At 42.5% G+C, this 243,793-nt stretch overlaps 3 protein-coding genes, 1 long non-coding RNA gene and 2 pseudogenes across 14 annotated transcripts; 4 read left to right on the forward strand and 2 right to left on the reverse strand.

Moving 5' to 3' along the window:
• Positions 1-46,636: 46,636 nt before the first annotated feature.
• On the reverse strand, positions 46,637-126,334 carry LOC134364118 (uncharacterized). 3 transcript variants are annotated; one of them, XR_010021803.1, is made up of 4 exons: positions 126,274-126,334; positions 124,115-124,196; positions 70,582-70,680; positions 46,637-46,788 (listed from the first exon to the last, which is right to left on the reverse strand). It is a non-coding gene; the product is annotated as an uncharacterized LOC134364118 (long non-coding RNA). The 3 variants fall into 3 exon arrangements; XR_010021802.1 differs by having other exon boundaries at positions 126,209-126,307; XR_010021804.1 differs by lacking the exon at positions 46,637-46,788 and adding an exon at positions 63,148-63,273 and having other exon boundaries at positions 126,209-126,307.
• LOC134363832 (S-adenosylmethionine decarboxylase proenzyme-like) lies at positions 47,477-53,804 on the reverse strand (annotated as a pseudogene).
• Positions 126,335-126,446: 112 nt separating the features above from the next.
• GOLGA7 (golgin A7) lies at positions 126,447-143,599 on the forward strand. Of its 3 annotated transcripts, none has more exons than XM_063079803.1 (6): positions 126,447-126,519; positions 126,785-126,917; positions 131,721-131,873; positions 137,953-138,054; positions 139,084-139,146; positions 142,243-143,599. In XM_063079803.1, the coding sequence occupies exons 2-5, from the start codon at positions 126,807-126,809 to the stop codon at positions 139,129-139,131; spliced, it is 414 nt and encodes a 137-aa protein (XP_062935873.1). In that variant the 5' UTR covers positions 126,447-126,519; positions 126,785-126,806; the 3' UTR covers positions 139,132-139,146; positions 142,243-143,599. The 3 variants fall into 3 exon arrangements, with proteins under 3 accessions (XP_062935873.1, XP_062935871.1, XP_062935872.1); XM_063079801.1 differs by having other exon boundaries at positions 126,513-126,570; XM_063079802.1 differs by lacking the exon at positions 126,447-126,519 and adding an exon at positions 126,572-126,618.
• An 8,124-nt stretch (positions 143,600-151,723) lies between these two features.
• On the forward strand, positions 151,724-172,989 carry GINS4 (GINS complex subunit 4). Of its 3 annotated transcripts, none has more exons than XM_063079463.1 (8): positions 151,724-151,848; positions 152,394-152,508; positions 157,565-157,651; positions 158,463-158,576; positions 164,709-164,806; positions 164,978-165,066; positions 169,724-169,814; positions 169,905-172,989. In XM_063079463.1, exons 2-8 carry the CDS (start codon positions 152,413-152,415, stop codon positions 169,999-170,001), a joined length of 672 nt encoding a protein of 223 aa, XP_062935533.1. In that variant the 5' UTR covers positions 151,724-151,848; positions 152,394-152,412; the 3' UTR covers positions 170,002-172,989. The 3 variants fall into 3 exon arrangements, with proteins under 3 accessions (XP_062935533.1, XP_062935535.1, XP_062935536.1); XM_063079465.1 differs by having other exon boundaries at positions 151,724-151,831; XM_063079466.1 differs by having other exon boundaries at positions 169,880-169,959.
• Positions 158,584-161,075, forward strand: LOC134364123 (nucleophosmin-like; annotated as a pseudogene).
• Positions 172,990-190,343: 17,354 nt separating the features above from the next.
• On the forward strand, positions 190,344-229,078 carry GPAT4 (glycerol-3-phosphate acyltransferase 4). 5 transcript variants are annotated; one of them, XR_010021764.1, is made up of 14 exons: positions 190,344-190,451; positions 204,779-205,774; positions 218,189-218,258; positions 218,423-218,723; positions 219,427-219,501; positions 220,012-220,101; positions 220,262-220,355; positions 220,937-221,052; positions 222,174-222,229; positions 222,781-222,866; positions 225,854-225,982; positions 226,081-226,160; positions 226,463-226,558; positions 228,088-228,175. XR_010021764.1 is itself a non-coding variant. In XM_063079222.1 (13 exons), exons 2-13 carry the CDS (start codon positions 205,610-205,612, stop codon positions 228,194-228,196), a joined length of 1,371 nt encoding a protein of 456 aa, XP_062935292.1. In that variant the 5' UTR covers positions 190,344-190,451; positions 204,779-205,609; the 3' UTR covers positions 228,197-229,078. The 5 variants fall into 5 exon arrangements, 4 of the variants coding, with proteins under 4 accessions (XP_062935292.1, XP_062935293.1, XP_062935295.1 ...); XM_063079222.1 differs by lacking the exon at positions 226,463-226,558 and having other exon boundaries at positions 228,088-229,078; XM_063079223.1 differs by lacking the exon at positions 226,463-226,558 and having other exon boundaries at positions 190,348-190,447; positions 228,088-229,078.
• The last annotated feature ends 14,715 nt before the right edge of the window (positions 229,079-243,793 follow it).

Below are 243,793 nucleotides of genomic sequence, written 5' to 3' on the forward strand. Positions count from 1 at the left end.
AATAAAAAACACAATGGAGAGTTTAACCAGCAGGCTTGTCGAAGTTGAAGAGAGAACCTCTGAACTTGAAGATGGGCTGTTTGAAATAACACAAGCAGACAAAAAGAAAGAAAAAAGAATCAAGGACATGGAAGAAAATCTGAGAGAGATATCAGACAACCTCAAGCGCTCAAATATCCGAGTCATGGGTATTCCAGAAGGGGAGGAGAATGGAGATTCCACTGAAAACATATTCAACAAAATAGTGGTAGAAAACTTCCCAGGTATAGGAAAAATCACAGATCTTCAGATCCAGGAAGCTCAACGATCTCCAAACGTATTCAACCCAAAAAGGCCTTCTCCAAGATATGTCATAGTCAAATTGGCAAAACTCAGAGACAAAGAGAGAATCTTAAAAGCTGCAAGAGAGAAGCGTCAAATCACCTATAAGGGAGCCCCAATCAGGTTAACATCAGACTTTTCATCACAAACCCTAAAAGCTAGAAAGGAATGGGATGATATTTTCAAAATACTAAAAGACAAAGATTGCCAGCCAAGAATACTCTACCCTGCAAGGCTATCCTTCCGAAATGAGGGGCAAATAGTATATTTCTCAGACAAACAAAAACTGCGGGAGTTCACTACCACAAGACCACCCTTACAAGAAATCCTCAAGGGAGTACTGGGTTTGGTTCCTGAAAAATAACTACCACTGCCATAAAAACCTAAGAAAAATCTAAACCCGCTAGTACAATAAAAATGGCATTCATGAAGAGAAAACAAGCTAACAAAAACACTATCTACAACCCAAGGAACCAACAAACAAAGAAACCAAACAGTAAATCAGAAAGCAAGGAACAAAAGACACCTAAGACAACCAAACAACCAATAAAATGCTAGGAATAAATCAACACCTTTCAATAACAACTCTTAATGTTAAAGGCTTAAATTCCCCAATTAAAAGACACAGACTGGCTGACTGGATCAAAAAGCAGGACCCAACTATATGCTGCCTACAAGAGACCCACCTCACCCATAAAGATTCACACAGACTAAGAGTGAAAGGATGGAAAAAGATTTACCATGCAAACAGAAAAGAAAAACGAGCTGGAGTAGCTATTCTTATATCTGACAAAATAGACTTTAAACTAAAAACCATAAAAAGAGACAATGAGGGACACTACTTAATGATAAAAGGACTGATCCATCAAGAAGACATAACAATCATAAATATGTACGCACCCAATGTTGGAGCAGCCAGATTTATAAAACAAACTCTATTAGACCTAAAGAAGGAAATAGACACTAATACCATAATAGCAGGGGACCTGAACACTCCACTGTCAATATTAGACAGATCATCTAGGCAAAGAATCAGTAGAGAAACACAAGATCTAAACAAGACTCTAGACCAATTGGAATTGGCAGATATCTACAGAACATTCCACCCAACAACCTCAGAATATTCATTCTTCTCATCAGCACATAGATCATTCTCCAGGATAGATCACATATTAGGTCACAAATCAAGTCTCAATAAATTCAAAAAAATTGGAATTATCCCATGTATCTTCTCAGACCACAATGGATTAAAACTAGAAATTAATAACAAACAAAACTCTGGAAACTATACAAACACATGGAAATTAAACAGCATTCTACTTAATGACATATGGGTCCAAGAAGAAATCAAGCAGGAAATCAAAAAGTTTATTGAAACTAATGAAAACAATGATACATTATACCAAAACCTGTGGGATACTGCAAAAGCAGTATTGAGGGGAAAATTTATTGCATTAAATGCTCACTTCAGAAGAATAGAAAGATGGCAAGTGAACAACCTAACACTTCACCTTAAAGAACTAGAAAAACAAGAACAATCCAAACCTAAAGTTAGCAGACGGAAAGAAATCATTAAGATCAGAGCAGAACTGAATGAAATTGAAAACCAAAAAACAATTCAAAAGATCAACGAATCAAAAAGTTGGTTTTTTGAAAAGATAAATAAAATAGACAAACCATTAGCATGGCTAACAAAAAAAAGAAGAGAGAAGACTCAAATAACAAAAATTAGAAGTGAAAAAGGCGATATTACAACTGATTCATCTGAAATACAAGGAATCATTCGAGACTACTATAAACAACTATACGCCAACAAATTTGAAAATCTGGAGGAAATGGATAAATTTCTGGACACACACAAGCTCCCAAAACTGAACCGTAAAGACGTAGAAAATTTGAACAGACCAATAACAATAAAGGAGATTGAAGCTGTTATCAGAAGGCTCCCAACAAAGAAAAGCCCAGGACCAGATGGATTCACAGCAGAATTTTACCAAACATTCAAAGAGGAATTGACACCGATTCTTTACAAACTATTCCAAAAGATTGAAATGGACGCAAATCTCCCAAACTCATTCTATGAAGCAAACATCATCCTGATACCAAAACCAGGTAAAGATATAACCAAAAAAGAAAACTACAGGCCGATATCCTTGATGAACATAGATGCAAAAATCCTCACTAAAATACTAGCAAACAGAATACAGCAACACATACGTAAAATTATTCATCACGATCAAGTGGGATTCATCCAAGGGATGCAAGGTTGGTTCAACATACACAAATCAATAAATGTGATACACCATATTAATAAACTCAAACACAAGGACCATATGATCATCTCTATAGATGCTGAAAAAGCATTTGATAAAGTTCAGCACTCATTCATGACAAAGACCCTCTATAAGTTAGGTATAGAGGGAAAGTATCTCAACATAATTAAAGCCATATATGCCAAACCCACTGCCAATATCATCCTGAATGGGGAAAAGCTGAAAGCTTTTCCTTTAAGAACAGGAACTAGACAAGGATGCCCACTCTCACCACTCCTATTCAACATAGTGTTGGAAGTACTAGCCAGAGCAATCAGAGAAGAGAAGGAAATAAAGGGCATCCAGATTGGAAAAGATGAAGTCAAACTGTCCCTGTTTGCAGATGACATGATCCTATATATCGAACAGCCTAAAACCTCTACAAAAAAACTGTTGGAATTGATAAATGATTTCAGCACAGTAGCAGGATACAAAATCAACACACAAAAATCAGTAGCATTTCTTTTCTCCAATAGTGAACATGCAGAAGGAGAAATCAAGAAAGCCTGCCCATTTACAATAGCCACCAAAAAAATAAAATACTTAGGAATTGAGTTAACCAAGGATGTGAAAAATCTCTATAATGAGAACTACAAACCACTGCTGAGAGAAATTAGAGAGGATACAAGAAGATGGAAAGATATTCCATGCTCTTGGATTGGAAGAATCAACATAGTGAAAATGTCCATACTACCCAAAGTGATATACAAATTCAACGCAATCCCCATCAAAATTCCAAAGACATTTTTCTCAGAAATGGAAAAAACTATTCAGACATTTATATGGAACAATAAAAGACCACGAATAGCCAAAGCAATGCTGAGCAAAAAAAATAAAGCTGGAGGCATAACACTACCTGACTTTAAGCTATACTACAAAGCTATAATAACCAAAAAAGTATGGTACTGGCATAAAAACAGACACACTGACCAATGGAATAGAATAGAGAATCCAGAAATCAACCCACACACTTACTGCCATCTGATCTTTGACAAAGGCACCAAGCCTATTCACTAGGGAAGGGACTGCCTCTTCAGCAAGTGGTGCTGGGATAACTGGATATCGATATACAGGAGAATGAAACTAGATCCATACCTCTCACCGTATACTAAAATCAACTCAAAATGGATTAAGGATTTAAATATACACCCTGAGACAATAAAACTTCTTAAAGAAAACATAGGAGAAACACTTCAGGAAATAGGACTGGGCACAGACTTCATGAATACGACCCCAAAAGCACGGGCAACCAAAGGAAAAATAAACAAATGGGATTATATCAAACTAAAAAGCTTCTGCACAGCAAAAGAAACAATTAAAAGAGTTAAAAGACAACCAACAGAGTGGGAGAAAATATTTGCAAAATATACATCTGACAAAGGATTAATATCCAGAATATATAAGGAACTCAAACAACTTTACAAGAAGAAAACAAGCAACCCAATTAAAAAATGGGCAAAAGAGCTAAGTAGGCATTTCTCTAAGAAAGATATACAAATGGCCAACAGACATATGAAAAAATGCTCAACATCACTCAGCATCCGGGAAATGCAAATCAAAACCACATTGAGATACCATCTAACCCCAGTTAGGATGGCTAAAATCCAAAAGACTATGAACGATAAATGCTGGCGAGGTTGCGGAGAAAAAGGAACTCTCATACATTGTTGGTGGGACTGCAAAATGGTGCAGCCTCTATGGAAAATGGTATGGAGGTTCCTCAAACAATTGCAAATAGATCTACCATACGACCCAGCCATCCCACTGTTGGGAATATACCCAGAGGAATGGAAATCATCAAGTCGAAGGTATACCTGTTCCCCAATGTTCATCGCAGCACTCTTTACAATAGCCAAGAGTTGGAACCAGCCCAAATGCCCATCATCAGATGAGTGGATACGGAAAATGTGGTACATCTACACAATGGAATACTACTCAGCTATAAAAACGAATGAAATACTGCCATTTGCAACAACATGGATGGACCTTGAGAGAATTATATTAAGTGAAACAAGTCAGGCACAGAAAGAGAAATACCACATGTTCTCACTTATTGGTGGGAGCTAAAAATTAATCTATAAATTCACACACACACACACACACAAACCGGGGGGGGGGGGAAGAAGATATAACAACCACAATTATTTGAAGTTGATACAACAAGCAAACAGAAAGGACATTGTTGGGGGGGAGGGGGGGGAGGGAGAAGGGAGGGAGGTTTTGGTGATGGGGAGCAATAATCAGCTACAATGTATATCGACAAAATAAAATTTTTAAAAAAAAATGAAAATAAAAAATAAAAAATAAAAAATAAAACAACTAAAAGAAAACACAGGAGAAACACTTCAGGAAGTAGGGCTGGACAAAGACTTTATGAATAAGACCTCAAAAGCACAGCAACAAAAGAAAAGTAAACAAATGGGATTATATCAAACTAAAAAGCTTCTTGCACAGCAAAGGAAACAATCAACAGACTGAAAAGACAACCTACAGAATGGGAGAAAAATTTGCAAACTGTACATCCACAAGGGATTAATATCTGGAATATACAAAGAACTCAAACAACTTCATTATAAAAAAAAAAACCAATAATCCAATTAAAAATTGAGCAAAGGAGCTGAATAGACATTTCTGAAAGGAAGACATACAAATGGCCAACAGGTACATGAAAGAATGCTCAACATCACTAATCACCAGGGAAATGCAAATTAGAACCACACTGAGATATTATCTCACCCCAGTTAGACTGGCCATTATTAAAAAGACTGAGAATAACAAATGCTGGTGAGGATGCAGAGAAAGGGGAACCTCCTACACTGTTGGTAGGACTGTAAAATGGTGCAGCCACTATGGAAAACAGCATGGAGGTTCCTCAAACAGCTACAGATAGAACCACCATACAATCCAGCAATCCTACCTCTGGGTATATACACAAAGGGATGGAAATCATCGTATTGAAGGGATACTTGAACTGTCATGTTTATTGCAGCTCTATTTACAATAGCTGAGATATGGAACCAACCTAAATGTCCATCAACAGATGACTAGAAAAGGAAAATGTGGTATATATATACCATGGAATACTACTCAGCCATAAAAAAAAATGAAATTCTGCCATTCACAGTAGCATGGATGAGCTTGGAGAAAATTATGTTAAGTGAAATAAGCCAGGCACAGAAAGAGAAATACTGCATGTCATCCTCAATCATAAGTGAATTTTCATAAGAAGGAAGGAAGGAAGGAACAGACAGACCACAATAATGCATTGAACTTTCAGAAGGAGAGAACAAATCTGTGGTTACTAGAGGTGGGGAAGGGGGAGAGGGAGAGGGGTTAGGGAGAAATTGGGTAAGGGACACAAAGAATAGTTATGATTTGTAATAATATACTCATAATATCGATTTGATCATCATGTATTATACACAAATAATGAGTCAACACTGTACCCCCAAAACATGTATAATCAATTGTACTTCAGTAAAAAATTAGAAAACAAAATAAATATGTAAAATAATCAAAAGATAAAATAAAATGTATATGTTTATCACTAAGAAAAAAAAGAGATAAAGATATACCAAGCTAGCACAAATCAAAAGAAAGCTGGAGTAGCTATATTAATATTAGACAAAGCAGCCTTCAGAGCAAGAAATGTTATCAGGGATAAAGAGGGGCATTACATACTGAAAAAGGGGTCAATTCCCCACCCAAGAAGATGCGATATAACAATTCTTAATGTTCATGGACTTAATGACAAAGCATCAAAACATGTGAGGTAACAACTGATAGAACTGCAAGAAGAAACATAAATCCACCCATACTTGGAGACTTAAACAGTCCTCTTACAGAAAATGACAGACCATTATGTTCTTTATAAGTACAAAAGTATCATTTCAATAGGGGAAAAAATCCTGTTCACCAACAGTATGAAGTAATAGCATTTTCAAAGTTGAGATTAAATTTGTGTGAACACACACTAGTGTGTGCACTTCTGTCGGTTGAGCCCTCCTGTCGGGCTACGGCTCCCAGACCCTTCAAACCCATTGTACAGACAGGGTCACAGACCCCTCACATATCAGGCTGGGTCACCAGTCCCCTCACATACAGGTCGCCAGCTAGGTAATTGGGAAAGATCCCGGGAGCCATTGACAGAGTTGACAGGTTCCAACGTGAGCTCTGTCCTCGGCTTCCTCAGCAGCAGCAGCAGCTAACAGCAACAGCCTCCAGCAGTAGTAGTGGCCTCCCCGTGGCCCCTCCGGGGGTGTTCCAGGGGCAGGGGGGCACTGTGGATCAGACCATTCATTCTTTATACTCAAGTCCAATAACCCAGGAACACCTGGGTGCCCACACACATCTACATCAAACAATAACCAAAGAATACCTGGGCACATGTGCACAGTTATGTTTACATCAAATGCTCAGCAAGATTCCAAACCCCCAAGGGATCCTGACTATTTACTTTCACTTTCCCTACACTCCACCCCTTCAGGGTCCCTTGCTGCACAATCTATGTGTTAAAGATCTTCCATGATGTTCCCTTAGCAAAGATAGCTGACCCTTGCATTCACAAAACCTCTGTACCTATTGCATGTTCTATATAACATAGCTCTACCTTTTCAGCTACATTTAGTGACATTCCATCCCAACAGTCCCAAAAGTCTTTAGCTTATTCCAGCACCAACTCAAAAGTCCAAAGTCCAAAGTCTCATCTGAGACTAAAGGCAAAACTCCTCTCAGCTGTGTACCTGTAAAAATCAAAAACAAATTTATCTACTTCCAAGATACAGTGGGACAGACATAGAGTACACATTCCCATACCAAAAGGGAGGAATAGACCAGAAGAAAGGAAAAACAAGCCCCAAACAAACCCAAAACCCAAACAGGGCTAACATTAAGCACAGCGAGACACCTGGGCACCCAACGCATTGAGCAGCTTCACTCCTACAGCTCCTGTAGGCACAGCCCACTGAGCTGCCCTGGTGCCTGTGGCTTTTCCAGGCCAGCGCTGCATGTTGCCAGCAGCCCTACAGTTCTGGGTTCCTGGCAGCAGCCCCACTATCCTGGCTCCACTAGACATTTCCCCAGTTGGAGCTCTCTGGGGGGCTCTGACCCCATTTTTCTGCTCCACATTGCTCTGCAGATGACCTCCTCAGTGGCTCCACCCCTGCAGCAGATCTCTGCCTAGGTCCTCCCGGCCTTTTCATACATCTTCCGAAATCTGGTTGGAGGCTGCCACGCTTCCACTGCTCTCATGCTCTGCTGTCCTGCAAACTCAACACAACGTGATCACCACCAAGGTTTCCAGCTTGTGCTCTACAGAGCTGCTGCATGAGCCACACCTGGGGCTGCCCAAGGCAAGGCTGCTCCAGCCTGAGCAGCTGGAATGCAGAGAGCAGGTCTCTGAGGGCAGCAGTACCCCAGGTCTGCCCTCCTGAAAAACTCAGTTCTCCTAGGCCTCCAGGTATGTGATGAGAGGGCACCCTCCCAAACTTCTGAGCCCTCAGGGCCTTTCTCCCATTGTCTTGGCTATAGCATCTAGCTGCCCGATCCCTAGCTCCCAAATCATTTGAACCACCTCGGTATACGTTTGTCATTCACTCACAGTTTTGGGCAGTTCTCCAGCATTTGCCCACACAGTTCGAACAGCTGCACTCATCCATTTCATCAAGGAGTGGCTGCCCTGCACCTATCTGCAGCTATTCTGTAACTGCTGCCACAGAGACAGGCACCTGGTAATGAGACTAACTTTTCCACTTTTTCGCCAGGTGAAAACATACTTGAAATTTTCCAGGGGCACCCGTCCTTGGGTCATCTGTCCATCTGCACGCAGCACTCTTTTCTTGGGTTTATGCAGCACCTGGCAGGCTGTCTGCTTTCTCAGGTTTATGTGGCACCCAGCAGGCCATCTGCATGTCAGGCAAACACGACATGCATTTACTCCATCTTCCCCAGAGCACATCACACCATCCAACCCCAGGTCCCACAGGCTGCTCATGCTTCACTTCCTGATGAACAATGGGTCATTCCAGGAGACCCACAGTCTCCCCTACTCACCGTCGGGTTTGTCATCATCCCCGGTGTTGGAAGCAGGGGTGACCTGTTGCTATACTTCAGCCTCCAGGGCATGTACTCACATTTCCAACACATCCGCTTTCTGTTTCAAATCTCAAAACTGCACCTCTTCATGCAGCACCCAGTCCATGCTGGCTTGCACCACAGCAAGCAGCAGCCAGACCCTGGTCAACAGGAAAGTGGCCACCAGGACTCGAGGGCAGTCACATTTCCTCCCTCTTCCAAGGAGCTAATGGCTCCTTTACCTGCTGAACATCCTGCAGGCTATACCAATTTCAGGCTAGGGCTCACAGACCCTTCAAACCCATTATACAGACTGGGTCACAGACCCCTCACATGCCAGGCTGGGTGACCAGACCCCTCACATACAGGTCACCAGCTAGGTAATAGGGAAGGATCCCAGGAGCTGTTGACAGAGTTGACAGGTTCATTCCAACGCGAGCTCAGTCCTCAGCTTCCTCAGCAGCAGCAGCAGCTAACAGCAACAGCCTCCAGCAGTGGTAGTGGCTAGGGTTCCCAGGGGTGGTGGGGCACTGTGGATCTGAGCCATTCATCCTTTACCCTTAAATCTGATAACCCAGGAACACCTGGGTGCCCAAGCACAGTTATGTTTGCATCAAGTGCTCGCCAAGATTCCAAACCCCTGAGGGATCCTGACCATTTACTTTCATTCTCCTTACACCTCCTTACCCGGGGCTGAAAGGAGCTCCTGGTGAGCCTCCTAGATTCCAGATCTGGAAAGCTACCACAAATTTTAGGCCATGGGCTGGAAAGACTTTAGTACGAGGGAGATCAATGTGTTTGAGCAGGATGGAATTCTTTTTCAGGTGAGCCAACTAGAAACACTTCCAGTCCAACCTCAGAACCTTCAAGACCTAGGCTGAAGGTGATAACAGGCCTACCTGATGTGACCCTGACTTCAGCGGGGGCATCCAAGGGCAGAGCCAGATGAAGGAGAGGAAGATGGCCATAGATGACACTGCTTTGCAACAAGAGCATTCTAGGTCAACTCAGCATAATGAAAAACATTTGTGATTCTTAACACACTGTGCCCAAGTGGTCCTTAAGTAAGGAATGTCCACATGTTAAGTCTCCCCAAGCATTAATGATTAGTTTTCTGTCCAGTGTGGTTCCTACAAACACAGGGTTATCATGTTTTCCTTCTCATGAGCACTCCATTCTTACACTGAATCTTGGAGCTTCAGGTCTCACTTTTAACAAGTACAGCCACATATAAAAAGAAACATTGAGAAGCAGATTCAATGGCCAATTACTTGCATTTATAGTGTTAAAAAAAAATAGTTGCTAGTAGATGTTTTTTGTAAATCATTTAGCATTTACCAATTGTCCAGACCAAAGGTCATTTCCAAGTAGGAAAGCTCTGATTCCAACTTCTCCTCTGGTCCATGTGCAACACAACTTATCCTGTTCCCAGGTACTCATGGAAGGACATGCTTGCTCAGCTGTCACCAGCGCCAAATGGGCTTGAGGACACAAAATGCCATAAGGATGATGGTCATCAGCAGCATGCTGAAATGGTTCCCATTCTCACCAGGCCCTGCCCGCTCACAGCTGGCTCTGCTCCTGCAGCTCTACCTGCCCCGCCAGGAGGCTACACAGGCTGAGGCACAGCCCAAGTAGTTTTTGTCTTATATCCTTCTTCTGTTCCATGATCTCTCCCAGTATACCACCTTTCATTTGGTTGTCATGTCTCCTCAGACACCTTTTGGCTGTGACAATTTCTCAGACCTTCCTTATATTTAATTGTTTTGAATATAGGTCAGATATATAGGTTGTCTTTCTATTGGGATTTGTCTGGGTTTTTTCTTGGCACGGTCCATGCCATGGCAGAGTCCTGAAAGGAATAGCTTGGGCTGCCCTCTCCAAGTTGGCAAGGCCACTGGAGAGAGAGCTGCTGGCAGGACCGCGGCTACGAGCACTTGCTTTCACTGTAAGAATCTCTGCCTTGGCATAGTGGTACTGCTTTTCCTTTCTCTTTTGATGTTTTGGTCAGCGTGGCAGTTTCCTGAGTTTCCAAAAGACACAGAAAATGACACACAAACAGTTGTTGTCATAAAATTAGATAGTCCCACCAAAAATCCAGGAAGATTGAATAATTCCAAACTGTCCCTTTTGAGTCAATTAATTATGCCAATGAATGTTTCAAAAACATCAGTCACAATTAACCATGAGCAATTGCCTTTACCAGAGAAATTAATAAATAAAAGAAGTCCCCATCCTCTTCCCACCATCTGGGTAAATGGTTACATGGGATATAAAATGGGGAAAGGAAAAATTTGGTATCCCCTAGGGGACGTCCAAAGTATGATCTAAGTTGGCAAATGTCAATTACTGGAGATTGTATTAATGGCAAGAGAATGGTTGGTATTAATGAGAAATTATATGATTGGGACAAATTAAGTATATGGGAACGAAACTGTAGAACCCCCTTTACTTGGTGGTGTCCAGTTTTAATAAATCATTAAAAATCAGGTATTGGGATAAAAATATATTCTGTAAAATTATTAAACCTGCAAAATTAGATTTTAGAAGAATAAGAGAGTACACCTAGTTTTGTGAGGGATGGTGCTGTGCACAAGGACACTTTAGCATTTAGATCAAGATTACAGGGCCACAGAAATGTTAACTTTTTCCTTTTAGCAAAGTTGTATTTACATTTAAGAATAGGTATAGGTTATCTACAAAATAGCTGCCACCCTGTTAATAGGGTGGATATTAACCACAGCTTGCTAACAGAAAAAGGTCACAAGATAACTTCAAGACAATGAAGGGATGGTTCGGATCTGATAACCTGATTCCAGGAAAAAGAAGCATGAGTTGATCACCTGAGACATGCTGAAAGGACTTGCTGACCTCTAAAAAAGTTTCCTCCCTGCTTTTTGGACTATTGATTTATGTGTCTATTCATTCATCAGTACCACAATGTCTTGATTACTGTCACTTTATGGTGAATCTTGAAATCAGGTAGCATCAGTACAATTTTATTCTTCTTCAATATTGTGTTGGCTATTCTGGATCTTTTGATTTCCATAAAAATTTTAGAATGTGTGTCAATATCTACAAAAAAGGTTGCTGGGATTTTGATTAGGATTGCACTGAATCACAGATCAAGTTGGGAAGAGTGATATCTTAACAGTATTGAGTCTCCCACTCCATGAATGTGAAATTTATTTAGATCTTCTTTGATTTTGTTCATCTGAGCTTTGTCATTCTACATATAGATTCTATATATATTTTATTAGATCTATATGTAAACATTTCATTTTTTTGATGGTATTGTAAATGATATCGTGTTTTAAATTTCAAATTCCAATTGTCCATTGCCTGTATATAGAAAAACAATAGACTTTTGTATACTAACCTTGTGTCTTGGGACCTTGCTATGATCACTTATTAGTTCCAGGATTTTTAAAACATATTTTAAAGTAGTTTTCTGCATATACAGTCATGTCATCTGTGAACAAAGACAGTTTTATTTCTTCCTTCCCAATTAATATGCCTTTTATTTCCTTTTCTTGTCTCACTGCATTAGCTAGAACTTCCAGGACAATGTTGGAGAGAAGTGGTAAGAAGTAAGATCCACGCCCTGTTACTGACATTCAGGGGACAGTGTCCAGTTTCTCACCATTAACGTGATGCCAGCTGTAGCTTTTTGTTGCTGTTCTTGATGCTCTTCATCAAGTGGAGCAACTCTCCCTCCTTTCCTAGCTTGCTGATGATAGTTTTTATGATGAGCAGGTGTTTGATCTTGTCAAATGGTTTTTCTGCATCAATTATCATTGTTATATGAATTTTCTACATTAGGCTGTTGATGTAGTGAATTACATTATTTGATTTTCTACTGCTTAACCAGCATTGCATAGCTGAAATAAATCCCGCTTGGTCATGGCGTATAATTTTTTTATACGTTATTGAACTCAATTTGCTAATATTTTGATGAGAATTTTTATGTCTGTGTTTATGATAGATATTCCTGTCTGGCTTTGGTGTTAGAGTAACCCTGTCCTCAAAGAGTGAGTCAGAGACAGCTTGGTCTGCTTCAGTTTGTGGAAGAGGTTGTAAAGACTTGGTATCATTCCTTCTTTATGTATTTTGTAGAATTCACCAGTGAGGCCATCTGGGCCTGGTGCTGTCTTTTGGGAGGTTATTAATTATTCATCCAATTTCCTTAATAGATATAGGGCTATTCAAATGATCCATTTCCCTTTATGTGAGTTTTGGTAGCTTGTGTCTTTCAAGGAATTGGTCCAGTTCATCTACATTATCAAATTTGTAGGCATAGGTTAATTCATAGCTTTTAAAAATTTTTCTTCTTAATATCTATGGGATCAGTAGTGATGACTCCTGTTTTATTCCTGATTTTAGTAATTTGTGTCTTATTTCTTTTATTCTTGTTTAGCCTGGCTAGAAGTTAATCAATTTTATTAATTTTCTCAAAGAACCAGCTTTTTCAAAATTTTTCTCTGTTGTTTTTCTAATTTCATTGATTTCTGCTCTAATTTGTATTTTTTATGCTTATTTTAGGCAGAATTTGGTCTTTTTTCTTCAGCTTCCTAAGATGGAAGCTGAGATTATTGATTTTAGATCATCTTTTCTAATATATGCATTTAATTCTGTAAACGTCTAAGCACAGCTTTTGCCACATCTCACAAATTTTGATAAGTTGAATTTTCATTTTTGTTTAGTTCAAAATATTTTTAAGTTTCTCTTGAGAGTTCTTCTTTGATCTATGTGTTATTTAGAAGTGTGCTGTTTGGGTCGACCCCGTGGCTCACTCGGGAGAGTGTGGTGCTGGCAGCACAGCGGCGCTCCCACTGTGGGTTCGGATCCTACATAGGGATGGCTGGTGCACTCACTGGCTGAGCGTGGTGCGGACGATGCCAAGCCAAGGGTTGTGATCCCCTTACTGGTCACAAAAAAAAAAAAAAAAAAAAGTGTGCTGTTTAGTTTCCAAATATTTGGGGACTTTCTAGCTATTTTTCAGTTATTGATTGCCAGTTTAATTCCACTGTTGTCTGAGAACACATCTTGAATTATTTTCATTCTTTTAAATTGGTTTATCTTGGTGAATGTTCTTTGTGAGCTTGAGAAAAATGTGTTGGATGAAGCATTCTATAAATGTCAATTAGATTAAATTGATTGATAGTGCTGCTCAGGTTAACTATATCCTTACTGATTTTACATGTAGTCAGTTCTACAAATGACTGGTGATAATTCAGGCTCATATCAGCATACTTTGGGGTGATGCAAAGGAGTAAATACATAAATACTTTCCATCTGTTTACTACTCCTTCCCACTCACCATTCAACAGCATAAATGGGAAAACTGTGGAAGAGACATCAATAAGGAAGATCCTAAGTAAATAAGTCATGTCTGAAACCAAAGGGCAGAAATTTATCAGCACCATTGTTTTCCCAAAGTCCACTTATAAATTGTTTGGAATTAGGAATACATTTTACCATGCATTAAATTATAAAATATTAGCTCAACAAACAAATATTGGTTGATTGCTACTCTGTGCAAAGCACTGTATTATAGAGATAAAACAATGCACATGGAGAGATAAATGACAGAGAAATCAAGGTTGATTTCTGGGTCCTTGGGTTAGTCGACAGTACAGCCATATAGTGAGTTGGGGAAGACAAAGGCAAAACATGTGAGATGGGCAGGGAGTAAGAAGTCAATAATTTTATTTTATCCAAGCTACATGTGAGATGCTTATCAAACATTCTAATGAAGTAATCAAGCAAGCAGTAGACTACAACCCTTATGCTTTAAAAAATCATCAGAAATATAACAAGCAGCAAATAGATCATAACTAAAATCATGGAAATAGATATTGTCACCCAGAAGAGAAATGGAGAGGAAGAAGAAAATGGGCTCCAAACTGGAATCTTGTCCCCCTCCAAGATTTGAAAGCCAACCAATCAACATCTAGAGGCCAAGAATTCAGCAAAGAAGATTCAAAAAGTAATCTGTAAGAAGTTTCAGGCTTTATCTACAGTTTTTCTCTTCTGAGCCCTCCCAGAATCACCCTTAACACTCCATTTATGGCAATCTAGGCTTCTTCTAGCCTACTCCTCCAAATTCTTCCAGTCTTCACCCATTACCCAGTTCCAAAGTAAATACATTTTCAGGTTTTTGTTATAGCAACAGTCCCACCTCTCGGTACCAATTTTATGTCTTAGTCTGTTTTGTGCTGCTGTAACAAAATACCATAGACTGGGTAATTTATGATAATAGAAATTTATTGGCTCATAATTCTGGAGTCTGGGAAGCCCAAGATTGAGGTGTCAATATCTGGCGAAGGCCTTTTTGCTGCATTATAACATGGTGGGAGGGTAAAGAGAGGGTGAGAGACAAGAGGGGGCCTAATTCTTCCTTTTATAAGAAACCCACTCCCATGATAACAGCATTAATCCATTTGTGAGGGTGGTATCCCCATGACCCAAACACATCCTATTAGGCCCCATCTCTCAACACTGCCACATTGGGATTCAAGTCTCCAACACATGAACTTTGGGGGACACATTCAAACCATAGCAACAACTCTTCCTGATTTCTTCTTTAGTAACTTCACATTGATACCTTGAAATTGACCATGAAATTAGCCATGGTGGTTGTGTTTATACCATGTGGGCGAATTTACACCATGGAAATTGTCCAATACTACAAACACAAGTGGCCAACACGAGTGACATTAGGTCTTTCTAAGGAGGGTGGGGAAGAGTTAGCTGATTGTTGAACTTTTACCAACACTGTTACCCCCAAGTTTTCCACATCTTTTTTTTTTTTTCTCCTTTTTTTGTGACTGGTAAGGGGATCGCAACCCTTGGCTTGGTGTCGTCCGCACTGCGCTCAGCCAGTGAGCACACCGGCCATCCCTATATAGGATCCGAACCTGTGGCGGGATCGCCGCTGCGCTCCCAGTGCTGCACTCTCCCGAGTGAGCCACGGGGTCGGCCCTTTCCACATCTTTTTATTGTCAACACTGGGCTACTCCTTCAGGCCTTAGCTCAAGTCCTGCCTTCACCATTGCTATGGTTTGAATATTTGTCACCTCCAGAGCTCATGTTGGATCTTAACCCTCAATACGGTTTTTGAAAGGTGGGGCCTTTTAGAGCTGACTGGATCATGAGGACCATGCCCGCATGAATGGATTAATCCACTCACAGAGTAATTGGTTAATGTAATGGTTTAATAGATTACCAGGGAGTAGACTAAGGGTTTTATAAGGAGAGAAATAAAGCAAGTCGAAGCTCTCTTGCTCAGCCTCTCATCAAATGATACCCCGTATTACCACAGACTGTATAGAGTTCCCACCAAGAAAAATGCCCTCGCCAGATGTGCCCCCTGGACCTTCCCAGCCTCCAAAACTATAAGATATAAATCCTGTTTATTTATAAATTACTCAGTTTTAAGTATTCTGTCATCAGTGACAGAAAATGGACTAATAACATTATGAACCCATCCCGGATCACCCCAGCCTACTGTGACTCTGCACTAAACTCCTCTTACATTGTCTGCCTGGACGCCTCAACTGGCCCTCGGCTAATAGTACGAGGGAATATGACAAATATTTTTACATGGCCATATACTTTTCTGCTACTGCTATGGGACGAATGTGTCCCCCAAAAGTTCATGTATTGGAAACTTATCTCCACTGTAACAGTGTTAGGAGGGTGGGAAATCCAAACATGGTTCTAAAAGGAGGGGAAGGAGCACCGTGGGGTAGGGCCGGTCTGGTCCAGCCTGGCACCTCCCTCCCGGCCCCCTCCAGCAGGCTTCCAGAAGGTGCTATGGCTCCCTGGCCGGAGCATCGTCCTCAGGAGCCTGGCCGGGCAGGGCACGGGGCTGACTGCACGCGCCCACCCCCTGTGGGGAGCAGCTGGTTGGGGGAGGCACAGGGGGAAGCCGGCTGTGGAGGAAAATCGACGCGGAAGAAAAGGGCTCCAGCCTCAAATGACATTTGGCGTTTGCAAAGGAAGCCCCCACAGACAGGAGATCACAGCTGGTTTGACTCGGATGACGAATCAACCCCGTTTCTTACAGCTTGTCTCGAGCCATCCGCAGACGCGGGTTCGGGGTACCCCAGCGCCCCAGAGCCGGCGCGGGGGGCCTCAGAGCAGCATCGCCGCGCAGGGAGGGCGGGGAGCGGGCGGGAGGGGCCGGGTGTGAGCGGAGTGAGAACGAGCAGCGAGGAGCTGCCCTCCCAGACCCGGCTGGGAAGGGGTGCCGGTGGTCGGGCCCGGACTGCTTGTTTCAAGAGCTCCTTGAGATGCCCCCGCTGCCACGCGCGTCTCCTAAATCCACCGGCCTGTGCTTGCTTCTTGCGTGGCTTCTCCTTGTTTTTTGTTTTGTTTTGTTTTTTCGTTTTGGGGGTTCTTCCTGGTGGGGTGCAGAAACCACGCGTTCTAGGTAGGCACAGGGAATCAGAAGCGCGAGCCCGCACCTCACCTGGACCGGTTTCCTAAAGTGAGTGACAAGCACACGTGGACTGACGTCCTTCCGCCCACAGAGCAGGTCCACACTTCCACCAAGCTCTGCTGAAGGGACAGACGAACGTCCGGCTTGACAGAGAGAGCCTCTCCGCATATCTCTTTTCCCACTGGCCCCATAACTCTCAAGACCAGGTGGGGTAATTCCACTGACTCAAACTGTGTCACTTCATTAGAAATTCACTCTGGGAAATCCTGGATTCCTGCTGAGGAACCTGGGAATGTGTCAGTTTCCTGAAGGGAATAAGCAAATCTGCAGGGGGTCCCGCTGACCCTGTGCTTCCCCCCGGGAACAAGCAGGAGTGGGCCTTCCTCATTGCAAGTGTTTCTTTCCAGATCCTTGTTCACCCCCTACCTGCTGCCAAGGCCACGGGCTGGCCTTGCTGATGCCCCGAAGCCCTGCAGCCCTGAGGGACACTGGCCCAGGGCTCCTCCTGCTTTGTCTGGAGCACCATCTGTTTGGGAAGGTGATCGCCGCGGTTATCTCAGCATTCCTCCATGCAGCTTAGATCTATGAATCCCTCATCCTGTCGTCGCAGGCTGGATGAAAGCATCCTCCAGGACACGTCCTCCCTTGGCTCACCCCACGCAGCTGGCCTCTGTATGCTTCCAACAACTTCTCCAGCTTCCTGTGAAGTACTGTGGACTGAGCACCGCGGAGTCTCCCTGGGAGATGGAAAGGCCTTAAGAAAATGAAAACTAGAGAGCTCCCTCTGTGGGATGCGTTTGATGCCCACTGGGTGAATACCTCACCTCCAAATGAGTCTCCTGCGGCCACCTTGAGGCCTAAGAATCTTCCATTCCAGTCTCAAGATTTTGGGACAAGAGGATTTTTCCAACTTTAGGAGCCCCCTTTGTAAATTGGAACCTTTAGGGGTTGTGAGGGGCAAACCCTAAAGGAGCAGGAAGCCAGAATCTATGGAAGCGGGACATGAGTCAGCAGGTGCCTGAGCATGGAGGGGACTAGGACAAAGGCCAGAAGGCAGGTTCAGTTTGCTGGAAAGGTCTCCATGCCATGACACCAGCCGAGGAGACAGAGTAGTAGGCCTGGACCATCTAATTCTCTCGCGTCCTTCCTCAGAGTAGGCAGGGAGGGGGAAAAGGGGACACGTGGACCTCGCTGTGCTCGGAGGGAAAAGGAATGCTCTGCCGGCTGCGTTCTGCCCTCCAGTGCTACCCCCAGAGACCAAGAGGAGGAGGAGCGTGTCACTTCTCTTCTCCCTTCTAGGTGTGAGGACACATTTTCTCCGAATCGCTCAGCCGAAGTCCCCTCTGGTCTGCTTGCCCAACGTTAGGTCACATGTTCCCTAGGGCTGCCGCTGCCAGTGAAGTAAGACCACTGTTGGTCACACTGCTCAGAAGCCACCCTGGAGTGGGAAGGGGCTCCATCACAGCACTTCCCACCTGCCTCGCCATTCCATCATTCTGTCCTCTTCATGCCACCAAAACCTCCCTTGTCATAGTCACCAGGGACCCCCCACTGTCCTAAGGCCGCATCCTCTTGGACCCATCAGCCCATTGGACACAACTGAGCACTCCCTCCCTTTGGAAACCTTCCTCCCCCGGCTCCCAGCACCCCACTTTTTCTTGTTCTCTTTCTCTCTCACTGGCCACTTCTTCATCTAGTTTCCTCTGCTAGGTCCTCGCCATCTTTCCAGCCTCTGAGACACAGCACCAGGACACAGTCCTCAGACCTCTATTTTTTTAATCTTTGTTCTACTAAGGAGGTCTCATCTGGTAATATGGCATTAAATAAATCTAACTGCCCTGACTCCCAAATATTTATCTCCAATGTTGACCTCTCTCCTAATTCCAGACTTACACATCTGACTGCTTAGCCAACATCTCATTTGGATGTCTAGCAGGCATCTTAAACTTGAATGGCTAAAACTCCACCCACACCTTCTAAATATATTCAGAATCTGGTCACATCCCCCATTTCCATCACTTCCACCTCTGAGCACCTTTCCCCTGATGGACCGCAAAGGCCACACCACTCTCTCTGCTCTCTTTCCCCTTACTTCCTCCAGCCAGTGTTCTGCACAGCGGCCAGCGTAAACCTCATAAGATACAAATCAGGTCCTGTGACTTTTGCCAACAATCCCGCAAAGGCTTCTCATTCACGTAGAGTAAAAGCCAAAATTGCTACAGACAGCCTGTAGCACGCTTGAAGGAAGTGAGGGAACATGCCACACAGACATGTGGGGAAGGACACCCAGAGCTGAGCTGTGAGGAGGGACCCGCCAGCATGTTTCAGAAACAGCTGAGACCCTGCTCTCTCGACTTCTCCTGCCACTCACCTATCCCCCCAAAGTCCATGCCCACCCAGAACCAGAATGTAACTTTATTTGGAAACAAACAGATATAATTAGTTAAGGATCTAAATGGGATCATACTGGATTAGGGTGGTCCCTAAATGCAATGACTGGTGTCCTTATATGAAGAGACATGGACCTATAGAGAGACACAGAAGGAGGCTATGTGAAGACAGAGGTAAGCAGGGACTGGGGTCATGCTGCCACAATCCGAGGAATCTTTCCTGGAGCCTTTCAGAGGGAGTGTGGTCCTGCTGACACCTGCATTTCAGATTCCCAGCCCCCGGAACTATAAGAGAATAAATTCCCATTGTTTTAAGCCAACAAGTTGATGGTAATTTATTGCAGCAGCCCTAAGAAATTCATATGCCCTCTCTCCCTTGTTCAATTCCAGCCACAAGGGTTTCGTCAAACTCCCATATGTATATGGGATTACATCAGAACGTTAGGAGTCCTGACCTGAGAGCCTGTGTGACTTTTCCCAAGTCTCTTGGTCTCTGAGCATCACACATTTTCTTTGTATACACAACAAGATAACCTCTATGTTTCCTCCAATTCTGAGAGCTAAGAATTCCTCTAATCAATGATATATCCCCAAATCAGTACAGTGAAAGCAATTCTCATTAGACCACTTCAGCTTCCTCCACATCTAAGGGACCTGCTCCAGATGTGTGCGATGGAAAGTCCTCACCTCAGAAGGTAACTGAATGCCACAGGGAAGCTGCTGCGGCCGGACCAGTCCCTGCAGAGAAATCCAGCCACATCTACCTAACCAAAGTATTCTTAACGAACCTGCGCACACTGTCACTATGGTATCGAGAGCTATTCCTTATCAACATCTCTTAATGGGAATGGGCTGTTAATGTTATCAATACTTACACATGGAACCAAAAAAATAAACCAAGCAAATCTACTCAGATCCAGGCTGGTTATGCAACTTTATTTTCCAAGAGCCAAGTTCTCTGACTGGGGACTCAGTTCCAGACATTCTTTAATTGAGTGGACACGTCCCAGCAGACATGCTGCTGATGGCTGTCTCGGGTACTCCAACAGCTTGTAATTAGTTCTCACAGTGGGGGCGGGGGAGTAATCATAGGGTCTCAGAGCTGGGAGAGACATCTCAAACCAAGGCCCAAATTGCCAAAGGTATTTGCCCAGGTACAATGAAAATGAAACTGGAGAGAGCCCATCTGCACTCCCGGGAGCGTCTCCTCACACTTCATCCTCCAGCGTGAGCTTCCTGTACGTTCTGCTGACTGAGCCGCACACACCGGAGAGCGGTTTCCTCACCTGTGCTCTCTGCTGTGGAGCTGTTGCTTCTGCTCCAATAATGGGGAAGCTGCCCGATTTTGCACAGAGCCACCTTGTATCTTCCAAACCACAGAAGTTTGCAAGATTCTTTTCCTTTTTTTCTTTTTTTAACGACTCTTCAAAGACAGAAAACAACAACCATTTCCAGTCTGATCCAAGACCACAGGATTGTTTTTAATTCCATTCATCAGTATCTCATTCATCTCAAGAGACTATGGGATGTTTCCATATTTACATAATGGGCTCATCATTTTAAGCTCCATCAGGCCCTCTTTGACATGGTGGCAATTACGCTTCCTTGCAAGCTTCCAAGTTTACTGTAAAGGCCAACGGGGTCTCAAGCACCCAGAAAACATACTTTTTATGTTTTTATAAACTCTATAAAATTGTAATTGGATCAAACTTTGCATTCAAAAGCACATTCTTCAGGAATATTTTATATGCACATAAAACATAGAGAAAATGTTAACATTATGTCTTAAGTGTTTGCACGTTGGAACCAGCTAAAAGTTAGGAAAATGCAATCCATCTGTTCTCTTCTTTGAAACTAGATTATTCTGAGAGCACAAAAGAGAGCCTCCGGGGAGTTTGACACTGCCCTCTCCCGGTCCTGTTATCAGGTGACTCAGGGGTGGGGGAAGGGAGATGACGGTCTCACTGGGGCAGCTGCTTTTCTGTCTCCTCTCCAAACATCCAGGAGCCTTGGCTGTATTGGCAAATTCTACACCAGGCTGGGCAACGGAAGGAATGGTCATCTGGTCCCCATCACCCTGGCTCTGGCCTCAGGTACTGAGTAGCTGCTGAGAGTCATCTACCTGTCCTGGCTCCTAGCGTATGTCTCATTCCCCAGAGGCCTGGGATGGGGGAAATACAGATTTTGCTATAGCCCTTAAGGGCTTATTTGTTCAAGACTATCCATTAGGCATTTATTAGCCTTCATTATAGAGCGCTAGTGGCCTAATTAGCTCAAGCTGAGTGGGGGCAGCAGAGGGAGGGGAACCAGCTGACATTTGCTTTCCCAGGGAGCCCTGTCGCTCAACTCCCTGTTTTATGTTAGCACAGCAAATTAGAGCCCTCATTATCACATTTGCAAAGTGCTTGGCACACAAAGGAGGAAAACCTGGAGGGAAAGAGCCAAGGGCCTGGTGGGAGAGGTGGCTTGCCCCACGGAGGCCTCTCTCCCTGAACAAGCAAACTCCATCTCACACCCACCGGGACCTGGACGATGGGATCTCAGCATCGGGAAGCTGTCTCTGAAAAGCCACCAGATCCCCTTCATACTCCCCTGAAGGAGATTCTTGGACAGGACTTTTGACTGCAGTCTGTAGCAACACAAAAACAGAGATTTTCTCTGTTGTTGATAAAACTAGAGCAGTTCTCAATTTTCAATATGCATAAGAATCACCTAGGAGATCTGTTAAAATGCAGACTCTTGTCCCCCAACCCCCACCGCATCTAGCATACTCTCTGAGAGTGGTGCCCAGGATCTGCATTTTAACAAATCCCCAGGTATCTCATGAATGACACATTGAGAAACAGTGCTGCACAACAAATCATCTGATAAATGTTTCATTCACCAAATAGTTTTTACTGAGTTCCTACCATGGGAGGCAAAGAACAAGAAGCCATTTGGACATAGCTGGGGGTGAGTGACTAAAGTAGGGTAGAGCACCGGCCCAGTGGTGGGAGGGTCATGGAGCTTACAGTTTACTGGAGGGGTCAGCCAAAGAAACACAATTACTACAAACCAGCCCAAGTGCCACATCAGGGCAAGGCAAGGAAGGGGAAGCATGTGGGAAGGACTTGTAATCCCATGCTAGGGGACAGGAAAGTTTCCCAGAAGATATAACATCTAAACTGGGAGCTGGAGAAAGAGAAGTTAGAGAAAGGGAGTCCAGGAGAAAAAGAATCAGAACGTATAACTTGTACGTAGCTCTACAAGTAAGAGATGGACCAAAGAATTTGGGTCTTGAAAATGACTCAGAATTGTGAACCATAACATGTGAAGACGGGGCTGTGAGAAATAGGACTGGAAATGTTTGCAAACAGCTATTCTGGTTTGGATGTTTTCCTAAGGGAAGGTGGGAAGTCACTCAAATAAAGAAAGATCACTCTGGCTATGGTTTGGAGAATGAGTTTGAGAAAAGAGAGAGATTGGACACAGAGAGACCAATTTGGAGGCTGTTGCAGTCATTTCTCTCCTCAAACCCCAGTGGGATCTGTGCCAGAAACTCCACCACAGTGCTGATATTTGTGAAATCGTGGCTGGTGTTCAGGTGGTAACTCCTCTTTGGTTCACAGGCAGGTCAACCCCTGGACCATCTGCCAATTGGCCAGAGGGCCCTTGCTGGTCTACAGCTCCACACATCACACCATTCACATTTAGGGTTGTTATTGAAAGGGATTGTCTTACTCCTACCATTTTATCAATTTTTGTTTGGATGCTTGAAATATCTTTTGTTCCTTTCTTCTCCTTTTATTGTTTGTCTTTGATGTTTGTTGGTTTTTTGAGGTGGTAAGATTTCATTTCTTTCTCTTTCTCATTTGCATTTTTGTTCTACCAGTGGGTTTTGTTCTTTCTTGGGTATTCGTGGTAGTAACTATCATTTTTCAGTTTCCAGATGCAGGACTCCCTTGAAGATTTCTTGCAAGGCTGGTTGCATGTTGGTGACCTTCAGCTGTTTTTGTTTCTCTGGAAAATACATTATTTCTCCCTCATTTTTGAAGGATAGCCTTGCTGGGTATAGTATTCTTGGCTGGCAGGTTTTTTGTCTTTTAGTATTTTGAATATATCATCCCATTTTCTTCTGGCCTATACAGTTTCTATTGAGAAGTCTGTTGTTAATCTGATAGGGGCTCCCTTACAGGTGACTTGATGCTTTTCTCTTGCTTCTTTTAAGATTCTCTTTGTCTTTGAGCTTTGCCAGTTTGACTATAATGTATCTTGGAGAGGATCTTTTAGGGTTGAATCTGTTTGAGGATCTTTGAGCCTCCTGGATCTGAAGGTCCATGTCTCTCTTATACCTGGGAAGTTTTCTGTTATTATATCAGTGAATAGGTTTTACATGCCTTTTCCTTTCTCCTCCTTTTCTGGAACACCCATGATTTGAATGTTTGTGCACGTACGGTCATCTGCTAGCTCTCTTAGATTTTCTTAATTTTTTAAAATTCTTTTTTCCTTTTTTTTTTTTTTTGTCTGCCTGGGTTATTTTGAAAAGACTATCTTAGAGATCAGAAATTCTTTCTTCTGCTTGTTCTAGCCTGCTGCTTAAGCTCTTGGTTGTGTTTTTTATTTCATTGAGTGAATCTTTCAGTTCCAGAAGATCTGCTACATTCTTTTTTGAGGTATTAATTCTTTTAAATTTCCTCCTTCATACCTTGATTTTTTTCTCATTTCATTATGTTGTCTAAGTGAGTCTTCTTGTATCTCATTGAGTTTCCTTAAGATTGTTACTCAGAATTCCTTTTCAGTCATTTCAAGGGTTTCTTGCTCTATAAGGTCTGGTATTTGAGAACTACTGTATTCTTTTGGTGGTGTCATATTTTCTTGGGTTTTCATATTTCTGTTAACTCCACTTTAATGTCTAGTCAGCTGGTACAGCAGTTGCTTCTTCTATTACCCTGGAGTTGGCTTTGAGGACAGAGATGTCCTCTTCTTTTTTCTGGTCTCTGCTGGTGACTCTCCTTGTGTCAGTGCAGTTGAATGTCTGGCAGGCTGCCTGCACAGTGGCTGTGGCTTCTACTGTGGTGGCAAGATACTTTTGCAGCAGTCATGGCTGTGATGGTGGCTGTGGTGGGCCACCCACACAAAAGTGGTGTTTTCAGCCTGCTCCTGCCTCCTACCAGGTGGGGGACACCACCCACGGCTTCTGCCTGGGACCCCGTGCATGTTTCTGCCTTCTGCCGGGTAGTAGGGGCTGTTCACTCCACACACCACACGAAAGAAGTGGGGGGAAGGAAGACACATTCTCTCCTCCTCCCTTCATTCTCAGTGAAGGGTAGGTAATGATAATCCTAGACAAACTGAGAGTAAATACATTATTTCCCAGCTGTGAGTTGCCTCTGAGAAGTTCCCACAAATAGCTGATCCATAGGATCACAGCAGACCCTCAGACCAGCTGCTTCTTTGGGGTTTCTGTGAATAACAGGGTGAAGGGATTTCAGGCCCCTGCCTCCAGTCCAGTTGACAAATGCTCAGGCTCCCAAGTATTATCTCATTGTTGATGGAATGTGCTAAGTTTCTCCCACGGGCCTTTCACTCCAGAGCTATGACACTCCCACCATTATTAGCATCCAAACAAATAAACAAAGAAAATGCATCAAGGAGACTGTATACCAAGGCAAAGTGAGTGTGGAATCCCATTAAGTCATTAACTCTTTGTAAGCCTCGGTTTCCTCACTCGAGAAATGGAGAAATATATCCATCTACTCTTGCTTGTGAGGAGTGAGTAGATAGCATAAGTTGGAGCTCACTGTAAGTAATGTGGATATAATCGATGTTAATTAAACTCTTTGTGAATAATGCTATATCAAATATAAGAAAATAAGAGTGCCCGAATTATAGAAACATTAACCCAAACTAAAACACATTGAGAGAATACACAAAATTTTAAATGGTAATACTAAATAGCACTTTGTAGATTTTAATGGAATTTATCTGTACATTCTATGAACTAAAAGATAGCATGATACAATGGCAGGAAGTAACTCAGATCTGGATCTAAACTATTGTTCTACTCCTTAGTAGTTTTGTAACTTTGGGCAAGTTAACTAATATCCCCAAACTGAAATTTTCTTTTCTGAAACATGATGAGGATAATACCTACCTCACTCAGTTATAAGCACAGCTAAGACGAGAGTGAGGTGAGTTGCCCCAGGCATGAAATTAAAGGGATGCAAAACAACTTAGTAATCAAGAGAAATAATGTTTAATGCAATATTTTTAAAAATCAAAATTAATGCAAAAAGACCCACAATTAATTAATATCAAAATATAAATGAAAGTAAGATCAGCACAACACTATCTAAGTGAAATGTCTGAGTTAAATGAGAGATTACATGCAAGCACCTAGAACAGGGCATGTCATGTAGTAAGGCCTCCATGATTCATTGACGGAAGGAATAATCATTTCATCTCCTGGGCCTCAGAGTGGTTACTGGAATAAGAGATGCTGAGTATAAAGTTCAGGCCACACAGTGAATAACATCAAACTGTAGCAGTTTTTGTTTATCTAGAAAACATTCCCACATGCCTCCTCTCTTTCTGTCTTCATAGTGGGGTTGCAGGACAGGCAGCTGTGTACATTATACAGATGAGGAGTATGTAGATTAAGTGAACACCAATAATAAACAAGAGCCCATATCCTCTCACTCCTAATTGCACCTTCTCTCCCACACACCCCACATTGCCTGTGTAAAATCTCACAGGCTCTGCAAAATTGTGGCTCTGATTGACAAGACTAAGGATTCTGAGTTTGATCTTTGGCAGTGCCGTGTCAGCTACCACCTTCCCATTGCCTACTGCTCAGAGTCTGGAGGGACTTTGGAACTGCTGGACAGACAATTCCACAGCAACAGGGGTAGTGGCTGATACTCTAAGGGAAGCCATTCATTCCATATTCTCACTTGGTCCTGATCAGGACATTCTGCCAGAGCCTGAAAAAAGGTATGGAGAACATGAGATTTGCAGAGAGCGTTCGATTTCTCTTTCTGGGGATGGAGTAAGAGCCAATAGCCTAAAACAAAAAGGGGACTCCTAAGGAGACGGGACTGTCACCTTATGAGAAAATGCTGTGACTCCCTGGACCCCAGTGGGAAGCTGATGCTGTGATAGGAGAGTCAGAAATGTTGGCCAGTTCACCACAGGACTGTCAAGCTTGAGGTTACTGAGAGTCGCCTATTCCAAAACAGAGATGATTTTTTTAAATTAAAATGTGTGCATATGTGTAACAAAGTAAATACTATAGAGAAGCTTATGACAAAAAGTCACACTGTCTCTTTCCACCCCATACCATCCATGGTGCCAATTCCTGAAGGCAACCTCTTAAAGTTTCTGGGTTTTTTCCTGGTTTTTAAACCCTATAAAGCTAGAGAACATGCTTAATATGTCTTAGTGTATCAACTGTAAGCAATATCTGTTGACAACCAGTACGATCCATGCAGATCAAGAGGCTTTAGCACATTTACTGTCATCCTCTCCTGTTGTCTCCTCTCGATGTTTGATACTTATGTTACTATTTTTACTCTTTACTGGTTTCCTTTGTATCGTTACATAACATAAACCTCTAAACCCCGATTTCTTGTTCCATCAACTCTGAATAGTTTCTCCTGTCTTGGTACCATGCAGTGAGGGGTCAGCACCCACTGCTGTCCCTGGCTCATCCCCATCGTATCTTTAGTCAGTCACCTCTGCCTCAGGCTCTGACAAAGGGCTGTCCCAGCCAGCACACCCATGGCTTCCTTGCTTTGAGACCTTGAGTCTCTGAAAACCAACCTACATCATTTACATCAGTGGGACTTTGTACATACTGCTCAAGTCTGGGCCGAGTAATATTCCACCTGGGGAGAAATATAAAGATGAAGAAGTCAAAATCCTTGCTTTCAAGATGATCACAATCTGGTGATGAGGACAGAGGCTTTCTGTTATATCATTAGGTCCTTAGCTAGAAGAAAATACACATTGCAATGTCTATCTAAGATGCCCAGGAAGTTGTCTTAATTTTTAGCTAAATTTGTTGCCCTTCCCTAGATGCATATCAGAATTTAAATCATATTCTTTCAGGTAACAGATATTTATTGAGGATTTATTATAGGCCAGGCATTGTACCAGGTTCTGGGGCTGCAGAGCCAACAGAAGGAAAACAGAAAGAGACATGGTCCTGATCTTATTTCATGCAATACACATACAGAAACAAAAAATCACACACAAAAAAATCTATAAATAACATAATACATAGTATAGCACATAGACATCTCAAATAAAGGTACAAATTGTGATCAAGACTGTGAAGGAGGAGAGCGACATCATCGCGATGGTGGAATAGACGATTCCCCGCGTCTTTCTTCCCCACACGTCACCGATTACCGTATTAAACAGCAAAGATAGCCAACCCAGGACCACTGGAGCTGGGAGAAGAGGAGGAGAGACCTGTGGAGCTTGTGAAGGCCCCAGTAAGAGGGTGTAGGGACTGCATCTATCATTCTGAGCTGTGGCCACTTCTGAGCCACCCTGATACAGAGGCACAGAGTAGCTACTGCACATGGATCAAAGCCAGAAAAAGCCACAATGTCACCCTTTGCATAAACTGGTTTGGAGTCTGCAGGGGAGAGGAGGGAACCATACCAGACCACTAAAGCCATAAAGACCACTAGAAGGATTCCCTTAGACCCACATAGGAGAAAGTACAGGCAATGAGAAAAAAGCCACCTAGAGGCCGGTAAGTTATCACAAGGGACGCATACATGGCCTGATCCACGGGAAGCGGCTGGAGTGCAGGTGAAAGGCTGCCCACGGGGAACACTGGGTGCAGTGTGGGCAGATGGTCTCAGTGGAAGTCAGTCAGGCAATAGAACTGCAGGGGGTGCAACCTGCAGGAAATACACAGTCCTGGGCTGGAATTTCCACACAGCCCAGTGGTTTCTATGATGACATCACAAGCGGTGGAAGTGATTAAAATGCCAACAATTAAAATCCGATCTGCACAAAAAGCCTTCCCCAGAGAATCAGCAAGAGAGCAGCAATTTAACTTAAGCACAGAGCTCAAGTTCTGGTCCCCACAGGAAGTTTTGCCAACTTGGGAATTAGCCACAGGACAGCACATTAGTTCTAGTGCAGTCTAAGGGGTAGTGGAAGCTATTAATCCATCACAGAACAGAAGAAAGAAAGAAAAAACAGACCAGAGATAAAGCTCTGATATTAACTAGTAAAGATCTAACACAACCAAAAAGCACCTACAAAACCCAGAAGAGGCAGCAGTCTCCTCAAATGCCCAGGAGTCAACATAAAGACACAAAGATCAAGAAAGAACAGAGAAATATGTCACCACCAATGGAAGCAAACCAAGCACCAACAATGGAAACAGAGGAACAGAAGATCTATGAAAAGTCTGACAGAGAATTCAGAATAACCCTCTTCAGGATGTTCAGAGAGTCACAAGAAAATACAGATAAAAAATTAAATAACATCTGGAGAACAATTCACAAGCATAATGAGAAAAATGACAAAGAAATAGAATCAATTAAAGACATAGAAATTCTAGAAATAATGAATACATTATCTGAATTGAAAAACTCAATAGAAAGCTCCAACAGCAGATTTTAATCAAACAAAGGAAAGAATCAGTGAGCTCAAAGATAAAACACATGAAATTATCAAATCAGAGGAGCAAAAAGAAAAAAAGAATAAGAAAAAAATGAAACAGAGATACAGCAAACATGGGACTCCTTCACATGAAATAACCTTTACATAATTGGCTTACCCAAAGGAGAGGAAAAAGGAAAAGATGTAGAATGCATATACAAGGAAATAATAGGTGAAAATTTTCCAAGTATGGAGAAAGATGACCACATCCAGCTACAGGAAGCTCAGAGGTCACCAGTCAAATTCGATCCAAGGAGGAACACCCCCAGGATACATCTTATGCAAATTACTGAAAACCAAAAACAAAGAAAGAATACTGAATACATCCGACAGAAAAGAGGCACACAACATTAACTGGTCCCAAATACGTCTCTCAGTGGATTTCTCTGTAAAAACCCTTCAGGCCAGGAGAGAATGGGATGGGAGCTCAAGGAAAAAACCATCAGCCAAGAATTCTGTGTCTAGCAAAACTAACCTCCAAATATGAAAGAGAAATAAAGTCTTTCCCAGACAAATAATAGCTAAGGGAATTCATCAATACTAGACCTTCCTTATAAGAAATGCTAAAGGGAGTTCTTCCCTCTGAAAGATGACAATGCTAAGGAGCAGCAATAAAACATTTGAAAGAATATAACTCATTAGTAAAGTAAGTTCACAGCAACCTCAGAATTCTCCAATGTGTGAGGGGAGTGAATAAACCACTTACATTCTTAGTATGAAGACTAAAGGACAAGCCTAACAAGACACTAACATATACAACTGTACAGGAGATAGGCAACGTTAAAAGATGTAACCTGAAACAACCAACTGTCAAAGGGGATGATGCCAAAGCATAGAGTTGGCTTTGGTTTTACCTTTTTTGTTAGATAGCAAAGTTGTTATTAGTCTAAAATAATTTGTTATAACTATAACATGTTTTCTGTAAGCCTCATGGTAGCCATAACACAAAAACTTAAGAGACATACTAAAAATAAATAGTGAAGAATCAAAATGTAAAGTTAGAGAAAACCACCCAACACAAAAGACAGTAAGAAAAAGGAAAACAGGATCTACAAAACAACCAGACAAAAAATAGAAAATGGCAGCAATGAGTCCCTATATATCAAAAATAACCCTAAATGTAAATGGATTAAATGCCCCCATTAAAAGACACAAAGTTTCTCAATGCATTATAAAACAAGAGCCAACAATATGCTACCTACAAGGAACTCAACTGACAAAGACACACACCAGCTGAAAGTGAAGGGATAGAAGAAGATATTTCATGCAAATGGAAAACAAAAAGTGCAGGAGTAGCTATACTTAGATAAATAGATTTTGAGCCAAGGAAAGTGGAAAAAAAAAAAAAAAACCGGTAAGGAAGGTCATGATATAATGATAAAGGGATCAATACCACAAGAAAATATAACAATTCTAAAAAATATAACAATTCTAAATATATACACACCCAACTCTGGAGCACCCAGTTATATAAGGCAATTACTATTGGACTTAATGGAAAAGATAGACTCCAACACAATAATAGTTGGGAACTTTAACACCCCATTTTCAGCAAAGGATAGATCACCAAGACAGAAAATTAACCAGGAGTCATAAGAATTAATCTCTACTATAGGCCAACTCGACCTAGCAGACATTTATAGAACACTTTATCCGACAGCTGCAAAATACACATTCTTCTCAGCAGTACATGGAACAGTCTCTAGAACAGACTATATGTTAGGACACAAAACAAGTCTCAACAAATTTTTAAAAATCAAAATCACATCAACTACCTTGTCCGACCACAATGGAATAAAACTAGAAATCAATAACAAAGGGAACACTAAAAACCACATGAATATATGGAAATTAAACAACATGCTCCTAAACAATGAATGGGTCAAAGAAAAAATCAAAAGGAAATTTTAATTCCTGGAGACAAATGAAAATGAAAACACAACATACCAGAACCTATGGGATACAGCAAAAGCAGTTCTAAAAGGGAAATCTGTAGCAATAAATGCCTACACCAAAAAAGAAGAAAAACTCCAAATAACCTAATGTCATACCTCAAGGGGATGGAAAACAAGAACAAACTCAAAATCAGTAGAAGGAGAGAAATAATAAAGATCAGAGCAGAAATGAATGAATGAGAGATTAAAAAAACAATATAAAAGGTCAATGAAACAAAGAGTTGGTTTTTTGAAAACATAAACAAAGTCAATAAACCTTTATCTAGACTAACAAAGAAAAAAGAGAGAGAAGACTCAAATAAAATCAGAAATGAAAAAGGAGACATTGCAACTGATAACACAGAAATACAAAGGATCATAAGAGACTACTATGAACAACTATATGTGAACAAACTGAAAAACCTAGAAGAAATGGATGAATTCCCAGACACATACAACTTACCAAGGTTGGATCCTGAAGGATCCTAAAACCTAAACAGACCAATAACAAGTAATGAGATTGAAACAGAAATAAAAAGTTCCCCAACCAAAACAAAAAACAGGACCAGCTGGCTTCACTGCTGAATTCTACCAAACATTTAAAGAACTAATACCAATTCTACTTAAACTCTTCCAAAAAATTGAAGAGGAAGGAATACTTTCAAACTCATTCTATGAGGTCAGCATTACCTTCACACCAAAATCAGAAAAAGACACAAGAAAAAAAACCCCACAATATCCCTAATGAACACAGATGCAAAGGTCCTCAACAAAATACTAGCAAACAAAATCCAACTTCACATTAAAAAGATCATGCACCATGATCAAGTGGGAATCATCCCAGGGATGCAAGTATGGTTTGATATATGCAAATCTATAAAAGTGATACATCACATCAGCAGAATGGAGGGGAAAAAAAATATGATCATTTCAATAGACATAGAAAAAGCATTTGATAAAATCCAACATCCCTTCATGATAAAAACAGGCAACAAATTAGGTATAGAAGAAATGCACCTCAACACAATAAAGGCCATATATGACAAACCCACAGATAATATCATACTAAATGGACAAAAATTTGAGGCTTTCCCTCTAAGATCTATCATAAGATGAGGATGCCCACTTTCCCTACTCTTATTTGACACAGTGCTGGAAGTTCTAGCCAGAGCAATAAGGCAAGAGAAAGCAATAAAGGGCATCCACTTTGGAAAGGAGGAAGTCAAACTATCCTTATTTGCAGATGACATGATCATATACATAGAAGCATAAAGACTCTACCAAAAAAATTACTAAAACTAAAAAATGAATTCAGTATAGTGGCAGGATACAAAATTAACACACAAAATTCAAAAGCCTTCCTGTATGCCAATAATGAAATATCTGAAAAAGAAATAAGGAAAGTAATCTAATTCACAATAGCTACCAAAAAAATGAAATACCTAGGAGTAAATTTAGCCAAGGAGGTGAAAGACATCTACAGTGAAAACTATAAAACATTGGTGAAGAAAATTGAAGAGGACACAAATAAATGGAAAGATATCCCATGTTCATGGGTTGGAAGAATTAACATCATAAAAATGTCCAAACTACCCAAAGCAATCTATTCATTCAACAGAATTCCTATCAATACATCAATGACATTCTTCACAGAAATTTTTAAAAATGATCTTAAAATGTGTATGGAACCACAAAAGACTTTGTAAAGATAAAGCAATCTTGAACAAAAAGAATAAAGTTGGAGGCATTGCACTTCCTGTCTTCAAAATGCACTGTAAAGCTGTAGTAACCAAAGCAGCATGGCACTGGCATGAAAACAGACAAATTGACCAGTGGAATAGAATAGAGAGCCCTGAAATAAACTCACACATTTATAGCCCACTGATGGTCAACAAAGGTGCCAAAAATATACAATGAGGAAAAGGCAGCCTCTTCAACAAATGGTGCTGGGAAAACTGGATATCCACATGTAGAAGACTGAAACTAGATCCTTTTCTCTTGCCGCACACAAAAATAAACTCAGAATCAACCAAAGGCCTAAATTTAAGACCTGAAACTATGAAACTACTAGAAGAAAACATAAGGGAAATGCTATACAAAATGGGAGTGAACAGGACTTTTTTGAGTGTGACTATAAAGGCACAGGCAACTAAAGCAAAAATATATAAATGGGACTATATCGACCTAAAAAGTTCCTGCATAGTAAAGGACACTGTCAACAAATTGAAGAGACAGCCTACAGAAAGGGAGAAAGTGTTTGCAAACTACACATCTGACAAAGGGCTAATATCCAGAATATATAAGGGATTTATCTCAACACCAAAACAAAAAACAAACAAACAAAAAAAAACAGCTTAAAAATGGGCAAAGGACCTGAACAGATATTTCTCAAAAAAAGACATACAAATGGCCAACAGGCACATGAAAAAAAGCTCAACATCACTAATCTCAGGGAAATGCAAATTAAAACACAATAAGATATCATCTCACCCCAGTTAAAATAGCTATTATCCACAAGACAGAAAATAACAAATGGTGAAGAGGATGTGGAGAAAAAGGAACCTCCTACATTGCTGGTGAGAATGTAAATTAATACAGCTATTGTGGAAAACAGTGTGGAGATTCCTCGGAGAACTAAAAATAGATCTGCCCTATGACCCAGCTATCCCACTACTGAGTATATACCCAAAGGAAATGAAATCAATATATCAAAAAGACGCCTGCACGCCCATGTTCATCGCAGCACTGTTCACAATAGCCAAGAAATGGAATCAACCTAAATATCCATCAACAAATGAATGGATTTTTTAAAATGTGGTATATGTACACAACAGAATACTATTCAGCTATAAGGAGCAATTATATTCTATCATTCGCAGCAACATGGATGGAACTGGAAGACTATCATGTTAAGTGAAATAAGCAGACACAAGACAAATACCACATAATATCACTCATATGTGGAATCTAAAAAAAACAAAGTGGTTCTCATAGAAGTAGAGAGTAGAATAATGGTTACCAGAGGCCGGGAGGGGACGGAGACTATGGAGAGAAGTGGTGGACTAACAGATACAAAACTATGCTATCTACCCTAAGTGAGTCATCGTGTAGTGTATGCATGTATTGAACCTATATATATATAGTATATGTATATATAGTACATGCATATATGTATATATTGTATATGTGTGTGTGTGTGTGTGTATATATATACACACACACACACACACACGATTTAAAAAAAAAAAAGACTGTGAAAGGAAAAGAACAGGCCTATGTGAACAAAGAGCTCCCGAGTGGGAGCATCATAAAGTGAATGGACAAATTTCCTATAGTTTTCTATGCTCTGGGGATTTCTATGCATGGGGATTTTCTGCTCCTTAAAAGTTTGAAAGAACTCACCCTTCAGAAGCATTGAACTGATTTACACTTCCAGCAACCCCTTTCCATATGCTCTTGCAATTCTGAATATTGCAGTTATTTAGTTATTACCAAGCGGACAGGAAAGATCGTGTTAATCACAATTTTATTTCTTTTTATTCAACTATAGTCATTCAACAAATACTGAATGTCAACATCATGCTGCATAATGGGGATAAAATGACCAACAACCAACATGGTACCTACCTTTATGGACCATAGGGGCCATTTATTTACTTATTTAGAGTTATAGCATTTCTTCATAAATTTATTGGCTATTCATTGCATTTCGTTTCTTGGGGGAGCATTTCCTTTCTTTCATACATATATGAAACTCATGCATATGAGAACCATGCTCTCACTTTGATCTGTCACATGGAACCAGGACTGCCTGTATATAACATACATAAATAGGAAAATAATCTGCATGCCATTTTGCCCTGCCCCTGACCCCACCTTCTTAGAATTTTATGCCCAATTCCCCATTTCCCAGATAAGACAGATTTTAAAACTCATGGGTATTCTTTCACATTTTTCTCCATAATCAGATAATCTTACACACACACACACACACACACACGGCATACTCACAAGCACACACGTACACACAGGAATTTTTTCTGGTATCATTTGTTTTATACATATTTGTCCACATTTTATGTTAGTCACTCAAACATTTCCTCAGGAACATTGCTCCCAGTAATCTGGTGTGACTCTAGATCATTTTTTTAATGGTGACACAATGTTTCACGCTGTCGCTCTATCATTGTTTATTCAGCCATTTCCCTATTAACAGGGAGTTCTCTTTTCTCCAGTTCTTGGCCACTGCAAAGGTCACTGCAACAAACATACGCGGACACTTTAGAAAGTTCATGGAAAAATAGAATTAAAAGATAATAGGAATATTTTCATGAACTTTTTGAAGTATGTACTTTTTGAATTGAATACATTTGTTTTCATGCAATAAATTCCTGAAGTGCAATGCTCATTTCCGAAGTGTACTATATTTTAGATTTTCATAGATGTATGCAGTTGCTTTCAAAGAAGGATGTAACACTTCACATTCCCATAAGCAATTATTAAAGTGCCTTTCACACACACCCCTGAGAACAGTGAGCATAAGAGTTCTTTTGATCTTGTTAGTCTGTCGGGCGTCAGCTGATACTTTACTGCTGCTTTGCTGTGCGTTTCCCTGATTACTAGTGAATTCGAGTATATTTTCATATAGTCTTTAGCTATTCGTTCTGTAAATTGTCTATTCAAACATTCTGCCTAGTTTTCTATTGCTTTGTATGTCTTTTGTCAATTTGTTAGAGCTCTCTGTATATTATAGAAATTGACTTCTTGCCCAGCTGAGGCATGCGACTCCTGCCTGTCTCTGGGTCCCTGTTGGAGACCCTGACAGTTCGCAGCCACCAGATTCTTTTTTAAGCAAACTTTCCAGTGTCCATTGAAGGTTGCAGAGGTGTACATACAAACATTAGCATGTGTGGTGCCTTTGAGGAACAAGTTCTCATCACAGTGGACAGCGCTGTGTATTGACACAGCTCAGGAGGTGTCGCTTATGCAACTGTATAGAGTGCACATAAAGTTGCCTCATTTATATAAAAAAAAAAAGGAAAGAAATTAACTCCTTGACATATGCATTACAAATACTTTACCAGATTTATTATTTATCTGTAGACTTTGCTTATGGAAATGTTTTCCATACAAAAACTTTAAATTTTTATGTAGCTAAGTCTTACTTTTATTATTTCTGGGTTTCCAGTCTTGGTTGGGAAGCCCTCCCTGACTTCCTGTAGTCTAAATTTTCTGGGAATATTTTAATTCTTTTCTTTTGCATTTGTCTTGCATTAGTCTTTAACCCATCTGGAATTCATTTTTGTGTTCAATATGAGAATGGGTCCATCATTTTTTCTTCCAGATGGACGTCCAGTTGTGCCAATGCCATTAATGTCCCTCTGAATTGAACAACCACACTTGTCTTATGTTAAATTCTTATTTATTTTGACATATAACTATGGGTCGTCAGTTCTAGTCCACTGACCTGTGTGTCTATTCTTACATAAGAACTATGTTTATTTTCTTATAGAGGATTTATCTCATACACTGTATGGGGAAAGTTATCCCTCATCACTCTCCTTTCCCATAATTTTATTAGTTATTCTTGAACATTGTACCACATGAAATTAAGATCTTTTCATCCCATTCTAAGAAAAACCATATCAAAATTTAAAATTAAGATTGCAAAAAGTTACATATCAGTTCAGGAAGACTGTCATTCTCGTTACATTATCCTCCCATCCAGGAATATAATATGCCTCTCTATTCAAATCTTACCTTATGTCTTTAAGTAAGATACCTTAGGTCTTTTTATATAGATTCTGAGTCTTCATTGTTAAATTATTGGGTAAACTATATTAAATGATATATTTTTTCCATTTTCATGACGAGGAGCTTATAACTAGAGTAGTAAAAAATACTGATTTTTATAAAATTAACTTGCATCTAAATTCATTTATTGAATCCAGTACGGTTTTTTTTTTAAGATTCTTTGAATTTTCTTAGTATACAATCTTATTAGTAGCAAAAATAGATAGTTTTATCTGTTCTTTTCCATGCTTATGCCAATTATTTGATTTTCTTGCCTTATTACATTTGCTGAAACCTCCAAGATAATGTTAAATGATAATGGTGATGGTAGACAACCCTTTGTCTAGTCTTTTTTTTTTAATTGAAATTGTCTTCGTGTCTTTAGGATAATATTTACTGTTGGCTTTTGATAGTCTTCATATTCAAGAGTTACTTCTTTCTATCCCTATTCTTATTAAAAATGGCTGACAAATTTAATCATTTAATCTAACGCTTACTCTTTTGATTATTTAGTTTTTTCTCTTTTAATTTATTGGTGGGTTTATTTTCTGTCCTTTTTTTTTTTTTTTTTTTTTTTTTTACTGGTTTTCTATTTCAGTGATTCTCCTTTCCTTTGTTTCTAGGTAGTAACTTTTTCTAAAATTTCCTAATTGATCCTATCTAGGACTTTGTTTCTTGTTTACAAAGAGTTAAGATTCGTTAGTATCATTTTATCATTTATTTCTAATGGTATTGGCTCTTGGCTACAGAATATGCCTAGAAAAGCTCTATTGTTTTTATTTTGGTCAGTTTTTTTATAAAGGTGTTGTAAACATATAATAATGTTTGTTCTCTATTGAAAGGTTCTCTGTTTTATCAAGGTTCTTATTGTTATTCTGTTCCTCTATGTTCTAACTTTGAAAATGTACCACATAGATTCAATTGATGAGAGACAAAACTGAACACCCTTTTAGAAGCTCAGCAGACATTTGACTTAACTGAGCCAACCTGCTGAGACAGGCTGCTGTCATCATTCCTGGCATGGAAGGCTCTTCCCAGGGCCTTCCCTACACAGGCTGCAGGCCACTAGAACTGATCCTGGATCCAGAAGATCCTGAGAAACATTTCTAGTTACTTGGAGAAACCAGTTTTCCTTGACTCTCTTAGGCTAACCCATAAATACCAGGGTACTTCAAACAGTTCATGGAAAGATTTGCATTATCTTTTTTTTTTATTTTTCCATGACCTTTTGAAGCACTTTGGTATGTGATGTGATATGGGGGTTGGGGGGGGGGCTTGTTCTCTCCTGCAGTGCTCTAGGTAGCACATCCAGCCCTCTGCCGTGATGCATCCACAACATTTGGACCCAGCCTGTGCTTTGGAATGACAAGTCTCTGGGCAGCCACCACTGTGCTGCTTTTCTGCTTGTTGAGTTTACCCCCAATAAACCATATGCCTATCTGCAGCACATGGCACTCAGAGTGATGCATGCTTATGGCCCTTGCATGACTCAAAGCTAAAAAGGGGTACTTAAATCTCCCTCCAAAATGTTATTTTTTTTTATTAAGTTCTTTTATTTTGCTTTGAATTTATTATAATAGATGTCATACACTTTGGTGTACGTAAGTTTATGACTGTCTTTTTTCATCAATTATGTATTTTATCATTATAGAGTGCCTCCCTTTATTCTACTTTCTGTTTTAATCCTAAATTCCACTTTATTTGATATTAATATTGCTCCTGCTGTATTTTTTGGGTTTGCATTTGTTCATTTGCTCATTCCTTTTACTATCCCTGTTGCTATCCTTTAATTGCGTTTCCTCTGAATAGCATATACTTGAGTTTTTACTTTTAACCTAATATGACAAATATTTTAATAGGTAATTTCAAATTATTACATTTAATGTGATGAATAATGCATCTTATTTCATTATATGTTATATATGTGTATATAATAAATGTTTTACTCTATATTTATTAATTTTTTTTTTTTTTTGGTCATCTTTTTCATGACTGGCACTCAGCCAGTGAGTGCACCAGCCATTCCTATATAGGATCTGAACCTGCGGCTCGGCCCTTTATTAATTATTTTAAATTGCTGTTTCATTTTTTTCTATGTTCTTTTTTACCAGTTTGATGAAGTTACCATTTTTTTATCTTGATGGTTTAGAGATTATTAGTAACTGTCTCTTTCTCTGCTCTTTTAATCATATACATATAATGCTAGTGTTATTTATAAGCAAGATATCTACCATTTCCCTTATTAAAATGTAGTATTCCTCCAACAATGACACTGTAATTTCTCCTAACCTCCTACCCTCTCTCCTTCTTTTCCTGTCTTTTTATGAATTTTTGAAAGCTTTTAAATCCTCCCCCTACTCAAACACCCCCCTAGATTCTAGGTTTGGCTGAAATCACTTAGAATTTCCTTTTCAGTATTTCTCTTCTGTTTCAAAATGTCTCATTTACCTCTCATAGTACAAATTCTCAGAACCAGGGGCTGTCCAAGGGGATCTAGTGGAAGCAAAGAATGTAATGGGCAGTTCACAAAATGCTCCATGAGGGGGTTTATGTTTATTTCTGAAATTTCTGTATAGTCTAAATGCACTCAACCCTAATTATTTCCAAAAAAAAAAAAAAAAAAATGCTCCATAAGGATAATGCCATTTAACAGAAGATCAGATAAATGGAACTGAGACAAGAGAAAGAGGTCATTTCAAACAAGCAGTATAAGTAAAAGAACATGAAAGTAGGAAGGAATGAAAAGGGTATGTAGGGAAGGCAGAAGTAGCCAATATTTTTCCCCAGAAAAAAACTGGGGGAAGGGGAAACTGGTAGAGAAATTTTACATTTCCTTTAACCCATTTATTCATTAAAATAAATGCTTATTGATGGCCTGTTATATGCTGGTATCCCAAGTGCCCTCTGCCAGATCTAGGACATAGCTCCCCTCAGGCAGGACAGACAATAAAATCATCCACATAACCCAGAAGAGCAGGTGCCAGAAGAGTGCAGAGCGGGAACATCTAGCCTGGTGAGGCAGGAGTCTAGGGGCTTGGAGGCAGGGGTGTTGAAGCTGACAACTATAAGATGGAAACTTATTGGCCCGTGGAAGGAAGGGAGGGGACGAGGGCCTGTGAGTGTTTCAGGAACATACCAGTGTCTAGAATGAGGAGAATTTGAGAAGCATCCAAAGAACTCAAAGTAACTTTTACCTATTGATCACTCAATAGATTTTCTCTCACTGAATTATCCTACTTTTCTTCCTATATTATTTTTAATGTGCTTATTGGGTCTAGCGGAACTTATCCTTGTGGCTCCAGGTACAACCAAGTTTTAGATGCTGTAGACCCACAGAAACAAGACGGGGGCCAGCCAGGGCTCAGGGACCACCACCTCCCCGCAAATGGAGAGGTTTGCCAGGATCCCTTACATCTATGTCCTGTGAATACCCCATGTGTTTCCTGGGAATGGAATTGTGAGCTGGCCTTCTCTGTCTTTGTCTTCCCTTCTTGTCCCATCTTTACTGAGTCTGGCAGAAATTTCTCCAAGTTTGAGGCTGCTATATGTTGCTCTCTATTTTCACATTCCTTTGGTCATTTCAGTCAAGAACAGAGGGTTTTAAAAACCTTTCCTAGAAGTCTCCATAACCAGAAATTCTTTTTATTATAAAGTATCTATAGTTTCTCAGTGTCCACTCACTGCAGTTCTTGAGCACTGCAGTGAGAGATGCATTTCTGCCTACAGAGACCCATATAGCTTCATCTATCTTTACAGAGAAGGCAAAGAACTAGAATAATAAAGAGAACAAAACTATTTGCTGGTGATTTATTTTGCTGGGTCCAAGAAACATTTTATGTTATCAAAACTGCTACATATGACAAGATTAGAAAACCAAGAATTTGATATTGCAGAAGAAATTTCTGTATCTTTAGAACTGGGAAGACCTCCATGTGAGTGGCCCAAGACAAGTCTGAGGTTCTGATGAACTGACTGTGTGTGGCTTTCAGGTGTCACAGACCCTGCATCTCTCCTTACCACCACCTCAGCTTCTTCATGTCTCCTTCATCTATGCTGCGTGAAAGAAGCTGGTCATGTTTGCAATTCTCACAGAAAACTTGGAAATAGAGGCAAATAATCTAGGGTAAAAAGAAATGGAAAAGTTGGACCAATCTGTCTGCAGAAACTTATTGAGAGAAGAAAAAATAAGCTTCAGGTAACAGAAACTACTGATGGTGGCCCCTCAGAAACAAGATGCATCAGACCAAAGAGTTAAACTCAGTATCTCTATAGATAAGAATTACAAGATAGCTGCTCTTTTTTTCTCAGTTTCTATATGAATATGAAAGCTTTCCAAATCTCCTTAATATTGTGAGAAATGCTAAGTCCCCCAAAGTATAACAACTGTTTTTGTAATTTTTAGAAAATTGTTGCCAGAGAAAGATAAGTTATCTACATTACTTAATTAAAAAATATACAAGAAAGCTACATTAGTCTGTTTTTTGTATTGCTATAACAGAATACCTGAAACTGGGTAATTTATAAAGAACAGAGGTTTATTTGGCCCACAATTCTGGGACAGCTGCATCCGGTATGGGCCTCAGGCTGCTTCCACTCATGGCAGAAAACAGCTGGGCAGTCAGCGGGTGCAACGAGATCTCATGGCGAGAGGAAACAAGAGAGGGAAAGGGGTGTCAGGTCCTTTAAACAACCACCTCTTGCAGGAACTAAGAGAGCAAGAACTCACTGATGGCATTAACCTATTCATGAGGGATCCACCCCAATGACCCAAACACCTCCCAACACTCCCACATTGGGGACCAGATTTCAATATGAGCTTTGAGGGGATAAACATATATGAACTATATCAAAAGCCCAGCTTATTTAGATCTCAGAAAACTGTAATTTCGTTGGTAATAAAAATGTTAACCACTTAAAATATGATTAAATCTAAAATTTGTGACTTCTGAGTAAACTGCAGTTTTGAAATTAATATAGCAAATTTGTGATAATTCTGAATAAAACAACTTACATATAATAATTTTTATATTTTAAATGAACAAAGGTCACTTTAGAAATATAGAGGACTTTTTTAAAAGAATTACTTATATTTTAATCTTCCCAAATTTTCCATTTTGCTTCCATAGCTTCTATTTTTTTCTGAAAGTTGTGCTTCCTTAGAAATCAGAGTAAGAGTGTTGTGGGCCTGGAGATGCAGCTCCCAGCAGCCAGACTTTAAAAGCAATCTCTCCTCTCCCTATGGGGTCACCTCAACATAAAAACAGTTTTCAACTTTTATGGAGTAATCTGTGCATGTGCATGTGCATGTGCATGTGCGTGTGCATGGGTGTGTGTTCATCTGTGTGTGTTCGTGTGTGTGCATGCATGAATGACATGATTGCTTAATTTGGTAGCATGACTATTACTCACATTACAACACACTGGCCTTTGACTTCAGACCTGTGGTGTCCTGAGAACTTCCTTCCTGAGGACTTCCAGTATTTCACCAAAACCCAAAGCCAGCTGATACAGAAATATAGATAGCAATTTCCCTAAACCATCTCAGTCTCCTGCCAGATCACAGCCACCCATCTAGATAAAAAGTGAAGGAAATTTTCTCTGGCAACTTGGCAGCCCTCCTGCCAAGGCAAGAGAAGAAGGAAGGGTTCTCCACCTGGGTCAGCCTCCTCCGGGCCCTGCCTTCATGGTGCACCATTCTATGGCTCCAGGCTGGCTCTGAGCACTAGAGTAGAAGGGTCTGTGGGCCCCTGATGCTCCTAGAGCAACCCCTGCCTACCCAGGTACTCCTTTCCCTGGGGACCCCACCCAGGCTTGCTTTCTGATGGGAACCCATGCTCTAGACTAGGGGCTGTCAGAATTAGAAATCTCATGGAAAAGTACATTTTTTAAAGATGAAAACAAAAGACTAACTTGGAGTTGCTAACTTTCTCTTTTGTCAAATCAAACAACCCTAGTACCTACTTACATTGTTTCTTCTTTCAGTACAGACATGTCTATACCTAAATAGTTAAGAATGTAATCTCAGAATCAGGACAAGTGTTTTAAATTGCCCACTTTCATCTTGGTGAGTAACTTGCGCCATTACCCTTATTTTTCTCATTTTCCCAGGATATATGAAAACATCATCACAGTCTGGTCCTGTTCTGGAAGCCACTGCTTGATGTGTCTTGGTCTCCTTCCCCACACCCAACTGCTCCTACTGAGTGCTAAACAGTGTAACCGGCAGCAGCCAGTGTGAGTCTAGTGCGAGGAAGCTCCAGCACTAAATGAGGCTGGTGCAAAATAATCACCATATTATCCTGCACATACAAAGAATTAAAATGCGGAAAGAGGGAGGGAGGGACCAAGAGGACAAAGGGCACCTCTTGTGTCCTCACATCCTCCTGGCCCACCTTTATCCCCAGACTTTGTTGGGATGACCAGCTTCACACGTGGATAATCCAAAAGCATCTTGCCTCCATTGAGTTTCCTGTTCTTGCTCTCTGCCCCCACTTCTCTGAGCCACGCATGGGATGCCTGTGGAAACCCACTAGCCACTTGCCCATGTGTGAAACTGGAAATGCAAAAGAAACAACCTCTCATGAAGCAACTCTTGACCAGCAGGGCCAGGGGCTGGTAGGAAAGAGCTCCCCTCTGTGGCCAGGAGGACGATCCTGAACACATTCTGCAGAGCCCCTCAGAGGGTCCCAGCAATACTGAGTCCCAGTTGTCCACGGAGGTGACAGGATGATAATGCTCGCTGGTATTGGCTTTCCCTCCTCTGGTTTATTCTTCCAAGACCCCCACCCCCACCCCTGACATCACTTCCCAAAACAAACAACCTGCGTGCAAGCCCTGTCTCAGGCTCTGCTTTCTGGCTAGAGAGGACTTAGGCTAAGGCAGCTGATCCCAAGCAGGGGTGGATGACTCCTGGTGTGCAGTAACACCACAAGTACCCACCCTTTCACAACCAGTGGATCATAGTGAGATACAGATGAAAGAGACACAGTGGCTCTGGGGGCGGTGGCACTCAAAGTGGCCATGGAATTGGCTGGCTGTTGTAAATGGTTTTAGAAGCCTTGGAAAAATGTTAGGCTCAGGTGAGCCAACTATGAACCACGGAACTGGGTCCCTCGTATAAACAGAGAGGGTAGGATTCTGGAATGTCAGAGGACAGATGGCAGGCATATGGCCAGCAAGGCTGACCCACAGAAATCTATGGCAATAGCAAATAGACCATGGTACCCCTGGGGCAAGAAATATGAGCAGCCAACTTGAGCGTTACTTGACTTGTATGACCGGGAAAAACTCAGGAGCTAACGCCAATGCCACAGTGTAAAATTTCAATCCCACACCAGTTTTCTTGTCTAAGCCAGTTAATTGACACAGAGATCACTGAGTCAAGGAAGCACCCTGCCATGGCACCATAAGCATGGATGACATATATTTCCCAGTCTTTCCTCCAAGACACCTGTGGCCGCTTATCAGGGTATCTAGAAAAGGAGAATAACCAAGTCTGCAGAGGGCTTCTAAATACAGGATCTGAGCCAACACTGACACCAGGGAACCCAAAATGCCACCAAGGCCTCCCATTTAGAATGGGGGCTGCTGCAGGCCAGGTGATAAATGCAGCCCCAGCCCAGGCCCCATCTCATAGGAAACTCATGGCTAGTTCCTGGCCACCGAGTACATAAATGCAAAGGGTTTATTCAAAACTGACAAACCCTCACATTGATTCCCTGTCTGGTAAACTAATAGCCAGTGGTAAGAAGGGCCAACTAGAAGCTCCTGAAACTGTTCCCACTCTCACAAAGAGTGTAAATCAGAGGCAGAACTTCATGTCAGAGGAAGTGCAGAGATTGGCATCACCATCAGACACTTTAAGGATGCAGAGATGTGGTTGTCATCATATCCCTATTTAGTTTACTTATATGGCCCCTAAAGAAATCAGATGAATTATGGCAGATATACTGCTGTAAACTTAACCAAGTAGTAGACTCAGTTAAAAGTGCTGGTGTGGTACCTTTGCTAGAACAGATTAACACAGGCTCTGGCACTTGATTTAGCAAATGCAATCTTTTAAACCCTAGCAGCAAAGAAGATCAAAGCAATTTGCTTTTACATAGGAATGACAGCCACATACACACCGTCATCCTCCAAAGCATCATTAACTTCTCATTAACATCGTTAACATCATTAATATCATCGTCTGTAACAGCAATGTTGCAAGGCATGACTGAATGAGCCTAAAGATAAAGCAACATTTTGTCCCAAATCATCCATCAAAAAGAGGAAGTTAACCTACATCCAGCTCCTTACAAGTCCCGCATATTGTGGGGTGTTCTTTCAAACTTTACGTTCAATAAAAAAGTACTGCTAAGAAAAGACACATGAGCCAGAAGTGGCCCAATTAATGTTGATTTTGGATGCCTAAAGGCCACCTGATAGGATCAGCTTAAAAAGAAGCACTAAAGTTTAGCACCCTTTCAATAATTATATACATACGTACATTTTATCTGACATTCTTCACTAGAATGTCTGCTCCAAGGAGGCAGGAACTTTGCTCACCTTTGTATTCCTGTGCCTAGAACAGTGCCTGGCATCAGAAAATAATAAATATTTGTTGAATGGATAAATGAATAACTATTCCTGGGGATATGAACTCACAATTGCAAACGTTGGAAGTTGATGAGTTTCTAAAGATCACTTTTTAAAAAAATAGAATGGGCATTTATCCCAGAGAAATATAAAACTTGTTTTCAGACAAAAATCTGTACAGGAATGTTCATAGCAGCTTTATATAATAACTAAAAACTGGAAACAACCCAGATGTCTTTCAGCAGGTGAACAGCTGAACAAACTGTGGTGTACCCACACTGCAGAACACCGCTCAACAGTGAAGAGGGGTGAACTGCTGATACACAGTGGGGGATGCAGGAGGGGGTGGTTAGGAAAAACAAGAGGGATGCTCTTGGTAACACAACTGCTCCGTATCTGGACTGTGATGGTGGACACACACATCTGCACATGTGACAAAATTGCATAGAGCTAAACACACATACACACAGACACACACACAAGAGTTCATGCAAAACTGAGGAAATATGAGTAAGATTAGTAGGTTGTATCAGTGTAAAGTTTCTGGTTGTAATATTGCGCTACTCATATGGTTTTGCAAAATGTTATCAGTGGAGGAGCCTGGGTAAAAGGACACAGGGTCCTTTTGTATCACTTCTTAAAAGTGCATGTTTACAATCGTTTAAAATAAAAAAGTTTTTAAATGAAAACAATATAACAAATGATTAGGTTGTAGAGATCACAAATATATGTATAAAGGACATCTGTCATACTAATGTGAGTGGGAAACCGTAGCCTGGATAAAATTTCCAACAACAGGAACAGATGTCTATAATTAATGACAATTCCGTGTAAAAACTATGTATAAGTTCTTAACCTCCAAAATCTGACCATGACGTTCAACAGATCATCCCTCGATAACAACCAAATCTACTTTCTTCTCTTCACTATTGAGCAGCAATTCAGCCTGATTCCAATTTTCTTAGTGAATTATGTGGGGTGTTTGAGCCGCATTTCCACTGTGCTGTATAGAGCTCTGTCATGTTTCCCATGCATATTTCATACTGGGTTACAGGACCTTAGAATACAGGAAGAAAAATATGTGAACCGTGCATATGCAACCACATGCAAGAATCTTACCAGAGCCGTGGTGTCTGGTGGACTCAAAGCCAAACCCCAACTGAAGATGTTCTTGGAGTTTCTACGGAGGTCCAGTGAAGAGTCTGGTGTTTCAACTCCAGTGAGAGCAGAGGCAGTGTGTGGCACAGGTCAGGAGTCAGTGACTTTTCTGTAAAACGCTGAATAGTAAATATTTTAGGATTTGTGGGCCATACAATTTCTGTCACAACTACTTAACTCTGCCATTGCAGCACAAAAGCAGCCATTGATAACACATAATGAATAAGTGTGGCTTTCTTCCAGTAAGATGTTATATATGGGCAATGAAATTTGAGTTTTATGTAATTTTTACATGTTATAAAATATTATTATTCTTTAGATTTTTTCCAACTATTTTAAAAAAATTTTTTTAATTGTCTCACAGGTCATATAAAGACAGGTGGCAAACCAAATGGGCTTTCTGGCTGTAGTTTGTTGACCCTGATATAGGAAAAATAAACTGGATTTAGTGTCAGAAGCCCTGGGTTAACAGGCTTCACTTGTATGATGTGGGACATTGGGCATGTCAAATATGTTCGAATAAACTCTCAGGACATTGATTTACTAATCTATCAAAAGCATTGGATTAGATTAATCTTAAAAGCCCCTTCAACTCTAAAAACTCTATAGTGGCTTCTGTTTCCAGCCATGTAAGAAGAACTTAAAAAGAAAAAAAAAGCCTCCCAATGCAAAACACATAAAAATGCTGGATAAAATAAGTATCTTTTTGGAAATTATTGCTGATCTGGCGAGAGTGCAGAAATTCCTCAGAGGCCAAAAATAATCAAAAAAGCACAAATCCAAGGAGCCCTCAAAAAGCCCTCAAGCTCATGGCTCTCCTGGGAGCCCCTGCCAATCTCCAGTACGCTAGAAGTTCAGGTGTAATAGGCCTCACACAGAGGCAGAAATCAAGGTCAGTACTAGAGGGCAAGGCAAACATGAGACCTTCGCATAAAGCAAGAACCCCAAAGTTCAGCACTCCATCAGCACTACTGTGAGTAGGGAAAATAGCCCCAAGCATCAGGAAACTAGCAATAGAAGGAAACTTCGTTACACTGATAAAGGGCATACATGAAAAACCTACAGCAAACATTGCACTTGACAACAGCACCTTAAATATTTTCTCCTTAAGATCAGAAATAAGCCAAGAATGCTCGTTCTCACCACCTCTATTTGACATTGTACTAGAAGTCCTAGCCAGTGCAATATGCAAAAAAAAGAGAAAGAGAAAGACCCATACAGGTTGGGAAGGAAGAGGTAAAACTGTCTCTCTTTTCAGATAAAATGCTTACGTAAAAAAATCCTAAGAAATCTACAAAAGAAAAACTACCAGAACCAACAAGTGAATTTAGTGATTTCATAGTGCGCTGGTTATCAGTTTATTGGTGCTCATCTCCAAATTCATCTTTGTAGTCTGCTTTGTGAAAATAGATCTGGGCCTTATAAATATATTTTTTTTATTTGTTTGTTTTCTCATAACAGTTGACACTGAAATTTTGTCAGTAAAGGGCTCTGGGGACCCTGCAGGAGGAAGAGCCGTGCCTCCTGGTTGCAGTGTACTTGCTGGGTGGTTCCTGCAGGAGCACAGCCTCCTCAGCGCCAGGCTTGTGAAGCATGCCAGCTTCTCCAGCACCATCCTCCCCAGTGCATGGCGGCCAGCAGCTTTGTCTGGCACTCCTCCCCACCCTTCTCCTGTCACTTTTGAAGCAAAAGCCTCTAGCTTCTCCAGCACCTCAACAGTTTTATAACGAGTGCCAGTGAGCAGCTTTCCCAGCACCCTAGAGGGCAGATTTCCAGCAAGCTCTGCCAGCACTGCACCTCAGCAGCTTCCCCACCCACCCAGTGGCCACGGCTGTGCCCCGTCCAGCAAGATCCGGATCTCTGGCCCGGGAGGGAGAAGGTCTCTTCTTTGGGCGCTCTATCTGAAGCCTAGGAGTAGTGACATATCTTTTAGAATTTTCTTTATTTTTTACTAGCCAACTCCTCATTATTCTAATTTCTTGTTGTATTAGTCAGGGTTCTCGAGAGAGACAGGACCAACAGGATATGTCTATAAATATATGAGAGGGGACTCATTAGAGGAATTGGCTCACATGATTGTCAAGGCTGAGGAGTCCCATGATAGGCCGTCTGCAAACTAGGCGCCGGGAGCTGGCTCTGTCCACATCTGAAGCTTCAGAACCAGGGCAGCCAGTGGTGCCACTGGTGTAAATCCTGGAACCCAAGAGCTGAAGAATCTCCAGTTCAGATGACCACGGACAGGAGGGAAGAGAGTCCATAACTGCTGGGTCAAGCCCATTCATCAGAATTTCCAGGGTTTGATCTGGCTGACGGATTGTCCAACTCTCTGGGAAATCCAGAGTATATGAGTACCAACAGTCCAAATTCCTTCATTCCATACAACAGGCTGCTCCACTTGGGAAAACTGCATTAACAAATCCTATCTCTTCCTGGAAATTCCAGTGTGGGTACCCTTGGTGAGAAGGCTTCATGAAATTCTTACCAGAATAAAAGAAGCTTTGAATTGAGTCAAACCCACTTTAATTCCTAGCAAGCTTCAACAGGGAAACCCGTGCTTTCGGTGAGAGGGTGGTACCACGTGTCTTCAAAATGAAACGTCTCTTGGAGACACACATGCTGCTCTCAGTGCATAAGCGTCCTGCTTGTCAGCTTTTGTCACACTTATGACTGACACTGCACATCCTTAAAAAGTACATCCCACTCAGATCTTGGGATAGTGCAAAGATCTCCACATCCTTGGTTTGTGTCCGGTTGCTGCCAGCAGGACCAAACCTCCAGCAGCTTCTTGGTCCCTTCGAAAACATGTTCAGCTTTCCTTACTGTGAGACCAGCGAACAACCAACAGCCACAGAAAATCAACTAAATTAAATCTGTCTCCCATCGCTACTGCTGCGGATTGTTCCAGCTGTGCTACTGAATGAAGTTTAGGTTCCTTTTTTTGCTATAATTTCATATTAACATTTTTTTAAAAAGGATTAATAAAAATCTCCCAGATTTTTTGTGAGCAAAATTGAACGTGAGTCTGTTGGACATAGAGGCGGGTGCAGTTCAGTCTCCTGTGTCCATGGCTCCCATTAGAGAGCGGAGCCAGGGCTCACTGACATCGCTGGCCATGCTGTGTAAGCCACTTCTGATCAAAACTCCAGCAAGCTTTTTGTTTTTAGAAATCAACAAGCTACTTCTTAAATATATATGGACATGCAGAGGCCTAGAATAGCCAAAGCAATCTTAAAAAAAAAAAAAATTTGAACAAAGTCTTACACGACCTAAGTTCAAGACCTATGATAAAGTAATCTTATGATGCAGTGATCAAGACAGGGCAGTACTGGCACAAGAATTAGCAAAAAGGTCAATGGAACAGAATAAGGAGCCCAGAAATAGATCCATGCTTGTATAGTCATTTGATTGTCAACAAAGGCACCAAAGCAATTCAATGGCGAAGGAAAGTCAATTCAATGAATTGTCCTGGAATACTGGAATTCATACAGAAAAAATAATAATAAACTTGGTTCCTATAGGACAATACCCAGAAATTAATTCAAGATGGATCAGAGATCTAATAAAAAGCTTAAACCACAAAGCTTTTAGGAAAAAAAAGAGAGAGAATATCATCATGACTATAGGGGAGAGGCTAAAGTTTCTTGGACAGGACTCTGAAAGTAATAATCATAAAAGAAAATATTGGTAAATTGACTATCAGAATTTAAAACTTTTACTCTTTAAAAGTCACAGTTAAGAAAACAAATAGGCAAGCCACAGACTGAGAGAAAACATTCACAAAACAAGTATCTGACAAAGGGCTGGTATCCAGGATATACAAAAAACTCCCGTAACTCAACTAAAAATAAACAACCCAACTTAAAATATGGGTAAGATTTGAACAGCTATTTCTTGATCTGCATGTGAGTACACACACGAACGGCAACAAGCCCATGAAAAGTGCTTGATATCACTAGCATCAGGGAAGAGCAAGTGAAAGCCACAGTGAGATGCTGCTACGTGCTAAAATCAAAGAGCTAAAGCTTAAAAGATTGACAACACTAAATATTGGAGATGGTGTGGGGCAACGGGAACTCTTACATTGTCGGTGGGAATGTAAAATGATAAAACTTTGAAAAATGCCTGGAAACTTCTTATATAACTAAACTTACACCCATGCTGTGACTCAGCAATGAGAAATGAAAACATGTTCCTGCAAACACTCATGTAAGGACGTTCACAGCAGCTTTGTTCTTAACAGTCAAACCCTGATGTCCATCAGTAGGATGGATAAACAAACCGTGGTTTATTCATATGACATAAAGCTACCCAGCATTAAAAATAAATGAACTACTGATCTACGGAATAGCATGGATGCATCTCAAAACCATTGTGCTAACGGAAAGAAACCTTGCACACAATATATGACTCCATCTGCACAAAATTCTATAAATCTAATCTATAATGGAGAAAATCAGAAGAGTTGTTACCTCTGAGAAGGTCAGGTCAAGAACAGACCAAAGAGAGCCCAAAGAAGCTTCCTCAGGTGATGGTGATGTTCTATCTCTTGATAAGGGTTTGCATTGCATAGGAGGACGCACGTGTCAAAATGTAAACTTAAGATTTGTGCATTTCCTTGTATCTAAGGTTTATAAGAAAAACTATAAATAAATATTGAACTCAAGTAAATAATATGCATGTAGATATGTGTCGGGGGGGGGTGTACTGATGTCTTTCTTCACTTTGAAATGCATGGATAGGTGGAAAGATGCAAGTTAAAGCAAGTGTAGTAAACTGCTTATCATGAAACTTTGGCAGTGGGCATATGAATTTTCACTGTAAAATTATTTTAATTTTTCTGCATGCTTACAATTTTTCATAATAAGATATGGAGGGGAAAAAAACACTGAAAAACAAAAATACAAGTGTGATTTTGAGTTGGTAGAAATTTTCTTAAGACAAAAATGTGCAAAATATAGATACATTTTACTACATTAAAACAAGGAAACACTGGTCATCAAAAGACATCGTGAAGAAAGTACAGAGTGAAGATACAAAGAAAAACTCAAGGAACATATCTGTCACATATAAAATCAACAACACTTCGTCCAGAATACAAAAGAAACCTGTACCCATCAATTTGAAAAAGAACAAACCACCAATACATAAATGGAAAGAAGACATAAACAGGCATTTCAAATAGTAGATGTAATGACCAATAAACATTGGTAAGTGGGAGATGCAAATTAGAAGCAAAGTTGGATACAATTCCATAACCACGTCTTGGCAGAAATTAAAAAGTCAGATCGTATCAAGAGTTGGGGAGTACGGTAGGCTGAATAATGGCCCCAAAATGTCCACATCCCAATCGCCAGACTCTGTGAACATGTTACCTCACATGGCAAAAGGGACTTTGCGTACAGGTATGATTAAATGAGTAATCTTGAAATGGGGAGATGATCCTGGATCTTCCCGGTGGGCCCAGTGATATCATCACAAGTGTCCTCTTGAGAGGGAGTCAAAGGGAAATACAACTACAGAAGAGGAGACGGCGATGGGATGTGGAGGCAGATACTGGAGTGGCGCACTTTCAAGGAATCCAGACTGCCATTAAAAGCTGAAGGATGGACTCTTCCCTCAGAGCCTGCAGAAGGATCCAGCCCCATCAGCACCCTGCTAGAGCCAGGGAAACTGACTTCAGACTTCCGACCTTTGGAATGTGAAGAGAATATATCTGTGTTGTTGTTAAGCCACTACATTTGTAGTGATTTGTTACAGCAGCAATAGAAATCTAATTCAGGGAGGATGTGGATCTAAATGTCATACACCACTGGTGCGAGTATAAATTGGTTTAACCATTTCAGTAAACAGTTGTGATTATCCAGATTAGCGGAAGATGTGTACACCCTCTGACTCAGCAATATCATGCTGAGTCAAATACTGCAGAAGGATTATCACACCAAGAAACGTGAGTGACAACGGTCACAATGGCAATAAAAAGAGAAGCTACCCAAATGTCATAAACAGGTAAATTCGTATAGAAATTATAGTGAAATCAAATAATGGAATATTTTATAGCAGTGAAAATTAGTGAAATACTGTATTAATACTGATGAATCTCAAAAACATAATTATGAGGAGAAAGCAGGTTTTGGAAAAATACGTGCATTATTAAACTATACATGTATATTTCAAAAAAAAACCAGGCTGTAGTAGATTGAATTATGTTCCCCCAAAACTCTTTGAAGCTTGAATGGTGTCCTCCAAGTTTTATGTATTAGAAACTTAGCTCCCACTATGACTGTTAAGAGGGTGGGAAATCCTATTACGATAATTGAAAGGTGGGGCCTTGAAGAGGTGATTGGATTGTAGGACCGTGCAGTAGTGAGTGGATTAAAAATGGTGGTCAGGGGTGTGGTTCTGAGGGCTTTAAAAGAAGAGAAGAGTCTGTCTTTTGCTCTCTCTGCTCTCTCTGCTTCCACCATCTTGCAATGTGAGACCCCTGGGTCACTGTCACCACCACCAGATGGACTTTGGACTTCCCAGCCTCAGAAACTGTAAGCAATAAATTTCATTTTCTTTATAAATCACCCAGTTCAGTGTACTTTGTTACAAGCAACAAAAACAGACTAATACACAGGCAAAACAAAAATATAATACTTGGAGATACATGTATAAAACTAGAATAAAAGGAACAATAATTATAAAACTCAAAAGAGTGGTCACCTCTGAGTAGGGTGGAAGAAAGAAGTGACAGCTGTGGTTTATTCTCTACATTAAGGAAAATAAACCTTTTTATCCTCAACTTGCCAACCCCATTTAGTTATTTATTTATTTATTTTCACATTCAAAGATGTTGCAGAGCAGTGGGAGGGGCAGGTGGGAGGGGTAGGGAAACAGAGGTGGAGGTGGGGGGGTGGGGCTGGCCCACAGCCAGCTCCTTTGCTGGCAGGGGGTGTGGCTGACACCCGCCCCGCAGGTGCCCCAGCTCGGGAGCCTGGAGGGTTTCCAGAGGTGGCTTGGTTGTCTGTTGATGCTGGGCTGGATGTGAATGAACATCAGGGGCATGGCTAAGACCTTCACACCCACAACCCGGCTCATGGGCCCCTGGCGCTTCTGGCAGCAGGTCAGCCATGGCCAGGCTGGATGCAGACATGGACAGGGGTGCTGAGGCCCTCAGAACCCCTCCACCCTGGCTCAGGAGCCTGGGGAGCTTCCAGCTCTTTCAGGTTTTATAGGTGTTCTTTGGTGGTATTAGACCTTCACTGGTTAATATAAAAATTTTGTCTCTGATCTGTGAGATTTTGTTTTTTCTTTTACTTCTGTGTTGGATTATTAGCTACCCCCACCACTTAAACTGTGCACTGGAACTAATTTCTTTGCATACTTCTAAAATGGGGGACTTCTTGTAGAGACCAGCACTTGAGCCCTGTGGTTGAGCTAAATTGCTGCTTTGCTGCTGGTTCTCTGGGGAAGGCTTTTTGTGCAACTCAGGTTTTAATTGTTGACCTTGTAAGCACTTCTGAGTCTTGTGAGGTCCCATACACCTGGGTAGTGTGGAAACTCTGGTCTGGGTTTGAATCTTTTCAGCAAACTGTACTCCCTAGAGTTCTATATTCCTGACCAGTCTCCACTGAGTGGTCCTGTACTGATTGGAGGACAGATCAGCTTTCCATGCTGTGCCCAGGGTTCCCCCAGTGGCCCGTCTCCTCCACCCTCCACACTCCACTTCCCATGGGACCAGCCGAACACCGATCCCTTGCTGTGACTCAGATGACTCACCGGCCTCTCAGTCCTTCCCTCTCTCAGTTGTCTGTGGCTCCTTGCTCCTATGTGGGTCAACAGGAACCTTGTTAGTGGTCTAGCTGGCCTCACCAAGGCCCTCTTCTCCCCTGCAGCCTCTGAGCAACCAGAGGGGACACAAAGGGCACAGCTGCAGCTTTTGCCAGCTCCCATTGTGTGCTCACCAGGGCCAGCCTTGAAGCGGCTGGGGCTCAAGACGGTTGGAGCAGTACTTTCTTTCTCTCATTGTGGCTTCTCCTGACTTCGTGCACTCCGTAGGTCTCTCCTCCTCTTCCCCTGAGTTCTAGCAGCCCCAGCTTGGTTGCCATTGCTTTTATAGTAGTTGTAAATTGGTCGATTGTGGGAGAGAGTGACTCTGGGGACTGCCTATTCCACCATCTTGACCAGAAGCTGCCAACTCCATTTTAAAAGAATAAGGAGAAAATTTTCAAATTTGTTCCCTTTCTTTCACAACTCCTCTTAAAATATTTGGAACATTTTCCTTATCCCTTTCCCCCCACACACACCAGCCCCTCTATTATGGTAAGATAATTTAGTGCTTTCTTTTTCAGATTCTTTCTCTTGTACTTATGCTACACAGTTCCAGACTATTTATCCTTATGCACTTGTTTCAAACATATATACACACATATGTATTTTTTCTCACTTTCCTCACCTTGAGATTTCTGTTTCTTTATTGTTTTATCCGGATCTTTTCTCACTATTTTTCTCAGACAGGGTATATGGGTGATATATACTCTATGGATTCTTGTCTATACACAAACATCTTTTCCCCTGAAGATGAATGACATCCTAGCTGGGTGCAGAACTCCTGCTTGGAAGCTCTTTCTTTCAGTGGTCTATGCAAGTTCTTCTGCTGGCTTCACTTACGGCACACACAAAGAGCTAGAAATATATAACCTTAAACACTTTCTTTATTAAAAGAGAAGTATGGAAAGATGAAGAAAGTAGTCTGAGGGAGATGGTCTACACTGCTTAGGAGGCTTCAGAGCTCCTCATTTACACAGACCCCTATATTTAATTTTATATTCATAATTTTGTAACTTTTTTTAAAGAAATTTCCCCAAATTATACAAGCTTCAGGCCTCACAAAACCTGCAGCAAACCTTGGAATTAAGCACTCAAGTAGAGAAACTGGAACAACAACAATAAATAAACCAAAAAAAACTATGGAGAGAGAATTGATGAAGGTAAAAGATGATATTAATGAAACAGGAAAAAAATAGTAGAAAGGGTAAAAAGAAATTCCAAAAAGTTGGTTATTTAAAAAGTCAATAAATAGATAAAGCTCTTACAACTCTGACAGTGAAAAAGAGGGACAGCACCAATGGCCACAATCAGAATGAGAATGACACATAATCAGATACAAACAAAAATAATTATGAAAGAATAGTACATGCAGCTTTAAGACAACATAAGTGAACGCCAAAAGGGAAAGGAAAAAACCCCGGCCGATCGCGATAATAAAACACACCAGGAGACAGGGACTCAACCAAAGTGTATCGGGCAGGCAAAATGAACCAGCGGGCTGCCCTCTCGGAAGTGGGAGCAGCCGCAGGGGGGTCGGGTGGGCCTTTTATACCCAGTTAGGCTGAGCTGGACTGTTCCTATTGGCTGAGAAGGAAGGGGCGGGAAGCCAGCGGGGTTTAAGCTGAGCTGGGACTCTTCTATAGGTGGAGAAACTCGCACCTGCGGGAAGGGGATGTGGTGGTGAAGAAGAAGGGGCAGGGGGCTTTTATGATTGTCAGAAAACGTGCTGTTCTAGGCACCGGAGACTCTCCGCAGCCATTTTGGGCGTTCCTCCCGTCCGCCCGCTGCCGTCTTAGACATCGGCTAAAACATAATTGCCTAAAAAGGAAATGAAAACTCTCAAAAATCGATCCAAGAAGAAATGGAAAACTTGAATAAACCAGTTTCTTAAAAAGACATTAGAAAAGTGTTTAAAGATATAAATCCTAATAACATTAAAAAGGTTCCATGACCTTATAGCTAACCTTTAAAAACTACATAATTCCCATGTGTTTTACATTATTTATATAGAAAAAGATAAAAAGTTCTCCAATTTTCATGGAGCCAAAATACATTTAATACAAAAGCCTGAAAAATAAAAGAATGAAGAAAAAGCCATAAACCAGTTTCACTTATGAATATATGTGCAAAATATACACAGATTAGCAAATAGAATTTTAGCAAATTACCAAAAGAATAGCACACTTTGAAAAAATAGAGCTTATTTTAGTAATATATGGAGTGTTCAGTAAGTACTACGATATCCATCAAATTAATTCATTACAATGGCTCTGGAAAACTTTTTCTTAAAGGACTAGCCAGTAAACATTTTAGACTTTCAGGCATATGGTTTGTGTTACAACTATTCAACTGCCATTGTAACAACACAAAAGCAGCCTTAGACAATAGTGATCAAACGGGTGTGTCTGTGTTCCAGTAAAACTTTATTTTCAAAAACAGGCAGCTGGCCCACCAACTGGTTTGTTGACATACATTAAATCAGTAAACTAATGGAGAAAATCCTATGATTCCACAACTGTCTCGGTTTAGATTTCTCCAAAAGCATACCCTGAGACAAGGATTCAAACAAAAATTGGTTACTAAGGACATGATCCAGGAAACACCAATAGGGGATGAGGAGGTGGGACAGAGAAGAGAGTGAGCTAATAACACCAGGCCCCACTGTGGCAGCTGGAGCTCAGCCACTGGGGAGCTCTGGGCATGCTCCACATGTAGCTCTACCAAGAGGCAAGGACACCAGAAAGCTGTCTGCCAGATCCCACCTGTCATTAGTTAAGAACTACTGCAGAGGTGTTCATCTTCTGGCACTTCAGGCTTGCCCTACAGTGCTCAAGGCCAGAAGGAAAAACTCCTGGGTAAAGAGAGAATCACCATGTCATAGCAAACAACCTCTGGTACACAGAGGTGAGCGGTAAGATGGCATGGGCAGCTACTGATAGATTCTAGAAAAGTACGTGATAAAATTCAGCAGCCAATCCCGATAAAAACTGTACAAAAGAGAAATAGAAAAATTATTATATTTATACCTAAATATAATAAAAACAGTTTACCAAAAGAACACCAGCAAATATTATCGTGAATGACAAAACACTAATACTATCTTGACAGAAATTCCTTCTATCACTATCAATTTTTTTAAAGGTCTTAGAGCTTCTAGACATTATGAGTATACTAAGACACGTATGAAATGATGCACATAACCATTTGGAAAAAAGAAAGAGTTTGGGGATTTTTTCCTTCTTTTTTTTCTTGGAGATATTATTGTAAACCTAGAAAATTCAAGGATCTTTAATAAAGAAAAAACCTACTACAAGATTTAATATAATCTGGTAAGGGGGCTGATATAAACTGAATTGTGTCTCCCAAAGTGTTAATACCTTAACCCTTAACATTTGAGGTTAAATGAGGTCATAAGGGTGACCAATAGGACTACTGTTCTTATAAAAGGATCATCTCTCTCTCTCTCTCTCTCTCTCAAGAGCATTACTGAGGTAAAGCATGTGAGGACCCGGTGAGAACGCAGGTCATCTGCAAGCCAAGAAGTGAGGTCTCTCCAGAAACAGGAGACCTTGATCATGGACTTTTAACCTCCAGAACTGTGAAAAAATAAATGTCTGTGTTTAAGCCACCCAGCCTGTGGAATTATGTTATGGCAGCCTGAGCAGACTAACATAGGGGCAGAATACAAGAGAAACATATTTTTTATAGTTTTTCTGTACTCTAGAAATAAGCATCGAAAAGAATAGCACAAAATATTCCATTTACAGTAGCAAGAAAAACTATGAAATTATTCCTAAGTACACCTAGGAAAAATAAAATACTTAAAAATAACGTTATCAGGAAGGACACAGGATTCATATTTTAAAACTATAAAATCTTACTGTTGAACTTAACAAGATTAGAATGGATAGAAAGGCAAACCATGTTTTTCCTGGAAACCAGTACAAAAATGTTAATTCTCTCCAATTAACATGGGAATTTAATGTTATACCCAATAGAACCCAACAGGAAATTAATGTTGGGTTTTTTTGGTTTATATTTTAGAAATGCATAACTTGACCTCAAAAAAAATGAGAAGAATAAATGGCTGATAGTATCTCAGAAGTCAAACAGAAGGCAGGGTCAGGGCTGGGAGGCAAAGTGTTTGGGGGTCCATCTCACCAGACAGAACAATACATACGCCACTGTGCAGTAAGACCTTGGTATAGGAAAAGTATATCAATAAAAGTGAGTAGAGAATCCAGAAATATATCATGCTAGATTGAAATTTTTTTTAGCTACAATGTTAGAATTCAGTGAAAAAAAAAAAAAAACGAACTATTTTATCGTTTGTGATAGTGCAATTGGCCATTAATGTGGGGAAAAGTGGGATTTCCATCTCAAGACATATTCAAAACACCAAATGGATTAAATTTTTAATTTAAAAATATATAAATAAAAGCTAATTAGATTAGTAAAACTAATCTAATGTTAGACGTCAGCAAAGAGGCTACCTTGGGAATAGGTAGTGACTGGGAAGGAGCTCGAGATGAACTTGGGGGTTATTTCTTTATGTGGGTTATGTGAGCGTGTTCACTTTGTGAAAATTCATCTAGCTGTGCACATGTAGGATTTGTGCTTTATGTGTATGTGCATATATGTATGTTGCAATTCAAAAGGTATTTATTTAAAAGTGAAAAAAGAAAAAATCTTGCAAGAAAATCTAGGAGATTTCATGAATAGTCTGAGTGAGGGAAGACCTGCCTAACCCAGAGGCTGAAAAAAGAAAAAGCCACACTTACCTACATAAAAATTTAAAGCATTTGTGTAGCAAGTAATATTCATAAATAAAGCCAATGGACAAAGTATAGGTCTGCAAAAAACATTTGTAGTATATAGGACAAATAAAGGTTTAATAATTATCCTACAGAAAAACTCTTACAAATTGACAAGAATAAGACAAATAACTGGATCTAAAAATTGGGCAAATGATATGAATAGGGAATACAGTGAAGAATGAGTTCAAACGCCCAGTGAACATAGCAAAGACGCTCAAACCACAAGCAATCAGGGAAATGTAAATTAAAATAACAGTGAGACATTGCGTTATACCCATCAAACTATGGAAAAAATTTAAAGCACTATAGCGCCTATTGCTAGCAGGGATGTAGGGAAAAAGAGTGCTTTTTTAAAAAAGCGATCTGACGATTTAAAAGTTTTCCATTTTAAAATTTAAAATATCTATCCCTTCAACCCAGTAATCCTGCTTCTGTAGAAACACAGTCACCATTGTTAAGGATGTATACAAAGATGTTTACTGCAACATGTTCATAATGGGGAAAAAGAACTAGAAATGAAGTGACTGCCGTTCAGTGAGGGGACGGTACAGTAAGTTACACCACATACTCACCCACCAGAGAAGAATATGAGCCGCAAGAAAGGACGTGAAGGGTGACACCAGGGTTTCTCAACCTTTTTTCACTATCATCACCCCCAGGAGCCTTCTTAGATATTTTTCCCCTAATCACTCCCTCATGAAATTTTAGTGCCACAATATAGAGTATACCTGTTTATGTGCTGTATGTGTATCTGTGCTTTATACTTAGGGGGTACAATTTTTCCACATGCCCTTTGAGAAGCAATTTTCATCCCCTTGGGGGCGCTATTGCTCCCACTGAGAATGCATGAACTTTGATTAACTTGGAGAGAGTTTCACAAGGCTTTTTTTCCTTTCTTTCTTTTTGGCAGCTGGCCGATGTTGGGATCCGAATCTTTGACCTTGGTGTTATCAGCATCACGTTCTACCAAGTGAGGTAACCAGCCAGCCCTTCACAAGCCATTTTAAAGCGAGAAAAGCAAAATGCAGAAAAGAAAAGCATATATAATATGATTGCAATTGCAAAACAGTGATCACTTATATAAGCCTTTAAGCTCACATATGTATTGTGTGTGTGTGTGTGTGTGTGTGTGTGTGTGTGTGTGTGTGTGTGTGTGTGTGTGTTATTTAATGAGTAGGGAGAAAAACATGGAAGGACACATACTGGACTGTTAATATGGTCTACCTTGGGGTTGGGGAGACTGATGTGATTGGGGTCAAGGGAGAGGGAGGAAGGGAGCCAAGCAGAAGAAAATGGGGGAAAACTTCAATAAAAACACAAAGTACAGTATAATCACATGTCAAATTATACATGTAAAAGCCTTTGTTTTGTTCTCAAGACATCTGACGTTCCAGGCCTCTAGCCTCATGAAGATGGAAGGAGAGAGTGAATGTCCTCAGCGGATGCAGCAACAAGGCTGAGACGCTCCATGCCTCCTACAGGACAGCAAGACTGCGCTGTTCACCGAGCTCAAACCACCCATCTTTCAATGAAAAGAAAATAGGAAAATGCTTTTTTGACATTTTTTGACTCTTCCAAGTATTCTTGATACATCAAATTCAACTGTAGAGAAGAAAATTCTCATCCAAGAGGGGCTTTTACTGGTTCAAGGAGGAAGAGGAGCAGATCATACTAGTACATCCCAGACCACTCCTCTTCCCAACACTTAGTGCTCTGCTGGCCTAGAGATCTAAGCTCCAGGGGGAGGAATGCTTCCACCAGGACACACAACAGTGACTCTTGAACTGGAAGTCAAGGCTGCCACCCAGCCACTTTGGGTTCCCCATGCCTCTGAGTCAACAGGCCAAGGGAGTTACTGTGTTGATTGGGGTGATTAATTCAGACTACCAAGGGGAAATTGACTCCTACTCCACAATGGAGGTCAGGAAGAGCATGTCTGGAATGCAGGAGATCCTGTAGGGCATCTCTTAGTTTTACCATGCCCTGTGATCGAGGTCAATGGAAAACTACAACAACCCAATCCAGGCAGGACTGCCAATCCTAGGCCACATCCTTCAGGGATGACAGTTTGGCTCCCCACCAGGTGAAGAACCATGACCAGCTGCATTAAGGCAAAGGGAACACAGAATGGGCAGTAGAAGAAGGTGGTCATAAATACCTGCTACAGCCCAGTGATGAGTTTAGAAACAAAGACTGTAATTGTTGTGAGTTACAAACATTGTTATAAGTATGTTATATTATTATTAATATTTGTATGTATATACATGTGTATTAAGCAAATATCTTTTGCTTTCTTATTCCTTATAATATAACATAAGATGTATTAACTTTATATCAGTAATTAAGTATTATTAATTCTACATCATAATATTTAGGTTATGGGATATCACAAGAAGAGTAAACATCACTCAAGGACTTTACCTCCTTTTCTGAGGAAGTGGTTAGTGCATTTTTGGTTGCACACAGGATAGTTGTATCACATTAGGTGGAACTATAACCTTGTTACTGTCTTTATTCAGAGATTAAGTATAGTTTAAGAAGATGTCTATAAGTGCCAAATTGATAATGGGTGGACTTGAGATGGTTATTTTATGTGTTAACTTGACTGGACTAAGAGATGCCCAGATATCTGGCAAAATATTATTTCTTTAGTGTGTGTGATGGTGTTTCTGGAAGAGATGAGCATTTGAATTGGGGGACTAAGTAAAGTAGATGTGGGTGGGCACCAAGCACCCCAAGGAGGGCCTGAACAGAACAAGAAGGCAGAGGAAGGATGAGCCTCCCTCCCTCTCTCCCTACCTCTCACTCTCTCCTTCCCTATGTCCCTCCCTCTACCTTCCTCTCTCTCCCTCTCTCTGCTTGAGCTGTGACGTCCATCTTCTCCTGCCCCCGGACATTGGTGCTCGTGGTTCTCAGGCCTTCCTACTCAGCCCAGGACTGACACCATCAGCCCCCTGGTCTTCAGGCCTTAGACTCAGACTGGACTACACCACTGGTTTTCCTGATTCTCCAGCTTGCAGATGGCAGATGGTGGGACGTCCAGGCCTCCACAGCCATGTAAGCCAGTGTCTATAATAAATGTATGTGTACCTATGGGCGCTGTCTCTCTGGAGAAGCCTGACTAATACAAGTTCCTAGTGATTTTTGGCTGCAGATTGTCAGAACACTAGAAGCACTGGTTGCTGCTGGTTAGTGTGGCTCAGGCGAGACGTCTCCCCTCTCCCTGAGCATACTGTTGAGGAAGGGGGGAAGATGTCAGGCCTTCCTCTGCAGAAGGTGTGGCTCGTTGTGTTCATCCCACACCAGTCTCCAGACTCAGCATGGGCCTGTTCCCTGGTGGTTGTCCCTTGGTCACACACCTACTGTTGTCTTACTCTGAAAACAGTCACATTGTTTCGGTGACATCAGTTCAACTCCACAAACATTGTGAGGGACCATTAGGAATAATAACGAGAAGGTCGATGCTGCCTGCATGGAGGTGACAGTCGGGTCAATAGCCTCAGAGGTCCAAGGAAGACAGGAGAGAGCCAGAAGGGGGTGGGGTTCAGACGGAGGAGAGAATTAACCAAAATAGCAGGTCTGGCCCTTGCCAAGATGGGGCCAGAACGAGAATCTCCAAGTCCACAGAGCGTTATAAGCTTGAGTTAGACCTGAGTCAAGAAGATGTCTAGCGTGTACATACCGGAGAGCAGGCAGAGCCGTGTGGCAGCATCTCCAAAGCACCAGTGTCCCTCGCCGTTGGGCAAGAAGCAGAAGCGTGGAAATGAAGGCCTGTGGAGGTCCAAGCGAGGGCCAGAATGAGGAGGCAGGTGCAGCAGGAGCTAGCAGGAACAAGCCAGCCTGACCACAGCCGCAGAGCTCACCTGGCTCTCAGGGCCCCCAGGCTCCCTGGATGCCAGCTGGAGGGTCGGAGACCAGGGTCCTTGGATCCAGTGAATAATGCAGCCCGTGTGCAGGAAGCCTTTTGCAACCACTCTGAAAGAAGGAATTGCTGACACCAGGTTATTTGGGAAGATGAGACACCTAGGCATGAAACAACTAGAGAATAACTAGAAACAGAGCAGAATTAAATGCCAAAATATGCAGTGCAGATACAGAGGGACGAGGAGAGGCCAATGGGTGCCAACTTGTCCAAGAAGGCAGCAAGTCACTCCCTTCCTCTCGAGGCTTCTGTTCTTGCCTTAGGAAGGAAACATGACCATAAAAGTTCTGGGGTCACTGGCACATACTGTTAAAACTACATTTCTTAAAGGCTTTGGGGTTTTTTTTTCAAGATCCACATCTCGTTACTAGCTTTGCCCAGCTGGTCCCTTGTAGCCGGGGCTCTTTGGCACAACCTCTGTGGCATCCTCCCAGGAGAAGCTCCTTCTCCCCTTCTTAGAAAGCAGACTTGCTTGACTTGGCAGGATCACAGCCAGCTGTCTTGAGGAGGAGGTGGGTCTGCTCAGTGCCCTAGGTAGGCAGGCCCTGAAGATAGGCACAAAGACGAACCACTGACTCACACAAAACCAGCCAAAGCATTTTCTCTCTCCAGCAGCATGAACTAGAAGCCACATAAACAGCAGCTTCTGGAATTTCAAATGCCCTTGAAATAGGTAACTTCTGTGAGGGAACGGTCCTCGGTCCTCGTTCACTCTTTCAACACCTTCTTTTAAATTACAATGATTTAAGTATGCACTACAAATTTCGAAGTCCTCTGTCTCAGAAAGAAGACTAATTAGAGAATGGGAGGCAGAAGTTGAAAAAATCCAAAGAGTGTCCCCAGTCAGTGAAAAACCCCATGTTTTCCTATTTAGGCCTTGTCACTTCAGCATTTTCTGGAGTATGATGAAATTATTTCTGAGTATAGATATGCAAATATGCATGACCATTTTGAATTTTGAATATATTTATTTTTATACATATAAGATATATTTATATATAAGTGTATATGTGTGTGTACATATAAATAAATGGATACATAGCTAGATAATGGATACCTTGTGTTAATCATTCCTGGGAAACAGAGAATAGCAAAAGTAACAGTGGCAGGCAGGGGGGTGGGGGGGTGCTTTAAAGGATTTCAGAGGAGAATGTAGTTCCCGATCTTCATTTTTCTATCACAAAGTAAAGACCCAAGGGCTGTTCCTGTCCTGAAGTTGTGATTTGTTTGGTTTTGCTGTTCTATACTAAATTTTAAAAAATTAATTACCAGCATTTCAAAAGTAAGAGATTGCATGTTAAAAATGTGAATTGAAATATTGCAAATTCTGGACACTCTGGGCACATGTTCCCACAGCAATGACTGGCAGAAGCAACTCTCCCTTTTGTAAATGGAACTTTCCCTCCTGTGTCTCGCCAGCACTAAGGCTGTCTCTGGCCACCTACCCATCCACTCTACCTGCTCCTACAATTTAGGTCTCCTCCCAGGCCCTGGAGAGCATTTAAGCTCATAGCTCCCGTCCTGGGGTCTCAGACCAGTGTTCCTAATCTTCCCCCATTAGACAGTGATTTGCATCAAACTGGGTGACTTCAGCATCAGGACAGAGAGCATGGGAACAGGACAGACTCCAACCCAATGTGAGGAAGATCTTAACAATCAGAGAGGTCTGCACAGGATGCTGCATTGGGAGAAAGTGAGTTCTTTTCTCTGGAGATTTCCAGGACCTTGAAGTGTCCGTTACTGTAAGACAAATGGAGATCAGAGGAGGGAGATCTTGCTGGAGGTTGGACAGCTCAAGGAAGGCCCCACAGAGTGGGGAGAATCCCTTCTGGGTCTAACTAGCAGATAATAATTTCTCTTTGATTGTGGAATAGAGAAGGGAAGGGTTTAATTTAACTCAGTCTTAACAGTGACATCCTTCCCTCATTCCCTCGGCTGACGCCAAGTCAGAGTTGTGCAGTGAAGGGGGGGCCTAGCCCCCTGGGGAAGCGGGGGAAGCCAGCTGCTCTCCCCTACCCCAAGGCAGCCCATCAAGAGTTAATTCCCTTCTGCCTAAGGAGCAGCTCCCTCCTGCAGCTGGAGAATCCAGGCTGCCCTCTGCAAGCAGCAGAATCAAAGTGGGAAAAATTACAAGGCAACTTTTCTGGTTTCAACTTGTCCCCTACAGAAAGGAAATAGATTTTAATATAAGATCTAAGAGGCAACATGTTTAATAAACTGCAGAAAAATGTACTTTTGGCTGGATGCTAGCATGATGAGCTTTGGGATAAAAGTAAATTTTTTTTTCTTAAATAAAAAGTTAGACATGGATCCAAAAAGGGGCTGGAATCCACCTCCCACCATCCCACCAAAATACTTTCTAAGCAGTTGGAGCAATCACCCTAACCCCATCACAGATACAACACAAAATGCAAGATTAAAGGCTCTTGCTGCTCCCTTTTCACCCAAATGGAAAAGTTTACTGCAAAAACTCTTTGTGCAAGCCAAGCAATGTATAGTCTCCTTGTGATGGGACATCACTCAGACACCAACAAGCCCCATTCCAAGTGTGGGGCATCCAGCTGACTATGCAGGGAGTTAGCCCAGAGGTCAGGAATGGGGATATTTCATGTGTCCACTCCCACCCCCAAGTGAAGAAAATTTCATTCTCATTCCCCTTAGCCCAATTCGCATCTAAAGTCTAGACAGTTTTCAGATAACAACCATCAGAGACAGCAAAGGGGAATGTATGTGCCTCCCAAAGATAAGCAGATGCTGGACTTCTCTCATTAGTGTTCTGGAAAGCTCTCAGGAGGCCCCTCTGATGAACAACTGAGGGAAGGGTATCTGGAAACACATTCCAAGGTGCTGTGACACATCTTACTCAGCCCCAGAGCCCTAACCCAGGTCCTGGAGACACCGCAGAAAGAGGCTATTCTCTTCCCAAAACTCAACCAGAAATAACTACAGAGGCAGTCCAGGGGAGAGTAGGAGGGTGTGCACCAGTATTTCATTTAGCAAGTATTTATCAAGTGTCTACCACTTCTCAGGCATCTCACTGGACACAAGACACAAGACACAACTGTCAAGTCCGATAAAGACCCTGTTCTGTGAAAGTGAAATTCCTGCTGGAAAGTACAGCAAATCTGCATTCGAAGACGTGACAAAGCCTAGGGTGTGCCCCACTCTGAGACGCAGTGAATCTCACTTTCTGCTTATACCCCCAAGCAACCAAATTCCCTACCCTCTTTCCCACATCCACTGTGGTCTGGGTTTCATGGAGCTCGGTATCTTCATTCCAGGTAGCAGAGACATTCCATTCCATTAAAGCATTCGACCTCTTTTGGCAGAAATCACATCTTTTTTAAGACTTCCTTAGGACCGAGCATGTTTCTAGGCACAAAACAGGTGCCCCATAAATACATGTAAAGTTACTGACTGAGCAAAGACACCAACAAACAATAAAAGGAGTGCCATGCACCTGTCGGCCAAGGGTGGTGTGAATGCGAGCTTCATCTTTCTGCCTTTGGGAAAAGGAGTATCCATGTTGGTCTAACTCTGTAAGATTGACTAATTTAAGCTGGGTTGCTCACCATTTTTGTGGAACATCAACTCCTGAAAAAGCAACAGCAATTTGACCAGGTTTGGCCAAACTCCAAGGCAGCTTCCACTCTGCTCACAGGAGCAGCTGGAAATTCTACCAAGCCTCTGATCTGATACCAGAGTCCAGTTCTGAAAATTCGCTGGATCAGCAGCAAGGGCATGTATAAGCCCTGGGAAGAGGAAAGAACTTGCTTGTGATTCTGTGTCTTTCTTCCTGGAGCTGGAAGGAATGATGTCCCTTGATTCCAGGGCTTCTGTGCCTCTGATGAAAAGATTCAGCCCTGAATCCCAGAGTGGTTGCCTGGAGCAAATGCTTGAGCAAGATTTCACCTCTTCTCTTGCCAAGATGTGGCTTTTGGAGCCTGAGTTGCTAATGAAAATGTCAACAATGCTCAAGTCAAGAGGAAAATTCTCATTCCGTTGGCAAAGTGCGTCCAACATTCCAACAGATCAGTGGTGGTCTGAGGAAGAGAACACACTTCCCTTCCCAGGACTAAGAGGTGTGGCATGGTTAGTAAATGTGCCAGCTCAAGAGCTGACTGCAGAGCAGAAGCTGAAACAGGTGGTACCCTACTTCCCCCACAGGAATCTTCAGATCCCTTAGAGGAGGCAACTGGTCTCGATCTCATTCCCAGCCTCTCCTGAAGCAATAGAAACTTGGGATAGGGGGTTTGGACTTTGACTCCCTTTCAAGATCTTACCAAGCATTTGCAAATTAAAGTCAGTCCCAAGGGGCAACAAACTGGACAAATCCTGAATGCTAATGATCCAAACGATGGCAGAATTAACTAGAGGAGGGTTAATGTCCCTATGAGTCTAGCTAACCCTAAGCCCAAGACTCACAAGTTGAAGTATAAATGAATTATTTAGGGCTAAAAGACATGATCGCCACATCTGGACTAAGAATGAACATACAAAAACATTATTTTAATAAAAATAAAAAACCTAGGGGCTGGCTGGTTAGCTCAGCTGGTTAGAGCACAGTGTTATAACACCAAGGTCAAGGGTTCAGATCCTCATATTGGCCAGCCACCAGAAAAATGGGGGGAAAAAAAAAAAAAACCCAAAGAATGAGCATACAAGACTAAGATACTGAACATGTTGGGAAAGCTGAGGGAGAGCTGGGCTTGTTGAACTAAGGTGTCTGGTGCTTTATTAACACCACTAACAAGGGAGAAAAAGGTACTAAAGAGTAGCAATGATACATTAACTGGGCTTTGCAGTGATTCCAGAAAGGAGCAGGCATTTGTTACAAAAATAAACACCCAGAATTCACGTGTTCTTCCACTAGGCTCATCTAGTTGTCTCATTTCCAGGCCGTGCTGTGAAGGGGACAAGGAATTCCTGAGAGATCTCAGGCTCCAGCCCGCTTGCCTGCTTCAGCTGAAGCAGTTCCACTTGTGTCTATTGAATAAGATTAGGGTTTTAAGTAAGATTTGTTTGAAGAAGTAGTTTTGATGCTTGTATCAGATCGGACTCACGGGTGCAAAAGGCAGAGACCCTGATTTACACAAAAATTGATTTAGGCAAAATTAGTGACACACCAGATACAGTGACTTAAATGATGTCAGCCGGACTGAGGCAGCCTCTGCCTCCCACCTGCTTTCTCCTGTGCTGGCCTTATCCAGTCAACCTTCCTTCCCATGCAGTGGCAGGAAAACCATCCAGCAGAGTCAGGGTTCCACCCTGTCATCTCGGAAGCCTCGTGGTTCTCCTCCCCAATAGCTCCCTATCAGTTAGGGTTAGGTTAAGCTGCCAAGCAAAATAATACTCAAAATGACAATTGTTTAAACAAGACAGAGGTTCAAATCCTCTTAAATAAACAAAGTCCAGAAGGAAGCAGTCGAGGGCTGTATAGTTTCTCCACAGACATCAGGAATCCAGGCTTCCTTTTCTGTTGCTTTGCTATCTGCCAAGGGTATCTTCTAAATCATAGTCCAACACAGCTGCTTGAGCTCCAGCCATCTTGTCTGTATTCCAACCAGCATGAAAGAGGAAGGTAAAATCAAAGGCGGGGGGTGGGCACTTGCCCCTCTGCCCCTCTTCCTTTAAGGACACTTTGGAGAAGTAACATATGATACCTCCTTTTATATCCTTGGCCAAATTCAAGGAACTCAAACAACTTAACAGTAAAAAAAAAAACAAATAATCTAATTTAAAAATGGGCAAAGTAGCTGAATATACATTTGTCAAAAGAAGATGTACAAATGGCCAACAAGTATATAAAAAAGTGCTCAGCATCACCAGTCATCAGGGAAAAGCAAATCAAAACCACACCGAGATATCATCTCACTCCAGTAACATTGGCTATTATCAAAAAGACAGAGAATAACAATTGCTGGCAAGGATGCAGAGAAAGGAGAACCCTCCTATACTGTTGTTGGGACTGTAAATTAGCAAAGCCATTATGGAAAACAGTATGGAGGCTTCTCAAAGAACTGCAGATAGAACTACCATACGATCCAGCAATCCTACTATTGGGTATATACCCAAAGGAATGGGAATCATCATGTTGAAGGGATACCTGCACTACCATGTACATCACAGCTCTGTTCACAATAGCCAAAATATGGAACCAACCTAAGTGTCCATCAAGGGACGACTGGATAAGGAAAATGTGGTATACAAAATGGAATACTACTCAGCCATAAAAAAGAACAAAGTTCTGCCATTCTCAACAACAAAAGAAAGAGGGAGGGAAGAAGCAAGGAAGGAAAGAAAGGACAATCACAATAATACACTGAACTTTCAGAAGGAGAGAAGAGAACTGTGGTTACTAGAGATGGGAAAGGGGGAAGGGTGGGGGTCAATGAGATATTGGTTAATGGACACAAAGAATGATTTTGTTTTGTAATGACTGATATGCTAATTATCCTTATTTGATCATCACCTGTTGTACACAAGTATTGATAGTCAACTCTGTACCCCATAAATATGTACTATCAATTGTGTTTCAATAAAATAAAATGAAAGGAAATGACGTTTGTTTGGGAATAGGGCATTGCAATGGGAATATATAAGCTGTAGTAAACTATGTACTTTACTGCATATTCAGGGAGGTAAAAAAAGACAAAGGGTTTTAAAGGAAAAGTGATGGAGGATTAATTTCATGATTGGGGATAATTATCCTCGGCTACAAGAATCAATAACAAGGTGACACCAGTTCAAGGTTGAACAGACAGTTGCTGGGCAGATGGCCTCGCAGAAGTATTTTGTGCAAGGCTGTGGTTTTGCAGAGTCCTTTGTGATAATTTTCATTACAAGGCATTGGTGCATGAGAACATCCCTTCACGGCCTTCCCTGGCTCTGTCAGGGGTTTTTTAGCACAAGAGACTCCATTTTGATTATGACATCTCTGACACTTGCGTGAAGCTGCTTGCCAAGAACTGGTAAACAAAAGTGAGAGAGGGTCCTTTTCCAAAGGCTCACATTCGTACGGGGAAAACAAACAGAACTGTATGTTTGCAACACGGGCATCAGGGGAACACGGAGGGAAGGGCCTCACTGATAAGCTTCACAGGGAAGCAACACTTGAGAAGCCAACACAGGAGGGAAAGGCTGGGACATGGAGATCAGGCTGTGCAGACACCCACGTGCAGAAGAGGAAGCACACAGGGCTCACACAGCTGGAGCTGGACTGCGGGGGCCATGCAGGAAGAGAAGGCAAGAAGGGTCCGAGAGTGCCAGGCCCTACAGGTCCTGCCTGCCTCATGAGGATGTAGCTGGGCGGTGCTCTTGCTTTCCAAGACCCGGGAGAGGGGATGGTTTACGTTACTCACCAGTTTAAAGTTAAAGTTGAGGCTAACTGGTTAGCGCAGTTGTTTAGAGGCTCAGCCTTATAACCTCAAGGTCATGAGTTTGGATTCCCGTATGGCCAGCTGCAAAAAATAAATAAATAAACCCGTATCTGTCACCATATAACAAAATCAACTCATAATGGACTAAAGAATTAAATATACATCCTGAAACAATAAAACTCCTTAAAGAAAACATAGAGGAAACACTCCAGGAAGTAGGAGTGGGTACAGAATTCATAAATAGGACCCAAAAGCACAGGCAACTAAAGGTAAAATAAACAAATGGGATTATATCAAACTAAAAAGTTTCTGCACCACAAAAGAAACAATCAATAGAGTAAAAAACAACCAACAGAGTGGGAGAAAATATTTGCAAAATATACATCTGACAAAGGATTAATATCCAGAATATACAAGGAACTCAAACAACTTTACAACAAAAAAACAAATAACCCAATTAAAAAATGGGCAAAGGAGCTGAACAGACATTTCTCAAAGGAAGATGTACGAATGGCCAACAGACACATGAAAAAGTGCTCAATATAACTCAACATCCAGGAAATGCAAATCAAAACCACAGTGAGATACCATCTCACTCCAGTTAGGATGGCTAATATCCAAAAGACTGAGAACAATAAGTGCTGGAGAGGTTGTGAGAAAAAGAAACTCTCATACTTTGTTGGTGGGACTGCAAAATGGTGCAGCCTTTATGGAAAATGATATGGAGGTTCCTCAAACAATTACAGATAGATCTACCATATGACCCAGTGATCCCACTGCTGGGAATACACGCAGAGGAATGGAAATCATCATGCCGAAGGGATACCTGTCTCTAATGTTTATTGCAGCACTATATACAATAGCCAAGAGCTGGAACCAGCTCAAATTGTCCATTATCTGATGAGTGGATAAGGAAACTGTGTTATATCTACACAATGGAATACTACTCTGCTATAAAAAAGAACAAAATACTACCATTCGCAACAACACGGATGGACTTAGAGAAAATTATATTAAGTGAAACAAGTCAGTCACGGAAAGAGAAATACCACACATTCTCACTTATTTGTGTGAGCTAAAAATTAATAAATAAATAAACACACAAACAAATAAAGGGTGGGGGGAAGAAGACAGAATAACCACAAAAATTCCTTGAAGTATTTAAGCCAAGTGCACAGATACGATGGGAGAGGGGAGAGAGGAACAAGTAAAGGGGCATGAAAATCAAGTACAATGTATTCTGAGAAGTAAAATTAAATTAAACTTAAAACAAACAAACAAACAAAAAATGAAGTTAACATTGAGGTAAACACATGCCAAGTCACCAGCCAAGTTCCAAAGCCAGAGTCTGTTCTGTGATTGTCTTCCTCAAAACTCTGGTTCTGCCAAGAACACTTGGAGGTGCAGGGTAAGGATGAGGTAGAGAGAAGAAAGTACATTGCACCCCACTATCCACAGACTTCACATCTGTGAACTCTTCTGCTCACTAGAATGTATTTGTGACCCGAAAACCAACACTCTTGGTGCTTTGGTGGCCATTCGTGGACACATGTGGCAGTGAGACTTTGCCAACGTTCCTGGCAGAGGCTGAGCAGAGCCAGCTCCATCTCGTTGTCTGTGCCCCTGTACCTTGAGCACAAGCCCTGTTCGTGCCTCATGTCATGTCATATTTTCTCATTTTTGTGCTTTCTGTTGTTGATTTCACTGTGGCCCCCACGTGTAGTGCTGAAGTGCTGTCTAGTGCTCCTGAGTGCGAGAAGGCTGTGATGAGCCTCATGGAGAAAACACGTGTGTTGGCTGAGCTTTGTTCAGGCATGAGTTCAATGTTACTGTTTAATGTTAACGAGTCAACAACACATATTAAATAAGTGTCTTTAAACAAATGCACATAAAACCAGAATACATATTGATAGGTTGATGAAAATGTCCCAACTAGAGGCTTGCAGGAACCCAACCCAGTATTTCTTTTTTTCTTTTTTGGGGGGGGCTTTTTTAATGTTTTTATTTTAAAATTTAATTGTACACATTTGTGGGGTACAATGTGTTGTTTCCATACATGCATATGTTGTACAATGGTTCACTTAGGGTAGATAGCATATCCATCAACTAAACATTTACCTTTTCTTTATCTAACCTGTATTTGTCCTAGGAGCAGTGTTTGGTATTCACTAATTCAGTGTTCACTGTGACTTTATAGAACATAACAACTTTGCATAATGAGAATCAACTATATATCAAATGTCATTTTATTCTCTTTTATGTGTTTGATTTCAGAAGAAAATTTATTCAATGAAAGAAGTATAAGGAAAAATTGCATGGGTTTTAAGACTTGTCTTTAAACATGTAGATTGAATCTGAGATGGGAGCTACATTTGGGGGAAGGTGGAGAAAGGTTTAAAAGGTTGTCTAAAAGCACATCTTTCAGCTTCTATCTCACCTGTCCTGTCTTCTCTCCATATGACCTGAGGAAAGAAAAATAAGTCCCTAGAAGGTGCATCGGCAAATTTCTAAATGAATATAACTTCTCAGGGAGGCCTCGTACGCTCAGTGGCCACATGTCCGAGACTTCCTGGTATGCTCCTGGCATCACATATTCCATGCCGTTTCCTCTCTGAGATTATTTGTATGAGACCATGTTTCTGGAGTTCAGAACTACAGCTGTGGTCTTTAACCACCACTATGCATAACAGCCTCAAAGACATGGTACCTGTCCCCCACCACCTTACATGGGTCAAGTTCAGGCAATGTCCTTGTTCATAGATGCTGGCAGCCCCGATTCATCTCCATAGCCCACCTACATGTCCCCACACCAGAGGATACCACAGCTCTCCCTTTATTGTGCCCGAGAAGGGCACAGAGCAGCAGAGACTGATGCTGCGGCCTGAGCTCACCTGGGCCCCAACCATAGCCTCCGCAACTACCTGCCCGGGATCCACATCAGCCTCGAGCCTGGGACATAAGCAGAGACTCTGTCTCGGCGACCTGGCCAGTGGGCCATCCCCATTTCAGGAAGAGCTACCAGGTGGTGTGGAACTGAAAGAGAGGCTGCAGGAATGAAACAGACAGAGGCAGAGGGTAGGAGGCCAGCACCCTTTCAGTCTTTGCATCATGCCAGGCACTGGGTGGGCACTCAGTGCATCAGACACCGTGTAACCCTGCCTGAGGATAATCCTCGCTGTACATGTAAGGAAACTGAGACTTAGAAGAGCCAATAACTTATCCAGGTCACAGCTATTCAAACCAGAAGGAAGATTCAAACCCACATCCACTCAATGCCAATCCATGAGCTGGGATTGCCTCTGCTTTGCTTCCACAGAAAAGTCAGGGCCAGTGACTTTGTGAGGACTCAGTCATAAGGATTGTGAGAGTGCTTTAAGAATTACTAAGTTCTGCACAAACATAAGAGGTTATTATTATTATAAGAAACCCTAAGGATTGTCCACATTTTCTCAGTGTTCTGGAATTGAGTTTTATCAAATGCTGCTGCCTGCAGGGAGGAGACTGGGCTTGATCTTGCTTTTGGTGTTCCAAGGACCCATCTCCTGGGTATAACATTATTTGGAAAGAGAATGTGTGAAAAGCCCCGACGTCAGCACCTGCATTCTCCATCCTTGCTTAGTACAGGTTCACAGGACTTTTACCCTAAAGGTTTGACCCTACTCGGTCATTAACTTCATCCTGACCAAGACCTCACCGGGTGCCCAGCCAGCAAGGACCGGGCTAGAGTATCTTGGTGTGTGGTGTCTGGTCCTGGTCTGAGCACTGGGAACCTGTGTTCCTCACGAGTCAAGAGCCTTCTCCTAAATTCCCAGACTGTGTAGGGCAGAACTTTGGCCTGGGTTTCCTGCTCTAAGCTTCAGTTCTCCTTGTCAGTATGAAAGTCTTGGCTTGAATCTCTTCAAAAGAGATTGATGCATCTAAGGATCCTCCAAGAGCAACCTGCCCCCTTGTGGCATATCCCAAAGATAAATGGAAAAGCCGTGTTTGCCATTCACAATGACCACCTAAAAACTAAGACCATTCTCCTCAAGTTTCAGAATGCAATGATTTGGGTTAGAATTCCAAGCTCCATCATTTACTAACTGTGTGGTCACGGGCAACTTGTCTAACCATGCTGAATGTCATTTTTATCACCTAAGAAAAGGGAATAATAATCTCTGCCTGGTAATACTGAGTGGATTACATGAGATGGTGAACGAAAAACATCTGGTTCAATGCCCAGCGTATAGTAGGCTCTCAATAAATAGCAGCTATTGCCTGACTTAAACAACTGAAGAATTAAAAGGAGCTGTGTTCTCATGACCACTGCCTTCATGAAGATGTTTCTGAGTCCCATGGATGGAAAAAAAAATGTTTCCTACCTTTAACATTCCTCAGCACTTTGTCAGGACATCGTGTATGTCATGTGTCATGTTCTGGCTTGTATTTGAACAAGCTATGTAATGACATAACAATGAAGCCCTCACCTGTTGAATCCCATATTACATACGTACACGTTACTTCTCATTCTCCAACGTTAGTTGAAGAAACAGGTCAGAGAAGTTAAGCAGCCTGCCCTAACACACCAAGCTCATGAGCTTGACCTAGAACTCACTCATCCAGACTCCACAGCCTATTCACTTTCCATCAGCTGTGCTGTTTCTTTTCTTTCCTTTCAGAATGTGCGTTTCTTAAAGACAGGGCATGTGTCCTCCATCCTGCACCCCAAGCCAGTGTAAGCTTTTGGTTTGGGGTATTTTTTTTTTTAATTTTACTTCTACTTATTCCTTCTTCAACACTAGGTAGATCTGAGTCTTTGACCCATATCATTTTCCTTCTCACTAAAGAACTTCTTTTAATATTTCTTTCAAGGCAGATCTGCTGGTAACAAATTTCCTCAAACTTTGAGGAAGTCTCTACTTCACTCTGAAAGATAACTTTGCAGGGTACAGAATTCTAGTTTGATGGGTTTTTTCTCATTACACTTTAAATATTGCATTCCACTCTCTTCTTCCTTGCATGGTTTCTGAGGAGACATCAGATGTAATTCTTATCTTTGCTGTTCTTTCAGGATTTTTTTCTTTATTTTTGATTTTCTGTAGTTTGAATATAATATGCCTACTTGCAGGGTTTTTTGTTCATTTGGTTGGTTGGTTTGGGGTGGGGGTTTTTTTTGGCATTTATCCTGCTTGGTTTTTTCTGAAATTTCTGGATCTGTGACATTGGTATCTGACATTAATTTGGAGAAATTCTCAGTCATTATTGCTTCAAGTATTTCTTTTTTTCCTTTCTCCTTCTGTATTCCTATTATGTGCATGTTATACCTTTCATAGTTGTCCAGCACATATTGAATGTTCTGTTGTTTTTTCTCTTTGGTTTCAGTTTAAGAGGTTTCTATTGAGATATCCTCAAGCTCAGAGACTTTCCTCAGCCATGTCCAGACTACTAATGAGCCCATCAATGGCATTCTTCATTTCTATTACAGTGTTTTTGATATCTAGCATTTTTTTTTTAACTCTTTCTTAGAATTTCTATTTCTCTGCTTACATTGCCCATCTGTTCTGGCATGTTATCTACTTTATCCATTAGATCCCTTAGCATATCAATCACAGTTGTTAATTCTGACATCTCTGTCATGTTTGCTTCTCATGCTTGCTTTGTCTCTTCAAACTGTGTTTTTTGCCTTTTAGCATGCCTTGTAATTTTTTCTTGATAGCCAGACATGATGTATTTATTGGGTAGAAGAAACTGCTGTAAATGGACCTTTAGTAATGCAATGGTGAGGTGTGGGGGACAGGAAAGTGTTCTACAGTCCTATGATTAGGTCTCAGTCTTTTACTGAGCTTATGCTACTGAACTTTGAACTTCACAAGGGCTTCTCAATGCCCCCTCCCTTAGGTGAAACAGGATGGCTAGAGTGGGCTGGAGTTGGATATTTCCCTTCCCCCAGATCAGTCAGGCTCTGATAAAACCTCAAGAGGTTAGGCTCTGGTTAAATAGTTTCTCCTGAGGGTAGATCTTATAAAGAAGCACAGAACGCTCTGGTGTATTTCAGAATGGTTTCTTTTCCCTTCCCTCTGCTTGAAGTTTGAGGGGGATTTTCTCACATTCACTGTGAGAACCAGGTCAAGCTCCTCGAGATAAAACTCATGTATGCCCGCTCTCTGCTTCCACCATCTTGCATTGTGAGACCCCTGGGTCACTGTTGCCACCACCAGATGGACTTTGGACTTCCCAGCCTCAGAAACTGTTTGGTTTCAAGATGGCGGTGGCTGCGGCGGTTGGTGCAGAGTAGCTGAGGTGGAAAAGGCGGCCACTGGGCCTCAGGCAGCCGGGAAACTTGTGGACCTTCCTCTTGCCATCTCTTAAGGGAGGACTGCTGCTGGTGGCTGGTCGTGGGGGGTGACCGCCACTTTGCCCCCGGCAGGAGAGGCTGCCTCATTTACAGGCAACAGCTTTGAAGTGTGGAGCAGGAAAAGAACTGTTTCTTAGCTGCAAAAGCAAGTCTCGAAACAGGGAACACGGCGCCAGGGCTGCTGTGGATGCAGCCAGGATCCCGGAGGCCAGGGCCGCGCTGAAGGCGGCCAGCTGCCCTATTCAGGATTCGAGGTTTCAGGCCGGCATTAAAGAAGATTCCTGGGAGCACCCGAGCCGCGCCACGACTGAACAGCCCAAGGCGGCAGCGGCCGAGAACAGGGAAGGCGACAAACCAGAGGCAGAGAGTGAACACCCGACCTGGCACAGCACTGTGAGTGACCCCTGGACCAGCCCTGTTTGGGGGGCCACTCACCACCCCGGGGCTGCCTCCATTTTCCCAGGTCCTGGCAGCTCTACCTGGCTCGGCCGTCACTGAGCCCTCCCACTTGCTTGGCCCGGCGCGGGGCTTTCCGGAGCCTGCGGGCTGGCCTCCCCTCCCACTCCCTCCGCGGTTCTCTGGCGGGTCGGTGGTGTGGGGGGTCCCCAGCCAGTGTCGGGAGGGCAAAGAAGTACAGGCAGGCCGACTGTCACTCCACCACACCCTGGACCCCGGCCCCCGGTAAACTTCCTGTTACTGGGAGGCAGTTACCATCTCTGTGGCCACCAGTTCGGAAAAAAGCCTAACCATTTTCTGGTTGGGAATAGTGTGGTAGGAGAGTTCCCAGGTTTGCTTGAACCTGCCAGAGAGCTGGCTGCAGGCGGGCGCTAGACTCGTTTTATACCGGGTGGATACAAAGGTGAACAAGACCCGAGAAAGATCTACACAGTGCTACAAAGGCACCCAGAGCGACCGGCCGTCTGTGCCTAGCAAAAACCGGGTAGACTTCCTGGGCGAGGCAGTGCCGAGCAGGGTCTTGAAGGCCCAGCTGATAGACAAGGGGTGCAGAAGACACGCCCCAGCCCAGCACAGTGCGCACAGAGTGGGGAGACGTGCGGCCAGGGAGGCGGAGACTTGACAGAAACCACACACCCTGTGGGGTCACCACTGCACAATCCAACAGCCTGGGCCAGAGCACACGGAACAGGGAGAAATCCTGCACAGGAAGTGAAAGCTCAACAGCGATCACACACCCTGTGGTACGTGATCCACCAGCCCAGCAGAGTCCAAGCTGACCAGAAAGGTGGCTCCCCGGAGAAGCCCAAGACCCAAGGGAACCACACACACAAGGCACTAGAGGCCAACTGAGCAGTCACGGAGGTAGCCATACGAAATTGGCAACCACAGCAACATCCTAGTTAGTCATTAGTCTCAAACCGGTGGACTGTGAAACCCCCTGCCACAATGAATAAACATCAAAAAAAAGATACCAGAAATACAAAAAATCAAGAAAGTACACCAAAAGTTAATAAATCTCAAACTCAAGATCCTATAGAACAAGAAGCCCTTGAAATGACTGATAAGGAATTTCGAGTGATAATTCTAAGGAAACTGAATGAGATACAAGAAAACACAGCTAGACATCATGATGAAATGAGGAAAAGTATACAGGATCTGAAAGAGGAAATGTACAAAGAAATCAATGTCCTGAAAAAAATGTAGCAGAACTTGCTGAACTGAAGAAGTTATTCAGCGAAATAAAAAACACAACGGAGAGTTTAACCAGCAGGCTTGTCGAAGTTGAAGAGAGAACCTCTGAACTTGAAGATGGGCTGTTTGAAATAACACAAGCAGACAAAAAGAAAGAAAAAAGAATCAAGGACATTGAAGAAAATCTGAGAGAGATATCAGACAACCTTAAGCGCTCAAATATCCGAGTCATGGGTATTCCAGAAGGGGAGGAAAATGGAGATTCCATTGAAAACATATTCAAAAAAATAGTGGCAGAAAACTTCCCAGGTATAGGAAAAGTCACAGATCTTCAGATCCAGGAAGCTCAACGATCTCCAAACGTATTCAACCCAAAAAGGCCTTCTCCAAGACATGTCATAGTCAAATTGGCAAAATTCAGAGACAAAGAGAGAATCTTAAAAGCTGCAAGAGAGAAGCATCAAATCACCTATAAGGGAGCCCCAATCAGGTTAACATCAGACTTTTCATCACAAACCCTAAAAGCTAGAAAGGAATGGGATGATATTTTCAAAATACTAAAAGACAAAGATTGCCAGCCAAGAATACTCTACCCTGCAAGGCTATCCTTCCGAAATGAAGGGCAAATAGTATATTTCTCAGACAAACAAAAACTGCGGGAGTTCACTACCACACGACCACCCTTACAAGAAATCCTCAAGGGAGTACTGGGTTTGGTTCCTGAAAAATAACTACCACTGCCATAAAAAACCCAAGAAAAATCAATACCCACTAGTATAATAAAAATGGCATTCATGAAGAGAAAACAAGCAAACAAAAACGCTATCTACAACCTAAGGAACCAACAAACACAGAAACCAAACAGTAAATCAGAAAGCAAGGAACAAAAGACACCTAAGACAACCAAACAACCAATAAAATGCTAGGAATAAATCAACACCTTTCAATAACAACTCTTAATGTAAAAGGCTTAAATTCCCCAATCAAAAGATACAGACTGGCTGACTGGATCAAAAAGGAGGACCCAACTATATGCTGCCTACAAGAGACCCACCTCACCCATAAAGATTCACACAGACTAAGAGTGAAAGGATGGAAAAAGATTTACCATGCAAACAGAAAAGAAAAACGAGCTGGAGTAGCTATTCTTATATCTGACAAAATAGACTTTAAACTAAAAACCATAAAAAGAGACAATGAGGGACACTACTTAATGATAAAAGGACTGATCCATCAAGAAGACATAACAATCATAAATATGTACGCACCCAATGTTGGAGCAACCAGATTTATAAAACAAACTCTATTAGACCTAAAGAAGGAAATAGACACTAATACCATAATAGCAGGGGGCCTGAACACCCCACTGTCAATATTAGACAGATCATCTAGGCAAAGAATCAGTAGAGAAACACAAGATCTAAACAAGACTCTAGACCAATTGGAATTGGCAGATGTCTACAGAACATTCCATCCAACAACCTCAGAAAATTCATTCTTCTCATCAGCACATGGATCATTCTCCAGGATAGATCACATATTAGGTCACAAATCAAATCTCAATAAATTCAAAAAAATTGGAATTATCCCATGTATCTTCTCAGACCACAATGGATTAAAACTAGAAATTAATAACAAACGAAACTCTGGAAACTACACAAACACATGGAAATTAAACAGTATTCTACTTAATGACATATGGGTCCAAGAAGAAATCAAGCAGGAAATCAAAAAATTTATTGAAACTAATGAAAACAATGATACATCATACTAAAACCTGTGGGATACTGCAAAAGCAGTATTGAGGGGGAAACTTATTGCATTAAACGCTCACTTCAGAAGAATGGAAAGATGGCAAGTGAACAACCTAACACTTCACCTTAAAGAACTAGAAAAACAAGAACAATCCAAACCTAAAGTTAGCAGATGGAAAGAAATCATTAAGATCAGAGCAGAACTGAATGAAATTGAAAACCAAAAAACAATTCAAAAGATCAACGAATCAAAAAATTGGTTTTTTGAAAAGATAAATAAAATTGACAAACCATTAGCATGGCTAACAAAAAAAAGAAGAGAGAAGACTCAAATAACAAAAATTAGGAATGAAAAAGGTGATATTACAACTGATTCATCTGAAATACAAGGAATCATCTGAGATTACTATAAACAACTATACGCCAACAAATTTGAAAATCTGGAGGAAATGGGTAAATTTCTGGACACACACAAGCTCCCAAAACTGAACCATGAAGACGTAGAAAATTTGAACAGACCAATAACAATAAAGGAGATTGAAGCTGTTATCAGAAGGCTCCCAACAAAGAAAAGCCCAGGACCAGATGGATTCACAGCAGAATTTTACCAAACATTCAAAGAGGAATTGACACCGATTCTTTACAAACTATTCCAAAAGATTGAAATGGACGCAAATCTCCCAAACTCATTCTATGAAGCAAACATCATCCTGATACCAAAACCAGGTAAAGATATAACCAAAAATGAAAACTACAGGCCGATATCCCTGATGAATATAGATGCAAAAATCCTCACTAAAATACTAGCAAACAGAATACAGCAACACATACGTAAAATTATTCATCACGATCAAGTGGGATTCATCCAAGGGATGCAAGGTTGGTTCAACATACACAAATCAATAAATGTGATACACCATATTAATAAACTCAAACACAAGGACCATATGATCATCTCTATAGATGCTGAAAAAGCATTTGATAAAGTTCAGCACTCATTCATGACAAAGACCCCCTATAAGTTAAGTATAGAGGGAAAGTATCTCAACATAATTAAAGCCATATATGACAAACCCACTGCCAATATCATCCTGAATGGGGAAAAGCTGAAAGCTTTTCCTTTAAGAACAGGAACTAGACAAGGATGCCCACTCTCACCACTCCTATTCAACATAGTGTTGGAAGTACTAGCCAGAGCAATCAGAGAAGGAAATAAAGGGCATCCAGATTGGAAAAGATGAAGTCAAACTGTCCCTGTTTGCAGATGACATGATCCTATATATCGAACAGCCTAAAACCTCTACAAAAAAACTGTTGGAATTGATAAATGATTTCAGCACAGTAGCAGGATACAAAATCAACACACAAAAATCAGTAGCATTTCTTTTCTCCAATAGTGAACATGCAGAACGAGAAATCAAGAAAGCCTGCCCATTTACAATAGCCACCAAAAAAATAAAATACTTAGGAATTGAGTTAACCAAGGAGGTGAAAAATCTCTATAATGAGAACTACAAACCACTGCTGAGAGAAATTAGAGAGGATACAAGAAGATGGAAAGATATCCCATGCTCTTGGATTGGAAGAATCAACATAGTGAAAATGTCCATGCTACCCAAAGTGATATACAAATTCAATGCAATCCCCATCAAAATTCCAAAGACATTTTTCTCAGAAATGGAAAAAACTATCCAGTCATTTATATGGAACAATAAAAGACCACGCATAGCCAAAGCAATGCTGAGCAAAAAAAATAAAGCTGGAGGCATAACACTACCTGACTTTAAGCTATACTACAAAGCAATAACAACCAAAACAATATGGTACTGGCATAAAAACAGACACACTGACCAATGGAATAGAATAGAGAATCCAGAAATCAACCCACACACTTACTGCCATCTGATCTTTGACAAAGGCACCAAGCCTATTCACTGGGGAAGGGACTGCCTCTTCAGCAAATGGTGCTGGGATAACTGGATATCCATATGCAGGAGAATGAAACTAGATCCATACCTCTCACTAAAATCAACTAAAATCAACTCAAAATGGATTAAGGATTTAAATATACACCCTGAAACAATAAAACTTCTTAAAGAAAACATAGGAGAAACACTTCAGGAAATAGGACTGGGCACAGACTTCATGAATACGACCCCAAAAGCACGGGCAACCAAAGGAAAAATAAACAAATGGGATTATATCAAACTAAAAAGCTTCTGCACAGCAAAAGAAACAATTAACAGAGTTAAAAGACAACCAACAGAGTGGGAGAAAATATTTGCAAAATATACATCTGACAAAGGATTAATATCCAGAATATATAAGGAACTCAAACAACTTTACAAGAAGAAAACAAGCAACCCAATTAAAAAATGGGCAAAAGAGCTAAGCAGGCATTTCTCTAAGGAAGATATACAAATGGCCAACAGACATATGAAAAAATGCTCAACATCACTCAGCATCCGGGAAATGCAAATCAAAACCACACTGAGATACCATCTAACCCCAGTTGGGATGGCTAAAATCCAAAAGACTCTGAACGATAAATGCTGGCGAGGTTGCGGAGAAAAAGGAACTCTCATACATTGTTGGTGGGACTGCAAAATGGTGCAGCCTCTATGGAAAATGGTATGGAGGTTCCTCAAACAATTGCAGATAGATCTACCATATGACCCAGCTATCCCACTGTTGAGAATATACCCAGAGGAATGGAAATCATCAAGTCGAAGGTATACCTGTTCCCCAATGTTCATCGCAGCACTCTTTACAATAGCCAAGAGTTGGAACCAGCCCAAATGTCCATCATATGAGTGGATACGGAAAATGTGGTACATCTACACAATGGAATACTACTCAGCTATAAAAACGACTGAAATTCTGCCATTTGCAACAACATGGATGGACCTTGAGAGAATTATATTAAGTGAAACAAGTCAGGCACAGAAAGAGAAATACCACATGTTCTCACTTATTGGAGGGAGCTAAAAATTAATATATAAATTCACACACACACACACACACACACACACACACACAAAAACCGGGGGGTGGGGAAGAAGATATAACAACCACAATTACTTGAAGTTGATACGACAAGCAAACAGAAAGGACATTATTGGGGGGGAGGGGGGGAGGGGGGGGAGGGAGGAGGGAGGGAGGTTTTGGTGATGGGGAGCAATAATCAGCCACAATGTATATCGATAAAATAAAAATTTAAAAAATAAATAAACAAATAAATAAATAAATAAATAAATAAAAAATAAAAAAAATAAAAACACATGTATGCCCTGCTCCACCACACCCCCACCCCCGACACCATGACCAGGTCCCCCCAGAGTTTTTAATTCTCAGAGTTGTCCACACTGAGCTTCCAGCAATCCATCAATTACAATTCTAGTTTTCCTATTCCAGCACTGGTTCCTGCAGAGGTAGAAACTTATGGTTTCTGCTCCTGTAAGTTGTGATTCTCTGCATTCACCTGTCTGTCTCTCCAATTTTGAGGGCACCAGTTCATCCCATGACCTCAATTTTCTTATACACTTTAAAAGATTTTTTTTCAGTTTGATTTTTTTCAGTTTGTCCAACTTTTTATTTGTTAGGATGGAGTGACAGCTTCCAAGCTTCTTAAATACCCTACCAGAAACCAAAAGTCTCCAGTGTGGAGAAGAGGAAGGAAGGAAGGAAAGAAGGCCTTATGAGGGGTCCCATACTTCCTGGCACACCCTATGGCTCCATTTTGTCACCCTTACTGAGGGTTTCCAAGCAGAACACACATCAGCCAATGCCTTGCAGTTGAAAGACATGGGAAAGAACCACAAATTCCCCTCCTTCCACCAACCTTCACCTACCTCCCTTCATTTTTTCCAACATCCTCCCTCCCAATAGTATGATCTTTCCAGTGTATATATTTAATGAGCTAAACACAAACCTTGGACATTAGGAGTGGAGAGAACAGCTCGAGGCCTAATGTAGGTTTTCAAAAAGTGTTCTAACTTATTTGTCAGGGTGTCTTAACAACATACGGTAGATTTCCATGAACATGAGCCCGCCTCCCAATACCTCTCCACTCCTGCCTGCCCACCCAGGTCTTCCCTTGTGCTGAGCTCCCAGACAGCTCTGACCAGGTGTGACGGTGGGAATAATGATTCATCTAGTCCACATCTTGAGGAGTAAAATAAGATGAATCGTTTTGTTCAGATGTCTAGGTTAGCAAAGGTGCCCCTGAAGGAGACAGATAGCCCCACCATGGAATGTATCCAGAGCCCTGGATGCTGTCCAGGTGCTGGGGGGACTAAGCCATTAGTCCCACTGTCTGCTTTCAGTCTCTCCGCCTGGCCCTGGAGTCAACGGAGATTGATTGAGCCCATGCCCTCGGAATGGTGGTGGCAGGGTGGAGGCAGGGAGGGAGGAAGAGCTGCACTAAGCCAGATGGATGGTGTGTCACAGAATTGGCCAGCTTGCCTTCCCCAAGAGGGAACTTTGTGGGGTGGGGGAGGGAGCCCAAGCAGAAGGGAGTTTCTGCATGGCTGACCCCTCCACAGCAGTTTCCACAGAGGCATGATCCCTCTGATCCCCACACAATTAAGCAGACGCAGCTGTGGACAGCATGCTAGGCCATTTTCTCAGCCAGTGCACTAATGGGCCCTAAGTAGATCCCAGATTCTCAGCTGCCAAAGGGAGGTATCTTCTTGAATCTCGGGCTGTCTTAAGGCAGAGAGGAGAAGGAAGAATGTGGATGGGGATACATTGCGGGGATCCCCATTTTTCTGATGCAATCTATAAAGAAAAAGTCAAAGCTCACAACCAGGAAGTTACCAAAGAAAGTTTTGAAAGTTTTGAAAGAGCACACAGTGCAAAATAAGATGAGTATACAGAGTCAAAATCCTGACAACCAATTAAGCAACAGCTGCCTAACTGAACACTTCCTGTGAAGAAATGGATTAGTGGTTCTCAACACAACAATTTTTTTTATCCTGGAAAGTAGGAGGTAGCTGGAAAACGTTCTCCTCCTTTCTCCCATATCCGACTGGAGTAGAGCTGCTTCTACAACCTGGATATCCAAAGAGCCCATGAAGTGTCTACTAACCTGGATATCCACAGAACATGTGAAGTGTCTACACACCCTGTACACTGAAAGAACCTATGAAGTGTCTGCTACAACCTGGATACCCACAGAACCTGTTAAGTGTCTGCTGCAACCTGGACACCCACAGAACGTGTGAAGTGTCTACACAACGTGGATACCCACAGAACGTGTGAAGTGTCTACACAACGTGGATACCCACAGAACCTGTGAAGTGTCTACACAACCTGGACACCCACAGAACCTATGAAGTGTCTGCTACAACCTGGATACCCACAGAACCTATGAAGTGTCTGCTACAACCTGGATACCCACAGAACCTGTGAAGTATCTACACAGTCTAGGTACCCACAGAATGTGTGAAGTGTCTACTACAACCTGGATACCTACAGAACCTGGAAGTATCTACACAACCTAAACACCCACAGTAAGTATGATGTGTTCCTGGTACACACTGGAATCACCTGAAAAAATTTAAACATACCCTTGCCCAAACCTTCACCCCCAGAATAACTGTTTTTAGTTGGTCTGGTGAGGCATGGGCATGGGTACCACCTGACTATCCCCAGATAATTCTAATATGCAGCCACAAGTGAGAATCACTGCTGCAAATCCAGGACCAGTGTCCAGCAGGTGAACATCTCAGGTCTGGCCCAGTGGACAGGGCAGAAGCCTGGGACCTTGGACAGCCCTCCTTTCTGCCCCACCCAGTCTCTGTGACAAGTGAAAATGTTCAGTGATGGATATGACTCAGCCCAGGCCCAGGGCCGGGCTGAGGAGAGGTTTGTTTTCACAGTACCAACACTGACAGATTAAAACCTGAAGTTGGAGACTGTTTAAGTCCTTCCTGCTATTTTTCTGGCATTCTGGTTTGCTGAAAGGACACTGTCCCTTTTCATAAGTCTTAAGGAGTCCATATTAACACTGTTACACTAAACAGAAGTCCTCCAGGACCCAGGAAAGAGCGTACACAGGGCTGGCTGCTCACTTTCATTTAGTTAAATTGTTTCTAAATAATGTCACCAGATTCAGAGTCCATTTATCTGTAGTATATGGATTCTCCCAGAGTATAAACTATCTCCAAACCACACTGTCTCTCAGCAGAAGCTATTTCCTGCCTCAGATGTTTTCCCATCTCAGATGTTTTCCCACCATGCTTCAGCACATGCTGGGAACTCAACTCAGTGTGACAGTGAATAGATAATGTAGAGCTTACAGGCCGTTGTGAGGTCACCTAGGTCCTTCACACTCAGTGTGGTCCTCGGAGCAGCAGCATTGACACCACCTGGGAGACTGTTAGAAATTCAGTCTCAGGCTCCGCTCCAGACCTGCTGAATTGGAATCTGAATTTTCACACTAATCACATGCACATTTAAAGTTGAAAAGTACGGGTTTCAAACTCAGCGTGCATTAGAACCACCTCACATCCCAAGAGATTCTGGCTTCACTGATATGAGATGTGGCCTAAACAAGATTTTTAAATTCTAACATGAAGCAAAATGGGAGAATCACTGATCTAGGCGAATCACCTCTTTTTCTGATGAACAGACGCCCAGGGAGTTAAGTGACTCTTCCAAGGCCTCACAGTCAAGGTTCAAATTTGATATAAGTGGATGGCAACAAGAGATCTTAGGTTCATGGTAGAGGTGCAAGTGCGAAATTGTGCAATATTTTAGTTAGACCTGTAGTGGGCTGGATAGTTTCCCAAAAAAAGATCTAAGTCCTAACCTACTGATAGACGTTAACGTGACCTTATTTGGAAATAAGGTCTTTACCAACGTAATTGACTTAGGGATCTTAGTGTGAAACTGTCCTGGATTTATGGTAGGCCCTACATCCAATAACTGATGTCTTTATAGGAAGAGGAGAGAACACAGGAGAAGGCAGTGTGAAGTTGGAGGCAGAGACAGAAATAATAAGTCTGTAAGCCGAGGAACGCCAAGAACTGCTGGCTACCACCAGAACCCAGGACAAAGGCATAGTGAAGGGCTCCCTCAGGGCCTCCAGATGGAACCAATCCTGTGACACCTTGATTTCAGACTTCTGGCCTCCTGAACTGTGAGAGAATAAATATGTCTTGTTTTAAGCCACCTATTTTGTGGTAACTTCTTATACCAGCCCAAGGAAACTAATACAGTCCCCACAAAGCTTGCCAACTCATCTGGTATCGATCTGAGCACTCCAAACAAATTACATTTGCATCTATCCCTGAACCAAACAGTTCTTGCCAAGCAAGGCAGCCCAGAGAACACCCATTGCTCAAAAACATTCAAGGTCTCCCCCATTTATAGTGAAGTTTATGAACCTTGAGCTTCACGTCCAGTCATTTTACCCTGCTAGGAGCCCTACCAATTTTGTTTTCATAATTTTTTATTATTTGTTCTAGAGTGGCCCCCCCAAAAAAAAAAAATTTATAAGCTTCAAACACCACAAAACATGAATGCACTTGTCTTTGGGGGAAATGTAAAGCTCTCAGATAGACAATCAAAACACTCTGCCCCCAGCCTCGACCTACCTCTCCAGACTCATCCTCCACTTGTCACCTACCCAAGCCCGCCCCCGCTCAGCCTGGCCTTGGTGCCCCTGCATGTGCCATGTACCTTCCACCTTCCAAACTGCAGCTCAGGGCAGCCCTACACTCCTCTGCTCACACATTTGCTCTTTCCACAAGACCTAGCTCAAGCCCACCTCTGCTCAGATGCCAGCTCTTGACCTCCCTCACCAGTGGAAGTCAGTGTTCTCCTGCAGAACTCTCTACTTCATATTGCTATTATTTGTTCTTATTCACCTCTCCCATAACTGGCCAGTCTCTTTCTCTGAACCTCCAAGCATTTGGGAAAAGAAAGGGCCAGAGAAACTTCATAAGCACACCCCACCTAACACCTCCCTCCCCTTCTCTTTTATATCCCTCCCAAATCCACATGACTCCAAAGTCTCATCTCAAAAGGCAGTCCCAAGGCCCCCACTTAAGTCACGCCAGTCACGTTCTGATTCTGTCCACTCTTGATCTCTTGGTGAAGTGCTACAGGGAAACCTAAGTAACTACCTGAATATCCCAGGGCTATCTAAAACCTTCTCAAAGGGTGGGTCTGGGCATCCCATATGGGAGCTTAAACAGAGTCTAAATTTATCTTGCATATGAGGTGAGAAGTGAGGCTCCTCCATGGCCAGCTCTGTGTCTCCAAACCAGACAGAGACTTGGGATCCTCTAATGGACAGGCACGTCTGAGTGACTTCAAAAGGAAAGATGATTTAGACAGCATCCAAAGGACATTTGCACCTCGGTTCTTGTAGGAGCCTAAGAATTTCTTGTTGGCCACATTGCTTTTGAATAGTAAAGGAAAAGATGGCCCTGGAAACTAGAATATTTGGGAACATTTGGGATGACCCAGACAAGGATTTGTTTGTGGTCACCCATGAGCTAGACTACAAAAGTACAGAAAATAGGGTGGAGATAGCTTGCTAAAAATTTTGCATTCCATGTGGTTCTATTTTCCTTAATTATTTGGGTTTGAATGCTTTTTTTTAGCCCATGCTTATAAAGATGACAGTTTGCTTTCTCCCTCCCATGTCAACTTCCCTACAGATCTCCATATTGGACTCTTGCTGAATGTCCCCTTCTCCATTTGGAGTGATCCTGAAATGTTGGTTTGCCTCAGTGGATAAGAACTGCATAAATGCCCCAGGAGGAGTAAGCTGAACATGTAACCGTTCATTCATCTGTGCCCCATACCGTGCTAGCATAAGACACTGATTTCGCTCTCACAGCACCGTCGATGGGCCCACCGTCTAGTGGGGAAATCTCACCTTGTATTGCCATTATCTTGTGTCTACTGGTCTAAGTGCTGTGAAAGAGACATAAATCATGAGTATAAACCACTGCGGAAAAAAAGGGGGCAATAACCCACTTGCTCCCTGTGGTTAAATCAGGCACATTCTTCCTTACACCAGACATTCATAAAAGGAAAGGAAGCAGCAGATGTAGAAGAATTACAGGAGAGTGACATGATTCAGAAATTGATCAGTAACATGGCATGGAGTTAAATTTTACTTCAGAAGGCACATTGTGTTCAAGGCTTCTAGCCCGGGACTAGGTTAAGATAACGAACATTCTCGATGTAAGTGAGCAAAGGGATTAAAGATATCAACTTATGTCTAAGCAGAGAGATTTTGACTACCAAGACGTCAGGGAGTCAGCAGCAACTGTGGACAATGGGGAGTTGCCCAAGTCAGTGAAAGTCCATGATTCATTCAGCAGAACTACATTGCTGTAAAGTATAACCACCATAAGTAAAATCTTTAAAAAATAAAATACAGTGTCTAAGATGTGGTGGGAATTCAGGAGCACAGGACAAAAAAGACCCAAGTGCTGGGAGAGAACTCAGGCCACAGAAGAGGCTGTGAAAGGGGACAGCACTGGACTAAATTCCTGTCCTCATCCCGGCCCTCTGTCACATGGTGCAATATGGGGCTCAGCACCACCTGTGATGGATGCTTGCAAAAATGTTTAGCCTGAATTTAATCAAGTCTTAGTCCTGATTTTCACTTTACAGGAATGCAAAGGATCAAGGAATGGGTTAAAAACACTGAAAACACAAACAAATCCAGAATGTGGAATATTCTACGAAACCCTTGGACTGGACTCCTCAATGAGTTAATGTTATGAAAAAAGGAGTAAGTGGCCACCCTGTGGCTCACTCAGGAGAGTGCGGTGCTGGTAGCGCGGAGGCCACGGGTTCAAATAATATAAAGGGATGGCCAGTGCACTCACTGGCTGAGCGTGGTGCAGACGACACCGTGCTGAGGGTTGAGATCCCCTTACCGGTCAAAAAAAAAAAAAAAGAGTAAGTGATGGGACTGTTCTAGATTAACTGGGACAAAAGAAACATAAAAACCAAGGGCAAGAGGTAAATTTCTATTAAGTCCTGGTTCAAAAACAATCTAAAAAAGATGTCATTGGGACACATGGGAAAATATATGTATGTATAGAATTTTTAATTATATGTGTATGTATGTGTGTACACACAGAGAGAGAAAAATAAATAAAATAGGTAAACTTACTCCTTTACCCCCTCTCTTTGACTGATCCACCTGAAAGGCCATTAAAGGACTTGATGACATGCCAGAGAGTGATGAGTATTGTGGCCTGAGCTAAAATAATCACTTTTCTAGAATCTGGCCTCCCTGCAGACAGGAGCTTGGAGAAAGTCCCATCATTTCTCAATGCCTTAATTTCCTTTTTCATAAAATTGAAATTATAATTGCCTGCCTCACCGAGGGACTCTCTGATTCACTAGTTAACATCTACAAATATTTTGTTCCAGAAAATTATTATGAAAATCAGATATGCAAATATCAACACGTACCTGAGGAACCAGGATAGTTCCTCAACAAATCAGGGTGTGGGCTTTCAAGAGATTTAATGAGTCTGCCTCAATTGATTGACCTCTTGTGAGGTTCTCTTTGGAACTTGCCCTTCCAAGAGTTGGACTGAGGAGTGAGATGCCAGCCCTGGCACACTTCCACTCAGAGAGAGGTGCTGTGATGTGGGGAAGAAGCTCCACGTCAGGAGACCTGGACGCATACTCTAACTTCCACAGTTCTGGCCTGGAGTCTCTAGACCAGTATTTGGTATAGTAACCAACCTTCCCTGTGATGAATTCAGAATCATCTCATTTTGTCACAAGTCTTGGCTAGGCGTTAACCAAAGCTGCATTGTTTAATTAAATATACATCAGAAAATGTGGCAAAACCAGCCAGTTCCCCTGTCTAGTTTCCTGTCCTGTGTCTCAGCCACACACCTGACTTCAGCCCTATCCTAGCACTAGCATGTTATTATTACTATATTTGAACTATAGAAACATAAACTAGTGAAAATGATTTTTATTTTTCAAGGCACTTTGATAATCATTATATCAGTTGATTGTCCCAGTGGTCCCATGAGATAAAAAGAACAGAAACTAAATTAATTTTGCAAGTGGGTAAACTGAGGCTCAAACTATCCTGGTACATTACAATGCTGGGAACACAATCCAGTCCATCAACCTAGGTGCCCCACAGTCCTGGTCGTCAGGAGCCCTCCCTCTAGCATCACACCTAGCCTCTGATCCCTTTACCAAACCTTAAACCAACCCCGTCATGCCTGCCCACATGGCCAAGTCCTCTCCCAGCCAGCCCCCATAACGACCCAAGCTGTCCTGGGAAGCTTCAAAACTTATGGAAACTAGCAGGGAAATGTGCAGTAAATAAAGGAAATAAAACTGGGCATAGGACTGGCTGGTTAGCTCAGTTAGAGTACAGTGTTATAACTCAAATGTCAAGGGTTCAGGCCCCTTACCAGCCACCTGCAAAAAAAGAACAACTGAATACAATTGTGATGGAGATAAAAAGATTCCATTGCTCATTTTCATTCAGGGTCCAGCCTCTTTGTTGGAGGTCAGGGATTCAAACCTTTTCCTCAGAAGCACAGAATGCTAGAATAAGCAGAAATCTTGGAGATGGTTTCCAAATCTGCTGGAAGGTTTGTTAAATATTAGAGTATGGAGTGACTCTCCAAGGAGGACAGGAGACTGATTACCAGAGCCCAAAGAGACTAGCCCAAGGGGGCACAGCTAGACAGTGATTTATAGTGTTCTAATCAGATTTACACACATGATCACTCTGGAGCCCCTTATTAGTCCTGTAAGGTGAGAAGCCACATGTCCTAGAGAGAAAGAAGGGCCTTTTTGTGCTCTCTGAGCATCCTCTTGGTATTGGCTTGCTGGGGCTGCCATAACAAAGTACAACAAACTGGGTGGCTTAAACAAATTAGTGTATTTTCTCACAGTCCTGGAGTCTAGAAGCCTGAGATCCAGGTGTCAGCAGGATTGTTTTCTCCTGAGGCCTCTCTCTTTTGCTGTAGATGGCATCTTCTTCCTGTGCCTCACATGTCATCCCTCTGGACATGTCTGTGTCCTAACCTCCTTTTCCTATAAATTCACTAGTCATATTGGATTAGGGACAACGCTAATGACCTTATTTAATTACCTCTTTAAAGACCCAATCTCCAAATACAGTCACATTCTGAGGCACTGGAAGTTAATATTTCAACACATGCGTCTGGAGGGACACGATCCAGCCCATCTCACTCTTCCTACTCCAAAGCACTGCAGTTACCACTTGATTTAGATTAAAATCAAGGTGATTAGGAAATAGAAACTAAGCTTCCAATTTTAACATTAATTAAGAATTGAAAAGTCCAAAATGTCCCTCCCCATCCACCTCTCCCCCTCCCCCCAAGTGCTCTGCAACATCTTAGAATGTAAAAAATAATATTAATAAATAAATAAATATTTTTTTAAAGAGTCCAAAATGTCTTCAAATTACTAAGCAGGGATGTTTACAAGAAAGGGCTTAAAATCTTGTGTTCACAGTTATCATCCCAGAATGCTTTAATTCACAAATAATTAATATTGCCTCTTTTTATAAAAATCTAAGGGATTTTGATTTTTACAAGGAAATCTCTAAAAATAGATGTAAAAAAGGGACTAAAACATTACATTTAGAGCAGTTGAGTTGGAGTAACAACCATCCTGATGTTTCACTGAACAAAATAACCTTTGACCTTGCTGCATCTTGTGAAGGCAGGATGCTGGAGGTCAAAGGTTAACTGGTCTGGAAATGATAATATGTTTATCAGAATAATAAACTGAGAAATAATATGTGAGTAAAGGCCAATATGTTCTCACTGTCTCAAGTTCCTAGGAAAACACAATGAAATTGACAATCTATGCAGACTTTGCACAGAAAAAGGACATTTTTCCTTTTTTGTGGACTGAAGACTGTGCCAACACAAACTTCTGCTTTTCATCTTCTGAGTAGCCCAGGGCAACAGTGTTATCTCTGACTCGGGGATGTTTTCAGAAGCACTGGATCCTCTTCACACAAAATTAATTAATAGTGTATTTTCACATCTTTCCTAAGTGCCCCTCCTCCCACCCCGTATTGCTCCCAACCCTACTTCCACCCACAGTTTGCTAAATAAAAAGACCAGGCTGTGCTAGGATAGTGTGGAGGGAGCATTCCATTAGAAGACTGCAAAGTTGGGTTCTAATTTCAGATTTACCACCTTCTGTGTGACTTAGGCACAGCGAATTCAACCCTCTGGACCTCCTTTTTCTCATCTCTAAGACTGCAGGGTGAGACTCTGACCTCATGTCTTTGCAATGACCTTTTTATTCTTACTCTTTGAAAGGCAAGATATAAGATCATGAAAAAATGTATTTAAGCTTTATCTGGCTGGCAGGAGAAGAAGGAAGAGGAGAAGGGGGAGAAAACCAGCAGGAAATGCATGAACCATGCTCGGTGCAAGGAGTGCTGCATGGAAGAGGCAGGGGCACCCCACAAGGGGAGTGACGATGATGGGTCCCTGCAAACACACTTCAGGGGTGGGAAGCAGCCTGGGCTGATAGAAAAAGAACTGGGACTAGAGCCCAGCTCTCCTGACTCAAGACACAGTGTTGCCACTGTCTCGCTGCGTGACCTTGGGAAGTCACACTAACATCTCTGGCCCTCAGTCTCTACATCTGAAAAAGGAAGGAGTTACATTAGATGGTCTCTGTCTTCCCTGGAATTACATTAGTGAGGCAGCTGGGTATCATTACTTGAAAGGAAGCATTTCAAAGAGGATCCGTCTGTTTTTAATTAAATTCCATTTGCGACATCTTTATAAATGCTCTGTGTCTAGGAGATAACATATTAGGAGATACTGAAAACGTACATATTGAAGCCATATGGCGATGTATGAAGGACAGACCCAATTACATAGAACTGAACTGGTGACTGGTGAGACTGGAAGGCCCTTGATTTGAAAGCTCCAAGGAGGGAGTTAAGTTTACTGGGCATCAGAAGAGTAAGAGTATTTCCAATGGAAATTAGATGCTAGCAGAAACATTATAGAAACCCACATCCCATAGACTCTACAGAGTAAAAGGGAGTAAGAAAAATAAGAAAACAGCAGCCAGATGTGAGATAGGAGAGACATCTGGGAACGGCATCCATGGGTTGTGGAGTGGGAGGGAACAGACGACCAGTCTTACCCACAACTCTACACACACCTATGTTTTGGGTTTCATTTTTTTAATCAATAAACTTTATTTTTTAGAACAGTTTTAGATTTGCAGCAAAACTGAGTGGAAAGTATGAAGTTCCCATGTATCCCCTGTCCCCACACATGCACGGCCTCCCCCCACTATCAATATCCCATACCAAACTGATACATTTGTTGCAATCAATGAACCGCAGGGACACATCACCATCACCCAAAGTCAATACTTTACATTAAGGTTCACTCTTGGTGTTGTACATTCCATGGGTTTGGACAATTGTATAATGACATGTGTCCGTTACCATTACAGTATCATATATCGTACAGGTGGCTTCACTGCCCTAAAAATCCTTTGTGCTCCACCTATTCATCCCTCCCTCCCTTAATTCCTAGCAAACACATTGTTTTCCTGTCTCCATAGTTTTACCTTTTCCAGAATGTAATATAGTTGGAAACATACAGTATGTAGCCTCACCAGATTGGCTTCTTGCACTTATTAATATGCATTTAAGGTTCTTCCATGTCTTTCAGGCTTGACAGCTCATTTCTTTTTATTTTATTTTTTTAAAGATGACCGGTAAGGGGATCTTAACCCTTGACTTGGTGTTGTCAGCACCACGCTCAGCCAGTGAGCAAACCGGCCATCCCTACATGGGATCTGAACCCGTGACCTTCGTGTTATCAGCACCACACTCTCCCGAGTGAGCCACAGGCTGGCCCAGCTCATTTCTTTTTAGTGCTAATAATATTCCATTGTCTGGGTGTACCACAGTTTATTAATTCATTTGCCTACTGAAGGACATTGTGGTTGCTTCCAATGTTGGCAATTATGAATAAAGCTCTATGAACATCTGTGTGCAGGTTTTTGTGTGGACACAAATTTTCAATTCATTCAGGTAAATACCAACGAGTATGTTTGCTGGATCATATGGTAAGAGTATGTTTAGTTTTGTAAGAAACTGCAAAACTGTCTTCCAAAGTGGCTGTACCATTTTTATTTCCACCAGCAATAAATGAGAGTTCTTGTAGCTCCACATCCTCGCCAGCATTTGGTGTTGTTCTTGATTTTGGCCATTCTAACAGATATGTGGTGGTGTCTCATTGTTGCTTTAATTTGCAATTCGCTAATGTCATGTGATGTTGTGCATCTTTTCATATGCTTATTTGCCATCTGCATCGTCTTTGTCTTTTCCTTTTTTTTTTTTTCTTTTTGCAGCTGGTTGGTACACAGATTTGAACCCACAACCTTGAAGTTATAAGGCTACACTCTTAACTTTTCCCATTTTTTAACTGAGTTGTTCATTTTGTTCATTTTCTTATTGTTGAGTTTTAAGAGTTCTTTGTATATTTTTAATAAGTTATTTATCAGATGTGCCTTTTGCAAATATTTTCTTTCAGTCTGTGACTTGTCTCCTCATTCGCTTGCCCATGTTTTTAAAATAGTCACCATATGGTTAAAATAAACAAGGTCAGTACTGCAGGGGAAAATACATCATAAAGTATATCCCCTGAAGGGAACACAACAGCAGGGCAGCCAGTGAGGGGAGAAGGGGAGGGTACTGCATAGTCCTGTCTGTCTTGGTATACATGTTCTATATATACTGATGGTGTGGATAAAAGTGTTAATAAAACAGAGTTCTCACAGAGTACTGGAAGACTCATTTTGGAGAGGGCGTAAAAGTCTCTGAAGGATGCTGGGATGATTAGCACTATTTACTGTAGCCTGTTGCTCATGTCCTCTCTTTTCATAGTTCACTTGAAACACTTTACAGGAGAGGGAGAGATCTCATTACTGCCACACTTAGATATCTCTTCTTCCAGGAGCCCTCTCTAGCCTTCCAAGTATTGATTGCCCTGTTCTTATGCACGTTGTACTGCAATAGTCAGTCCTCTCACTGCATCCTGATGACCAGGTACTTGCAGCCCACCATACAGCATACAGCCATAAAGCAGGAGCTGCCTGTCTTATTTCCAGCTGTATCCCAAAGTCTAGCACAGTATCTGGCATATTATGAGCTCTCAGCAAATATTTGCTGCATGAATAAATAAAGCACTGGAAGGTGTGACAGAGACTCACTAGGTTAGTTTGCAAGGGCTACCATAACAAAGTACCACAAATCATGTGGCCAAATCACAGAAGTGTATTCTCTCACAGTTCTGGAGGCTGGACTCCAAGAACAAGGTGTCAGCAGGGCCCTGATTCCTCTGGAGGTGCTAGCAAAGAGTCTGCACCAGGATCCTCTCTGACTTCTGCTAGTTCCTTGGCTCACGGCAGCAAAACTCCAGTCTTCACATAATATTCTCCTTGTATATGTGCCTCTGTATCCACATTTCTCCTTTTTATAAGAACACCAGTCATATTGGCTTAGGGCCCACCCTAATGACCTCATTTTACTTGATTACCTCTGTGAAGACGCAATCTCCAAATAAAGTCATATTCTGAGGTACTGGGAGTTAGTATTCATACATCTCTTTTCGGGAGTACCCAATTCAACCCACAACACTCACCTAGGGATTTTGAAATTTATCCATAGGAAAATAGGCCTCTTAAACGAGGTGTGACACAATCAAATTTGCACTGGGGGACAACTCCAGCAGGGGTATGAATATGGAGCAGAAGCATGCTCCCGAGGCTGTGAGGATGCGAGGGATGCCTGGTGAAAGTGGCGAGTCAAGCATAGGCAGAGCAGTGGGGTGGGGAGCAAAGCTTCAGAGATGCTTTGGAGGTAGACAGGCAAGGATGCAATGACTGATTGGTGGTGGCTAATTAGAGAGGAAGTGCCATTTACTAATTTAGGAAATACAGAAAAGGGATCAGGTAAAGGAAGAAGAGTCAGCTCAATTTTGTGCTTGCAGTGTTTAAGGTCTTTCACCCCAACATATGACTCCCTGAATCTCTACCCTTTAAATAAACCCAGGATAATTTACAATGCCCTCACTCAGCATCATCTACTAATGAGATAAATACATGCCGATTACTACTTAGCAAAGAGACCCTAGTCAATCTTTTTATTTTTCAATTTTTTCATTTTGAAATAATTACATAAAAAATGGTTTTTAGGGCCGGCCCCGTGGCGCACTCGGGAGAGTGCAGCGCTTGGGAGCGCAGCGGCGCTCCTGCCGCGGGTTCGGATCCTATATAGGGATGGCCGGTGCGCTCACTGGCTGAGTGCGGTGCCGGCGACACCAAGCCAAGGGTTGATCCCCTTACCAGTCACAACAAAGACAAAAAAAAAAAAAAAAGAAGCAGAAGCTTCCAAAAAAAAAAAAAAAATGGTTTTTAAAAGTCTCATATAGGCCCAGGGTCCTTGGCAGGGGCTGAGGGCAGTACCCCCCCCTGCCCGGAAGCAGGCAGGAGAGCACACCCAAGGTCCTAGGCAGGAGCCAAGGGCAGCCGCCTTGCTCCATCCAGAAGCAGGCAAGAGAGCATGCTGAAAACACCACTTCTACGCTGGTGGCCTACCACTGCCACAGTCACAGGCACGACTGCCACAAAAATGGCTTGCCCCCACTGTAGAAGCCACAGCTAACTGTGCAGGCAGCCCACCAGACACTCAACTGCCATGACAGAAGGAGAGTCATCAGCAGAGACAGGAAGAGGACATCTCTCTCCTCAAAGGCCAATCCAGAGTGGTAGAAGAAGCAACTGATCTACCAGATGACCAGAATCAACGTAGAGATACTAGAAATACAAAAATCCAAGAAAATATGACACCACTAAAAGAATACAGTAATTCTCAAATACCAGACCTTATAGAGCAGGAGACTTGAAATGAGTGAAAAGGAATCCCAAGCAACAATCATAAGGAAACTCACTGAGAAGTGAGAAGATTTAGTCAGATAACATTATGAAATGAGAAAAAAAATCAAGGATATGAAGGAGGAAATTTACAGAGAGATTGATACCTCAAAAAAGAATGTAGCATAAGTCATGGAACTGAAAGATTCACTCAATGAAATAAAGAACACAACTGGGAGCTGCGCAGCAGGCTAGAATATGCAGAAGAAAGAATTTCTGATCTTCAAGATAGTCTTTTTGAAATAACTCAGGTGGATTAAAAAGGGGGGGGGGACGAATTTTAAGAAATAAAGAAAATCTAAGAGAGCCAGCAGACAATCTTAAGTGCACAAACATTTGAATCATGGGTTTTCCAGAAGGGGAAGAGAAAGGAAAAGGCATGGAAAACCTATTCAGTGAAATAATAACAGAAAACTTCCCAGGTATAGGCAGAGACATGGACCTTCAGATCCAGGAGGCTAAAAGATCCCGAAACAGATTCAACCCAAAAAGATCCTCTCCAAGACACATTATAGTCAAACTGGCAAAGCTCAAAGACAAAGAGAGAATCTTAAAAGAAGCAAGAGAAAAGCGCCAAGTCACCTGTAAGGGAGCCCCTATTAATCTAACAACAAACTTCTCAACAGAAACTCCATAGACCAGAAGAAAATGGGATGATATATTCAAAATACTAAGAGAAAAAAACTTATACCAGCCAAAAATACTATACCCAGCAAGGCTATCCTTCAAAAATGAGGGAGAAATAGTGTATTTTCCACACAAACAAAAGCTGTGGCAGTTCACCACCACATCACCAGCCCTACAAGAGATCCTCAAGGAAGTCCTGCATCTGGAATCTGAAAAATGATAATCACTACCATGAATACACAAGATAGAACAAAACCCACTGGTAAACAAAAATGCAAACAACAAAGAGAGAGAAACTAAACCTTTACCACTGCAAAAAAAACCCACAAAACCCCAAAATGACAATGTAATAATGTACCTGCTTTATTTCTTATTTTGGTAATTTTGGTCTTCTCTCTTTTTTTCTTGGTTGGTCGAGATAAGGTTTGCAAATTTTGTTGATCTTTTTAAAGAATCAATTTTTGGTTTTGTTGTTTTTCTCTGTTTCTTAAATCCTTATTTGATATATTTCTGTTGTAATCTTTTATTTCCTATTTATATTTGCTTTTGGTTTAGTTTGCTCTTCTTTTTCTATTTTCTTAAGGTAGAAGTTTACATTACTGATTTGAGATTTTTCTTATTTCTAATATAGGTATTTACAAGTATAAATTTTCCTTTAAGCACTGCATGAGCCCTGCATCCTATAAATTTTGATATGCCGCACTTTGATTTTTATCTCAAAGTACTCTCCAATTTCCCTGTGATTTTTCTTTTTACCCATTGTTTATTTAGGAGAGTGTTGCTTAATTTCCACACATTTGTGAAGTTTCTAAATTTCCTTCTATTATTGTAGTCAGAGAACATATTATCTAAGATCTTAGTCTTTTTTTTAACATATTAAGACTTGTTTTATGGCCAAAAAAAAAAGTCTCATATATCTTTCACATAGCTTCCCAAATGTTACCATCCTTATCAAACCACAGTATAATTACCAATCATACTATTTATTAATTGTATTATTATCAATCACACTATTGATATGATTAATCATTATATTATGAATTGATTGTATGATGACTATTGACACATAATATTAACTAATCTACAGGAAACCCAGTACTTTAGATTTCTTACAAGGCAATAATTATTTAAAGAAATTCAAAATAGCTCCTGACACATAGCAGACATTCAATAAGTACTTGTGAAAGAATGAATAAATGAGTACATGAAAAGAAATGTTAGAAGGGGAAGCAAACTACCAACCAGTGAGTTACACTGCCAGAAGCTGAGTTAAGAACTTTATCCAGGTCAACTCATTTCATCTTCACTACAACCTGTGAGACCAGCAGTTAATTTTCTCTGATTTCACACAAGGAAATTAAAGGCATAGCATTTTTGCCCATTAAAACGTGCTAGATGGATTGAAAAAAGTAAACAAGAAAGAAAACTCTCAAGGAACAGGTAACAGCTTAGAGACAGGCCACTGGAAAGGGTCCTCCTCATCCTCAGAAACATGGGAGCAAGGACCTGTTTTCCACATGGACACATCTCACCTGGCAGGATCTGTAACATACCTGAGAACACCTGGTTCTTAACACCTGCAAACCCAGCCACCCTCCTCAGTCCCATTAAATCCTGAAGCGGTTGGTTCTGACAATGCACTCGATTTTCAAAGGGACCTTACCAGTTGTAGCAGAACCATGCCAGTAAAACTGCTGAGAAGGAAGTTTGTCTCAGGGCTTCACACCCCTTCATTCCCTTCCCAAGTCCTCCCCACCACACCTGTCGCTTGGAGATCGTCACACAAAATCCCACCCTGCTTCCAGCCTCCCCTTCCTCCTCTGCCTAGACCAGGCTCACCCAGCCTTTGTCTAGTTCTCCATGGCCCAGCCTGGTGACTGACTGCCGAGGCACAGCAGAGAAATGTAACTTCTCTGCTGATTAGATGCAATGTAGGGCTCACTTCTTGCCCTGGATTAAATCTTAGCAAAACTGAATAAGATAACATCCTAGCTAAGCATCCACCACTACCTGTTCAAGCCCTTTCCCAGGCACCCTGCACCCTTAGGCAGCCTCAGCACCTCAGGAAACCCTCTGGCAACTCCTTTGAGCCACTCTGTGATCCAACAATTTCCTTTCACGCATCTCCACAGGAAGAAAATGCATTCACATCCTGCGCACCCTCACAGGCCCTCCATACTCTTAGGAAATAAAGAAGTCAGTCTAGGCTAACACATTCATGAGTATAAACATGCCTCAGATAAGGATAGTGCATTTTATCAATTGTGAATTCCTGGTTAAAATATTTGAGTTTAAAGAAGCAACATTAATAGTGGAGACGTATTTTTTGGTAAGAGAGCCTTGGGCCATTTCTTCAGTTACATACTGTATTAGTCTGTTTCTGTTGCTTATAACAAAATACCTGAAACTGAGTGATTTATAAAAAAATAAAAATGAAATTTATTGCTTACATTTTCTGAGGCTGGGAAATCTAAACTCCATCTGGTGGTGACAACAGTGACCCAGGGGTCTCGCTTTGCAAGATGGTGTAAGCAGAGAGAGCAGAGAGAGAGAGAAAGATAAACTCTCCCTTTCTTCTTTTAAAGCCCTCAGAACAACCATTTTTAATCCATTCACTACTACATGGTCCTACAACCTAATCACCTCTTCAAGGCTCCACCTTTCAATTACCAAAATAGGATTTCCCATCCTCTTAACAGTCACAGTGGGAACCAAGTTTCTAATACATAAACCTTGCATGACACAACTCAAGCTTCATGAGTTTTGAGGGGACATAATTCAATCCACTACACATTGTGATTTTTTAACATCTATGACTCAGTTACCCCACCTATTACATACTTTCATAGCAATGACTTAAAGAATGGACTAGAAACCCTGCTGGTTAAATGCAGGGATTCACTAGATTAGGCAAGGTACAAATTAGACTGATTTTCAAGGGTAATATAGAGTTCAATAAGAACATTCTGCATCTATCTCCAGCCAAGCCGAGTGTGCGCCGATCAGAGAGGCGCCCAGCCAGAGAGGCCCAAGATCCGTGGAGACCACACACGCTACGTTGCTAGCACACAACCTAGCAGGTAGGCTTTGCCGCCGCCACCCGACTCCATCCCAAGCCAAGCCGAGTATGCATCAATCAGAGAGGTGCCCAGCCCAAGAGGCCCAAGATCCATGGAGACCACGCGCCCTGTGATGCAAGTGCACAACCCAGCAGGTAGGCCTCGCAGCCACCACCCAACTCCCTCCCAAGCCCGGCTGAGTGCATGCCGATCAGAGAGGCACCCAGCCGGAGAGACCCAAGATCCACGGAGACTATGAGCCCTGTGGTGCACGCCGATCAGAGAGGCACCTCCCTGGAGAGGCCCAAGACCTGAGGCAACCACGCACCCAAGGCACCAGTGGGCAATCAAGTAGACACTGAGGCAGCAATGCCAAATTGGCAGCCCCAGCAGCATCCTAGCCAGACAATAGTGTCAAACCAGTGGACTGTGAAATCCCCTGCCACAATGACTCAACATCAAAGGAAAGATACCAGAAATATGAAAAATCAAGAAAGTACACCACCAAAGGGTAATAACTCTCAATTTCTAGATACGATAGAACAAGAACCCCTTGAAATGTCTGACAAGGAATTTCGAGTGATAATTCTAAGGAAACTAAATGAGATATAAGAAGACTCAGCTAGACAACACGATGAAATGAGGAAAAGTATACAGGACCTGAAAGAAGAAATATACAAGGAAATCAATATCCTGAAAAAGAACGTAGCAGAGCTTGCCGAGCTGACGAATTCATTCAACGAAATAAAAAGAAAACAGAGAGTTTAACCAGCAGGCTTGCAGAAGCAGAAGAGAGAACTTCTGACCTTGAAGATGGGCTGTTTGAAATAACACAGACAGACAAAAAGAAAAGAAAAAAGTATTAAAAACATTGAAGAAAATCTAAGAGAGATATCAGACAGATATCAGACAACCTTAAGTGCTCAAATATCCACGTCATGAGTATTCCAGAAGGGGAGGAAAAAGGAGATTGCATTGAAAATATATTCAACAAAACAGTGGCAGAAAACTTCCCAGGTATAGGAAAAGACACAGACCTTCAGATTCAGGAAGCTCAAAGAGCCCCAAAAAGGTCTTCTCCAAGACATGTTATAGTCAAATGGGCAAAACTCAAAGACAAAGAGAGAATCTTAAAAGCTGTAAGAGAGAAGCATCAAATCACCTATAAAGGAGCCCCAATCAGACTAACATCAGACTTTTTATCACAAACCCTAAAAGCCAGAAAGGAATGGGATGGTATATTCAAAATACTAAAAGACAGAGATTGCCAGCCAAGAATACTCTACCCCGCAAGGCTATCCTTCCAAAATGAAGGTCAAATCACATATTTCTCAGACAAACAAAAACTGCGGGAGTTCACTACCACACGACCACCCTTACAAGAAATTCTGAAGGGAGTACTGGGTTTCATACCTGAAAAATAACTACCACTGCCATAAAAACTCAAGAAAAATCAAAACTCACTAGTAAAATAAAAGTGCCAACAATGAAGAGGAAAAAAAGTTTATCTACAACCCAAGGAAACAACAAATACAGAAGACAAACAGTAAATCAGAAAGAAAGGAACAAAAGACACTTAAGACATCTGAAGAAAAATCAATAAAATGCTAGGAGTAAATCAACACCTTTCAATAACAACTCTTAATGTAAAAGGCTTAAATTCCCCAATCAAAAGACACAGACTGGCTGACTGGATTAAAAAGGAGGACCCAACTACATGCTGTCTTCAAGAGACCCACCTCACCTATAAAGACTCACATAGACTAAGAGTGAAAGGATGGAAAAAGATTTACCATGCAAACAGAAATGAAAAACTAGCTGGAGTAGCTATTCTTATATCTGATAAAATAGACGTTAAACTAACAACCATAAAAAGAGACAATGAGGGACACTACATAATGATAAAAGGATTGATCCATCAGGAAGACATAACAATCATAAATATATACACACCAAATATCGGAGCAGTCAGATTTATAAAGCAAACTCTATTAGACCAAAAGAAGGAAATAGACACTAATACCATAATAGCAGGGAACCTGAACACCCCACTGTCAATATTGGACAGATCATCTGGGCAAAGAATCAGCAGAGAAACACAAGATCTAAAAAATATTCTAGACCAATTGGACTTCGCAGATATCTACAGAACATTCCATCCAACAACCTCAGAATATTCATTCTTCTCATCAGCACATGGATCATTCTCCAGGATAGATCACATGTTAGGTCACAAATCAAGTCTCAATAAATTCAAAAAAATTGGAATTATCTCATGTACTTCTTCAGACCACAATGGATTAAAATTAGAAATCAATAACAAACAAAACTCTGGAAACTATACAAACACATGGAAATTAAACAGCATTCTACTTAATGACATTTGGGTCCAAGAAGAAATCAAACAGGAAATCAAAAAATATACTGAAACTAATGAAAACAATGATACATAATACCAAAACCTGTGGGATACTGCAAAAGCAGTACTAAGGGGGAAATTTATCACATTACATGCTTACTTCAGAAGAATGGAAAGATGGCAAGTGAACAACCTAACACTTCACTTTAAAGAACTAGAAAAACAAGAACACTCCAAACCCAAAGTTACCAGACAGAAAGAAATCATTAAGATCAGAGTAGAACTTAATGAAATTGAAATCCAAAAAACAATACAAAAGATCAATGAACCAAAAAGTTGGTTTTTTGAAAAGATAAATAAAATTGACAAACCATTAACATGGCTAACTAAAAAAAGAGAGAAGACCCAAATAACAAAAATTAGAAATGAAAAAAGTGATGTTATAACTGATATGTCTGAAATACAAGGAATCATTCGAGACTACTATAAACAACTATATGCCAACAAATTTGAAAATCTGGAGGAAATGGACAAATTTCTGGACACATACAAACTACCAAAACTGAGCCAAGAAAATGTAGAAAATCTGAACAGGCCAATAAAAATAAAAGAAATTGAAGCTGTTATCAGAAGGCTCCCAACAAAGAAAAGCCCAGGACCAGATGGATTCACAAGAGGATTTTACCAAACATTCAAAGAGGAATTGACACCAATTCTCTACAAACTATTCCAAAAGATTGAAACAGAGGCAATTCTCCCAAACTCATTCTATGAAGCAAACATCACCCTGATACCAAAAACAGGTAAAGACACAACTAAAAAAGAAAACTACAGGCCAATATCCTTGATGAATATAGATGCAAAAATCCTCAATAAAATACCAGCTAACAGAATACAGAAGCACATAAGTAAAATTATACACCCTGATCAAGTGGGATTCATCCCAGGGATGCAAGGTTGGTTCAACATACGCAAATCAATCAATGTGATACACCATATCAATAAAATCAAACACAAGGACCATATGATCATCTCTAAAGATGCTGAAAAAGCATTTGATAAAATTCAACACTCATTCATGATAAAGACTCTCTATAAGTTAGGTATAGATGGAAAGTATCTCAACATAATTAAAGCCATATATGATAAGCTCACTGCCAATATCATCTTGAATGAGGAAAAGCTGAAAGCTTTTCCTTTAAGAACAGGAACTAGACAAGAATGCCCACTCTCACAACTTCCGTAGTGTTGGAAGTACTAGCCAGAGCAATCAGAGAAGAGAAGGAAATAAAGGGCATCCAGATTGGAAAAGATGAAATCAAACTGTCCCTGTTTGCAGATGACATGACCCTATATATCAAACAGCTGAAAGCCTCTACAAATAAATTCTTGGAGTTGATAAATGATTTCAGCAAAGTAGCAGGATACAAAATCAACACACAAAAATCAGTAGCATTTCTATTCTTCAATAGTAAACATGCAGAAAGAGAAATCAACAAAGCTTGCACATTTACAATAGCCACCAAAAAAATAAAATAAAATACTTAGGAATAGAGTTAACCAAGGATGTGAAAATTTTCTATAATGAGAACTACAAACCACTGCTGAGAGAAATTAAAGAGGACATGGGAAAATGGAAAGATATCCCATGCTCTCGGATTGGAAGAATCAACATTGTGAAAATGTCCATACTACCCAAAGTGATATACAAATTCAATGCAATCCCCATCAAAATTCCAATGACATTTTTCTCAGAAATGGAAAAAACTATCCAGACATTTATACGGAATAACAAAAGCAATGCTGAGGAAAAAAATAAAGCTGGAGGCATAACACTACCTGACTTTAAACAATACTACAAAGCTATGATAACCAAAAGAGCATGGTACTGGCATAAAAACTGACAGACTGATCAATGGAATAGAACAGAGAATCCAGAAATCAAGCCATACACCTACAGCCATCTGATCTTTGACAAAGGCACCAAGCTTGTACACTGGAGAAGAGACTGCCTCTTCAGTAAGTGGTGCTGGGATAACTGGATATCCATATGCAGGAGAATGAAACTAGTCCCATACCTCTCACCATATACTAAAATCAACTCAAAATGGATTAAAGAATTAAATATACACCCTGAAACAATAAAACTTCCTAAAGAAAACATAGGAGAAACACTTCAGGAAGTAGGACTGGGCACAGACTTCATGAATATGACCCCAAAAGCACGGGCAACCAAAGGAAAAATAAACAAATGGGATTATATCAAACTAAAAAGCTTCTGCACAGCAAAAGAAACAATTAACAGAGTTAAAAGACAACCAACAGAGTGGGAGAAAATATTTGCAAAATATACATCTGACAAAGGATTAATATCCAGAATATATAAGGAACTCAAACAACTTTACAAGAAGAAAACAAGCAACCCAATTAAAAAATGGGCAAAAGAGCTAAGTAGGCATTTCTCTAAGGAAGATATACAAATGGCCAACAGACATATGAAAAAATGCTCAACATCACTCAGCATCCAGGAAATGAATATCAAAACCACACTGAGATACCATCTAACCCCAGTTAGGATGGCTAAAATCCAAAAGACTCTGAACGATAAATGCTGGCGAGGTTGCGGAGAAAAAGGAACTCTCATACATTGTTGGTGGGACTGCAAAATGGTGCAGCCTCTATGGAAAATGGTATGGAGGTTCCTCAAACAATTGCAGATAGATCTACCATACGACCCAGCTATCCCACTGTTGGGAATATACCCAGAGGAATGGAAATCATCAAGTCGAAGGTATACCTTTTCCCCAATGTTCATCGCAGCACTCTTTACAATAGCCAAGAGTTGGAACCAGCCCAAATGTCCATCATCAGATGAGTGGATACGGAAAATGTGGTACATCTACACAATGGAATACTACTCAGCTATAAAAACGAATGAAATACTGCCATTTGCAACAACATGGATGGACCTCGAGAGAATTATATTAAGTGAAACAAGTCAGGCACAGAAAGAGAAATACCACATGTTCTCACTTATTGGTGGGAGCTAAAAATTAATATATAAATTCACACACACACACACACACACACACACACACACACAAAAACCGGGGGGGGGGAAGAAGATATAAAAACCACAACTACTTGAAGTTGATACGACAAGCAAACAGAAAGGACATTGTTGGGGGGGAGGGGGGAGGGAGAAGGGAGGGAGGTTTTGGTGATGGGGAGCAATAATCAACCACAATGTATATCGACAAAATAAAATTTAAATAAATAAATAAATAAATAAAAATAAAAAGCTTCTGCACAGCAAAAGAAACAATTAACAGAGTTGAAAGACAACCAACAGAGTGGGAGAAAATATCTGCAAAACGTACATCTGACAAAGGATTAATATCCAGAATATACAAGGAACTGAAACAACTTTACACCAAAAATCAAATAACCCAATTAAAAAATGGGCAAAAGAGCTAAACAGGCATTTCTCAAAGGAAGATTGTTGGTGGGACTGCAAAATGGTGCAGCCTCTATGGAAAATGGTATGGAGGTTCCTCAAACAATTGCAGATAGATCTACCATAAGACCCAGCTATCCCACTGCTGGGAATATGCCCAGAGGAATGGAAATCATCAAGTCGAAGGTATACCTGTTCTCCAATGTTCATTGCAGCACTCTTTACAATAGCTAAGAGTTGGAACCAGCCGAAATGTCCATCATGAGATGAGTGGATACGGAAAATGTGGTATGTCTACACAATCGAATACTACTCTGCTATAAAAAGGAATGAAATACTGCCATTTGCAACGACATGGATGGACCTAGAGAGAATTATAATAAGTGAAACAAGTCAGGCACAGAAAGAGAAATATCACATGTTCTCACTTATTTGTGGGAGCTAAAAATAAATAAATACACAAATAACCTGCAGGGGGGAGGGAAGAAGACACAACAATTACAATTCCTTGAAGTCGATATGACAAGTGAACAGAAAGGAGGTTGTTGGGAGGGAGGGGGGAGAGGGAGGAGGGTGGGAGGTTTTGGTAATTGGCCACAATAATCAACCACATTGTATATTGACAAAATAAAATAAAATTTTTAAAAAATTTTAAAAAGAACATTTTGCAAGCCTTATACTAAAGAACTAAAAACCTAATACACATAATATGGAGATCTGGTTCAGCATCATTCAGCCGGTAAAGGCATGAGGGTACAGAGAGTGAGTTGAGCATGCAGTGCTTTATACCAAAAAACAAAAAACCATTTGTGAATGGTTGGTTTAGGAAGCAGGGAGGCTTCTAAAACATACTAAACAGGGTTCTGGGTCCTTGGCCACAAATGTGCCCTTCTCAAAAAATATCCTCTACAAACCGTCTCCTCTTCTGTCTCTTTGGGGACTCCTTTGCTTCAATCATTCTTCCTCTTGATTCTTTTCTAGCCCTGGGTATTCCAACTTGTTCCCTCTATAAATGAGTCTCCAGGAACAAATTTAAAAAGGACAGTAATTTCACTCCCCAATATGCAAAGATCTAAGTATGCATCTCTTCTTCAACAAGGCCAGTTCTCATGGGAAAAACAGTTTCTTAAATTTGCAGTCTTCTTTCCATTTTGCCAATGCTCTGGAATATTACTATGGTGCATGCATATTACTGTAAAACTACTGTAGGAATTAATCCTTCATGTTTAGCAGGTATTTTTCCTTTATGAGAAAACTAGGCATAATTTGCAATGGACATTAAAAGACCTTCTGGGGAGTTGTGAAATCTTCATCCCTAGAAATCATAAAGATAGTTTTAATAGAACGTTACTCTAAGATGGATGCCTGGACCAGATGTTCACCAGACCCTTCCAACTCAATGGAGACACAATTCTAAGGGAGCTTATTATTTTTTGTTTTCACTTTTGTCAAAGCTCACATTGATCAGGTTCCACATGAGATATGAAAGCTTAATCTTCTGTCCCAGGTAGCAATGTCTGTTCCCACTAGATACTCTTTTACTTCCAGCCACAACTAGCTACAAAATCTGTGAGCTACAAAATTAAAATGCAGACCTCCATGTCCAAAGATTATTAGAATTGCAAAATGATGGTGGCAGAACATTAAGCCCAGCAGACAAGGGTGCATGCCTGTGGCCCGGCTTTGATCCCAGCTCTGTGAATCTGTGCTGTGCAGCTCAAGTGATAGGCTGCAATCTCCAAACCCTCTTCTTCCAACCACCAGCCAGTTCAGATAGGAGAGGTCTTCAATAGGAGCCTAAACAATAAATTCAAAGGGCCCTTAGTAACAGCATTATTCAATCTGTTCTTCTGCCTCACCATGAAAAAAACACAAAAATGCAGGCAGGAGCAACTCTTTCATAGGAAACATTCAGTTACAACCATTAGGCATCTGTTCAGCCTATTTCTTGAAACAGGGACACATGTTGCTTTGGATGGTGGAATTTAAATGGGAAAGAACAGATGCTGTCAACTCAGGTATGCTAATAACGTTATCTTAAAATGCAATGAAGTCATAAAAGCTTCTGAAATGAAGACTGACTTGGAATTACCAACAAATGCATGAAAACAAAGAGACAGTGATCCTTGGTGTTCTGTCCATTGTACAGTGCACCCTAGAAACCAGACATGAACACTTGGAAAATGGATCCGACCTGCCCATCCAGTCATGCCACCACCCAGGAAGCAAGAACAAAAAGCAACATTAGAAGAAACAAGAGTGGCTTTGCTTAGGACATCTTTCAACTCAGTTCAAATCTTTATGAAGGAGCTCGAGGAAGTGGTTGGACACAAAGAGAACAGCTCAGGGGAATCAGCTGAAGAGAAGTAGTAAATGCAGTGTGGGAAGCTGCTTGTTAGCAGAGTGAAAATGATCTGTGGGTCAAAGCTGAACATGAGTCAGTGATACAAAACAGGACCCCATATTGAAAAGCTACCTTTGAGAAAAAAAGTAAAAATATGTTTAATAAAAATAAAAATAAAAAACCACAAAAAGAAAAGCTACCTTTGTTCTGATACAAAAAAACCAGAATTTAAAATGAAGGGACTAAAGGAATTCTCTGATAATATTCAGCACAGATTAATGCTTTTACTGGAGTATGTAGTTCTAAGCACCAGAAGGCTTCGAGAGTCATACAAAAAGACTGACACTTTGGAAGAGAGATCCTACTGTAAAAGATAAAGGAAACGGGCTCATTTTCCTTGAAGAAGAGACAATAAAGAGGTTTGTAAAGGATATGATGTTTTCATCACCGTCTCTCTTCCCTGTTAACGACCTCTCTCCTCCACCTCCCCGCACCCTCACCCATGCAGATATGAGGCACCACTCACCTCAGGTACATTCACTGTTACCTGGGCCCAGGGGCTACACTGCCCAGCTCTCTGTCCATCCTTTAAAACCCCTCCCCTCTCCAAAATTTATCTACCTGTCCCAATCTCTCTCCTTCCACCCTCTTGGCCCCCCACAACACAGGACCTTCAATAGAACGGTACATATCCGATCCTTCATCCCCAGTTCCTATGAGTAAGTGCTCAATAAATGTTGAATGAATTCATTTCAAAGCATTTCTTAAGATGCTGTTGTGGACAGAGCAATATAATAAATAATATGTAGGGTTCAAAGTAATCAGACACAAAGAACTCAGATTTCAAAAAGAAGGCAAAAATGACTTTTCAAGACTATAGACTAATAGTTTGATTTCAGCCCCATAAAATAATAATTTTTGAAAATATATAAAAAAGATGATAGTTTTGAGCTAGAATAGTTTAATGGATTATAGATCATGTCTGAGTCATATTACTATCATTGATTGGCCAGGGTTACTAGGTTAATAGTTATAGTAAAGATTATATTATATAACGCATATAAACTGTTCAGTCTAGTTTCTGACACTAATAGCTCAATGAATAGTAGCTATTACTATGATTATGTTGTTTTTAGCAAAGCATTTGACTATGTCTCTTAATATAACAGTAATAATAATAAAAACAATGAGCATCATTTACTGTGTTTTTATTATGTGCTAAACACATCCTAGGTGTTTTACATTCAATATCACATTGAAACTGCTGCAAGGTAGGTGTACTGAGTTGAATTGTGTCCCCAAAAATCCATGTTCATCAAGAACCTAAGACACTTATTTGGAAATAGGATTTTTGCAGATGTAATCAAGCTAAAATGGTCATATGGGATTAATGTGGGTCCTAAATCCAATGACTGGGTGGAAGAAGGAAAAATGGCAGGTAAGAGGTGTCCAGGACATGTTCCTCCCACAGAAAAGAACCAAAACAATAAACAGACAGCTAAATATTGATGAGAGCATTGGCAGGAGAGTGTAGGAGTGCAGCAGGAGACTTGTGAGGTCTCTGTGGAGCACAAAAGCCTAGGAGGATGTCATAGAGAGAAGGCAGAGGCACATGGCCTCAGCCACCATGTCTCTGATACCATGATCGGTGCAGGAGGAATTTTCCCTTACAACGAAAAGAATCTGCACAGCCATAAGCACTTCCAAGCAGTAATCCTCCTCTGCTTGTGTCCTGGTCCACTGCTGCCACAATCACTGACTCAAAGGGCTGTGCTAGCTCATCACTTTCTGGCAGCCAAACACTGGCTAGCCCCAGAGCACTGCCATTTTCACCACCCATTTCCCCCCACACAGCAGTCTGTCCCACTCCCCACCGATGCCCAGCATAGGTGCCACCAGCTCTACCTCACTCAGATCCAGGTGTTCCTGTGTTTTACCAGGCAGGAGGAAAGAAGTGAGCAAGTGCAGCTCTACGCCAGCAGCCCAACCCACAGGGGAAATTATACTACCCTTGCAGTCACATGCACAGTGGTGGTAACTAATTATGCAGCCCATGCAACTACACTGACCCAAGGAGGGACACACCTGGAGGCACTGGTGAATCCAGAAACCCAGGACAGCCAAATAGAGCACAGAAGAAAATTCTCACCAACCATCACACCACTGCCAATTGGGAGAAGCAAAGACCCAGAAAGAGCCTCTGCCTGCAGGAAATAGGAAAGAGAAAGCCCACACACGTCATCCATTCAAGCCAAGGAGCTTCAGTACACACCACTGCACCGACCATGGTCACAGGACACTAGCTGGGGTGCCAGCAAGTCCTCCCAGCTTCACCCACCTCAGCCAAGGAAAGACAGGGCACCCAGGTTCTTCTCCCAAGAACTTGGGATCTCACCCATGACCTCAATGTCCCAGTACAGTGTCACTCACTTCAGCAAGGAACCACTGAGTGCCCCATGCCTAGACCACAGACACACTCACAGACAACTCCAACACTAAATATCGTCAAAATGACCACATGGAGACTACACTACTGCATCTCTCCAGAACAAAAACTAAAACATCCTACCCAGTGGTCAATATAAAATGCATCTACAGGAGGGAGTATTTCTCCTCAAAAGGCATTCTAGAAGAAGCAACTGCTCCACCAGCTGCCCAGATGTAAACATAGGGATACTAGAAATCGAGGGGGGAGGAATGACACCCCCAAAGGAATATAGTAATTCTCTAGTACCACACCCCAAACAGTAGGAAACTTTGAAATGGCTGAAAAGCAATTCCAAGCCACGATCTTAAGGAAACTAAATGAGATACAAGAAGACTCAGATAGACAACACAATGAAATGAGAAAAACAATCCAGGATCTGAAGGTGGAATTTTACAAAGAGAGGGATGCCTTCAAAAAGAATGCAGCAGAACTCCTGGTACTGAATGATTTATTCAATGAAATAAAAAAATACAACCAAGAGCTTAAGCAACAGGCTAGAGAAAGCAGAAGAAAGAATATCTGATCCTGAAGACAGTCTTTTTAAAATACCCAGGTGGACAAAAAAAAAAAAAAGAAAGAAAGAAAAAAGAATTTTAAAAAATGAAGAAAATCTACAAGAGCTATGAGACAACCTTAAGCATACAAAATCCAAATTACAGGTGTCTGAAAGGGGAGGAGAAAGGAAAAGGCATTGAAAACATATTCAACAAAATAATAGTGGGAAATTTCCCAAGTATTGGGAGAGATGTGAACTACCAGATCAAAGAGGGTCAAAGATCCTCAAACAGATTCAATCCAAAAATGTCCTCCCTGAAACACATTATAGACAACTGTCAAAAGTCAAAGACAAAGACAGAATCCTAAAAACAAGAAGAGAAAAGCATCAAGTCACCTATAAGGTAGTCCCCCTCAGACTAACAGCAGATTTCTCAGCAGAAACCTTACAGGCCAGAAGAGAATGGGACAATATATTCAAAATATTAAAAGAAAAAAAATTACCAGCCAAGAATACTATAACCAGTCAAACTATCCTTCAGAAATGAAGGGGAAATAGTATATTTCCTAGAAAACAAAAACTGTGGGAGTTCACCACATGACCAGATCTACAAGAAATCCTCAAGGGAGCCCTGCATCTGGAATCCAAAAAACAATAATCACCACCATGAATACATGAGAAAGAATAAAACCCAGTGATAGAACAAAAATCCAAATGAGAAAGAGAGAGAAACTATCTCTTGCCATTACAAAAAAACAACAAACACTGAAGATAAATAGTAAAAGGGAAATAAAGAAACGAAAGATATATAAAACAACAATAAAATGCCAGGAGTAAGACAATACATCTCAGTGATAACCTTAAATGTAAATGGACTGAATTCCCCACTCAAAAGACATAAACTAGTTGAATGGATTCAAAAAATTAGACCCTGCTGTATGCTGCCTACAAGAATCTCGCTTCACCTGTAAAGATGCACACAGATTAGTAATGAAGAGATGGTAAAAGATATAGCACACAAGTAGAAACCAAAAATGAACAGGAGTAGCTATTCCTATATTGGATAAAATTGGCTTCAAGCCAAAAACAAAAAAAGACACAAAGAAGGTCATTATATAATGATAAAGGGATTTATCCAGCAAGAGGATATAACAATCATAAATATATATGCACCCAACATCAGAGCACACAAATACATAAAACAAATATTATTAGACCTAAAGAAAGAGAGAGACCCCAATACAATAATAGTTGGGGAACTCAACACTCCTCTTAACATTGGACATATCATCTAGGCAACGAATCAGCAGAGAAATACAAGATTTACAATACATCATCAGCATATTGAACATTGTCCAGGATAGACTACATGTTAGCTTACAAATCAAGTCTCAACAAATTTAAGAAAACTGAAATAATTTCATGTATTTTTTTCAGACCATAATGAAATAAAACTAGACATCAATAACAAGTGAAACTTTGGAAACTATGCAAATACAGAGAAATTAAACAACATGTTCCTGAATGACGTACCGGTCAAAGAAGAAATTAAGCAGGAAATCAAAAAATGTCTTCAGACAAAATGAAAATAAAAGCACATCATACCAAAACCTACAGGATACTGCAAAAGCAATACTAACAGGGAATTTTACTACAATAAATGCCTGCATTAAAAGAATAGAAAGACTTCATATAAACAACCTAACATTACTCCTCAATGAGCCAAACAACAAGAACAATCTATTCCTCAAATTAGTAGATGTTAAGAGATAATAAAGATTAGAACAGAACAAAATGAAATAGAGACCAAAAATGACATAAAAGATCAATGAAACAAAAAGTTGGTTTTTTGAGAAGATAAACAAAATAGAAAAACCATTAGCTATTAAAGTTGTACCTGTTTGGAGATGACATACAGAAAAACCTAAAGACTACAAAAACACTCTTAGAGTGGATAAGCAATTTCAGTAAAGTTGCAGGATAAAAAATAAACATACAAAAATCAGTAATGTTTTTATATTCCAATAATGAACTAGCAGAAAAAGAAATCAAGAAAGCAAGCCCACTTACAATAGTCACCAAAAAAATAAAATACCTAGGAATCGATTTAACCAAGGAGGTGAATGATCTCTACAAGAACTACAAATCACTGCTGCAAGAAATTAAAGGGGACACAAAAAGATGGAAAGACATTCCACACTCTTGGATTGGAAGAATTAACATTGTGAAAATGTCCATACTACCCAAAGTGATCTACAGATTCAATGCAATCCCCATCAAAATACAAACGACATTTTTCACAGAAATCAAAAACAATCCTAACATTCGTATGGAACAATGAAAGACCCTGAATAGCCAAAGCAATCCTGAGCAAAAAAATAAAGTTGCAGGCATAACACTACCTGTTTTGAAAAATACATGCACTATTTCTCTTTCTGTGCCACCTTATTTCACTTAACATAATTTTCTCTAAGTTCATCCGTTACTCTGAATGGCAGAATTTCATTCTTTTTCATGGCAGAGTTGTATTCCATTGTGCATATATACCACATTTTCCTTATCCAGTTGTCCATCAATGGACATTTAGGTTGGTTCCAACTCTTGGCTATTATAAATAGAGCTGCAATAAACGTGGGAGTGCAAGTATCCCTTCAACATGATGATTTCCATTCCTTTGGGTATAGACCCAGCAATGGAATTGCTGGTTCATATGGCAGTTCTTTCTGTAGTGTGAGGAACCTTCATACTGTTTTCCATAACGACTACACTAATTTACAGTCCCACCAACAGTGCATGTGTTCCCCTTTCACCACATCTTTGCCAGCATTTGTAATTCTTTGTTTTTGATAATAGCCAATCTAACTGGGGTGAGATGATATCTCTATGTGGTTTTGATTTGTATTTCCCTGATGCTTAGTAATGCTGAGCATTTTTTTCATGTGTCTGTTGGCCACTGTATTATCTTCCTTTGAGAAATGCCTATTCAGCTCCTTTGCCCATTTTTTAATCAGATTACTTGTATTTTTACTGTTAAGTTGATTGAGTTCCTTGTATATTCTGGATATTAATCCCTTATCAGATGCATAGTTTGCAAATATTTTCTCCTATTCTGTAGGTTCCCTTTTCTCTGTTAACTGTTTCTTTTGCTGTGCAGAAGCTTTTTAGTAGAGGGTTTTAAAAAAACAAAGTCTGAGTAAGAATCGACCACATGATGCCCTACATTAAGGAGTTTAGTATCCAGGCCCCAGGAAGCTATAGTGATGCTGTAGGTGGCACAGTCACAGGGACATTGATAAACTCAAATATAACAATGTCACACCAAAATTATATTACATTATTAAAAAAAGGATATTTAATCTGACTGGGTGGGGATGGGCAAGAGTCCGTGAGCTGCATTAAAATATCCAAAGATTTGTCAAAATTTTGAAGAGGACATAGGTTGATGCAGTTATACTTTGGGGAGATGGTGGGGATCAGTGACTGAAGTGCAACAGCTTTATCAGGTGCAAGCAGGGAATCCTTTTATTCTTTCTCCCACTGCCCCTGCCTGCCAGCTCTCTGGACTTTGTCCTTTTCCATCCCTTGAGGAATCTCCAGTCCCATAGCTCTTCTGGTCCCTCTCAACCAACCTAACAGTTCCATTTCCATAATTAAAATATCCCTCCATATCTCAAACAGATAGAACTGCCATATGATCCAGAAATCCCACTGCTGGGTATATATCCCAAGGAATGGGAATCATCATGTCAAAGTGATACCTGCACTCCCGAGTTCATCGCAGCTCTATTTACAATAGCCAAGATATGGAACCAACCTAAATGTCCATTGACGGACAACAGGATAAGGAAAATGTGGTATACACAGTAGAATACTACTCTGCTGTAAAAAAGAATGAAATTCTGCCATTCACAGCAACATGGATGCGCTCAGAGAAAATTATCCTAAGTGAAATAAACCAGACACAGAAATAAAGATACAGCATGTCCTCACTCATAAATGGGAGCTAAGAAATAAATAGAAGGAAGGAAGGAAGGAGGGAAAGAACAATTGCAATAATACATTGAACTCTCAAAAGGTGAGAGCAGAACTGTAAGTACTAGGGGTGGGAATGGAAGAGGGGAAGGGGGTTAGTGAGAAAGTGGTTAAGGATCACAAAGAATGATCATGTTTCGGTAACGATGAATATTCTGATTATCCTGATGTGCTCATCCCATATTGTACACAGGTATTGATAGTCACAGGTACCCCACAGATATGTATAATCGATTCTGTTTCAATAAAAAATATATGTGTGTGTATATAGACATCCTTCCAATGTAACACAAACACTCCAGACTTATTTAAGTTAAGGTTCTCTCCTCCTCAGCAGAGGGAAATTTGAGGAAGGAGGTGTGTTTGGCTCAGCCTCTTTTCCTTGCTCCATTTCCTCCCCCATGTTTTCAGCCACCAGTTGTGATGCTTTCAGTGTCAAACCCAAGGGGAGAGGAGATAAGGGGAAAAGGGGTCAAGTGGTAGATATGGTTATAATCTGGCGGCCGTGCCCTCTTCAGTGCAGAAGGACAATTACTGAGGCAGGACAGAATAGGGACACACCCCAGGGAGGCTGCTCATGAATATTCAGACTGGGTCAGCACTGCCCACCTCCTTGTTTTGCAGTCAATGAACCCATAATGAGCCGACAACAGCTTAACCACCCTACCAATCAGCCTGCTACACCTGGAACTTTGCAGATTTTGAACAGAAACTTAAAACCACAATAATCACAGCACCTGCATACTAGGAGGAACAGAAATGCAGACTAGACCAAGAAGGGCAAAGTTAAGGGAAAAGTGACCCTACTGCGCATGACCACAAACTTCAGAAACTCAGGGACGCCTGACAGGAAGCTGATGCAACCTTGTGTCAGCCCCTTAGATCTTAATTACCCCAGATTCTCTCCCAGGGCGAAATATTCCTCCCCTTAGGAAAGAGAAAACACCCCCACCCAGAACAACATATAAACCCTCCTCTTAAGAACCCACAGTGTGCTCCTCCCTTGCGAAGACACCCATGCACTCTCTTGCACATACTTTTGCTTTGCAATAAAGCCCTACTGTTTGAATGTTTCAAATGTCTGTCCCTCTTCCTTTCGTTGTGGGGGTGCCTGCCATGTGGACCCCTCTTAGTCCCATGAAAGATTTTTCTTTATGGTTTGACCAAGAACCCAATACTGCTGTCTGGTAACATTACCGTTTTTTTGTAAGCACATGAGGGTTTCCTCCAGGAGTCAGGCTGGGCTCCTTTGGCTGAGGTAATGCTATTGTGGGCAGCTCACAACTTTCCCCTGGCCACTCACCCATCTAGTGGAGTGCCTTTGTCTCTCCAGGAGTTCCTCTTTCATGGTATATTAGTCCGCTTCTCTTGCTTATAACAAAATACCTGGAACTGGGTGATTTATAACAAAAATGAAATTTATTGCTTACAGTTTCAGAGGCTAGGAAGTCCAAAGTCCAGGGAACATACCTGTTGAGTCTTATTTGGTGGTGGCTTTACAGCAATGCAGGGGTCTCACATATTAGAAAATGGTGGAGCAGAGAGAGACTAACCTCTCATGTGCTCTTCCTTTAAAGCCCTCAGAACCACACCCCTGACCACCATTTTTAATCGATTCACTACTGCAAGGTCCTACAGTCTAATCACCTTTTCAAGGCCCCAACCTTTCAATTACCGTAATAGGATTTCCCACCCTCAACAGTTACAGTGGAAATTAAGCTTCTAATATATGAACTGTGGGGACACAATTCAATCAATCCACAGCACAAGTCCCTTTTGAGAAGACTCAGACCAGCTCCATTCTACATGATCAACATCTGATCCTGGGAGTACTGCTGCCCCATCAGGAAGAACACAGCTTCTTCACCACCAGGAGGGGCAGCAGCAGGCACAGCCTCCAGCCTTCAAACATTTCAGGTGTGAGTTCCTCAAGCTCTAGGCAGACACATTGGAAGCTCTCAGAAAAGTCTTCTTGAATCTCTTCTAACTTGGTTTGAGGGGAAATGCCATAGCTTCCCTATAATCCATTCAAAGAAAGAAGGTCCACAAGGCTGGTAGAGAAAGATGGGTGATGGGATGTGCTAATAAGATAGGTTTTACAATCTCCTTAATATGTCCATTTAGGTGGTCAATCACCCAGCTCCAGGATGGGAATTACCTGGGACCCAACTTCTGTTCTCAGCATCTAGGGCTTTTGCAGAACTCTAAGGGAGTTCCATTCTAAAATACAGTTACAGAAGTTACAGAGAGGTAGATTTCCAGCCAGTAAAAGTTATCTTTCTAGGAAAATGAATCTAGATCATAAAGGTGTAATCTACCAGTGTCTAAAATTGGTGTTCAAGCAGAAGGAATTTCTGTACAGAATGGGAGCTGGACAGGTAACATCTACCATCTTCTTTCTCACTCTAGAATTCTATTATTCTATAACTGTGTCCATCCCTACACTTGAGCAATGAATACAAAGAAAGTAATCCCAAGGGATCGTGGAAGCGGGTGCATGATAATGTATGTAGCACAGATGGCATTCAGACGTGCTGGGGGTGTTAAAAGGAAGGACAGCTCTTGGCTGGACAGAGTTTAGTCGGGGAGGGTTTCTCTGCTGTTGCAGTAGCTGTCCCACACTTGTAAAGAGTGTTGTTTCTGATGTTCTGCTAGGCTGGGAGAGACTCAAAGGTGTGTCTTATCCAGTACTGTATCCCAAGACTTGGCACAGTTTCTGGTATGGCGTAGGTGTCAATAACGATATTTTGAGTGAATGAATGAACCACTTAATGAGGGACTGAAGTTAAGTATGGAAAGAATAGGAAAAGGGATGGATAAATAACTATGTGGTAGTAGGAACTGGAGGCAGGGAGAGTTACAGAGAAGTCAGGAGACACAGTAGCCTGACTGAAAGAGAAGGGGATGTGTGAGAAAAAAAGAGAGCCATGTGTTTGAATTAGGTAAAAAAGTTGGTTTAACACTACAGTTAGATCCAATTCATGTTAGGAAGATGTTCTAATCTCCCAAGCAGGGGATCAATGCTAGGAGACTGAAATTTCAGAAGAATTAATCTTTAGAGGTAAAAAGACAATTGGAGCTCTCAGCTAAAGCTGGACAAAAGGAAATGGTTTAAACCAAAGTTAGGAAATTAGATTAGCTATAAAGAAGGTTATTATGCAAAAAGTTTGTGAAATCTTTCTTAGACTCCTTAGAAATCTATGATTGGAGTTTCTGCTATGAAGCAAGGGAACTGTTTAGATAATTTTTCAAGAGAATTTCCATGCCATGGTTGTAGGTTTCTTTGATAACTAAAACCGTATATATATATATATATATATATATATATTAGTATACAAAAGCCCAAAATGTCCTCAAATGCACAGGGTATGCTGGGATCACTCCAAATCACTCAATACAACTAATGGTAAAATCAACTGAAGAAGGAGTAAGAAAATGAGAAGCAAGAAAGGAAGGAGGAGGAGGGAAAGTAGGGAAGGAAATGGAGACATTCAAATAAAGACTGATAGAAATGAAGATGCTTTATCAGCATCACAGTCTTTGATCTAGTCTCATCCCTGGAAGTTGTGTCATAAATGTGACTGTCATCCATCTGGTATATCAGGGCAGAAAAACAGCTTGGGAGACACTAGGTAAAAGTATATCACTGACCCAGTCTTAACCAATCTTGCTTAGAGGAAAACAATTCCACAAGCACACATCTATCTCCCTCAGTGATTAAGAAGACCCCAATCCCAATCACCAGTCCCAAAATAAACATAAGTGGAGGAGAGAGCCTGCCTCATACAGTTAACTCCTACTCATATGAAGATCAGATTTCACCTCCTTGGGCATTACTTTCCACATGTGGCTTATGTGAGGTGATGTGTATAGGTTGTGACGGGTGGGCTAAGGAAATATAACTTTATTTTTTTCTTTATTCCTACTTCGTAGCAAGGATAAAAAGAAAATCTTAAATTTGCCAATTCAAGAAGACTTCTCTTTCAAGTATTTTTTTAACCAACAAACAAGTATTTGTTTAACATCAAAATGGGCAAAAGAGTCCAGTCAAGATGGTGGAATAGACAGTCCCCAGCATCACTCTCTCCCACAAATCAACCAATTTACAACTATAAAAAAGCAACAACAGCCAAGATGGGGCTGCTAGAACTCAGGGGAAGAGGAGGAGAGCCCTACGGAATTCATGGAGGTGGGAGAAGCGACGATGAGAGAAAGAAAAAACTGCTCCAACCATTTCGTGCAATGGCCGCTTCCAGGCTGGAGCTGCTGAGCACACAGAGAGGAGCCAGAAGAAGCCACAGCAGTGCCCTTCAAATGAAGTTGCTTGGAGGCAGTGGGAGAGAAGAGGGATTTGGTGGCCCCCAAGACAGCAAGGCCACTAATAGAGTTCCTGTGGACCCACACAGGAGCAAGGAGCCACAACAACTGAAAAAAAGGAGCCACTCAGAGGCTGGTGAGTCATCGCAAGGGACCAGCACATAGCCTGTCCCATGGGAAGCGTTTGCAGCATGGGCAATGGGGGAGACCGGCCCACCAGCAGAACACTGGGGCACAGCAAGAACAGTTGATCTGCCCCAAATCAGCACAGGACCACTCAGAGGAGACTGGTCAGTTATACAGAATTGCATGGGGTGCAGTTTGATGAAAAGATTCAGGCGCAGACCAAAGTTTCTACACAACCCGGGTGTACCAGGTCTCTGGAGAGCTGGAAGTATCTATGAGGTCAACCATTAAACCCTGAGCAGCACAAAAAGCCTTCCCTAGGGAAACTTGAGCTAAATTGAGCAAAGCAGCAATTTAGCTCAACCACACAGCTCAAGTACTGGTTCCCACAAGAAGTTTCCCCAATTTAGAAGTAAGCAAAGGACAAAAAATTAGTTCTGGCCCAGGCACACTGCCAGCACCTCAGGCCCACCCGGGGACCTGAGGTATAGAGCTGGGGACCAGAAACCCCCATCCACAACCAGGCACACCACCAGCACCTTGGGGCCTGCCCAGGGACCTGACCCCACCATACCCCACCCACAACCAGGCACGCTGCTAGTGCCTCAGGGCCCCCTAGGGACCTGAGGCATGGAGCCAGGGACTGGACCACCACCACCCACAACGAGGCACACCCACCAGCACCAAGGAGCATGCTAAAAGCATCACCTCCATATGGGTGGCCAGCCATAGCCACCACAGTAACCATGGCTGCTGTGAAAGAAACTAGATATCACAATGACCACGCAGATGGTCTACCAGCCCCTGGAGTACATTGACACAAGGAGAGTCACCAGCAGAGACCAAAGAAAAGAAGAGGATGTCTCTCTCCACAAAGCTCATTCCAGAGTGACAGAAGAAGCATCTGCTCTATCTCAGCATTGGACAGATCATCCAGGCAACAAATCAACAGAGTAACCATTACTCTTTTAGAGGGAGAGAAGAAATCTAGGGTTATCAGAGGTGGGAGGGGAGAGGGAGAAGGGGATAGGGAGAGATTGGAAAAGAAGCATAAAGAATAAGTACAATTTGTAACAATATATATGCTAGTAATATTGATTTGATCAACATATGCCAACATTGAACCCCCAAAATATGTATAATCACTTATGATTCAATAAATTTTTTTTAAATGGGCAAAAAATTTGAATAGACACTTCATCAAAGAAGATACATGGAGAGCAAATAAGTACTTTAAAAGATGCTCAAAATCATTAGCAATGGAAAAATTTTAATTACAACCACAAGGAGATACCACTACACAAGCATTGGCAAAGATGTGGAGCAACTAGTTACGTTTTAAGATGAGTCCATTCTGAGTTCTCCCTTCTGGGGGAATCTAAGGCCTACATGATTCTGCATGTCATTCCAACTTGTGGATAGAAGAGCATCCTCCAGAGCACAGCTGGCCCTCCCACTCTCTGTGCATCCTGTGTTGCTATTTACTGACATCTGGCAGGTCACACCCAGTTCTTTTGAGCACTGGGGCTGACAACGGAGAAGTCTGCATGCCCAACCAAAGGCCCTCATATTCTGCGCCCTCCTCATCCGCATACCAGTCTTCTTCCAAGTCACTGGATCTTTTAGCACTTCCACATAGGGTTTTCTGGTTTCCCCTATCACAGGCACAGACCACAGAACAGGATATTTGGAGGCTCCATCTCAGGCCGATCAGCCATGGCCATCTCACGTCTGCCACCTGAGCTGTTCTGGTTCCCAGTTCTATGCTGAAAGAGAATTTCTGGCCCAAACTGCGGGAAGCAATGAGCAAGCTACCCTGTCCTGCCATTCTGGGCATTTCCACTGGCCCTTCAGCCCCTCCCCTACATGGTTCCTCCCAAAATGTGGAATATACTAAAAAGCATATATACTTCACAGGGCCTGGTTTTCCAAAGTCTTGCAGTTTCAAATATTGACCTGTGGAGGACTGGAAATTTTCCTCAGGCAATAAGTCTCTGGTGTAAGATAAAGATTTGTGGCACAGCAAGGTTGCTAGCTCAAGGACAGACTAGTTACTGATTGTTATGTAAAGATACTGAGAAATTGCTTAAGAAGGAATGTTTGCTAAGATCAAGCTTTTGCTGATAGCCTTACTGGAATGTCATCTGGCTTGTTTCACTGAAAGTTACCAGCCTATATTGTTAAACTATAACCCCACTTATGTCTCTTCCTGTAACTTCCTGGTCTGGAAAATAAATGCAGGCAGAGAACCCCAATTCAGGGTTAATTTCCCAAGGAAGGGATGCCTCTTGCTGGAAGGTCCCAGGGAAGTTAACCACTTCAGGGCTTCTCACTGCTCAGAAGAGATGGGCTTTGAGTAATCCTTTGCATCTCTGTCACTCAGGGGAAGTGGGGTGACAAATCCATGGGGGGCAAAGCAACACAAAGCAACACCAAAAGAATATGGAGGTATCAGTGTGTTTAGGAATGGAAGGGTGGACAATGACACATAGTATGACTTACTGTCCTTCGATTCCTCTGTCACTCAGGATCCTCTTCCCAAACACCGAGAGCTTCTCTTCAGTTGCATTTGTCCTCCCGTTTCCTGGGGCAAAAATAATCTGTTTCATTATGTAGTCTTAGTGGCCAAGGGCTCCGAGGAAAACCCCAAGCATCAATGTATGAAAATTATCTGTTTTCTTTTTCTACTCCATTAGACTGAGAGTTTGAAGGTAGAGACTGTTTCTCCTGCTTGAGGGTGTTCTCAACTGCAGATACTGAATATGTAGAAAAACAGCTCCTAGGAGAACTTACCCTGTCAGTAAGGAAGCATCAACTTCAGAGGCAAACACTAGTAAACATTTAATGCAAAACAGGATCAGATGATGGAACAGAACAGAAAGTCCAAAATAGTCCTTCACCCCCTGCCCACACACACACACATAGATTTTCAATAAAGATACAAGGCTCTCTTCTCTCTACCCCTGGAGAAGAGAGTCTTTTCAACAAATGTTACTGGAACAACTGAATAATCATATAGTGAGGGAGGGGGTGGGGGGGAGGGACTTCAATCCATACCTGTGGTAGGAAGAAAAATGGCATTCCCCAGATGTCCACATCTTAATACCCCCAAACCCACGAATATATTGAGAGTAAAAAGACAAGCCACAAAACATGTTTGCAAAAATGTTTGCATATCATGGATCTGACTTTTGGGGGGAGGGGGTGGGGGAGCTTGCCAGTAAGAGGATCCAAACCGTTGACCTTAGTGTTATATCACCTCGCTCTAAAAAATCATGTTATCTGATAAAGGGCTTTTCTCCAGAATGTATAAACTCTCAAAACTCAGTAACAGGAAGATAAATAACAAGCAAAAAATTGGGCAAAAGATTTGAACAGACACTTCACCAAAGAAGATATGTGGATGACAAACACATACATGAAAAGATGCTCAAATCATTAGTCATGGAAAAATTAAATTATAACCACAAAGAGATACAACTGCACAAGTGTTGTCAAAGTTGTTGAGCAACTGGAACCTTCACACACTAATAGTGGGAATGTAAAATGGTATAACCACTTTAGAAAACAGCTTGGCAGCCTTAGGTATTTACCCAAGAGGAATGAAGACAAACATCCATACAAAGACTTGCAGATGAATGTCCATGGCAGCTTTATTTGTAATAGCCCAACACTGGAAGCAACCGAAACGTCCATCAACAGGTCAATGGATAAACAAACTGTGGGATATGCATACACTGTAATAAACTACCCAGCATCAAAAAATATCCAGCATCAAAAACGAATGAATTCTTGACAACAGATGAACCTCAGAATAATTAGTCTACGTGAAAAAAGCCAAACAAAAAAGGAATACTCACGGTATGATTCAATTTATAGGAAATTCTTTTTTTTTTTTTTCTTTTTGGAAATGTGAACTAATGTACAGTATGGGAAACACACCAGAGCCTGGGTAAGGGGGTGGAGAGGGCAGGAAGGAGGAGTTAGAAAGGAGCAGGAGGAACCTTCTGGGGACAATGAATGTTTACTATCTTGACCATGAGGATGGTTTATGACCGCGAGGACGGTTTATGACCGCATACCTATGTCAAAACTCATCAAATTGTCCACTTTAAATATGTGCGATATCCTGTGTGCCAATTATACCTCAATAAAGCTGTCTTTAAATAACAATAAGAGAAAAAATGGTAAACATATAAAAGGCACGGTCAGACAGTGGCGTTAACAAGTTAAAGACGGTTTTTTGGCAGCTTTGCCGGTGGCCATGGAGAGAAGCAGAAATGCTCGTCCTCTCAAGCCACAGAGGCGCGCAGCGTGGGGCGCTAGTGAAAATCTCTGGGATGACAACACCTCAGGGAAGAGCTGGAGGAGGGATGCTTGACGGCGGAGCAAGGCAGTTCTTGGTGGTCGCTTCCTCCCACCTTGCCTCAAGCGTTTACTTGGAAGCCAAGTAGATCCCCAGGGACCCGCTTACTACTCTAAGTACTTGCGAGCAGTTGGTTTCGTGCTCGGCGGGGGGTGTTTTATTCATTTTTTGTTTTGTTTCCGAGTAGGGTGTTGTAACCCACAAGGATCGAAAATGAAAATAACTCTTACAACCAGAGCTGAGAAGCCACCTCGCCACGACGAACAGGAAGGCGACACACAGGAAAAGGACCGACCTCTGCTCCAGCCCGCCCGGCTGCTCAAGCTCGCCCTCAGTCCGCCCCGTGCTCGCGAACTTCCGCTTCCGGAAAAATGACTCCCGCCGGGGGGCGGAGCGGCCATGAGCCCCGCCCACGGCGCGCCCCACACCGCCGCACACAGCGCCGGCAGGGTCGCTTTACGGCCGGAGGAGGGGGCGTGATACAGACTTGAGGGAGGAGGCCGAGCCGCGGGGCGGGGAAAGAAGCCTTTTGCGGCAGAGCGTAAGTGACGGCGAGGGCGGTGCGACAGCAGCTGGAGGGCCGAGGAGGCGGGTTCGTGTTTCCCGGGCCGGACTGGGCTGTGGGGGGCGCGGGGCCCGGGTAGGGGCGGCGGCCGGAGGCACGCTGTGGCAGCATGGGTGAAGGGGCGCGCGGCGCGGGAGGCCTCGGGCTTCTCTGGGCGGTGGGCGGGTGCGAGCTGCTGGCGGGCCGCAGTCCGGGTCCAGGCCGGGCTTTGACCCGAGGTTGGTGTTCCCCTAACCCGCAGCGCGGCCGGTCCTGTCCTCGCCATGAGGCCGCAGCAGGCGCCGGTGTCCGGAAAGGTGTTCATTCAGCGAGACTACAGCAGTGGCACCCGCTGCCAGTTCCAGACCAAGTTCCCCGCGGAGCTGGAGAACCGGGTACGCGGCCTGGCTCCCCGCGCCTGCTCGGGGCGCGGGCGGGAGGGAGGCTCCGAGTCCGTCGGGTGTCTCGCGGAGCTGGGGAGGGGCAGACACCCAGGTGCGCCGAAGGGGCCACCAGGCAAGACCTGGTGTTTGGAGGAATGAGGCCGAGCCCCCGGTGAGATGACCTTGTGCCGGGAGCTGTACCCAGCAGTCGTCTTTCCCTGACGCCCCTCGGCCCCACCCGGGTTGTTGACACAGTGACGAGGAGCTAATTCCTGGCTTTCCAGGCCACCTCACTCAGCAAGGTTGTAAGCTATGTCCTACCTTACCACGCAAGAGAAATCATCATCATTGTACACCTGGCGTTTGTGGTCACTGTGCTGGTCGCACTGCTCGGCTGAAAGCGTTTGAGTGCTGCGTCAAGCAGTGCAGACAGGCCTTCTGGGAACCTGAAAAATGTAGATCATTAGATGGGCCTGGACAGAAAAATATCTCAGAACAAAGCCTTAAGCTCTCATTGCCATTTTTGATCACTGGGAGCCACATGTTTTGGCTTTGATATCAAAACTCCTCAGAATATAGGTCCTTTGGGCAACCTTGCACGTAGAAGTGGAAGAATGGGATTGGTTTCCCTTTTCTTCAGACTTAATAAAAAAATTAAAAACAGTAAGTATTTATTTAATGTAAAGGTACGATGGAGTGTGTGTGTTTTCATGTACCCACACGTATACACCCAACAGAGAGATGCTTAAGCCAGTTACTTAGATTCTGTTTCCAGTTCAGAGGTTTCTGGTTTGCTGGAAGCAGGTTTTGTGGCTCTTTCCTCTTTGACAGGGAGGGTGAGGGACTGAGAGTTAACTAGGCTTTCTAAGGGTGTGGGGCTGAGAAAGACTGGTGGAGTAAGTGGGCGTTTGATGAATCTGTAGTAGAGAAGATGTGTAGCAGTCCTTTAGAGTCAATTTGTAGCAAGGTGGGTTGCTGTACCTGATTGCCAAGGTTGGAAAATTAACAATAATCAATTATAGTTTCCTTCATCCTGATTTATAATGGTGGGCAGGCTAGTGGAAATTAAACATCAAACGTGCCATAAAAAGATGGTGTGTAGATTAGCTTGTTTGTGAAATGCCATTTATATGGCAGTCTGTCCTCAATGATGTTATGAGTTAAAATAGCATGACAGTAGGTAAACTTGGTCACAGTGGTTTGAAGAGGTAGAAATTGAGCAAGTTGCCAATTGACTAGAGCTACTGAATGTTGTTTTTAGAATAATTTAACATCATGGTTAACATGATTTACATGGTAAGATTTACATGAAATCAATCAAATGTTTTATTTTTAACACTTTTATGGAATCTATGGCTTATGCAATTTATGCACTTTCAAATCAGAATGTAAGCTATTCTTTTTCGCCACATTTATTTGAACGTTACAAGATTCCTTTGTTTACAGACTTTAAAGTCAAGCTTCCACCTCATACTTGAGCCAGATATATGTATACAGAATCAGACATCAGCCTTCTACTCTGTGGTAGAGCCTTTATTTTATAGTCTCAATACAGAAGCACAGTGTAGTCATAGTACTACACTGATTCTTACAGGAAACTGATGTTTCTAAATTCTGGACTCCTTTCATTTCTCTGCGTTCATATAGCCCAGACTCTGCTTGTGGTACTGATACTGAGTACTGTATGAAATGTTATATGGTGCTATTCAGTTGTGCCTTTGAGGGGTTTTTTTGGTTTTGTTTTGTTTTTCTTTTTAAATATTTAAATTAAAACACTAGTTTATACTTTAAACCACTTGGAAAAGCTTTTTTTTTTTTTTCTAGGTTAAGATTAAATTTAAATTACAGGTTTAAATTTTCCTTGCTTTGTTTGAAGGAAAATTGAAAGGTTTCATTGTTTCTCTGCGCCTTACTTTGGAATTTTTACTGATTGCTCTGCCACTGGGGCTGATCTTCCGTTTGTGAGAACATCACACTTGGCAACTTAATAGAGGAAGAAACTAATATACAAATGTTTTATATTACTTTAAAGCATTAAAAAAAAATCTGCAGACAGTTGTGCCCTTTAATTTGGGAGTGAGGACAAGTTCTGTCTGTTAGCAAGCTTACTTTCTCCACTGCCTGTTAGAATGTAATACTTTGATGCATAAGTACTTTGTTGCCAGAACAGTTCTTTAAAGGAAGCTTTATTCTCATTTTAGTCAAAATACAGATATCTTAATCACCCTTGGTCGGGGTAGAAGTAAAATGAGTGAACTATAATTGAGGTTCCCCTACATGCCTTTAAAAATATGCCTCTACATCTAGTCAGTAGAGATTTCCTTTGACTTGCCACTTTCAATCTGTGATCACTTTAGCTTCAGCACCATGCTTCCTAACATGTAATTCAACAAGAAACAAAAATTCTGGGAAAATGAGCCTAATTCCTATTTCCATTCTGACTTTTGATGTTTATTGATCCAAATTTGTATTTGGCTCCACTTCACATATCTCCACATGTTGGTATATCTCTGGTATCAATGTCCACGTACATGAGGGAGAACACCGACAGCTGTTCTTCACACTGCCTAAAGACAGTGAGACAAAAATGCCCAGACCTGTCTGTTGAGCTTTTGCACATTATGTCGTTTGCCTTCGCTGCTGCCTTTCATGCTTTTTACCTTTTATTCCCCCTTTTTCCCTTTTCTTTTCTTTCTTTCTTGCCTTTTTTTTTTTTTTTTTTTTTCTTTCTGTGCTTGGCCAGTACAGGGATCCAAACCCTTTCTTTTTCAATAAACTTTCAAAAACTTGTTGTTGTTTTTGGTTGGTAGTTTGTTTTCTTTTTTAAAACCTTTAACTGACCTGTGATTTGTCTCCATCCTATAAAGCATTACAATCTCAGAATAACTCTTAAGAATTAGTGTTTCTGGTATGAACTGTAATTCTAATCTGAAAGAAATAAGATGTTTCTGGTTAGATCCCATGGTTTTGAATCATATCGTGATGATGAAATGTAAATAATTCAAAGGACTTTCTTTATCAGATCATAACATTGTAAGCAAATCTAATGTGATTGAAATTATTTAGACTTCTGTAGATTTATCGATGGTCAAACCGAAGACATTAACTTAGGCATAGTTAGGTGAACATAACAATTTGCCATTTCTTCTCAATCCATTTTCAGGGAATGAGAACTCTGACTTAGATTCCCAGATGGCCAATCTTGATACCACATCCTCAAGTGGTGATCAGTGAAAGACACTGCCCTGTTCTGAGCACTATCTCTACCCACCCAACCCTTATTTGAAACTCTAATATTCTGGGAAATTTAAACTAGCTCCTTCTGAAAAACAGGAAGAGCCACCACCACTTTAAAATTTACATTAAACTTTTTCGCCATGATTTCAACTGCTTCTAACCTGATGGATTTTAGTAGTTTAAGGATTAGGGCTGACTTGTTAGCTCACTTGGTTAGAGTGCAGTATTATAACACCAAGATTAAGGGTTTGAATCCTGTACCAGCCAGCCATTAAAAAGGGGGGGGGGGATAGTTTTATACTTTAAAAAATTATGCTTTGGGGACTACTTTGTCTCATACTGTATATTGAGGTTCTTTGATTTTTATTTCTGAGTCTATTTCTATATAAAGGAAAACTTCAGAAAAGAGAGGATTCATAGATAAGTAGCTCTTAGTTTTAGGAATAAGGGGGCATTGTGTGAGAGGAGGCTGAGAGTGGGACAGATGCGTTGTGGTTTGTTACTGAGAATGACAGTACTGGATGAAATACTCTGCTAATGGGCCGAGGAAGTCCTAGGATAAAGTATTGAAGTTTGAAATCTGCGAAGTACTATTAGAAGAAGAAAGTAAAGCAGATAATTAAAGTGAAAAAACAGATCACAGCAGTAGTATTAGTGTAGATGTAAGATAATGGCATCACTGAATAGAAATAGGTAATAAGAATGATTTGGTGTGAAGAGTTTTGTATTGGCTTGAGGTTTTGTCTTGTTCATTGTGAGCTTTTAGTAACAAAATAGTTACTTTAAAAAAAGATGGGAGATTGAGAAAACATTATACAGAACTTGTACCTTTGATTCTTCTGCTTACAATGTCCTTTCCTTTTTACCTGGTAAATCCCAGTGTTTAGTTACTCAGTTCAAGATTGCCTGCTCTCCCCAGATAAAGCAATCTTTTTCCTCTTGTGCCACCACTGTGCTTTATATGTACCTCAGTCATAACACCCAGTCAGTGTATTGCATTTTCATGTTTAGTTATCTGTTCTGCTTGTGTAAGCATAAATTCTTGAGGATTGAGACGGTGTCTTATTTGTCTTTTTCTAAGGCCTGTCATAGAACAATAGGTGCTCAGTAAATGTAAATATACATGAATGGAAAGAGGAATAGATTGTAAAATTAAGTTAATTGAAATTCACTATGGGGCCGAGCCCGTGGCGCCCTCGGGAGAGTGCGGCTCTGGGAGCGCAGCGACACTCCCGCCACGGGTTCGGATCCTATATAGGAATGGCCGGTGCACTCACTGGCTGAGTGCCGGTCACAGAAAAGACAAAAAAAAAAAAAAAAGAAAGAAAGAAATTCACTATGAAGAATAAGGAAGTACCATACTGAGCCTTGAAGATATCCAGTGTGTCTGTAAGAGGAATAAAATTAAACCCTAAGCAGTTTCTGTAATGTAGGTTCATATTTAATCACCTAAAAATTGTTTGCTGACTATTAGATGAGTGTTGCCTAAACATTGAGACAAATTAGTGATAGTAAACATTAATAAATTGCTGATCTTTTCTTTCCAAAACTGATTTTTAAATTCTTTCTTCCCTACAGATTGATAGGCAGCAGTTTGAAGAAACGGTTCGAACACTGAATAACCTTTATGCAGAAGCAGAGAAGCTTGGGGGCCAATCATATCTTGAAGGCTGTTTGGCTTGTTTAACAGCATATACCATCTTCTTATGCATGGAAACTCATTATGAGAAGGTAAGGTTACATTTGTTTTCACAAAACCTCTTAAAATCGTGAAGAAAATGAGTTTATTACACATGTATATTTACATGGTGACAATTACCATAAAATATATAGAGGCATTTATAATAATACAAATTTTGTTTCTCTTGTGTCCAGAGCACATAGGAAAGTCCTGAGTCTTTCAGAAACAGATCAAAATTGATGCATCCACTTGGAGCTGGCATATCAATGTTCAAATTGGTGTACACATAAGAAGAATAGAAAATCTGTGTGTTCTCATTCTACCCAGCTTTCTTAGAATCCTTTCACATTATTTCCCCAAATTTCTATCTTCAGTCTTACCCTCCCACCTGAGTTCTCGTCTTCTCTGTCTGACTGCCTGCTAGATCCAGAGTTGCTGGCTTCTCAACTTAAGATGTCCAGAAGTCAAACGCCCACTTCTCCATTTTGTATAATAGAATCCCTGTCTTTTCAGTACCATCTTTAAGTGTGGGGGATAAAAAATTAATCAGTTGTGAAAGACTGAAATATTTTCCATTTTCGCACTCATTAACTTTCTGTGATTTCCTCTGCCATTGTCCTAGTTTGTGCCCATATTCTCTCTCCTAGACTATTGAAATAGTTTGACTAATCTCATTTCTTTCCTTCTTTTGTTTTTCCAAACTATCTGCTACTATCATCTTCATAAAACACAACCTTACCTCCCCTACAACTCCTGCTGAGTCTGGGGCCTTCCCTGGCTTTCGACTTATTGCCACTGCGTCAAGTTCAAGCCCCTCCTCTAGCTGACCCCACCTCACCTTTCAGCTCATCTCCCATCCCTTCCTCCACACTCTCCTTCAGTCTAACTTGCTCACGCGCTGCTCACCCTCCGCTCACCCTCCATGGTTCTTCCTGACCCAGTGTGCCGTCCTTCCCGTGTTCAGTCCCACCACCTCTGTGTCTCACTTCCTCTTACTCTTTCGCTGGGAATTCTTCCTCTCCTTTGTGTCCCTGCAACATGTTATTTGTATCTGTTTTCTGTCACTTGTCACTCTACTTTGGAATGTAGCAGTTTATGTTCTTGTCTTATTTGCCCTTCAAGTATGTATTTTTCTTGAGGTCATTTTTGTATCCCTATTAATGCCTAACACCATGCCTTGGGTATATTAGGCACTCATTGAATGTGTGTTAAGTAAATAAACCCCTAATATATCACTAAATTCTGACAATGCTTAGAAAATGAAATGCTGTAAGAATATCTATATTATACCCTACCTGATAGAAATGTCCCTGTGATTGTCTTATACTCTGGGTAGTAGAAAGTAGATACAGTTGCAGCTAAAGTATATTGAGCTATTGGCTGAAAATGCTGTTGTATTTTTAATTAGCATCCTGCATGTATTCTCTTAGTGCTGTTATAATTCTGTCTTATGTAGAAGGGTATATTTAAATAAATATCCTTCCCAGTATCACATAGAGAACAGCTAACTTTCATTCTTGTTTAACTTTCAAAATCAGAAGTTATTAAGGATCAGTATTAGCTTTCAGTTTGTGTTTAATCTTAGTATCTCCTCTTTAATAACGTTTGGTGAGTGACGAGTCAAGGGAGTCATTCATTTCATAAATATTTATTGAAAGCCTACTATGTGCTAAGCATGTGCCAGGGACATAACTGAACAAGGCAAACACAGCTGCTGACCTGTGGAGTTTATAATTTAGTGGTAACAACTGATAATAACAGGGAAACAAACTGGCCTACAATAAAAAGTAATGGGAGGGACCTAGTTTAGATTGTGTGGTCAGAAAAGGCCTCTGAGGTGGTGACACACTGCTACATGAAGGATGAAAAGCCCAGGGCCATTCAGGCGGAGAGCTGGATGGTTCCTGGGGATGATGTGCAGGAGAGGAATGGCAGAGAATGGCTAGGGGTGAACTTGAAGAGGTAAGCAGAAGCTGTGTCACACAAGGAAGCGTAGTCCATGGAAAGAAGTTTAGATTTTATTTTTAGAGCAGTGGGAAGCTACTCAAAGTTTTTAAGCAGGAGAGTGACGTGATCCGATTTTCATTTTAAGGAGATCTCTTTGCTCTGTGGAAAAAGGCATAAGAGTGGATGCAAGGAAACCAGTTAGGAAGCTCCACAGAAGTCCAGCAAGAGATGATGATAGCTTGGACCAGGAACGAGGCAGTGGAGGTGGAGGAAAATGAGCATCTTCAAGGAGTCTGTTGATGGTAGAACCAATTCTCAGTGAGGAAGCTAAATGTAGGAGGCAAGGGAAGGTTGGATTCATATGAATGGAAACTTGGTCATCTGGGGATGTTGTTTAAAGAATACATAATATTGTCAATTTAAGGTAGAAATACATTCTCCAGAGTATTTTATTCATGCTTAGTGGAGTATCAGAGGTATGAGTTGTCATGTCACTGTACCTTTTAAATTTGTTGGTAAAATTTTAATTAACTTACTCATCCATGTATATTTGGTGAAATAGATGCAGATACCTCCTACTGACATCATTTGTAAAAAGAAATGGGTAACTGGGTGCCAGCCAAGTCATACTTATTATGGGATCTTGGGCAAGTTAATCTCTGAGTTCTCTCAACTATAAAAATAGATCTTAGAATTAATAAATTGCCTCACATATGTTTATGTGATTAATGATTAATAAACAATGTTTTCTTGAGATAGATTTTTTAAAGTTTTAATCAGGTATTTGTGAACACACATATATGGTTTGTTTTTTGTGGGGTTTTTTGTTTTTGGAGTGGGGGGATGCACCTAGCTGGTATGGGGATCCAAACCCTTGACCTTGTTGATATAACACTGTGCTCTAACCAACTGAGTTAACTGGCCAGCACAATTTTTTTATTTCAAGTGTTAAATAATTTTTTAGCAAGCTGCTAGTTTACTTGAATACTAAAACTCATAGCACCTTTCAATTAAAATCCTTTTGACTGTTAATCTTGGAAGGTGGTTCTTGATATCAAAAATACAATGGAAATTGGTTAATCCCAATACATGTTTTAATTTGGGTTTATGGATGATGTGTAAAATACACTTTTAGGGCCGGCCCGTGGCTCACTTGGGAGAGTGCGGTGCTGATAACACCAAGGCCACAGGTTCAGATCCCTATATAGGGATGGCCGGTTGGTTCACTTGGGAGAGCGTGGCACTGACAACACCAAGTCAAGGGTTAAGATCCCCTTATCAGTCATCTTTTTTAAAAAATTAAAAAATAAAATACACTTTATAGATCTAATTAAGGTCTCTTTTTTTTTTTGCAGAGCAAGTATTATAAAGCCAGAAAAGACCAAATAAAATTAATTAAGAAGCCAAGACTTAAGACATGGCCACATTTTTTAAATGGGAGATTTTTTTAAGAAACTGGACATGGATAATTAGGTCATACAAAGTTAATAACTGGAATGGTCATAATTAAGATATACCATATTTGTACTTTTAAAAGAAAACTTTGTAAATGTATTTTTGTATTTTTGATAAAATGATAAAACTGTAAGAGAACTGCCTTCTCCCTTCCTTGTCCCTTGGTAGTTTCTGTGCTATTATTTTCTACTTTATGAAAAGAGTGTTGAGTCTTAAACACTAAAATTCCTAGTCTACAAACAGTAAGCTGAATATAATAGTGCTTATACTTTGTCATGTGGGTTAAATTATTTGAAATTATAAATAGGCCTTTTAAAACTCACTAGAACAATCATGCTTTTTTTTCCTATAATGTGCTATTTATTGATTTAAAATGAAGATAAAGACCTCAGTGTTATTTCTCTATTGTTGCTACCCATGATAATTAGTGAACAAATGGGCTTGTGGAAGGTTCTCCTCTCGATAGCTATTCTCCTGTTCATCAACTAGAAAACAACCCTTCTGCCTATGTGCTGTCATCTGTGAAGTGAACATAGCTAGGAGGGAACTTGAGTATTTTCTGAAAATACTCATATCCTGATGTTCTCATTTAGCCTCGCTCAGGCTATTTTTCTTGGAATCTAGTAGGCTTTCTACAGTTTAATATTCTCAGGGAGGACAGTAATCTTTCCTGAGGTTTGATTGTTTTTCACTTTGTAAGTATTATGCAAATTGAGTTTTTGTTGAGGGTTTTGAGAATGATGGAGATAATTTTGCTAAATATTATGGTTTGTTTTGACATCGATTTACCAAAAATAATAAAATGTGAGTAAAGTGTCAAAACCTAAGGTTGCTTGGAGTGAGGATGGTGCTTTGTCCTGTCTGGGGTTGCAGTATGAGTTTACTAATATTAGTGCTTTATTGTTGCTAAAGAGACTAAGAGTTTGGGACAGTGTTGCCTTCATCAAAATAGCATAAGAGGATTTGGAGCTTATACAAAAAGAAAACTGGTTTTTTTTTTTCTGAACTGATGGTACCCAAGTTCACCTGAATGTTCCTAAAGTCTAAATAAAAGCCTTGCTCAACAAAGTTATGCTTGAATCAAATAAAGGAATGCTGTTTCTTTGCTAGTAACCTATACCCAAAGAGAGAAGGAGGAAAGCTCTTCTGAAGGAATCTTTTCTTTGAAACCAGCCATGCGAATATTGTTCTGAGTGTCTCCCCTAGTATGAATGGACTGGGTGAAAGGAGACTGAGCCTCCCATTTCTAATTCTGGCAGGCAAGCTGAGAAGGAAATTGGAGAGAAGATTGAGAGTGCTGAGTTGGGCACCTTTGTGGGCTGCTTCCTTCTATTCATTATTTTAGAATGATTGACAAACTCTGATATAAAGATAGTGCCTAAGGTTTTACCAAGCACAGCTCAGATTCTCTGAGAGCTGACAATGGGAAAATGATGTATAACATGCATTGATTGATTCAGGTAATTAGGTGAAAAAAACTGTTTTCTTTAGAAATAATATTTTTAATTTACATTACATAAAGAACCATGCAGATTGCTCATTCAGAAATATCATGCTCTTTTTTAAAAAGCATAAAACATGAGATTATCCTCAAAGATGTAACCTGAATAAACTATTTAAATTATTTTCCTTCAATAAGAAAATTCTTTATACAAACCATATAGAGTTTTAAATTCCAAATCAATTTATACCAAAGCATCTGAATTGTAACAACCTAATTTGTTAATTCGGCCTTGTACAATATACACCCACACTTTATTTTTATACAGTTCTTTTTTCCCTTTATGTTGTGATCACATTTTTTACTTTATCATTTGCCAGTAGTGTGAATTTAAGGAAGTATATAGTAATTTAAAGATCTAGATCAAAGCCTCTTTGAACATTAGAGCCAGAAAAGGTTTATGATGATTTTGAGCCTGAAATAAAACATGTAATTCTTTGATTTTGGATATAGCTATTAAGATTTATTTTCCTTATCTGCCTCAAAATTGCCCTTATTAAAGCTGGAGATTTGGCAATTTCCAGAAGTTCCTTTTCATCCTATCTGGTTTTTGTCTACGTTTGCTTTGACTTTTACAAGTTTAATAGTAAACTTAAAAATTGAGATTCCTGTCTAGGGAACAAGAGCAAACTACAGAACAGCACTACATGCAGTCATGGAAATGATGTAAGACACTTGTAGTCACCAGAAACTCCATGGCAACTAATGCCTACATGTTTTGCAAAGGAAATACCTTTTCAGTTTTAAAATGACTGGGCTACCTTTTGTTATAGGCCAACCTTGTGTCATTACTTAAAATCGATGAAAATGTACAAGGGAAGGCCAAGAATTATCCTCGATGTTAGAAGATGTCACATTAACAATGCTTTATGAGTTGGGAAAAAGAAGCATATAGCTGTTGTGTATGTAATGCTCTGTTTATTTCTCTGTATCCGGGACTGGGGTAACTGGAAGGTAAGAAGGAGGGGGTTGTTTCCCATCATGCTTGTGTATTCATTTACATTTCCACAGTATCAAAGATACTTTTGACTTGAGGAGTCCATGCTGTGCTCTATGTTGTATGCAACTGATGTGAGCCAAGTAATCAGAGCTATATTCTGCCGTATGAATATCCATATGACTTGTTTTGAAAACTAATTCCATTGCCTGAATATTTTTACATCTAGCTGATACTTAAAGGAAATCTGATGAGATGTGTAAAAAGCTATGATGTTTCTTTCTGTCAGGTTCTGAAGAAAGTCTCTAAATACATTCAAGAGCAGAATGAGAAGATATATGCTCCGCAAGGCCTCCTCCTGACAGATCCCATTGAGAGAGGACTTCGAGTTGTATCTTTTTAGTCCAGATCTTATGACCTAAAATGTTTATTTATTTATTTTTTTAAATTGATGGTACTATTTGTCATTGGCTAGCATTTAACTTCCATCTTCTTCTGTGTGCCATAGGAAGTTTCTATGTGAATTGCATACCTACCTGAAGCTTCCCGCCTCCAACATTTTTTCTTAAAGCATGTTTCTCCTTCCTTCACACTGTTTAGTATTCTGATTACCATCTTTCTTGGTGGTTCCAAGAGAATCTTAGAATAATAATGGGGGTGGTATGAGTAATGCATTTCAGCTGCAGAAACTCTGAACCAAAAGCCCCTTTGAAATGTACGAACTCATAATGTGTGGCAAGACTTCATCCAAATGAATTTCAGTTCCATGGGTTCATCTGACTGGTAGAAATCAATTGCAGCTGCCACATGTACAATTTCATTGCCTTTGACAGACTGTGTATAAGCTTTGAAAATCACTAAGTGAATTTGGTAAATAAAATTTCAAAAAAACTAATTTAGCTTGATAACTAGAGCAATGGATAAGTAAATTTTTTTAAAAACCTAGGTCACATAATTCCAGGCCTTCTAGCTGATAATAATCTCAGCAGTTTTATTATACTCTTCAGCAATAATTCTTAAACTTTTAGAGGTCATAAACTCTCCCCCAAGAAAAGGTTTTCATGTAATTTCAGAGCATTTTTGAACCCCTGAATTTATTACTTCCATAGATTCTCAGTTAAGAACCCCCTAGTTCTACAGATAAAGCATCCTTTTCAGTGTTTTGGTTTTTGTTTTTTAAATAAATCACCAGTGTTTGGGAAGGAACCACATGTGTAATATGGTTAGTAATATGAAAGTAATTACATTTCTTAAAATTTTCAGCAAGGTGGAGAAAGCATTATGTTTAGGGAAAAAATTTTAGTAATTTAAAAATAAACAAAGCAAATTGAAAGCAAACTATGCAGATCATCATCTTACCATAGTCCCCTTTTGTGTGTTATGTTCTATAGTGTGTTTTCTTAACAGCCATGCTGTCTAGATTGAAATTACCATTTATGAAGACAGAGGCATGAGCAGTGGAAGATAAACCATAGAATTAAAGGTAAGTACAAAAATATGGTTTATATGCAATTTTTGCAAATTTTGAGGATGCGTGAATTTTCTTCCTTGCATGGTAAATAAATCATTTAATCTTAGAATTAAATAGTGGTGTATTTTCTCTATTAGCCTAAGCTAATCACCATATCAACTTTTTTTGGCAGCTGGCAGGTACAGGGATCCAAACCTGTGACCTTGGTATTACCAGTACCATGTTCTCCCAAGTGAGCTAACCAGCTATCCCTTTAGCTTAATATTTAAAATGTGTATTAACCCCAGTTCTGTTACCAAGTAAAACTTCTATATTACCAAATATAGAATTTAATCCTGTTCGGATCTCCATACCTGCCAGCCACCAAAAAAAAATAAAAAAACAGAATTCTGATTTTTCCCCCCATATTGTTTTCAGACTGGTTTTGTTGTTACTTTGGGTTTTTTAGTGGGGGGTGGGGCAGGCAGTGTTTGGCTTGTTTTCTTTTAATATTTCAAAACTATCCTAAGCATTTAAATAGTTGGATTTTGAACATTAAGAATTAGTTGAGATTTCCCTGCCTATATGACAAATGGCTTTAATAAGCAAAGGAACATTTTGGGAAGGACTAGGAAGATTCTGAATATTTCATTTATTATATTTAGGGGGTTTCAGAGCCCTGGAAAAAAAACCACCTGGTGGGTAGAATGATAAATTTCATTCCTTTGTTTAGAATGTTAATATTCTTGTATACCCAGGTAATGCCATTTAATGAGTAAGAAACACTAATTAATACTAATAAGAACCTATAGGCAGAATCATCTTGAAGTCTTAAGTACATTAGCAGAGCCTTTTAGTGACAGAAAAATAGTACTTCACTGTTTATGCCAGTTTCCGGGCTGACTGATTAGCTCATTTGATTAGAGCGCAGTGTTATAACACCAAGGTCAAGGGTTCAGATCCCCATACCAGCCCGCTGCCAAAAAAAATTTTTTTTCAGTTATATGCTCTTTCCAAAGATAATGTTCTGCTGCTATACTTTCCTAGTTGACCTTGATTGCAGGTGTTTATCACTAATTAGTAGGCAGCACAGACACAGAATGTACCAAAACATACATTTCTTTCTAGAGCAACAATAATAATAATAATAGCTACCATTTTGAGGGAACCTATTAATGTGCCATGTATTGTACAAATGATACTTCTAGATTTCACAATAATCCTGAAAAGTACAAGGGTACTTCAGAAAGTTCATGGAAATTTTGAATTAAAAGATAGTGTGAATCTTTCCACAAACTTTTTGAAGAACCCTCATATTTTCCGCATTTTACAGATGAGGACACCAAGGTACAAATAGATTAAAAGACATTCTCAAGGTCACAGTTAACGAGTATTGGGATATGAACCCAGGTCTGGTTGACCATCTTTTACACCTGTTTTTTATACCGTACTTCTCAGTACTTGGAGCAGCACGCACATGGAGAAAGGAAAGAGGTCATCAGATTATTCTAGATGTTTGTCCCCTTTTCTTTTACAGTACTTTTTTAAAAAATAAAATAAAATTTATTGCTTACAGTTTCTGAGGCTGGGAAGTCCAAAGTCCATCTGGTGATGGCGACAGTGACCCAGAGGTCTCACATTGCAAGATGGTGGAAGCAGAGAAAGCAGAGAGCCTTTTATAGTACTTTTTAAAAATATATTTTGTCTGCTTCTGTACCATTTATTGAATCCTACAAATCATCCAACATTCCAAAGCTGCCTTCTTTTAGCACTAGTGAATGTGTCACCTGAGTTCTTGAAAGCCAAAGATCTAAATAATTACATCCTCTGCCATATGTTTTATTTCTTTAAAAAGACTTTGTTTAGGAACACTTAGTGTTACTTGTCCATACACTTTCTGATGTACAATTTCCAAACTGTTTCTCACACAAGCAATCAGGAACCTTATGTGTGGTTTTTGTTATGTGCTCTTGGAATACATTTGTTTTATCAATTGCAGCTGCGTTGACTTGGCGCAACCCATTTGTCATGACTCATTTTCCAGCTATTATTGCATAATAGACTGTTTTTCTGAGGTGGTGTAGGGTTTTGAGCAATTACACACCAGAGACTAATCTATCAATATTCACACAACTGTAAAGTTTTGAAATGGGAAAGATTTACATTAGGAACTTCTGGATAGTTTCATGAATGCAAATATTTTTGTTCAACACCATTTAGTTTTCAGAGTTATGTGTTCCTTAGGTCCAGGATCCAGTGTGGGCTGAGATCTTGGAGAAGGGGGGAAACTGTAAGAATAATTTATTCAATTCTACCATTTTTCTTAAGTCTGCAAGGTGTCTGCCGGTTGAAGCATTATATGGGAATTAAATTAATAATTTAACAAAACAATACACAAACAATGGGGATACCTTTATTTTTTAAAAGAGCTTTAAACAAAAATATTTTGCTCTTTCTGAGTTTAATTTTTTTATTATCTTACCTATATCTTTATTGTCACATGTTTAGTATTAGATACACTGACGGTGTTTGCTCTCTAGATTAAGATTGTCATCATTATCTAAAAAATGGAATATATGACGGCTAACAGTCGTCAGCACTTGCTGTGTGTCAGCATTGTTCTAAATGCTTAATTGTAATCATTACAACAATCCTACAAGGTAGATACAACAACCTGTAGGTAGCAATCAAGACAGCCTGGCTCTGTGGCTGGCACTTGACCATGTGCTGTACTACTTCTCACAACATGGTTGGTCAGAGATGTGAATATACAGGACTTAAATTTCTCAAGTATTGAGCTGCATTCTTTTTTTTTTTTTTTTTTTTGTCTTTTTCGTGACTGGCACTCAGCCAGTGAGTGCACCGGCCAGTCCTATATAGGATCCGAACCCGCGGCGGGAGCGACGCCGCGCTCCCAGCGCCGCACTCTCCCGAGTGCGCCACGGGCTCGGCCCTGCATTCTTATTTAGACAAGTATTACAGATACAAGTATTTTATTAGATAGAACCCTGGGTTATAGGACAGAACCCACATATTATTAGCTCATACCAGTTGATGTAAGAGAGATGGTATTAGAAGTTATTTTTAGCATCCCTTTCTAAAACCTTTACTTTTTCCCTTTAATTTTAGATCCCACCTCCAGCTGGGATTCTCATCTACCCACTGGCCGATCCAGAGTGTCCCTACCTCCTCTCCAGAGCATCATTCCTTTGTATCTGCTGCCAGAGCCACGGTGCCATTTACTTCAAGGACTAAGTTTCTAAAATTCCACACCTGGAGTGACCTGTCGTCGCTCAGCATCCGCTTTGTGTTTCCAAATTGTGTAGGATTCTGTAATCTTTTGATTAGTTTCTGAGAAAATACAATGAAGCATTTCACTTTTTTTATTCAAAGCCATTTAATAAAATATGCAGTTGGTCAGCCCAGTGCAAAGTTTATCTGCCACCAGTACCACTGGTTCTCCTCATCCCTTGGGCCAGCTTCCCCAGGTGGCTATAGACCTCAGCAAGTCACATCTTAGCCAGTGTGCAGTCTTATTTCCTGAGATTAGTAGAATGCTAGTCTCCAGGATTTTGGTAAGGGGTAGACTGTGTCTGTGGTTTTGCTAATGCATCACCCAGATTTCAAAGAATATCGATTTTGCCATGACTCCAACCTTAAGATTTATTTCTGCTGTACAGTTTCTCCAACCGAAGCTCATTGAAAAAATAATGTATAATGTTAATTGTTTTATTATAGCAATTATTCCTAATTAAAGCAGTATTTAATGCAATTTCCAGTTATTTTCTTTGGAGAATTTTGTTATTATTGCAGTACTTTGAACGTTAGGAAGATGTGGTATGTGTTGCTTGTTCATTACAAAAATAAGTAAGCACAATAATGTGGTTGCTAAACCATCAAACACATAAATGTCCCTGCCGTGTCCCTGAATGTGTAATAAGCAAGTGTAATAAATATTTTAATTATAGTTTTGTTATAAATATAACTTATGATTAAAAATTTTGACAGGAATAATACTATGTATTACTAATTTTTAACTATCCCTCTTGGCAAACATGATTCAAAGTCTTTCCTCATACGCAGTATTCAAGGCACAGAAATCTTATGATTGGCTCAAGTACAGTTAGTTAAGTGATTTCCAACCAAAACTTCTAAGTCTGAGTCAGTATTTTTAGCTCTTCTTTTGGCTGTCTGTTCTTCATATCAGGGCTTCTTACACCCTCCATTCATCTTTGGGGTTTGAGAGTGCTGTATTTGTGAGAAAGTTAAAAAATATATTAAGGGAGAATGAAGCAGTTAAGTTTTCCTTTCAGTATATTGTAGGTGCTAATACTGGATTTAAATTTAATTTCTTTTATGAGTCTGTTATTCAATAAATCCCATAGGTCTGTGTAATATTTTAATTGTGTAAAACTCCTGTTACTTTGTAGCCTGTAATAGTGTGTCCGTCTGCCTTTTAAACTTGTTGCAATAACTTTGCTGAAATATTAACACATTAGTAAAACTTTTCTTAAACAAATTGTTTCTGTGTCATATTTCATGTGATTTGGTAAAGTGGCAAATGATATGGCATTAAATCTGGCAGATGGAGACTGGCCGGTTAGCTCAGTTGGTCAGAGCAGTGTCATAACAACAAGTTCAAGGGTTTGGATCCTTGTACTGGCCAGCAGCAAAAAAAATTGGCAGGTAGACAATACTACTGGAAACACTGGTACATTGTAGCTTAGTGTTTTTCATACCTTTCAGTTTCTTACAAGCTTTATCTTAAGCAGATATGGTAGCATAGGTAACAATCAAGAAATAGTCCCTAATAGTAAAACAATGTATTCATTTAAAGAAATAAGATATTGGAATGTTTCATTAAGAAAAAGGTATCCGTTGTTATTATGTTGGATATTTGGGTCATCTGATGACTCAGTTTTTTTGTTTTTTTTTAAAGATGACTGGTAAGGGTATCTTAACCCTTGACTTGGTGGTGTCAGCACCATGCTGTCCAAAGTTAGTCAACTGGCCATCCCTATATAGGGATCCGAACCTGTGGCCTTGGTATTACCAGCACCACACTCTCCCAAGTGAGCCATGGGCTGGCCCTGACTCAGTTTTTTAAAGCAAGGTAGATTGGTAGAGATTAACAGCTAAGATACAATATATTATGACTTTCTCTTTTGTCAACTTATTTTTCTCCTTTTGTTTCTTTTTGTTTCTTTTTTGTTGTTATAAGCTTATTTTTCTATATAAAATTTTCAGCTTCTCTTTCCTATCCAGTGTTTGTTCGTGTTTTTTTCTTCTATTTTTTTCTTTCCTCTCTAATGAAACTAATAATAAATAATATTCATGTAGCCAGTAGTCAAAAAAGAGGTCATAACACCTCAATTAAGTTCCTTCAGTATTCCACTTGGCCCTGGCTCCTAGCATAAGCAAAGTCATAGTTTCTCAAGAGTAACATGCTTTGTTTTTTGTTGTTTTGTTTTAATTTCATATAGAAGAAGCCAGAGTATTAGTGCATCTATCCCAAATTCCAAGCATCATACACAGTGCTACATGTGCTTAGCACTCACATATTTTGAAATGAATAAGCTGTAAATTGAGAGTCAGCTCAGGAGGGTGTTTGACTTTATTGATAAACAGTGACTTGTATTGTTCCTTTATAAAGTCTGGTAAAACTGGAGAAGATACCTGTGGCTCTCCACTAGAGTGAGCTCTTGCCTAGAGATAACTACTCAAAGATGCTAGAGACCTTTCTGTCCTAGATCAGGAATTCCCAGGGAAAGGAAAGGAATTTCTTTCAGACCTCTTAGCATAGGACTGGCTGGTTAGCTCAGTTGGTTAGAGTGCACCTTGTAACACTAAGGTCAAGGGTTTGGATCCCCATGCTGGCCAGCTGCAAAAAACCAACAAAACAAAGCCTCAGAGTAGGTGGGCAGCACAAGCCATGGGTAAGCTGGCTGCATGCACCTTGTCCTTGATTGTGCCATGCACGGTGCTAGTGTGTACAAGAAACATAGCTATGGTTAGAACTGGAGAACAGTTTAAAGCATATTTCTCCTTAATTCTTTTAATCTTTTGATGAAAGTTCATTTTTAGAAAATTTCCACTTCTCAAAGCTCTCTAAGGACCTAATAAAGCATGAACAACACTTTATAATCATTTGAATCCTTGCAACTAAATTTTTCTGTGTAAAATCAAAGTTACAAGAATATGAAAAATGTGCTTGTCACTCATGAAATAAAATGAATCAAACAGGTTTATAATCTGACATCAGAGTCTATTCTATAGTACAAATACTGGCTGGAATAGGACAAAGTGATCCCCATCTTCATTTGTGCTTGGTTGAAGGATAAACAAATTATAACCATTACACAGTGACCAGCTTTAATCTGCAAATGCTTAGGGGTGAAGGATTTTATACTTCTCTGCCCCACAAAAGCTGGAGTAAATGGTTTTATAATAGTACTATCCAGTGCTCAAAACTTGGAATGTGTAGAGGATAGCAAACATCTGACTAACGTTTGCCATGAACCATTGGAAATGCCAAAATGTAGGTTCTGGACCACTTAAGTTCTAGGGTAGTTAAGGGGGACAGTACTACATGTATTTTGCTCCAAAATGAGTAGACAGAATTGTATGACCAAAATAAAGGCTATGGCTCTTCTGTGTTGTATCTTATGTACCTAAATGGTGCAGATATGAAGTTCTGTGAAATTCTGTCTAAAACCAGATAGCCCTAAAGAACTTAATGTCTACTTTAAAAATTTTTAAAACTACATTTTCCAAAAAAATAATTTTATAAATCGGGCACTATCAAAGATTTTTGGTTAAGGGTCATTGTCGAATTAAATTCCAATTTATGCTAGCAGAATGTTCTGGGTTTTTTTATTTTTAACAGTGTCTGAGTAGTATGAGTATTTATTGACCTCATAATAACTTCCTTAACTTTGTGCTGTCACTTTTCACCTTGGTAGTGAAATCTCTAGTCTTCATATTCATTAATCACCTTGTCTTTGAAGAATTCTTTTTGTTTCACTTACAAAGAGTTCTTTAGAAAGAAAAAAAAGGCAGAGAGAAGGGGGCCTAACAATCAGTCCTGGCTATCAGATATGTCGTTCTTGATCTTAATGTTTCTGTTCATCTGTACTCTCCCTCCTGTTTTCACAGACTGGTTTATTGCCAGGAAATGAGCATAATAATTTGTATTTTTTAAGTTTTGGCAATTATTCTTCAGGGAATAATCAAATGCCAAACATCATAGCTATTAGAGGCTCAGATTCTATGACATGGACTGAGAAACACAGATGTAAAGGGAATTTTTTTTCCCAGTTAACAGATTGATGTGCACAACTTTTGCACATTTTTGTGTATCTCATATAACGTACAAATGTGTTTGTTTAATTTGATTCCTACTTTCATAGGTGTTTCTTATAAGGATTATGTGCTTTAAAAAGCAACATTAGTGTAGAACTTAACGTATAATTTTAAAATGAAGAGTGCTTCGGTTAACAATTAGGAAAGGAAAGGCCAAACAGCATGTTTTGGGCATTTTTAATATTGCAGAAAAATCTTCACTTAATTTCCAATGATGTAGAAGGAAAATCATCTCTTAAGCAACCAGAAACCCCAACAGTAGCCATAACTGACAAGAGAAAACTTGGCCAACCCCTGCCAGTGAGAGTTGTAAGTGTAAAATAATCAGATTCCTGATAGAGATTCTGAGGAAACCACTTGTGTACATTTTTTTCTGAGAGTATCCCCAAGTACTTTGTAGATTTTGAAGTAACCACAAGTTTTCTGTTAAGGAAATGTGTGGTGTCAGCAATATGCAGCTGCATGTTAGCTCTGTGTGAGTGTCAAGGCAGAAGAAAAACTGCTTCTGAGACTAAAGGAGGCATTTAGGCTCACAGGGTAGAATTTAGTCTTACTGGTTTATTTAGCAGACAAACTTGTTAGGAACTTAAAAACTTATTTGCCTGAAATCAAAGTCCCAACAAGGCTTTTACAGAACTTGACATGCTGGTTCCAGAAAAGGTGAGGAGACAAGCCCTACAACTAGCAAGACTTATTATAAAGTTGTCATAATTAGGATGTGTGGCACTAGTGCAAGGATAGACTCATAGACCACAGAACAGAATAGAGACTACACGCAGACCCAAGCATGTGTGATGGCTGGCGTAGCCTTCTTTTGCCACTCAGATCCTCTCTCCTCTTCTGTGCTCCTTGTGTTCTGAAAGACTAATCTGCATGGACTGCATCAGCCTGGCTCCCTTGCCCTATGGCTTCCAGTAGGGTTTGGCTAATGGTGGCCATTATCAGGAGACCTGAGCACAGTACACTGACTCATGGGAGTGGCTAACTGCTTGGACAGCTGCTTAGGGACCCGGAAAGGCAATGCTGGAGGCTGGCAAGGAGGAGTAGAGGAGCCCTACATGGACAGATCTCTAGAAACAGGCACAGAGCATGAAGAAATGCACATGTTATGTAAATGCCCACCGGATCGTGTCTTCTTCAGAGAGCTTCTCATTGAGGAAGTGAAAGTTCCTTTGGATGTTGGTCAGCCTCTTTTCCCAGCCTCCCTGGTGCTGCCTCAGTGGAACCATGTGAAGTGGTCATGGCAGCAAGGATGAAGGCCTCATGTGGCTCAGCATCATGGACTTCCTCTCACTGAGACTGATCCAGCCACTGCTGCTGGCGAGTGCCCAGTCTGCCAGTGGGGGCAATGCTAAGCCCCCAACTCAGCACCGTTCCCCAGGAGTGGGTTTTGATTATAACATATCCCTGGACATTTCAATTACTGAATTGGGACAATGTTTTCTTAAAGAGATCACAGGGCTTGTTCTTTTTTAGTCAAAGTGACAACAGTAATCAGTTTTCACCAGGGGCAGGAGAGGAACTATCCCCAACAAATAAATGTAAAGGGACAAAAAAAGAAGTTGCTTTATAATCAGATTTCATGAATTATGCTAATTGATGTAGTGAATACACACATACACACACACGCACAACTGTTACCATGTTATTGTTTCTGGGTACACACATATGTGATAAAACATAAATACATTCCTAGGAACAATAAACACTAAGTCAAGATAGTGGGTACCTCTAAAGAGGAAGGGAGAGGAAGGAATGGGGTCAGAAAGAGGAGCACAAAGAACTTAGATTGCATTTGTGATGTTATATGTCTTCTTATTTTCCATGCTCTTCCAAATACCTAAAAAACAACCTACAGGTTCATCAATATAAATTACCATGTCCTAAATATCATGCACACCTGTTAACATACTCTGTATCATGAGGGGCTTTAATAATCTGGACACGATAGCCACCCCCCCTGGATTTCACTCAGGTCTCTTAGTGTCGATCTCCTCTGAGCCTTCAGGCCTGTTGGTCTCGCTGGTTTCGCTGGTCGCCAATGGGCACTAGCCTCTGAGCTCTGGTAGTTCTAATAATACAAAAAAAGCATAGAGTAGACATCCAAGATACAAGAATTACACTTCCAGCCTAGAAGTAGCATATAACCAAGGGTGAAGTTCAGGTCAAGCTGAATTTCTCACTTAAGTAAACATGTCTATGTGAAGAGAGGGTGACTCAGGTCTCGCTTCTCCACAGAGATGAGTCCGCAGCAGACAGCATGGTCACTTCCACATCTTACTCTTCTGACAAGTTAGTAACTCACAAAGTGACAGCTGTCTACAGCAAGATCAGCCATAGAAGACCAAATGACTCAAGGCTTCGGTTCTTGTTTCCAAAAATACCAACACTTAACACAAGTCCATGGCCAGATTTTAGTACTTTCAGTTGAAAGCATTTTCATAGCTGAACTGAACAAAACAAACTGAAAAATCTAATAATTCCCATCACTTTGGGATACTCTAAAGGTAGAATTATTACGTTATCTGTTGTAAAATACTCAGATAATGGTATGTGCCATCGAACATAATTAATCATCCTATCCTATCTTCTAGCCTTCTGATGTATAGAGGGTGAAAGCTGAACTCAGTTAATTAAGATGTTTACTTTCACCAGTGAGAAACCTGTAAGAAGTGTTTCAATGAAGAAACCTATACATAATGCCAGAAGATTTTACGATTTCATTAATTTAAAATTCACAATTTTCTTCTATTAACTCTGGCCTCCTATTCCTTATGATTTCAAGTATTGGCATCTCAAGAGATGTATAATTTATACATGCTACATGTAGAAATGAAAACAATAATAACATTGTAATACAATTCCATCTCTATAACTCTAATTAGAAAGTTTGGTACTTAAGAAAAAATGTAAGTCAATCTTACTGTATTTTGTCCGCTCAAGAAAATCATTACCTACATAGAGATGAATCTGAATTGTAGTCTAAGAATTGTCCCATGGAAAGAAATTAATTCAATAACCATTAGTCTAAAGTAGGATGATTCATTTCTATACTTAGGTGAAGTTCTCAAAATGCCCATGTCTATGATCCATTTACACAAAGAAAGGAAAGATTAAAATTAAAGACAATAAATAAAATTTTGATACAGGCACATTCTTGAACAAGACTACCATTTAGCCTTTTTCTTTGACTATACTCAAATCTTTTCCTACACAAACATTATATATATATAGTGTGTGTGTGTGTGTGTGTGTGTGTGTGTGTGTGTGTGTGTGTGTGTGTGTGTGTGTGTGTGTGTGTGTTGTCCTAAGCTGTAAGCATTGACAAATACTGGTTTTCATTTAGCCCTAAGGACAATTCCCTCAAGTAAATTATATGGACTCTAATAAATATGAGGACCTGCCCAGCACTGAGAAATATGAGCTTTTCATCAAAGATGCCCATGACATAAAAACACATGAATTTCTTTATGGAAAGGCCACATCTCTCTTTGCTTATTCTTATCCAGAAAATCATTAGGAAACTCATTTTAATCAACCTGCCTAATGCTATGTTGGCCACATTGTATCAGAAAATTGATTTTGTTAAAAAAAAAAAAAAGGAAAATTCATGGATCATTGTCTATTCTGCAACTAATAAATAGCAAGATAATTTTTAAATATCGTCACAGCGTTTCAGAAGAGCTAGAACCTGAGGAGAAAAAAAAGGAATTGGGAATATCATGAATTGCCTAGATTTTCCACTTGTGAGATCCATGCCTGGCCCTCCTGGCCCCAGACCTCCTGAGCTTTTCAGTAGCCTCTTGGCTACAGAAGCAGGTATTGGGTTTTACCATTACCCAGAAAAATACTTAAATTTACCAGCCCGTAGCTTTCCTTATGAGGCTAAAACATTCTAAGAGCACTTTTCTGCCTTCCTTAAAAATACAAGCTGCCTTCTTACTTCCCTTAGTCCAAATCTTCATTTAGAAAAACTAGGGGCTGAATTTTGTTTAACTATGCACTCGCAAAACTTAACGGTTTGGTCCTTAGGGCAGGGGGACCAAGAATGTGATGGAATTCAGAAGCGAACCCTGTGGACCAAACAAGTAAGGGCAGTGATAGTATGAGAACAGTACTGATGGTATTCCCTTCTTTTTGAAAGCATCTTTCTCTAGAAACGTTGACAGAACTGTACAGATATCATTGAAAAGCTATTTGGCAATGAGAATTATGGAAGAATGGGATTGTGCTCAGAGTGTTCCAGTCATCTATGCTGCTGCACAACAAACCATCCCAAACAAAGGGGCTTAAAACAACCCCAACATTTATTTTGCTCACAAACCTGCCCTGGGGGCAGGACTGGGCAGGGCAGCCGGTGTCTGCCCCTCCACGTCAGCTGAGAGCATCACCTGAAGGCGCGTTCAGCTCCGACCCCCGGAGGACGCAGGGGCTGGGCCGCGGGGGCTCCACCCCGGCACCGCGTCCCACGTGCGCTCTCCCGCGGGCGGCCGGCTCGGTCGGCTCGGTCGGCTCGCGGCTCCCGGGGACGCGGCCGGGGAGGAAGGAAAGCACGGCCTCTCTAGGTCACAGAGATCTTCCCAGATTTCAAAGGCACTAGCCGAGACCCCTCGGTGGAGGAGTGCAAGTCGCATGGTAAACAGGGCGTGTGGGCTGAGGTCAAGCACACGTGCACGGCTGAAACCGCTGGACTGCCTGCAGGCTGTGTGTCCTGTGCGACAGCTCACGTCCCCTCCTTCGGGGCGTGCATCTCGAGGTACCTCACGGCCGTCGGCGTGTTCTGTTGCAGCCTTGGCGACGTGGCTGTCGTCGGGCGGAAGCAGCACGCCGTCGAGAGGCAGCCCTTGCCAGTCAGTCAGCGGGGCACGCGAGGTCCGCAGCCCTCGTACGGCGGCGAGGGAGGCGTCCGCGACCCGGGGAAGAAAGACTGGCGCCACACCAAGAGGAGGAAGCTTTCCCGAACAGCTGGAAGAGGCGACCGTCGCGGGAGCCCGGGCACAGGTGGGCCACGCGGGGAGCTCCTGAACCGTCCGCCCCGCCAGCCCCCGCGGCGCCCCCTGCCGGCCGCCCCGGCAGCGCCACCCATCCGCCCGCGGCGCCTCCAGGCGGATGGAGCTGGGAGCGAGGCCGCCGCGCGGACAGTTCTCTCCTCCCGGTGGGCGGGGCTAGTGAGGCCGCCGGCCTTTTCCCCGGGCCATGATTGGTCGGCGCCGCTGAGCGCGGTGACGTATGCGTGGCGGAAGGCCTCGCTGTGGCGCGCGGGAGCCAGGCCGTGGGCTGGTGCGTGCCGGAGCCCCGCCTCCGTTGTTCCCCGCGCTGGCCGCCGCAGCGGTGGTCTGCACCCCGCCCGAGTGAGGTCCGAGCGGACTCAGGGTGCGTGTGTCGGGAGAGGGCTGGCTCTGCGTTTGAGGCACCGGGGAAGGAGAGGAGGGGAAGGAATGTGCCTCAGTTTCCCCGAGGCTCCGGGGCCTTGCCCCGGCTCCGCCAGCCGCCTTCCTAAGCTTTCGAGCCGCTGCGTGGTTTGGGGCCGCTGGGCCTCCTGGCGGTGGAAATCGGATGTCGATGAGTCCTCCCGCAGTTCTGAGTGCGGCACGTGCTGCGCGCGGGAGGGCCAGGCGCGGAGCAGATGCGACCGCAGCCGACACAGCCCGGGGAAAAGACAAGGGATGACCACGGCGGGGTGTGGTGGGTGCTCGGTCGAAGCAGTTATAGGGGCGTCCCGCTTGAGGAACCCGTACCTGCCCTAAGCCTTGGAGGAAGAGGGGAAGCCCTGGAAAGCTAGCCTGTGGGGTCTCTAGCCACGGCCCCTGGGCCTCTGTAACCGCGGTAAACCTTTTCCTTCTCCAGATACATTGTTGCCTGTTCTTGCAAATACAGTAAAACACATTGCAGAGTATTGCTGCTTTTACTCTCCTTAGGTTTCTGGTGTCAGAGAAGATGACAGAGGAACTGGATCTCCTGGGACAGGACTCGGATGGGGGTAGCGAGGAGATGGTCCTAACTCCTGCAGAGCTCATCGCAAGGCTGGAGCAGGTAAGCATCCCAAGTAGAATCCCTTTGCTCCAATCTTAGCCTTTTTATTTAGTCCAGCTGTGCAAAGGTCAGGGATCAGAAAATGAGGAAATGGAATTCAAGGTCTCTTTCATAGAACAGAGACTGAATCTTACCTTCTACGCAGAAGTAGGAAGTAGGGAGGCATAATCTGTTAGAAACCTCAGAGTATCAAACAGAAGCCTTCGGTGCGGCCAGTAAGGGACAGCTGTGGGCAGGTTTAGTAGAACAGTTCACAGAGCACAGATCTACTTGGTGTTTGCAGGGATGGTAGAGGTGTGGAGACTTTGTAAATTCTGTACCTTAGCCTGTTGAAATATCTGCTGTTTCCCTGGAGAATGCCCGGGTTAGCAAGAAAGTGCTGAAACATCTTTAAGGGAAAACTGGTCCTATTTTTCCTTTTCCTCCCATATTATTTTCTTGAGTCAGCTGTTCTGCGTATTTCCACTGCTTGTCTAAAGTTTCTGAGATATTTCTCCTTTTAGTTGTAATAGCTACGATTTATTGAGTATTTACTGTATGCCAGTAACTGCTCAGTTCTTTGCAGTTGTCTTCTCGTGAAGCTCTGTTAATTTGGGAGTTCAAACCATCTGGACTTAAATCCCTCCATCTGTTATGTGACCTTAAATTAAATAAGATACATAGTTTGTCTCAAGCCTTTCCTTGACTATAAAATGGAGATAACAACAGTGGCTTCTTCACAGAATTGTGAGGATTAAATGAGATAATATATGCAAAGTGCTCAGCATGTTGTCTGATACATGATAAGCACTCACTAAATGTTAGCTGTTGGTAGTAATAATTCTTACCCTATTGGGCACTTTCAATTTACAGATGCTGAAACTGATGATTAGAGATGTAAAGTTATTTGCCACATGTGGCAAAAAGGACACACGTAGCAGCAGAGCCAGGATATGAACTCAGGTTTCTTTGACTCCAAAACATGTGCTCTTAATCTATTACACCTGCTGCCTTATTCTTGTCTTTTCCCTTTAACTGCCCCTTTCCAGAACTCTCTCGTGTTTGCTGCTTTAGCATTCTTCATTCTTCCCTGCCGTACATGCTATCATGAATGACAAAACTGAAGAAAGATAATTTTTAAATTATATTTTATGTGGTAGTCCTTACTATTTAGCGGTGATTCTTAATCTGTTTTTATATCACTGTATTAGTCCGTTTGCATTGCTTATAACAAAATACTTCAAACTGGGTAATTTATAAAGAGAAACAAAATTTATTGCTTACAGTTTCTGAGGCTGGGAAGTCCAAAGTCCATCTGGTGGCGACAGTAACCCAAGGGTCTCACATTGCAAGATAGTAGATGCACAGACAGCAGAGAGAGAGACAGACTCTCCTTTTAAAGCCCTCAGAACCACACCCCTGACCACCGTTATTAATCCATTCACTACTACATGGTCCTACAATCCAATCACCTCTTCAAGGCTCCACCTTTCAGTTACCATAATAGGATTTCCTACCCTTTTAACAGTCACAATGGGGGCTAAGTTTCTAATACATAAAACTTGGGGGACACAATTCAAGCTTCAGGAAGTTTTGGGGTGACATAATTCAGTCCACTACAATCACAGGCTTTTTGAGAAGCTGGTGAAAACTCTGGCCCTTCTTCCCAGATTTATGTACCCATGCAGAATTTTGTATATGATTTCAGGGAGTCACAGATACCCTGCGGTCTACCCACAGACGTGGTTGGTGGAACCAGCTTAAGAACTCCTGCTTCATTAGGAAAGGATTCATTAAATAAAAATCATAAAGGAAAAAACTGATATATTCAACTACATTAAAATTAAGAAATTCTGTTTGTACCCCTCAAGAGTAAAAACACAAACCACCAAACTGGGAGACAATATTTGCAAAATATGTAACTGACAGACGATTATTATCCGCAGTACATAAACAAGCTTTACAGACTGCCAGTAGAAAAAGGAAGTTTAAACAGGCATCTCCCAGGAGAGGAAATCAAGATAACCAATAAGCATATGAGGAAGATGTTCATAGAACTTTTTAGCAATCAGGAAGATGGAAATTAAAATCACGGTGAGGTATCATTTCATCCCTATCAGATTGGCAGGAATGAACAAGGTGCAGTGTGAGGTATGGCAAGAATGTAGAGCAATTCGCACACCTATGTTGTGGTGGGGTATAAATAAGTACAATCACTTTGGGAAATAATATGTTATTATATAGGAAAGTTGAAAGTGCACATATTTTGTGGCCCAGTAATTCTACTCCCAGGTATATACCTAGAGAAAACTTTGAGTACTCCAGGAGACATGCACAGTATGTTCATAGCATTGCTTGCAATAATTAAAAGTGGCAATAACCCAGATATCCATCAACAATAAAACGGATTTTTAAAATTATGGCATATACAGAGTGGGCAGAAAACAGCAGTGAAGACCAGTAAGAGATCCTGCAACAGCACGGATAACAGGAGGATAATGTGCAGTAATAACAATAAAGTACAAGTTGCCAAAGAAACAATTCATGTAAAGTTCGAATATGCAAAACTTGTTCAAAGCAGAGATTGCCACTTTGGGTGACATGGCATCCTGGTGTGCTGCAAATTCTTGCAATGTCGACCCCTCCACCCTGTGGGATAGCCCGGAGCCTCTTCCGGGCATCATCAGGGGGTCTGTGGAAGGCAGCCTGAGGACAGTGGGTTCTGACAGCACAGCCTCAGCTTGGCAGCAGGTGAGCACAAGCTATATCTCATGGCTGATGCTCTCGCAGTGCCCTGAGTGCAGCCAAGGGGGTGATCCACCACCTGAACAGATAAAACCAGACACAGGCTCTTCTGCCACATGGCACAGCTGAAGACACAGCCAGACAGGGCCACTGATGTATACAGTACAGGACACTTTTAAATGCCTGTGAAAAATGTTGTAAAAGCTATTACCTACAGTGCGTGGCTTCCCAGTTTAGTGAGTGTTTTGGTTTGCTAGTGCTGCATAACAGTACCTCAGATTGGGTGGCTTAAACAATAGGATTTTTTTTTTTCTCAGTTCTGGAGGCTGAGATCAAGGTACCAGCATGGTTGGTTTCTTCTGAGGCCTCTTTACTGGACCTGTAGATGGTTGTCTTCCTGTGTCTTCACATGGTCCTCCCTCTTGTCTGTGTCTGTTAAAATTGCCTGGTCTTAGAAGGACACCATCATAATGGATTAGGGCCTATCCTAATGACCTCATTTTAACTTAATTACCTCTTTAAAGACCCTATCTCCAAATATAGTCACATTCTGAGGTACTGGGAGTCAGCACTTCAACGTAGAGATTCTTGGAGAGGAACACAATTCAGCTCACAGCAATGATGAACAAATTGTCATTAAAAATTTTGATCAGGAAGCCCGTGTACCCATTTTAAGCATAGAACCTGATTTTTATTTGTTTTCTGTTTGTTTGTTTGGTTGGTTTTTGGGGGCAGCTGGCCAGTACAGGGATCAAACCCCGGACCTTGGTGTTATCAACACAATGCTCTAACCAACTGAGCTAACCAGCCGACCCCTGATTACTTTTTAAAACACCGTGGATTTAAACACAAGTTTCTCACTAAAACTTTTGAAAAAATTTTATTTCAAAGTTTTGTACAGGGCCAAGCCCGTGGGGCACTCGGGAGAGTGCGGCGCTCGGAGCGCAGCGACTGCGCTCCCGCCGCGGGTTCGGAGCCTATATAGGAATGGCCGGTGCACTCACTGGCTGAGTGCCAGTCACGAAAAAGACAAAAAAAAAAAAAAAAAAGTTTTGTACAGATGTCTCCCCTAATGTTTTATATTTTATCATAATTTCATAATGTGAATGAAAGATCTTTCCAAATCTCCATTTTACCCCAGTGTACCACATAAGCACTGTCACTTTCTTTGAGCATCCTGTCATGAGAAGGCTGGGAAACACTGTGTAAAGTATAAACAAATGCTGTCAAACTGTAGAGAAAATCGAACCCTTGATGCAGGCTAATGAAACCCTCTGAGGAGGTAGGAACACAGAGACTTTTACAGTAACGGTAATAAGTAAAGCTGTGTGCACACAGGTGTTTATGTCACTGTTCTTCATGTTTTATAAACAGTTTTGTACCTGTTTAATATTTAATGAAATAATTTAAAAAGAAAAACTCCCTTTTATAAGTCCCCAGAAAATTTGATCTTTCCTCATTTATTATGCAGGTTGTCTTTCTGGTTAATTTTATATATCTGCAATACTGTTACAGAAGCTCAAGCACTTGGAAAGCATTTGTGATAGTAGCAATGCCCAGTATTTCATAATGTGTCTTGATGGTGATAACAGGAGAAGCAGAGACTCAAGGACATCAGAAAAAATAAGTTGATCCTGATTGGCATGTAATTCTGAGCTATGCTAAAACTAAATTTCCTGTAATTGAAAGATAAGTATAGCTTTCTATAATCACATGGGTATTTCAGTTCTCTAAGCCTTGGTAATCTCTAAAATGTACAGAGCAGCTGGGACTGAGTCACAAATTAGCCTCTTGCTCCAAAACTGTTTGATAGATGAGTACCCATTTCTATTATGACCCTTTATACTGTGGGGCCGTTGGTAAATTACTCAATCTGTGTTTTTTCATCAATAAGAAAGGATAACTATCCACCTCCTCTCAGATATTATAGTGAAGAATGGAAAAGTACTTGTACTGCGCTCCGAGCGTCAGGAATGAATGAAGAGACGTGTAGATTCGTAGTGTTCCTTCGTCTCAGCGTGGGAGCCGGTGCTCCCCGGTGGGAAGTAGCTGCTGAAGAGGTAGAAATGTGCTAATGCTACTTGGTGAAAGGGACTGTTGAGCGCCAGGTGGTGAATATAGGATTGTGAGCACAACTCCCCACTAAAAGACACAGAAAAGCCATCATCAAACATAGTTTGTCTTCAAAGGGTTCCCAGTATTTCTGACTGGGAGGCAAACAGTTTCCTTTGCCTGAGATATCTGTGGCTTTCATGGGGTGTGTATTGATACACAGGGGTTTTTTTGTTCCATTGTGAGTGATGCTCATTTTTTTTATGGCATTTTTTTTCAGGCCTGGATGAATGAAAAGTTTGCCCCTGAGCTACTGGAAAGCAAGTCTGAAATTATAGAATGTGTCATTGAGCAGCTAGATCACATGGTAAGCGTTGCTGGTCCCAGGGTTACAAAGGAAGAGAAAGTCAAAAGCATGTGGTCCACGTGGTGACAGGCCGGGGTCTGATAGAAAATCTGTTCTGTTTGGCTCAGCCCAGTATTTTTTTTTTTTTTTTTTTTTAATATTGAATTAGTTCTCTACATTTACAAAGCCTGAAAGTTCCTATAAATATCTAGATATCAGTTTCCCATGAAAAGTGTACATTCCTGGCCCCACTTTTCTGCATAAGAACAGCTGACCAGAGCAGGGCAAGGGCTACCACCTTTCAGTGTGCTGTCCTCTTCCTGCAGTCCCTAACTACCCGCCTTTTCTACAGACCTTACCTGCCTGGCCCCTGTAGACATTTGAGTTTGTGGTCCTCGGCTTGGATGAGCTGGGCTTAAATCATTATCACCTTTAGAGTTGCTTTAAAATGTTGGTATTTTACAGTTTCTCAATGGGTGTTTTAACATGGCTTTTTAGACATATTACACATTTCTTCTGTGTTATGTTATCTCCTTTACAATTAGATTGGAGTTCTGGGCTCTTCTGGCTGACTGTGTTAAGATTCTATTCAAATGGTCATTTCCTGACATAAATGAGTATTGTTGGAACTTTATACAGTGAGGCCATAGTCCTATATTATTTGTGTAATTAAAAAATTTTTTAAAAATTAGAACTCTGTGTATGTTGTATGTGATGAGTTTTTTGTTTTCCTTGTACTGAAACATCATCTTTGGGTCCTCAGTGTTGCCAGTGATGATGGTCCTTTGTCCTTGAATATCGTGTTTATAAACTTTAGTTTCTCTCTTAATAGGAAGAAAATGTCAGGAGAGCCAAAAAGGGGGACCTGAAGGTCAGCATTCATCGAATGGAGATGGAGAGGATCCGCTATGTCCTTAACAGCTACTTGCGGTGTCGACTCCTGAAGGTTTGACATGGAGATAGCTGTGGGCATTAAGGCCATGGAGTCTGTAGGATGGACTGCATGTCCTGGGGAAGAGTCGGGCTGCGGCATGGGAGGGTCCAGGGCCTAAAGATGCTGCTGAGAACCCACTAACAGTATAGCTGAAGACTAAGGAGGACAAGAGATTGTTCTGGGGGAGTACAGGTAGAATGTGTGATCCACACCTCCCGGGATACCATGCACATTTTTAGTCTTTATCTGCTATGTGAACAGTGTCCTCTGGAGTTACAATGTGGCAGAGCTGAGGGTAGAGTTGTTGGCGTTAGTGCAGTAGGAAGTACCGACTAGATGAGAACTAGCTTTAAAAATTATTTTGCATCTGCCAGATGGACCATATCAGTGTCAACTGGACCATGGGAGCTTGACATTCTACTATAGCTCTGTGGCCTACTAACTTATAAAAATGAAATTGTTAAACATTCTTATTTTGTATGATGCCTGTGTTAACCCTGGAAAATTCTTACTTCCTTCAAGTTTCTTCTCATTTAGTTCCGTTCGTCGTCTTAGTTATTACAGATAACATACATTCTCCTTTCTACAGAGAGTGCTTCTGATATCTGAAGACAGCTCCTAAGTCTCACCTAAAACTTCTCTCAGCTAAGCGTTTCAACCATTTGAATCCATTTACTGTCCTCATCTCTTCACTAAAAAGGTTCTGGTTTGTGAACATCCTTCTTAAGTTATACCACCTGGAACTAAATACAATATTCCCCCTTGTAGTTTGGCCACTTTTGTGAAAAATAGGAGGATCGCTCCCCTTATTCTGGGTATTCACCTGGTATTCAACTGGTAATAATGCCTCTTGGTATCACATTAGCATATTTGACTCACCATTGACTCAAACCTTCTGAAGTTTTTAAGTTATAATTACCCCATCCAGTCACCATCCTGTGTTTGTATGGCTTAGTTTTTGACCACTAAGTGAAGGGCTTGATACTTATCCCTTTTAAACTTTGTCTTATTAAATTGGTCCATTTCCCTGGTCTATGGTTCCTGATCTTGTTACCTAATATATTAGCTATCTTTTTAACACTATATATTAAGCAATTTTGATAAGTATGTCGTCAAAAGTCTTATCTGATTCCTCAGTATGACTGAGTCACTGATAAGAGTATATCACAAGGGCCGGCCTGTGGCTCACTTGGGAGAGTGTGGTACTGGTAACACCAAGGCCACGGGTTCGGATCCCTATATAGGGATGACCGGTTAGCTCACTTGGGAGAGCGTGGTGCTGACAACACCAAGTCAAGGGTTAAGATCCCCTTACTGGTCATCTTCCAAAAAAAAAAAAAGTATATCACAAATACTTCCCTATTGATTGACATCGATTCATTGGATCAATATTCTTTGTTCAACTATTTGTGAATCTCCCAGTCTATGTTATTGCTCACGCCCAGGTTCACAGTTTGTTCACAAGGCTTCACAAAGACGTTGTCACATGTCTTTAAAAAGATAGAGGTAGCCCTGGTGTGATTCCGTCCTATGCAGCTGTTCTTCAGAGCAGCAGTCATTTGTCTCCATCCGCCTTCTCTCCCACCTCAGTGCATGCCACCACCCCACGGAAGATTCGATGGACATGGACATAAGCCTCCCAAGGCCCCAGAACTGTCTTTTCTGTTGTGAAGTAAAGGCCAACAAAGATGATCACTTTAAAGTGGATAATGATGAAAATGAGCACCAGTCGTCTTTGAGAATGGTCAGCCTAGGGGCTGGTGCAAAGGATGGACTGTGCAATGTTGAAGCAGAGGCAGTGAATTATGAGGGCAGTGCAGTTAAAGTAATACTGGCAGCTCTGAAAATGTCTGCACTGCCTGTGGTTTCCCTTGGGGGCTTTGAGATGACACCACCTGTGGTCTTACTGTTGAAATGTGGCTCAGGGCCTGTGCATATCAGTGGACAGCACTTAGTAGCTGTGGAGAAAGATGCAGAATCAGAAGGTGGAGAGGAGGAGGAAGTGAAAGTCTTAAGTATGTCTGGAAAGCGATCTGCCCTGGAAGTGGTAGCAAGCTTCCACAGGAAAAGGTAAAACTGGCTGCTGATGAAGATGATAATGATGACTTTGATGAGAAGGAAACTGAAGAAAAAGCTCCAGTGAAGAAATCTGTACAAGATACTCCAGCCAAAAATGGACAAAAATCAAACCAGAATGGAAAAGACTCAAAACTGTCAATACCAGGATGAAAAGGTCAAGAATCCTTCAGAAAAAAGGAAAAACTCCTAAAACACCAAAAGGACCTAGTTCTGTGGAAGACATTAAAGCAGAAATGCAAGCAACTATAGAAAAAGGTGGTTCCTCTCCCAGAGTGGAAGCCAGCTTCATGAGTCGTGTGAAGAATTGCTTCCGGATGGCTGACCGGAGGCTGCTGAGGACCTCTGGCAGTGGAGGAAGTCTCTTTAAGAGAGCTGTTTAAACAGTTTATTAAAATTTTCCGTCCTATTTCGTTTCCATATCAGTTGATATTTGGCTGTCCTTTTTATAATGCAGAATAAGAATTTTGATAAATGTTGTCCAGGTTCCATTGCCAAGAATGGGTTGTCCGAAAAGCCTGTTTAGTTTTTAAGATGGAACTCCACCCTTTGCTTGGTTTTAAGCATGCATGGAATGTTATGATAGGCCATAGTAGTAGTGGTGGTCAGACATGGAGATGGTGGGGAGACAAAAATGTACATGTGAAATAAACAGTGTTTTAATTTTTCAAAAAAAGAGAGAGGGAGAGACAGTATTCCTGTCCACCCGACTTCCAGGTTTTCTTTGACTTCACAGGACATCTTTTAAAATTATCTATTCTAATATAGTGCCGCATGTCCCGTATGAAGTCCACAAGTCCGTATTTGAAGATTCACCACCTTCTTTCCAGTTTCAAAAATTAGGATATTTGCCTATCCCCAGTCTTTCATACCTCTTCTGAATTTAGTGATTCTTTCAAGATTATGAAACTACCTATATTTTTAGTACACTAAGTAATATAGTAACTGTAGCAATTTACATATAACAGGAGGAAGTACTTCGTAAACTTAAGCTCCATAAAAATGTTGATTTATCCATAATTGGTCTAAGCCAAAAGACTTAAACTTCTTTCGGACAGTTGAGTGCTGCTTCACCCTGGCCTTCATCGCTTCCTTAGACAGAGATAGTAGCACTAACTCCAGACAGTAGGCCAGGCCTTTCCTGGTTCCTGACAACACACCCTGCAGTGTATTGAATTATATCCCCCCAAAACTCACTGAAGCTTGAATTGTGTCCCCAAGTTTTATGTATTAGAAATTTAGCCCCCACTGTGACTGTTAAGAGGGTGGGAAATCCTATGATGGTAATTGAAAGGTGGGGCCTTGAAGAGGTGATTGGACCATGCAGTAGTGGATGGATTAAAAATGGTGGTCAGGCGTGTGGTTCTGAGGGCTTTAAGAAAAGAGGAGAGTCTGTCTTTCTCTCTCTCTGCTCTCTCTGCTTCCACCATCTTGCAATGTGAGACCCTTGGGTCATTGTCACCACCACCAGGTGGACTTTGGACTTCCCAGCCTCAGAAACTGTAAGCAATAAATTTCATTTTTCTTTATAAATCACGCAGTTCCTTGTATTTTGTTATAAGCAATGCAAATGGACTAATATAGAGCACTGGTACTAGAGAAATGGGGTGTTGCTTATAACAAATACTTGAAAATGTGAAAATGGCTTTGGAACTGGGTGTTAGGCAAAGGTTGGAAGAGTTTGGAGAACCCAGATGAGGACAAAAAGATGAGGGAAAGTTTGGAGTGTCTTAGAGACTGGTTACATGGTGGCGAGCAGAATGCTGATGGAAAATATGGACTGTAAAGACCTCTAAGGAGGTCTCAGATAGAAATAAGAAGTTTATTGGAAACTGGGGCAAAGATCACCCTTGTTGTGAACTGATGAGCTTGGCTACATTGTGTGTGTGCCCTAGGACTTTGGAAGTTTGAACTTAAGAGCTGTGAACCAAAATTTTTGGCGGAAGAAATTTCTAAGCAGCAAAGCATTAAGGAAGCTGCATGGCTGCTTGCAACAGCCTACGCTGAGTTATGGCAGCAAAGGCATGACATAAAGCCAGAATATAAAATGGAAGCAGAGGATAAACATTTGGAAAATTTGCAGCCTGGTCGTGTGGTAGAGAAGCAGAGAGCATTTTCAGAAGAAAAATTCAGTGGTGCTAAGAAGATTAACACAAAAGAATGGGATTATCAAGAGAAGGGGGAAAATGTCCAGAAGGCATTGCAGAAGCCTCAGTGGTCAACCCTTCCATTTCAGTCCCAAAGGCCTAGGGACATGGGATGGTCTCGGGAAACAGGCCCGAGGCACCCTCCACAGGCTCACTGCCCAGGACCACCTCGGGAAGCTGCTTTCTGCACCCCTTCTACTCCAGCCTTTGCTAAATTGGCCCCAGGGATGGATTGACCTGCAGCTTTGAAAGACACAAGCCAGAAGCCTTGTTGGAGTCCACAAGGTGCTAGGTCTGCAGGCTCACAGAATGCTAGAGCTATGAAGGCTTGGGAGCCTCCACCCCGATTTCAAAGGATGTATGGAGACGTCCAGGGGCCCAGGAAGAGATCTGTCCCAGGAGTGGAGTCACCACATAGAGCCTTTGCCAGAGCAATGCCAAGCAGAAATGTGGGGTCAGAGTTGCAGCAGAGAAACCCCATGCCTAGTGGAGCCATGCGAGTGGGACCACCCTGGAGACCCCAGCCCTGTGGAGCTACCAGAATAGAACACTAGTCTGAGAGCTAAAGCATCAACTGAGACCAGGAAAGCCATAGAAGTTGAGCTGCCTGAGGACTTGGAGACCAACCCACACATCAGCATGCAGAGGACGTGCAACATGAACTCAAGGTATATGATTTACATGATTCGCCAGCTTTGAGATTTAATGCCTGCCCTGCTGGGTTTTGGACTTGTTTGGGACCTGTTACCCCTTTCTTTTGGCCTGTTCTTTTCTCAGTGGGAATACGTACCTTATGTTTGTCCCACCATTGTGTCTTGCAAGTAGATAACTTGTATTGATTTCACAGATGGGACTTTGGACTTTTGACTTGAAACAAGTTGAGGCTTTGGGGATGAAATGAAAGTATTTGCATATGAAAAGACAGGAGTTTTGCGGGGCCAGGGGCAGAATGTAGTGGATTGAATTATGTATGTCTCCCCAAAACTCACTGAAGCTTGAATTGTGTCCCCCAAGTTTTATGTATTAGAAACTTAGCCCCCTGTTAAGAGAGTGTGAAATCCTATTATGGTAATTGAAAGGTGAGGCCTTAAAGAGATGATTGGATTATAGGACCCTGCAGTAGTAAATGGGTTATTGGTAGTCAAGGGTGTGGTTCTGAAGGCTTTAAAAGAAGAGGAGATTCTGTCTTTCTCTCTGCTCTCTCTGCTTCCACCATCTTGCAATGTGAGACCACTGGGTCACTGTCATCACTAACAGATGGACTTTGGACTTCCCAGCCTCAGAAACTGTAAGCAATAAATTTCATTTTCTTTATAAATCACCAGTTTCAAGTATTTTGTTATAAGTGACAGAAACAGACTAATAAAAAGCTTGTTTTGTTTGCGGGATTTTTTTGTTTGTTTTTGTTTGCAGTTCTTAACATTTTTTCTAAGGCTCACCTCATTCTGGGCTTTATCCTTTCTGGTTTTATTCTTTTTTTTTTTCCTTTGTTTTTATCTTTTTTCTGGTTTTATTCTTATAATTAAATGTCATTATTATATCTGCTTGTGTATTCTGTGTGCATCTTTCCAGCTTTTGTGTATATTTCAGTTCACAGAATACCCTGTACAGTTACATAAAAATGTTAAATGATATCTCTGCTCTGCCTCTTCAATATCATCTACAATTATATTTCAGATTTTCTTCTATGAAAGCCTCTCATCCCTTTTAAACTGTCTTCCTTTTTAGAGTCTTCATCTTTTCTCTGAATTCTTTGAAACATACCTTTTTGAAGTCCAGAGTGTAGGTCTTATCAGAATGAATCTTGGCCATGGAGACTTGCCATTTTTAAAGTCGATTTTAGATTAACCTCAACCTCTTTCAGACAACAAGTATGCTTGACACTTAGATCTTGACAGATGTTTTCTATTCATCCCTACAGATAGAGAAGTTTTTCCCTCATGTCCTTGAGAAGGAGAAAACACGCCCTGAGGGGGAGCCTTCCAGCCTTTCTGCAGAAGAGTTTGCCTTTGCCAAAGAGTGAGCAAGCAGCAGGGTTGGGACTGCCTTTTTTTCCCAGCTTGTGAGCATGAGCTTTGGTGGGATATCCATGAAGCCCGTCTCTGAGCTGCATCCACTGTTGTCTGTCTGTAGCCCAGGTGACTCCAACCAGTCATGTATGCCCCAGCAACTTGAATTTGTGTATTTCAGGTACATGGCTAACATACAGACCTATCTTAAGAATGTTGCCTTAAAGCATATGCCTCCAAACTTACAGAAGGTGGACCTCTTGAGGTCAGGTAAGAGAGCATTCTCCTTCCAGAGATCCTCAGGGGCCATAGTTCACACCCCAGGTACCTTTAGGTGCCTAGAATAGGATCTTCATCTTCACTCTTTTTTCTCAGATATGGAAAAATAAGTATGTAGATAAGTAGAAAAGAGAAAAGGGGAAGGATTCTGGTTAGAAGCCAGGAAAAAAATCATTAAATACAGACACAAAGGTAGCCGTTTCAGCATTACGCTCGTGTTCTTCAGGTTAGGGTGAACTCATCACTGCCGTTAGAAACGTGGACTCACTCGCGTGTTCGGTCATTCATCCATCCAGCAGCCATCTGCTGAGCACCTGTGGTGCGCAGGGCTCTTTTGAACACTGAAGACACGGAGGTCACGCCAACCCCGCTCTGCTCTCGAGGGCTGGCAGTCTTTTCCTCATGGTCCTGAACACGCAGGGACTGTCTAGCCCCAGGGAGGATTTAAACAGGAGGCAGGGAACTTACAGTGAGTCCCTGTTGCTTCCACGAGGGGCTGCTACCCTCTTTGTGGTGAGGAGTTTGTCCAGGTGCAGAAGGGAGCAGGACCGAGCATGTGGGAGGAGGAGGGCGGCAGCTGGGGAGGGCAGCTTGCCAAAGCCCTGCCCCTGCACCAGCCCCCCAGGCTGAGGAGTTGAGGAAAGGGAGTTACGGTGGGAACTACTAGCCTTGGACTGAACTGGGGGCCTCTGGCTTATGGGTTAAAGTTTATATTTCTCAGCTTTTCATACTTTTTTCATATCTGAGCAAGACCTTGTCAGGCAAAATGCCAGACCTAATTAAACAGTTCTCCAGGAGACTGGAACCCGCCTTGTTCTCAAGCTAAGCTTGTTGTGCCAAGACTATGAGCTCAAGCACAACTGAGCCCTGGAAATTCATCTCTGCCCTAGCCCATGCTGGGGGCTGGGGACCACAGTGCAACCCTGTGGCAGTGGCAAGTGTCTTAGTCCCTTCCAGCCACTCACAGATCTGGAGGCTGGTAAGTCCAAGATGCAGGCACAAGCAGATTCAGTGTCTGGCAAGGACCTGTTGCACACAGATGGCATCTTCTGTGTACCCACATAGTAGAAGGGATAAACAGCTCCTTCAGGCCTCTTGTGTAAGGTCACTAAGCCCATTCTGTGTGTTCTAGTCTCCTTTCATAAGGTTACCAGTCAGGTTGGTTGAGGGCCCACACTAATGGCCTCATTTTAACTTAGTTACTTCTTTAAAAGCCCTGTCTCCAAACACAGTTCTTTCTGAAGTATTGGGAGTTAGGCCTTCAACATATGAATGTGGGGGACACAAGTTGGCCCATAACACCAGGAACAAGCCAGACCTATGCCACATTTGCAGAGCCCTGAACTGGTCCTTTTTTTTTTTTTTTTTTATTGAATCAAAATTGATTATGCATATTTGGGGGGTTCAATATTGAGATATGTTGATCAAATCAATATTACTAGCATATATTGTTACAAATCATATTTATTCTTTATGCCCCGTGTCCAATCTCTCCCCATCCCCCTCTGCCTCCCCCCCCCATTACCCTAGGTTTCTTCTCTCCTTCTGAAAGAGTAATGGTTACTCTGTTGATTTGTTGCCTAGATGATCTGTCCGATGCTGAGAGGTGTGATCAGCTCCCCCAGTATTATCATAGAACAGATGCTTCTTCTGTCACTCTGAAATGGGTTTTATGGAGAGAGACATTCTCTTCTTTATCTCTGCTGGTGACTCTCCTTGCATTAATGCATTCCAGTGGCTGGGGGACCATCTGCATGATGGTTGTGGCGTCTAGCCACTTTCCTGGCAGCCATGGTTATTGTGGTGGCTGTGGTGGGCCACCCACATGGAGATTATCTTTTTGGGGGATTTTTTGGTTTGGTTTGGTTTGGTTTTTTAAAAGATGACCGGTAAGGGGGTCTTAAACCCTTGACTTTGTGTTGTCAGCACCATGCTCTCCCGAGTGAGCTAACAGGCCATCCCTATATAGGGATCCAAACCCGTGGCCTTGATGTTATCAGCACCACGCTCTCCCAAGTGAGCAACGGGCCAGCCCTAGAGGTGATGTTTTTGGCATGCTCCTTGGTGCTGGTGGTGTGCCTGGTTGCGGAGAGTGTCTGGTCCCCAGATCCAGACCTCAGGTTCCCCGGTGGGCCCCGAGGTGCTGGCACAGTGTGCCTGTTTGTGGGAGGGGGTTCCAGTCCTTGGTTCCATTCCTTGGATCCCAAGGTGGACCAGAGGCTTTGGCACAGTGTGCCTGTTTGTGGGAGGGGGGTCTGGTCCCTGGCTCCATACTCTGGGTCCCTGGGCAGGCCCCGAGGCACTGGCACAGTGTTCCTGGTTGTGGGAGGGGGGTCCGGTTCCCTTCTCCATGTCTTGGGTCCCCAAGCAGGCCCTGAGGTGCTGGTGCAATGTGCCTGTTTGTGGGAGGGAGGTTCGGTCTTTCTCTATGCCTCGGGCAGGCCCCAAGGCGCTGGCATGGTGTGCCTGGTTGTGGGAGGGGGGGGGGTCTGGTCCCCTTCTCCATGCCTCATGTCCCCTAGTGAGCCCCAAAGCGCTGGTGGTGTGCCTGGGCCAGAACTAATTTTTTGTCCTTTGCTTCTAACACGGGAACTTCCTGTGGGAACCAGTACTTGAGCTGTGTGGTTGAGCTAAGTTGCTGCTTTGCTACTGTTTCCCTGGGGAAGGCTTTTTGTGCAGCTCAGGGTTTAATGGTTGACCTTATAGGTACTTCCAGCTCTCCAGAGACTTAGTGCACCTGGGCTGTGTAGAAACTCTGATCTGGGCTTGAGTTTTTTCATCAAACTGCACCCCATGCAATTCTGCATTCCCGACCAATGTCCTCTAAATGGTCCTGTGCTGATTGAGGTGTGGATCAGCTGTCCTTGCTGTGTCCCAGTGTTCCCCTGGTGGACCTGTCTCCCCCACTGCCCATGCTCCAAACACTTCCCATGAGATGGGCCCTGTGCCGGTCCCTTGTGATGACTCACCAGCCTCTGAATGGCTCCCTTTCTCAGCTGTTCTGGCTCCTCATTCCTGTGTGGGTCCACGGGAGCCCTATTAGTGGTCTTGCTGTCCTGGGGGCCTCCAAGGCCCTCTTCTTCTCTGCCGCCTCCAAGTAACTCCATCTGAAGGGTGCAGCTGTGTCTTCTGCCGGCTCCTGCTCCATGTGCGCATCAGCTCGAGTCTTAAAGCACCCGCAGCCCGAAATGCTCAGAGCAGCTTTTTCTTTCTCTCATCATAGTTTCTCCCGCCTTCATGAACTCCGTAGGTCTCTCCTCCTCTTTCCCTGAGCTCCAGCAGCCCCAGCTTGGCCGATGTTACATTTTTTTGGTTGTAAATTGGTTGATTTGTGGGAGAGAGTGATGCTGGGGACCGTCTATTCCGCCATCTTGACCAGAGCTCTGAACTGGTCATTTTGCTGAGCCTGCCCAAGGGGAACAAAAGGCCCAGCTCAAGGTCACACACCCCCCAGTCAGCTAGTCTAGTCTCACCAGTGCTGCCTTACCCAGTGGGCTACATCAGCTCAGTCCTGCTGAGGGGCGTGCAGGTCAATTCCAGGGGCTGGGCAGGCTGTTGTCCCAGCACTTCTACCTGACACTGGTGGACACCCCTAAAACACTCGCTTCTCCTGAGTCCCTTCCAAGGACAAGAGAGCCAGACTCCTGGGATTGGAAGCTGCATAGTGGAACTAGCCTGCCCTGATGAAATTAGGGTCTTCCTTACCCAGATGCTTTGAGTCGCCTAAGACTTCTGGAGCAATGTAGACCCCAGTGGCAAGGTAGGGGAAGGTGTCTGGAATCACAAGCTGCTCGTGGGGCCAAATGACTGGTGAAATTGGAGATTTGGGGTTTTTTGTTGTTGTTAGGCCCAGAGCTCTTTAGCAGCCCAGGGGACCCTCCTTAGACCTTTAGAGCAAGTTGTGCTGAACTGCTTTGAGGGAGCCAAGGGCAATATGAACCCCAAGAGCTGCAAGGTATGCAGTAGGTTGTCTGGACCTGCAGTTGATGGAGTCTCAGGTTCAAGCAGGACTCCAGGAGATGAGCTGTCAAGGAGCAGGCCGACCTAGAGTTACTAACTTGACATGTTGGCTAGTGGTAGGAGAAGAAGGGTGGCTGTAGTTTCTTAATCTGTAATTGACCAGTGGGGGACCACTTACCAGTTAAAACCTGTATTCCTTAGTCTGACCTTCAAGATTATCACCATATGACCCAATCTTCCTAATATTCTCTCCTCCTAGGCCCTTACGTTAAAATATTTCCTAGCCAGATTTATACACTGTCCTTCTGAAGCTTCATGCATGTTTCTGCTTCAACCCCTGTTATTCTGCCCCCCAGGCTGACTTCTGCCCCTTCCTGCAGAGCCCACATCTCCTGCTTTCTCCGCACGTTGTTGAGTGCATGCACCTCTGATGTGGGCTCAGCAGATGCTGCTGGCTCTCCCCCTCATCTAGGGACTGGGGGTGGTGGCTGTTGTGCCCACCACAGTGTGGAGCAGGATCCCCGCACGTTGTGAGTGCTCGTCGCTTGTCGGACCAGTGGCCTCTGTGAGGAGCCAGATCTCTCCTTATGTCACCTCCCAAGTGCTTGTTACCAGTAATCCCAGCAGCTTTCCCATGTTGCCCTTGTTTGCTGAGCATTTTCCAATTATGTTACTGTTTTTCTGGCAGTTCCCAAACCGGATCTAGATTCCTATGTGTTTCTGAGAGTGAAAGAACGACAAGAAAACATACTGGTGGAACCAGAAACAGATGAGCAGCGGTGAGTGACGTGTCTCTCACAGTGGGAAGTACTCCTCCCAGTGGAGAACCAGCTAAGCTCTGCAGATAAATCTTTGTCCTGCTCTTTCAGGGACTATGTGATTGACTTGGAGGAGGGCTCGCAGCACTTGATCCGATATAAAACCATTGCACCTCTGGTTGCTTCTGGAGCAGTACAGCTAATTTAAAACTGAAAGTAAACAAGCATGAAGACATGGATCACTTTGTGCCTACGGACAATAATGAAGTAGTCCTCTAGACTACTTTCCTGAGAAGTCAGGCTTTTCTCAGCAGTGCTGTGGATCACTCCGGCAGGATTCCTAATATTGCCATGTGTGCTCCTAACTTGCTGCCGCTTTAGCCAGATCAGCAGATGGGCCATTGCTGTTTATCCCGCATACTAGGCAAATAAATGGAGAGTGTGCACCTTTCCTTTGTGGTACTTTTTGAACTAGAGAAGTAAGGTAGAGGTCGTTTGTAAAAAGGCATTTAGCCCCAACCTGGTAGCAGTGGGGGATTTCATTTAGCCTTCCTGACAGGAAGGCTGTAAATGGGTTAAAGAAAACAGCTATGGCCTTGCTCTGTAGCACATCGCTAGACTGTATGACCCAACCTTTTGGAACGTCTAATATTGGACTTAAAACCAATTTCTGTCATTCTTAACTGAAAATCACAACTAAACCAATAAACCATTGTTAAATTTCAGTTTTGTGGCAGAAGGAGTCTCTGGACAGTTCTCAGCTTGTAGTCTAATGAAGCATGTTCTCCCTGCTGTTGACCTGCAGCCCTCCTGAGTCTCAGGCAGCTCGCCAAGCCGGTCCCCAGGCCATCTGGCCATCCTTGACCAGGACTGTTCGCAGAGCAACATGAACTGTCCTATGTTGTGACCTCAGTAGCAGCCTGTCTCTTTAAGGCTCTTTACTTCCTCAAGGGAAATGGATGAAGTTAACCTAATGTGAATGGAGTCTCAGTGATACCTGAAGGAAGGATGTATAGACAGTGAATGAATTATCTATTATTCCTTGAAATATGATAAAAAGCAACCTAAACTCTAGTTTTTTCCTGAGGAAAAGTCAGCAGATTTTCATTTACATAATTTAGGCTGTACAGTAATCAGTATAATACTGCTGTCATTTTCAAAAGAAGGTTTTATTGGTTAATCAAAGTATTTGATATTCAAGTAGTACCTTATTTTTTCCAGAGTGTTTTTACCGTCTTTACCTGTCCATTAAACAAGTAAGTATTGAGCATACAGTTCAAGGAACTGGGGCTACAATCCAGGATATGACAGTCACTGTTCCTGCTCAGATAGTGTGATAAGTGCCTTGCAGAGAATTAGAACAGGAGGACTTACCAGAGAGTGGCTACATTGGGTGGTCTGAGAGGATCTCACTGAAGATAGAACATTTAGGCTGAGATCTGAATAACAAGAAGGAGCTGGGCTGGCAGAGATCAAAAGGAAAGGCATCCAGGCAGGGAGGACAGCTTGTGCAAAGGCCCTGAAGCAGAAACAAGCTCTGCTTGTGGTCAGTGTAGCCATAATGCAGGGGGTTGGTTAGAGCATGGTGATGACAACACAGAGGTCAAGGGTTCAGATCCCCGTACTGGCCAGCCACCAAAAAAAAAGATAAAATGCAGTGGGCCAAATAGAAAGTGGTGCTGGGCCCAGATCCCATCCCATTTGGTCCTCCTGGCAATTCTGAGAGGTAGGCAGGGCTGGTCGTAGGTAATTGGTGGGAGACAAAGCAGATATTTATTTAGTGGTGAGTATGAGATCAGAACCCAAGTCTCCTTCCTGCTGGTCAAGCTCACCATTGTCTCCATGTGTCTCTGTTGCGCTGCCGAGCAGCCAGGAGAAGAACCTGGGCTATTACCTAGAATGGTGCTTTTTTTTTTTTTTAACCACCTGGAGATCTTGTGAAGATGTAGATTCTGTTTTGGGAGGTCAGGGCAGGGTCTAACCCTAGAGGTCTCAGGTGTGCATTTGCTGCTGGCCTGGGGACCACACTTTGGCAGGGCTCCACACTTTCATGTCTCCAGTGCACACCAGGCTGCACAGAGGAGTTCAGTGCTCTACTGAAGCCACAGTGAATTGCTCCATTTCCTAAGTTACTGCTTCAAAACAAAACTGTTTTACAGATGCCATTTTTAAATAAAGGGGAGGTTGAACTTCAAAACCAAGTAGAAAGGGTAATTATGTGACTTAGCTGATGTTGATTATAACTGTCTCAGTTTATGGTATTTGCTTTATTGCTAAAAACTTACCACTGGAAGCATGACAGAACAATTTTACCAAATAATCACATCATCCTTTATCATGAGCTTGTCCCTAGCAAGGCAGCTACTCCTGAGAAGTGCCTACATGTCCATGTGTGGGTTTTTCCCAGCATTAGTAATGTATCAGCTGTGACCTTGCAGCAAGACTCCCGCTGTGTTTACTCTGCCTGTGCCCCCAGTGGTCAGTGGGGCTTTATAGCCACCCTGGATGCATCAAACTTCCCTCTATCGTGTACAAGAGTTAACCATAAAGTTTGCAGAGTGAATTTTTAAGTAAACACATTATATATCTGTTCTTCATAGAATGTTCTTTAAGTAATTTATCTTGGGAAGCTAAACATTCCAAACATTTGGAATTCTTCAAGAATTGATTTTTTTAAATGTATCTAATCAACTAGCTGTGAAGCACTCATATTGTCCAAAAAAGCTTCATTTTTTAAAAAGCCAAACCAGTATTCTGTACTTATTTAATAGATTTGGTTTCAAATAACTTGGCTGTTTCCAAAAAAATTGGATATTCCTTCCATGGCTGAAAAATAACTAAAAAGCGTTCTCGAAGAAATGTACTGTAGATTCTGAAGGCAATAGTAGTAATATTTAATGTTTATCAAGTGTTTACTGTGAATGGGGGAGTTCTGTGCTTTAAGTAGATTAACTCATAAATCTTCACAACAACCCTATGCAAGGAAAAATTTGAGATTTTTGAATGGGCAAGAGACTACCCAATATGATTTTAATGGAATGCTTGATAACTGTAGGGTGTGTACCCATGGCTTTGAATAGGTTATTTTATAACTCTATAGAGGTCGAAGTTGATTTCTAGAAAACTTATAATGTGAATATTTCCTGTCTTGTTATGCTAATGATTCCTGTCCATGGTAATGCAAATGAATCTTGACCTGTTGAAAATAAAGTCAAATCCCTGTTTGAACAGGTTTAACACTTTTCTGGTTCTCTCACTGAATACTAAGTTAAATAAGATGTTTGGCACATGTTCATTTGTAGCTGTAGGAGAGTCAATAGTACCTACCAAATAAGTGTTTAATTTTTTATATGATAATATAGTAGGTAATATTGATTTCCTCATTTCATAGATGAGAAAACAGACTCATCTGCTGAAGGCCATGTAGCTGCTGAATAGAGAAGGTGTGAGTGCGTCCAGAGTCCCCAAGGCCATCCTCTTAATCACCTTGTCAGTGTTCTTTCTCTCTTCAAAGGAAAGAAGACCCAAAAATGTTTTCAGCAATGACAGCTTCATCTTTTAAAAAAAACAAAAAAAGGCCGGCCCGTGGCTCACTCGGTAGAGTGCGGTGCTGATAACACCAAGGCTACGGGTTCGGATCCTATATAGGGATGGCCGGTTTGCTCACTGGCTGAGCGTGGTGCTGACAACACCAAGCCAAGGGTTGAGATCCCCTTACCGGTCATCTTTTTAAAAAAAAAACAACAAAAAGAAAAAAAAAAAAAAAGCATGGACTTTTTTTAAAGACCCAGTGATGTACCCAGTTTGGGGCATGTGGCCACCTCTTGAACCAATCACTGTGACTAAGATTAGTTCAGCCAGAGTGAGAGATAGGATATGTTACCAGAATGCAAATGGAGAAAGGGTTGTACAGAGAGAGATAATAGCCACTACAGCACTAAGTACTGCTTGCATTTTCTATGAGGTTGGATCTAATAGGAATGGCTATCATCACCTGTTTCCTCCAGTGACCCAAGATCTCAATGGACTAGATTTCCCCCACCCTAGCATTTATGGGAACTGGGTAACTACAATTCCCAAGCAGTTGTGCCATCATTGGACAACTTGTAAGCCTGTTGGGGGATCGCCTTTTGCCCACTTCCTGTACCCTTCCTTGGACCATCAGGCCATATCACTCTCACTGGACTTCACTAAGTGGCTCCTTGACTGTGGAACAAAGAAAATTAGTAATGCATAACAACCTAGCTTCATCTTTATTTTTTATTATAGTAAAATTTTTTTATTATTGCTGTGGGTTGAATGTCCCCCCAAAGCTCATTGAAACAATCCCCATTGTAACAGGGTTAAGAGGGTGGGAAATCCTATTATGGTAATTGAAAGTAGGGCCTTTCAGAGGTGATTAGATTGTGAGCACCATGCCCTAGTGAATGGCTGAATCCATTGGTGGTTTAATGGATGGTCATGGGCATGGTTCTGATGGCTTTATGAGAGAGTGAGTGAGAAGCTTAGCTCTCTCTTGCTCAGGACATTTGCCATGTGACACCTTGTGTAGCTGTAAAGTCTCCACCAACAAGGCCCTCACCAGATATGTTTCCTGGACTTTGGGCTTCCCAGCCTCCAAAACAGTAAGAAATAAATTTCATTTTCTTACAAATTACCCAGTTTTCAGGTATTTTGTTATAAGTAACAATGACAGACTAATATGGTAAATGATTATAAAATATTTCAAACATGTTGAAAATGTTAACACAGAAAAGATAACATAGTTTTGGGGAGTTTTTTGGTTTTTTAAACCTAACAGTACATCCTGGAGATCTTTCCGTTTTCATGCACAGATAGTGTCCTGGTCTCTTTTTCAGTTACGTAGAAGCTCATTGCCTGAGTATACCACAGTTTACTTACCCTAGAGATGACTATGTAGACTGTTTCCAAACTTGTGCTGCTACCATCACTGCTATGTTGAATACCCTTGTCATTTATGCTTAGGGATATCTTTAGGCAAGGTAGGATTGTAGCAGTATGCCATGGGCGTGGTGCACACTGATCCCTTGTTGGTCATATGTATTTCACATATCTTCTCTCAGTTTGTGATGTGTCTTCAGCCTTTCCTACCGTGTCCTTCTTCATGCAGATGAATTCAACTGATGTAGTCAATTTTCATTACGGTTTGTGTTTTTTATGTATATTAGTCTGTTTTGTGTTGCTATAACAGGATTACCTGAGACTGGGTGATTTATAAAGAAAATGATATTTATTTCTTAGAGTTTCTGAGGCTGGAAATTCCAAAGTCCATCTGGTGGTGGCAACAGTGACCCAGGGGTCTCACATTACAAGATGGTGGAAGTAGAGAGAGCAGAGAGAAAGACAGACTCTCCTCTTCTTTTAAAGCCCTCAGAACCACGCCCCTCACCAGCATTTTTAATCCATTCATTACTGCACGGTCCTACAAGCCAATCACTTCTTCAAGGCTCCACCTTTCAATTACCATAATAGGATTTCCCACCCTGTTAACAGTCACAGTGGGGGCTAAGTTGCTAATACATAAAACGTAGGGGATACAATTCAAGCTTCATTGAGTTTTGGAGGGATGTAGTTCAATCCACTACAGCGTCTTTTGTTTGGTTGGCTGGCTGGCTTTGGCATCTGCACCCGTGACCTTGGTGTTATAATACCAGTGCTCTAACCGACAGAGCTAACTGACCAGCCCCAAGGAGTCTTTTCTTATCCCAGAGACATAAATGTATTTTCTAATATTTTCTTCCAGAACTCTAAAATTTTGCTTTTCACATTTAGGTATGTAATCCACCTAAAATTAATTTGGAGTTATCATGTAATGCAGGAATTGAATTTTTTTTCCATATGATAGCTAAATCATTCCAGTATCTTATTTTATTCTTTTCTCCTTTTAATGCTGTTAGATTTTGTGTATGTGTGTGTGTGTTTCTGACTGTCCTTTCCTATTAATCTATTAATTTGAGGTCTAAAACCACACTATCTACATTACTATAGCTTTTAGTTTTAACCTTAAATAACTATTTAAATTATTAGAATATATACATCATTATAAATAGTTTGGATAACTATTTAAATTACTAGAATATATACATCATTATAAATAGTTTGGAAAGAAAAGAAAAGCTGATAGAAGTAAAATCACCTAAGATCTTCATCCTGGAATAACCACCAATAGGGCTGGCCAGTTAGCTCAATTGGTTAGGGTGAGTTATTATAACACCATGGTCAAGGATTCAGATCCCTGTACTGGCCAGCTGCCAAAATAAAATTAAATAACCACCAATAAAATGTTGGTATTGGAGTTAAATGATCAAGCAAAATGATAAAATGTATAGAAAACAGGCCTAATGAGGAAAGAGCTTCCTTAGTCTAAATAGGGAGCACAGAAAAAATGTAAATATATTCTTAAAAAATGAAGATGAATTTTTACAATAATGCTAAAAAGTTCATTTTTAAAAAGGACCAAGCAAGAGTGTAACTACTAATGTCAAAAGAAATGTTCTCTGAACATGAGGCAAGCCTCTTGACTGCCAGGAAGATAAAATAGTGGACTGGGCAATCAGGAGATTCACAGGTTCTCCACGCCCAGGAGACTCCAAGAAAGACGTAGCTCTGTCCTTTCTTGGATGGGAAACTGGGCCTTCCTTACTTCTTGTCATTCACAGCCAACCAAGACACCTGAGGCTCTAGTTACCTTTAAAATTAAACTGCTTAATGTTAGGGAACTCACCAGAACATCCAGAAGGCTGGACATGATGACCAGTGTATTAGTCCATTTCTGTTGCTTACAACAAAATACATGGAACTGGGTAATTTGTAAATATACAATATTTATTGCTTACAGTTTCGGAGACTGGGAAGTCCAAAGTCTAGGGAACACATCTGGTAAGGCCTTTGTTCTTTTTGGTGACTCCACAGTAAATCAGGGTGTCGCATGGCAGGAATAGCAGAGCAGAAAGTGAGTTAACCTGCCCATTCACTCTCTTTTTAAAGCCCTCAGAGCCCCACCCATAACCACCATTAAACCGTCAACTGGATTAATCCATTTACTTGGGCATGGCCCTCACAACCTCATCACCACTTTAAGGCCCCACCTTTATCGTATTATGTTGATAACCCTCAACAGTGACAGTGGGGATCAAGCTTCAGTGAGTTTGGGAGAAATTCAATTCACTGCAGCCAGTGATGAGACCATCAGTTTGCATGTGGTAATTAGAGGCATAAACTAGACCTGGTGATCCAATTTGATCCTGGCTTTTATGGGAAAAAATAATTTTGTGGGATAAAACAGGAGGAATGTGTTAGGAAATTATTTAAGCTGAAAGGAAGAAGGAAGGAATTAAGCAAGTAGTTTTTTTTTTTTTTTTTTAACAAATATTGAAAAACCAAAATTGTCTAATACTATGACTAACAGGAATAAAGTAATGGAAAAGAAGTGGCATCTTATAAAAATCAAGCTTTTCTGAAGCATAAATCAGCATGCTCAGGAACATGTACAAGTACAAAAGGGTCAGAAAAGTGACAAAATGCCAAAACCTAGAACTTTCTATGAAGACTGTAGTGTGTCATGAAGAAAAGGTAGACAAAATCCTGGAATGGCCTACCAAAGAAGGTGGTGGAAGCTATGGTCTTAGAAATGCCCCAAAAAAAGCAGATATTTTTCTGTCCTGAAAGGTTTAAACTGTTGCTTGCCAATTACTTGCAAAGGATGGGGCCAGAAAATCTCTTGAGTTTCCTTTCTAGCTTTCAATCTGCCTGAAGCGCAAGTCTTCTGCAGATTTATCCACGCTTCCACACATGCTGCTTTTAGCAAATTATTACTAATTTTTTTACATTTGAGAGGTGGTTTTAGTTTTTCAAAATGTTTTCGCAAGGAGCAGCATACAATCAAATGATCCTGGGATTTGGAGTCAGAAAACTAGGCTCAGGTCCATAATCTGCATTTTTATTAACTCAAGATCCTTGGAAAAATGACTTCCTTATTTGTAACATGGGAATGATAATAAAACCAACATAACAGGGTTGGTGTAAGGAAAAAGTGAGAACTCTAAAATATTACACATATATAAATTGTTAATTCATTATTATCTTCATCTACTTACAGCAATACCCCAATGTAGACAGTTATCACTCTCCCATTTGCAGATGCAAAACCAGCTTTTCCATAGTCACCGGTGGACAGTATGGCCAAGCTTTCAACCTAAAACTTGTGACTCAGAACATCAGTCACCTTTCCCTGACCCCACACTGTCTGTCAAGCAGAAATATGTTCTGGGTGTGAGCTCTTCACATGGCTATTACTCAGGAAATGCCTGCGTAATGCCCAGTTTCCAACTGTGTTAAATCATAAGGTTGCGCAGTTTGTGGTAGATCTTTTCCAGTTCTAACTCTGGTTGAATATGTTCTTCCAACTCAAGGTCTCTCTGTGGGTGAAAGGTTTTTAGAATCTTTGAAACTTTTACATATGTGTTCATACATCTGTGTGTTTGAATGTTTAACCACATGTGGAAGGTTCAGGTATGCAGTGCCAATGCACACAATTCTGAAAAGAAGGGGCTGAATAATTGTCTGAAAAACTGCGTTTTTAGTCTATATTACTTTCATAGCAGTGCCAGGATCACACTGAGCTTGGTGTTAGCCAAAATGAATAGAGAATAACAATTCTTATGAAATGATAGTTAGTTGAAAACTCAGAGCTTATTGAAAGTACCAAGAACAAGAGGAAAGGAAGAGAAATCTAGAACAACACAATCCAACTACTTTCTGTTCCCCCTAAATAACCACACACTTAAAATAATAGAAAAGTGGATGGTAGAGAAATAAACACATCTGTAACAGACTAATATTCACAAAGCAAAATAGGGGATGTCAACAGAAAACTAACATAAACTTCAAGGCAAAAGCATTACACAGGATAAATAGGTTTATCATTCATTAATACAAAATCACCAAGAAGATATAATAGTATTGAACCTTCACACACCAAATAAGATAGTTACAATATATAAAGCCTAAACTGTTAAAAATACAAGAATTTGAGAAAAACATGATCGTCATAAGAGACTTGAATGCTCCTTTCTCAGAATTTGAGAAGTGAGAGAAATTCATCTTAATGAACTGAAAAAACTCTTTTTTTTAAGAAAATTTGATCACATTCCAGCCACCAAAGAAAATTTCAGGTAAATTCCCCAAAATATGGTTCATAATGATCATATTCTCTGAATGCTAGAAAGCCAGTCCCCTGTGGTCAGAAGCTTGCCAGTTTTGTTCATCTTTGTACTTCAGCAACTAACACATTATCTAGCACACAGTGGAGATCCGTAAGTATTTGTTACATAAATGAATGAGGGAGGGAAGGAAGGAAGGAATGACCATCCACATCGCAACTCAAAGACAACATGAAAAATATGTCCTCCTCTGTATTAGTCCATTTCTGTTGCTTATAACCAAACACCTGGAAATAAGTGATTTATAAAGAAAATAAGATTTTTTTTATTGCTTACAGTTTCAGAGGTTGGGAAGTCCAAAGTCCAGGGAACACATCTGCTGAGGGTCTTGGTGGCAACAGTGACCCAGGGATCTCACATGGCAGAAAATGGCAGAGCAGAAAGAGTGAGAAACCAATCTCCTCATACACTCTACTTTTAAGGCCCTTAGAACCACACCCCTGACTACCATTATTAATCTATTCACTATGGCATGGTCCTACAATCCAATCACCTCTTCAAGGCTCCACCTTTCCATTACCATAATAGGATTTCCTACCCTCAACAGTTACAGTGGGAATTAAGCTTCTAATATATGGACTTTGGGGGACACAATTCAGTCAACCCACAGCATCCCCTTAGTATGATCCCTTAGAAATTTGAATAATTCTTGTGTCAAAGAGAAAACAAAAATACAAATTAGAGCCTATTTAGAAATAACTAGCAATAAAAGCACTGTATTAGTCTGTTTTTATTGCTTATGTTACAATACCTGGAACTGGCGGATTTGTAAGAAAACAGCATTTATTGCTTGCAGTTTCAGAGTTTGGGAAATCCAAAGTCCGGGGAACACATCTGGTGAGGATCTTGGTGGTGGTGACAGTGACCCAGGGGTCTCACATGGCAGAAAATGGTGGAGCAGAGAGACAACCTCTCGTGTGCTTTTAAAGCACTCAGAACCAAGCCCCTGACCGCCATTATTAATCCATTCACTATTGCACGGTCCTACAGTCTGATCACCTCTTCAAGGCCCCACCTTTCAGTTACCATGATATGATTTCCCACCCTCTTAACAATCACCATGAAAATTGAGTTTTGGGGGGACACTCAATCCAAGGCTAGAATTGTTTATAAAAATTCGTGAAAGTAATTGAATCATTGTCAAAACTGGATAAGGACATCCAAAGAAGAGGAATGCTGAGGACTTGAGGTGGGTACCTGAAGAGTTAAGGGATCCAGAAAGTAATTGGGTCTGCAGAGGAAACTGAGGATACCAGAGGGAAGAAGAACACCAGGAAAGTGTCAGCCACCACCTGGAACAATCCGATTGTGTTCTGCACAAGCTACAGAGCCCACTGGTGCCATTCAGGCCCACCAGCTGGGTTCCTTATGAATGTGCTTTGTATTTTATGACCCTATCACTCTGGCCACAACTGACTGAACCAGAGATCTGTGCCCAAAGACTCCTAAGGAGCTCTTTACAGTTTCGACAGACACTTGGGGAGTGGGGGATCCAGGAAGAGAAGAGCTATAATGTGGCCGGGAGAAAGGGGCTGGTGAGGATGCGTTGTCCTTCTGCCCTCATCAGAAAGAGCTTCCTTCCCCTTTTGTCGAAGGTCTGGGTGCTGCCTTCTGTGTAACTCCCCACGCACCTCTGCCTCAACCACAGCCCAGCCTTCCTGCAGCTCCCGACGCCTCGCAGAGTGGCACTGTGGCCCCACTTGTCCTTCCACTCCTGCCTGGCATGACCAGGGATCCCAGAGACCCCAGAAGCAAGTGGTGTTTGCAGACATGCATTGGCTGTCGCTGATGTGCATGTACAGTTTGAAGGCTCCACAGACAGAGACTCTGCAGAGGGCTGGTGGCCATGTCCAGCTTCCCAGCCCAGCACTGTGCTGCATGCTAGAGCTGACCCCCTGCACTCATGGCAGTGCAGGTGCACATCATCTTTGGCACCTGGGGCTCCTTCCCAGAGTGCCCTGTGACACATGGTATTGCCACCGTCCCCTGGTCGGTGGGCATCTTCCAGTTCTGCTTTTCTTTAGCATACATTCAGCCTTTTGGGGACAATACTCAAGGGCAAAACCCCTGCTGGGTGTCCACTTCACAGTCCTGCTCTTCAGAATGAAACTGAGCTCTGTGAGGGCCAAGACCCAAGTCCCCTGCAATGCCTTTTCCCACCTAGGCAAAATAGGAGTTTCTCACCCAGGATGTGGGCATTTCTAGTCTCTCCTGTAAATTTACCCAGACTCTTTTCTTGCTCCTGAACTCATAGTGGGGACAAGATTGACTCCACTCCTAGCCCCTGCAGAAGGCCTCAAATGCCTTGCATTCTTCTCTCACCTCCTGAGTAAAAGGGATGATGTTTCCTTTAGGAAGATGCTGGGAATTGACAACCTTACCTGTTTGGAGTCGGGAAACAGGAGAAATGTAAATAAAGCTTTTGTATGTAATTATTTAAAATCCCTAGCAGAGAGTGTCTATGCAACCAGCCCAGCGCGTTGGGGTGGGAGGCAGGGAGGGGTTCTTTACACTGCAGATATAGGAGGAACGCAGCACACAACTTTGCTCTTTTACTTGAAATAAATATTAACTGAAGCATCTTCAGTGATTCATGTTGTGAACACTTACTCTTTTGCTTCTTCATCACACAAGAGTCTGGGGAAACTCTCTGTCCACCTCAAAATAGGTGTGCTTTAAAAAAAACACTGATTTTCCATGGTTTAGTACATTTTTCTGAGTGCAACTTACCCAGACCTGGAAGCCTGCCCTTTGCTGGCACAGCTCCATACCCTGCTGTGTGTTCGTTGCCCCGCACTGAAAGTGCTTGCTGAGCTGTTTGCCTCCCTCAGGATCGGTCAGGCAAGGACAGCACTCCCTTGTACCTGCTGGCCCAGGCTGGCCACCCCCTTGGAGCTCAGAGCACATGGGTCAGAACGATACACCAGTATTTGTGCCAAGTGTCTCTAGTTTCCATTTACAGTCTCAGAGAGTTTTAGATGCTGGAAGCTTTTAACCTCTTCTCAGGGACAGTTCATTCTCTCAGATCGTTATTCATAGATAACAAATTTTTAAATGAAAGATTTTTTTAAAAAAGTCTTTATCTCCTCCAATCCTTGACTTCTTGTGCTACATTTGGCCTCAGCGACCCACTCCCCCCAAACATGAGCAACCAGCCCAGCAACAACCACCAAGCCACAGCAAGAAAGGTCCCAGGTTCCTGAGCTGAGGAGATGGGAGCTGAGGGCTTTTGCCACCCCCCCCCCACATCTGCACCCAGCCCAGCAATGACCAAGCCACCGCTGGAAGCCCCCCAGTCTCCCCTCTGGCAATGTGGGGGTGCCACAGGCCTCAGTCCTACCCCTCCTTCCTCTTTCCATCTGATTTCCTTCCCCTTCCCCTCTCCTCCTCTCTCCCAACTGCTCTGCAACATCATAGAATGTAAAATAATAATAGTAATAAAATAAAATAAAATTAAATTAAAAACAAAAACAAAAAACTCTGTGCTGGAACTAACTTGTTCTTTGCTTACTTCTAAATGGGGGAACTTCCTGTGGGGACCAATACTTGAGCCCTGTGGTTGAGCCTAATTGCTGCTTTGCTGCTGATTCCCTGGGGAAGGCTTTTTGTGCAGCTTAGATTTTAGTGGTTGACTTTATAGGTACTTCTGGTTCTAGTGAAATCTGGTGCATCTGGGTTGTACAGAAACACTGATCTGGGCCTGAGTTTTTTCATCAAACTGCATCCCCTGCAGTTCTATATTCCTGACTAGTCTCCTCTGAGTGGTCCTAACGCTGATTGTGGGGGGCAGATCAACTGTCCTTGCTGTGCCCCAGTGTTCCCCCAGTGGGCCCGTTTCCTCAACTGCCCATGCTGCAAACACTTCCCATGGGGTAGCCCGTGCTCCGGTCCCTTGCGATGACTCACTGTGCTCTGAGTGGCTCCATTTTTCAGTTGCTGTGTCTCTTGGCTCCTGTGTGGGTCCACAGGAACCCTATTAGTGGTTTTGCGGGCCTAGGGGCCACCAAGGTCCTCTTCTCCCCTGCTGCCTCCAAGCAGCTCCATCCGAAGGGCGCAGCAGTGGCTTTTGCTGGTTCCTGCTCCGTGTGCTCACCAGGACCAGCCTGGAAGCATCTAGGGCTTGAAACCATCGGAGCAGTCCTTTCTGTCATCGAGGCTTCTCCCACCTTCATGCACTCCGTATGTCTCTCCTCCTCTTCCCCTGAGCTCTAGTGGCCTCAGCTTGGCTGTCATTGCTTTTTTTCTTGTAGCTGTAAATTGGTTGATTTGTAGGAGAGTGATGCTGCGGACTGTCTATTCCACTATCTTGACTGGAAGAGCAAGAATTTTGAAAAAAGAGACAGACCCAACATTTCCCCTAGCAGCTGTGTAATTCCAGGCAATTTTCTTAAACTTCCTAAATGCTGGTCTTCTCATCACACTCCTGGCACCCATGGTGGGTAGGGGCCGGGCCAGGCCATGCGGGGCACCTCCCCAGGGTCCCAGGCCACTGAGCTAAGCAAACCATGTTGGAGGTATCCAGAGAGTGTTAGAGAATAAGCCCTTACAGAGAAATCACAGAAAACTCCCTGCTAAGGTTGATCACTGAAGCGAGTCCCTAAAATATGAGCAGATATTTGCCAAAAACTACATTCAGTTATTTTATGGGGCCTTATTTCAGGTAAATGTGTGAATTCTACTAGACTTTTTGAATTATTAAAATAATATGGGGGCTGGCCAATGAGCTCAGTTGGCTAGAGCACAGTATTGTAACACCAAGGTCAAGGGTTCGGCTCTCCTTACTGGCCAGCCACCAAAAAAAAAAAAATAATAATTTGGGATCTCCTTTTTTCTTTCCTTGAGGACCCTAGGAAAACAGCCATTATTTTTTAAAAAGGTGACTATTGGTAGGTGGAAGTGAACTTCAAAAAATGGAGAGCTGGGCAAAGAGGAGTCATTTACAGTATTCATCCAAGAGGATGTTCTGCCTGGCCACCTGTTGTCAACTGCTCAGCAGCCAGAACCTCATGCAAGCAGAACTTTGGGGGATTATTACACTGCCAGAGCCCTTGGTGCCAAGCATTTCCTTTTCACTCTTTATTTATTGAATCATAATTGATTATACATATTTTTGAGATTCAGTGCTGATATATGTTGATCAAATCGATATTACCAGTATGTATATTGTTACAAATTGTACTTGTTCTTTATGCCCCTTGTCCAATCTCTCCCTACCCCCTCACCCTCCCCACTCTCACTACTGATAACCCTAGATTTCCTCTCTTCCTCTGAAAGAGTAATGGTTACTCTGTTGATTTGTTGCCTAGATGATCTGTCCAATGCTGAGAGGTGTGATCAGGTCCCCCAATATTATCATAGAGCGAAATGCTTCTTCTGTCACTCTGAAATGGGCTTTGTAGAAAGAGATATCCTCTTCTTTATCTCTGCTGGTGACTCTCCTGTGTCAATACACTCCAGTGGTTGGCAGACCATCTGTGTGGTGGTTGTGATGTCTAGCAACTTTTGTGGCAGCTGTGGTTACTGCGGTGGCTGTGGTGGGCCACCCACATGGAGGTGATGTTTTTGGCATGCTCCTTGGTGCTGGTGGTGTGCCTGGTTGCAGGGGGGTTCCGGTCCCCAGCTCTATGCCTCAGGACTCCAGGCAGGCCCCAAGGCACTGGCAGTGTACCTGGTTGTTGAAGGGGGTCTGGTCCCTGACTCCATGCCCCCGAGGCACTGGTGGTTTGCCTGGTCTGGAACTAATTTTTTGTCCTTTGCTTAATTCTAAAATGGGAGAACTTCCTGTGGGAACGAGTACTTGAGCTGTGTGGTTGAGCTAAATTGCTGCTTTGCTTCTGTTTCTCTAGGGAAGCCTTTTTGTGCAGCTCAGTGTTTAATGGTTGACCTTATAGGTACTTCTGGCTCTCCAAAGACCTGGAGCACCTGGGTTGTGTAGAAACTCAGATCTGGGCCTGAGTTTTGTTTTGTTTTGTTTTGTTTTTTTGAGATGGTAAGGGGATCGCAACCCTTGGCATGGTGTGGTCTGCACCACACTCAGCCAGTGAGCGCACCGGCCATCCCTATATAGGATCCAAACCCATGGCCTTGGTGCTACCAGCGCCGCACTCTCCTGAGTGAGCCATGGGGCCGGCCCTGGGCCTGAGATTTTTTATCAAACTGCACCCCATGCAATTCTGCATTCCCAACCAGTCTCCTCTCAGTGGACCTGTGCTAATTGGGGGGCGGATCAGCTGTCCTTGCTGTGTCCCAGTGTTCTCCCAGTGGGCCCATTTCCCCCACTGACCATGCTCCAAACACTTCCCATGGGACAGGCCATGCACTGGTCCCTTTGCAATGACTCACCAGCCTCTGAATGACTCACCGGCCTCTGAATGGCTCCCCTTTTTCAGCTGTTCTGGCTCCTTGCTCCTGCATGGGTCCATGGGAACGCTATTAGTGGTGTTGCTGTCCTGGGGGCCACCAAGGCCCTCTTCTCCCCTGCCATCTCCAAGCAACTCCATCCAAAGGGCACAGCTGTGTCTTCTGCCGGCTCTTGCTCCATGTGCTCAGTAGCTCCAGCCTTAAAGTAGCCATGGCCCAAAACGCTCTGAGCAGTTTTTTGTTTCTCTCATCATGGCTTCTCCCACCTTCATGCCCTCTGTAGGTCTCTCCTCCTCTTCCCCTGAGCTCCAGGGGACCCAGCTTGGCTGTTGTTACATTTTTATTGTTTTAAATTGGTTGATTTGTGGGAGAGAGTGACACTGGGGACTGTCTATTCCTCCATCTTAACCAGTACTCTCTTAAAACTTTAGATAAACACCCTGCACTTTCCTACTGCTAAAGATATGAGCTGAACTATGGATTCTATTATCCCAGTTGATTTTGTATTTTCTATCATCCACCTAAATTAATAAATAAGCCTCCTTTTCTTATCAGTGTGTGTAGTAGGTTTTAGTCCCAAGAACCAGATTATCCTGCCAAAAATTGGCAAAATTGAGCCTGTATATTTTGAAATTGAGAACCACGGTGTGGATCCAGACTGAAGCAACTTGTGTTCCTCAATTTGTTCTTCACTGTAAAGTCTCTGCTTCCTATAACTGAGTTTTCTTGTATTAATCTCATCCAACATATGTACCACCCACATTCAGATGGCTCTCAAATTTATATCACCAGCCAGATCTCTCCTCCCAACTCCAGACTCATATATCAAAGAATAGCACCTCAAGTGTTGGTTCCTCAAAAAATTGAAAATGTAATTACTATATGATCTGGTAATCCCACTTCAGGGTATATATACAAAAGAATTGAAAACAGGACCCCACATGCCCACTGACAGATGAATAGGTAAAGAAAATGCGGTATATACATACAATGGGATATTAGCCTTAAAAAGGAAGGGAATTCTGACACATGCTGCAACGTGGATGAACCTCAAGGACATTATGCTAAGTGAAATAAACCAGTCACAGAGAGACAAATACTGATTTCACTTCCGTGAAGTATTTAAAGTACTCAAACTTATATTAACAAAAAGTAGAATGGTGGTTACTGGGGGCTACAGGGAGGGGAAATGGGGAGTTTTTGTTTAATGGGTATAGTTCGTTGTTTTCAGATGAAAAAGTTCTAAAGATTCACAACATTGTGAATATATTTAACATTACTGAACTGCACACTTAGAAATAGTTAAGATGGTAATTTTTATGTTATACATATCTTACCACAATTTTTTAAAAAGTTTTTTTTAAAAGAACATTCCTTTTTCTTTATTTGGCTTCTCTTGGTGCTTGAAACTGAACATTGATGTTGCTGGTTGTGCAGTAAGTAGCTGTGAATTTACCTCTTAATGAATGTCACGGTCTTTGTAGGTGTAAGAGGTACCTGTGGAAGGGAGAGAAGTTGAACAGCACATGTGGTATTACTGTCCTGGGGAAGGTGCACCTTCCCAGGTGTGTAGCCTGTGTGTCATACACAGCAGACACAATTGTAGAGACACATTTTGGAAACAAGTTCAAAGATAGGATGGGGAGTGATGGAGTTTGGATGTGTTGTCCCCTCCAAAACTCACGTGGAAATTTGATCTCCAATATGGCAGTGTTGGGAACTGATTGAGTCATGGGGGTGGATCCCTCATGAATGGATTAATGCTCTCCCTGGGGGAGGGGGAATTAATGAGTGAGTTCTCGCTCTATTAGTTTCCATGAGAGCAGGTTGTTTAAAAGACCCTGGCACCTTCTCTCTCTCTCTCTTGCGTCCTCTCGCCATGTGATCTGCTTGTACCTGCCAGCTGCCTGCTTCTTTTTGGCGATGAGTAGAAGCAGCCTGAGGCCCATGCCAGACACAGCTGTCCCAGAATCATAAGCCGAATAAACCTCTGTTCTTTATAAATTCCCAGTCTCAGGTATTCTGTTATAGCAACACAAAATGGACTAATACAGGGAGGGAGCTGTTAAACCTCTCACTGGAACCTTAACGCTGTGTTCCCCTTCTTCCAATGGACCTTCTAAAAACCATCATTGGGTTTTTTCAATAACCCTTATAGTTTCTGTAGCACAAGCGTATTCACATTCTACAATGTGAAAATGTCTTTAATAATCTAAATACAGTCCAAATTCTCAGTGACTAGAAATTTAGTATTGGGAAGAAGCCTGGCCATGCTGTGGGCAGTAGGATTTCTCTACAAATAAGCCTGCTTGTGTCTAACGTTTCTAGTATTACTTGCTCATTTCATCTGTCCCATTTGTATTCCTTGTACCTGGAAATGAATGTGACAAAGCTCTGTCCAGATCATGGGCCTTCACAAAAACAACCTTGGAGCCCAGTTCACGGTGGCTTCCTCTTCAGAGGGCAGCTGGATTTCCTTTCTGTACTAAGGAAGTTTAGAAAACGTGCCTGTGAATGTGTGTGTATGTGTTGATACCCAGCAACTGCCTCTATTATTTGTCTGGGCAAAGAATGAACACAAGTTTTGTTGAGCTTCTAATGTGTGTGAAACGTTTTTTAATTTCAAAATTAGTATACATGAAGAACTATGGTAAGACCTATGAGAAATGTAAACATGAGTAGGACATAAGGGGAGTGGGACAGATTGATGGGCTACTTTTACGTTTTGATTGGTTCTGGAGCAGAAGAGGAGACCAGATATAAGAACACAAAGAGCAATTAAGTTCATGGTGGCCACTTTCCCTAGCATTGTGAAGGACACAAAAACATATGCTGTCCAGGTTTCTTTTCTTATGGAATTTAGTCTAATTGAAGATTAGTCATGGCCATACATTAATCAACCTTGTATCATTGGGATCTCCCTGAAAGCTGGGCGTATAATAAGAGCTCTATAAAGGTTTGTTAAATTAATGGATAAGTGATTGAGTTAATGAATATGTGGTAAAGTCCCAAATAGGTGTGGTAACATTGAGTGGGGATGAGTGGTCCAGGTTTTGGAGCAGAGCCATCATTCTTATGGAATGATTTTAAGGACTACGAATGTGGGCTTTCTTAGCTTGGGTCAGGTGTTCAAAGTCAGAGGAGATGGTGGGAAATACACATGCAAACTCCACCAGGCACCATTAGACTTTAGTAGAGAGATCAGCTCTGAGCTAAGGGAATGCCAGGGCGGGCTGCTCCAACTCCTTGAATTCCCTGTCTGTACCAGTGAACAAACAGGACTAAGGGATGATGATGGTGATGGTGTTGGGTATGGTGATGGGGATGATGGGGATGATGATAGGGATGGGTATGGTGACGGGGTTGAGGATGGTGATGGTAGGGATGGGCATGGGGATGGTGGTGGGAGTGAAAGTGGTGGGGATTTTGATGGGGATGATGGTTATGGGGATGGTGATGGGATTAATGATGGGAATGGTGATGGAGATGATGGGATGGTGATGGAGATGGGATGATGATGGGGATGTGATGGAGATTACGATGGGGATGGTGATAAGGATCAGGATGGCAATGACGATGGGGATGGTGTTGGGGATGATAATGATGGGGCTGGGAATGGGATGATGATGGGGACAGTGATGGGGATGATGATGGGGTGATGGGGATGATGATGGGGTGATGGGGGTGATGATGGGGATGGTGATGGGGTGATGATGGGGGTGATGATGGGGATGGTGATGGGGATAGTGATGGGGATGATGATGGGGTGATGGGGGTGATGATGGGGATGGTGATGGGGGTGATGATGGGGTGGTGATGGGGATGGGGATGGGGATGGGGGTGATGATGGGGTGGTGATGGGGATGGGGATGGGGATGGTGATGGGGATAGTGATGGGGATGATGATGGGGTGATGGGGGTGATGATGGGGATGGTGATGGGGGTGATGATGGGGTGGTGATGGGGATGGGGATGGGCATGGTGATGGGCATGGTGATGGCGATGGTGATGGGGTGATGGGGGTGATGATGGGGATGGTGATGGGGGTGATGATGGGGTGGTGATGGGGATGGGGATGGGGATGGGGGTGATGATGGGGTGGTGATGGGGATGGGGATGGTGATGGGGATAGTGATGGGGATGATGATGGGGTGATGGGGGTGATGATGGGGATGGTGATGGGGGTGATGATGGGGTGGTGATGGGGATGGGGATGGGCATGGTGATGGGCATGGCGATGGCGATGGTGATGGGGTGATGATGGGGATGGTGATGGGCATGGTGATGGGGATGGTGATGGGGGTGATGATGGGGTGGTGATGGGGGTGATGATAGGGTGGTGATGGGGATGGTGATGGGAGTGATGATGGGGATGATGAGGGGGATGGTGATATGGATGATGATGGGGTGGTGGTGGGGATGGTGATGGGAGTAATGCTGATGGAGATGATGATGGGGATGATGATGATGGGGATTGTGATGGGGATGGTAATGGGGATGATGATGGAGATGGCGGTGGAGATGATGATGATGGGGTTGGCAATGGCAGCTAGCATTTCCTGAGCGTGCCAGGCTCCAACCACGTTCTTCACATGCAGAACTCTCTGTATACAGCAGCCTCAAGACGACAAGGTGATTTAAGGACACATGCCTCTCCCCTTCATCAGGGGACAATTTCTCCCTCTCCAGCACATCCGGGCCCTCTTTGGGAAGCGCTCCCTCGTCCCACGGGGAATCCGCGAATCCGCAGCGCGTTGGGCCAGCCTCCTCGCCTCCCCCCCCCCCCCCCCGCCCCGACCCCGGCTCCGCCTCGCCCCGCCCCGGGCTGCGGTCCTAGCCCTCCAGGGGGCGCCCGGCCCGGCCCGCGTGCGCGCGCGTGGTTGGACGGCGGGCGGGGCCGGGCCGGGCGGGGCGAGAGCGAGGCACGTCAAGGCGCGTAGACAAAGACGGGCGCGCGCACGTCCTCACGCACGCCTGGGCCGGCGGCGGCGGCGGCAGCGGACTAACGCGGGCGGGGCGGCGGCGCGGGGACCCGTAGTCCGGCGCCTCGCGGTGGGTGAGTACGGCGCTGGCGCGGCCCAGAGGTCGCTGGCCTGCCGAGGGACGGCGGCGGGCCGGGGCTCGGGGCCAGGAGGCCCAGAGAGGCCCGCGGCCCGGACACGCCGCCGCCGCCCCCCCGCCGGAGTCCGCGGGGTGAAGCGGCCCGCGCCCCTCTTCTCCACGCACACCGGCCCTGCCCTCCTTCCCCGACCCCCGGCCTCGGCCCGGCGCCCCGCGGCCTCCCTCGTTCTCCGAGCCACCGTCCCCGTTTTCCTCTCTTCAGGGTTTCCTAACCCCGAAAGCCCTCGCCTTCCCGTGCTATCCCGCGCCCGCCCCGCGTCCCTCCGCCGGGCTCCTGTCTGTTTCCTCACGTTCCGCGTCGCGTGGGGTCGACCTTCTGCGGTTGACAAGGTGGAAACGCGCGACTCTGCGGGGCAAGCTCCGTTCCGGGCTGGGCACCAGCGCCTCTCACGGCTCGTGACCTGAGCCCCGGTCGTGTCGCTGACAACCTGAGTCATTTGCAGACTTGTTTCTGGTTCGTTTTCCTAAATGCTGGCTGAGCTTTGAGAACCTCTGCTAGTTTCATGTCCTGTAGACCGTCTCGACCCACGGGAAATGGTGTGTGGACAAAACCCTGTGACCGTGCCAGCCAGTCGGGTGTTCTTTTCTCTCTCTGAAAGTGATTTTGTTGGTCTCTTTTCAAATTTGTGTTTTGGAGAATATCAGACATACAAAACTAGATAGAATAGTGAGGCCAGCGTGTGCCCATCGTCTAGTGTCAACACTTCGCCCAACCTGCCCCATCCGCGTCTCCATCCATTGACCCTTCCCGTTCGCCTCAGGGAGAAATCTTTAATGCAAGGTGAGCCCGCATTTGTCAAAAGTAGCTTCAGATTCGAAATCAAAGTCTTACTACTGTATAAAGTCATAGTGTATTCTTATTGGAACACATCCACTAGTATAAGTCCTTCAATTAAGAAACACGTTATAGAGTTGGAGAATGACCAGAAAAGGGTATCTAAAACGAGCAGGCTGCTGGAGGACAAGTTAAAACAAAAAGTATGTCAGATCTGGATGGGAACTTCCAGATCATCTTGTCCGACTTTTTCATTTTATGATCCCATGCACAGGTAGTGAGAGGTGGAACTGGGGCTGGAAACATTTCCCAACTCAGCGTCCAGTCTTCTTTCCACTGAGCATACCACTTGCCTTTAGGTTATCTCCATCAGGAAGGAGGAATGTGTAGGAGGGCTGTGACTGAAAACTTAATTCATGAAGGTTCGGACGCGTAAACGTGAACTTTCCCACCAAATTCCAGAATAACAAAACTGGGGAATATGCCTTAAATTACTTCTTAAAATAAATTTGGAACAAATTGGAAGTTCTAATCATAGTTATTAAGAGATACGGGAAAATTCTGACCTTAGGAGGAGTATACCAAATTGAGAATAAGAACAAATTATAAAAGACTTAGATGACATTCACAGCTATTTAATAGTTACTAAGGGAAACTAGAATGATTTGGAGTGTACCCCTAGTGTTTTGCTCTTGATAGCTGAGAGAGCAATAGTATCCTCCCATAAATTTTTTTCATGCCGTTAACAGAAAAGAATCTGGGCTGAAAAGACCAGGGATTTGGCTTTTTTACAAAACCATGGTATGTATTTTCTAGCAGACTATTAAATGTCCTTTCTAGCAGACTGTTAAATGTCCTTGTCTCAAGAAAGACCAATAAATTCAGTGCTTGTACTTGTCCCTCAGTTTTCATAGCCTTAAAGTGGAGATGTTCTACCTCACCAAAGAATGCCCTGAACAAGCGAATCCTTGTACAGATTGGGTATCCCTTATCCAAAATGCTTGGGACCAGAAGCCTTTCAGGTTTCAGATTTTTTTTTTTTTTGGATTTTGGAATATTTGCATATGCATAATGATATATCTTGGAGAAGGGACCAAAGTCCAAACACAAAATTCATTTATATTTTTGCTTTTTTGTTTGGCACCTGTCAGGTATGGCTTCCAAACCCTTGACCTTTATGTTCTAACACTATGCTCTAATCACCTGAGCTAACTGACCAGCCCTCATTTATATTTTATATCCACCTTCTACACATAGCCTGAAGGTAATTTTATACAACATTTAAAATAATTTTGTGCATGAAACACATGACCCATCACATGAGGACAGGTGTCATGTCGGTGCTCATAAAGTTTAGGGTTTTGGAGCATTTCAGATTTCAGATTTTTGGATTAGGTATGTTCAGCCTGTATGTAGAGTTCTTTGAGTTTGCATATAAGTTCAGGTATTTATGTGATGTGACATAATTGTAAATTTACTTTCAGGATGTATTTTTCTTTTGTGAGTTTGCGACATAAATACAGTAGTTGTTATGCATATCCAGTTTATGGAAGTACCACTGAAATAATAGTATCTGGGTGTCATTACCAGTGGGGGCAGGTGGGAGGAGGAGATTGTGTGGTTTGTGTGTTTATTTTGCGTTTGTGGTGTCAGGAAGAGTGCTGTGGCGAGTCTGTCAAGACTCTAGCCTAACTTGCTGAGTGGTTTCTGCTAATGAATAAACTACTTCTCTCGTGCGCATATCACAAAAAGTTGCCTTTTATGAAAAAAACTCTTGCTTTCTGGAGATTATTTGGGCCTGGTTAAGCTTGAACTGTACTGTAGAGTTGTTTCTTCAAGTAAAATAGAACTCTATTGCGCACATCGTTTTCTTCTCAGTGTATCATGCTCCTGGGGAGCCCTTGACTGCCCCTGTTCCGTGTTGCAAGAGAGTAGAGTTCTAGAGTTAGAAGGAATGTTTTAAGTGCTTATTGTTTTCCCTAACTCCTTTAAAGGTACTCTTTCTCTTTTAAAGCACATGTATACATGATCACACACACAAGGGCTTGTCTCCTTTCTTAGGGCACTCTTTATTTTGCATTGTATAATAGTAAGCTTAAGATTTGCAGTGCTAGGAAAATGCTTTGTAAAAAGTTAGCGTCATACATTTTGGTTGACTTTGGGGAGGATGGGGGTGGCTGGCCACTGCAGAGATCCTAACCTTTGACCTTGGTGTTATCAACTAAGCTAACCCGCCCTCTAACCAACTGAGCTAATGGGCCAACCTTGTTGACTTTTTGAATTAAAAAAAAAAAACTCATTAGGAAACGTAAAACCAGGGAAGCCGAGTGACTTATTCGAGGTCACATAGACCAAGATAGTAACAGAGCCTAGAATCTAAGGCAGCTCCTAGTTTTAGTTCTAAGCCCTTTCCATTTCCATGTCACTTCAGAGGAAGAAAATTTTTTTTCTGTTATAAGTTGAAGATATATTATTTTCAGAGTCTCCTTTAAAATTTTTTGACAAGTGCTGTCTAATAGAAATATAGCACGAGCCACATATGTAATTTTAAATTTTGTAATAATTTAAAAAAATTAAAAGGTGATATATTAATTAGCTTGATTAATCATTCCACAATGTATACATATATCAGAACATCACATTGTACTCCACAGATATATAAATATATACAATTATTATTTGTAAAGTAAAAATTAAAAAATTAAAAAGATTTTTTAAATGTAAAAAAGCACTTGAAAATAATTTTAATAATACATTTAACCCAGTTTATCCATAATACCACTTTAATAGGTAATCAGTATAAAACTTATTAATGAGGTCTTTCACATGCATTTTTTAAATCCTAAATTATCGAACTTCAGTGTGTATTTTACATTTACAGCACATTTCATATGCTTCAGGGTCCCATGTGGTTAGTGGTTGCACTGTTGGATTACACAGAATCACTGTCTGCGGGAACACAAAGATGAAGGAGCATTTTATTTTGCTTAGTAGTATTCAGTTTTACTACTAAGGTTAGAATTTGTGGTAGTATTCATTGGTTTTTTTTTCTTTCAAGTTTTAGTGATTTTCTTTGCACAATTAAGGTTATTTTGAGTTTGTGGAGAGTTGAACAAAGAAGTCTGATGTCATAAATTTTGTGCCTTTGTGATGAAATGCTTCTCATTTTTTTTTTGTCTGTGGGATCAGTCTCATCTTTTTTTCCCCCTAAATCATCTTAACCATTTTTAAGTGTACAGTTCAGTACTAATGCTTTCTCATTTTAAATAAGACTGCAGACCCTGGGATGCTGGTAACATGGCTCAGTCCGAGTCTGGAAGCCTCAGAGACAGGGAAGCCAATGGTGTGATTCTCAGTTGGAGGCCTGAGAGGTTGGGGTGCTGCTTGTGTTAAGTTCTAGAACCCAAAAGCTGAAGAGCCTGGAGTTCTGATGTCCACAGACAGGAGAGCAGAGTGCATCCCAGCTCCTGAGAGAGCAAGAGATTTGCCTTTTCTTCCATTTTTGTTCTCTCCCAGCCTCCAGTGGTTCCCACCTGTATTGAGGGCAAATCTTTCCCACCCAGTCCACTTGGGCCCACATGCTAATCTCATGGAAACACCCTCATAGACACACCCCAAAATAGTGCTTTACCAAGTTTCTAGGTATTCCTTCCCCACCCCACCCCCGCCGCCAGGTATTCCTTAATGTAGTCAGCTTGACTCCTAAAATTAACCATCACATGTGTCACTTATTATTGAGTTCTAACTCATGTTAGGTCTTTCCAGAGGAGGGAAAGTTCTTGAAGTTGGAATGACCTTATATAAGAGCAAGACCATGAAACTGACAATATTGTGTTCTTCCTGGTAAGTTGAGTCATCCTTTAACTTACTGTGTCCTGGCTTTCTCTTGGATGATTTATTTTATCCGGGATCGATGTCAGCTGTATGTGTATTCTTGTTTTTTCAGCACTTCAGGTTCCTTTCAGCCTAGTAGCTCTGAGTGCTGCCCTGTCTCCTTGAAAACATTATGCACTTTTCCTGCTGATCAGCAGCATCCTAGTCAAACAAATTTCTTTTTTTTTTTTTTTTTTTTTTAAAAGATGACCGGTAAGGGGATCTCAACCCTTGGCTTGGTGTTGTCAGCACCACGCTCAGCCAGTGAGCAAACCGGCCATCCCTATATAGGATCCGAACCCGTGGCCTTGGTGTTATCAGCACCGCACTCTACCGAGTGAGCCACAGGCCGGCCCCAAACAAATTTCTTATACTTCACTACTCCTGATACACTTGCCGTTAAATTCAGCCCAGCATACATTTCCTTTGTGCCTGTGCATGTGTGTTTGTTTACTGTGACATCAGAATTGGGTCTTTTTTTTTTTTTTTTTATATATTATAGAATTGGGTCTTTTGATGGGTCTGTTTCCCAGCAGAGTGAACTAGGAAAAGTGGATGGCTTTTCTATGAAGTATTACCTACCCCAAAGCAAATGAGGGTATCAGCCTGGAGAGCAAAAAGACCATAGGACTGGGCATCGGATCTAAGTTACAGGCCTGCCTTTGTTACTATCCAGCTTTGTAACATGTCCCAGTCATTTAACCCCTCCAAGGCTCAGTTATTTGGGCCATAAAATGAAGAGATTGGACTAGAATTCTCAGCGATCAACTAATAAAGTTGTGGCTTGTCATTTTATTATTATTGCCTCCAGCTTTACAGTGGTGATTAATAGTAGTAGCTTCTATTTATTGAGCACTTTGTGCCAAGCTACAATGATAACTTGATATGCATTATCATGTTCAGTCTTCACAATAGTACTGTGGATGTGTATTATTATAGATCAGAAAACTGAGGCATGGAAAGTTATTTTTCTGAGGATTATAGATCAGAAACTGAGGCATGGAAAGTTATTTTTCTGAGGCCACACAGCTAGAAAGTAATGGAGGCTGGTTTTGAGTGCAGCTTGTCTGACTCCCTGTATGTTCAACTATCTTACTTTACTGCTGCTTTGACATTTTATAATTTTAAGTAAAGACACAAAGACAAAAATCTTTTTTTGGGAAGGAATTTTGAAAGACATCTGGTCTAACCACCATAGTGTGTCTGCTATCTTAGAGAATCCAGATATAGATGGATATCTCCCTAAGCAGCTGTAATTTTTTAACAACTCAATCCTTAGGTTTTTTTAATAGGTTTATAGAGATACAGGTTGAGTATCCCTTATCTGATCAGAAATGTTTCAGATTTCAGATTTTTTTTTCCGGTTTTGGAATATTTGCAGAATACATACCAGTTGAGCATCCCTAATTGGAAAATCTGAAATCTGAATTGCTGCAGTGAGCATTTCCTTTGAGCTTCATGTCCCTGCTCAAAAATTTGAGATTTCGGAACATTTTGGATTTTGGTTTTTTGGCAGCTGGTCAGTACAGGGATCTGAACCCATGACATTGGTGTTATAAGGCTGTGCTCTAACCAACTGAGCTAACCAGCCAGCCCTGGATTTTGGTTTTGGAGATTAGGGATGCTGCGATGGTTCAAGGTGTCAACTTGATTAGGTTAAGGAATGCATAGAAACCTGGTAAAGCATTATTTTGGGGTGTGTCCATGAAGGTGTTTCCAAAAGAGACTAGCAGGTAGGTCTGAGTGGATGGGCATCGATATGAGTGGGCACCATCCAATCCTCTGGGGGCTCGGAGAGAAGAAAAAACAGAGGAAAAGACAAATCTTTCTCTTTCTCCACTGGAGCTGGGATACACTCTGCTCTCCTGTCCATGGACATTAGAACTCTAGACTCTTAAGCTTTTGGGTTCCAGGACTTACACCAAGGGTACCATCGGCTGCCCTGGTTCTGAGGCTTCGGACCTGGACTGAGCCACGCTGCCGGCATCCACTTCGCAGACAGCCTGTCATGGGACTCTTCAGCCTTCACAATCGCATGAGCCAATTCCCAATAAGTTCTCTCTGATATAGTTACATGCATATCCTGTTGGTTCTGTCACTCTGGAGAACCCTGACTGATACAGACGCTCACCCTGTACAATTCACTTACTGTACAATTCATCCATTTATTTTGTTTTTTTATTTTTTGGCTGGCCAGTACAGTGATCAAACCCTGGACCTTGGTGTTGTCAGCACCACACTCTAACCAACTGAGGTAGCCGGCCAGCCCCCAAATCACCCATTTAAAGTGTACGGTTTGATGGTTTTTATTACATTCACATATATGTGCAATCATCACCACAATCAATTTTATTTATTTATTTTTTGAAAGAAGAGTTTATTATTTACATGCCACGCCACACAGGGCCACATGGGAAGCACCAGGGTCGGTCCGGAGGCAGAAACAGAGAGGGGAACCTGGGCAACAGCCTTCACCGTAGTTTTGCAGGAAGGAAGGGCCAAGACAGGTAAGCAGCAGAGCAGGTTTAGGATTGGATAGTGATTAATACAACAGAACAGACAGGTGATTAATGAAACAATAGAAGGATAAGACCAAAGTGCATAAAAGGCTTTGATATGTGATAAAGATGGTTTTCCAAATCAGTGAAAAATTGCTAGATTATTCAATAAATATTGCTGGGACAGCTTCCTAACCATTTAAGAAAAAGTTAAAACTGTGTCTCACAAAATAAATTTGAGGTGGCTTAAAAATCTAAATGAAACTATAATGTTTGAATACTATAAATATGTGCATGTGAATATTTTTTATAACCTTGGGATGAGGGAGGTTTGCCAGATAAAATACAGGTATACCCCATGCAACATTTGGGACATTACTTATATTTTAAAAATATTTTGTTGATCTACAATGCAGATTCTTTTTTTATTTTTTAATTTTTTTTATTTTTGTGGGGTACAGTGTGTTGATTCGATACCTGTATATACTGCACAATGATTCACTTAGGGTAGGTAGCATAGTTTTGTACCTGTTAGTCCAGCCCTTCTCTTTGCCCCTCCCCCCCCCAGCTTCTGGTAACCATTATTCTACTCTCTAACCATATTTAATCTTACAACATCTTCATCATCTCAAAAAGAAACCTTTTACTTTTTTAGCTATCACTCCCATACCGCCCCATGCTTTCCAGACCTAAGCAACCACTAATCTACTTTCTGTCTCTATAGAGTTGCCTATTTGATATAAATGGAATCATGTAATATGCGGTCTTTTGTGACTGGATTCTTTCACTTAGTATGATGTTTTGAAGGGTCATCTATATTGTAGCATGTATCAGTACTTCATTCCTTTTTATAGGCAAGTAATAATCCATTGTATAGAAGGATATACCACGTTTTGTTTATCCATTCATCAGTTGATGGACATTTTGGTTCTTTCCATCCTTTGGCTATTTTGAATAATGCTGCTGTAAGCATTCATGTATATTTTGTGTGTTTGTGTAGACAGTTGTTTTTTTATTTCTCTCGGCTATATACCTAGGTTATGTAGTTATTCTGTGTTTAACCATTTCCCCAAGGTAGCTACATGATTTTACATTCCCACCAGCAGCGTATGAGGGTTGGATTCTTAATATTCAGCTAAAATTTGCACCTCATAACTGCAAATCATGACACTAATTCTCTTGCCTTGGGGTGTCCAGAGCAAATCTGCTTTTTGTAGATGACAGCCAGCTTGATCTGATCTCAAAGAGTGTTCTTATACTGAACAGCTTAACCAGGTGTCATGGTCCTGTGATGTGTTTTTGGATACTCTCACTAACTTTCTTATGAGTGTACTTCAGTTTGTCTTAATTCCCTTTCCCTTTTTTTAGTTAGAGAACTAGATGCATTTTACTTCTGGGTAATTTGTGATCAAAGATATAGGCAGTTAGTTGTCTTCTCAGTTTTCAGTTCTTTGCTGAGTTAACTGTTAAGAACCCTTAACCCAGTAGTTCTCAACTCTGGCTACAGATTAGAATTACCCAAGTCTCTTAAAAACAAATCCAGGTCCCACCCACAGAGATTCTGATTAATTTCTTCTGGGCTAAAGCCCAGGTGATCCAAATGTGCTTCTTGGGTAGAGAGTCAGTGCAACCCGTAGTGGCCAAAGAAGGATTCTGACTGGGACTTCTGGGTCACACACATCCCTGCCATCTGTGCACAAATGTCAACTTTTTTTTTCACAGTTACTGTGGCAGGGTCATAGTCTCTTTGCTTATGCATTCGCACAGAGTGCCATCTTTAAGCATCAAGCATTTAGTTTTCCCTGATGTCTGCAGAGATCTCATTCCCCCCAGTGTGCTCTGTGACACTGGCTGTGGCGGTTTTGCCTCCGTGTCAGGCCACAAGCAGTTTCCGGATGGTCTCAGCACGCTCCAGTCATTTTAGGAGATTATAAACACTTTTAGGCAAATGTGGGAGTTGAAAACAGATTTTTCATAGTGTAATGTATTAGTTCTTGGGAAATACCTTCAAAAGCCCCTTCTCTTTCCTAGTGACGGGCTTAGAATGCATTTTGAGCACTGTGAAAAGAGTTTAACATGTATTATTTTGTAATCTTCTCAATAGTCTTTTCAGTAGGTATTGTTGAACAGAAGCTTAAAGAGATTAAGTAATTTACCCAAAACCACACTCACACTGCTGGTTAAGTGATGAAGCCAGGATTCAAACTCTGGTGTATTTCTTTGGATTTTTGAATCATGAGACTATTATGTATTCAGGATCATAAATGCAGCTTTAAAGATACCAGGAGGATAAACAGTGACATTCCCCCTTCACTCCTAGAGGCAGGTACTGTAGCCAGTGTCTTGTGTATCTCCCCAGAGATATTTTTTACAAATACATGTAAATTGTATATATTTTTACTTTTCCTTGCTCCCTCACAATTAGTACTTATTGTAGACATTATTCTGCATCTAACTGGGAGATTGTTTCTTATCAGTATTTATATAGATGTCTATTTTTTAAAATTTATTTTTATTGATTATGCATATTCATGGGGTACAGAGCTGACCGTCACCACCAGTGCCCAAGATGTGATGGTCAGATAGATGTCTCCTTTTTAAAAGATATGATTAGTATTCCATTCATTGTAATCTCTATTGATGGACATCGATGTTTCTTTTGATATTGCAAGCAATGTTGCAGTCAGTAACCTAGCACATATATTTTGCACATGCCGTAGTACAGGGTTTCCCAGCCTCAGCTCTATTGGCATTTGGGCCCAGATAATTCTTTATTGTGGGAGCTGTCCTGTGCATCATAGGATGTTTACCATCGTTCCTGATGTCTGTGCACTAGATGCCATAGCACTCCCACCCCAACTTGTGACAACCAAAAATATCTGCAGGCATTGCCACATGTTCCCACAGGGGGTCAAAAATCTCCCCTGGTTGAGAACTGCTGCTCTATTTATCCTTAGTATAAATTTCTTGAAGTGGAATTGCTGGATCTAAGGTTGTGTGCATTTAAAATTTTTATGGCAACTGCTAAGTTGTTCTCCATAGAAGTTGTACCATTTTACACTTCTACCGCCACTATTTTGCGGGTATTTTCTCATTCTCACTAATACAGTGCTTTATCCAAAATTTTGTGCCATCTCACTAGTTTTAATTTAGATTTCTGTCTTACAGCAGACCTTTTATTGAGCACTTACTGCTTGCTAGGCATATAGTATTTTTTGGCTTTTGGATTTTGTGTCATATTTTGAAATGCCATCTTCTCTATTCCTTCTTAAAGTTTGTTACCTAGAACTGAAGACAATACACTGGGTCTCTTTTGGTCCTGATGCAATGATAATATGTACCATTTATTAAGATCTAGTATGTGACAGACATTGTGTTTGGTATGCTTTAAAAATACATGTATCCCTGTGTGGTCTAAACATTTATTTTTAATAAAATAGCATTTCTTTTATCTTTTGAGTTGGTACATGGCATCTCTCTGGACACATTCTGGCTGGCCTGGTCTCCTGAATTTAGGATGTGTCGCAGAGAGCTAGTAGAAAATTACTTGCTTCTGCAATAAGGGGTGATGATGGCTCCTGCCAAATACCTTGTGATTGGGTCAGAATTACTGTAGATGCCTCAATTTAAGTGAAGTTCCCTGTTATTTTTTCTTCTAGGTCTCTGTTGTTTTTCTTGTTAACAGTCATCAACATTTGAAATTATGACTGTATGTATGCTCATTTACTTGGTACTTGTCTCTAGGCATACTTGTTCACTGCTAAATATGCAACACCTAACATCATGTCTGGCGTATACTGTGTGCCTGGTGAATATTTGTTGAATGAATGAATATTTGGTCATTCCAAGAACTGAGGCCATTTGGGGGCCTACAGGCCTAGATTTACCATTCAGTGGGTTGAAGAGTTGAGTTAGCTTAGCTGTGGGTTCTGTCACCTTCCTAGGGTGAAGCCATCTTTCTTCCTAAAAGGCTCAGAACTATTTGGTTCTTCTCTGGAACACATGGGCTGTTGGAAGAACTTTGGTCCAATTGATTCTCTGTGAATTTAGCTGGATCAAGCCGTGCAAGTTAGGAGGGTGAGCAGACGTTCCTCTGCATCCACGGCTTCCCTGCCTCGCACCTCTAAGGGCTCTAGGTGATCTTGACTGGAGGCAAATGGTACCCTCTCCTAAATGAGCAGTTACCTAGAAATTGTGGTTGGATTGAGGTCGTTGTCTTTTTTCTTTTTTGGCGGCTGGCCAGTATGGGGATCTGAATACTTGACCTGGTGTTACAACACCATGCTCTAACCAACTGAGCAAACCAGCCAGCCTGACTGGGGTCTGATGCGAGCAGTTTTCTGATATTTCCAGATATCAACGTCTCTATTAATGGGACCTTAATACACCAGGTCCTTCAGCTTTAATGATTTTTCTGCTAATCCAGCAAGTCGTTTGCAAAGTTATTTGATAACCACAGTTTGTTTGCTGTTTCCTTTACTTCTAAGAATTTGTGTGAGGACCGTTTAACGTTGGCCAGGTCACTTGTTTGTCTACTTTACTCTTCTCTGTTCTGGGGCTGGCACTTGTACATAATGGGGGTGGCAGACAACTCGGGGAGAGGTCACTATCTGAGGGAAGAAGAGATCAACTGGGTCACAGGTCAGCAAGCTGTTTCTGTGAAAGGTCAGATAGTAAGTATTTTAGGCTTTGTAGGTCATGGTCTCTGTCTCATATTCTTTGTTTTTTAACATCTCTTTAAAGATGTAAAGACCTTTTCTAGCTCATGAATCTCATAAAATCAGACCATAGGCAGACTTGGCCTGTGGGCTGTGGTTTGTTGACCCCTGAACTAGGTGAAGAAATGAGTTTATTGCTACACGTGTTTATTTTAATATTTTGGGGACATGAACCCAGGATAACTGTGGGAATTCTCAGTTGATTGTGATCCAAAGAAAAGCAATCTAAATTCGGTCATGGGGCATCAAAGTGACTCTAGTGTCGGTCACATGGGTCGGTGGAACTCAAGGTAATCTTGGCCAGTGGGACAGAGGGCTATTGCTGCCTCTCTCCCTTGGGAATTCTGGCCAAGTGGAGCAGAAGGATAGGGGTGGCAGAGGGGAATGGAGGTGTGGCCCTAGAATTAGGCTAGGACTGGACAAGTTTAAGGAATACAGTGACTCAAACTCCTGAACCTCTCTTGGAGTGTAATTGGAAATCTGGCATGTACAGTTTCGCCAGTTTATAAAAATGAACCAGCAGGTCTGTACCTTGGATTCTGAGAACACCACCAGATTCTGATACGTGAATCTATGTTTGCCTTGTGGTTTTTCTCTAATCACAAGAGGTTCTGTAGAGCAGGCCTGGCATGAAGGAAGAGTTGATGTATTTCAGGGTAGTATGGGAGATAGGAAGGTGTGGTGGTGAAAGAGCCCTGGCTCTGTGACAGGCATTTGTCCTAATTCCTACTCTGCCACTTCATAGCTGTGTGACCCTGGCTAATTAATCTTCTTTTTTTTTTTGTCATTTTTGTGACCAGCCGCACAGAGCGCACTGGCCATCCTTATATAGGATCCAAACCCGCGGTGGCAGCACTGCTGCGCTCCCAGCGCCGCACTCTCCCGAGTGCGCCACAGGGTCGGCCCAGTTTACTTAATCTTCTAAGCCGCAGTATCCTCACCTGTCAATGGCGATGACAAGAACCGCTCCACCATTGAGTCGTTAGGAGAAGTAAGGGAGGATCGCGTATGTGAAGTGCTTATTAGCTCTGTGTCTGTCCTGCTGCAAGCATCAGCAAATGTCAGCAGTGATAATGATAACGTGAAAGTGGGAGACTATGGAAGAAGTGAGGGTCAGGAATAGGAACTAGTACTTGTGACTCAGTGCCACTGAAACATCTTGTCCTTGTTGAGCATTTGATCACTAGATGTGTGGGAGTGTGGTGGGAGCAGCACAGAAGAACTGGAACTGCCTGCCTCTCTCACTTTCCTGATTTGTAAGATGGAAATAATACATGTGGATAGGTTGCGGGATAACCAAATGAGGTGACACGTGAAGGGCTTTGAGTTCTGTAAAGCATTGGACAAAATTCCAGGTGAAGTTGGTTCCTGTTTATTTGTTCAATTTCTTGAACTTCCAAATGTATTTGTAACAGAGCTAGGTGCTGATTGGTCTGAAGACAAAATGTTTTGCCAGAAAGACTTGATAGGATGCCCCCAAGTTCAGGATTTGCATTGGTGACTTGTAATTTGGAGTAAGTAATATAAAATTGGAATGCTTTTGTGAGATATTTGAAATAGTGGAATTTAAAAATGAGTGGCCAGTATGGGGAGATAGACTGGAGGGGCTTAATCTCTATGTAGAAAATGTGACAATATCTTGCAAAATTAAAAATGTGTATTTCCTTTTTCCCTGCAATTCCATGTCTAGACACTTATGTGAAAATGTATTTGCCATGTGCATTTTGTGTACTGAATCACGTATGCAGCTGGTTATTCATTACAACATTGTTTATAACAAGAAAAAAGTGGAAATCTCAAGTGTCTATAGCCTTAGGAGACTGGTTAGCTAAATCCTGGTACATTCTTAGAGTTGAAAACTGTGCACCTGCAGAGTGAGGGAGCTCTGTATGCACTGATGGAACACTCTTCCAAGATACATTCAGCTAAAAAATAAAATTTAAAAAAGCAAGGTGAAGAATGGTGTGCCTTATATGTCATCACTGTTGTTGCCAGGCTGGGGCGGGGAGTGATCATGATTTCCTTGCATGAGAATAGAATTTCTTGGGAAGAATATGGAGCACCATGGTGTGTGGTTGTCTCTCTGGAGAAGAACTCTGTGTTCCTGGGTGACAGGTAGAAGGGAGAGTTACTTTTCATAGTACTGTATACCCTTTTTATCTTTTGAAACGTGTCATATACATTATTTTCTGTTCAAAAAGTTTGGGTGACCACAGATGTATCGTTGGAGTTGAAAGCCATATGAAACATCTACTGCCTCTGCCTGGTCCCTTTGACCTTGATGACTTGAGAAACTGGCACTGACCATAGGCTTGCCCTGAAACAGTGGCCCCCAAAGCATATTGATGTTTCTTTTCTTGATTTGTGTGACTGACAGTGTTTCTCTTTCCACCCTCAGCATTGGCAGCGTTTAAGCAACTTTTTGCCAAGAACCCAGCTCACCACTGAGAAGGGGGCCTGAGAGCGAAGAATATCCAGAGGAAGCCACTGCCAGACACATCTGGAGTTACGCTCACCTCAGGCAACATGAGACATTCAGTGCCAGCATCTGTGTCCTACTGGCAGAGGCTGTAGCTCTCAGGTAGGAGGGTCCTGGGAGCAGCCTGCACCAGGAGCCTCTTTAGAGGGAGGATGGGGCCAGATATGAATTCTATACAGTGAACATGATTTTCAGCTTATTAAGGAATATTAAGTAAAATGATTGTTTAATTTCCACATCTTCAAGTTCGAAAGCCTTCTTGTGAAGTGCCAGCAGCCATCCTCCCTGCACAGGAGTTATAAGGACTTTTTTGGCACCAAGTGGAACTCTTCTTGGTACTTCTGGCCATGACAGATCTTCAGGGCAGATTTATCTGCTAAATGCTCTTGAGCAGGAAAAAAAAAAGTAAAACCTTTGGAAGCAGAGTAAGGATAACAGAGCGGAGACCCCCTCCCTTTCTGCTCACTACACAGAAACTCAGCCTGGACTCGGATGCTCTCACCTCCAAGGCTCGTCTGTTCTGGGGAGACCTGGCACTTTCGGGTTGCCTGCTGTGGCCTTTTTCTACTTCATTCTGCTCCCAAGCCTTCTATTGAGGCAGTTGAATAATGTGAACTTTGGAATGGAGTTTGATATCCTTTGGGGACTTGCTTCCTTTCCCAGGCTGGTGCTTTCGGAAAGGACCATCTGAAGGCTGCGTGCGGTGTGTTCTTGGGGCGGAGGGCCCTGGCCTTGCCTGGATCCTCCACCATGTTCCTGTTGCTGCCTTTTGATAGCCTGATTGTCAACCTTCTGGGCATCTCCCTGACTGTCCTCTTCACCCTCCTCCTCGTTTTCATCATAGTCCCAGCTATTTTTGGAGTCTCTTTTGGTATCCGAAAGCTCTACATGAAAACTTTGTTAAAGATCTTTGCGGTGAGTTGTGCCACTGTGTGTTGTTGCTTCAACACAGAAGAGAATAAGTGCTTTTAGCAAAAAGTTCTTATCAGGTTGATTGTTATCTCTTTATCGGTTGGTTATGGGGGAAAGTTGGGAGAATGGGTAGTGGCATTCTGAGTGAAAAGTATAACTAAATGTGTACTTTTGAAGGCCTTTAGCAATCTTTTTTCTTGAGTTAAGATACTTGTGTATTTGATTCATGCCGAGCAAAGGGACCTGTTCCATGACTCCATGCCTCGCCTGTGCCTCTCAGAGCAGGGCTTAGAGTGAAAGAAAATCCCTGTGGATGCTGCCTCTTCCGACGTAGCAGACACTGAAGCACAGCTGCTGCTGACTGTGACAAGCATGGGAGAGGCTTTCTCTCTCAAGCATTGATCTTTAGTATTGATCTTTGCATTTCAGACAAAAGGAATGAATGGAAGGGTACATTTACTTGTTTTATTTTCTTAAAGATAGAGGTGAAGGATAATAAATACCATTGAACAGAACTGGTCTCATTGTAAAGGAAACAGGTGAGAAACAGTGTTTCCTAGAAGACTTAATATCTGTCGAGAGATTTGGTGATTTAGTTGCAATATCTGTTTTCAGTAATCACCAGATCTTTTGTGGGGGGGGCGGTTGGCTAGTACAAGGACCCCAGCTGTTGACCTTCATCCATAACACGGTGCTCTAACTGACTGAACTAACTGCTTAGCCCTGAGACCGCAATTTGAGAAATGCACTCATAATAGTAAAAATAACAAAGCATTATTTGTTTGTGTAGTATTTTAGGGTTTTCAGAATAATTTTTTCCCTTCTCCTTTTTTCCTTTTCCTGACAATTCTGTGGTAGACATAGTAAATATCTGCATATCATCAATGAAGAAAGCCAGAGATTTGAGTGGGCTGTATGAAATGTTACATCGCAATGGGAAATATTTTTATGTATGTCTTTGAATCTTGGGTTTTATCTTTTTTTGGTATTTAACACCATTGTAAGAATATGATTTTTTTCCCATTTTAAGAAATTGAGGTGAAATTGACAGAACATAAAATTAACCATATTCAAATGAGCAATTCAGCGGCATTTACTATATTCACGATGCTATATGACTACCACCTCTGTCTAGTTCTGCAACGTTCTCATCACTCTGGAGAGAAACCATATACGCGTTCGCTCCCTTTTTCCCCTGCCCCAGCCGCTGGTCACCACGAGTCTACGTTCTGTCTCTGCAGATTTATTTATTCTGGACATGTCATGTAAATGGCATGCCCTTTTGTGCCTGGCTGCTTTAACTTAGCCTAACATTTTCAAGGCTCATCTGCATCATACCATGTATCAGTACTTCTTTTGTGTGTGTGTGTGGCTGAATAACATTCCATTGTGTCTGTATGTAATTTGCTTACCCTCCATCCATTGGTGGACATTGATGAGCTGTTTTCACCTTCTGGTTATTGTGAATAGTGCTGCTGTGGACCTATATGTACATGTGTTTGCTTGAGTATCTGTTTTCAAGAATATGATTTTTGAGCACTACTTATGATAGTCTCTGGGGTTATCTAAGAGGGTACTTCAGAAAGTTCATGAAAAAAATGAATTAAAAGATAATATGAATCCTTCCAGGAACTTTGTGAAAGACCTTGCTACTCAAGAGAGTAGCCTGGAGATGGGCAGTGTGAGATCACCTAGAAGCTGGTTTAGAGACGGAGATGTCAGGCCCACTGCCGTCCTCCTGAACCAGAATCTGCATTTTAACAAGATACAGCTGATTCATATCACATTAACATTTGAGAGGTGCTGATCCCAGTTGGCCTTTGGACTGGCTATTTTACTAACGTACAGTATTTATTTTAATTGATTAATAAGGAAAAGTAACTTTTATATATTTCAGTCCAAGAAAATCTTTAGCAGAGCACAGGATCCCTGTGGACAGTATATGGACAATAACTTTACCAGCCTTGCCCTTTTGCCACTGTGAAAAACGACACCAGGATAGAATAGTAGAACATGTGCTAAATGTTTAGGAGACAGCAATGAGTGATATCTGGTTTTCATTCAAGTTTATAAACAAATGATTAACTCATGTAAATATGGAAATAGTTAGAAGCCTAGGGTTCTCCTGTAGTAGTTAAAATTTAACCTGGATGATTTTGGGTGGGGAAAAAAGGCCTGGAATCCATGTGTAGTCCTTACTCTATTTTGAAAGTGTCTCTCCAAATTAATGTTCTTTTAAATTTATAGCCAAGTAAATCCTCCTTATTGTGTCTTTATTTTTTAAATGTATATTTCTTGTGCTTTTTAATGCAGATTATAGTTACACATTGGAAAATTCATTAACTGTATACTGCTGGGCCAATCTATGGGACATATAATCTTGAGCCACAGAGACTTTGCAGACCACATCTTCAAAATCACCGGTTTGGGGTACAATGATTTAAAAGTGGTAATGGAAGTAGCATATGAGGGGATTTCAAAAAGTTCATGGAAAGATTCGTATTATCTTTTAATTCCATTTTTTCACAAATTTTTTGAAGTCCTGTCATATGTATTTGTTACCTCAAGATGTAGAATTTGAAAAACTAGATTTGCACCTGTTACTTCCTAGAGATGTGTGCCAGGTACTCAAAGGGTTCTGGGTACACTGCAGATCCTGTCCTGTTGCACTTCATGGATAATTACAACTTGGCTGTAAGCTAGAGTAAGGAATGGGCTAGAAAGGATTGGTACATGCCAGCAAGGGCATAGGGTGTTTCTGCAAGAGTGCCTGGTCTTTTTTCAGTCTGTTACTGCTCTCAGTTGACCTTAATGGACAGTAAGAACTGAATGCTACTTTTTTTATGAGTATTAGGTACAAGCTGGATTTGTCTAAACTTGTTTTAGACCATGTAAAGTATGTATCTGTGTATACATCTAAAATACACTTATACTTGTGGGTGTTTTTGTATACTTTTTTTTTTTAAGCAGCACCTCACTCTAACCAACTGAGCTAACCAGCCAGCCTCCCCCCACCCCACCCCCCTTTTTTTTAAGATAGGGGAATGTCTTAGTCTGTTTGGGTTGCTTGTAACAAACTACCATAGACTAAGTGGCCTATAAAAAACAAATTTATTTCTCACAGCTTTGGAGACTGGGATGTCCAAGATCAAGGCACTGGCAGACTTGGTGTCTGGTGAGGGCCTGATTCCTGGTGCATAGACATGTGTCTTCTTACTATGACCTCATGTGGAGGAAGAGATGAGGGAGCTCTCTGGGGTCCCTTTTATATAGGCACTAATTCCATTCACAAGGGCTCCACCATCATGATCTTATCACCTCCCAAAGGCTCACCTCCAAATGCTATCACATTGCAGATTAGGTTTCAACATAGGAATTTTGGGGAAATGTAAACATTTAGTTTGTAGCAAGGAGAGACCTTTATTGTACCTTTTTTAGCCTTTTCACCCCATCCTAAATTGTGATGATGTACATAATTTTAGAGCTGGAAGGAAGCTCAGAGATCATCTTAATTCTCCTGACTATGCATTTTAATCACCTGGGGAAGCATTTTTAAAAATACTTATTTTGGGACCCCAGAATCTGATTTAATTCGTCTGGTGGACATTTTTTAAAAACTCCCCAGGTGGTTCTGGTGTTCATCATCAAAAGGTAGAGTCTGCATTCATCTTCTACAGTATGGACCTACCTTAGTGACTTGTTTCTAACAAACAGGATGTGGGGAACATGATGTCATATGACATGTAAGATTTGGTGGGAAAAGACAACATAGCTTCTATCTGGCTGCTTTCCCCAGTAACCCATCCGCCAGGTTGTGAGGAAGCCAGGTGTCCCAGCTCACAGCTCCTTGAGGCTCTGACAACCTGCAGGGAGTGAACAAGACTTCTGGGGGTTCTAGCCCCCAGTCTTCTGGCCACCCAGCCAATGCCAGACTTGTGCAGTCTGCAGACTCATGAGCGAAATAAATGGTGGTGGTGTTCTAAGCCACTAAGTTTTGGATGGTTTGTTATATAGCAATAGAAAACCAGACAAATAATATTAGAGAATTTAAACATTCATCCATGTTCCACAGCTTAGAACTCTTTAAAATCTATTTTGCATGTTTCAGTCTTTGGCAGTACACATTCATATTTTATGGTTGTTTTAATATTGTGTACATATAATTTTGTTTATGTTTTCTTCTGGCATTTTATCAGCCATTCACATTTTACTAGATAATCTTTGTAAAGAACGTTAAAACTGGCTATCTAATAGTCCATGCAGTACATACACGTGTACTTTTGGCAGACCTAAGTAAGCCCTGGCTGAACAGCTAGTTTTCCATGATTAGTTCACCCGTTGTAAAGGAACCAGGAAAAAATATTTGTATACCTGTCGGGGGGGCGGGGGGCGAGGAGGTGGAGAGGATATGGGTAGACCAGTGTCTTTTCCGTTCCTTCTCCTGGATGACCTAACTCGGTGCAGAGCCTATCGATGCTTAGTCACTGAGCATCTCTGTGTGCAGAGAGCAGCATGTTATTGACAGTGTTTTAGTCTGTTTTCTTAATGTTTGTGCTTCAGATGTACCCTCTACACAGTGGCGATGGTATTATTTGAAGTAGAATTCCTAGGAGTGGACTTTAAACTGAATTGAGAATGACTTGGAAAAGGGGAGAGAGAAAAGCCTGGATGTAAAGGAGAAGGATGAAAGTAGATGACCTGAGTTTTCTTGCCTGATGTGAAAGGACCAGGTCAGGTCAGAGAAGATGGCACAGTTATCGTCTGATCAGTGTTAAACTCCAAAGTGGAGTTTGTTGGTGGAGAGTCATAGAAACCAGCGGTGGTTATGAAGAAGTTAAGGAGACTGGAGCAGTAATGCGGCTGTGGTGGGATGGGCATTCATGTTTTGAGTCAGGCAGCCCTAACCTTGAATACCAGGGCTTTCCTTACCAGCTCTGAAACTTGACCTAAGCCGTCAAACCTTTTAACCTGTTTCTTCATCTAGAGAGTGGTAGTAATACCCACTTCACATGACTGTAGCGGAAGATGGGTCAAAGAACGTAATTAAAACAAGTTCAGAGAACTCAGTTGGCTGCTTTCATTTTCTTTTTTTTTTTTTTTTTTTTTTTTTTGGTTTTAGACAGCTATTACTACTGCTCATGAATTTATGCTTTGGCTGGGATCAGCTGGGAGGTATAATTTGTAATTGATCTTTTTTTTTTTTTTTTTTTTTTTAATAATTTTGGCAGCTGTCTGGTATGGGTATCTGAAACCTCCAATTGGCTTTATTGCAATTCTAGAATTGGGTAACAACGTTATTCCGTAAGATAGAATAAGTGTTCCAGTGAGCTGAGGAGAGCCTGGTTTTATAGACAGAAAAAGGCTGAAGAAAACAGAAACAAAGAACAAAAAGCAGGTTGGTCATTTCAAAGTCACTTTCCTTAAGGAGGGGACAGGAAAACAGAACAATAGAAAAATAGCTGACAAGTTAACATCAGGTTACTTCAGGCTATCTTTTTTTTTTTGGTTGGTTGGTGGCTGGCTGGTAAGGGGATGAAACCTCGACCTTGGTGTTAAGGGGCCAGCCCCAGGCTGTCTCTCTTGTATAAGAAAGCAGAGGGAACTTCACTTTATCTATCTAAGACTAAAAACTGGCCTGTTTGGGAAATTGACTATTACCTCTTTCTTCTGATTTGTGGGAAGCTCAGAACTTAGCAGAGGTGACTCCACCCAAAACAATGGCCTCCGGTAATTTTTATTTAACAATTGTTAATCATGTATGTCTTTCTTGCTCCAGTGAGAAGTGTGATTTTTATATAACCTTGAGGAGGTTAGAGGACAAACTGAAGGAGATGAGAATGATTTGTGGTAATAAAAGTGATAGGAAGTAGTTTTAGGTTTTATCATTTCAGATCTGTTTTTTCATATGGAAACCTTAATGAATTAAATGGGAGTTTATGAATTAAATGCAGTCCTTACTGACTGCCTGCTAAGTGCAAGGCCCTCTATCAAATGGTGCTGGAATGCCCATATGGGTAGGTTCTGTCTCCTGGCTTTCCAGGTATTTGTAGTTGTCAAGCTCTTTTACCTGCCCATAATCCTGACGACTGGGCCAATTGTCAAGCTTGGGCTGGGTCTGGAGCTCACAGACCCCTTAAGCCCTTTGTCCAGACTGTGTCACAAACCCTTAACACATCAGGCTGGGTCCCCAGACCCCTCACACACCAGGCTGTGTCACCAGACCCCTCACATGCAGGTCTATGAGCTAGGTAACCGGCAAACAGGTCCTTGGAAGCCGTAGGTTGGAGGGCATGGCTGCAAGTGGCAGCAGCCTGAGGCACTGAATGCCAACCAAGTCTCAGCACAGCTCATGCACACTAACTCCACCCACACAACTTATTTACGAAGAATGCGCCACACCACCCCCAACTGTCCCTAAGGTGAGGGGGCCTGATTAAATTATTCTATTTTCCCAACAGTGGTCCAGTAGGAAAGACAAATACATGCTTTGCTTACTAATTCAGAATGTGATGCCAGTTGAAATTCACAGGCAAAGATTAATTCTGAATGCAGGAATTGGGTAGGTGGCATTTCACATAAGATTTGGCGTTGGATCCTAAAAGGGAAAAGGATGGAGCATTCATTCTGGAAGTGCAGTGAGTGGATAGAGATGAAAAAGCACACTGTTGTTTAGAGACAGCACATAGTTCTGTAGAGCAAAACCACTGGGTGTATGGAGGGAGTGTGGTGGGTTGTAACACTGAACATTTCTGTAGGCACTGGGGAGTCATTGAAGGTATTTGAGCAGAGAGTGACATGACCAGACTCGCAGCATGTGTTCAGATGGATTGGAGGGAAGAAAGAGGGATGCAATTAAATAGCTGTTGGATTAGTGAAGGCAAGAGAACAGGGGAGTGTCATAACAAGAAGCAGCCATGACAGGAAGTGCCATTTCAAGGGAGCATTGCTGGGACTTGGTGACAGGTGGGGAGCCTGAAAGCTGGGGAAGACTGGAGGGGAGTGATAGCAGCCTTGGGACTGGGAGTGATGTGGGGCAGGGCCAGCAGGAGGAGCACACACTGCGGGGCAGGAGGAGGTGTGCTGCTTGTGGTTCTTAGCATGCAGGTGACGTGGGGAGGGCTGCCAGGACCTGGCCATTGCAAATGTGAGGTTAGCATTTCTGTGAATTTAAGAATAAGATGTAGATTTGATGATAGAAACCTGGAGATTACAGCTAAAGCAAGGAAAGGAGATGAAGTCAAAGAATGGAATGTTTGCATGGAAAACAGAAGGCACTGGATGATCTGGAGCCTGATTTTAAGTGTCTTGTTCTTTGGTTGTGGGAAAATGCCACAAAGGTTGACTGAAAAGGAAGAGGTGCAGGTTTCTGCTCAGATTGGTTTTGCCAAGACTGTTAGACCTTACTCATGTGCTTAGTTCCTAAATTGTAGTGTTCAGTGGAGTGAATAACTAGCAAAAATACACCATCGAACCATCTGCATTTCACCTGCCAAGGTCTCTGTTAAGTTTCTTACCTAAGAGTGCAGTATTGTTAATGCCTTTAAATTGTCTCCTCTCTGTCTGGGAGAAGCTGAAAAGTGAATGATTAAGTAATCTGATATTGAATAGCCTAGTAAATGGCATCTCAGATCAGGGGAAAGGAGAGGATTTTTATAGTGAAATGAACTCTGAACCTAGGACTCTTAATTTTATTCCAAGTATCTGAAAGCTCTACTTCTTAAAGAAACAGCTTAGAGAAGTCAATTGTGTAGTTACCAAACATTGCTACTGTGCATTGGCCTGTGGTATGATCTAAAATACATTTGGGGGCCGGCCTGTGGCTCACTCGGGAGAGTGCGGTGCTGATAACACCAAGGCCACGGGTTCGGATCCCATATAGGGATGGCCGGTTCGCTCACTGGCTGAGCGTGGTGCAGACTACACCAAGTCAAGGGTTAAGATCCCCTTACCGGTCATCTTTTAAGAAAAATAAATAAATAAAAATAAAATAAAATAAAATACATTTGGTCTTTGTCCCTGGCTTCTGTCACCCTGAAACACTAGGAATTTCCTGAGTGATAGGAGTGTCTTTTGTTATTCATAGTGAGCCGCTTTGATCACACCTGAGTTTATGCTAATGAGGGGCTCCTGGATAACCTCAATTTAGAGGAATTTTCAGCCCCAACCACTAAGCTCTGGGAAGGAGGGTGCTGGAGATTAAACTCTGTTAAGCTCTAGAAAAACTTTTTTTTTTTTAAAGAAAGTGTAATTTTATTAATATTATTTTTTACATTTTAGGATGTTGCAGAGCAGTTGGGAGGGAGGGGAAAGGGAAGGAAGTGGGATGGAAGAAGGAGGAAAGAGGACAGGCGGGATTAAGGCAGGAGATGGGGGAGGGGAGTACTTCCACCGGTGGCTTGATCATTGCTGGGCTGGGTGCAGATGTGGGGTGGGGGTGGCAAAAGCCCTCACCACCCATCATCCCAGCTTGGGAACCCAGGGGCCTTCTTGCTGCAGCTTGGTGGTCCTCGCTGGGCTGGTTGCACGTCAGGCGGGCATGGCCAAGGCCCTCAGCCCCCACCACCTCCTCTTGGGAGAGGCAGGGGCACTTCCTGTGGTGGGTCAGTGGTCATCACTAGGCTGGCTGCGGGTGTCAGGGGTGGGGGGCATGGCCGAGGCCCCCACCACCCCGGCTGGGAAAGCCAGGGACGCTTCCTGTGGCAGCTTGGTGGGCATCACTGGGCCAGCTGTGTGTGGGGGTGGGGATGTGGCCGAGGTCTGAGGCTGCACAAGGGGGGGAGGGGTGTGGGGAGGGGTGTGACATGGCGAAGGCACCTTGTCCTCCACCCTCAGGACTGGTTGCAGGTGTCGGGGGCATTGTTGATGCCCCCGGTCCTCCTCCCTTTCTGGCTTGGTAGCTCAGGGGACATCCGGTCCTTCTAGGTGTTATAGGTGTTCTTTGGTGAAATGAGACCTTTACTAATGTCAAACTTTGTCTCTGGTTGTGGGTACTTTGTTTTTTCTTTCAGTTCTGTGTTGGATTATTTGCTGTTCCCACCACTTAAACTCTGTGCTAGAACTAATTTGTTATCCTTTGCTTACTTCTGAGATTGGGGAACTTCCTGTGGGGAATAGTACTTGAGCTCTTTGGTTGAGCTAAATTGCTGCTTTGCTTCTGATTCCATGGGGAAGGCTTTTTGTGCAGCTCAGGTTTTAATGATTGACTTTATAGGTACTTCTGGCTTTTGAGAGATCCGGTGTACCTAGGTTGTGTAGAAACTCTGGTCTGGGCCTGAGTCTTTTTGTCAAACTGCACCCCATGCAGTTCTATATTCCTGACCAAGCTCCTCTGAGTGGTCTTAATGCTGATTGGGGGGCAGATCAGCTGTCCTTGCTGTGCCCCAGTGTTCTCCCGGTGGAACCATCTCCCCGACTGCCTGTGCTCCAAACACTTTCCATGGGATAGGCCATGCACTAGTCCCTTGTGATGACTCACCAGCCTCTGAGTGGCTCTTTTTTCACTTGTTTTTTCTCCTCTCTCCTGTGTGGGTCCACGGGAACCCTATTAGTGGTCTTGCTGGCCTGGGGAGCCACCAAGGCCCTCTTCTCCCCTGCTGCCTCCAAGCAACTCCATCTGAAGGGCACAGCTGTTCTGTGCACTCAGCAGCTCCAGCCTGGAAGCAGCCAGGGCTTGAAACAGAGCAGTTTTTTCTTTCTCTCATCATGGCTTCTCCTGTCTTTATGAACTCTGTAGGTCTCTCCTCCTCTTCCCCTGAGCTCTAGCAGCCCCAGCGTGGCTGTCATTGCTTTTTTATAGTTGTAAATTGGTTGATTTGTGGGAGAGAGTGACACTAGAGACCATCTATTCCTCCATCTTGACTGGAAGTCCCTTAAGGCTCTAGAAAAACTTGTGAATAAGTTTTGGTGAGCTTTGGGGTGCTGGAGGGTGGTGTGCCCAGAGAAGGGATGGAACCTCTGTTCCTTTCTACACCCTGTACCTTGCCCCATGGATGTCTTCCGTTTGGCTGTTCCTGGGTTGTGTCCTTTATAACAAGCTATAGACATAAGGGAAGTGTTTCCCTGAGTTCTGTGAGTTATTCTAGCAAATTATTGAACCCGAGGAGGAGGTCGTGGGAACCTCAGTCTATAGCCAGTGGGTCAGAAGTACAGGTCACAATCTGGGGCTTGTGATTGGCATCTGACATGGGTCAGTCTTGTGGGACTGAGCCCTCAACCTGTGGGGCTTGACGCCATCCCCAGGTAGTGTGAAAATTGAGTTGAATTAGAGTACAACCTGTTGGTGTCTGCTGGAGATTGCTTGATGTGTGGGAAAATCCCCCACATCTGGTGTCAGGAGAGTGTTGTGAGAGTGTAGTGTAGAAAAATAGAACATGTTTTCACAGAGGTCCTCATGCAGTCTTCACTGGGGTGGAAGTGGTCCAGTGCACTGAGCAGCTGTTCTCAGCTAACAACCAGGATTCCTCCAGACCTCCCTCTTTCCTTACCCTTGTGACTTCGGACAGTTCTTCCTAAACACACAAGCATTTTGTAATGTTCCTGAAGTTTGAGAAGCAGGAGGCCAAAGGGGATGAAGTATGTACAAAGCAGAAGGCCAAGGGGATTTTTATTACTGAGCTGAAACCATGCTGGGACATGTAGCATCTTAATGAACAGATACCTTTCCAATTAAAATGAAAGCCCACTGTCATCTTAAGTTTTGCATAGTCCAGCAGTGCTCAGACACACACATTCTCATCCCCAGAGGCCTGCTGTCCGTCACCTGTTACATCCTATTGCCATCTCATCTAAGTATCAGAATTGTCAGTGTGGAATGAAGTTTTTCTATTCCCATTATTCTTGCAGTACCAATACAAAGTCCTAGCCAAAATGTAAATCTAAATTCTGGTTGAGTGCCCTATGTCTGTGTGTGCCAGGCTTGCTGCGAACTCCTCCTTTTTCTTCCCTAGTTTAAGGAAACTCAATGGAATTCACCTGTGTCCATTTTAGGACTTATATTAAGATTTTCTTCCAGAAAAGATTATCCATGCATAGATCCAAAAGATATCAATGGCCAGATATCTGAAGTACAGAAAATGAGTTATATAAGTTTCTCTGCTCTCGACCTTTATACTGCAGTGGATGGCTCTGTAAGCCACCTTTTTTTCTCCTAGACAGTGGTGTTGGAAGAAATTTGCAGGTGAGGTCAGAACACTGATTAAGCTCATCCTGCTTTTGGCTTCAGTAGGCCATGCAGAGCAGTCTTGCTGATACTTTGAGGCTCTGCCAGCAGAATGTACACCAAGTGCTCTGGCCGTGAGCATTCTGCTGTGTCATAGGATGGGAGGGTTCTTTCCCACCTTGTGTAACGGTGGAAACCTAAGTTTAAAAGACACCTATTGAAATATCTATTCTATTTCTTTGACTCACTGTGGACAGAGATTTCTATTGAGTGATAACATTTTCATTCTAGCAGGAATAAGGGGGCTCATGTTCTCACACCTCATACTGGAAGAGACCGAGCCTCTGGCTCTGTTTACTCCAGTTAAAAGGATTTTAGTGAAGGAAGAGAGGCTCTAGGGAAAGCCTCTTCTTTCTAGATCTCTTCGTGAGCCCATAAGTTTCAGTAATAATGAGGACAGTGAGAGTGCTTGGCATGTCCCAGTTTCTGTTGCACACATGATCTTATTCTATCCTAAGTGACCCCAAGATGTAGGAGGTTGAGATAAGGTGAGTTCTAGTTTGCAAATCAAGACCAAGATTCAAAGAGTTGGGATGAGTTGCTTAAGGAACACAGCTAGTAAATGTTAAGCTTGAGAATTGAACCTGGGGTGGTGGTTTGTTTGGTTTTTTTTTATCTCCAGATAGTATTATTTTTTTTCCTCCCTTACCACTATTGAACTACTCCCAGCCTTCGTATGTTAAGTTGGCGGATTCTGCTGTTAAAAGGTTACTCCTGTTACTGAACAGTCCGAACATATGTATTATTTAAGTCCTGTATCTCTTTGGATCCAAAATTGTTGTTTTCTTATATAATTTGGTGGGAGGCAGCATCGGGCAGCAGGCGGAGGGGTGCTAGATCTTGCTGTTGGGGAGCCACTGCGGTGTGGCCATGAAGAGGGGGTTTTGGGTGTCATGTGCTATCAGCCAGCAAGTTCTTCACTGAAGTAACCCAGAGGCAGAGAGATCCAGGCCTGAGCAACTCACCCAAACTTCTTGAGTTTCCAGCCCTTTACTGCAGATCACTTAATTTTTGGTCCTAGTTATCCAGAAGGAGGACTGCTCCGGAATGAGAGGTTTGAGTTTCCTTTTAGACTATGCGCTTCTTGGCTGTGGTCTGATTTCGGGTGACTGGGATTGAAGCTTTCGCAGGATGGAGGTGGAGGTGTTCACTGATAGAAAAAGGCTCTCATTGTTGCTCTTGTATTTTGCCTCCCACAGTGGGCTACCTTGAGAATGGAAAGAGGAGCCAAGGAGAAGAACCACCAGCTTTACAAGCCCTATACCAATGGTAAGACTGGGCCTTGATTCTTATCCTAAAAGCTCCCTTTCAAAAATGTTCCTAGGTGTGTTCCACACACACTCTTCTCTGTATGAAATGTAGGATGTATACTCTGAATATTTTTAACGTGCTCTCTGCCAACATGCTGCTTGACAGGTTATTCTTTTTTGCAGGAATCATTGCAAAGGATCCCACTTCACTAGAAGAAGAGATCAAAGAAATTCGTCGAAGTGGTAGTAGTAAGGCTCTGGATAATACTCCAGAGTTTGAGCTCTCTGACATTTTCTACTTTTGCCGGAAAGGAATGGAGACCATCATGGATGATGAGGTGACAAAGAGATTCTCAGCGGAGGAATTGGAGTCCTGGAACCTGCTGAGCAGAACCAATTATAACTTCCAGTACATCAGCCTTCGGCTTACTGTCTTGTGGGGGTTAGGAGTGTTGATTCGGTATTGCTTCCTTCTGCCACTCAGGTGAGGGCTGGGCCTGATGGGATTAGAGACTTGAACTGCTGCTGCCTAAGCCTGCTACATGATCTGCCTCCCTGTCTCTGTTTTGTCTTCCCGTTTTAGAAAGAAGGGTAGTGTGATTCTTTCACTGGCCAGTCCATCTGTATCTTGGAAGGGTACCCTGGCAATTATCCTTTAAAGGCCCTTGGGTTCTCTGCAAATCAGGCAGAAATAGTTGGGTTTCCTAGAGACAGATTGCCTGTCTAGATGGCTAAAGACAAGGACAGGCAACATCCTGTACCTTCTGGCCACTCCACCCTGGGCATGGCTGATTCCTTCCTGAAGCCTGCTTCTCCAGTACAGACGCAATATTGATCTCTAGGCTTTTCTGTGCCATGTGCTGTTCTGAGTGTATCTTGCTGATGCGGGCACCTTCAGGCTCTCCCTCCTATTGATTCACAGAGAAGCTGTGCTACTGCCAGGGTTTAAAGCCAACGGGAAGTGTGAGATGCAGGACAGCAAGTGCCTGAGGGCGGCACTGCCAGCTTTAGGGTTTTCCGTCACTCTAGCTGCCTGAGACCTGCGGAGATAGTGTCAGCTGAGAGCCGAGTCCAAATTTCAGTGTCATTTTGGAGTCAAAGTGATCTCTGGTTCCGAAAGGCCTTTCCGTTTCTGGATGGAACTCTTGGATTTGCTTGCTGTGTCTTAATGTGTTTTCTGATTCCAGGATAGCTCTTGCTTTCACGGGGATTAGCCTTCTGGTGATGGGCACGACCGTCGTGGGATACTTGCCAAATGGGAGGTGAGTCGAGTGCACATGCCCATGTCTGTAGGGCACTTAGTGCTGGCAGTGGCTTGGATATAAAGGCCAAGTCACTTTGGATACAGCCACATCCGTGGACTCTTAGATGTATAAAACAGCACAGTAGTAACAATGGCATCATCATTGAAGTCTTTTTTTTGACGAATCTTGATCTGTGACTGTGTTCTTTTTGCCCTTCAACCCACACTCTTCCCATTTTAAAGACGAAAGGAGAAATAAAAATGTAGAGTCCAGGGCTTAGATGTTACAGCACGTTGTTTAGTTTTGAGCATTATACTGTGTTGATATATTGGTGAAAGAATAAGTTTTTAAAGATTATTTGAAATGTAAGTAGGTTTTGTCTGTTTTGTTAATTGTTTTTTTAAAGAAAACTTTGCTCCTTCTGGGAAGTTCTGGGACTAGCAAATCTCTCTTCTACCCTGGCTGGTGAGGTTAGATTGTCTTCCTATGTGTAAAACAAAACCCAAAACCTTTGTCCTGTTGTTGCAGGTTTAAGGAGTTCATGAGTAAACATGTTCACTTAATGTGTTACCGGATCTGTGTGCGAGCCCTGACAGCCATCATTACTTACCATGACAGGTGAGGGGACTTTGCATTATTAGAGAGAGAGATGGCACTGGCAGAAAACACAACCCACTTGTCCTTGGCCAAGTGGGGGACTCCTTGTGAGGTGAGGGATGTGTTCCAAGTGAATGGTTTTACATTAATTTTTGTTGCTTTGCATACATTTTAAACCCAGGAAAAACCGACCAAGAAATGGTGGCATCTGTGTGGCCAATCATACCTCTCCTATTGACGTGATCATTTTGGCCAGTGATGGCTATTATGCCATGGTGAGATCTTTTTCTGTTGTTTTTTTGAGGCAAGACTTTTCACTTTAGACTGATTGGGACTGGGAAGCTTCTGACCCCTTTGCAGAGTACTTTCTTAAGGGTGTAAACCTGTAAACATACTTTTATACCTGGGCCCCAACCTAGATTGTCACCTTGGGGAACTCCGGGGGACGTGGAGAGGAGATATCTGAGCAGTGACTGAGGCTGTGGCTGGAGATCATGTACTTAGGACGTTTACGCAGACTGTGGGAAGGATGAATGTTTTGGAGGGGACTTAAGGACTGGACTCAAGTGCAGTTGAGAATCTACCCAGGGAGGGGAGTTTTTACACAAGGTGTCATTCAATTTTATTATTATTATTTTTTAGGGTTTTCAGTTATGTTTTTAATGACATATCTCTGTCACTGATTAAAAGGAGCCTTAATAGTGGTTTCTTTAGTGAGCAACCTACAGTTAGCAATAAAATGTTGGAGGGTGAGAAGTTGGAGTACTTATTTGTGGGCTCTGGGGCTTCCTCCCCAGAGTAGGGGGATTTGCGTGAGGATGGCTTCGCTACTAACTGTTCTTCTGTCTGAGACCAGGTGGGTCAAGTGCACGGGGGACTTATGGGTGTGATTCAGAGAGCCATGGTGAAGGCCTGCCCGCACATCTGGTTTGAGCGTTCTGAAGTGAAAGATCGCCACCTGGTGGCCAAAAGGTAAGTGGACAAAGTGCTCTTCTGTGTGACCCATTATGAAGTACAGTCGTCCCTCGGTGTCCCTCAGTATCTGCAGGGGGTTGGCTCCAGGACACCAAAATGCAAAGGTGCTCAAGTCCCTGAAACAAAGTGGCATAGTGTCTGCACGTAACTTGTGCACGTCCTTCCACATACTTAAGTCATCTCCACATTACAATAACTAATAGAGTGTAAATGCTGTGTGAATAGTTGTTTATACTGTATTTTTAGATTTTGTATTATTTTAAGTTTTATCTTATTATACTTTTTTGGAGCATTTTTGATCCTTGGTTACAGAACCAGCAGATATAGAAGGCTGACTGTATGCAGCATTTTAGGGAGGTTATCCTTCCATAGTGGAAAGAGTATCCTCTATACTGAGCCTTGACTATTTTCATATTAATTTTTTTCCTAAAATATGGAATATAAAGAGTATACCCTAGTATTATTTACCATGTTAGTAATATAAATCCCAGTATTATTTACCAAGTTAGTAATGTTTCTTAACCTTTTTTATTCATTGTACCCATTGTAATAAACAAAGTATGAGTTTTTATGACTAAATGAAATCTCAAAGTGAATTCATTATCACAAGTAAAAACAAGGCAATGAAACAAAGTGCTGCTTTGCTTTCAAACTTAAAAAACAAGAAGGTAAATCTGGTTTGAATAGACAGAGAGGCATCACGATAACAGTTGGGACCATCTTCCATAGGGACAAGTGAACTATCTACTGAATTCCCTTTGCTAAGTCTCAGGGACAGTACTGAGCCAGGGGCCTGCAAGTGCAGCCTAGCAGGGCTGTTAAAGCAGGCAGGCGGCAGAGGCTTCTTGGAGTGCCATGTGCAGATAGTCCCGACTCTGAGCAGCAGCCTCTGTGCACAGACTTTAACACTGAACTGAACAGTTGTATGAATTAAGTAGTAGTCATCTGATTTTTTTCTTTGTGAGCTTTAGATTGTGGGTTTATAAAGGATAGAGTCATATTTGTTAACTTGCTTTTATGCATCTAAGCTTGTGTCACATATAAATCAAATAGGTTATTTATAAATGATGATGGACATAAAGTTGTCTGACCCTGCTTTTTGTTTTTCTTTTCAAAAGACTGACTGAACACGTGCAAGATAAAAGCAAGCTACCTATCCTCATCTTCCCGGAAGGTAAGAAGGGGCTAATCACCACAAAGAGTGTCCCTGTAGGGAAGCTATGCAGGCTTGTAACTATGATGTTGCTGAGGAACCAGCCCCTCCAACCCTTATTGGGGTTATCTGTTTTTACTGAACAGTGTTAAGTCTCCTTTAAATTGGTTGTGGGATGCAAAACTCAGGGAAATTCAGAATTTGGACTAGGAGTGTTATAGTGTGAACTTCCTCAGTGCAGAAATCCCATCTTTATTACTGCTGCCAGGATCTTTCAGCTTCCTGTGAAGTTCTTTCTGAGTCCTCCTAGGTCCACCAAGTGCCTCTGGCCCTTTGTCTGGGCTGGTGTGTGTTCGTCTGGGAAAGTGGTCCTATAAAAAGAGACCAAGAAGCATTAAAGCATTTGCCTGTCTTTTTTAAGGGTTCATTCATTAGTTAGGGAGATGACAGATTTATCCTGTTTGAGGAGCCATTAGAAGAATTTTGATTATTATATTTAGTGTTTAAGAAAACCATAGTATCTGGGATAAAGGACCAAAAGAAATAGCATTTTACTCTCTCCTGCATTTTAGGAACGTGCATCAATAATACATCAGTGATGATGTTCAAAAAGGGAAGTTTTGAAATTGGAGCCACGGTTTACCCTGTTGCTATCAAGGTATCAACCCTCTGCAGGCACATGTTGTCATCGCATCTGCCATGAACAGAACGCAGCACGAGCAGGCGGAGCAGGCAGCAGGCTGATCCTCTCTGGCAGAGCCTTGTGGGCCGGGCTCACATGGGCAGTGCCAGAGGAGGAGATGCTCATGGTTGGGGAGTGTTTGGATGAGGAAGAGTCAGATTCCCTCCCACTCCTCACCACTGCCAGATTCAGGAAAGCTTTGTATTTGTCCCTGACGTGTTACGTCTTTCTTCATAAACCTCACCGGCATGTAGGACGCTCAGCTGGAAAAGGTGGCTTGCTGGAGGGGGGTGTGACTGCCAAGATGGGTCTGCAGGTTTGGTGGGAGGTGAGGATGGCTGGGTCCTTACCACAGTGCACATTAAGAAACAGCTCCACCGCTTTGGGTTGTGCATCATCTCATGCACCACCAGCAGCTCATGACAATGAGGGGTCCTCAGAGATTGTCTGATCACCCCTGCGTTCAGGACCTCGCCCCTCACCTTTCACTCTCCCTGGAGAGGTGGAATGTAGACAGCCAGTCAGCTGCATTTTTTCCTCCTTGCCCTTGCTCCCTTCGTGTGCATCTTATTTCATAACAGACTCGCAATATTGCCAGGAAAACTCAGGCTTCACATTCTGATATCTAAACACATACACTGTTGTCACTGGGTAAAGTGCTTAGGTGGAAACCTCAGAGCAGAGTGAAACAGTGAGCAGACTGGAGGCAGAGCTGTGCTTAGGATTTGGTCTCCGTACTTCTACAAGGATCTGTCTGTTGCTTGCAGAGCATTCTGTAGAGATGTTTCTGGTTTTCACCTGCCCCTCTTGGTCAGGCAGACGCTGACCAGCCACTCACCTTTTGCCAGGTGGGGATGGCAAGTGAGTGTTGGCTGCAGAGGAACTCTGGCTGATAGTTAGGACTGCCGAGCCATTTGTCGATGATGCTGTGTCTGGGAGTAGCAGGAATGAGGACGCCAACTGTTAGCAGTATCTTCCATGGCTGTGGGGTGGGCAGTGGCACTTGTGCTGCGTGCAGGCCGTCCTGCATAGTGCGCTTGGTCGCTTTACCACATGTGTTACTGGATGGAAATCCTTCTTGCTCACTCCAGAGCATCGGTTCTTAGACTTGAGCCATGTCAGCATCCCCTGGAATATTGTTGAGGTGCGGGTTGCTGGGCCCCACGTCTATGGTTGCTGCATGTTCATTTTCACATGTGCCTGGGTGGTGCTGGCAGGGAACCGCATTGGAGGACAAGTGCTGGGCAGCGGGGGTCTTCATTGTTGCTGGAACATGCACCCTGGGAGAGGAATGGCCCCTCGCCACAGTAAAATGCCCATAAATTTTCCATGGCATTTCACTCAGTCCACAGAATAAAGCCCACACACAGTTAAAACTTTTGCTTCACGGGAACTTCTCTAGTTTTTGTGAAGCTTTTCTTGGTAACCAAACTTGGATGACCATAGCAATTTCAAGTCTCTTTTTACATTTCCACCAAAATCAAGCCATTGTCTGACTTTGAGGAAGCTAGAGCTGTTATTGTGAGCTTTTGCCTTGTTTTTCTCTCCAGCATGAAACAGAGAATCAATCATGAACAGGCTCCCACACTCTCTTAATGTCAAAGTTTTTACCATATCGTGCTTTATAATCCAGAATAACATTTTCTTTCTATCATGCACATTAGCTTAGTTTTTAGAACTTATTTTTCTCCCTTATTTCTTTTTGATATTTTAATGTGAATTATTAAGCCTTCTAAAGTTAAATCTAAATTTCTTAGTTTCTACAATTAAATCTAAATGTCTTCATTTCTATAGTTAGGGCCATAATCTCGGCATAATTATTCAATCAATATGAATAATTTTATATTCGTGTTTTATGAATGTAAATTTTATATATAAAACTTAGGCCCGAGAGGCCTAAAAGATCATAGTTTAAATGTAGCCCCACCCCCAGTGCAAGATTGTACTGCAGCACCTGCCGGCGCTTCCTCCACCTCCCCCAGGGACGGGCACTTCCACACTGCTGGCAGCCTGGCCTGTGGGATCACTCTTGAAATTCCATCTCCTTTCATGTTTCCCCTCTCTGGTCCTAGGTCTTTGCTTTACGGTTACACACAGGTAGTCTAGTGCCATGTCTGCAGTAGCCCTTCAGCACTTCATAACAGTCCCACGCCACTCCTTTGGGCATTCTCCTCAAGAACTCAGCTCCTGTTGCTTCTTGTATGGCTTCCCCCTCCAGCACCTTGCCACCCCACTCACCAGCTTACCCTGACCTGCCACTTGAACTGTGGCAGCCTTTTGCCTCCGTCAGAGTCATTGGCATGTGCAAGTGGCTGACATGCCTGCTTCTTGGTGGGAAGTGCAGCCTGTTTGGTTGAGGCTCATGAGACTGCCAGTGTGCATCTGTCTGCTAATGAGTGCTGCTGATTTCATCAGTGCAGTGTCCTGCCTGAACAGATCATGTGCTTTGTTAGAAGTACAAATACAGAAGCATATCATAAACTTTCTCATTGTTTCCTCGTTGGTCTGGGGCACCAGAAATGATATGAGGAACTTGGTGGTTATATAAGAAAACGTCTTTATTTGGGAGAGGTCCACTAGCTGTGTTTATAAGTGAATGGCCTGATGTTAGAGGTAGGCCTTCTAAGGGGGGGTTAGACAAAGTGTGGGGAACTGTTGGCGGTCGTTGGATCTGGAGAGTGGGTGTGTGGGAGCACGTTATCGAATACTTTAATGACTCATGACCTATGAGTAAGACGTAGAACTAATCCCAGGGGGAGGACATTTGTTTGGGGAAGGCTGTTAGGGGAGTCTTCCCTAGTAATCCACAGCAGAGGCTTGAGTCATTCAGGGGTGACTGATGTTGCTGGAGGTCAGAACTGCTCAGGTGTAGAGTTATCTCAGAAGTGTTTGTGCAGGGGTCTGCTGACACCCACACCTGGTTAGAATTGCACCTTACCACCCAGCTTTCTGCTGTCTCTCAGTATGACCCTCAGTTCGGTGATGCCTTCTGGAACAGCAGCAAATACGGGATGGTGACGTACCTGCTAAGGATGATGACCAGCTGGGCCATCGTCTGCAGTGTTTGGTACCTGCCCCCGATGACCAGAGAGGTGGGTGCCTCGCCACGCATAGGTATTCACTCACTTCTTATTTGCTTACTTACGATCGTGAGCCTAGGCTGAGCATGCTTGTCCGTTCTTCTTGACAGACAGATGAAGACGCCGTCCAGTTTGCAAACAGGGTGAAATCCGCCATCGCCAGGCAGGGGGGACTGGTGGACCTGCTGTGGTGAGTTTAGAGCCAGAATCATCAACTGAGTCTAGGAGACCATGAGTTTCTGAAGCAGATGCTGAATCACTGGCCCCATTGACAAAGAGGCCCTCCTCCCTGGTGTGGAGAATTAGACTTGCCAACTCTGGAGTGTGGGAAGTTTGACTCCTTTCTCCTAGTTCCAGCTCAGAAGTACCCTGTGCTCCTTTGACCTTGGGGAACATGGAGTCAAGGACATCTGGACTGGAGCAGTTGATTCTGTGTACCTTTCTGGGGTTTGTGCCAGTCTCCCAGGGCACTCAGACAACCCTCATCTCTAGGTAGGGATAACCTGACTCTGATCTGGAAACCTCGTAGGAGTGTGGGACTCGCTCTGATCTCAGTGTATTTGGCAAAACTGCACCATCCTTAGAAAGGTAAAAGTTTCATTTATTGCATTTAGCTTGTTAACTACTAGTGCAGGCGTTGACAGACTTTTTCTGCAAAGAGTCAGTAAATATCTTAGGCTTTGTGGGCCGAATGATGTCTGCTGCAACCTCTGCCACTGTAGCATGAAAGCAGCCAGAGATAACGTGTGCACAAATGAGCATGGCTGTGTTCCGATAAAACTTTTATCTACAAAGGCAGCTGTCAGGCTGGATTTGGCCCATCGGCCACAGTTTACCAACCCTTATACCAGAGTACAACACAGTTATACTCCAAATACTAGGAGATTGATCGGGATGAACACTGGTTCACAGAAACTTTCCCACCCTGTAGGCCCTTAGAAACCAAAGTGCAGGTGTTGGCTGTGGAGGGCATTTGACTTAGATGCATCTTATAAGCAAAGCAAAGGCAAAAATTCAAATTTTAAAGTGAACTGTGGGCTCTCAGGTGATAGCATGGCTCTCAGATTATGGCCTTTTTGGAAAATGCTAACATTTATTGAGCACTGACTGTATGTCAGACCTTGTGCTGCTGATGCTTTGTGTGATCGTCCCATTTTGTCCTCCCAGTAACCCCCTGAAGTAGACCTGTTACTCGCGTTTTACACGTGAGAAACTGAATCTCAGAGAGGCTGAATTGCTCTTCTCCAGAGTCACAACTTACACACTAGAGCTAGATTTTGAGCCCAGGTCTGACAGGCTTTTAGAGCTTGGAAGGTAACCACTACTCCACGTTCCCTGCTGCTGGAATCAAACAGCGACAGGGTGGCTATGTGTGAAAACCTGCCTTCGCCGCAGGTTTTAAAGGGGTAGCAGAAAGACTGCAAGTGGCCTTGGCTGTTTGTAAGTCATTGAAGGTGATGATAATTCTAGTGTCTATGCAAGGAGTCCAGGTGACAGGCTGGAATGGCCTGTGAAGAAATAAACCCTGGCACAGAGGACCCGGGCAGGATGTAGCAGAGAGGTGCTGGCTAGCAAGGCCAGACTCTGTCAACCCAAGGAGTTTAAACTTTGATTCCCTTATGGTGCTATCCCTTGAGCATGAGAGAAATAAGAATTTGCATTTACACTTGTGTTCTTTGCATTAATTTGGAGTATCCCTGGGTCTGAGTTTTATTGATTACATTTCACAGATCAATTTTACAGATATTTTGTCTCAATATTTCTTAAAGCTTGGCTCCCCTTCCATAATGCCAGAATACCTCTTGTATCCTTTGTAAGGTAGAGATGGATGTTAGAGTAGGAAGAATTGTAAACTTCCTGGTAGGTTTCAGCAGTTACAAAGTACCTTGAACATGAGTAATGAATTTTGACTGCAGGGTAAGAGTGAGTATTTTGAAGTGGAAAGGGTGGGTTCCAGGAGTCCTGGGCTGGTGTCCGAGGTCACCGTGATGGTAGTTAGAGAGTGCTCCTGCTCTGGCCGGCGGCTCTTGGTTTCTGAGCAGCACGGTGCATGTGTCCATGAGGCAAGAATGGCTGAGCCTTCCGTGCCCTCACACGCAGCCTTTTTCTCACATCAGGGATGGGGGCCTGAAGAGGGAGAAGGTGAAGGACACATTCAAAGAGGAGCAGCAGAAGCTGTACAGCAAGATGATCGTTGGCAACCACAAGGACAGGAGCCGGTCCTGAGTCTGCACCTGGCGCTGGCCGGGCCCCACGCGCAGGTCCCGACGTGTGAGCCAGCCGGAGTTGCCACTGCTGCTGCCCCGCTGCTGCCTCCTTTCCAAACTCAGGATCCCAGGACTCCATCTTCCTTAGAGCCGCACCGGGTCCCCTGCACTCTGGGGCAGCACCGTCTGCCCTTAGCCATCTGAAACAAATGCCACTGGGCGTTGCTGCCAGCACGAAATGCCTTCTTGTTTCTTTTACAGTAAGTCTGTTGGAGGAATGCCATTGAAGTCAGCTGTCCACCTGTGCACGTGTGCAGGGCCACACTCCCACATGAGGGACATTGAGGTGGTAGTCTGTCATGATGCCCACATGCCAGGGGCCTCGCGGGGGATCTTGAGGAGAGGCACTGCTGAGGCAGTGTAGCCTGCTCCAGGCAAAACCTCAACCCAGCCCTGGAGCTCTGCAGACTCAGTAAAAAGAAAACTGTCGTCTGTTGGGACTTTGAGCAAAATGAAGTACTAAATTCCTATGCTACTGCTTATGAGAAGTCACTAGAGGGAGTGGGAAGAGGCCAGGTGACCACTGACTTGTCTGTGGTGAGAACCAAGAGTCACTTTGTGTTTACTCCAGGGCTGACCCTGAATTCCCCATGTGACTTGCTATCTGTTTAGTGTGTGCCTCAGTTTCCCCACCTGCAGCATGGATCAGGAGGGGAAGGTGGTGATACCCACCTCACAGGGTTCTTGTGGGGATGAAAGTGCTGCAGCGAGTGAAGGGTGGGGACGTCCAGTGTTGTGAGTCCGGGTCATGGAATGCAGCAGGGCTGGGCCTGAGCACAGAGCTGCCGCACAGGGCTTTGGGTTTGTTTTTGTGAGCAAATAAAATTGGTTGGCAAACAAACTGGGGACTTTTCCCTTCACTCCCTCTCCCCTGGATGTAGCCCTGAGTAACTTGCTTCTTGTCCGAGTTACAGTTTCTCTAACCTGAACGTAACCCTGGGAGTGTAGATATCCACTCGACTTCTGGGAGGAGGAATAGTGTTGTTTGTAGGAAGGCAAACTACTTGTGTCAGATGTTGGCGAATCTCTCTGGCCAGTGGAGGATTTCCAGTGTGGAGGGTGGTTAGAGGCATGTGAGGGGACACAGTTGCGTTGAGGTGGGGAGGGAAGGTGGCTGGTGGCCGGCCTCAGGACATGGAAAGCCAGGGGAAAGTACAAGGGTGAGGTGAGAGCAGAGAACAGGTGGGGAACCTGGGGCACCAGGGGGAGGCATGGCATCCCGCCCCCTGGGCCTGCCTCACAGTCGTGGGAAAGCAGAGCCAAAGCCAGACGCCCTTTTGGCTCCTGCTTCCACGGTTCACCAACTCCATATCCCTCTGAAGAAAGAGCTGCCTCAGCCACCCGTTTACCATCTGTCCGTCCCCCTACTCTCCGTTCCGTGCTCCTTCATGGCACAGTCACGGTCCCTTCTGGATTTTGCACCAGCTGTGGTAAGCGTTCCATCTCCAAGGTCCACCTCTGACCTGGGGTTTGGGGAAGTTAAGGATGAAGCCAGGCTCCTGAGGCTGTGAGGTTGATGCCACCCCGTAGTGCCCGGGACCCTGGGCTGTATGGCCCCATAGTCTCACACTCCCCTGACTTGCTGTCACCTCCCGAGACAGCCTTTCATTGCCTCTGCCCTGCCCGGTCGCTAACCAATGGAAAAATCCTCTTTTCTCTCAAATAAAAACAGTTAGGACTGTAAGAACAGCATCTTAGGAACTGTTTTACACAATGTTCAACAATGCTCAAGGGGATGTTTACAGTGCTTAAAAGCTAACTGGAATCATCTTTAAAAGTTGGTATTGGGACTGGGCCAGTTAGCTCAGTTGGTGAGAGCACGGTGTTTTAACACCAAGGTCAAGGGTTCGGAACCCTGCACCAGCCTGCCACCTAAAGAAAACAAAAACAAAAGGTATTGAAGGTCAAGTTCCCTTCTAGAAAGTTCTCTAAAGCTTTTACTCATAATTTATTACTTTTGTGATTTGCATAGATGTATTTTTATATTTTGTTTTTGCTTTTAGTTGTCTCATGTTCAGTACAGCTGTCTGTTGCTGCTGACAGCAGTGTATTATTGCAAGAGCCTGGGTTAGAGGCACTCTTGGGAATATTTGTGGAGACCAGGCAGTGACTATTCTACTTTTTTTTACTAACAGGAGAAGGGATGTGAATAGTACCTACAAAAGTGAAATCTCTAAAAATTTTATTTAGTGCTTGTGACAAGCATTCAGGCTCATCCTACTGCTCTATCCTTTTTGATTGGGGATCCTGCAGGCTCCGAGTTATCCATAAGTCAGACTATTTGGTTTGGGGTAATGGTCTCGTGGTGAAACCTTGAGATGCTTAGAAACACTAAAGCGATGTACAGTATATAAGCTGTGCTCACTCTTGTAACCCCAGAAGGGATGAGGATGAGCCTGGAATAAAAGCGGGCGGTGTTCGCTAGTGGAGTCTGCACTGGTGGTTTTTAATCCCACTTGGTACCTGCTGCTCATTTCCTGCTTTCACTTACTTCTCTGCATCTGTGTATTTCCTGATTCATAACTAGGCGCTGGGCCCTTTCCACCTCTGAAATTTCTGTGATTTTTAAAACCCGTAGTTCAAACTTTGTGTTTGAGCTTTGAAGTCTTCAAATTCCTAAATAAAAGTCAGTTTTGAATTCATTTGCTTCCTCTGAAACATTAGAGCTAGTGAAACTAAACTCCACTACAGGGTGTCCCCATGAGTAAAGGAGAGTCCCCAAGCGTTTGAGGTGGTTGCGGGACCAGGCCCACACTTCTCTTGGGCTGGAGAAGTCTTGATTGTGGATTTTGGACAGACTTTTTTCACTCAAACATGAGACTTTTCCAGCTAGTTCGAGAAGGAACTTTGTAATAAGGCTGGTAAAATTCCCCTGACAGAGGAAGCTGAACAGCAGGCTGTAAACCAGACCAGAGCCTAGCAAGCTAAGCTTAGCAGAGTGGTTTGAGGTGACACCCTCGTGACAGTCAAGCCACTTTTGGAACTGGGTTCTTCACTGTGCCAGACCCCACTCCCTGCTACCGTCCATCAGCAATGAAAAGGGTTTGGTGTGGGGGGCCGGGAGGGGTTGCCACATAGCCGGGGTGCCCACACCAGACCAGTAACAGGCTTCTGGGCCCCAGCCTGTTTCAGGCCTTCATGGCAGAGCCAGCAGTGGGCTTTGGCCCTGTTCTGTTGAAATCTGGGTCTAGGAATACTGCTGCATCCTTCCTGGAACTGACCAAAAACACAGCTGTCTGTGGCATAGAGCTTCTACTGTCCCCTGAGGCAAGCGGGGTTCTACTGTGTCGTAGGTCCCATCCACCTCCCGGTGGTCCTGGTGTGGGTAGCCGCATGCACGCTGACTCCTAGACAGGCGCAAGACCACCATCCTGCCATCCATCTTCCAGCACACTCACCATCTCTCCCCCCAGTCAATATGTCTCTCTCCGATGGGAAAGTTAATAAATTTTGCTCTAGATTAAAAGTATTGATCATTTCATTTGTAAACGATAAATAAAAAGGGGGAACTTTTCATTGCACCAGAGGTAGCGTCTGGTGTATTTGGCTGGTGAGATTGCGCCAGCGGCTGGCGGGGGGGCTTCTCATATGCATTCTGCCTGGCCGGCGGCATTGATTTCCTATTAGTCTCCCAGCACCACCCAGTAACACATCATTTCAGTACCTTCTATTAATGGTCTTTTGATAAATAATCACTTGTAAGTCAATAAATTTTTATTAAACAGTGTGGCTCTTTGATTTATTAAAATCCGACCGTGTTTGTCTGGGAGAAAAGGGATGCTGAATTGAAGTGGAGGTTTTCATACATCTTCCTGACGCTTAGCAGTCACTGCACACTCCAGAGAAAAACAATTGCATTTTAACAGAAACAAAACAGCCGAGTCTGGAACTTGGGCCCAGGGAAACTTTATCTCCGTCAGTCTGAGGTTTACTCTACGGGGAGCAGCTGCAGGCCCGAGAGCACCGTGTCGAGAACTTTGTGTTTGCTTCTGAGAGTGGTCAGGCCCCTGCTCAGCTGCAGCTTAGGGTGGCACTGAGATGCAGGCGGGTCATCCCTCTGCCGCTGGGAGGTGGGCCATTTGCAAGCAGACACTGGAGACTGACAAGAAGAGTAGGACTGCAGGACCTTTTCGCTTCTGTCCTGGCCAAATCACCAAAGTCAGAGGAAGTGTGGCAGGGGATGCTGTGTTATGTGGAGATTGGGCTGTATGGAGTATTTGAAAAGTAGGCCAATAGCTGAAGATTGGAGAGCTTTTGTGAAAATTTCATTGGCTTAAAACTTGCTGTAAAGGATTTAACACCTTTTTATTGAGACTAATATGGCCCCAAACAGATGGTTATACACAGAGCAGCCAGCCACTCTACAGAACCAGAATTCTCAGGCCGAAGGGAAGTTACAGGAAAGGGGAAAAGTCTGGCTAGTAAACATTTTTATTAAAACTAATAGTTGTGACGTCTTCTCCTTGGCCCTGCCCTTATTCAGCTCCTGCTGCTGACTTTTCCATCCATATTTAGTGTGGCAGGTGGGTGACAAGGAGGGCTTTGAAAGCAGGGGATGCCGGTAGGAAGTCCAGCTGGGGCTTTGACTCTTCTTGACTGCTGCAAGCATTCCCTGTAGCTGTTTGGACGTCCTTTACTGTCATGGTCTCAGGGCTAAAATGTGCTGCCTTCGGGGACTTGAAGGTAAGTAGGAAGCTGGAGAGCAGAAGAATAGGTGTGAGTGTCGCACAGAGCAGGTGAGTGTACAGTGGTGGTTTCCAGAGCGTGGCCCGTTCCATCTCCAGGTGCAGGTGGTCAGTCAAGGAGCCCAGCCCTTCCCCCAGGGCTGCGTGCTGTGTGCCAGCCAGGGAAGCCACAGGACAGCATGGATACAGCTTTCTGGAACACAAGCGACATTCAGTATATCTTGCATTTTACATGCACAAAACATAAGGCCACCTTCAAGGCAAAAATGGCATTTCTGAACTGTGTCACTTGGGGGCTTGCCTCTAGCCCATATTGACTCTCCTTCCCCTCCCCTGCCCTGCCCACATTCACCCCACTCTGTTGTTGGGAGGACTTTGGTGGGGCAGTTGAAGAATTGTCTTAGGGTGTCTTGTCTCCATGTGCTTGCTTCTGGTGATTTTAAGTCACACATTAAACTATAGGAAAGCAGTGATGACTCTTCTTGGCAGCTTCCATTATAGCTGCTGATGTGGGGTGATTGGAGGGAGGTTGCCGGGGCATTGGGCTGTCTCCCAGCAGGTCCCTGCACCCTCTGTTGGTAACACCAGACAGATGACAGGAAGCTGCAGGCTCTGAGGCTGGCTCCTTTGGGAGCAAGGAGGAGCCCTGACACTTCCCAAATGGAGTAGCTGGTAGTTCCAGGGATGGCTGTAGCAGTGTTTTCTTCCCGTGACCCAGGGGCCCTGAGATGCATCCTGAGTGCATGTGAGCCCCTCCATGCTGCAAACTGGGCTGAATGGCTGAAAGTGGGATCAGGAGGCTGGCTGCCGCCTTCCTAGCTGACTGCATTGGTGGGCAAGGTGTTTTCGGGTCCCCAGAGCTCCGTCCTGCCCTGTTTCAGGGTATGGACAAACACCTGCTCCTCCCCAGCTGAGGGGGCTGGTGGGTGCTGTCAGCCTGCACGGGAGGGGTCCCGGGTCCACTGCTGCAGCACCGGCTGGGGCAGGGCCGCTTGCACTAAGATTGATCCACCTGCCACGATTTGTCATTCCCCAAGGCAGGCGCTGTTTCCTCTGCTTCAGGAGGCCCCTTCGACACCTGCTTTATTTTTCTTCCTGCGCTGACGTGACGGGAGACAGGTGTTAAACTACTTAATCACTTTAAAATTGTTTTAATTTTCTGTTTTTTATTGATCTCTCCAGCACCAATTAATCAGCTCACTGGACCAGGCAGTTAGTACATTAAAAATTGTCAGAGAGGCTGTGCATCTTGCAAAATGTCTAAAAAATATTCGGCTAGTAAATTTTGTTTTTCTTTGGCAAGCAACAGTCCATGGCGCGTGGAACTCCCACTCGGAAAGGGCCTCTGCCTCGGGCTCACGAGTCGGGAGCATTCGGGGTACAGGAGCAGCTCAGGCCAGGGGCTTCCTGCACATAAGACTGGAAGCAGGCATCCTTTCCATTACCAGTGCCACCTCCCTTCCACTTCTGTTGCTTGCACAGTCCTGGCTCTCCTTTCCCCAAGGGCGTAGGGAGTTTCTGTGAAAGGGAGCGCTTGCCACAGACCACGTGACCTGACCAAGGTGGGCAGGACTTTAACTGCAGTCTGTAACTGCCCTTGGGGCCGGCCCTGAGCCCACAAGCCAGATGTCCTCTCCTGGGATGCTTGCGCTTTTACCTTTTCCTGACAATGCCAGAGCCACCCGTGCTGGGGCAGGTGCCTGCTAAACTTGGCAGACTATGGAAAGGCGGCTGTCATGCCTCCTCTTGCCTAGCACCCCAGCGAGGGCCTGAGGCCCTTCCACGGAATGTTCTGGGCAACCCACCCTCCCCCACCATCACCCATCCTGTGCTGCAGACCTTTGCCACTTGTCTTTTATCACCTCTCTTGAAAATGATTTATTAATTGCTTGGCTTTACCTTCTGAATTAAATGAAACATGGGTAGAATAACCAGGGGTTTCAATATCACCTCTGGGGAGTAGAAATTTATCTTCCAGTTTTCCCACTTTTGCCTAGTTTTCCATCACTTTCCAAGGGCAAGCCCCTTGTTTTCCTGAGGCATATTAGCTATCAGGCAGGCTGTCTGCATGGTCTGGGTTGTTCATTCCTTCCACTGGGCACCACCTCCCAAGGCATCTCCCACCCACCTTGCCCTTCTGTTCCCCTTCCCTTTCAGCACCAGGGGTTGCAGCCCCTCCTGAGAAGGGCTGGGCACGAGCCCCACATCGTGGGGCAGCTAGAGGAGCTGAGGCCTATGGCGGGGCAGGCACTGTTGGCCCTGCGTTCTGGCCCCAGCCTTGTCTGCTGCAGCCCCGCCTGCACTGTATTAATTGGTATATGATCGGCCGCGGACATATAATCTGGTATTGATTTTCTCCACAGCTTTATTTGCTCACATCTGCCTTGTGTTTAATTGGTGCTTTGCTCTGGAGACGAGATCTTATCAGCCTGTTTGATTTCTTTTCCCGGGGCACACAGGCACGCACACACCCTAGTAGCTGGCTGGCCGGCCCGCCTCTCCTGACCCTCCCAACAGCGAGCCATGCCTGGGGCATGGGGGTGGGGAGAGGAATGACCCAGAAGGCTTTCTTTGCACTTGACCCCTGGGGTTGTGGCTTCTCCTTCCTGGTGTGCAAATGTGTGCATGTGTACATGCGTGTGTGGCGATTATTGGGGAAACACTGGCTTTGGAGTCAGACTTAGGTTCAAATCCACCTCCTCCCTGTGTGTGGCCTTGAGGCTAACCTATGGAATTTTTCTGCACTGCAGTCTTCCTTATCCGAGAAAAAGGCAGAATAACTGCTCTGTGGGATTCTTACAGACTACCTGTCAGTCACCACACAATACCTAGCACTTAGTAGGTGCTCGATGGACAACAGCTCCTTGGTCAGAAACGTCATCACATTCTGCCTGTGCAGCTGCCTCCACCGATGGGGTGACGTGGGAGAACCATAGGCAGGCAGTACCTGAGAAGGAGTCTCCTGCTGGCCGCCTCTTTTTCCTTGTGGGCTGGGCCACATGTCTTCTTAGGGGCCCACAGTGCAATAAGAATCTCTGCCCCCAAGGCATAGGTGTCACCATGCACCCTGCCTGAGGCTGGGGACCTCTGTCCTCTCTGGTCACCTGGCATCCCGTCCCCGGCACACTCCCAAGTCGGCTCCTGCCCTTTGGGTTTGTTTTTCTCTCCTCTCTGCTTGTGAAAAAGTAAAGACCAGAGGTAAACACTAATTTCCTATTGACACAACATTAATTCTCTGCTTGGACAGGTGAATGTGCTTTCACTCACTTTTCAAAGATTAATGACACTCGTTTGCTTGCTAATAGAGGCCTAATGAGGGGCTTCTGGACCCAGCCTCCGGAGCTGGCTCTGGGGGAAGAGGCAGGCAAACTGCTTCACGTGGGAGGAGAAGCAGGCTCTTCCACCACTTCCAACATCACGGTTCCCGTTCAGGCACTGGTGCCTTACTGCCCCAGGAAGAAACAGTTAAAGAATATGAGCTATTTGTGTCCTGCAGCTCTCTTCCACCTGTGCAAGCTGGGTCCTTGCTCCATTGCACCCAGGGCCATGGTCAAAAGTAGGATCAGTCTTTGGCGCATTGAGCTGAAGAGCGAAAAAGGGCCTTGTAGAGGACAGGCTGGGACTTCTGAGGGGTGCACTGGTGGAGGACAACAAAGGATGCCCACGCCCTAAGGCAGGGAGACTCCTGGGCCAGTCAGTCTCATGCAAACAAAATGACATTGGTTCAGCACAGCTTAAATAGGGCAAGAAGCAGCCCTACAGCCTGACTCCCCTCAGCAGAACAGCCCAGGGCAGATGATAAAGGAACTGCAGGGCCACTGGAGTTGCTATTCTAAATCCGTGGACAGGCAGGGTCTCTTGAGGGCTTCCTTGTCCTGGTGGGGGCAGGCCAGGCCTGCTCCACCAGTGATCACAGCAGGCGGACCCTTCAAAGAACAGAACCATCAGTCAGCTCCCCATCCAAAGCAGGACCCGAACTGCAAGCCCAGCCTTGCTTTCTTCTCTACAAAGGTGTGGCAGTGACTTAGCAGATTCTGGTAAAGCAGGGTCCCTTGATGCAAGGGAGGTGTTACGTGAGACGTCCCACAGGTGTCATACCACAGGGCTGATGCGTGTGGCAGCAGGAAGCCTGGAAGGTCCCGTCCCCTCCATGTTGCACTGGGAGGAAGCCCCAGGCCCTTTGCGGCTCTGCTTCCGCCCTTGCTGCCTCCCTGACGGTTCTCACCCTCGTCGTCAGTGGAAGAGGGAAAAGCTACAGAACTCAGTCTGGGTGCTGTTAAATAAGAATTATCGGGGGCCGTCGTTTTGGACTCAGTTCCTGCACTAAGCCCCAAAAGACCCAACTAAGAATCACAATGGAGTCGCCCCTGCCAAGCTCCATGTCACGTGGCTGTGGCCTGACCTTCCCAGAGTCGGAGGAGGGAGAATTTCCAACTTCCCAAAAGGCCGGTTTAAGTCTCCAGTAGGTGTGACAGTGGACTTCCCTGTGCCTTAACGACATCAATTAGTCCTGTGTTTTCTACTGTTCTGTTGTTACAAAGGAAAGTGACTTTGAAATGACCAGTTTGCTTTTTGTTCTTTGTTTCTGCTTTCCTCAGCCTTTCCTGTCTGAAATCCACCTCCTCTGCCTACGCAATGACCTGTTGCCCGATTCGAGAATCTCAATAAAGCCCACTGAGATCTTCAACTAAATTCGTCGTAATTTTGTTCTTTGACAGTCACTTGTAAACAACTCTAAAGGGAACAAGGACAGCAAAAACTTGTGGGTTTAGATCCAGTTGGGCTTTTAAAATCACTCTTTCCTGGGAGCTAAGCACTATATTACAACACCAAGGTCAAGGGTTCGGATCCCTATACCAACTAGCCCAGCCGCCAAAAATAAAATCACTCTTTCCAAATGTGTCCACTCCCAGTGCCCTGGGGTACGTTCCAGGGTTGCCCTTTCCCTCCCCCACACCTTCCACTGGGTTAGAACATCCAGGAGGGGCACTGGGAATCTGTGTGCCTAAGTCCTCTGTCAGGCAAGTTTGAGAAACTGCCTACATCAAAGTCACTGGCAGTTGACTTCGAAGCAGCAGAAACCAGACCAAGAAAAATAATGCTGGCTGTAAAAATGTACTAAAACACATTTGATCAGCGTGTCTTTGATTAAAGGACTTCATCTAGTCTTCTTGTATCCACTGAGGCTTTGCAGCTCAGGTCTTTGTACACCCGAGATTGGACAGCACTGGCTTAGAGCTGGGAGATAAGGTATCCTCCCCAGGTTTCACACCCACTAGAGTTTTGACTGTGGACAAGTCTCTTCCATGCTCCAAGCCTCAGTTTTCTCATCTGCAAATTGGGAATAAAACCCAATGGCCAGTCTATCTGAGAATCAAATAAAACAGTATGTAACAATGCAATCCCTATCAAAATTTCAATGTCATTTTTTGTACAAAAAAAAAATTATCCAAAAATTCATATGGAACCACAAAAAACCCCAAATAGCCAAGGCAATCACGAGCAAAAAGAACAAAGCTAGAGACCTCACACTACCTGACTTCAAACAATACTACAAAGATATAGTAATCAAAACAGCATAGTATTGGCATAAAATCAGACACATTGACCAATGGAACAGAATAGAGAGCCCAGAAATGAACCCACACAGGTATGGTCAATTGATTTTTGACAAAAGTGCCAAGAACACACAGTAAGAAAAGGAGAGTCTCTGTAATAAATGGTGCTGGAGAAACTGCACCTCCACATGCAGAAGAGTGAAATCTGATCCTTAACTCACACCGAAAGGAAGTGAGCCAAAACGCTGGGTACCGATCAAGCTTTATTAAAGGAAAAGAATCTGCTGGGCTGCACTCAAAATGGAGAGCAGCAACCTTCGTTAGGGTGGGAGAGCTTATATCGGCCGTAGGGCACCAAGGGCTGGCTGAAGCAGTCAAGGAGGGGCATTGCACCCATGCAGAAACAAAAGGGTTTCTATTTTGCAGAAGTCACAAGGCTTCACATAAAGGGAAGGGGTGAGGGGTTGGTGGCCATTTTGTGCTTGGCCTTGCCTAAAATGGTGCTGGTTATGTTCAAGATCTATCACACACCATATTCAAAAATCAACTAACTGGATTAAAGACTTCAACATAAAGCCAGAAACTGTAAAACTTTTAGAAGAAAAGATAGGGGAAATTCTACATGACATTGGCCTGGGTAATGATTTTTTGGATTTGACTCAGTGACAGAAGCATAAACAGACAAATGGGACTGAATCAAACTAAAAAGCTTCTGCACAGCAAAGGGAACAATCGACAGAGCGGAGAGACAACCTACAGATTGGGAGAAGCTTTTGCAAACCATACATCTGATAAGGGTTCAAAATTCAAAATATATAAGGAACTCAAACAACTCAATAGCAAGAAAACAAATGACCCAATTAAAAAATGGGCAAAGGACCTGAATAGACATTTCTCAAAAGAAGATATACAAATGGCCAACAGAATATGAAAAAATGCTCAACATCTCTAATCATTAGGGAAGTGCACATTAAAACCACAGTGAGTTATCACCTCACACCTCTCAGAATGGCTGTCATCAAAAAGACAAAATAGCAAATGCCAGAGAGCATGTGGAGAAAGGGCAACCCTCCTACACTGTTGGTGGGGCTGTGAATTAGTACAGCCATTACAGAAAATGGTATGGCGGTTCCTCAAAAAAACTACAAATAGAATTATCATATGTATGAGTCTGTTTCTGTTGCTCATAACAGAATACCTGAAACTGGGTGATTTATTTAAAAAATGAAATTTATTTCTCAGTTTCAAAGGCTGGGAAGTTCAAAGTCCAGGGAATGCATCTGGTGAAGGCCTTGTTCTTGGTGGTGGCTCTACACAAGGTGTCATGTGGCAAGAACGGGCTGAGCAAGAGAGAGCTGACCTGCTCACTCTCCTTATAAAGCCATCGTAACCACGCCCATTACTCCAAGAATGGATCAGTCCGTTCAAAGGGCACAGTCCTCACACTCTAATCACCTCTTGAAGGCCCCGCCTCTCAATTACTATAACAGGATTTCCCACCCTCTTCACATTGTTAAGATGAAGATTAAGATTCCAATTCATGAACTTTTGGGGAACCCTTTAACCCATAGCACCATTTGATTCAGCAATCCCACAACTAGGTACTTACCCAAAAGACGTTAAATCAGTTTCTTGAAGAGATGTCTGCACCCCCACGTTTATTGCAGCACTATTCAAAATAGCCAAGTTACGGCTACGTGTCCATCAACAGATAAATAGATAAAGAAAATGTGGTATTTGAGTGTACTTCGAAAAGTTTGTGGAAAAATTGAATTAAAAGATAATACGAATCCTTCCATGAACTTTTTGAAGACCCCTCATATATATACAATGGAATACAAATACTATTTAACCTTAAAAAAGAAGGAACTTGTCAGTTGTAAAAACATGGATGGAAGCGGAGAACATGATAAGTGAAATGAGCCAGGAACAGAAAGACAAATAGCGCATGTTCTCACATGTACAGGATGTGGAATCTAAAACAATCAAACTCATAGAATAGATTGGTGGTTGCAGAGGCTGGGTGCTGCGGGGAGGGGGAGATGGTGGCCGGAGGGTACAGAGTCTCAGTCAGACAGGAGGAATGTTTTTTTCGAGATCTATTGCACAGCATGGTGAATATAGTTAATAGTGTATTGTACATTTCAACATTGCTAAGAGAGCAAATTTCAAATGTTCTTGCCACAAAAAAGAATAAACATTTGAGGTGATGAATACATTAATTAGCATGATTTAATTATTGCACATTATATTCGTAAATTATAACATCACTTTGTACCCCCCAAAATACTATTGTAAATAATCAATTTACAATAAAATTTTTTAATTTAATAAAACAAAAAATTATGTACACAAAAGTATCTTGAAAAGTTATAGACAGCCATAGTGAGCACAGTACTATTGTTAAAAAATGGGGATTTGGTTATTGTCTTTCATATACTGTACATCTTTATTCACACTCTATGAATTCTAAATTTTAGGTGACATGGGCTGGCCAGTTACCGCAGTTGGTTAGAATGCGGTGTAATGACACTAATGTCAAGGGTTCGGATCCCTGTACTAGGGGATCTTTTTTTGCCAGCCACCAAAAAAAGAAAAAAGTCACAGGCTTTTAAATTTTAGGTGACATAGACAGTGATGCTTACTGATGAAAGCTGCCTTTATTTTAGTGCTCATTCTTCCATATTAAAGGATGTCATGCTACTGATGAGATGTATTGTGTGGATCAATTGTGAGGTGCATTGTTGTTAGTATACATTGTCATTAATGAATAGTCCTCTTACTCTTCACCACAGCCTCCTGTCGGTCCCTCTGTGCTCATAGCACAAACAGCATTGCGTCCCCTTCTTTTTCTCCTTGGCAGCTGGCTGGTGCAGGGATGAACCCTGGACCTTGGTGAGGTCAGCGCCACGCTGTAGCCCGCTGAGCTGGCCGTCCAGCCCTGCCCTTCCTCTCTTCACAGCCAGTCTCCTTCTCCTAGACTGTTAGCATCGGGAAGGTGGGGACCTGTCCTATGTTTATATTCCCAGCTCTATGCACAGAGCCAGGCAAACGGCAGACCTCAAATGTTCACTGCATAGATTTTCATCATAACTCATGTAAGCCTAATATTCATTTTAAGCAGTTCACAGCCCATGCTTAATTCAAATGGGCCCTCTCTCCTTCCCCTTGGTGGTGTTTTTTATGGTGGTTAAGAGTGGGAGCTCCAGAGTCTGTCTGCCTGGGTTAAGCTGTGTGACCTAGGGCAAGTTACTTAACTTCTCTGTGTCCCAGTATCCGTGGCTATAAAGTGGCCATAATAATGGTGCCTATTTCATATGGATTTTTGAAAATTAAATAAGCTGAGTAAAGTACCTTGAACAGTGCACAGCATGTAGTGAATGTCTAATAAACATGAGCAGAGACTGATGGCAGGAGTGGCAGTGGATGTGGCCATGTCAGCAGTGGGGTGGCCAGGACAGAGCATGGCTCTGAAGTGCAGCAGAATCACTGCTGACTATCCACGGACTCGGGGTGTGTCTGTTAATTCCTCTGCCTCAGCTTCTTCATCTGGAAAATAGGGTATAACCACACAGAGCTGTTGAAGACAAAGGAGTGAATGTGGTAGAGCTCTTAGCAGGAGCCCCTTTCTAAGAAGGTGCTGGAGTCTTCCCTGCACCCTGGACTCCTGCACTGAAGGGAACAAACCAACACCTCTTTGACATCCTTGTCTGATGCCAGGTGGGTCCTATCAGCTCCAGACCCTGGGGGCAGGTGACCACAGGGAGTCGCTTAGTTCCCATGACCTCGGTCTCCCACCACAGGTTTGAGTTAAATTCCTCCATAAACTCCCAACCCAGGCTCAGAACCAAGCCGAAACGGTGTGATCCAACAGTAGACAGAAGGGCCTTCATTCATTTGGCACCATTTTGTTAATCTGAGCATCTTCAGCAAGTAAATCATTCTAAGCAAGATAATTTTCCAGTGAACGTCTTTCTAAAGTACTGTACTGTTCTGGTCACCTTAAGCAGAAGATGAAGGACAGAGCTTAATCTTTCTGGTAGTTGTGGGTCCTCGTTGTAAGAGTGCTCTGATGTAGCTGGGTTCTGTCCCATCACTAGTGCCCACAGAGGGCTGCACTTCAGAAGTTCCTCCTCCCTTGCCAGCCGCTGCTGGTGGCCTCCACCCTGCGTCTTCGCTGATGGGCCTTTTGGGGTCCTGCACCCGAAGTGTCTCCGGCCTTGCAGGGAGAGTGCTGCATGGCCCTGTGGCGGCTGCTTTCTTATTCTGCTCACAATCAGGCTCCAACTATGTGTTACAGGGTCACTATGGTATAAACCTGCCTACACCCATCTAAATCCATCTGACAATTTTTTACTGAGCCCCTGACTGGGCCAGGCTGTGTGCTCTGAGAAGGGGGTGCCATCCACAAACTGTCACATAGCCATGCCCACCGGGTCTGCTCCTCTCACTGCAATGTGCATACATGCCACTGAGGGTCTTTTTTTTTTTTTTGCAGCTGGCTGGTGTGGGGATCTCTGCACCATGTTGTAACCAAGTGGGTAACCAGCCAGCCCCTGACCAGGGATCCTCTTAAAAATGCAGATTCTGAGGGCCAGCCCGTGGCTCACTTGGGAGAGTGTGGTGTTGATAACACCAAGGCCACAGGTTCAGATCCCTATATAAGGACGGCCGGTTCGCTCACCTGGAGAGCGTGGTGCTGACAACACCAAGTCAAGGGTTAAGATCTCCTTACCGGTCATCTTTAAAAAAAAAAATTGCAGATTCTGGCTGGCGGTTACAGCATGGTGATGATAACACCAAGGTCAAGGGTTCAGAACCCCCTACCAGCCAGCTGCCAAAAAAATAAAAATAAAACGCAGATTCTGATTCAGGAATTCTGAGATTCTGCAATAACAAGTTCCCAGGTGCGGCTGCTGCTGTGCATGGAGAATTTCTCTGCGTAGAAAGATTTAGAACAGGACATACAGACCCAAATGCCTTCAGGGGCCAAGCAGGTGATAAAACTGGTGGAGCCCAGGTGTGGACTTGGAAGTGGTGAGAACTCACCCATGGAACTGGGCTTGCCTGCCTAAAGGAAGCTACAGTTCCTGGGAAAGCACTGTCTGCCCCAAAGAAACACATCTGCTCACTGAATCCAGCCCTGGCCACCCCTCTGAGATTCCTGATTGAGAGCCCAGAATCCAGAATTTTGCAGGTGAACTGGTCACTCAGCTAGCAGTTGATCTGCAGGGCTCAAGCACTCACAGGAGTAACGTTAAGTTAAAAAGGGGCAGTTGGTTGGGACTGAGCTCCTGTGCTAGGCACAACAGA

This window comes from Cynocephalus volans, chromosome 15 (assembly GCF_027409185.1).
Source record: "Cynocephalus volans isolate mCynVol1 chromosome 15, mCynVol1.pri, whole genome shotgun sequence".
Classification (NCBI taxonomy): domain Eukaryota; kingdom Metazoa; phylum Chordata; class Mammalia; order Dermoptera; family Cynocephalidae; genus Cynocephalus; species Cynocephalus volans.

Bases quoted from the DNA above. Each gene is read 5' to 3' on its own strand.
- GOLGA7 (XM_063079803.1), top strand. From the start codon at position 126,807: ATGAGGCCGCAGCAGGCGCCGGTGTCCGGAAAGGTGTTCATTCAGCGA. The intron at 126,918-131,720 runs GTACGCGGCCTG...TCTTCCCTACAG, and splicing joins CCGCGGAGCTGGAGAACCGG to ATTGATAGGCAGCAGTTTGA. The intron at 131,874-137,952 runs GTAAGGTTACAT...TCTTTCTGTCAG, and splicing joins TGGAAACTCATTATGAGAAG to GTTCTGAAGAAAGTCTCTAA.
- GPAT4 (XM_063079222.1), top strand. From the start codon at position 205,610: ATGTTCCTGTTGCTGCCTTTTGATAGCCTGATTGTCAACCTTCTGGGC. The intron at 218,259-218,422 runs GTAAGACTGGGC...TCTTTTTTGCAG, and splicing joins TTACAAGCCCTATACCAATG to GAATCATTGCAAAGGATCCC. The intron at 218,724-219,426 runs GTGAGGGCTGGG...TTCTGATTCCAG, and splicing joins TGCTTCCTTCTGCCACTCAG to GATAGCTCTTGCTTTCACGG.
- GINS4 (XM_063079463.1), top strand. From the start codon at position 152,413: ATGACAGAGGAACTGGATCTCCTGGGACAGGACTCGGATGGGGGTAGC. The intron at 164,807-164,977 runs GTGAGCAAGCAG...TGTGTATTTCAG, and splicing joins GAGTTTGCCTTTGCCAAAGA to GTACATGGCTAACATACAGA. The intron at 165,067-169,723 runs GTAAGAGAGCAT...TTTTTCTGGCAG, and splicing joins GGTGGACCTCTTGAGGTCAG to TTCCCAAACCGGATCTAGAT.